The sequence below is a fragment of the Phyllobates terribilis genome, unplaced genomic scaffold, assembly GCF_046119375.1.
Source record: "Phyllobates terribilis strain yellow unplaced genomic scaffold, ASM4611937v1 Scaffold_3__8_contigs__length_932513732, whole genome shotgun sequence".
NCBI lineage: Eukaryota > Metazoa > Chordata > Amphibia > Anura > Dendrobatidae > Phyllobates > Phyllobates terribilis.
The window spans coordinates 71,564,568-71,852,925 of NW_027362763.1; the positions used below are offsets into that span (position 1 = coordinate 71,564,568).

The window sequence follows — 288,358 nt, forward strand, 5'->3', positions numbered from 1 at the left end:
TGCCCGTGACCTGGCGGATCGTGATTGGGGGGTTGGCACCCACCTGACCCGGTAACCTGGCACCGCCTGATTGGTCCACGGGTAACGTCACCAATGGCGCGTCGGAGGGCAGGCTTAGTCTTTAAAAGGCCCGCCCACAAACATGGCGACGCACTCTGATCATTTGAGCAAGTGACGCTGTTGTGTGGACAACTCTGTTCCACGTGCTCCCTAGCTGTTCACTCCGTGACCTGCCGATGCCAGAGTTCGCTCGGCTAATTAGCACAGGTCGCTTAGGCAGGTTAGCTCCATAGAGGCAGGTTAGCTCCATAGAGGAAGGTAGCTTCATCTAGCAGCCTGGCTCAGCCAAAGGGGTCACCTATCACCCCGAGCAGCCTGCAGACGTCCTGTTCACGGCTAACGCCTGTCAGCCACGAGGAGTTGAAACCTTCAGTCCGGTAGCACGCCGGCTGGAGGCACGTGTACCCGTTGGCGTAGTCATACACGCATCCTAGCGCCGCCACTGTAGTCCCTGTGCTGTAACAGGACTACGGATAGTCATTCTCTGCCTGTCTCTCGTGCTGCTAACGGAGATAGTGCGAATTGCTATACCCGTTCCAGTGTGCAGAAACACGGAAGGGTTTTACATTTAAGTTGGTTGTTTCCCTTTCCACCCGGAAAGTGTTCGGCAGCAGTCCACCAGGCTGCATTGCGGACCCTGGGGTCGGTTGCGTTCCAATATATTAAAGTTGTCTGCAACCGCCCTCCTAACAAGCTACTGTGACCTCCCCGAACTCCACAGCTCTTCCAAGGGGCATTAAAACCGTCTTGTTAAGCTACTGTGACCTCCACATCTCTTCCAAGGGGCATTGATAATGTCTATTTATTCCACTGCGACCTCCACTACTGCTCCAAGGGGCATTAAAACCGTCTTGTTAAACAACTCTGAACTCCACGCTCTTCCAAGGGGCATTGATAATGTCATTTTATTCCACTGCAACCTCCACCACTCTTCCAAGGGGCATTAAAACCATCTTGTTAAGCTACTGTGACCTCAAGGTCTCTTCCACGGGGCATTGATATTGTGTTTTTATTCCACTGCAACCTCCACCACTCTTCCAAGGGGCATTAAAATAGTCTATTTAAGCTACTGTGACCTCCACATCTCTTCCAAGGGGCATTGATATTGTCTTTTTTTTCCACTGCGACCTCCACCACTCTTCCAAGGGGCATTAAAACTGTCTTGTTAAACTGCTCTGAACTCCACAGCTCTTCCAAGGGGCATTATAAGAGTCTTGTTAAGCTACTGTGACCTCCACATGTCTTCCAAGGGGCATTGATATTGTCTTTTTATTCCACTGCGACCTCCACCACTCTTCCAAGGGGCATAAAAACCATCTTGTTAAAACACTTTGAACTCCGCTGCTCTTCCAAGGGGCATTAAAACCGTCTTGTTAAGCTACTGTGACCTCCATGTCTCTTCCAAGGGGCATTAATATTGTCATTTTATTCCACTGCGACCTCCACCACTCTTCCAAGGGGCATTAAAACCGTCTTGCTAAACCACCCCGAACTCCACAGTTCTTCCAAGGGGCATTGATAACAAAAAGGAAGAACCAGTTGATGACGCTGTCTTTGCCACCAAGTGAGATCAAGGTGCAGGAACTTCAGGTTGCTTGTAAGTAAAATACATTTTTTTATTATTCACACTAATATAAAACAATAAAACCTTTATAAACAACGACTTTGTTTCAAGAAACCATTTTTTACATTATGTCTGTGGCCATTCATGCGTGATCTTAGAGTCTGGGTTGTACAACCCACATATTGAAGACCACAGACACTGGTAACCACATAAATCATGTGATCGGAATTGCATGTTAGATTTTGTGAGATCTTGTGTTTTTCTCCCGTACTATTACAATTAATTTCTTTAGCTCCATGATTTATAATCCTGCAGCAGCAGCATTTTTTTAGGAAGCATTTGGAGACTCCTCCCTCCTTTTTGTAAACCAATGAATCAACACTGATTTTTTGGGGTCTTGTTTTCTTCAATTTACTTGGAGCTATCATGTTTTTTACCATTGTGCCCTTTCTGAAAGTAATTTGTGGTTCTTTTGGTAAAATTGTTTTTAATATAGGGTTCTTTTGCAATAAGTACCAATATTTCTTTAAAGTGTTGCGGATATACTGATTACCCCGGTTATATGCCATAATGAAATTGTGTCTCCAAAGGTTTTTATCTTCCTTACTTTCTTCTCCCTTCTTATTTTGTTTATTGAGACAATCCAATTGTGTTAAATTAAAAATTTTTTGAAAAGCTGTTTCAACAAATCCCATGGGATATCTTTTTTCTTTGAACTTTTTTTCAAGAATTTTTGATTGATTTATGTAATGCGATGTTAAGGTACAATTTCTCCTGATTCGGTGAAATTGACTTGATGGGATATTCTTTTTCCATTTTGGGAAATGATCACCATTAAGTCTAAATACCCATTTCCATAGACCGTTTTGAGGTGTGTTTTGCTCATGATGGTCTTATCCATATGAAATAATTCCAGATCTAGATATATAATTTTGTCATTCGCTATATGAGCTGTGAACGTGAGGCCCATTCATTGCCATTAAGTACTCTCACAAATTTTGTAGCCTCCTGTTCCGTACTGCTCCATTTAATAATCAGGTCATCAATATATCTACGATAGTATTTGATGTATGCTTTATACTCATGTGACATAATTGACGATAGGGACTCGAATCGCCCCATGAGCAGATTTGCGAAACTTGGGGCCACCCGAGCCCCCATTGTGGTCCCAAGCCGCTGCAGGTATAATTTATCCTCAAACATAAAGAGGTTGTGCTCCAATATAAAATGCAGAACTGCCAGCAAATAAAGCTTTTGCTCCTTTTTTAAGGTGGGATCTGTGTTCAGGTAAAATTCTACCCAATCTAGTCCCAATTTGTGTCTGATATTGGAATAGAGCGCTGTGACATCCAGTGTTATAAATAAATAATTCTCCTCCCATACAATTTCATTTGTCTCTTTGATCAATTGTGCTGAATCTCTCAAATAAGAGGGAAGTTGGATAAAAAACTCCTGCAGATAGAGATCTATATAGTGTGAGAGGAAGTTAGTGAGAGTCCTATGCCCGATATAATGGGGCATCCTGGGGGTTCTTTTAAACTCTTATAGATTTTTGGGAGATGGTAGAATATTGCTCTAATTGGAGCAGAGTTGGTCAAAAACCGATTTTCTTTTTTGTTTAATATTTTTTCTTTGTAGGCTTTGTTTATTAGTTGTAAATATTCTAATTCAAATTGAGGTGATGGATCCGTATCAACTAATGTGTAGTATTTGTTATCCGACAAAATCTTATATGCCTCCCTAATGTAATCGTCTGTATCTTATAGAACGACTCCCCCCCCCCCTTTATCTGCCTGTCTGATTACAATATTTCCATTTGATTGAAAACATTGTAATGCTTCTTTTTCTTTTCTAGTGAGATTATTGTCTCTTTTTTGTGCAGTAACACTTTTTTAAAAATCCTCTTCCACTAAGGAGTAAAATGTATCCAAATAATGTCCCCGGGGGTGAAGGGGGTAAAAATTGGAGCTAGGTCTCACATCCTGATGTCTGAAATCATCAGCTGACATATTGGTTTCAGTATGTGAGTTTTTCATCAGGGCAAAATGTCTGCTGAGAGTTAATTTCCTCACAAAATTATTTAAATCAAGAAAAAGTTGAAAATCATTGCTGTTTTGTGCAGGACAAAAATTTAGACCCTTACTTAATAAAGAGTTTTCTCCCTCAGTGAGAGTATGGCTAGAGAGATTAAAAATCTTAACAGTTTGTGTTTTATTTGATTTTTCATCCTCACCTCTCATTTCATTAGAATTGGTATTTATTTTCTTTTTTGTTTTATTTCTATGTTTTCTTCCTCCTCGCTTCCCCCTGGTCTTTCTTTTCTTTTGCGGGAGACCAGTGGGGCAAAATAATATTTTATTGTGTTTCACGCCAAAAGGGGTGGTGTTTTTGTAGTCGGTAGCAAAGTGACTGAGGGAGTTGTGAGCGATTGTGGAGGTGGTGGACGCGTGGGTCCTATTTCTACAAAAGAAATATGTGAAGCAGTACTGGCTGATGAGGGAGATAAAGGTTGTGGAAAAGATTGTTGAAATATAGTGTTCTGGGTGGAGGAGTGGTAAGAAAATTCATGCAAGGTGAGTTCACTGAGATCAAATGGAAGATCTGAGAACTCTTCATGAGGGAATTGGAATGCTGGAAGCCTGAGAGAATGTGTGGTAACAGAATTGTTAGTGGGTCGACACCCTAAAGTAATAGGCTCAGTTGATTCTGTGGTAGTATGACTGAATGAATGTGATGCTAATGAAAGTGAGGAAATGGTAGGTGGATAAACTGGGGGAGGGAGAGGTGAAGAGGGAAGATGGTTGTGTCCCGGCAGGGAAGGTAACCTGGGATTTGGTGGTGGGAATGAAGTTGTCTGGAGTGCTGTTTTACTGCTGATATTGTGGGTAATTGTATCTGCTTTCCTTGCCTCCAAGTTGGTACGTCTGTAAGCCTGGTTCAAGTACTGTGCAGACCAGCTTGGCTCCCGCTGATACTTTGTATTTGTGGGAAAGAAAGACTTGGATTTTATTGCTCTCTTGATAGTAAAAGGAGATGCATTTGATTTATGCGTGAGTCTATAATTATTTGTGTAGTTGTTTTTATTAATATTTTTGAAATTATTATTATTTGGTTTTGGTGGCACTTTATAGTTTGAATTTGCACTTGCCGCTGTCTACAGGGATGGTTCATTAGGTGTGTATGAATCTCGTTTCAATTTGCTGGCTTTTCTTTCTGCCAGCTCTCTCTCATATGTTCTCAATCTCGATATTATATTTTTATTTAGTTCATCATAAGAAGGGAAAGAATTGTATTTATCTAGATCTGATAGTAGGGCTTCACAACGTGATGCCGCTTGGGATGCCAAATTCTTTCGTTTGGTAATCAGAATATTTAATAAATTCATAGAACATATCTCTAAATGCAAAGTCAAGTCTGTGGTAAAAGTCTTGTCATCAGGGAAAGTAGAAGGAATATTAATCTTCAGACCCTTAGGTATTTTTTTCTCTGCGATGCATATTCCCAAAAAGTCTGCATCTAATTGGTGTCTAATCTCAGTTCGCATGTCTGTTTCAAATGCAGAAAATAGTCCAACAATTTTCTTACATGCATCTTCTTCTTTGTTCAGTACTCCTAGTCTAGTAGTGATCCGTCCTTCATCCGATTCACCGCCAATTAGAGAGGATATTAACTCTTTCCTCGACTCCAATCGTGTTGAAAAATATTCCATTCTGCTTAGTTAAGCTGCACACTACTCACTTCGGAGCTTCTCCTGGAGGGGAGCTGGTGATTCAAACAAAATCTTCCAGCCAAATGTAAACGATAATAGGTTTCCTAAAGGAGAAAAACCGTGGCGCTATCTAAGCGTAGTAAGATTTGATCAATTAAAAGGGTGAGTATCTATAGGAAACTGCTCACCTGATGCGGTTGTGCAAGCAGAGGCACAACTCTCGCTTTTAGTATGGATGAATTTGCAAAAGACTGTGGCCAACCTGGTGAGGTGGGATTGAATCCTGGATTCAATCCCACCTCACCAGGTCGGCTGCAGTCTTTTTATTCCACTGCAACCTCCACCACTCTTCCAAGGGGCATTAAAACCATCTTGTCAAGCTACTCTGACCTCTACATCTCTTCCACGGGGCATTGATATTGTGTTTTTATTCCACTGCGACCTCCACCACTCTTCCAAGGGGCATTAAAATAGTCTTGTTAAGCTATTGTGACCTCCACGTCTCTTCCACGGGGCATTTATATTGTGTTTTTATTCCAGTGCGACCTCCACCACTCTTCCAAGGGGCATTAAAACAGTCTTGTTAAGCTACTGTGACCTCCAAGTCTCTTCCAAGGGGCATTGATATTGTCAGACTGAAAAAAGATAATTAGCTCATATCACCTGATACTCACAGGAATCCCAGGCTCACGGATTAGTGTCCAGCATACACTTGGAAGGATATATAAAAAAGGTAAAATCCGGTGCCACATGCGATAAATCCTTTTATTCCAAAAATAAAAATCACAACATGTCCCTAGGAGGGGAACAACTAGGGACATCTTCTGATTTTTATTTTTGGAATAAAAGGATTTATCACATGTGGCACCGGATTTTACCTTCTTTATATACCATTGATATTGTTGTTTTATTCCACTGCGACCTCCACCACTCTTCCAAGGGGCATTAAAACCGTCTTGTTAAACCACTCTGAACTCCACAGCTCCTCCAAGCGGCATTGATATTGTCTTTTTATTCCACTGCAACCTCCACCACTCTTCCAAGGGGCATTAAAATAGTCTTGTTTAGCTATTGTGACCTCCACGTCTCTTCCAAGGGGCATTAAAACCGTCTTGTTAAACCACTCTGAACTCCACAGCTCTTCCAAGGGGCATTAAAACCGTCTTGTTAAACCACTCTGAACTCCACAGCTCTTCCAAGGGGCATTAAAAACGTCTTGTTAAACCACTCTGAACTCCACAGCTCTTCCAAGGGGCATTAAAAACGTCTTGTTATGCTACTATGACTCCCACATCTCTTCCGAGGGGCATTGCATTTCCTCCTAATTTTAGTCAGCTTTTGCTTTTCAATGCATAGGCGAACACTAAGGGAGACCCACTCCCCAATAATGGGTAGAAGGTTTTTAGTACGCTGTAATCCACGTCTGTTTCAAGGGGCATTGCAGTTCCTCAAAATTTTTGGAATGCCTTCCATTCACTGCTTAGGCCAACAGTGTACAGTAGACCCAGTTGCTATAAATGGAAAAAAAGGTTTAGTTAAGGCCCTCTGACCTCCATGTCACTTCCAAGGGGCATTGGAGTGCCTCAAAATTTTTGGTAGGCATTGCACTCACTGTATGCCCTATAACTGTGCAGCCGAACCACTCCTTTTGGTACAGAAACGTATCCTACAAGACTTGTGTGGTTGACTGGCCTGATATTGATGTGAATGGTCCCTGTTCCTCCTGCTCTTTCTCCTTTGCCACCACCTCATCCATCATTCATCACCTGAAGCTTTGTTTTAATGGGAGTCATAGAACTGGGATAGTAGCAGGAAAACATCTAGCAATCCTCGGAGGAGGTAGGATATTCGCCAAAACGCTGACCACCTCAGGCCTAGCCGCTACTACATACATGGGCTTGCATTCCAAGGAACAGAAAGCTAATTAGATGGATTGCCTCATGATCATGAATAATTTACTCGTTGTGTAGGAGGCCAACCACTGCTGATGTCTACCTTCTGTTGTGTTGAAGCTTGATTGACCCAGGACCCGCAATCCTCTATGTCTGGAGGACATGTTGCATCCCTGTGTCCTACTGTGTCCCGGCTTCCACAATATTAACCCAGTGTGAAGGCGTCAGTGAGAAGGACCATCCCTGGCCACATTCACTTGTCCACGTGTTTGTGGTTAGGCTGTCCTTCCCACTAAATGCACTGGGGAGAGCACAGGTAATGTTTTGGTATGCGCGCTTGTGTATAAGGAGCATCAGGACAAAGAGGGGCGGCTGGAGATGGTTTATAGACACTCGGCTGCCCCCAGGTGGCTGGTGACCGAGGATGGACACCCGGCCGCGGGGCGGTTGGGGACAGAGAATGGACACCCAGCTGCTGGGCGGCTGGGGACTGAGTATGGATACCAGGCCGCCGACACAGCCATGACGTGGTGGCCAGATTCCGCCTCCACATGCCTAAAAGGCTCAATTTGAAGTACAAGCAAGCAAGCAGTATGGTATTGCAGCCTGGGGGTGGGTAGGTGGCAGGCTGCATACTTGCGCTTGCATTGCAAGGAATTGGGGAGGCACAATTGAACACTGCCCTGGGACAAGGACTTGCACGGGGATAGTTGCAAGTCTGCATCTTCTGATGCGGCAAGGATCACTTCTGATGGGCACACTTTTAGGCAGTGACCTGGGTGTCAGAGATGCTTTCAGGGGTCTTCCCCATGCTATTTCGATGTCTTTTCAGCACTGTATGCATGTGTCAGACAGCACATGGCCAGATAAGGTTGTAAAATGTTAAAATGACATTTCCCGGTGAATGCATTTGTCACGATTGAAAGCAATACAAAAGTGCAAAAACGCATAAAAAATGCTACTTGTGAACATAGCCCAAGGTGTAGAGGAGTATTTTTGTTTTTGGTATTTATTTTACCTTATACACAAGACTTTACCCTGGAAAGGAAATTCCTTAACATATTTCACAGGAAAACCATTTCAGTTTCGTTTTTGAACATTTTATTGTGAGCCCGTAAAAGTGGCTTAATACCTCTGAGTGCGTTGTTGACAGCTGTGACCTGGGGGTCAGAAATGCGTCCTGGAGCGATCCCCATGGAGTCCCCATGTCATTTGAGCACTGTCACTATAGTTTTGGGCACTTTTTAGGCTTTCTACAGACTGCCGGGGGTGCCGCCTAAAAAATGCTCAGGTGTCTCCCATAGACTAAAATTGGGCTCATTGCTCGGGTAGAGCACCCGAGTATCACGGTGAGCTCGGCCCGAGCTTCAAGCACCCGAGCATTTTAGTGCTCGCTCAACACTAGTAAAAACGTTTTGATCTTTTGACGTATGCCTTGGGTCGTTGTCCTGCTGGAACACTATGTCGTCCTTTTCATTCCCATAGTATTTGCATGCACAAAGTAACTCATCTTGTAGGATACTCACATGTAGCTCAGCATTGAGACCACCTTTGATCCTGGTCAAGTACCCAACTCCTTTGGCTGTGAAACAATCCCATATCATAGGGCTTCCTCCACCAAACTTGACAGTTCCTTGAATTTCTCAATCCGGTGACCCATTTTTCAATTGTTTCTTCCAGACCTACCTGTGTTTGGACACATCAGATTGACAGCGGCATTTAACATGTTAACAGCCATGGGTGGATCGCGATTCCACCCGTGGATGTTGAGGGCAAATGTCAGCTGTAATAATCAGCTGAAATGTGCTCGGTTCATTGCGGGCTCAGCGCCGGAGCCCTCACTTAACTGGGGTATTACAGCCTGTGCGTACTAACATGTCACAGGCTGTAAAGGGGTTAACACAATGAGCAAAACAGTAACAATGCAGTGACAAGAATCTGGATAACCAATCATACGCAAATTAGTTGCAAGTCAAATTTATGTATGAGATGATTGTCTATAAAATGATGATAGTCTCAAGTTCAAAGCAGTTGTCAATGGTTAGATATAGAGCCTGGCATGGCAGGTGCTGGCAGACATGGTTGATGTACATGGATACAAAACCAGCAGACCTAACAACTAGAAAGCAAGCGGACAGACAGAACACGTCGCTCAGGTACCTCCAAACAGGTGGAGGTGCCTTAAATAATAAATGTCTACCAGCCATTGGCTGGGGACACTTTAAGACAGTGTGTGCTGTGTCTTTAAGAGACTGGAGGTGCACGCGCGTGTCCTAAATGCTGTTCCCGGGATCTGCCAGATGTGTGCAGACCCCTGGAGACTGCAGCCTCAGGAGGAAGCACGGGCTGAGGATCGGGGCGATAACTGAGTTGGCCTCCCTGTTGGGCGAGAGGAAGGTGGGAATTGCGTAGGGATGCCCGCTCTACATCATGTCAAAGTGATGTCACGATAGAAAAGTATGATTACTCAGTAGTAGCCAACAGCTCATTTAATAACACAGAGCACAGACAAGATTTTTTATTGTTTTTAAAATAAAAAAAAAATCAGTCCAAAAGCAATTATCCCTGTTACTCATTTGTGATCAGGGAGACCAATATCTGCAGAACTCAGACTCAAACTGACTGTGTCGCTGTCAGAGGTATCATCATCCTACTGTGACTGCGACAAGTGATGTGCCATGTATTCCATAATGCCCTTCTTTTTTTAACTACTAATATACTTGACAGCAGGAAATGAGGCCAATTGTGACCTGTGTGGTAGTACTACTGCCTAGACTACTGGTGTCAGTAGTTGTGTTTCAACTACTGCTAGTGGTTTCTGCGTCCTAGCTGTGAGTTTGATCAGTGGCTGCTCACATGTCTTTCTTTCAAGTTGTGTGTCATCTTCTACATTTTATTAACTACTTCATACTGATACCTGTATTATCTGTAAGCAACATATTATAGGCACAGATTCACTCTCTTGTTAACTAAATGTCGCAACAAATATAGAACTTGAATAGAGCAGACTTTCAATTAAGAGTCCGGTGCATACAAGGAAAGGGTCCAATCCATTCTAGCAAGTTTAGATGACAGATCTGGTTTAGGCATACATAAATTTACCAAAGGTTCTCAACAATAATAGTAGACACTTTTGGTAAAAAAGTAGCTTATCTGTATTATTCAAAGTTTTATATCCTTTTTTTATTACATATTTAAATCAGGCCATTCGGCCATATGCTTTTTACCGCTCTTACATAACATATTATACTATTCCAATATTTTATTCTGAGATCTGTCAATTAAAATGTACTTTGCTGGTGGGGCAACCCCTGTGATAATCAGCCATCATCTGCCTCAAACAGCTGCGGATGCGGAGCTCCTCCTGTGGCTGTTAACCTTTTAAATGCTGCTGTCAATCCGTTACTGCGGCATTTACAGCGCGGCGTTCTAATTTCTCATCGCCAGTCCCGAAACATTATTGAGAGATACTGGTGGGCTGCTGTGATAGCCAGGGGTCGGCTGGAGACCACTATGCCTGTCATGACGGCGCTCCTGTGAAAGAAGCCTTTAATTAGCGTTCATAGGCGACCGTGATCTTCGTGATATACATAGCAAGTTCAAATCTCTTAAGGGTGCTGGTAAATGCAGTGGAAAGTTAACAAAAATGTTTGAAAGCATATGAAAATAAAATAAAAATTCAAAATGCTCCCTTTTTCCCCATTACAAATTGAAAAAAACACAAAACATATATATATATATTTAAAAAATACATATATTTGGTATTGCTGTATTCGTAAAAGTCTGATCTTTCAACATATAAAATATATTAATCTGATTTGTAAACAAAGTAATGAAAAAAAAAAAAAAACAGAATTGCGTTTTATCACCAGCCACAACAATATGAAAAGATGTAAAAAATTGTATCTGCCCAAAAATGATATTACTTAAACTATTAGCGCAAAAAAACATCCTTCAGACAGCCCCATACCCTGAAAATTCAAGACGTTACAAATAGTTTTACTAGCAATTTTTATTTTATTTTTTTACAAATTTCTGATCTATTTTTCACAACTTAAATCAAACAAAAGCTATGCATGTTTACTATCTCCATAAGCATACTGACATGGGGAATTATATTGCCATATAATTTTTACCGTAAAATGAATGCTGAAATAAAAAGATACCAAAAACAATTGAAGAATTGCACTTTTTTTTTTGCTATTTTGCCACACTTGAAATTTGTTTCCCTCTTTCCAGTACATCACATGATAAAATGGATGACATTATTCAAATGTACAACTTGTCCTGCCAAAACGGCTATACCAACATGGCTCACACGGCAATGTCAACAGAAAAATATAAAAGTTATGGCTCTTGGAATGAGGGGAGGAAAAAATTAAATAGCAAAAATAAAAAATCACCCCATCCTTAAAGGGTTCATAATAATGAGATGACTCTACTCATAAGGAAGGGATTTGTCTACGCTGCAAAGCCTACAAGAAATCTGTAGAAAGTAGGAAGGGTCAACTCTAGTGTGAGATCTCGATCTGTCAAGAATTTTATTTGTCCGTCAGATGCATTATAAAAAATCAATTTGTTTTTTTAAATGCTATATTTAACATATCTAAAGTTGTAACTATATTATGGATTATTTCCATGTGAATAATTCATACAAGCAGTTATGTAGCTGTTTCGTTATTACAATAACCTGATGAAACCCAACAAAACCAACCGGTTGCCCGATAAAAGTCCATTAAGTTCTCAAAATATTACATTTAGTTACTAAACTATAAACTTAGCACTATGTTATTGACTAACTCCAAATTTGTGGCCACTTGGTGATATCTTAGGGCAAGCTCGATGTGTCTTCTTCATATTCCTCCTGAAGCCACGGTCCCTGATATCCAATATTTTAGTGGTTGGATTTTTGTGGATTGTGTAATGTATAACTCTGCTTAATCATGTCATGCAAGAATTTGAGTAATAAAGTATATCAGGCTAAATGAATAATAGTCAAAATATTGTCTACAAACATTATATAGTCATAGGTTTTCACTCAATGACAAATGTTGCGAGTATATTCCGACTCTGCAAAAATTTGCTTTAAAAGCGAGGCTCCGCGCAAATCATGTGGGGTTTTGGTGAATTTGTAAATGAAAGGACTGGGGTCATATCCACATCAGTGACCCCTGAGGGGAAGCGGAAGGTGAATTTCTGCAGGAGACTTGTAAAAAAGATGAACAGCTCCATTCTTGCGAGAGTCTCGCCAGCACAGGCTCTCCGACCTGGAATGGAAAAATGATAATAGTTATATAATAAACAAGAAACCAAAAAGCTGTAAAATTTTGCACCATTTGGCTTTTATTAGCGCTTTGTTTTCCTGAACATTCAGTTTTGATGTGGTCTGTGGTCATAAATGAGCTGATAGGAGCTCAATAAAGATGGATAAAAGAGTTAAAATTGGGGATAGAAAATGCAACACTGAGGCTATAGAAGGCAATCAGTGAAAAATTCTTAATTAAACCAATTCCAAAAAATATTTTTTGCTAAAAATATAGTCAGTTAAGTAAGAAAAAATACATTATTTCCAAAGTTGGACAATTATTTTAAGCAGTCTATTCCTAACAATGCTTATTTTCATTTTTTTATATACATGCAGTTTAAAGAGCTATAAAATATAATCATTTTGATATTCAAATCATTCTTGCGTCTTCTTTTTCTTGGTACATGGGGTTTAAATTTTAAGTTAGTTTCATGCTCTCATTTTATTTTTTTGGGCTGATATCGGGTGATATTGGTGGGAAAATAATGGAAACAATAATGGAAACGGTTGCAGTTTTTCATATTTTTGGATTTTTTCATAACTATTATGGACCACTGAAATACATTTTAAAATTTGCTCCTCTTTCTTTGACAATTATTTTTTATGTTTTGGGCATTTTTTTTAGATGTGGGCAGGCTTTCTTTTATTCATGCTTTTTATTTATTTTTATTTTTATTACTTTTTACTATTTACTTTTATTATTATTTATTTATCTATTTCTCATTTATTTCACATTGTGCCCCCCACCTCCATCCCCACACACACACATCCTCTCACCCCATCACAAAAGAACTGTGCAGAGTATTTCTAAATTTTAATATTTTTTTTTTATCTAATATCCCTTGTAACCGGGCTAGTGTATTAGCCCCAGTTACAGGAGAAATTCAGATTTTGGCTAGGTAGTTGAGATGATTGGGTCTTCTAGGACAGTGTTCCCCAACTCCAGTCCTCAAGGCCCACCAATAGGTCATGTTTTCAGGAGTTCCTTAATATTGCACAGGTGATGGAATTATTGCCTGTGCAGGTGATGTAATTATCACCTGAGCAAAACTAAGGAAATCCTGAAAACATGGCCTGTTGGTGGGCCTTGAGGACTGGAGTTTTGGAACACTGTTCTAGGGCATGGAAACTCCTATTGCCTCCCTATGTACAGGGATAAGGAAAACAGAAACAGTAACAAACTGTCTTTGCCTTCTCTATAAGGAGTCTGGCTGTGTCTGATAATCTGCTCCCTATTCCCACAGCTGCATGTTCTCGTGCAACTGCTCCACTGTGCAGTGACATGTTACTGCAATGTAGAACATGGACTGCTTAGTCGTTTATCTTCTATGGGCAGTCCTCAAGAACTTAAGAAAGGTCATCAATATTAGATCATTGGAGTCCAGCATCCAGCACATCCACCGATCAGCTTAGACCTGGAATCCTGGTTTCTGAAAGTTCATAGAATTGGCAACAGAACACTGCAGCACTATATGCTGTGTAATAGCCATTGTTGGGTACTACAGTTCAGAACATGTTGCCATAAAACACAAGAACGACAAAGTCTACATCTCTCATACTCTCATCTTTGAACTCCAAACATCATGGACTTCTGATGGCCATAGCGCTAAGAATCATCTGAGTTCTAGGAGTTATGAGTGTCAGAAGCATTCTGACCTAGGATATTGTAAATTTGCTAGGGCTGTTCTCAGAAAATCAGGACAGTCTTGGCAAACTCAGGATAGTTGGTATGTATGCATTGGGTAGTGATTTTTATTGAAGTTGATCCTAGTTGTCACACTTATCTGTGGCTTCATTATTCTCCATTTATCGTACGATTTTTCTGAATTGTGTGGAACCATGATATCATCATAAGTGAAGGCCTTGCAGCCCAAAGAGGAAGAAAAAGCCCAGAGATGGTCCAACATTTTCTCCTTCGTAAACTAACAACTTGATGGTCATAATTGCACAATAATCATACTATCATACACTATTTTTATTGGGCTTCTAGTACACTAACCTGCAGAGAACGGCATGAAGGCTTCTTTCTTTATAAAATTTCCTTTGGAGTCAAGAAAATGGTCTGGATAAAACTCATCAGCCTTTTCAAACTGTGTCATGTCTTTCAGTACCGAAGTCAATAATAGAATTATATAGGTTCCCTGGAATCAAAATTAAAATTTTTAACATCAACTATTACAATGAAGTCAGTCAATGGGCAAAGGTTTATTTTTAAGAAACAAATAATATGTGAGACAGTTCATGGCTGAGTCCTACTCTCTCAGAAACATCTACAGTACAGACCAAAAGTTTGGACACACCTTCTCATTTTAAGATTTTTCTGTATTTTCTTGACTATGAAAATTGTACATTCACACTGAAAGCATCAAAACTATGAATTAACACATGTGGATTTATATACTTAACAAAAAAGTGTGAAACAACTGAAAATATGTCTTATATTCTAGGTTCTTCAAAGTAGCCACCTTTTGCTTTAATGACTGCTTTGCACACTCTTGGCATTCTCTTGATGAGCTTCAAGAGGTAGTCACCGGAAATGGTCTTCCAACAATCTTGAAGGAGTTCCCAGAGATGCTTAGCACTTGTTGGCCCTTTTGCCTTCACTCTGCGGTCCAGCTCACCCCAAACCATCTCGATTGGGTTCAGGTCTGGTGACTGTGGAGGCCAGGTCATCTGGCGTAGCACCCCATCACTCTCCCTCTTGGTCAAATAGCCCTTACACAGCCTGGAAATGTGTTTGGGGTCATTGTTCTGTTGAAAAATAAATGATGGTCCAACTAAACGCAAACCGGATGGAATAGCATGCCGCTGCAAGATGCTGTGGTAGCCATGCTGGTTCAGTATGCCTTCAATTTTGAATAAATCCCCAACAGTGTCACCAGCAAAGCACCCCCACAACATCACACCTCCTCCTCCATGCTTCACGATGGGAACCAGGCATGTAGAGTCCATCCGTTCACCTTTTTTGCGTCGCACAAAGACACGGTGGTTGGAACAAAAGATCTCAAATTTGGACTCATCAGACCAAAGCACAGATTTCCACTGGTCTAATGTCCATTCCTTGTGTTCTTTAGCCCAAACAAGTCTCTTCTGCTTGTTGCCTGTCCTTAGCAGTGGTTTCCTAGCAGCTATTTTACCATGAAGGCCTGCTGCACAAAGTCTCATCTTAACAGTTGTTGTAGAGATGTGTCTGCTGCTAGAACTGTGTGTTGCATTGACCTGGTCTCTAATCTGAGCTGCTGTTAACCTGTGATTTCTGAGGCTGGTGCCTCGGATAAACTTATCCTCAGAAGCAGAGGTGACTATTGGTCTTCCTTTCCTGGGCCGGTCCTCATGTGAGCCAATTTATTTGTAGCACTTGATGGCTTTTGCAACTGCACTTGGGGACACTTTCAAAGTTTTCCAAATTTTTCGGACTGACTGACCTTCACTTCTTAAAGTAATGATGGCCACTCATTTTTCTTTACTTAGAGTTTGTATTATGGCAAGAAAAAAAGCAGCTAACAGTCTATTCAGTAGGACTATCTGCTGTGTATCCACTAGACTTCAGCACAACACAACTGATGGTCCCAACCCCATTTATAAGGCAAGAAATTCCACTTATTAAACCTGACACGGCACACCTGTGAAGTGAAAACTATTTCCGGTGACTACCTCTTGAAGCTCATCAAGAGAATGCCAAGAGTGTGCAAAGCAGTCATCAAAGCAAAAGGTGGCTACTTTGAAGAACCTAGAATATAAGACATATTTTCAGTTTTTTTCACACTTTTTTGTTAACTATATAATTCCACGTGTGTTAATTCATAGTTTTGATGCCTTCAGTGTGAATGAACAATTTTCATAGTCATGAAAATACGGAAAAATCTTCAAATGAGAAGGTGTGTCCAAACTTTTGGTCTGTGCTGTATGTCACTGAACATGTATCATAAGGAATCGGTGTGTCTCCCCCAAATGTTGCTTGTTGCAGGGTTTGCTATGGGAAAGGGGTGCAGACATGAACACTCTTTGGAAACTTTTATGGTGATATATACTATGATTAAATGTGAATAAAGGAAGGGCTGTGCTCTTCATTTATTTTTAGGGCATCAGATGTCCTACTAGTGCTAACTGTATTAGTCCAGAAAAATCACAATGTTTCGGCCAAGCAGAGCCTTTATCAAGGCAAAAAAATAAAGAGGTATGCATATTGTGGATAAAACTCATCAGCCTTCTAGAATTGTGTCATGTCTTTGAATAGCAAAGTCAATGATGGGAATATATAGGTTCCCTGGGGTCAAAAATTATAATTTATAACATCAACTCTCTTTTTCATGGATTGTTACCGCTCTCTTTTTTATGGCTTGATAAAGACCCTGCATGCTATGTATGAATTCCTCAAAACATTTCATAAAGATATAGACTTTGGTAGTACAACAGTTAAGTAAGTAATAGATTTAATTTGATTTTTTACTTGATATTATTGACATAGATATTGGAAAAATAATCCCATTCTACCTCAAAGTTCCATGAAGAAGATAATTGAGGCAGCTAATACTCATGTGATTAACACTATGGTAACATATCCACACTGTTACTTACTTTTGGAATAAAATATCCTTTAAAAGTCACATCTTTGGTTATTTCATGGCCCAAATTAAGAGGGACAATGTCAGAGAACCTTTGGATTTCATGTACTATTGCATTTGTAAAGGGCATTTGCCCTCGGTGGCTGTACATGGGCTGCGCAGATCCCATGACTCTTGAAATCTCCTCCTGGACATTCTCTAATTTTTGAAAAAAATAATTCAGTGATGAATCAAGAGATATTTCAAAAGCCCTTCTAGTGTTTTCACAGAGAGGCACAGTGTAGCTCCAAATCACCATATTCATCAATGTTCACATTCTAACAGGCCTGAATTAAAATAATAATTATGTATGCCTAAAATGATGTAGCTAGTGACTTGGATCAATATCAATGAAATAATAGGATCACATGACAAAAGAGAAGGGAATGTTGACATCCACGTGCATCTCATTAAATTAGAATATCATCAAAAAAGTTAATTTATTTCAGTTCTTCAACACAAAACATGAAACTCATATTATAAAGAGTCATTGCAAACAGAGTGATCTATTTCAAGTGTTTATTTCTGTTAATGTTGATGATTATGGCTTACAGCCAATGAAAACACAAAAGTGGTTATCTCAGTAAATTAGAATACTTTATAACACCAGCTTGAAAAATGTTTTTAAAATCCGAAATGATGACCTACCGAAATGTATGTTCAGTAAATGCACTCAATACTTGGTCGGGGCTCCTTTTGCATCAATTACTGCATCAATGTGGCAAGGCATGGAGGCGATCAACCTGTGGCACTGCTGAGGTGTTATGGAAGCCCAGATTGCTTTGATAGCAGCCTTCAGCTCATCTGCATTGTTGGGTCTGGTGTCTCTCATATTACTCTTGACAATACCCCATAGATTCTATATAATAGAATATCAGGCGAGTTTTCTGGCCAATCAAGCACAGTGATACTGTTGTTTTTAAACCAGGTATTAGTACTTTTGGCAGTGTGGACAGGTCCCAAGTCCTGCTGGAGAAGGAAATTTCCATCTCCAAAAATCTTGTCTGCAGAGGGAAGCATGAAGTGCTCTAAAATTTAATGGTAGATGGCTGCGCTGACTTTGGTCTTGATAAAACACAGTGGACATACACCAGCAGATGACATGGCTCCCCAAACCATCACTGATTGTGGAAACTTCACACTAGACCTCAAGCAGATTGTATTGTGTGCGTCTGCACTCTTCCTCCTGACTCTGGGACCTTGATTTCCAAATGAAAATTGGAACTCTGGGACCTTGTGGAGTGTGTCAATGACTGCCTTCTGGACATCTGTCAAGTCATCAGTCTTCCCCATAATTGGGGAGCCTACTGAAACAGACTAAGGGACATTTTTAAATGCTTAGTAAGCCTTTGAAGGTGTTTTTTGTTAATTATTTTAATTTACTGGGATAATGACTTTTGTGTTTTCATTGGCTGTAAGTAGTGATAAGCGAGCATTAAAATGCTCGGGTACTCATGGTTCGAGTCGAGCAAATTAAAATGCCGAGTGCTTTGATTAAGTAGCAAGACCAATGTAAGTCTGCGGGAAACTCGAGCATTTTTCAGGCGGATCCCCCAGGCCATCTGCAGAGGGCCTAAAAATTGCCCAAATTGATGGGAACAGTGCTCAAATGACATGGGATGAGCATGAGGAAGACCCCTGGAAGCATTTCTGATGTTGTCAGAGGTATTACGCCACTTTTACACAATAAAACATGCAAAATCTAAACAAAAATAGATATTCCTGGGAAATATGTTAAGGAACATCCTTTCCAGGGTAATGACTTGTACATAAAGCAAAATAAATAAACAAAAACAAAAATTGACTGAGTGGCTGCCCAAATACATTAGTTTCTCACAAAGGAGCTGAAGATAGAGTGTCAGTAGGTGCAAGTTTTTCCAGCCTGTTAGATATCAGAGGGTGAATGGCAGTACATTGGCTCTGTGGTTAGCACTGAAGCCTTGCAGCGCTGGGATCCTGGGTTCAAATCCCAGCAAAGACAACATCTGCAAGGATTTTGTATGTTTTCCCCATGTTTGCGTGGGTTTCCACCTCAGTAAAAAAGCAGCCATAGAGTGTCCTGGAACCTTCCCACATACTTTTCTTAGCCAGGACTGTTCCTCTGCAGGGTTGGACAGTCCCACCAGAGAATCCTCGATTGGGCCCTAGCTTCTCCATCAGGAGATTTCATGATAGTGCAAACTTTGCAGCTGCTATGGGGCTCTTGAGCGGGGGAGAAAGTTGAGCCCTCAGAATCAAATCCTCTGGTAGTCCCAATGTTTTTCAGTCTGAAACCGCTTCTCAGTGAGAGTTGTATTTCACCATAGCCATATTCTTTAGCTAGGTGAAAGGACTGGCAAAGAGGAATTCCATATCTACTCCGGCTGTCATTTCTCCTTCACCAGGTTCCGGCCATTGTCACAAATAACCATGCCTGGCTGTAGGGTCAGCGGTGTCAGCCACAGATCTGCCTGCTCTTTCAAAGCTGTCCAAAACTCTTCAGCATTGTGTGGTTTGTCACCTAAGCATGTTAGCTTCAGCATAGCCTGTTGCCGCTTGGCCGAGGCAGTGCTGAAGTGCTTCCAGCTTGAGACTGATGTGGTCATTTCAGAGATGGATGCTGAAAAGGAGGAGGAGGTGCAGGAGCTGTAGAATGTGGGTGCAACCCTGATTGACCCAGGGCCCGCAATCCTCAGCGTCGGGAGGACGTGTTCCGTCCCAAGGTCGGACTTGGTCCCGGATTCCACTATATTAACCCAGTGTGCCATCAGCGAGATGTACCTTCTCCGCCCACAAGCACTTGTCCACGTGTCCGTGGTTAGGTGGGCTTTCGCAGTAACTTTGTTGTTAAGGGCACGTCTAATATTGTGGATCATATGCTTGTGTAATGCAGGGACGGCACACCTGAGAAAATAGTGGTGGCAGGGGACTGAGTACTGAGGGACAGCCACCACCATCAATTTTGCGGAAAGCTTTCGTGTCCACGAGCCGAAAAGGCAACATTTCGAGTGCAATCATGCGCAAAATGTCTGAATTTAGTAGTGTGGCCTGTGGGGCATTGGCTGCGTATTTGCGCTTGCGTTCCAAGAACTGGGGTATGAACAACTGAACTCAGCGCTGGGACAAGGACGTATATATGCTTGCTGATGGTGCTACTTGAGAGTGTGCAATGACAGGTGCAGGACGGGAAGAATCTTTGCATGCGCCATGGACAGGGGATTGAAGTGCACACACAACAGCGGAAGAAGCAGTGGTGTCACCTGAAGTCACTGTTGCTGGACCCTGGGGTTTAGCCCACTTAGTCGAGTGCTTTGCTGCCATGTGCCTGATCATGCTTGTGGTGGTCAGGCAGCTACTTTTGCTTACCCTCGTGATGCTGGCCTGGCAGGTAGTGCAAATGGATTTTTGGGGTTATCTGCAGGGTCTTTAAAAAATAACCAGACTCGGGAAGACCTAACAGTTGTACTGGCAACTTCCGTTGTGTTGGCGTCACGAAGAACACTTTCCCACCTTGTGTCTGCGGCCACCACACTGCTTCTTCCTGTCTGTTGCTGTGCTAAGCCTCCCTCCATCTGTGTGCTGCTGTCCTCACTCTGTATGTCCACCTGCCAGGTTGGATTAGTTACTAAATCATCCACCACCTCTTCTTCCACTTGCGCATCTTGGTCCTCCTCTTGACTTTCTGGCAATTGTGTCTCATCCTCATCCACCTCTTGCTGCAGTAATTGCACTTTACCACCGTCGCCTTCGTGTGACCGTGGCTGCTTCAAAATTTGGGCATCGCTACACGTGTTCTCCTCTTGACTCGCTTGAAGCTGGCCAAGCGAGTGACCTGAATCTACAAATGGAAAAGTGAACAGCTCTTCTGAGTGTCCAAGTGTGGGATTAACAGTCACCGGGCAGTCAACATGGTGGGAGGAAGGAAGAAGGATCAGGGTGAGGAATATTCGGTCCAGACTCACGGCTACTGAGACTTGACCATGTAGAAGACAGGGTGGAGGTGGTGGTGGCAAAGAGACTGGAAGCATTATCTGCTATCCAACCAACAACCTTTTGACACTGCTCTGTGTTCAATAGTGGTGTTCTGCGGTCCCCTAGTAATTGGGAAGGGAATTTTGAGTGACAAGATGTTCATGTTTGTTGTGGCACAATTTCACCTTGCCCATGGCCACGTCCTCGGCCTTTGCATGCACCATCATCATAACATCCACTTCCCCATCCCTTGCCACCCACCTTGCAAATCTTAAATGGAGGACAATATTTTCCACGTTCACGAGAAATGGCTGATTTTGGAACACAGTTATATGTGATACGTCTGACAAACAACCACGTCTTTAAATAGCAGACCTGTAATTTACTAATATTATTCTACACAGAGACCTAGTGTGAATAGCTTCACCGACACACTGCAACGGAATGAAAATGGAAGAAATGTGTTATGCACACGCCCGGACTGACTGGCGTGAGTATGATTAGTGATCCCACTGGACCATGAACCGAGGAGTGCCTGGAGGGGCATAACTAAGTATCAACCAGGTCCGATCAAAGTCACACGGCAGCTCAATCAACTCCGTGAACCAGGGAGGAACCGAGCAGAGGGACCAGGTGCTACTCCAGGTCAGACCCCGGACACGGCTGTTGATCCACACCGGAGAATGCAGGAACAGGCAGGTTAGGCTGACATACAGACAGGTGGGTATTGGCAGGCACGGCTGGTATGCAGACAGGTGGGTACTCGCAAGCATGGCTGGTATGCAGACAGGTGGGTACGGGCAAGCACGGCTGGTATGAAGACAGGAGAGTACTGGCAAGCACGGCTGGTATGCAGACAGGGGGGTACTGGCAGGCACGGCTGGCGTGCAGACAGGCTGATACTAGCAGGTTGGACCGCAGGCTGGATAGGGACCAGAACAGACTGGGATACAGGAACAGAGCCGCAGCTGCAGTAGACAAGCAGGGCAGAGCGAAACAGCAGGTGCGGTGGAGAAGGCAGAGCAGAGCAAAACCACCGCAGCGGTGGACAAGGCAGAGCAGAGCGAAACCGCCGGAGCCGTGGACAAGGCAGAACAGAGCGAAACCACAGGTGCGGTGAGCAAACATGACAGAGCGAAACCGCTGGAGTGGTGGGCAACGCAGAGCAGAGCGAAACCGCAGGTGCGGTGAGCAAGCAGGGCAGAGCAAAACCGCAGGTGCGGTGAGCAAGCAGAGCAGAACGAAACCGCAGGTGCGGTGAGCAAGCAGGGCAGAGCGAAACCGCAGGTGCGGTGAGCAAGCAGGGCAGAGCGAAACCGCTGGTGCGGTGAGCAAGCAGAGCAAAGCGAGCAAGCAGAGCAGAGTGAAACCGCAGGTGCGGTGAGCAAGCAGAGCAGAGCGGAAGGTGCAAGCAGAAGGGACAGGGCTATGTTCACATGGAAAAGACTGGAAAATACAGAAAGATGGTTAGAACACAGCAGGTTAATACGGAGGAAGGGAAAAGGGACAAGCAGAACCAGATACACACAAGGTACTTACAATGAAGTAGTGAGTGGACACTAAACTCACAAACAGAAGTACAGAGACAACGAGTTGGAGTTAGGCGCAGTTTCAGACACTGCAGGAAAAGGGAAGGTACGGACATAGAGACCAACAAGTAACAGGTTAGGAGACAGTTCAGACAGGAACTGACACTGGAACGAGAAACAGGAACGAGCCTGGGTACTCAGCCCCCAAGAAGGCGGAAACAGACTAGAAGTCACAGATAACAGGCCTGGGTATGCAGCCCCCAGGGTGGCGGAAACAGACTAGAAGTCACAGATAACAGGCCTGGGTATGAAGTCCCCAGGGTGGCGGAAACAGGCTAGAAGTCTCAGATACAGGTAACAGGCGTGGGTATGCAGCCCCCAGGGTGGCAGAAACAGACAAGATTCAGAACAAGACGTGGCAACTCAGAGGCAAGGAGCACACTGATAGAAGTGTTGCTCAGGCACCTCCTACTGGGTGGAGGGGGTTTAAGTATCCAGTGACTCACAACAATAGGCTGGGGACGCATTAGGAGTGCGCACACTGCAGCTATAAGAATCAGGAAGTATCTGGGCCGCCGTCCTAAGCAATCAGACAAGAGACATGCACACAGCATGTACTGGAGCAAAGTTTGCAGCCTGATAGGTAAGACTGCAGTCTTGCATGGTGGGAGGTGGCAAGCCATGCAAGCACGCCGCCAGGGATGTTACAAAATGTATGGTTTTTGAACAGTCTTATAGGTGATATGTCTGACAGAGAACCACGGTTTTAAATAGTAGGCCTGTAATTTAATAATATTAATCTACACAGAGACATAGTGTGAATAGCTTCGCCAACACACTGCAATAGAATGGAGAAGGAGGCCAATGTTTTCCATGTTCAGGTCAAATTTCTGAATTTTTATTACTGAAATATGGAACAGATCTGGCTTTATTCTGCAGTCAGAACAAGTAAAAGGAGCAGAAAAATGTTGTACTCTGGATTGCTTTTTAAGCATATAACCAGGATTAAGATTAAAAAAAAAAATTGCCCTTCCCCCTGATATCTGGAGCTATGTCTAGAAATATCTGGAATTATTACAGCAGCAGCAGACAGGATGTTCAATGGACCCTCTTGTGCTGTATCATACACTGCAGTCTGCCACATACACTGCTTGCTTGCCTACCTATCACTGGTTGTATGCAGCTGGATTAGTCTTCAGAAGAACGGTTAGTTCAGATGGATATATATACAGTGGGTATGTAAAAATTCAGACCCCTTTAATTTTTTCACTCTTTGTTTCATTGCAGCCACTTGGTAAATTCTAAAATGTTCATTTTTTTTACTCATGAAAGTACACTCTGCACCCCATCTTGACTGAAAAAAAACAGAAATTTAGAAATTTTTGCAAATTTATTAAAAAAGAAAAACTGAAATATCACATGGTCATACGTATTCAGATCCTTTGCTCAGACACTCATATTTAAGTCACATGATGTCCATTTCCTTGTGATACTCCTTGAGATGGTTCTACTCCTTCATTGGAGTCCAGCTGTATTTAATTAAACTGATAGGACTTGATTTGGAAAGGCACACACCTATCTATATAAGACCTCACAGCTCACAGTGCATGTCAGACCAAATGAGATTCATGAGCTCAAAGGAACTGCCCAAGTAGCTTAGAAGCAGTATTGGGCAAGGCACAGATCTGGCAAAGGTTGCAAAAGAATTACTCAAGGTTCCTAAGAGCACAGTGGCGTCCATAATCCTTAAATGAAAGTAGTTTGGGACCATCAGAAGTCTTCTTAGACCTGGCTGTCCAGCCAAACTGAGCAATCGTGGGAGAAGTGCCTTGGTGAGAGAGGTAGAGAAAAACCCCAAGATCACTGTGGCTGAGCTCCAGAGATGCAGCAGGGAGATGGGAGAAAGCTCCACAAAGTCAACTATCTCTGCAGCCCTCCACCAGTCAGGCCTTTATGGCAGAGTGGCCCGACGGAAGCCTCTCCTCAGTGCAAGACATATGAAATCCCACATAGAGTTTGCTCAAAATCAAATGAAGGACTCCCAAACTATGAGAAATAAGATTCTCTTGTCTGATGAGATGAAGATAGAACTTTTTGGTGATAATTCTAAGCGGTATGTGTGGAGAATACTAGGCATTGCTCATCACCTGCCCAATACAATCCCAAGAGTGAAACATAGTGGTGGAAGCATCATGCTTTGAGGGTGTTTTTCAGCTGGAGGGACAGGACAACTGGTGGCAATTGAAGGAAACATGAATGCGGCCAAGTACAGAGATATCCTGGATGAAAACCTCTTCCAGAATGTTCTGGACCTCAGACTTGGCTGAAGGTTCACCTTCCAACAAGACAATGACCCTAAGCACACAGCTAAAATAACAATGTAGTGTCAGAACAACTCTGTGACCATTCTTGACTGGCCCAGTCAGAGCCCTGACCTAAACCTCTGAAGAGACCTGAAAATTTCTGTCCACCAATGTTCACCATTGAACCTGACGAAACTGGAGAGGATCTGCAAGGAAGAATGTCAGAGGATCCCCAAATCCAGGTGTGAAACACTTGTTGCATCATTCCCAAAAAGACTCATGCATGTACTAGCTCTAAAGGGTGCTTCTACTCAATACTGAGCAAAGGGTCTGAATACTTATCACCATGAGATATTTCAGTTTTTCTTTTTTAATAAATTTGCAAAAATTTCTACATTTCTGTTTTTTTTCGGTCAAGATGAGGTGCAGAGTGTAATTTATTGAGAAAAAAAAATGAACTTTTTAGAATTTACCAAAAGGCAGAAATGAAACAAAGAGTGAAAAATTTACTGAATATTTTCTGTACCCGCTGTATATGTTGTGAAATACCTATACTAACAGTACGTTCAATGGACCCTCTTGTGCTGTATCATACAATAGATTCTGAAACATACACTGCCTTCCTACCTAGCACTGATTATATGCAGCTGGATTAGTCTTCAGAAGGACTGTTAGTTCAGATGGATATAAATATACGAGGGTCAGTCAATAAGTAATGCCTCCTATTTTTTTCTCCTTTTAATTGGCAAGAAATTCAAATGCAATTACATAGGTTGAAAACCACAACATTAACGATTAATTTGTCAATTTTAATATAATCTCCATCCATTTCCACAGTCTTGGTCCACCGTTTAACAAGTTTATGTCATCGACTCGCTGAATGTTGCTTGGAGTCACTGCGGTTACTGGCCTGCCACTCCGCATTTTGTCAGCCAACGGTGATGGCCCTTCAGCTGTGTTACAGCAATGAACCCATCGTTTAACAGTACTGACATCCACTGTTGCATCACCATACACATTTTTCAGTCTCTCATGAATTCGAATGGGCGTTTCACAGAATGTTGCCTAATAAGAACCTCGATGTCAGCCATTTTGCAATCAGATACAGTCCTGCCACCTGTTGGTGCAGGAAGTTGTAATTGCTGTGGATTGGAGAAGAAGGTTTGAGGAATTGTGCCAAATTCGAATATTTAACATAACTACCTTATTTAAGGAGAAAAAAAATAGGAGGCATTACTTATTGACTGACCCTCATATGTTGTGCAACACCTATACTAACTATAAACAAGCAAATCTCACCCTGACGCAGCAGCCCCTCTCCATACTCTGCCTGTTTCTGGGGTAGACTGTGGCGAGCATGGTGTCGCTAGGTCCTATATAGACCTGATGATGCTGAGTGGCCAGCCAATCATTGTAATGCCCACAACCAACATGGCTGTGGCATTACAGTGACTGGCTGGCAATCCCTGCATGTTCATTGGCTTTCTAAAGAGCGCCAAACGTGCAGGGAGGAGACCCGAGCTCCCGCCCGAGCAACCAGGAAATACTCACTGAGCTTGTCGAGCACAGTGATGCTCCGGCGAGTACCGAGCATTAGCGAGCGCGTTCGCTCATCACTAGCTGTAAGCTATAATCATCAACTTTAACACAAATAAACACTTGAAATAGATCACTCTGTTGGTAATGACTCTATATAATATATGAGTTTCACTTTTTGGATTGAAGAAATGAAATGAATTAACTTTTTGATGATATTCTAATTTTAATGCACCTGGTGGACTCATAAGTGGGGAAGAGAGCAGTAGATGTTTGCATCTGAAATGAAATGTTTGAGCACACATTTTTTTATGCATATTTATAGACATTGATATACAGTAGATAGTGACATTAGTTGTACCTAAAAATCACTAAAGCACAGAGAAAAAAATGTCATGGGGGTTGTAAATGTACTGTAAGATTTTATCATGTAACTTCAAGCACATTGGTTTATTTGTGCAATACTTTTTTGAGTATGAACATTGATAGAGATGGTGATGGTTATTTTGTATCAATACATTGTTCCTTTGGATCAAAAAGCACATGGAAGGAAATGTTATGGTGGATAGAGAAACATAGGAATAAACCCAGCACTCCTTATAGTGTTGAACTAGAGAATTTTTAATAGTGCAATCCAGACAAAGAAATAATGTTTTGATCCACATTTGACCTCCATCAGAAGGATTGCCATGTTAGGTAATAGAAGAAAGGTTGGAACTAGCGTTGTATAGAAAAGGCGTAATGAGATGTTGGCAAAGAAGCATAGATTCTTGTGAGTTGCAGCCATCCCCCTTTTTAGAGGCTTTGCCCACTCAATGCCCATCTTCGCCCTCTATATCTCCTGTTCCCCAAGAAGGCACAGAGATTTTGGTGGTGTCTAGTTGAATTACCAACTATTCGGAAAGTCCAGAAGGTCTTCCATTTTTTGTAAGTGTCTATTGAATGTCTAGGTAGAGCTGGCAAGTAAAGATTAGTGAATCTTTTTAAATTTAAATTCATCAGACTTGCAGAATTTTTTGGCACATCACTTCACCGCCATGAAAAAATGTTTATAACACTATTTTCTTTTCCATACACACTAACCTACTTCACTGCTGTTCTGTCACCCACTATCTTTACAGTTTCATCAGTGTTTTATTGCTTTTCCTCATAACGTCCTCTCACTATCCTGATTCACCATAAAATGTCTGCTTCTTTTTCTTAATCTGTTTTAATACAGGGTATGATAAACCTTTCTGATTGGCTGCATTGTACCATGAAAAACAAGAGCTGCAAAGAATTATGGGGAAGGTAAAAGGATCCACCTTTTGGCTAATGCAATCTTCTACAGCATGTAAATCCAAATTGTTTGAATTTGCAGTTTCAAAATCCCTAAATATTTGACACATGTAAGGTGTTTCAGAAGCTACAGGCTGAAAGAGGCTACCTCAGGCAAAAAAGGTGCCACCCACTACACTTGGCTGACTTTGTATTTGGTCTTGCAACCAGGTCCATTAGATTGCTACTAGCCAGGTGTATGAACCAAAGTTAAAAGAAGTCAGGGTAGCCGGGTCAGTACTAGGAGGCCAGTCAAAGTGCACAATTAGGTATGGTCAAGAAACAGGCCATGGTCAGATAACAGGAATTCAAAAAAGCAGAAGCAGAGCACACAAGATGTAGCCAAATAAGAAAAACTTTTAATTGAGTAGGAGTCAGAGGTTCAGGGGATTAAACAGAATACAGTTGTAGCACCCCGAGGGCTCGGCTGCTACAGGGGTATTGCACCTCAAACCAGAGGTGTGATATTCCACTCCCGGGTAAGCATGGAGTGTGGACCAGGACTCAGTAAGCTGCATGCACCACACACACCCCATTTCCGAGAAACAGACAGACGGTGCTCCCACTAGACAGAGTGCAGGCACGACAGCTTCTGTTCCTGGCTGGAGTGGGGAGGGGAAAGTACACCCAGTGGTGTAGGAGCAGATAGGGGTGGGTTTCTGGGCATAGATAGGAGCCCATTGGTTGCTAGTCACCTGGGCTCACACATAGAGGGAGGTATATAAGGTGGGCACCATCTTAGATCAGTGTTCAGTTCAGGCAGGAGGAGAAGAGGAGAGGAGCTCAGCCAGAGAGGGCTGACAGGGAGCTGTGGCTCAGTCTGGGCCCAGCTCCAGAGGCAGGCCTGGAGGGAGGCCAGAAACAGCAGAAAGAGAGAGGAGGAGGAACGGAAAGGAAAGTAAGAAAGGAACTGGAACAGAGGAGAAAGGAAGCAAGGAACACAGAGAAAGGCCCAGAGACACGAGGACCGAAGGAACCCCATATGCCCAGAGGAGATACTGGGTGAAGGGTTGGCAGAATAGGGTACCGGAACCCAAATTGGTGGAGGCGACTAATCCTCAGCCAAAACCGGAGGTTGTGACCACATCTTGGTGCGACCCCTCACTACATCCACCAGAAAGGCATACCGCATAGGGTCAGGGAAACCGGGAGAGGTTTCGCCAACAGAAGGCCCGATGAAGCTGGACAAAGGTGGGTCCCTGGTGGGGACGGCCAGTAGAAAGGAAGAGAGGGGAGCTCTGAACCACGCTCTGGAATTGCCTGGGAGTTGACCGAGTCCCTCACCTGGTGGACGCAGCACGGCTTGGGCAGTCATCGCCTGCAGCATTGACCTGAATAACAACCGTGAGTAAAGCTTTGGAAACTGCAATTACAAGTCTCTGTGTTTCATCGCCGCACCAGCACCATCAGTACTGGGACACTCACACCATCACTACCACCATCATCCACATTAGCTGCCCTGAGGCAATACTCCTCCCGTGGGGAGTTATCCCATACTCAGCTGCGCAACCAACATCAGCCTCAGCGGTCGGCAGCGCAGCGGCGGTCCCCACTGACCGCAATCCACGGGTGGCGTAGTCGGACACTTATTACAATACAAATAGACTGTCACTGGTTTGACCACCCTGGGCACGGACCGGGTCACCGCCACACGGAGACTACAACCCCCAGCATCTCAGCGATCCGGTTCCGGGTATTCCCCCGCACAGCACAGGCCCAGGGGGCGCGTCAACTTTGGCGTAGTCGGCAGGATCATTACCAACCCGCCACAAGTGGGTATTGCGTGCCTGAAGAAAACTGCACATGTACCTTAAAAAGAAGTCTCCCGCCATTTCCAGAAGTTTCCCGCTGTCCGGAGTCGTTTCCCGCCATCCGGAGCCGATTCCCGCCATCAGACGCCATTTTGGACCATTTCCCGCCATCTTCATCCGTTTTTCCCGCCCTGGCAGAGCGGACGCCATTATGTGCGCACCAAAGGACAGCAGGAAGCCACCTCCCATCGTGGGCCAGGTCCCAGAGTGGCGCCAAAGAAGGAGCCCGCCCCCACCAGCCATGAATGCAGCAATGGAGATGTCCATCAACGTGGGGGGGCTGCCCCTGAAGGTGATTGTCAGCAGATGCCCCCAAGACCAACCCCCATGGGGGCGGATAGGAAAGAAAACTGAGGGGCTGGGTGCGGCCTGGATCAGTCTGGACCTGCTGCACCCGGAGATGGAGGGAGCAGAAAACTCCACCAGCATCCTGGCCCGCAGCCTGCTGCAAGCGGAGCCACCCTGCAGCCTGACAGAACTGCTGGCCCAACTGCCTAGAGACCCGGACCGTGCACGCGCAGCGCTGGAAGATCTGAATAGAAGAATGGTCCGGGCGCAGCGGGATGTGTTTGCCGGGTGGAGAGAGGAGATGGCCCGGCAGCACGGAGGTGACCAGCAGAGGACCCCACCGGAACCGGGCAGTGCGCTTACCACTGGGCGCGGAGAAGAGAGACCGGCAGCTGCAGATGACGCCGCGGAGGAGGCCACGGAGACCGAGGCAGGTAATGAGGACGCCACCACCCCAAGCCCGGGGAACACCAGCCTGCCCTCACCCTCCGTTGCGGGACCCGAAGCCCCGGGGACTGTACCTGACACCACGCCTCCACCGCCACCAGCTAGGCCTCAGGCAGCAAGCACCGTCGTCACGCCCCGCCCCGCGCTGTGCCCTCTGAACCCTGGCGCCGTACAGCGTGAGACGTCACAGGCCAGGACGCAAGGCCCAGCACACCCGGGCGCCGCTGCCTCACCAGCGCCCCCTACCTTGGCGGTGCCACCCCCGGGCGCGACCAACAAGCGACCACCGGCCTGGTCGCAAGGCCGAGTGCCCCCAGGCGCTGCCACCCGTCCGAAGCCCACAGTGCCACCCTTGGGCGCGGACCTGTATGCCCAATATACCAGCCCGGATGGGCTACCCTTTGAATGGCCGCCGGAGTTCGCCAACCCCCGTCTCCGGAAAGACCGACCCCTGTGTGAGCCTCTGATCCCGGCTCCGGAGCCCGCCAAAATCGCTCCGCTCCCGCTGGAGGACACTCAATTCGCATGGGATCCCACCGGTGAGAATCTCATGGGGTTCACCCAGGAGACCCAGGCGGACGCAGCCCTCCACGTTCACCGGCTCACAGAGGAGGAACTGCAGTACCGCCCAGACACGGAATACACTGAGGATCCGGACGGACCAGAAGATTACCCGGAAGAGCGAGGAGGACACCGTTACCAGTAAACGGTAAAGTGGAACTGTATATAGTTACCCGTCAGGGTACAAGAACTGTTGCTAATTGAAGTGTGGTCCCCGTTGGGACTAGTGTGGAACTGTTTCTTGATAAAAAGTTTCCTGTGTGCGTGTTACCCCAATATCCTTTACCAGGCTGAGGACTGTGAGCAGCCACTCCCTTATCCCCACTGGCCGAGGACTGAGAGCGGCCAATCCCTTGTAAATAGTTGCGCTTCTTAAAGCGCCCCCTACTGGTTTTATACAAAAACCGCAACGTCTACCTCAGGATTAAATGGACTGTTGCACCTTTTCCTGGTCGCAAGTTGCACAGCGGCCAGAGCTCAAGAATGTTCTACTTGAAAATGTTTTATATTGAAAAGTTTTATATGCTGCTAGAATAATAATACAAATGTTTTATGTGATGTTTTATATGCTAAAAGAGTTCCAGTGGCATTAGCAAGATGTTTTATGAAAATGTTTTATACCAGTAGCGTTAAAGAAAAAAGAGAAAAGTACCTCCCATAAAGGGATGAGTGAAAAGTTAATGTCTTATATACGAATGCATTCTAAAAATTTTGTATGTTTAAATTGTCTTTGCTCTTTTCCAGCCCAAGGACGTGCTGTGATTTACCAGGGGGGAATGTAGCACCCCGAGGGCTCGGCTGCTACAGGGGTATTGCACCTCAAACCAGAGGTGTGATATTCCACTCCCGGGTAAGGATGGAGTGTGGACCAGGACTCAGTAAGCTGCATGCACCACACACACCCCATTTCGGAGGAACAGACCAACGGTGCTCCTACTAGACAGGGTGCAGGCACGACAGCTTCTGTTCCTGGCTGGAGTGGGGAGGGGAAAGTACACCCAGTGGTGTAGGAGCAGATAGGGGTGGGTTTCTGGGCATAGATAGGAGCCCATTGGTTGCTAGTCACCTGGGCTCACACATAGAGGGAGGTATATAAGGTGGGCACCATCTTAGATCAGTGTTCAGTTCAGGCAGGAGGAGAAGAGGAGAGGAGCTCAGCCAGAGAGGGCTGACAGGGAGCTGTGGCTCAGTCTGGGCCCAACTCCAGAGGCAGGCCTGGAGGGAGGCCAGAAACAGCAGAAAGAGAGAGGAGGAGGAACGGAAAGGAAAGTAAGAAAGGAACTGGAACAGAGGAGAAAGGAAGCAAGGAACACAGAGAAAGGCCCAGAGACACGAGGACCGAAGGAACCCCATATGCCCAGAGGAGATACTGGGTGAAGGGTTGGCAGAATAGGGTACCGGAACCCAAATTGATGGAGGCGACTAATCCTCAGCCAAAACCGGAGGTTGTGACCACATCTTGGTGCGACCCCTCACTACATCCACCAGAAAGGCATACCGCATAGGGTCAGGGAAACCGGGAGAGGTTTCACCAACAGAAGGCCCGAGGAAGCTGGACAAAGGTGGGTCCCTGGTGGGGATGGCCAGTAGAAAGGAAGAGAGGGGAGCTCTGAACCACGCTCTGGAATTGCCTGGGAGTTGACCGAGTCCCTCACCTGGTGGACGCAGCACGGCTTGGGCAGTCATCGCCTGCAGCATTGACCTGAACAACAACCGTGAGTAAAGCTTTGGAAACTGCAATTACAAGTCTCTGTGTTTCATCGCCGCACCAGCACCATCAGTACTGGGACACTCACACCATCACTACCACCATCATCCACATTAGCTGCCCTGAGGCAATACTCCTCCCGTGGGGAGTTATCCCATACTCAGCTGCGCAACCAACATCAGCCTCAGTGGTCGGCAGCGCAGCGGCGGTCCCCACTGACCGCAATCCACGGGTGGCGTAGTCGGACACTTATTACAATACAAATAGACTGTCACTGGTTTGACCACCCTGGGCACGGACCGGGTCACCGCCACATGGAGACTACAACCCCCAGCATCTCAGCGATCCGGCTCCGGGTATTCCCCTGCACAGCACAGGCCCAGGGGGTATGTCATAGTCATCCCCAGGGTTTACAGAAAGAAGCCAGGATTTAACCCCATAGCTTCATAAATGAGCAGCACTAAAAGTCCCAATAATTAATTAGGTGTTATTTACAATTCAATTTTGATTAACATCAAATCAATTCAGTCACCTCTGTTGGCTAGTAAATCTTTTTGTCTGGTATCATCAGGCGTATATCAAATCACCAAGTACAAAGATATTCTCATGTTTTAATTAGACACAAACAGTAAAATATTGTGATTTCAGCCAATTGAAAAACTAATTTTTCCTTGACTTTTACCTTGAAGTTTTGGATATTTTATCATCAGCAGAATTCCCCAGCGCAGAGTAGTGGATGTTGTCTCCATTCCGGCAGAAAACAAGTTTCTTATGACTTGTGTTAGATTGTCATTGTGGAAGTATGAGTTGGGGTTTCCCGATTCCTAAAAATAAATCAGTTCACAAAGTGAGCAATCAGCATTGTTTCCATCACAATATGATACATTATTTAGGGCTAGCTCATATGGCTGTATTGTAGTTGTATTTTGCTGTCAATATTTCCACTAAAAGTCTTAACTGGACCGTGAGTTTTGTGAAAAACTGGAGAACTCGTCTGGAAAACATTTTACCACCACTAAGAGCATTTAAAAAGCTACAGGACTTTACCTCTTTTTGTCTTACAAGGAATGCATCAATTAGACTTCTTTGATCATTTTCATCCAAGTTCTTCAGATGCTTCACAAATGTTCTTCTAATAAAGTCACAGAGCTCCTTCACATTATTTAAAATTGTTTTATGGCTACCAGGGAAAAACTTGAGGAATGGGAATATGTTAAAGAGCTGTTGAAGTAATCAAAATAAATTGTGATAAGTAAGATTTCATCTCTTCCTTGCCTCCTTCCTGTCCTTGATGGCACACCTGCTCCTTATAAGAGATGATTTATAGAATGATAACATTTTTCAAAAATGCATAATATAAAAGTTAATTATTGTAAAAAATGAACAACTTAATAACTGATTTTTTTTTACATTTTTTTTAACATTTTCCATATCTCTCCTTCCTCTTTGTGAATATAAACATTTTTGCTTTCCTCTGAGAAAAAGTTTGGCTACATGGAGCCCATATCGAAGATGAGTTCAATAGCTAAATAGATGACAACCTGCCCATAAAGGATTTTGTAAAAAGGGGGAGATTTAGGGAGGGAAGGGCAGAACGGAAAGAAAGAGAAAGGATAAAGCTGCAATATGAATGGAATGGAGATGAAAGGAAAAAAATGTGAATGAAGGGAGAAAAATAGATGAGGGAAATAGTTGAATGAACAAAGAAGAAGAGTATACTTTTCAAACATACATTCAGCTAAAATCTATTGCAGTGCAGAAAACCACTGGCTTCCTGCACTGCAATACATGCTCTAAGCCAATTGGGGGCTTGCAGCTGATGTTGGCTTGTCTGTTGTGGGTGGCACATGACTCTGCATCGGATAATGAGGATGAAGAGGATGGCACTGTGGGAGTAAGGACGGGTGAGAGGAATCATTTATTTTTTTAAATATGTTGAAGAAAAGCACCAGGCCATGGGACATTATTACAGGAAGGGACCAAGAAAGGGGACATCATTACAGGAAGGGGGCAGAATGGAGGACATTATTACAGAAAGGGACCAGAATAGGGACATTATTATAGAAAGGGGCAAGAACAGGAGACTTAATTAAAGAATGGGGCCAGGATGGAGACATTTTTTCAGAATGAAGGGCATTAATACAGAATGGGAACATTATCACAGGATGAGGGACATTATTACTGGACAGGAACATGATTACAGGATAAGGGACATTATTACAGGATAAGGGACATTATTAAAGGATGGGGTACATAATTAAAGGACAGGGGCTAGGTTGGAAAACATTATTACAGGTTGGGGGAAATTATTATAAAATAGGGGCCAGAACACAGACAGTATTACAGGGGCATTTATATCTGATCAACCTGTTGGTGGGGCCTCAGATCCAAATATTGCAATAGGGCACATAGGACCCTAGTTACGCCACTGCTTAAAGCACTTAAAATTTCATTTGCATATGAGTTAAATAGCTGTTTTCTCAGGAAGGCAGCAACAGATAGAAGATACAGCAGATGTCTATGGATTTAGCTTTTAAAGACCTGCATGCCCATATATGTAGCTTGGAGTGGGTAGGGGTGATCTTACTGACAGATTACCTGTAAGCTTAATGATTGGATGGTATTCTGTTAGTTTCTTTCATGAGCAACTGCAAGTACGTAAAATATTATATTTTACATTTTTGTCCATTCACAAAATTTGGAGCTTTGTAACCATAAAAAGTGAGCTTTAACCATTAGAAATACATGTTAAAATGAATCAGTGCAGATCTGAGAAAATTACTTCCCTGAACTGTAAAATACTTTAATTTCTTACTAAACTTGAACTGTTAAAATCAATCCTGCCATCTCTAATTGTTAATTTTGAAGAAATATATTAATATTCTATCACTATTATTACCGAAACCATTTGAGATCCCAATAGTCTAACATTCTCATTTGTCAGAATTAACAGTCTCTTAAATTGAGGATCATCATAGTCCATTCGATCCCCAAGTAAAATAGCAACGATTATATTTGCCACTGCAGCATTCAAGATTAAAGTGTTGTCGAAAGGCTTTCCTAAAAAGACAATAATGAACAAAAATTAGAAAATGTATGCAGAATGGTCATACTGTATAGGGGAGGGATAGGGTATAAGTAAAGGGGTTGTCTATACAACTACATCTTAAAGGGGTTGTCCGGTCAAAAGGGATAAGTCTGCAGTCACTCTGTGTGACTGCAGACTTATGAATTTCTCCAGTGCAGGCACTGTGCGCTGCTGGGATTCGCCGGTATGAAACCAGGTAGCGAAGGGTATGTATGTGTTATACATATACCAGGCCAGTGGGCATGGCCTCGTTCTCCATACACTTGTTTTGAGCAAGGCCGCGCCTTCTCGGATAAGCCCACTGGCCGTCCACGCCACTAGACAGGACATGGTCTTGTTCCATACAAGTGAACTGAGCAAGGTGGCGCTGAATGACCGGGGGTATGTGTAACGTATACATAGCCTCAAGTCCTGGGTCTCATACCAGTGAATCCCCGCAGCACACAGTGCCTGCGCTGAGGGCATTCATATGTCTGCAGTCACTTTTGACTGGACAACCCCTTTAAAGTGGTTGCCAAAACAGCTTCAAACCTGTCCATAGGATGTGCTGCAGCTCGGTTCATGTGAGGCACTGTCTTTTTGAAAAATTGTTTAAGTATCTGGAGTCAAAAGGTTAATTTTCAAATGGGGTTAGTATTGGGATCTGCATATTATACCTTTAAAGGATGCAAAGGAGTTAGTTAAGTGGGTACATTCTTCAATAACTTTCTCTTCTATGGTACTTTTTCCCATACCAAAGTCCCGCAAGGTGGTTATAGTGAATCTTCTCATAGCCTTCCAATTGTCTCCACATGAAAAAGCAATTCCTGAAACATTTAAAATATTAGTACTTTGAAGAATACTAATGATACATTTTCGTAAAGGCGTTTTCTTGAATTTAAGTATTGATGACTGATCCTCATAGGCTGGACAAGCTTTCTTGCTGGCCAATCATGAATAAGGGCACCTCCACTTCCCTTTGTTCAGTTGAATGGATAATCATTAAAGAGAACCTGTCACTTGGCATAAATATGTTACTTGTTGTAAATCCTGCTTTTCTCCTGAATCAGTATTTTTTTCCCCTTTGTTTCTGCACCTCTCTTTTCTTCAAACGTGTCCCTCTCTTCCCTGTGTTTACAGTGAATCTAGCCATTTTAGACAAAAGGGAACTCCTCTCTGGAAATTCCTCTTTCGGACCACACCCAAAGTCCATATCTTAAGAAAAGAGAGTAAAAGAACAAAAGAAAAATAACAATAGGTTCAAGAGAATGCATACACAGAAGACATTTTGGCATGGCAAAAATACCAGGAGATCAACAAATTCCGACACTAAGACAGATAGATGCAGTATTCTTTTATTACCTTTCTTCTTGACTTGAGATATCCAAGATGAGTAGTAGCAGATGACTAACTTTTTTAAAAAACATTATTTTATTATACTTTGGAGGGAGATATTTATGATGCATGTGTCTATAGGTGACCCATTGGTTATGTTGTGAATTTCTGCCTGTTGAACGTTTATTGAAGTTGCTTTGTGAAAAATTAAACTCCTAAACAAAATTCAAGACTAGAGTAGACACATCTGTGCTAGAAATTAGATGATCAATTTGCAGGACTCAAGTCCATCAGCCATGACTCTAGTCTTTGGCTACTGGGCAGTAAGCTTTTGAATCTCTTACCTTCCAGGATCTCTAGCACTGCTGTTAATTAGGCAGGGCTGGTGAACCTCCTCATTGCGGCATGTTGTACAAATTATGTTGTGTCAGCCTGGCTAGTCATAAGCCATGCCCGTGATCCCAGAAAGTAGCATAATTGAAAAGCTCCCATCCATGGGCCAGAGACATCTGATCTGACCGATAGAACTTAGCTTTGCAAATTGATCACCCCATCTCTAATTTGTATGTTATTATTTATGTAACTGCATACATCTCCTAAGGGATCATGAAGTTAACAAAATTGGCTTATATACACCAACAACGATTAAATGTCTATTGTTTAAACCCTTCAGCTATCTAATTTATATGAGTGTGTTCTAACTCTCATACCAAGTAAGTTATTAGAAAAAAGAAGAATTTAGAATTTTGAATTTAAATATTTTCAATCCTATGTCCTCTCTAGAAATATGCCACTACCGAGAAGTCTGCAAGTGGCTTACTGTCCTCTTCACTTGGAAAAAAAAATTATATTAGATCAAGGTGAGCATGCACATGTATGGAAGAATATTCTAGCTCTCAGATTAATGGCAGTTTGACCAACAGATATGATATCTAAAGTGTATGGCTGCCTGAAGGATTGCTTACCCAACTGCCTATTCTGGAGTCAAGACACTATATAGTGGCAGAAAATGAATAAATAATTTGCAGAGAGTATGAAAGAGTCAAGATTAGTGTTGAGCGAACATGCTCGACACTGCTCGGTACTCGCCCGAGCATCACGCTACTCGGGATGTTCGGCGAGCACCGAGCATTTCCGGGTTACTCGGGCGGGAGCTCGGGTCTCCGCCCTGCATGTTTGGCGCTCTTTACAGAGCCAATGAACATGCAGGGATTGCCAGCCAGTCACTGTAATGCCGCAGCCATGTTGTTTGTGGGCATTACAGTGATTGGCTGGCCGCACAGCGTCAACTCGAGTATTTAAAACCGGGCGCCGCCATCTTGGACACAGTCGCTCCGGATCAGACAGTGTAGGGACAGCGCTGCTGATTTAGGGAGAGATATATCCTGCAAAATAGTTAGCGTAGGGTCTGTAAAGCCTGCCAGATCAAACAAACAGTCCTTCTCAGGACTAATATCCATCCCAGGTATATCAGGCAGGCAGGCAGGCAGGCTGTATAGGAGACGCAGTGGTTATACCAGCAAACGCTGCATTACAGTCCTGTGTGCTGCTCCTGTTGCTGAAATTGCTGGACTTAGCTCCAGGTCCCGGGGGCCAGGAAAAATCCCTTTTTTTTATCTAAATCCTCTTTTTTTTTTTTCCTCCTTCACAATGTACAAATACCCATCTTATTAACCTTTTGGTGTCCCCCCCCCCCAAAAAAAAAAGTGTGCCTCTGATTTTTCAGACACAAATATATCTGTTGAAAATAGTCTGGTGAAGGCCAGAGAAATAGAAGTGTCTTTTTGCAGTTCTATGGGCCATTTGTATCTAAAAAAACAGTTTGAGTGTGTCGCTCACTGTTCAGCCGCAAACATATATATATTTTAAAAAAACAGAAAATTATTACTGTGGTTTTGATGTTCCACGGTAAAACATCTCTATTATCCTGTTTTTGGCATTTTTTGCTGTATAAAAATAATAATAGTGTCTCCCTGATTTTTCAGACACAAATATATCTGTTGAAAATAGTCTGGTGTAGGCCAGAGAGACAGAAGTGTGCTTTTGCTGTTCCACAGTAAAAAATCTCTATTATCCTGCTTTTTGCATATTTTGCTGTAAAAAAATAAAAAAATAGTGTCTCCCTGATTATTCAGACACAAATATATCTGTTGAAAATAGTCTGGTGTAGGCCCGAGAAATACAAGTGTGGTTTTGCAGTTCCACGGTACAAACCTCTGTATTATCCACTTTTGGGCCATTTGTATCTAAAAAAAACAGTTTGAGTGTGTCGCTCACTGTTCAGCCGCAAATATATATGTATTTTAAAAAGCCTGGTAAACACCAGTAAATTATAACTGTGGTTTTGCTTTTCCACGGTAAAAAATCTCTATTATTCAGGTTTTGGTAGTTTTTTCCGTAAAGAAAAACAGTAGTGTCTCCTGACTGTTGTGACACAAAAATATATCTGTTGAAAATAGTCTTGTGTAGGCCCGACATTCCAGTGTGGTTTCGCAGTTCCACGGGTCAAATCGCTGTACTATCCAGTTTTGGGCCTTTGGTATCTAAAAAAAAAGCAGTTTGAGTGTGTCGCTCACTGTTCAGCCGCAAATATCTCTATTTAAAAAAGTGTGGTATACCCCAGTAAACAATAACTGTGGTTTTCCTCTTCCACTGTTCTAATCTACTCTTTATTACCCTTTTTCCATTGATAGTGCAAGTGTAAGCTATTTTGCTTCATTTACAATGGGCAAGGCGCGTGGCAAGGGACGTGGAAGTGAACGTTCTGGTGATGGTTCGTGCAGAGGACGGGGCCGTGGCCAAGGTGAAAATGTGCCACAACCAACAGCCAGATCTTCTCGCTCCCACTTCTTGACCGAATTACTAGGGAAGCACAGAACAACACCAGTATTGAGAACTGATCAGTGTGAACAGGTTATTAATTGGATAGCAGACAATACTTCCAGTTACCTGGGCACCACCGCCTCTGGTCTGTCTTCCACACGGTCAACTCTTAGTAGCCGTGAGTCTCGACCGCATACTCCTCCTCACCCTGATGCTCCTTCCTCCCACCATGCCGAGTGTCGTCAGACAGCAAGTGATCCCACACTTGGACACTCTGAAGAGCTGTTCACTGGTCCATTTCCATATTTGGGCCCCTCGCCTGATACGCTTGAAGTGGTGGAAGAGGAGATCCCATGTTGCGATGCCCAAATATTTGAACAGCCACGGCCACAGGAAGTCGACGTTGGCAATCTGTCACAAGAGGTGGACGATGACGAGACACAATTGCCAGGAAGTGAGGAGGAGGATCGTGGTGTGCAAGTGGAAGAGGAGGAGGTGGTGGATGATCTAGTAACTGACCCAACGTGGAAGGAGGACATGCAGAGTGAGGCCAGCAGCACACAGGGGGAGGGAGGCAGAGTACCCCAACAGGCAGGAAGAAGCAGTGTGGTGGCCGCAGACAGAAGGCAGGCAACCGTTCCCCGTAACACCAACACGAGGAACGTTGCCAATAGAAGCGGTAGGTCTTCCAGAGTCTGGAATTTTTTTAAAGACTCTGCTGATAACCACAAAAAGGCCATATGTTCCACCAGCCATGCCAGCATCAGCAGGGGTGACAAAACTACCAGCCTGACCACCACCAACATGATCAGGCACATGTCAGCAAAGCACCCGACTTTGTGGGGCGAAACCCAGGGTCCACGACAAGTGTCAGCGGGTGTCACCACTGCTTCTTCCACTGTTGTGCGTGCAATAGAACCCCCTGTTGTGTGTGCAAGGCAATCCCCTGTCCATACTGCATGTAAAGATGCCCCCTCCTCTCAGTCTTCACTTGTTATGGCAGTTTCTCAAGAAACAGCATCAACGTCCACGTCCACGTCCCACCGCAGCGTTCAATTGTCCATATCCCAGACGTTTGAACGAAAGCGGAAATTCGCAGCTAACGCCCCACAGGCCACAGTCCTAAATTCGCACATTTCACGACTGCTTGCATTGGAAATGCTGCCTTTTAGGCTGGTGGAGACGGAATCCTTCCGCAATCTTATGGCGGTGGCCATCCCTCGGTACTCGGTCCCCAGCCGACACTATTTTGCCCGGTGTGCCATCCCAGCACTACACAAGCACGTGTCCCAAAGCATCTGCCGTGCCCTCAACAACGCAGTTACTGGGAGAGTCCACCTGACAACGGACACGTGGACAAGTGCTTGTGGCCAGGGACGGTACATCTCTCTGACGGCACACTGGGTAAACATAGTGGAAGCCGGGACCCAGTCGGACCTTGGGACGGAACACATCCTCCCCACACCGAGGATTGTGGGCCCTATGTCAGTCAGAGTTGCCCCCACAGTGTACAGCTCCTGCGCATCCTCCTCCTCCTCCTCCTCCTCATGTTCAGCCTCCATCTCAGATATCACCACATCAGTTACAAGCTGGAAGCATTGCAATACTGCCTCCGTCAAGCGGCAACAGGCTGTGCTGAAACTCATAAGCTTAGGTGATAAACCTCACACTGCTTGTAAGTTGTGGACAGCTGTGAAAGAGCAGGCAGATCTGTGGCTGAGACCGCTGAACCTACATCCCGGCATGGTCGTGTGTGACAATGGCCGTAACCTGGTGGCGGCTCTGAGGTGAGGTGAGATCACACACGTACCATGCCTGGCTCATGTTCTTAACCTCATGGTTCAGCGGTTTCTTAAATCGTACCCCGAGTTGCCAGATCTACTCGTGAAAGTACGCCGCATGTCAGCTCATTTTCGCAAGTCGGCTACAGCTTCCGCCACCCTTGATGTGTTGCAGCAGCATTTGCAGCTTCCGGCACACCGACTGGTGTGTGATGTCCCCACACGCTGGAACTCTACCCTCCACATGTTGCAAAGGATTTGTGAGCAGAAGAGAGCAGTTGTGGAGTACCAGCTGCAACAAGGCCGTCGATATTCAGGTCAGACTCCACACATAAGACCTCAGGAGTGGACCTGGATGTCTGACATATGTACCATCCTGACAAACTTTGAGTAGGAAACCAAGATGGTGAGTGGCGATGACGCCATCATTAGTGTCAGCATCCCTCTTGTCTGTCTTTTGCAACGCTCTCTGCAGAGAATTAAAGAGGAGGCATTGCAGCCAGAGTATGATGAGATGGATCAAGAAGCCGTAGCGGGCGATTACACACAGCCCAGCCTCATCTCATCCCAACGTGCATTGGGGGACAATGAGGGAGAGGAGGAGGAGGAGGAGGAAGAACAGGAGCTGCTATCATGCGTTGTAGACGGTAGTACCTGTACAAGTGTCATACCGTCGGTTCAGCGTGGGTGGCCTGAGGACAGGGGGGAGGAGGAAGAGGAGGAGGAGAGCTTGGTCAGTCGTCATCTTGGTGAGGACACGGAAATCTTGCCCGTTACCAGTCTGGCACGCATGGCTGACTTTATGTTACGCTGCCTTAACCGTGACCCTCGCGTTGTCAAAATGTTGGGTGACAGTCATTACTGGTTGGTGACACTTGTAGACCCCCGCTACAAGGAGAACTTTCACTCTCTTATTCCTGAGGTGGAGAGGTCTACCAAAATGGGGCAATACCAGAAGGCCCTTGCTGCAGAACTCTTAAAAAAATTCCCATCTGAACACGCTAGCGGCAGAGGTCACAGTTCGTTGCCCAACCAAGGCGTACAGGCGAGAGAGATGCAACTCCAATCCAGCAGAGGCAGGGGAACACTGTCAACGTTCTGGGACAGTTCTCTGACACCCGCCCAGCTTACAGGCCCTGAGGCGCAGGGTACTCTCACAAGGAGTGGAAAGTTTCAAAAGATGGTGAGGGAGTACCTTGCCGATCGTACCAGCGTCCTCCGTGATTCCTCTGTACCTTTTAATTATTGGGCATCCAAGCTGGACACTTGGAATGAACTCGCTCTGTACGCCTTGGAGGTCCTGGCCTGCCCTGCCGCTAGCGTGTTATCGGAGCGTGTTTTTAGTGCCGCTGGGGGAATTATAACTGATAAGCGCACTCGCCTGTCAACTGACAATGCTGACAAGCTGACCCTTATCAAATGAACAAGGGCTGGATTGGGCCAGACTTCTCATCACCACCAAATGACAGCAGAGTAACATAAAGTCAAATCCACTGTGTTATTTTGGGAGGTGTATTCACATGCACCGCTTCACACCCACACATGGGTATACGCTTCCTCATTTCGGCTGTTTAATCTTCTTCTCCTTATCCTCAGCCTCCACCACCACTATATCACCAGGGTGCCAGCATTGCAAGTTCCTCCGTACTAATTTTTGGCAGCTTTTGCTGGGAAAGCATAAGCAAATACCATGGGACACCCACTCCCCAATAATGGGACTTATGTTTGTAATATGCTGTACTGCATGGCTCTTGTAAGGGGCATTGCAAGTTGCTCCGTCCTAATTTTTGGCAGCTTTTGCTGGGAAAGCATAAGCAAATACCATGGGAGACCCACTCCCCAATAATGGGACTTATGTTTGTAATATTCTGTACTGCATGGCTCTTGTAAGGGGCATTGCAAGTTGCTTCATCCTAATTTTTGGCAGCTTTTGCTGGGAAAGCATAAGCAAATACTATGGGAGACCCACTCCCCAATAATGGGACTTATGTTTGTAATATGCTGTACTGCATGGCTCTTGTAAGGGGCATTGCAAGTTGCTTCATCCTAATTTTTGGCAGCTTTTGCTGGGAAAGCATAAGTAAATACTATGGGAGACCCACTCCCCAATAATGGGACTTATGTTTGTAATATGCTGTACTGCATTGCTCTTGTAAGGGGCATTGCAAGTTGCTCCGTCCTAATTTTTGGCAGCTTTTGCTTGCAAGGCATAAGCAAATACTATGGGACACCCACTCCCCAATAATGGGACTTATGTTTGTAATATGCTGTACTGCATGTGACGCACCCTCTGGGCCATGTGTACACGTGTGTGGGATACCCGGTGCCGGGTCTCTGGGGTCTGTAGTCTCCGTGGCAGTGACCCGGTCCCGTGGCTCAGGCTGGTCAAACCAGTGGCAATCTTTCTTAGGTTTTGAGGTTAATTGTCCGACTGAGCCACCCGTGTATTGCGGTCAGGGAGTACCACCGCTGCGAGGCAGACCGCTGAGGCTGGTGTTGTGTGCGCAGCATAAAATGGGATAACTCCCCTCGGGAGGAGTATAGCCTCAGGGCAGTGAATGTGGATGATGGGGGTGATGGTGCACGAGCGCAGCAGGAATGACTCAGAGTCTTTGCAGTGCAGTTCAGGGTCTTTACTGATGATTATAAGGTAGACCCTACCGGGAGTACTGGCTAGCATAAGAGGCCTCGTCAGTCTGTGAGCAAGCAGGAGTTCCCCTGACCATGTGGAGTTGTAGGCCTCCCCGTCTGTCTGCACTCTTCCTGGCTACCTAGCTGTAAGCGAATAGAAGTAGCCCACGTCCCTGAGTGTACCGTGTAGTGCTCACCCGTATGGCTGGTGACTTGGGGCCTTCTGTTAGCCTCCGCTCCACGACGGCGGTGCTGGTCCCTTGCTTGTGACAGAGCCTCCGGGCTTCTATGGCCAGAGGACCTGAAATCCCCTGCCGGCTGGTTTCTGCTGCTGGATATATAAGTCCTCACAGCTTCGGACTCCTGTGTCCGGTTCCTATTTTCTTCTGCCAGGGCTAACTCTGCTCAGCTTCCAGCCCCTCGTCTTTAGCTCCTAGCTCCTACAGAGCTCCTTGCTGTTACTTTCCCTTGCTCTCACTCTGACTCTGACTGTTCTCTGTTCTCTGACTCACTCAACCCCACCCCAGATCCAGTTTATAAGGGCAGAATTCTCCCCTCCCAGGACTGAGGCAGGAGGATGTTGCATGTTTAAGGGATCCTGACCAGGAAACCTCCCACTTGCTCTCCGACGTAATCTCTATTACTGTGGTGACCAGACCCCTGGAATGCCACACATGGCTCTTGTAAGGGGCATTGCAGTACCTCATAATTTTTGGAAAGCCTTCCATTCACTGCTTAGGCCAACAGTGCACAGGAGACCCAGTTGCTATAAATGGAAAAAAAGGTTTAGTTAACGCCCTCTGACCTCCATGTCATTTCCAAGGGGCATTGGAGTGCCTCGAAATTTTTGGTAGGCATTGCACTCACTGTATGCCCTATAACTGTGTAGCTGAACCGCTCCTTTTGTTACAGAAACATATCCTACAAGACATATCTGGTTTACTGGCCTGATATTGATGTGAATGGTCCCTGTTCCTCCTGCTCTTTCTCCTTTGCCACTACCTCATCCATCATTTATCACCTGAAGCTTTGTTTTAACAGGAGTCATAGAACTTGGATAGTAGCAGGAAAACATCCAGCAATCCTCGGAGAAGGTAGGATATGCACCAAAACGCTGACCTCCTCAGGCCTAGCCGCTACTACATACATGCGCTTGCATTACAACAAAACAAAGCAAATGCTAACTTCTATCATCCTCATCATGCTCCTCAACTTGGCACTCTCAACTCCCCTGATGGAGAAGCCAGGGCCACTGGAGGAGTCTGATAGTCCGGTGGGCTCGGCCAATGCTGCCCTAAAGCAGGCCAGGCTAAGAAAAGTGTGGGAAAGGTTACCGGTACAAATAGGGGTGGCTGGGGACCGAGTATGGACACCCGGCCACCCCCTGGAGGCTGGGGAGCAAGCGGGGACACCCGGCCACCAGGCGGCTGGGGACTGAGTATGGATACCAGGCCGCCGACACAGCCATGGCGTGGTGGCCAGATTCCGCCTCCACATGCCTAAAAGGCCCAATTTAAAGTGCAAGCAAGCAAGCAGTATGGTATTGCAGCCTGGGGGTGGGTGGGTGGCAGGCTGCATACTTGCGCTTGCATTGCAAGGAATGGGAGAGGTACAATTGAACACTGCCCTGGGACAAGGACTTGAATGGGGATAGTTGCAAGTCTGCAACGACAGGTGCAAGGTGGGAGGCATCTTCGCATGTACATTGAACAGGGGTTTGGCATGCACACACTACAGCGGAATAGGCTCTCCTTCCCACTAAATGCACTGGGGAGGGCACAGGTAATGTTTTGTTATACGCGCTTAATCTTATGTATAAGGCACACCAGGACAAATAGGGGCGGCTGGGGACTGAGTATGGATGCCTCGCTGCCGAAGCAGCCATGAGGTAGTGGCCAGCTTTGGCCTCCTCTAAACTAAAAGGCCCCATTTCAAGTGCAAGCTAGCAGTATGGAATTGCAGTCTGGGGGTGGGTGGGTGGCAGGCTGCACACTTACACTTGCATTAAAAGAAAACATAGCAGATGCTAACTTCTGTCATCATCATCATGCTCCTCACCTTGGCACTCTCAACTCCACCGATGGAGAAGTCAGTGCCCACCGGAGGAATCTGGTTCTCTGGTGGGCTCGTCCAATGCTGCCTAAAGCAGGCCGGGCTAAGAAAAGTGTGTGGGGGGATGTTCCAAGGAGAAATGGGGGCGGCTGGGGACCGTTTATGGACACCCGACTGCCCCCAGGCGGCTGGGGACCGTGTGGACACTCGGCCGCGGGGTGGCTGGGGACCGAGTATGGACACACGGCCACCCCCTGGAGGCTGGGGAGCAAGCGAGGACACCCGGCCGCCGGGCAGCTGGGGACTGAGTATGGATTCCAGGCCGCCAACACAGCCATGACGTGGTGGCCAGATTCCGCCTCCACATGCCTAAAAGGCCCAATTTCAAGTTCAAGCAAGCAAGCAGTATGGTATTGCAGCCTGGGGGTGGGTGGGTGGCAGGCTGCATACTTGCGCTTGTATAGCAAGGAATGGGGGAGGTACAATTGAACACTGCCCTGGGACTAGAACTTGCATGGGGATAGTTGCAAGTCTGCATCTTCTGATGCGGCAAGGATCACTTATGATGGGCACACTTTTAGACCGTGACCTGGGAGTCAGAGATGCTTCCAGGGGTCTTCCCCATGCTGTTCCCATGTCTTTTCAGCACTTTATGCATGTGTCACACAGCAAGGTTGTAAAATGTTAAAATGACATTTCCCGGTGAATGCATTTGTCATAGTTGAAAGCAATACAAAAGTGCAAAAACGCATAAAAAATGCTACTTGTGAACATAGCCGAAGGTGTGGAGGAGTATTTTTGTTTTTGGTCATTTATTTTAACTTATACACAAGTCTTTTCCCTGGAAAGGATGTTCCTTAACATATTTCACAGGAAAAAAGTTTCACTTTCCTTTTATTGTGAGCCTGTAAAAGTGACTTAATACCTCTGACCACGTTGTTGACAGCAGTGACCTGGGGGTCAGAATTGCTTCCTGGAGCGATCCCCATGCTGTCCCCATGTTATTTGAGCACTGTCACTATCGTTTTGGGCACTTGCTAGGCTTTTAAAAGACTGCCGGGGGTGCCACCGCAAAAATGCTCGAGTCTCCCATAGACTAACATTGGGCTCGTTGCTCGGGTCGAGCACCCGAGTATCACGGCGAGCTCGGCCCGAGATTCGAGCACCCGAGCATTTTAGTGCTCGCTCAACACTAGTCAAGATCCTCCCAACTTTTGACTTACTCTATATAACATCTGGAAGATAACACACAATAATACAGCTTTTAAGAGTACACCTGGCATTGAGATTGTGTTGGTTCATGCATGGTATCTATATCATAAATATTGTATTCTATGTTATTAATGAACTAGAAGGCTCTCACCATTGCCATGGTCCATATTCATAAATATCCTAAGTACTCCTCTTTCTCCAAACTCTTCAGCATTATTGACAAGAGCTTCTTTTACTGTTTCATATCCGGCTAGGACCACCATTTTTTTTGTGCCCATCTGGATACTAAATACTGATCCATATTTCTTAGTGAACTTTAACACAAAATTAAAATACATCATGATAAAGTATAAGGTACCAGGGACTAATCCTAGTACAGTCAAGACCAAATTGTTGGAATGAGAACAGTTATTTCTGTCTCCATGATATCATATGTATGAAGTATGATTAAGTATTGAAAATTCATCTGCATGTTTCAGGATTTTACATCTATGTGCAATTTGTGGAAGTTCTTTCTTCTAGGAACTGCTGCTGATTACCTGAATAGAAGAGCTACAGCTCTGTTGCCTTTTATTTTTTCTATATACAGTGCAGACCAAAAGTTTGGACACACCTTCTCATTTAAAGATTTTTCTGTATTTTCATGACTATGAAAATTGTACATTCACACTGAAGGCATCAAAACTATGAATTAGCACATGAGGAATTATATACTTAACAAAAAAGTGTGAAACAACTGAAAATATGTCTTATATTCTAGGTTCTTCAAAGTAGCCACCTTTTGCTTTGATGATGCTTTGCACACTCTTGGCATTCTCTTGATGAGCTTCAAGAGGTAGTCACCAGAAATGGTCTTCCAGCAATCTTGAAGGAGTTCCCAGAGATGCTTAGCACTTGTTGGCCCTTTTGCCTTCACTCTGCGGTCCAGCTCACCCCAAACCATCTTGATTGGGTTCAGGACTGGTGACTGTGGAGGCCAGGTCATCTGGCGTAGCACCCCATCACTCTCCCTCTTGGTCAAATAGCCCTTAAACAGCCTGGAGGTGTGTTTGGGGTCATTGAAAAATAAATGATGGCCCAACCAAACGCAAACCGGATGGAATATCATGCCGCTGCAAGATGCTGTGGTAGCCATGCTGGTTCAGTATGCCTTCAATTTTGAATAAATCCCCAACAGTCTCACCAGTAAAGCACCCCCACACCATCACACCTCCTCTTCCATGCTTCATGGTGGGAACCAGGCATGTAGAGTCCATCCGTTCACCTTTTCTGCGTCGCACAAAGACACGGTGGTTGGAAACAAAGATCTAAAATTTGGACTCATCAGACCAAAGCACAGATTTCCACTCGTCTAATGTCCATTCCTTGTGTTCTTTAGCCCAAACTTGTCTCTTCTGCTTGTTGCCTGTCCTTAGCAGTGGTTTCCTAGAAGCTATTTTATCATGAAGGCCTGCTGCACAAAGTCTCCTCTTAACAATTGTTGAAGAGATGTGTCCGCTGCTAGAACTCTGTGTGGCATTGACCTGGTCTCTAATCTGACCTGCTATTAACCTGCGATTTCTGAGGCTGGTGACTCGGATAAACTTATCCTCAGTAGCAGAGGGGACTCTTGGACTTCCTTTCCTGGGGCGGTCCTCATGTGAGCAAGTTACTTTGTAGCGCTTGATGGTTTTTGCAATATTTTCAGTTGTTTCACACTTTTTTGTTAAGTATATAATTCCACATGTGTTAATTCATAGTTTTGATGCCTTCAGTGTGAATGTCTAATTTTCATAGTCATGAAAATACAGAAAAATCTTTAAATGAGAAGTTATGTCCAAACTTTTGGTCTGTACTGTACTTTTCGATGTGGCGCTGCTGCTCAGTCTATTGAAGTTAAGGCAGATGAACTGCAGTTCCAGTTGCAGCCACATGGATAATGGTTTGTCTGGGTTTGGTACTGAAGGAGATACAGAGCCCCAAAAGAAGGGGTATCCATAGTCCGATTTATACATGAACAGATTTATCAAGACTTACCATTATGCATTCTCCATGGGCTCTAATGTTCTCAGTGTTCATCATGCAGCCATTTTTTTCATTTTCCACCAACACTTTCTACCATTTTCCCCCAGGTGGCTGCTCCCAGAACAAACCATATATTATCCTATATTCTAACTTGAGTAGGCAGGTATTTTTGACATACTGCACATATATGGTGATAGACTTAACATCAAGCATATGGACTCTGTGTATCCACCCTTTACTCCTTTGAAACAGGGATTCATGTTTCTTAGAGAGAATCTATCATTAGAAAATGACATATTGTTTAAATTTGTTTTTTTGTTCATTTTTTTTTAATATATCACAATCTGTCAATCTGTATTAACAAATAAAAAATAGCAATCTTGCAATATTCACAATCGCCACGGTGACTTTTTTAAAGTCTAACTTCCTATTGTTTCAGGAAACAACACATGTACAGTACATAGCTACAATGGTCAGATTCTGACCCTATCTTTTTTCGTAAAGTGTTCAATGAGCCTGTGCAAAGCTATTCTGAAGGGAGAGGGAGCAGGGTTAGCTGCAACATCGTCTGTTGTGATTGGTAAATCCTGTGTTATCAGCTGTGTCATTGTAATCTAACATCTGATAATAATGAGATTGCTGAAAACTGTTACTGAAAGGACAAGAAGAATGAGTTTAAAAAGTCCCAGTGGCCAGTGGGAAAGTTTCAAGATTATTAATATTGTTTTTTTTTAACAAAGATTGTGACATGATATTGTGTCATTGCCACCTTTTTAAAAAAAAAATAGTGGTAACATAAAAAACAAATTTTAAAAATAGCTAATTTTCTGATGATAACTTCCTTTCTGTTTATATAGCTTCTCTCTGACATGAAACGTTAAGACTTCTGATCAGCAAAATTCCCCTGGCCCTTACAAGAAGTCAATACTATTAAAGGCCAGTGACATTTGGAAATTTTCCATTGCGGCCCATGGGCTAAAAGTAATGTGAAAGGGTTAATAATCATATTCCTTGATGGTTAAGATAGGAAAGAGATTTACAGAGTGATCCCTTGTGGTCTAGGGCAGCAAAGGAGTTAATAGGCTCTTTCTCAGCTCCTGGCACTCAGCACTACCAGTGTAAGGAGTGTAAGAAGCAAGGTCTGTCTACTCTCTGACTAGAACTTTGCAACAGCTTAGCAGCAGGTGGTAGAAAATACTGCATAGGAGAAGAACTGCACTAGATTGGCAGCTCAAGTCAATCTCTTCTCTGATGTTGATCAGGGCAGAGATTAGATGGACCTTTCCTTCTGTACGACGTAGCCCTACTAAGTGTATGGAGCCGAGCAACCAAAAATTGCAGACGCCACTGTCAATAAGGGGCGCACTCCAAGATAAACTACTTTCCTTGCTTCATAGACAGTGGACCTTTGGCTACCAGTGGCAATTCCAGGCGTAGGACCATTCACTAAGCACCCATTGATATAAAGCTCTACAAATCCTTTTTAACCATTTATAAGTCAAACATATTCTTGTAACTTATAGTCATATCTCGAGAGCGACGATCTCAGGATTTTGAATTTCTACTTTAGTGATTCACCTTGTTTGAGATATTCTTACCTCTAGATAAGTTTGATGAGGTTTCTTCTAAACTATAAGATGTAAGTTCCCAATGAGCGGCCAACACCTGGGTCCAGGAGGAAAATTTGTGTTATGATTTTTCTTCCAACTTGTTAAGACATTCAGTATGTATAAAAGAGTGAACAACAGCACCAAATAAGTAGATAAAGAGAACCCCAAATCCATAGCTGTGTCTGGAGCAGGTGACAGTGCGGAAATCTGGCAGCTGAGGAGCAAGGCTAATTGTTTTGTCTAACCCTTGGTCTCCACCTTTGTTCCAGTAACACTGTGGGCACAGACTGCCAAAAATATTTGTAATAAACAGTAACTGGAGAGGGTTTAAAGGGAGAATTTCCCTTTTGTTTAACGATAAGGGTAATGGAAAGAATAGACCATGCAACTGTAGACCATGCAGCTGCTATAGGGCCATACTACAGATGGAAACCTTGACCAGGCTAATCTTTTCTCCTTAAAGGGCACCTGTAACCTGAAAAAAAAACCTTATTAACCTGTAAATATGGGTATAATCTTCAGGTTAATAGGGTTAATAACCTACCTGGCCCTGCCATCTACACTGTCTGGAAGAAATTACTTTATTCCATATGGCAGCATTCTGGTTTTAGTCACGCAGATGTCAAGGGTTCAGGCACGGCTCTGTGTATAGCGAGCGGAGGCTGTAACCACACCCCCTGCTTTGAGTGACAGCAGATCAGCATTAAGGCCAGCTGTCTGTCAGTGCCGGAGTGTGGTTACAACCACCGCTTTCTATACACAGATCCGTGCCTGAACCCACACTGGCGACACCCATATGACTGCAACCGAAGTGCTGCCACATATGGATCTTAATAGTGTTTTTTTCCGGTGACAAGTTCCCTTTAATAATCTGCTTCAAGAGTGGCAAAAGTCAAACCCATCAGTCATAGACACCAAAGTCTGGTACCATTATGGGTGTAGACCTTCGCAGTTAGGAAGGTGAATACATTTAGTGTAGTGATGGGAGAGCAATAAAATGCTCGGGTGCTCGATGCTCTGGTCAAGAAAATTGGAATGCTCGGGTGCTCAACCCGAGCAATGAGCCCAATGTAAGTCTATGGGAAACTCAAGCATTTTTCAGGCGGCTCCCCCCGGCGGTGTGCAGAGGGCCTAAAAATTGCCATAATCGATGGGAACAGTGCTCAAATGACATGGGAATGTAGCGCCCCAAGGGTTCGGTCGCTACAGAGCTATTGCATCTAAACCAGATGTGCGATATCTCACTTCCAGGTAAGAATGGAGTTTGGATCAGGACCCCGACACCTGCATGCATTACACCACATTTCCGGGGGGCAGGGCGACTGATATGCTCCAAGTAGAGCACGACAGTCCCTGTCCCTGGCTGGAGTGGGGGGAGGGAACAACGAGGAAGGGGGGACCCTGTAGTGCATAGGAGGGAGAGGGCAGTTCCTGGGTGCACTTAGAAGGAGGTATAAAAGGTGGGCACCATCTTAGTTAAGGTAGTATAGTAGAGTGGAGTTGAGTCCAGTCAGAGGAGGAGAACTACCCTCAGCTAGAAACCGGAGGCTGTGACATTTTATGCGGCACAGCCCCTCGCTACACCCGCTAGGAAGGCACCACATAGGGTCAGGGAAACGGCACCAACGTTCAACCAAGAAGGCCCGAGGCAGCCAGACAGAAGCGAGGTCACTGGTGGGGTATGACAGGCCAGAGAAGCGACACAAAGGGGGTCCTGTGAAACCCTCCAAAGTTATCTGGGAGTAGGCCAAGCCCCTCACCTGGTGAGCACAGTGCGACGTGGGACGCTATGACCAGCTGGATTAACGTGCATAAAGAACTGTGAGTAAAAACCCTGGACTACATTACAGGACTCTGTGTCGTTACTGCTGCTCCCGCGCACCATCACCCCCAACATCCGCACTCGCTGCCCTGAGGCTATTCTCCTCCCATGGGGAGTTATACTACCCTCTGCTGCACCCTCCACACCAGCCTCAGCGGTCTGCCCTGCAGCGGTGGTTCACTCTGACCACAATCAACGGGTGGCGTAGTCGGATATTCAGCATATAGACTGCCATTTGGTTTGACCGCCCTAGGCACGGACCGGGTCGCCGCCAGGGAGACTACAACCCCCAGCATCCACAACAGGTCCGGTTCCGGGTGTCCCCACACACACACGGCCCAGGGGGCGCGTCAACTTTGGCGTAGTCGGCAGGATTTCGTGCCCGCAACCACCGGGTACTGCGTGCCTGAAAAGAGACTGTTTTACTGTATTGAATGTGGCGCCCACCCCAGCAGAACGGACGCCATTATGTGCGCACCAAAAGACAACATGAAGCCACCTCTCATCATGGGTCAGGTCCCAAAATGGTGCCAAAGAAGGAGCCCACCCCAACGGCCTTGAGTGCGGCTGTAGAGATGTCCATCAACGTGGGGGGGCTGCCCCTGAGAGTGATTGTCAGCAGGTTGCCCCGGGACCACCCCCAACAGGGGCGGAAGGAGAAGAAAACTGGGGAACAGGGTGTGCTTTAGAGCAGTCTCGGCAGACCACACCCGGAGATGGCGAGCAGCCTGCTGCAGGCCGAGGCGGTCCCGTACAGCCTCACGGAGTTGATGGCTCAGCTCCCTGGAGAAGACCCGGAGTTCCTTCAGACTGCGCTGGAGGATCTGGACCGGAGGATGGTCCCGGCGCAGCAGGAGGCCATAGCGGGATGGAGAGAGGAGATGGCCCTGCAGGTCGCGACCCGGCAGCAAGTGACGCCGCCAGCACCGGAGAGCGAGCCAGCCCCTGAGGACGAGGAGCGGAGGCTGGAAGCCGAGAACAGCGCAGCCCTGGAAGAAGGTAAGGGGGACATGCCTGCCACCAGCCCTGATGCTACAGACCTGCTTCTGGACCCCGTCGTGGAGCCAGACGTCCCGGGAGTCGCTGCGCCTACCCCGCTCCCGCCGCCGGCACCCAGGCTCCAAGCTGCGAACACAGTCGCCGGACCACGCCCCAGGCAATGCCCCCTGACCCCGGGTGCGGTCGGAAGCGGTCCGCTTCTGGCCCGGTCACAAGGCCTGACCTCCCCAGGCGCCTTCCAGCAGCGTGCGCCTCCGGTCCCAACACTACCACCCCTAGGGACCAACTTATACAGCCAGCTTTCCGGACCTGATGGAGAGCCGGTCCCCCTGCCACGCGGATGGGTTCACCCTTGTCATCTGAGGGACCTATCCGCAGGGGCCGAGGCCCCACTTGCTCCACTCCTGCCCGCTCCACAGCCAGTCATCATCCCCCAGCTCCCGGAGGAAGAGGTCCAGATAGAGTGGGACCAGACCGGAGAGGACCTAATTGGGTTTTCACAGGAAACGCGGACAGCCGCAGCTCGCAGGGGGGAATTCTGCCAGCAGGAAATAAGGCAGCTGGAGAAGGAGGAGCAGACGCGGCGCCAGAAGAGGGAGCAGCTGCAGGCCCGGAGCACGGAGGAGAAGATGCGGACCCGCCGAAACCCCCAAGCTGCACGCGGTCCCAAAATTACCAGGACAGTGGTTAAATTCCATCAAGAGAAGGGGTGGGGGTTCATCCGGGACCCCACCACAGACACGGACCTCTTTGTCAATAGGAGGGATGTGGAGAGCCACCTGCCCGAGGGTCACCGGGGACAGGATCTGTTCCCGGGAGATCGGGTAACATACACCCGACATCGAGGACTGCAAGGGTGGTGTGTCCTCAATGTCCAGCGGGTAGAGGAAGAACACTACCCTGAACCCTACTACCCAAAGGACCCGGACGGGTCTGAAGAGTACGGCGAGGAGGAGGAGCGTCCACAAGCGGGACATCGCTACTAATGAGCGACAGCCTTATTGAATATAGTTACCCGTCATGGTAAGAGAAGACAAAGTTTGCTAAAAGTTCGTCCCGGCTGGGGACTGTTACCTGTTAATTTGCTAAAAGTTACCCGGAAACGGGTCAGTAATATCCGGCTGAGGACTGGGAGCAGCCAACCCTCTGTGAACAATCCGGCTGAGGACTGGGAGCAGCCAATCCATGTAAATAGTTACACTTCCTAAAGTGCCCTCTATTGGTTTTATAAATGTTGCAACAACAAACCCAGAACAAAAACCCGTTTGGCGTGGCGAAAGACGTGGTCCAATGGCGGGATCACCTATTCCCTGCAGCCACGCTCAGGGCCTATGTTGAGAGTTTGTGAACGGGTCCCTCATGTTCAAAAGTTTTGCCAAGTTTGCACCTTAAGAAGAATGGACACCTGGTCGCAGAAAGAACTGTGACCTGTTGAAAAGAGACTTCGCCGTTGACATGCTGCTGATGATGTTTTATATGTTTTCTACTAAAAGGAATGTTTTATATATTGGTGAGAAAATGTTTCCCATAAAGGGAAGTTGTGTGCAGTTGGCAGTTTAAAAAGAAAAAAAATAAATAAATTCTTTGCATGTCCTAATTTGCACTGTATTTTGCTCTGTTCCAGTCCGCGGACGTACTGTGATTTACCAGGGGGAAATGTAGCGCCCCGAGGGTTCGGTCGCTACAGAGGTATTGCATCTCAACCAGATGTGCGATATCTCACTTCCAGGTAAGGATGGAGTGTGGATCAGGACCCCGACACCTGCATGCATTACACCTCATTTACGGGGGGGCAGGGCGACCGATGTGCTCCAAGTAGAGCACGACAGTCCCTGTCCCTGGCTGGAGTGGGGGGGAGGGAACACCGAGGAAGGTGGGACCCTGTCGTGCATAGGAGGGAGAGGGCAGTTCCTGGGTGCACTTAGAAGGAGGTATAAAAGGGGGGCACCATCTTAGTTAAGGTAGTAGAGTAGAGTGGAGTTGAGTCCAGTCAGAGGAGGAGACAGGGAGCAGAGGCTAAGGCTGAGCTCTGCTCCGCAGGCAGGCCGGAAAAAGCGGCTGGAGCCTGGAGGAAGGAGAAGGAAGGAAGAGGAGTGGAGGAGGCTCCAGGAACAAGGAACGAAGGGACCCCAGGGGTGTGGACCGGCGAGTCGCCACCGCACACCCGAATCTACCTGCGTAGGGGGGTCAGGCAAAAGGGGGAGACCGGTCCCCGAAGCTAGTGGAGGTGGGAAACTACCCTCAGCTAGAAACCGGAGGCTGTGACATTTTATGTGGCGCAGCCCCTCGCTACACCCGCTAGGAAGGCACCATATAGGGTCAGGGAAACGGCACCAAGGTTCATCCGAGAAGGCCCGAGGCAGCCGGACAGAAGCGAGGTCACTGGTGGGATATGACAGGCCAGAGAAAGGACACACAAAGGGGGTCCTGTGAAACGCTCCAAAGTTATCTAGGAGTAGGCCGAGTCCCTCACCTGGTGAGCACAGTGCGACGTGGGACGTTATGACCAGCTGGAGTAACGTGGATAAAGAACTGTGAGTAAAAAACCCTGGACTGCATTACAGGACTCTGTGTCGTTACTGCTGCTCCCACGCACCATCACCCCCAACATCCGCACTCGCTGCCTTGAGGCTATTCTCCTCCCATGGGGAGTTATACTACCCTCTGCTGCACCCTCCACACCAGCCTCAGCGGTCTGCCCTGCAGCGGCGGTTCACTCTGACCGCAATCCACGGGTGGTGTAGTCGAACATTCAGCATATAGACTGCCATTTAGTTTGACCGCCCTGGGCACGGACCGGGTCGCCGCCACGGAGACTACAACCCCCAGCATCCACAACAGGTCCAGTTCCGGGTGTCCCCACACACACACGGCCCAGGGGGCGCGTCAGGAACAGCATGGGGAAGACCCCTGGAAGCATTTCTGACTCCCAGGTCACTGCTGTCAACAACGTTGTCAGAGGTATTAAGCCACTTTTTCGTACTCACAATAAAACATACAAAAAACTAAACCAAAATGGATTTTCCTGGGAAATATGTTAAGGAACATCCTTTCCAGGGTAATGACTTGTATATAAAGCAAAATAAATAACCAAAACCAAAAATACTCCTCCACACCTTGGGCTATGTTCACACAGCGTTTTTGATGCGTTTTTGCACTTTTGCAAACTATTTCTCCAGGGATTGTCTCCACCTTCCACAAGCACGGGTCCCAAAACATTACTCGTGCCCACCTCAGTGCACTTACTGGAAGGAACGCCTAACCATAAACACATGGACAGGTGAATGTGGCCAGGGATGGTACGAAGCCAGTCCAAAGCTTTTTTTGCTGAGAGTTGTATTTCACCACAGCCATATTCTTTAGCTCGGTGAAAGAACTGGTTGGTATAGAGGGAAACCGTTATATGCAAAAAAAATATAGAAAACAAAAATGCTCCTCCATACCTTGGGCTATGTTCACACGTAGTGTTTTTGATGCGTTTTTGCACTTTTGCATTGCTTTCAACCAAGACAAATGCATTCACTGGTAAATGTCATTTTAACATTTTACAACCTTATCTGGCCATGTAGTGTGTGACAAACCACCCCGTTTCATTTATTATGGAGGGACTCTGAAAGTCACAAAGCCTATTTTTATAGGGCCATCAGGTGGCTCTTACTATTCTTAAGGGGCCAGCAGTCGGCCCTCGCTATTGTTAGAGAGCCATCAGCCGGCTATGATTTGTTGTTCCCATTATTAACGAGTTGATCTCCTATACTGTTAATGTATATGCAGTGACAGCAAGGGCTGCCAAAAATTGGGAGATACTCCAATGCCCCTTGCAAGAGACGTAGAGGTCAGAGAGCTTCCTAAAAACAATTTTCCCATTATTAGGAAGTGGGTCTCCCATAGTGTTTGCCTATGCAGTGAAGCAACGGTTGCCAAAAATTTGGAGGAACTCCAATTCCCCTTGCAATAGACGTAGAGGTCGGAGAGCCTCCTAAAAACAGTGTTCCCTTTATTAGGAAGTGGGTCTCCCATAGTGTTTGCCTATGCAGTGAATGCAAAAGCTGCCAAAAATTTGGAGGAACTCCAATGCCCCTTGCAAGACACGTAGAGGAGGTAATATGGTAGATATGGTGGTGAATGATATGGTGATGGAGTGTAAGGAGAAGGAGGAGGACAAGAGCAAATAGACAAAATCAGGAAGCATATACCCATGTGTAGGTGTGAAGAGGTGCATGGGAATAGACCTCCCAAAAAAAGACACTGGATTTTAGTTTATATTACATTGCTATCATTTGGTTGTGTTGAGAAGTCTGGCCCAATCCAACCCTTGTTCATTTTTATAAGAGTCAGCCTGTCAGCATTTTCAGTTGACAGGTGGATGCACCTATCGGTTATAATTCCACCAGCGGCACTAAAAGCCTGCTCTGATAAAACGCTAGCGGCAGGGCAGGGCAGGCCAGGACCTCCAAAGCATAGAGAGCCAGTTCATTCCACATGTCCAGCTTGGATACCCAGTAATTATAAGGCACAGAGGAATCACGGAGGACATTGGTATGGTTGGCAAGTTACTCCCTCACCATCTTCCAAAGCTTAGCACTCTTTGTGAGAGTACCCCGGCCTCAGGGCCTGTAAGATGGGAGGGACTGAGAAAGCTGTCTCAGAACTTTGACAGTGTTCCCCTGCCTCTGCTGGTTTGGAGTTGTGTCTCTCTCGCCTATACTCAGTATACTGGGTTGTCCAATGAACTGTGACCTCTGACTCTAGCGTTTTCAGATTGGAATTTTTTTAATAATTCCGCAACAAGGGCCTTCGGGTACTGCCCCATTTTAGTAGACCTGTCCGCCTCGGGAATAGGAGATAGAAAGTTCTCCTTGTAGCGTGGGGCTAGAAGTGTCACCAACCAGTAATGACTGTTACCCAAAATTTGGAGAACGCGAGGGTCACGGGCAGTGTAACATAAACTCAACCATGCGTGCCAGACTGCTAACAGGCAAGACTTCCATGTCCTCACCAAGAGGACGACTGACCGTGCTCTCTTCCTCCTCCCTGTCCTTAGGCCATCCATGCTGAAAAGACTGTATGACAGTTGTGCAGGTAGTACCGTCAATAGCGCATGAAACTAGCTCCTCCTCCTCTTCTTCCTCATTGTCACCCAATCCACGTTGGGATGAGATGAGGCAGAGCTGTGTGTAATCACCCTGTATGGTACCTTGCTCCATCTCATCTTGCTGATACTGGTACTCAACAACTGCCCTCTTCTGCTCACAAATCCTTCCCAACATCTGCAATGTAGAGTTCCAAAGCATAGGGACATCACACACCAGTCTGTGAGCCGGAAGCTGCAAACGCTGCTGAAACATGGCAAGGGCGGGGGAAGCTGTAGGTGACTTTTTAAAATGGACACACAGGCGGAATTCTTTGACAAACAGATCCGGCAGCTCCAGGTAGGTTTTGAGAAACCGCTGAACCACGAGGTTAAGCGCATGAACCAGGCATGATACGTGTGTGAGATCGCCTCACCTCAGAGCTGTCACAAGGTTGCAGCCATTGTCACACACGACCATACCTGGATGTAGGTTCAGCAACTTCAGCCACAGATCTTCCTGCTCTTTCAGAGCTGTCCACAACTCTTCAGCTTTCTGAGGTTTGTCACCTAAGCATATTAGCTTCAGCATAGCCTGTTGCCGCTTGGCCGAGGCAGTCCTGCAGTGCTTCCAGCTTGCGACTGATTTGGTAATTTCGGAGATGGATGCTGAAGAAGAGGAGGAGGAGGAGTGCAGGAGCTGTAGAAAGTGGGGGCAACACTGATTGACCCAGGGCCTGCAGTCGTCGGCATTGGGAGGACGTGTTCCGTCCCAAGTACCGACTGGGTCCCGGCTTCCAGTATGTTAACCCAGTGTACCGTCAGTGACACGTACCATCCCTGCCCATGAGCACTTGTCCACATGTCTGTGGTTAGGTGGACTTTCCCAGTAACTGCATTGATAAGGGCACGTCTAATATTGTGGGACACATGCTCATGTAATGCAGCGACGGCAAATGAGGAGAATTAGAGGCAGCTGGGGACTGAGTACCAAGGGACGGCTGCCGTCATCAGGTTGCAGAAAGCTTCCATCTCCACGAGCTTAAAAGGCAACATTTAGAGTGCAAGCAGTCTCCTTCAGAGACATTGCGGAGCGCAATGCCTGTGCAGTGTCTCTGAAGGATGACAAGCTGGATGGCAGCATTCTGCTACCATCCAGCCTGCCATCTCAATGACATCCCAGCATGGGAGAATTCTCCTGCTCGAGCGGTGACGTCATTTGCCGCCACCGCACGCCCAGGATAACTCTCCCACTCTGTCAGTGACGTGCATGAGGTGAGTTGAGTTCATTGGACATGAACTCGGCTCATCTGGATGCCGTCACAGCGAGACACTGAGAAGCTTCTCAGTGTCTGTGGCATGGCAAGCTGGATGGCAGCGTTCTGCTGTGATCCAGCCTGTCATGTCAATGTAGCAGAGCTGAAGCCGTCCTGGGAACCATGGAAAGGTAAGGATGAGGTTGGTTTATTATTTTACCTTTATTGCAGAAGACATTGGCTTCAGCTGGAATGGGCGTGACGATAAGTAGAGTTTCATTTAGAATATTAATGGAATCCTGTCTTTATTTCAAATAAAATATTTTATTCTGGGTGTGGGTGTTTTTATTTTACATTTTACTTACACTACAGGGTTAGTAATGGGGGCGTCTTATAGACGCCTCTCCATTACTAACCTGGGTTTGATGTCAGCTGGCATTATAAGCTGACATCAACCCCAGCCCTATTACACCACTGCCACCACTACAGGGCAGTGGGAAGAGCGAGGTTAAGTGCCAGAATTGGCACATCCTATGGATGCACCATTTCTGGGGTGGCTGAGGGCTGGTGTTTCTAGCCTGGAAGGGGGCCAATCTTCATGGCACCCTTCCTGGGCTATTAATATCAGCCCCAAGCTGTCTGCCTAGCCTTTGCTAGCTATTAAAATAGGGGGACCCCACGTCATTTTTTTTGGGTCTCCAATTTTAATAGCTAGTAAAGGCTAGGTATTCAGCTGGGTGCTGATATTAGTAGCCTGGGAAGCTCCATGGGTATTACCCCCTTCCCAGGCTTCAAACATCTGCCCCAGCCGTCTGCTTAACCTCCGCTAGAGACTAAAATTATGGGGGATCCCAGGCCAATTTTTTTTTTTAATAAATCCTTTATTTTAACACTAAATGACACTTGAGGGGTTAATAAAGATGTAGTCCCTAAATTATTATTTATTTTTTTATTTTTTAATTAATTTTTCCCAAAAATGTTGACGTGGGCTTTGCATTATTTTTGTATGCCAGCCAGGTACAGCATCCAGGAACGGGCTGCCCCTAACCCCCAGCTGCCTATTTGTACCTGGCCGGACACAACAATATAGGGAAGCCCTTTTTTTTATTATTATTTCAGGAATTTCATGAAATAATTTTAAAAAAAAGTGGGCTTCACCCTATTTTTGTGTTCAGCCAGGTACAACTAAGCAGCTGGGGGCTGTAATCCGCAGCACAGGGTGGCCCAAGCTTTTTGGGCCCCCCCGCTGCGAATTGCAGTCCGCAGCCACCCCAGAAAATGGCACGTTCATAGAAGCGCCATCTTCTGGCGCTGTATCCAGCTCATCCAGGGCCCTGGTGTGGTTGCTCACTGGGTAATAAAGAGGTTAGGGCCAACTTTGTATTATCCGCTGGCCCTAAGCCCGAAATTCATGGGGTAACGCCAATATTAGACATGACTGCCATGAATTTCTAGTAAAGTATTTAAAAAAAACACAACACATAGAAAAAAATATTTTATTAGAAATAAAACAAAAAAACACTTAGAGACTCCATCTTTATTAAAAAAAAATTTCTTCAGTCTGAGGTAGTCCAATGTAGTCTTCTTTAGCTCAGCTACATCTCTGGTATGGGGCTGTGTGATTGTTTAAAAGCCGGCGGCTTTTTACCGCCTGCTGGCTTTTTAACAATCATGCAGCTTACTCGCATTTCTTATTGATTTACATTATACTCATTACTCAGTGAGTAATCACAAGGAAACTCGCAGAGTAACGAGTAGCCCGAATACCGTACTATTTGGCGAGTACCGAATAGCAACGAGTATACTCGCTGATCCCTAACTGCAACAAAATTTCAATGGAGGCCAGAAATTGCAGAATTTTCAGCGCATATATATGTGATTCGTGTGACGGACAAACCACAGTTTTAAAGAGGTGGCCTGTAGGTAACTATTTTTAACAGTGACCTTGTGTCAATAAGTTCGCTGACACACTGCAACAAAATTTCAATAGGGGCCAGAAATGGCAGAATTTTAAGCGCAATTATATGTGATCCTTGTGATGGATAAACCAAAGCTTTAAATAGATGGATTTTTAGCGCTGTAATATGGAAAGGATCTGGCTGTATTCTGCAGTGCCAACAGGCAAATGGAGCTGAAATTCGGTGTTCTCTGGATTGCTTTTTAAGCAAATAATGAGGATTAAGATCCAAAAAAAAAAGATTCCTGGCCCCTGATACCTGGGTCTGTTTCTAGAAATATCTGTAAAAGCACCAGCAGACAGAACTGGAATCGATCCTCTTGCTATATACACTGCAGTCTGCGACATACACTACCTGCCTGACTAACACTGATATCTATGCAGCTGGATTAGTCCTCAGAAGGACTGTTTTTTGAGATGGATATGTGTATAATATATTGTGGTGTACCTACACTAACTAAGAAACAAGCAAATCTCTCCCTAGCTAAGCAGCACCTCTCCCTACACTGCCTTATTCCGGAGTAGACTGTAACATGCATGGCGGCGCCAGGTCTGATATAGACCTGATGACACTGTGCGGCCAGCAAATCACTGTAATGCCACAACCAACATGGCTGTGGCATTACAGTGTGTGGCAGACAAGCCCTGCATGTTCATTGGCTCTCTAAAGAGCACCAAACATGCAGAGAGGGAACTTGAGCTCCCACCAAGCAACCCCGTAAATACTAGGCGAGCGCCGAGCATCTCGAGCAGTGACATGCTCGTGCGATCACCGAGCAGTAGCGAGCATGCTCGCTCATCACTAATTAGGTATAATTAGGGAGAGTGCTCATTTCGGACACCTATGTTGCCCATGATATACACTTTTATTACTTTTGTTTGCACTTTATGTACATGTCTTCAGGTTCTTTTTGAACTTTTTATTATATAAAGGTTATATGTAAAAAAAAAAAATGTTAAACACTTTATGGAAGAATGGCAAAAAGAAAGCCATTTTTTAAATCAAGCCATAAGAAGTTCCAAATTTGGTTTGCATAAAGTTTCTGCCGCCACCATGGTTCCCCATCCTGGTATATGCTCTGCCATCCTGTTTTGTGCTCCTCCATCCTGGTATATGCTCCCCCCATGCTGGTATTTGTGCCTCCATCTTCGTCTCCCATCCTGGTCCATGTTCCCTCATCCTGATCCCCTATCCTGGTATATGTCCCCCTTCTGGTATATGCTACCCCATCCTGGTCCTCCATCCTGGTATATGCTCCCCCATCCTGGCATTTGTGCCTCCATCCTGGTCCATGCTCCCCCATCCTAGACCCCTATCCTAGTATATGCTCCCCCATCCTGGTCCCCCATCCTGGTATATGCTCTCCCATCCTGGTATATACTCCCCTATCCTGGTCCCCCATACTGTTATGTGCTCCCCCATCCTGGTATTTGCTCCTTATAACCTGGTCCCCCATCTTGCTCCCCATCCTGGTATTTGTGTCTCCATCCTGGTCCCTGATCCTGGTATATTCCACCCTATCCTGTTATGTGTTCCCCCATCCTGGTATATGCTCCCACATCCTGGTCCCCCATCCTGCTCTCCCATCCTGGTATTGCGCCACCATCCTGGTCCATGCTGCCCCATCCTAGTATTTGCTTCCACATCCTGGTCCCCTATTCTGCTCCCCCATCATGGTACTTTTGCCCCCATCCTGGTTCTTCATGCTGGTATATGCTTTGCCATTCTGTTTTGTGATCTCCCATCCGTGTATATGCTCCCTCATCCTGGTATTTGAGTGTCCATCCTGGTCCCTCATCCTGGTCCGTGCTCCCTCATCCTGGTCCCCTATTCAGGTATATGATCTCACATCCTTGTACCCCATCCTGGTATATGCTCCCCTATCCTGGTCCTCTATCCTGGTATATGCTCCCCCATCCTGGTATTTGCGCCTCCATCCTGGTCCATGCTCGCCTATCCTTGTCCCCTATCCTAATACGTGCGCCTCCATTCTGGTCTTCCATCCTGGTATATTCTCCCCCATCCTGGTATGTGTGCCTCCATCCTGGTCCCCCATCCTGGTCCATGCTCCCTCATCCTGGTATTTGCTCCCACATCCTGCTCCCCCATCCTGGTATTTGATCCCCCATCCTGGTCCCTTATACTGTATATGCCCCCCCATCCTGTTATATGCTTCCCCATCCTGGTATATGCTTTCACATCCTGGTCCCCCATCCTGCTCCCTCATCCTGGTATTTGCACCCCAATCCTGGTTCCCCATCCTGTTATGTCCTCCCCCATCCTCTTCCCCCATCCTGCTCCCCATCCTGGAATATGCTCCCCCATCCTGGTATATTCTCCCCCATCCATCCATAAATAAAAATAAAAAATATTCTACTCACTTTTCCATCGCTCCCCTGGGTTATTTTACTAAAATGATGCCAGGGGAGAGCGTGGCGCCAGAATCGGCCCCTGCATAGCGCGATATCCAGTGCCATTTTCCATGGTGCCGGAGATAGCGGTATGCGTTCAGTGTCTATGCATACGCGATCTCCGGCGCCACACTCCTCATTCCTGTCTGGGGTGTGGATGTGTTGTTCTGTCTGGGCCCAGACTGCATAGGAGCAGTCATGTTTTTGGTATAAGACAAACTCTAGTCCTAATCCTAAGCCTAACTGAAGAAGTAAGTCTAATCCATAAGCATAAGCCTAACCCGTAACCAGTCCCTAACCAAACCCTAGTCCTTGCCATAAAACTAGTTAGGTGTAGAAAAAGTGTTAAAATTTAAAAGTATTTCTTAGTAATGAATTGATACAGTATTGTGTATAGCACTTGATTAAATTCTGTATTCATTCATTAGCTGTTCCTCTTCTGTCATCCTCGTCGGTGCTTATTAAAAGTGCATCAATACACATGAGTTAGCTATCAGCTTCTGTGCTCTGCATAGGCAGAAACCTAGATAATAAAGCTCACTTCACTGTGCTGAGCTTTCTCATTTTATTCTCTGCCTATGCAGAGCTCATGACCCAATGAAAAGCTCATCTCCGGTGCAGCTCCAGACTAACACTCACTGCGTGTTTGCAAGGGCAATTACTTCACAGTGTGAGAGGCATGGGCATAGGGTTGGCAGGCAAAATTTTGTGCCCACATAGTCTGTGATGCCCACCTTCCTCATGCTAATTTACTGCTTCTGTAGACAGATACATTCTGAGGAATTGAGAGAGAGACCAGGATTATTTTCTGCCCGTATCGTAATGTGACCACATGTACATAACAGTAAGGGATTAACTGTTGCTTAATGTGAATAAATGGTTTACACAATCATCTTTGTACAAAGTCCATCAGTCTGATTATTTGGTTCATAGCATTTGTTAAAATTTTAAAGACACAGATGCACTTACAATAACAATGGAGATCTGGACTCCAATCATCGCAGTAGCACATGAATCAAAGTGAGAGCTACTATGTCTATTAACCAGACTGCTAGTAGGCTTTTTTCTACTTATACTCAAGACATAGGGCAAGGATTAAAATCTTCTTCAGATATCTTCGCATTTGCATCAATGGCCCCGTACAGTGCAGTTTGTGTCATCAAAATTATGACTACCACGTCAGAACCCACAGGATGCTATAAGAAGACAATGGGCTTCTTCAGGATATCCGTGGTGTAGTGGCTTTCTTGAGTTCATTTTGCTTCATCCAACTTCACATATCATACAACAGTTTTAACTTAAAGAGATTGTCCACTACTTTTACATTGATGACCAATCATGAACAGCCAGGGTCTCACATTTGGCACCATCGCCAGCCGGAAGTACACACTTACCGAGCTGCTCCATTTTCTGACCGGCTGTCGCAGGGCAATCTGTCACAAAAGACCGGGATCGCCGAACGGTGTGCTGCCTCCCTGGCGCTCGAGTCCGGCACATAGCGGATCGGGTTGACAGGTTACTGGGTGGGGCTGGCGAAGACCCAGCGGTCATGGTCCACATCGGCACCAATGACAAAGTGAGTGGTAGATGGAGGGTCCTTAAAAATGATTTCAGGGACCTAGGTAGGAAGCTTAGGGCAAGGACCTCCAAGGTAGTTTTCTCAGAAATACTACCAATCCCGCGAGCCACACAGGAGAGCCAACGGGAAGTTAGGGAGGTGAATAAGTGGCTAAAGAGTTGGTGCAAGGCAGAAGGGTTTGGGTTCATGGAGAACTGGGCCGACTTCGCGGTCGGCTACAGGCTCTACCGTAGGGACGGGCTGCACCTCAATGGGGAGGGTGCAGCGGTGCTGGGGCAGAAGATGGCTAATAGGTTGGAGGAGTTTTTAAACTAGAGACGGGGGGGGGGAAACCAAGGAAATAGGTGGGATGTGAGGCAAGCAAGGGGGAAGGGGAGATGTGAATATAATGAGGGTGGAGAGGGGGGTGGGGATAGTACAGTTATATCGTTAGAGAAGAATAGGATGCTAAATAACCCCAAAGTTTTATCTTGCATGCTGACCAACGCAAGAAGCCTGACCAATAAGGCGGATGAGCTGCGGGCGCTTATATCGGAGGAGAGGTATGACATCGTAGGTATAACAGAGACTTGGCTAGACGATAGCTACGACTGGGCGGTAAATTTATTAGATTATAGTTTATTTAGAAGGGACCGGAAACAGGGGAAAGGCGGAGGAGTCTGCTTATATGTAAAGTCATGTCTAAAACCCAGACTAAGGGAAGATATAGGAGAGGGAGAAGAGGGGGTCGAGTCCATGTGGGTAGAGATAGAGGGGGCAAAAATAATAATAAAATATTACTGGGGATCTGCTATAAGCCACCAAATAAAAAAGAGCAGAATGAGAATCTGCTATTAGGACAAAGAGACAAAGTAACAAAACATAATGAAGTGATTGTAACGGGGGATTTCAACTACCCGGATATTGACTGGGAAACAGAAACCTGTAGATCTCAGAAAGGAAAAAGGTTCTTGACAAATATTAAGGATAATTATCTCTCCCAACTAGTGCATGAACCAACGAGAGGGAAGGCCGTGTTGGACTTAATAATGACTAATAGGCCTGATAGAATAACTGAGGTACAGATAGGGGGGCACCTAGGTAATAGCGATCATAATATTATCGACTTCAAAATGCCCTTCAGTAGGGTTATCAATAAGGGAACAACAAAATCATTAAACTTTAGGAGGGCGAAGTTTGATCAGCTGATAGAAAACCTTCAACTTATTGACTGGGACAAAGTACTTAATCAATGGAATACGAATAGTAAATGGGAAACCTTCAAAAGAATTCTGAATACTCAGTGCGAGAGGTATATACCGTATGGGAATAAAAGGGCCAGAAATAAGAGGAAACCAATATGGTTGAACAAGAACATAAAAGGGGCGTTAAATAGCAAAAAAGAGGCATTCAAGAGATTAAAACAGGAAAACAGTATGGAGGCACTAATGTGTTACAAGGAAAAAACGAGAACCTGTAAAAAACAAATAAAAATAGCGAAGGAGGAAAGAGAGAAACGTATTGCTAGGGAAAGTAGATCAAATCCCAAACTGTTCTTTACGTATATAAATAGTAAAAGGATTAAATCGGATAATATTGGACCGATAAAAAGTGAGGAAGGCAAAATCATAGAGAAAGATGAGGATAAAGCTAATCTATTAAATAATTTTTTTTTCGACAACTTTCACAAAGGAAATAGAACTAACAGGAGAAATGAGAAGGGACAAGCTTAATCCTTAACTAAGTATGACAAATCTAACCCAAGTTGAGGTACAGAAACGCCTCAGTAACATTAAAATAAACAAATCACCAGGACCTGATGGCATACACCCACGGGTACTAAGGGAACTAAGTAATGTGATAGACAGACCGTTATATCTTATATTTAAGGACTCTGTTGAGACTGGGTCTGTGCAACTTGATTGGCGACAGGCGAATGTAGTGCCAATATTCAAAAAGGGAGCGAAAAGTGACGCCGGAAACTATCGGCCGGTGAGTCTGACGTCCGTGTGGGCAAATTTTTGAAAGCTTCATTAAAGAGGCAATTACGGAGTATCTTGATGCTAATAATCTTTTAATCCCGAACCAACATGGATTCACGAGGAATCGCTCCGGGCCAAACAAACCTGATTGACTTCTACGAGGAGGTTAGCTCTCAAGTAGATCAGGGGGAACCAGTGTATGTCGTGTATCTCGACTTCTCAAAAGCGTTCGATAGCGTGCCACATAATAGGTTGGTATACAAAATGAGAATGATGGGGCTGGGGGAAAATGTCTGCAAGTGGGTAGCTAACTGGCTAAAGGATAGAAGGCAGAGGGTGGTTATAAATGGAATATACTCAGATTGGGTAAGCGTCACTAGTGGGGTACCACAGGGGTCTGTACTAGACCCAATGTTATTTAATATCTTTATTAACGACATAGTCAACGGGATAAATAGTAAAATATCAATATTTGCAGATGACACAAAGTTATGTAAAACAATTAATACAAAAGAGGACAGTGCAGACCTACAGAGGGATTTGGATAAACTGGGTAGGTGGAGCATTAAATGGCAAATGAGGTTTAACGAGGAGAAATGTAAGGTCATACATATGGGAAGGAAAAATGGAAGTCACCAGTACTCACTGAATGGGAAATCATTGGGGATTTCAGAGATGGAGAAGGACTTGGGCATCTTGATTGATAGCAAACTAAATTGGAGTGCCCAAAGTCAGGCCACTGCTGTAAGGGCAAACAGGGTAATGGGATGTATCAGAAGAGGTATAGCTGCAAAGGATGAGAACATTGTTCTTCCACTGTACAAAGCACTGGTCAGACCACACTTGGAATACTGTGCTCAGTTATGGGCCCCAATATATAGAAAGGATATAAATGAGCTTGAAAAGGTACAAAGGAGGGCAACAAAATTAATAAAGGGAATGGAGGGACTGCAATACCCAGAGAGGTTGGCAAAACTAGGACTATTCAGCCTGGAAAAGAGAAGGTTGAGGGGGGACATAATAAATGTGTACAAATATGTTAGGGGACAGTATAGAGATCTTGCCCGGGATTTGTTCAAAAGGAGGGATATTACGGTAACAAGAGGGTATTCACTAAGTCTGGAAGAGAAAAGGTTTCAGCACCAGCATAGGAAGGGGTTCTTTCCGGTAAGAGCAGTGAGAATATGGAATTCACTGAGTGAGGAGACGGTAATGTCAGATTCACTACACCAGTTCAAGCGGGGACTGGATGCATTTCTAGATACCAGGCAGATTTCAGCATATACTTAAAAATAAAATAAAATAGTAGGTTGATACAGGGATTTATTCTGACTGCTGATTTCAGAGTCGGGAGGGAATTTTTCCTGAGGTGAAGATTGGCTAAATCATTTGGGGTTTTTGCCCTCCTCTGGATCAACTTTAGCAATTACAGAACTAACAGGTCGAACTTGATGGACGCAAGTCTTTATTCGGCTTTACAAACTATGTTACTATGTTACTATGTATTACACATCCATCTCCTATTGATTCAAATAGAGGGTGGATGTGCAGTGCCAAGCCCCAGGTACTACAAGTAGACAGAGAAGCTCAGCAAGTGAATACTTCCGGCCATAATCCACCCACACAACTGATCGACAGGGGTGCCGGGTGTCAGGCCATGGCCGATCAGACATTGATGACTTATCCTAAGGATCGGTCATCAATGTATTTGTAAAAGTAGTGGATAGCCTCTTTAAGTAATTTCCATTTCAAAATCTTACATCTCTATTTTTTCAGTAGTCAGAGGAGGTGCTTGAGCATGTTTTGTGAGCTCAAAATGCAGCAGCAATAGGATGCCAGAACTTCAATAAGGCGGGATAATGATTATGGCAGCTACAATGTCTGCCAAAGCACATATGGAAATGCCTAGAAAAAGGAATTGTTGGGCAACAGTATCATCCCCTGGGAGCTTGTGGATATGCAGACTGTGCGCCGCAATGCTTTAGAGACAGGAGGAGCAGTATACAGTAAGAGTACCAGTAGCCACACCTTAAGTCCAGTCTCTGCATATAATGGGGCTGGAAGGAACCTTATGGTTTTATAAGGGCTAGTGCAGACAGCAGTACTATCAGTCTGAGTGCAATCTTACAAAACATCAGAAAGCACTTACACCAATGTTGGTCTATAGGGATGTGCACCAGTTCGATTTTTTTCTTCAGGTAGAGTCTGAACGAGGAAAAGAATGCTGAATGCCCGAGTTTGAACCAACACTTGGATTGCACTTGGCCATACAAATTTATGGGTTTCTGGGCACTGACACAATAGAGAAGATGGAGAAATTTTATTCTCCATCTTCTCGTCATTCAAGAGAATCGGATTGCTCTATGCTGACACTCTGATCAAACTCTGATCCGAGTTTCATCAAAGTGTCATTTGCATAACTGATCTGATTTTCTTGGATGAGAGAATCTACAGTCTTGTGACTCTAGCATAATATATTCGCCCATGGTATAGGGGTATGGGCATGTCAGTTTAAATGGTTTTCTTAAAAGGAGGCAATAAGCTTGATGGTTACACAGTCTTACATTAGGCAATATGTAATAGTTGCTGATATTGACACTTCCAACACCCAGTTAATAGTAACAAAGATTTGTTCCCGCTTGAACCAGGTTACTGACAAATCTCACCCTCACCTTCTTTACACTGCAGCAGTCTCTGTGTCACTTTCTCAAGAGCATAACACACACTCTCAGTGTTTATGGTCCCCTCTCAACATCCTGCTGCATCTAGAACCCTGTGCACCATCGTGGCCTAATCTTCTAACAACGCAGTTCCTTACACACTAATTTTCAGTGATCCACTTGGGGTGCCTCCCAACTGGCCTCAGACCCCAGATTCCTCTGGTGTGGATATCTTCCTACCTTCCTGGGCAGCCAACATCGTGTCTACTCTTGTAGGAACGTGCAGTGATAAATCTATGCTTTGATCTGCAGTGGCATATTTTTTCCTTTTAGTGGCGAAACGCTGTCACTTTGGGCAGCTGGTCTACTTTCTCTGAGACAACACGAAGTTGTAGCACTAGCTGAAGCTTTGAACATGCTCCCCTGTGGCCCTTGCTAAGACCAAAGAGGGGGCATCTTAATAGCAAATGCAAGTCATTAGTTAACCATGGAACAGGTTTCCTACTCTGCAGTACAACCTTTTTCTCTTTTCTCGGGTGGCGTGTGGAAGTGAGGAAAATATTGAGCTTAAAAACAGGGTCTTCCATCAAAGTGTACAAGGCATTATGATGTACAGTGCCCTACTGTAAGCTAGAGTAACTGTTGCTGTTGATATGGCATCAAGGAGAGACCAAGAGACTGCTGTAGTTGGGTGCTACAAGCATTTGGTCAAGAAGCAGGATGACATGGTGGTGAAGAAGGCCACACTGGTACCAGGAGAGAAGAGGCTGCAATCTTGACCAAAGTTTACATGAGAGACCAGTCTGATTGAGAAGCTGTAAGATAGCCATTGTTCAGAAATAACAGGGGACGGAAAGAATATTGAAATGTCTGGGACACTTATGATGGGCATTAAAACACTGACTAGCATCATAAAGGAAACATAAATGTCAGCTTATGTAACTTATCCATGATGTATTGTGATGTTTAAAGGGGTAATCCACTCACTTCCGCATAGAGAGTTCAGCAAGGCAGGTGAGATCATATATCTGCAAACACCATATCTGTCGGCTTGAATGCACAATCTGCAGATATCTGATTATAATAGGTAAGAATATCACCTTCTTGCAAACGCAATCAGTCACATATTGCCATTATTTACCCCCCACTTCCCTATTTGGAAGTAAGTGGAGTCAGATAACTTCATTAACTAGAAATATTTAGCTCCTGAACTCATGGGGCCTATAGGCTAGATGCATTTGTCTACAATATTATGGCCTCACATTGAGAGATTGCAATCCAGAAATCATTTTTTGGGGTGGGTTTGATAGACTCCAAAAATTTTACAATGTGGTTTATGGGACAGACGTAAAAAAATCAGGACTGTTGGCAAGCTTGTGGTGAGGTTTTGATAAGTGGCCCATGACAACGTCATGTAGAATGTTGTACAAAATTTGTTTCTGCATACACAGTTGAAACCAGAAGTTTCCATACAGTATATAAAAAGACACATCTGCAAGTTTTTCTCAATATCTGACATGAAATCAGAATAAACCTTTCCCATTTTGGGTCAGTTAGGATTACCATCATTTTTAATATTTGCCAAATGCCAGAATAATGTGAGTGATGCCAAATGCCAGAATAATGAGAGAGAAAGAATGTTTTATGGCATTTTTATTACTTACTGCAAAGTCAAAAGTTTACTTATATTTCATTAGTATTTGGTTCCATTGCCCTTAAACTGAATGGCTTGGGTCAAAAGTTTGGGATATCCTTCCACAAGCGTTTCACAATAGTTGGACTGAATTTGGGCCCATTCCTTCTGACAAAACTGATGTAACTGATCCAGGTTTGTAAGTTGCCTTGCTTGCACCTGTCTTTTCAGCTTTACCTATAAATTTTCAATAGGATTGAGATCAGGGCATTATGTTGACCACTCCAAAACATTGACTTTGTTATCCTTAAGCCACTTTGTTACCATTTTGGCAGTATGCTTGGGGTCATTGTCCATTTGGAAGACCAATTTTCGTCCAAGCTTTAAATTCCTTGCTGATCTCTTGAGATGCTGCTTCAGTATTGCCGCATAATCTTCTTTTCTCATGATTCCATCTATTTTGTGACGTGCACCAGTCCCTCCTGCAGCAAAACAACTCCACAACATGATGCTGCCACCCGCATGTTTCACAGTTGGGATGGTGTTCTTAGGCTTCTAAGCTTCTCCATTTTTCCTCCAAACGTAATGATGGTCATTATGCCCAAAAAGTTACATTTTAGATTCATCAGACCCCTGGACATGTCTCCAAAAATGAAGGTCTTTGTTCCTGTGTGCATTTGCAAACATTAATCGGGATTTTTTATTTTTCTTTCGGAGTAAAGGCTTCTTCCTGGCAGAGTGGTCTTTTAGCCCATGTTGATACACTACTCGTTTCACTGTTGATATTAACACAATCTTACCAGATTCTGTCATCATCTTCACAAGGTATTTTGCTTTTGTCCTTGGGTTTATATGCACATGTCAGACCAAAGCACATTCAAATCTGGGACACAAAACCCATCTCCTTCCTCAGTGGTATGACGGCTGGACATTCCCATCTTGTTTGTACTTGCGTATAATTGTTTGTACAGATGAACGAGGTACCTTCAGGTATCTTGAAATTGTACCCAAGGATGAGCCAGACTTGTGCAAGTTCACTATTCTCTTCCTGATATCTTGGCTGATTTCTTTAGACATTAAAATGATGCCACACAAAGAAGCACTGTGTTTCAGGTGTGCATTAAAACACATCCACAGGTGTGTCTCTAATTAACTCAGATGTTGCCCAAAAAACTAACAGAAGCTTCCAAAATGTGACATCATCATAATGGGCAGTCCAGAATTGTTTAAAGGCATAGTAATCTTAATGTATGTAAACTTTTGACTTTGCAGTAAGTAATAAGAAATGCCTTAAAACTTTCTCTCTCTCTCATTATTCTGGCATTTAGCAAATATTAAAATTATGGTAATCCTAATTGACCTAAAATGGGAAAGGTTTATTTTGATTTCATGTAAGATATTGAGAAAAACATGCATACAGTGGTGGCCAAAAGTATTGGCACCCCTGCAATTCTGTCAGATAATACTCAGTTTCTTCCTGAAAATGATTGCAATCACAAATTCTTTGGTATTATTATCTTCATTTAATTTGTCTTCAATGAAAAAACACAAAAAGAATTGTCCTAAAGCCAAATTGGATACAATTCCACACCAAACCTAAAAAAGGGGGAGGACAAAAGTATTAGCACTGTTTGAAAAATCATGTGATGCTTCTCTAATTCGTGTAATTAACAGCACCTGTAACTTACCTGTGGCACCTAACAGGTGTTGGCAATAACTAAATCACACTTGCAGCCAGTTAACATGGATTAAAGTTGACTCAACCTCTGTCCTGTGTCCTTGTGTGTACCACATTGAGCATGGAGAAAAGAAAGAAGACCAAAGAACTGTCTGAGGACTTGAGAAACCAAATTGTGAGGAAGCATGAGCAATCTCAAGTCTACAAGTCCATCTCCAAAGACTTGAATGTTCCTTTGTCTTCCGTGCGCAGTGTCATCAAGAAGTTTAAAGCCCATGGCACTGTGGCTAACCTCCCTAGATGTGGACGGAAAAGAAAAATTGACGAGAGATTTCAACGCAAGATTGTGCAGATGATGGATAAAGAACCTCGACTAACATCCAAACAAGTTCAAGCTGCCCTGCAGTCCGAGGGTACAACAGTGTCAATCCGTACTATCCGTCGGCGTCTGAATGAAAAGGGACTGTATGATAGGATACTCAGGAAGACCCCACTTCTTACCCCGAGACATAAAAAAGCCAGGCTAGAGTTTGCCAAAACTTACCTGAGAAAGCCTAAAATGTTTTAGAAGAATGTTCTCTGGTCAGATGAGACAAAAGTAGAGCTTTTTGGGAAAAAGCATCAACATAGAGTGTACAGGAAAAAAAAAGAGGCATTCAAAGAAAAGAACAAGGTCCCTATAGTCAAACATGGCGGAGGTTCCCTGATGTTTTGGGGCTGCTTTGCTGCCTCGAGCACTGGACTGCTTGACCGTGTGCATGGCATTATGAAGTCTGAAGACTACCAACAAATTTTGCAGCATAATGTAGGGCCCGGTGTGAGAAAGCTGGGTCTAACTCAGAGGTCATGGGTCTTCCAGCAGGACAATGACCCAAAACACACTTCCAAAAGCACTATAAAATGGTTTGAGAGTAAGCACTAGTGTTGAGCCACCCCCGTAGTGTTCGAGTTCGGTTCGGTTCGTCGAACACCCGTGTGTTCGCCGAACTGTTCGTCGAACTGTTCGTCGAACACCTTCGAACACCGTTAAAACCAATGGAAGGCAAACAAAAACACATAGAAACACATAGAAAACACCTTCAAAGGTGTCCAAAAGCTGACAAACTGCTCAGAAGACACAACTAACACATGGAAAAGTGACAAGTACATATAGTCATGCGAAAAGAAAAGAGGTGGAGGAGTAAAAGGAGGGGGAGACACAGATATAGGCATGTCATGCCCTTCTAAAATCCAAAAAGTGAGAAGCCGAGACGGCCAGTCCGCTCCTGCCCGTGCCACCTCCGTGTCGCCGGGTTTGTGCCAGAGTCGCGGTGAACCCTGACGGCCAGCCCCCCTCTCCCAATACTGGTGCCTGTCCGCTGGTGGGTCGAGAGAGCCCCCCTGTGGTGGAGGCAGCTCTAAGCTTTTTAATTTAAATTGTCCCTCTAATTTGAATGAATACACTTTAAATCCATTTACAAGGATCTATTGGAGGGCAAGTCTCATGCCAGCAGCCGCGTAATTCCAGCTCCAGTAGCGTCCACTAAAGCTGCTGCAGTTAAAAAGCTTTTATAAGGATCGAGCTCGGCTGTCCACCGCAAGGCATCCTAGTGCCAGTCCCAGCCCCTATGCCTTGGGGTGCCTCCTGATGCTCTTCACTAAGTATCCCGTGGTCCCGAAACATTTCCTTTGAAAAAATTAAGTCTCCAAACTACAGGTGGTGTAGCTTGCTTAACAGCCGGGATAATCCGCTGACTAGCAGACACTGCTACTAGGCACAAAGTATTTCCTGGGCTAGATGCAGTTAAAAATTTGTAAGTAGATACTCTCGTTGGATGCTGAGAAAGCATTCCATAGAGTCTCCTGGCACGCCATATATGATTCTCTTAAAAAGCTTGGGGTAGGGGTCTAGGGGACCCTTTTATAGCCAAAATCACGGCCCTGTATCACAATACGTCACCTAGGCTGAAGATAAATGGAACTGTAGCACCGAGGGCTCGGTTGCTACAGACGTATTGCACCTCACCCAGAGGTGTGATATCTCACTCTCAGATAAGGATGGAGTGTGGATCAGGACCCGACACCTGCATGCATTACACCACATTGCCGTGGGGCAGGGCGACCAATATGCCCCTGAGATGGGCACGACAGTCCCTGTCCCTGGCTGGAGTGGGGGGAGGGAACACTGAGGAAGGGGAACCCTGCAGTGCAGGAGCAGGGAGGAAGCAGTTCCTGGGTGCATTGAGAAGGGAGTATAAAAGGTGGGCACCATCTTAGTTCAGTGCAGAGAAGTCTGAGCAGAAGTGGCAGGGAGCAGGGGCTCTGCATGAGCTCTGCTCCGGAGGCGGGCCTAGTAACAGAGGCCCAGGCCTGCAAGAGGGAGAAGGAAGGAAGAGGAGCGGAGAAGGCTCCAGGAACGAGGAATGAAGGGATCCCAGGGGTGTGGACGGGCGAGTCGCCACCGCACGCCCGAATCCACCTGCGTGGAGGGGTCAGGCCAAAGGGGGAGACCGGTCCCCGAACTAGTGGAGGCAGGAAACGACCCTCAGCTAGAAACCGGAGGCTCTGACATTTTATGTGGCGCAGCCCCTTGCTCCACCCGCTAGGAAGGCACCACATAGGGTCAGGGAAACTGGCGCCAAGTTTACCAAGAGGAGGCCCGAGGCAGCCGGACAGAAGTGTTGGTAAGAAAGGCCAGACAAAGGACACACAAAGGGGGTCCTGTGAAGCGCTCCAAAGTTATCTGGGAGTTGTCTGAGCCCCTCACCTGGTGAGCACAGTACGACGTGGGCAGCCGTTACCTGCAGACGTGGTCTGGATAATAAGAACTGTGAGTAAAGGCCCTGAACTGCATCACTGACTACGTGTCGTTACTGCTGCTGCCCTGCACCATCACCCCCATCCTCCACATACACTGCCCTGAGGCTATACTCCTCCCGTGGGGAGTTATGCTACGCTCTGCTGCACCCACAACACCAGCCTTAGCGGTCTGCCCTGTAGCGGCGGTTCACTCTGACCGCAATCCACGGGTGGCGTAGTCGGACATTTAAACATCAAAACCACATAAATAGTTCCGCCACTAGTTTGACCGCCCTGAGCCACGGAACCGGATCGCCGCCACGAAGACTACAACCACCAGCATCCACCAAAAAGGGTCCGGCTCCGGGTGTCCCAAGGCCCAGGGGGTGCGTCAGAACATTTTCATCACCTTTCACAATCACCAATGGGACAAGGCAGGGATGTCCTCTGTCCCCTCTCTTATACATCCTAGTGACGGAGCACCTGCTCTCATCAATTCGCCATAACCCCAATATTAGGTGGATTGAGGTGGGAGGCACCGAGTACAAGTGCTCTCTATTTGCTGATGATGTCCTAGTATATATCACTCAATCACATATATCCATCCCTGCTGTTATGGCTGAAATAGATCACTTTGTTACATGGTAAAATTTTAAAATCAATGCAGCGAAGTCTGAGGCCCTCGATGTCTCCCTCCCTAAATCCATATAGGATTCCATCCAGTCCAACTTTCCCTTTGCCTGGCCCTCACAGGGTATCAAATACTTAGGAATTCCTATTCATAGAGACCTCTCCCATCTATGTTATCTTAATTTTGGGCCCTTTATTGAACAATTCCATACAGACCACGGTTGGCAAGTTAGAACTGTAAGATTCACTACGTGAACCACTGGTGTTTTGTGGAAAAGCACATGTACACCGCGTTCCAAATTATTATGCAAAAAGTGTTTAGGAGTGATAAGGGAAGAATTTGTTTGTTTGTCAGTTAAACTCATTGATGGTGATGTGTGTCAGGGCTCTTTATATCACTGTAAGCAATTGCAGACACCTGTGCTAATTAGTTTGGCAGGTGTGTCCAATGAATGGCAAGACTACTTAAGAAGGCTCTCTCACATTATTAAGCAGCCTACATTTTCTGCCAAAATGGGAAAGAAAAAGGATGTGTCGGCTGCTGAGAAGCAACAAATTGTGGAGTGTTTAGGTCAAGGCATGACTACAATCAACATTGTGCGATGATCAGGATGAAGTGTCTTGGCAATCAAGAAGTATGTAACTGATTCACAGTACACACGTGTGCGTGCTGATAAGGGCAAATTGAGGATTCTTTCCTACAGGCAATTACGTCAGGTTGAAAGAGCAGCGGCAAAAAAGCCTTGTCATAGCAGCAGACAAGTTTTTGAAGCTGCTTGTGCCTCCAACGTCCCCCGAACAACAAGATGCAGGGTCCTTCAGAGGTTTGCAGCTGTGCATACGCCATCCTGTCGACCTCCTCTATCCACTTCACACAAGCAGAAATGGCTCCAGTGGGCCAAACATTACATGAAGACTGATTTCAAAACTGTTTTGTTCACGGATGAGTGCCGTGCAGCGCTCGATGGTCCAGATGAATGGAGTGGAGGATGGCTGGATGATGGACACCCCACGCAAACACGGCTACAGCGCCAACAAGGAGGAGGTGGAGTAATGTTTTGGGCTGGAATCATGGGGAGAGAGATTGTCGGCCCCTTTAGGATCCCTGAAGGCGCTAAAGATGAACTCCATAATGTATGTGGATTTTCTCAAACAGCACTTCCTGCCATGGTTCAAGAAGAAGAACCGTGTATTTCACAGCAAGATCATTTTTCTGCATGATAATGCACCATCTCATGCTGCACATAAAACATCTGCATCTCTGGCTGATATGGGCATAAAAGGGGACAAACTTATGGTGTGACCCCCATGCTCCCCTGACCTCTACCCCATTCAGAACCTTTGGAGCATCATTAAAAGGAGTGTCTATGATGGCGGGAGGCAGTTCACATCTAAGCAACAGCTCTGGGAGGGTATTCTGTCCTCATGCAAAACAATTGAAGCAGAAACCATCCAAAACCTGACAAATTCAATGGACGAGAGAGTTCAGAAGCTCCTTTCGAACAAGGTGTCCTATGTGAAAATATAACATCACCTAGAATAAAGTTTTGAGTTGAAAACTGTTTGATTTCAGTTTCTAACAACCTGCTAATGCTTATAATTTCAAAAATGACCATTTTTTTGGTCTTTATTAAAATGAAAAGGTTGATCGAAAAGTTTGGGGGATCTAAGAGTGTGGCAACCCAGTAGTCATGATTACTTTGAATTCTGACAATATGAGGGTCATGCTGCAGGTAGTGCAGCAAGAAGGCACTTATGTGTCTTGCGCATCTCGGAGCCCCAAAATTATTTTCCGGGCTAGATGCAGCTAAAAATTATTTTTAATTTTAAATCTGGTGAAGCTTATTATAGATGGCCTAATAGGATCAGTGCTGCACACTGCTACAAAGCCCAAATTATTTTCCAGTCAAGATACAGATAAACATGATTAGTAATTTGAAAGCTTAAAACGGTTGGTAGGGTGATTTTAACCAATCATCAAGCTTTTACTCTCCCCAGGATGACACAGGGGTAGAAAAGTCGTTTCGGATCCATGATTTGTTCATCTTTATGAACGTGAGTCTGTCTACATTATCAGTGGAGAGCCGCGTGCGCTTATCTGTCAGCACACCACCAGCAGCGCTGAACACACGTTCAGACAGAACGCTGGCTGCGGGGCATGACAAGATCTCCAAGGCGTAAGTGGCTAGCTCCGGACATTTATCCAGATTGGAAGCCCAAAAAGAGCAAGGGTCCAGTGACACAGTCGTGGCTTCAATGTTTACTTGGAGATACTCCTGTACCATCGTCTCTAGGCGTTGACTATGTGTCAGACTTCTTGTCTCCTGTGGCCTTGCAAAGGATGGGCTAAAAAAGTGGTGAAATTATTCCGCAAAATTGATGTTACCAGCAGATACTGTGGTTCTGTTACGGTTTGAGTGCTGAACACTTGACGGTCCCACGGTTGGCAAGTTGGAACTGTGAGATTCACTACGTGCACCACTGGTATTTTGTGGAAAAGCACATGTAAGATTCTGCAACAGTCTCTGCTGATACTCCTGCATGCGTGCATCCCTTTCTATGGCAGGAATAATTTCTGCAAATTTACTTTTGTACCGGGGATCTAACAGTGTGGCAACCCAGTAGTCAGGATTATTTCTAATTCTCACAATTCGAGGGTCATGTTGCAGGTAGTGCAGCAAGAAGGCACTCATGTGTGTTGCGCATCCAGGAGCACCAAGTCCCTGTTGTGTTGGTGGCGAGGTAACAATCATGCTTCCTTCCTCTGTCCTCTCCCCCCAACCTCGCACAACAGAAATGTGATCAAGGTCTCCCTCATCTGATGAGTCTTCCATCAGTTCGTCCTCCACTTCTTCCTGGGCTCCTGCACCTTCCTTACTAGTTTGGCTGCTACCATGCGCCCTGGTAAAGCCATCTCCCCCACCCTCACATGCCTGCCGCCTTGGTGCTGCCGACCGTCTGGACCTTGCAGATGTTAGCCCTTCCGCATACAACTCCTCCTCCTCTACTTCCTCCACCTCCTCTTGTGCCACCACCTGACTCCGAATTCTGTTTAACATGTGCTCCAGCATGTAAATCACCGGAATAGTCATGCTGATAATGGCATCGTCAGCACTAAACATCTTCGTCGCCATTTCAAAACTGTGCAGAAGGGTGCATAGGTCCCTGATCTGAGACCACTCCTCCAGCGTGATTTGCCCCACCTCTGAATCTTGTTGGCCCAGGCTATACGTCAGAACGTATTGCACCAGGGCTTGTCGGTGCTGCCACAGTCGCTGCAACATGTGCAGAGTTGAATTCCACCGGGTAGGCACATCGCATTTTAGCCGGTGAAGTGGCAGGCCCAACGACTTCTGTAGAGATGTAAGTCGCTGAGCTGCGGGATGCGAACGGCGGAAGTGAGCACACAGCGACCGTGCCCTCTGCAGAAGGCCATCTAGTCTGGGATAGTGGGCTAAAAATTGCTGGACAACCAGGTTCAACACGTGAGCCATACAAGGCACGTGTGTGACATTGCCCCGGCGAAGGGCCGCACCCAGGTTTGCAGCATTGTCGCACACGGCCTTCCCTGGTTTCAGGTCCAGTGGAGACAACCATTCATGAAATTGGTTCTCCAGAGCTGACCACAACTCCTCAGCTGTGTGACTCACATTTCCCAGACATTTCAATGTAAAAACCGCCTGATGACGTTGAGCCCTACTGCCAGCATAGTAAGGAGGTGTGCAGGATCCCTTCTGCGCAGTTAGAAAGCTTGTGGCATGACCAGACAGGCTTTGGGTGCAGGTGGAAGACCAAGAGGAGGTTGAGGAGGCAGAAGCAGTGGAGGAAAAATGACATAAAGAGGATTGACGCACAACTCGTGGGGACGGCAAGACTTGGACAGCAGCCCCTTGTCCTGCTGTCACCATAGTTACCCAGTGCCCAGTCAGCGACATGTAACGCCCCTGTCCATGCCTACTCGTCCAAGTGTCTGTGGTGAAATGCACCCTGTCACACACAGAGTTTCTCAAAGAAGCGGTGATGTTGTGTGCGACATGCTGGTGGAGCGCAGGCACACCTTTCTTTGAGAAGTAGTGCCGACTGGGCATCTGGTACTGGGGCACTGCGACGGACATAAGGTCTCGAAAATCCTCTGTGTCCACCAGGCGGAAAGGCAGCATTTCTGTAGCCAAGAGCTTGCAGATGGTGAAATTCAACCTCTTAGCTTTCTCATGGCTAGGAGGAAATGGTCTTTTACTTGTCCACATCTGAGGGACCGAGGGCTGGCTATTGTGCTTAGACGGGGTTGATAAGGGTGTCCCCGGCAAACTGCCGGTCTGTGAGGAAGATGCAGGCGGACATGTTAGGTTGCCTTGATCCAAAGGTGGTGCTATCGATGTCGGACAGCGCTCAAGACCAGCTGGTGTTACCACCTCCAAAGAAAATGATGACCTGCCAATCACGCTGGCTGTTGCGGGTAAAGAGGTGGCAGGTCTGCGCCCCAAAACAGGTGTGACTGCTGTCCCCCCAGTCACAGAGGATGAAGAGGCCGCGGATGCACAAGATATGGCAGACGGTGGTTGGCCCGGCCGGCTAGACCGCATTGTAGCACACTGAGCTTCCCACTGCAACTTATGCTTCATGTCCATGTGCCGGTTCATGCATGAAGTACTCAAACTATGTATTTTTTGGCCTCTACTTAGCTTTTGCTGACAAATGTTACAGATAACACGAGTTGGGTCATCTTTATCGATCTGAAAAAATGCCCAGGCTATGCAAGGCTTAGCACCCATGCGACCTGAAGAGCCACCACGACTTGTGGTGAGAGGCAGAGTTGTGTTTGAGGATGCAGTTGTTGACGTGCTTCCAGTACTACGTCTCTGTCCAGGAAGGCGCAACCTGACCTCGTCATCACTAGCATCTTCCTCCACCTCCTCTGCTGACCTCATCTCTTGGCTGACTGTGGGTTGACAGTAAGTGGGATCTCCGACCTCATCATCATCACCCTGTGCGTTATCACACCCGTCGTCCTCAGAGCCAACCTGTTCCTGCCCTGACAAAAAACTAAAGTTGTCGCTCCAATCAGGTATTTGAGTCTTATCATCGTCTTCCTCATTGTCTCCACCAACAGGAGTTACAGTTTGGGAATGAGGGTCTACATTATGGTCAGAACCTTCTGCGTCTGGTCCTGGATCCGACTCATAAAGATTCTGGGCATCAGTGCAGATCATTTCCTCGTCTGGATTCACAGAAGCGCTGGAGTCGACCTCTGATTCCCAGGCTATAGTATGAATAAACAGCTCTGCAGACTCAACCATCTGTTCTACCTCATACTCAGACGGGCAGCTGGAGATTTGGGAGCTGTGAGGAAGCAAGTGCGATTTGGGTGACACCTTTGAGGACTGGAGTATTTGTGATGTTGAAGTTGATGTGGAGGAGAGCCCACTTAAAGGAGCACTTGATATCCGTTGAAGCACCTGCTGTTTTTGTGCCTCATCTGGAATTTGTAGCGATTGGCGTGGCCGTAAGAAAGGGATCTTATCAAATTGTCCGCTAAAAGAAGTAGACATTTTAGTTTGGCTGGAAGATGGTCTTTCTTCTGCACCTACCCCACGGACACAACCTTTTTTCCCCTTCCCAACACGCCTATTCCCCTTTCCACCAGCAGCAGGCCTTTTTCCACTCATTTTGGTGGTTAACTAATTCACAACTCTGGAGTTGTTTGCACAAAAAAACAATGGATGGTAACCGAGCAGAGCTGAGTGGCCAAACTGTGGTATTAGGCCAAAACTATTGGCTGGGTTAGATGCAGAAAAAAATTATTTTTAATTTGCAACCTGATGGAGGTCAGTATAGATGGACTAATAGACCAAGTCCCACACACCGCTAGAAGCCCAAATATTTTTTCAGAGCTAGATGCAGAAAATTTTTTTATTCAATTTGCAACCTGATGGAGGTCAGTATAGATGGACTAATAGACCAAGTCCCACACACTGCTAGAAGCCCAAATATTTTTTCAGAGCTAGATGTAGAAAAAAATTATTTTTAATTTGCAACCTGATGGAGGTCAGTATAGATGGACTAATAGAACAAGTCCCACACGCTGCTAGAAGCCCAAATATTTTTTCAGAGATAAATGAAGAAAAAAATTATTTTTAATTTGCAACCTGATGGAGGTCAGTATAGATGGACTAATAGACCAAGTCCCACACACTGCTAGAAGCCCAAATATTTTTTCAGAGCTAGATGCAGAAAAAAATTATTTTTAATTTGCAACCTGATGGAGGTCAGTATAGATGGACTAATAGACCAAGTCCCACACACCGCTAGAAGCCCAAATATTTTTTCAGAGCTAGATGCAGAAAATTTTTTTATTCAATTTGCAACCTGAAGGAGGTCAGTATAGATGGACTAATAGACCAAGTCCCACACACTGCTAGAAGCCCAAATATTTTTTCAGAGCTAGATGCAGAAAAAAATTATTTTTAATTTGCAACCTGATGGAGGTCAGTATAGATGGACTAATAGACCAAGTCCCACACACCGCTAGAAGCCCAAATATTTTTTCAGAGCTAGATGCAGAAAAAAATTATTTTTAATTTGCAACCTGATGTAGGTCAGTATAGATGGACTAATAGACCAAGTCCCACACACTGCTAGAAGCCCAAATATTTTTTCAGAGCTAGATGCAGAAAAAAATTATTTTTAATTTGCAACCTGATGGAGGTCAGTATAGATGGACTAATAGACCAAGTCCCACACACTGCTAGAAGCCCAAATATTTTTTCAGAGCTAGATGCAGAAAAAAATTATTTTTAATTTGCAACCTGATGGAGGTCAGTATAGATGGACTAATAGACCAAGTCCCACACGCTGCTAGAAGCCCAAATATTTTTTCAGAGATAAATGAAGAAAAAAATTATTTTTAATTTGCAACCTGATGGAGGTCAGTATAGATGGACTAATAGACCAAGTCCCACACACTGCTAGAAGCCCAAATATTTTTTCAGAGCTAGATGCAGAAAAAAAATATTTTTAATTTGCAACCTGATGGAGGTCAGTATAGATGGACTAATAGACCAAGTCCCACACACCGCTAGAAGCCCAAATATTTTTTCAGAGCTAGATGCAGAAAAAAATTATATTCAATTTGCAACCTGCTGGAGGTCAGTATAGAAGGACTAATGGAACAAGTCCCACACACTGCTAGAAGCCCAAATATTTTTTCAGAGCTAAATGAAGAAAAAAATTATTTTTAATTTGCAACCTGATGGAGGTCAGTATAGATGGACTAATAGACCAAGTCCCACACACTGCTAGAAGCCCAAATATTTTTTCAGAGCTAGATGCAGAAAAAAATTATATTCAGTTTGCAACCTGATGGAGGTCAGTATAGATGGACTAATAGAATGATGCTATGCCCAAAAGATTTTACTTCACTAGGTGCAGTAAAAAAATTGGTATTCTATACACAGGTGGTATATCTTGCAACACAGATAGGCTACTCCACTGACTAACACACTCTGCAATAGGCCAAAAAGGATTAGCTTTGCTAGATTCAGCCAAATGCTGTGAAAAAAACTTGCACAGCACTGGCACAGACCTGCCTGGCAAAAACTGATAGGAACTGATGTAACCTAGTCCTGAAAAGGACTCCAATTACAATTAGTCTTTACTCCCACAATCTATCTATTTAAGAGCACAGACCTGCCTGATAAAAGTCGTAGGAAATGCTGTAACCTAGTCCTTAAAAGGACTGCAATCACAACTATTCCCTACTCCCAAGCTATCTGTATATTTGTGCGAAAATTGGCTTGAAATTAACAAGGTATAGCGCACACAGCAACAGCGGTGCCGTCTAACACGCAGCTGCAGCAGTGAGAAAATGGTGGCGACGGGGAAAATGGCTTGGTCTTATAGGGCAAGGACATGTGACATACACTGCCAATCACACATGCCCTTGCTTGTGTGAAGAAAAGCACTTCGCTCCGTGTGTGCGCTGCTGATAGGCTGACAGATTGCACCTCCCCACTGCAAATGCGGGAAAGAGAATAAAAAATGGAGATCTTCATTGTTCCTGCAGAGATCCATCCCCTGCCCCTCCCCCCGCCCCGCTGTACACTCAAACTGCGTATTAACATTAATTTTCATCATTACTGAGAAAAAATCCAGTTATGATTTTGGTGCACGAACAGTTATCGAACATAACCTCGAACAGCCGAATTTTTCTCAAATTGTTCGTGTTCGCCGACCGGCTCGAACACCGCCCAAAACAGCTCGAATTTGAGATTGGCGAACAGTTCGAGTAGAACAACGCTCATCTCTAGTAAGCACTGGAGACTTCTAAGGTGGCCAGCAATGAGTCCAGACCTGAATCCCATAGAACACCTGTGGAGAGATCTCAAAATGGCAGTTTGGAGAAGGCACCCTGCAAATATCAGGGACCTGGAGCAGTTTGCCAAAGAAGAATAGTCTACAATTCCAGCAGAGCATTGTAAGAAACTCATTGATGGTTACCGGAAGCAGTTGTTCGCAATTATTTTGGCTAAAGGTTGTGCAACCAAGTATTAGGCTGAGGGTGCAAATACTTTTGTCTGGCCCATTTTTGGAGTTTTGTGTGAAATGATCAATGATTTGATTTTTGCTTCATTCTCTTTTGTGTTTTTTCCTTGCAAGCAAATTAAATGAAGATGATAATACCAAAGAATTTGTGATTGCAATCATTTTCAGGAAGAAACTGAGTATTATCTGACAGAATTGCAGGGGTGCCAATACTTTTGGCCACCACTGCATGTGTCTTTTAATATAGTGTATGTAAACTTCTGGTTTCAGCTGTATGTCACCCGTTCATTGCTGCCAACCATCTGGGTTTTGTCAGAAGTGTCCCAATTTTTCCAAAGCAATTTTTTAAAATTATGAATATTTGGTGCAAAAGTGGGTGTTTGATGTGTTCCTAAGATAAATTTATGGCATTCCCGATTAGGACCAGAGTTGGGACTTAAGTGGCTTTACAAAATCCATGTTGTAAGTGTACCCATTTATACCAGACACATCGTCTTCTTATAACATTTGAATTATGAAAAAAATAACCCCTTCATCACACTCTAAATTAACACAGAGCCTAGACCTTCCAGGTGCCACCCCAATGTTCAGACACTAGGCTTGGCATTGGGACATTTTGTTAGAATAATGCAGGAATGGGATGGTTGAGGACATTTTAAAGCGCATGCACAGCAACAGGGAAATTTGTCTCCTTTTTTATTTATTTATTTTTTTAAAGTAGTCTTTTGGACATTTTAAATAATTATGAGCTTTCCACAATTTCTGGAGCAGGCTCCATGTTTGTAAAGTGTAGGATCTGTTCCAACTAGAGATAAGAAAATTGCTATGAAGCATCCACCAGCTAAGATTCCCACTTTCCAATCAATATAGTTGCTAAACTCCATAAAGAATAGTGAGGAAACCTTTGTCTTTTAATATCCTTATTTCACATGGTGTTATGCTTCGAAGAAAACATTTTATTCTTGTATGGAATACTGAATGAGTGGTGGAATGTTCCCCCTTTAGGACCTTCATCTATTAACCTGGGCAAAGAGAAGCTATGAAAATAATCTCTTATACGCAAGGGTCAAGCATGTCCATTCATATCACAGTCAGTCCATTGAATTGAACTGTAATTGTGAAATCCTTAATTACCCCGGTGATGGCGCTATTTTATAATTTCACATTGCCAAAATCATTCTCATTCTACATGGTAGTAGAGCTCCATTTTCTTAAGACTAATGTATTGTAAAGATGGAGAAAGGACGAATAATGACCCTTCGAAGAAAACATTTTATTCTTGTATGGAATACTGAATGAGTGGTGGAATGTTCCCCCTTTAGGACCTTCATCTATTAACCTGGGCAAAGAGAAGCTATGAAAATAATCTCTTATACGCGAGGGTCAAGCATGTCCATTCATATCACAGTCAGTCCATTGAATTGAACTGTAATTGTGAAATCCTTAATTACCCCGGTGATGGCGCTATTTTATAATTTCACATTGCCAAAATCATTCTCATTCTACATGGTAGTAGAGCTCCATTTTCTTAAGACTAATGTATAGTAAAGATGGAGAAAGGACGAATAATGACCCTTTGACCATTAAATTCAGCACATTCACACTATGTAGATTGCTTTACTGTATGGTAAGAAAACTCCACAAAACAGAATAGAGTTTTGCACAAGAAAATATTATTAGTCCATATTGCAGACCCAGATTTATAATGTGACAGGTTTCATACCATCAAATATGTGACATGTTACACCTCACATTGCAAGGCCACTATTTTGTGAGGTCAATTGTCTCTTGATGTGGCTTTTTTGCTCACATCCGGGAAACACAACAGATTTTCTGAGCAATGGGAGGGATTGATAGTCCCGTTGAACGTTTCACATGAAATTCGTTTATCTCTGGGGAAGGATGAAAGGAAGATTTTTGCATAAGGCTTGTAAAAAACAGGAACAACTCCATCTTTGCGAGTGTTTCTCCGGCACAAATTCGTCATCCTAGAGTGGATTATAAAAATATAAGGTGAGTAAGTAGTATATCAACACACTTCACTTAACGATGGAAATGCATATGTCTCTGTTAGGGTTGAGTGAGTATGTTCTGTCCGAGTATGCTCGGGCCGAGCTCCGAGTATTTACAGCTGCTCGGTGATAAGGTTAAATCTCTCCCGTGTGCATGATTTGCAACTGTTTGATAGCTTTATTACATATGAGGGATGTGTAAGAAATAGACATTCCTCCATTGTAATAAAACTGTCAAACAGTCGCAAATCATGCACATGGGAGAGATTTAACCTTATCACCGAGCAGCTATAAATACTCGGAGTTCAGCCCGAGCGTACTCGGCGAAAGGGTTAATAGAACATACTCGCTCAACACTAGCCTCTATCTCAGTTTTTACCAGCTCCCATACATTTTAGTTTTACTTCGTATTAGGTTTCCACTATTTTGTTTGGTTTACAATTTCTACCTACCAACAACAGAAGGCAAAATTCACATAAACACCGGGCAAACCTGGGTGTATGGGGCAAATAAGTAACTCAGAAACATGTTCTAAAATCAGTCTAAGAGTAGGGTAGATAGAAAGCCCACTATGAATTCCTAGCCCAAAGGCCTAAATACTCGTAGTACTGCTTTTTCAAATAAGGGTTAAGTTTCCTGAAAAGGGTTCAATGAAAACCTAAAGGGGATTTTCTGGTTTGGAACATTAATTTGTAATACCCTTAATTAGAATTCTGTAGATTGGGGTTTCCTCATAAAATCAGGGATCTCGGTGCTCAGGTGACTGGTGGTTGAAACATCATCACTTCTGGTCCCGGCAAAAACCACCAGAGCAACAGAGCTGGACCATCGAGGAGATTCCAGGGGTAACAAAGCATTAACTCAAGGGGGAAGAATACTATTGCACGCCCCACTTTTCAGTTTTTAATTTTTTTTAAAAGTTTAAAATATCCAATAAATTTTGTTCCACTTCACTTTTCTGCCCCACTTGTTGTTGATTCTTCCAAGAAAAATTAGAATTTTATATCTTTATGTTTGAAGCCAGAAATGGGGCAAAAGGTAGAAAAGTTCAAGAGGGCCAAATACTTTCACAAGGTACTGTATATATATATATATATATATATATATATATATATGTGTGTATATATATATATATATATTTATATACAGTACAGACCAAAAGTTTGGACACACCTTCTCATTTAAAGATTTTTTTGTATTTTCATGACTATGAAAATTGTACATTCACACTGAAGGCATCAAATCTATGAATTAACACATGCGGAATTATATACTTAAAAAAAGTGTGAAACAACTGAAAAAATGTCTTATATTCTAGGTTCTTCAAAGTAGCCACCTTTTACTTTGATGACTGCTTTGCACACTCTTGGCATTCTCTTGATGAGCTTCAAGAGGTAGTCACCGAAAATGGTTTTTCACTTCACAGGTGTGCCCTGTCAGGTTTAATAAGTGGGATTTCTTGCCTTATAAATGGGGTTGGGACCATCAGTTCTGTTGTGCAGAAGTCTGGTGGATACACAGCTGATAGTCCTGCTGAATAGACGGTTAGAATTTGTATTATGGCAAGAAAAAAGCAGCTAAGTAAAGAAAAACGAGTGGCCATCATTACTCTAAGAAATGAAGGTCAGTCAGTCTGAAAAATTGGGAAAACTTTGAAAGTGTCCCCAAGTGCAGTTGCAAAAACCATCAAGCGCTACAAAGAAACTGGCTCACATGAGGACCGCCCTAGGAAAGGAAGACCAAGAGTCTCCTCTGCTTCTGAGGATAAGTTTATCCGAGTCATCAGTCTCAGAAATCGCAGGTTAACAGCATCTCAGATTAGAGACCATGTCAATGCCACACAGAGTTCTAGCAGCAGACACATCTTTTCAACAACTGTTAAGAGGAGACTTTGTGCAGCAGGCCTTTAAGGTAAAATAGTTGCTAGGAATCCACTGCTAAGGACAGGCAACAAGCAGAAGAGACTTGTTTGGGCTAAAGAACAAAAGGAATGGACATTAGACCAGTGGAAATCTGTGCTTTGGTCTGATGAGTCCATATTTGAGATCTTTGGTTCCACCACCGTCTCTTTGTGCGACGCAGAAAAGGTGAACGGATGGACTCTACATGCCTGGTTCCCACCGTGAAGCATGGAGGAGGAGGTGTGATGGTGTGGGGGTGCTTTGCTGGTGACACTGTTGGGGATTTATTCAAAATTGAAGGCATACTGAACCAGCATGGCTACCACAGCATCTTTCAGCGGCATGCTATTCCACCCGGTTTGCGTTTAGTTGGACTATCATTTATTGTTCAACAGGACAATGACCCCAAACACACCTCTAGTCTGTGTAAGGGCTATTTGACCAAGTAGGAGAGTAATGGGGTGCTACGCCAGATGACCTGGCCTCCACAGTCACCAGACCTGAACCCAATCAAGATGGTTTGGGGTGAGCTGGACCGCAGAGGGAAGGCAAAAGGGCCAACCAGTGCTAAGCATCTCTGGGAACTCCTTCAAGATTGTTGGAAGACCATTTCCGGTGACTACCTCTTGAACTTGAAGCTCATCAAGAGAATGCCAAGAGTGTGCAAAGCAGTCATCAAAGCAAAAGGTGGCTACTTTGAAGAACCTGGAATATAAGACATATTTTCAGTTGTTTCACACTTTTTTGTTAAGTATTTACAGTAATTCCACATGTGTTAATTCATAGTTTTGATGCCTTCAGTGTGAATGTACAATTTTCATAGCCATGAAAATACAGAAAAATCTTTAAATGAGGAGGTGTGTCCAAACTTTTGGTCTGTACTGTATATATACTTATTTTAAAAAACATATGAATAAATAAACTTGAATTACCCTTTATTCTCAATCATTAAAATGAAAGAGATTAAAAAACATATTTACTAATTAGTTAATAAGTAGAATACATGCTATAAAGGGAGGAAAAGTCAAAAATGCCAGAATTGCTGTTTTTACCACAATATCCTTAAAAATGAAAAATAAAGAAATCAAAATGTCATATGTACCCAAAATTGATACATATAAAACCGTCAGCTAAGCAGAAAAATAAAAATGTCACGGGCCTCGGAAAATGTGGCACCATCACTTACTACTTAAATAAATTAAAATCTCTTCAAGTTTGGAGTCATCATAATTGTGTCCTGAAAGTTACAAAACTCCAAAAAACAATGGAAAAATTGCATTTTTTTTCCATATCATTCTACTTAGTATGTTTTTCAGATTTTTCAGCACATTATGTAGTAAAATAAATGGTATCACTCAAAACCACAACTCGTCCCATAAAAAAACAAACCCTCATATGGCTATTTTGATAATAAATTAATTAAGTTATAACTATTGAAAGAAGGATAGGAAAAATCCAAAGTGCAAAAATTGGCGCTAAAACAAAGGGTTAAGTAGATCCTGGGAATAAAGACAGTTCATGGACATATTAGATCGGCATGTGCACCAAACACTGTGTTACCTTGTTTAGGATGATAAGGACAACAGGACCATGCATTTTCTTCAGGTTTTGGATGAAAAGACAAATAAGATTTTAAAAAAACCTGACAAAGAATGTTTCACCCCTTTGGATTTGCACTAGGAATAATATAGTAAAAGTTTCGCTAGGAAGATCTTTTCACATAATGAATTATGGCACAAATATTTATATCTACAGTCATGGCCAAAAGTTTTGAGAATGACACCATAATTATATTTTTACATGATCTGCTGGCCTCTGGTTTTTATCAGTGTTTGTCTGATGTTTATATCACATACAGAAATATAATTGCAATCATATTATGAGTACCAATAGGTTATATTGACAGTTAGAATGAGTTAATGCAGCAAGTCAATATTTGCAGTGTTGCCCCTTCTTCTTCAAGACCTCTGTAATTCTCCCTGGCATGCTCTCAATCAACTTTTGGACCAAATCCTGACTGATAACAGTCCATTCTTGCATAATCAATGCTTGCATTTTGCCAGAATTTGTTGGTTTTTGTTTGTCCACCCGTCTCTTGATGATTGACCACAAGTTCTCAATGGGATTAAGATCTGGGGAGTTTCCCGGCCATGGACCCAAAATCTCTATATTTTGTTCCATGAGCCATTTAGTTATCACCTTTGCTTTATGGCAAGGTGCTCCATCATGCTGGAAAAGGCATTGTTGAGCGCCAAACTGCCCTTGGACGGTTGGGAGAAGTTGCTCTTGGAGGACATTCTGGTACCATTCTTTATTCATGGCTGTGTTTTTAGGCAAGACTGTCAGTGAGACGATTCCCTTGGCTGAGAAGCAACCCCACACATGAATGGTTTCAGGATGCTTTACAGTTGGCATGAGACAAGACTGGTGGTAGCGCTCACCTCTTCTTCTCCGAATAAGCTGTTTTCCAGATGTCCCAAACAATCAAAAAGGGGATTCATCAGAGAAAATGACTTTGCCCCAGTCCTCAGCAGTCCACTCCCTGTACCTTTTGCAGAATATCAGTCGGTCCCTGATGTTTTTTCTGGAGAGAAGTGGCTTCTTTGCTGCCCTCCTTGAAACCAGCCCTTGCTCAAAGAGTCTCCGCCTCACAGTGACTGTATGTTCCAATAGCAACGATCACCAAGCTATGACTTGCCTACTTTGGACATATCATACGAAGAGAGAAATAACTTTAGAAGGACATCATGGTCAGAACAATAGAAGGAACACGGTGAAGAGGAAGACAAGCAACCCGATGGCTTGATACTATCAAGATAATGGTAGAGAAGCGCCTGGTGGACCTATCTAGGCTTGCGCAAGATCGATCTTCCTTCAGATCGCTCATCCACCAAGTCGTCATGGCTGTAGGTCTATCCAAAGGCTTTTAAATAGTAATGATAGTAGTTAGTACCTGCTAAAGGGACACTACCTTCTAGTCCTATATAAAAGAAACAATGCATACCTTTGGTATATTGTAGCCCTGAAAAAAAACATCCCTTGTAGTTTCTCGAGGAAGATTCATTGGTAAAATATTAGCAAATCTCTGAGTTTCATGAATGGCAGCATTGGTGTAGGGCATATCCTTACGGTGGTCAATAAGCGGCACGGCTGAACCAATTACTTTATCAATTTCATCATGTACTCGCTCTAAAGGATTTAGATTTTAAGAAGAAATATGAATTTAGTTACATCAAGTTGTATATTTAATGTGTTGGATTAACATCACCAAACAGTTGCTCAAATTTTACTGAAATGTCATGGAACTTGCCAATTTGATGTCAATATGAGATTCTGAAATGATTCACAACATTCTGCTGCAGCCTGAAGCCATGAAGCCACTGATAATTAATTGACTTCTGGAGCTTTAAGGTTCCTTACAGTGACATTTTCTAGAATCTTTTTCTGCTCATCTTCTGTACATTATTGTGTGATTCCATGTTTCTTTTGAGGTATCTAAGTTCGACCATATGGGATGACATCATATGGAAGTCACATCGTAAAGTTGGGTCTTAATTGACTGCTTGTAAACTTCCCATGCACCACACCACTAACCACTAGCTTCATTTTATCTTCGAGACAACTACCCATTGGAATGCAAATTATCCTCAAACATAAACTGGAAAACAAATGGGTTAATGTATCCACAAAATCATATATCTGAGGCACCAGAGCATTTTCCTGATCAAATTCTTTATTAGTAAAAAATTCATAATCACGCCAAAACAAAGGCATCATTTTGGCCAAAACAGCAGTCATTTTATATCAAAGGCCAATATTTGGCTGAAATGTTGCTTTTTTAAGCCCGATTATATATTTTAACTAGAATTTGATTACAGCATGGTTTTGAATACATGTTTTTTGTGGCTTCTGTTTTTAGGTGGCCCATGCCCTTTTAGTTATTCTATATAATCAATCCCTATGTTCACAAGCAACAATTAGGTGAAAATATACAGGATCTAGTTGAGTTGCAACATCTGGCAATCAGCACCTATTTTATTTGTCAATCTTGGATCCTAAAAGTAGTTAAAGCTCGACTAGTAAAGTTTAGGAAACCAATTCATTACTCTTACTGGGGAATTCCGAGTTATTAGATGGTCCCAATTCTCAGGGTCAACATCTTTTGGCCAGAGTAGATAGTAGTTATAAAAAATGTCTTACTTTCTGCTGGACTTGTCCTGTCCTGTATTACATGGACAACCCATGGATATAAATGGGCACTCTGTATTGCTTGATTTCTCCTTTGAAAGTACTGCAGGAAAATCAACCTTTTACTGCCCCGTTTCTCCACAGAAAAAGGACAATATTGGTGTACCAGTAGAAAAACAATTTGTGATCAACTAATTAGTAAGGGTTCCTTCTAACAAATAGCTCATTTGAAACCATATAACTTGTTCTGAATTTCAGTCTTCTGTACCATAAATGTAATAGCCCATCATATAGTAGATGATGTGGTATCTGTTCCAGCCATAAATAGCGATGTTAAGATGCTCAAAAGATTATTGTCATGGAAATAAGTGTTGGGATCCAATTTTTCCTAGGTAGACAATTAAATGTATATTGCTTATATGATGGAGTTCACTGTTTTGATTACACTTCTAAAAATTTTGCTTTGCATTTACCAAAAAAATGACCCTCGCTACTAAAGTAGACACACTGGTCCCGATTCATCACAAACAATGTTATTCACACTAGTCTTAATGAATGAGGCTTGTCTGAAAAGTGATGTGTGCCTTCCTCCACCTTGCCTGGACTAAAATTTGTTTCTTAAGGTATGCCACATTTCATGAATTTGTCGAGCAAGAGTCGCCATGCTCCCATTACGCCCCTATTCCACCACAGATCTGCTCATTTTGATGAAACTACCAAAATATGGTGTGAAAATAGCAAAATATCAACATTTTTGTGCAACTCGCATTGTGCAAAAACTTTGCGACTTTTCAAAATACTTTACAACAGAATTAATTACTTTGATGATTCTAAGCCTTTATTTTTAGTGAAAACCATAAGCCTCAATTCATAAGAATTCTTGCATAAATCACTATGTTAAGTCGTAACATTTTAGTACAATGTGCAAAAATGTTGTGACTTTCGATGATTTCACACCAGATTCCGGAGTTGAGGCAGGATGGAGTTGTAATGCTACAGCTTGTCTAAATCATAATGAGTCATTGCATACATTATGCCAGAAGTCGTACTTCAGTTTCTGACTGGAAAAGGGTTTGTGTTGAGTCACAAGGAGACACAAACCGTTGCGCCTCTTAATTAACCAGAGGCTACAGCAAACCTCCCCATCAAGACTGGGGCGAACAGCGCCGATCTTGATGAATCGGGGCCATAGACATGTGATTGCAATGAACCTTGGAAATTGGTTAGCATAATGTAGCGATATCTTCATCATAAAGGAGAACAAGGAAACCTGGAAGTGATAATCCGGCCACACAAAGCCCTGATCACAACATCATCCAGTCTGTCTTGGATCACGTGGAGACAAAGAAGGAGCAACACAAGCCTCATACATAGAACATCTGGCCACATATAAACACGTATAACATAAACATTACCCAAAAAATTATAACAAAGTCATTTTTTTATTATCTGGTCATCTCATACAACTCACCTTTGGATATGCCACTCCAAGAACAATAGTTCTGAAAGGACACTATGACACATCTGCTGCCATCATTTGATGGTTAAGGTATAAAACATTCTAAGGCCTCATTCACACATCAGTTTTTCTTACGCACAAGAAAAACGGATCGAATATTTTGATCAGAGCTTGATCAGAGTTTGGTACAAGTGTCATCAGTTTTTCTTGTACATGGAGATGATAAAAAGTTTCTCCACCTTTTCGTATATGATAGTCTGAGAAAATCAGATGTCTTCTGAGTGCTATTCGATTTCTTTACGGATTCATAGACTTGCATTGGCAATTTTGATCACGAGCTCAGATCAATATCAAACATGTCTCCACAGTTTTCCGCGGACCACCCGGTCCATGAAAAATCACGGACATGTGAATGGCCACCCAATCTATCACAAGTACGAGTGCTAGCCATATAAAAGCACAGAAAGTACTTGTACAAGAAAACCAGACTTGTGAATGAGGCCTTATGAAAGATTTTCAAAATGAGACAATCTTTTTAGGGATCAAAAACATATTTACTGGTAAGGAAGATTCTTAACACCTTTTTTTTCTTTACCTCTTCCTGTTTAACCCTCCGTCACATACAATAGGCCTGACAGGCACATCTCTTTTACTTTCATTTCTCCTTCCTCTCCCCTCCCTCCAGGTAGTCTACTGTCTCTAGCAGCTCTGTGAAACCTCATACCACAGTTGGATTGCAGAGCTTCAGGAGGACAGATATAACTGCGCTAATCTCTCAGGTTCAGGTTTATGTGAACACGTCACACTCAATAAAGTTGGTATTTTATGTTTTTATTCATCACAATTGTTTATTTAGCTTGTTTTATGAATGCATAGCACAAAGTGTGAGGATATTTCATAGAAATAAGGCAGATTAAAAAAAGAAAGTGTGCTGCTCAGGCATATACAGTAGTTCCCTAACACATATTCCTTCTCTTGCTTCAGATTATCTGCTGAAATGGAGAGGAAAATGTACAATTTATCAAAAAACCTTGATGTTGAGGAAGTAACAAACATGCTGTTAGATGATGCAGACCCCACACTGAATGAGGATTTAGGAGAGGAAAGTGAGATTGATTCTCATGATGAGGTGGAAGTATGTGAAGTGGATTCTGAAACAGAGCAAGATGGTGACAGTGATGAGGATGAAGATGTAGAATCTTATTATATGAGAAAAGATAAAAAAAAACAATGGAACAAGAAGCCACTCCAGAAAAAATGTAGGGGACCTCAAAACATTATTACTCACCTTCCTGCAGTTATAGGAACTGCAAGTAATGGAAAAACTGCAGTTGAATGCTGGAATAGTTTATTCACAGATGACATTCTGGACTCTATTGTCACATATACCAACCAATATATAGACATTATAAAGGACAAGTTCATCTGCAACAGAACCATCAAGGCCACAGATGAAATAGAACTGCGTGCTTTTTTTGGATTATTATACCTTGCAGGAGCTTATAGGGCAAATAGACAAAGTTTGGAGAAACTTTGGAGTAAAGATAGGGATGGAGTTGAAAAATTTGGCCTTGTTATGTCCATAAACAGATTCAAGCTTCTAATTCTTTGCCTTCGGTTTGACGACAGAACTACCCGAACCGAGCGTAAAACACATGACCGACTTGCTCCAATTCGTGATATATTCCAAAAATTTGTTGAAAACTGTAAAAAAAGCTATTGCCCTGGGGAGAATCTCACTATTGACGAAATGCTCCCTGGTTTTCGTGGTAAATGTGCCTTTCGTCAATATATTCCATCAAAGCCTAACAAATATGGAATAAAAATGTATGCCCTTGTTGATGCCAGTAAGATCTACACTTACAACCTGGAAGTTTATGCAGGAAAACAACCAGAAGGTCCTTACTTTGTCAGCAACAAACCCAGTGATGTTGTAAAAAGACTGGCTGAGCCCTTATTTGGATCGGGTCGCAATATAACAGCCAACAATTGGTTTTCAAATTGTGATCTGATTGATTATCTGAAAATGCAGATGCTTTCATATGTCGGAACTGTAAGAAAAAAATAAAAAAGAATTGCCTACACAGTTTGTAAGTGTGAAAGGGAAACAACAGTACAGCAGTATGTTTGCATTCCATAATGGAAAGGTTTTGGTTTCCTATGTACCACAAGCAAAAAAAATTGTACTTCTTCTATCAACACTTCATGATGATGATGCCATCGATCCTGGGACTGAGGCACAAAAAAACCCGGAGATAATTACATTTTATAATGCAACCAAAGGGGGTGTTGATACAGCTGATCAGATGTGCTCAACTTTCAATGTCAGCAGAAACACCAAACGCTGGCCAATGGTCATATTTTTTGCTATGTTGAATTTGGGTGGTATAAATTCACAAGTCATTTACCTTGAAAACAAGCTTGAACCCCTCCGTAGACGATTCTATCTGAAAAAATTGGCCCATGAACTAGTGCTTGGAGAGCTACGCAGGAGAAGTATGAAAACAATCGGTATCCCCTCTCGCCTTCAAGTTCAGCTCAAAAGATTCCACCCAGAAGATGATAGTGAAAATTCACCACCTGCACCACCTCCCAAAAGAAGGAGATGCACCACCTGCACCACGGAAAGCGGAATCAGAAGGCTTTCTAATTATGAATGTCACAAATGTCATAATGCAATCTGCCTGACACATGCAAAAATGATGTGTAATTCTTGCTCTTTGCTCTGCAAGTGTAATATTTCTGGGGAAACTTCAGGATCTAATTCTGATTGAATATGTGTTTAATAGTACTTAAGGTACCTTAAAATTAAGTTTGTTTCCATAAATTTTCTTTGTAGAGTTTTTTGACAGAGTTGAACTGGGGACTATTTGGCGGGAGTTTTGAAATGTTTGTATTTCAGAGTTATTAGTTTTAAGTTAAGTAAATGTTTTTTTTTTGCACCTGATTATGTGTAGTCTCTTTTATTACATCCCTATGAAGGTCACTGATCACTTTTAGAGCACTGAAATTGCAAACATTAGATATTATAGGTATTTTTCTAGCCTGCGCCTGACAGTCACATTGTATGTGAACTCGTTAGAACCGATATTGTATGTGACGGAGGGTTAATAAGAAATTCATCGATATAGCCGCACTGGTCATCTTTGTCCAGTGTCTTAAGGTGTTCCACAAACTTATTGTTGAAAAAAATGTGCAGTTTCTCAATGTTTTTGATTATTTTTGTGTGAGTACTTGACACATATTGAAAGCCTGGTAATACATTGTACAGCTGTAAAAGGATGATTAGTAAAATATTAAACCATCTGAAGAAATTTGATGACATATATATAGTTTTAATATACTGAACAAAAATATAAACCACTTTTGGTTTTGCCACCATTTTTCATGAACTGAACTCTTCTTGAGCATTTCTTCTTTGCCAAGATAATCCATTCACCTCACAGGTGTGGAATACCCAGATGCTGATTAGACACATGATTATTGCACAGGTGTGCTTTAGGCTGATTACTAGTGATGACCAAACATGCTCACCACTGCTCGGTACTCACCCGAGCAACACTGTGATCGACAAGCTCGGCGAGTATCTGCGGGTTGCTCAGGCGGGAACTCGCGTCCCCTCCCTGCATGTTTGGCGCTCTTTAGAGAGCCAATGAACATGCAGGGATTGCCTGCCATGCACTGTAATGTCGTAGCTATGTTGGTTGTGGACATGACTGTGATTGGCTGGCCGCAGAGCGTCATCAGGTCTATATAAGACCTGGCGCCGCTATGCTCATCACAGTGTATCCCTGAATCAGGCAGACTAGGGAGAGGTGTTGCTGCGTCAGGGATAGATTTGCTTCTTCATAGTAAGTATAGGTATTCCACAACATATATATATATATATATCCAACTAAACTAACAGTCCTTCTGAGGACTAATCCAGCTGCATATATTCAGTGGTGATAGCAGGTGTTAGGCAGGCAGTGTATGTGGCAGACTGCAGTGCATGATACAGCACAAGAGGGTCCATTGAACGTCCTGTTAGTATACTGTAGGTATTCCACAACATATACATACATATATATATATATATATATCCACCTGAACTAACAGTCTGTTAGAACCCTCCTGTTTGCTTTTTTATCCTTCCTGTGTTTTGCGGTCATGTGACCATTTGCCTTTATATTCCCGCTCCGCGCTTTTGGCTGTGCTGGACTTCAGTTTTTGACTGCTTCTCTAGCCAGGTGCTTCTGTGCCTATCTGGCAGCTCGCTTGGTCCTTCTTTGTCAGTCTGTGTTTTTGTGTTCTGCAACTACTTCTCTGTTTAGGAGGTGTCCCATGTTTGTCCCAGTCGTTAGTTCTTTTAGGGACCCCTTCCCTAATGCTATAGGTCTCCGTTCAGACTAGCTGAGGACTAAGGCGGGTCTGTTCACTAGGAACAGGCAACCCGCAACATCGTAGGGATTCAGCTTAGTCTTATTGTAGGGACAGCCTTCCCCTATCTTTCCTTAGTTTATGTTGCAGATCATAACTGTAAGTCCACCCCAAAAAACTAAAAGGAAAGAAATCCGGAGATCAGTATGGTTTCCGTCCAAGATTTGGCTCAACGCCTGCAGGGATTGTCTCTGGAGGTGGCCGAGCTTCAGCAACACGTGAGTAGTTGTTCTGGAGCGCATTTTGTGGAACCCAAGGTAACATAGTAACATAGTAACATAGTTTTTAAGGTTGAATGAAGACTAAGTCCATCTAGTTCAACCCATATCCTAACTTGTTGGTCCAGAGGAAGGCAAAAAAAACCCATGTGGCAAACACTAAGATCCACATCGGGGAAAAAAATTCCTTCCCGACTCCATACGACAATCAGACTAGTTCCCTGGATCACCGCCCTATCAAGGAATCTAGTATATATAACCTGTAATATTATACTTTTCAAGTAAGGCATCCAAAAAGAAGAATCCACGTCTGTGATTATGATTAAACCTTCTTTCCTCCAGACGTAGAAGATGCCCCCTTGTCCCCGTCTCTGGCCTCAGAGTAAAAAGATCAGTAGAAAGGTCTTTGTATTGTCCCCTCATATACTTGTACATAGTAATAAGATCACCCCTAAGCCTTCTTGTTTGCAAAGTAAATAACCCCAAGTGTAATAACCTGTCTTGGTATTGCAGACCCCCCAGCCCTCTAATAACCCTGGTCGCTCTTCTCTGCACCCTCTCCAGTTCAGCTATGTCTTTCTTATACACCGGAGACCAAAACTGTACACAGTATTCTAAGTGTGGTCGCACTAATGACTTGTATAGAGGTAAAATTATGTTCTCCTCATGAGCATCTATGCCTCTTTTAATGCATCCCATTATTTTATTTGCCTTTGCAGCAGCTGCCTGACACTGGCCACTAAACGTGAGCTTCTCGTCCACCAATACACCCAGGTCTTTTTCAGTTACAGTTTTGCCCAGTGTTTTACAATTAAGCATATAATTATACATTTTATTTCCTCTGCCCAAGTGCATTACCTTACATTTATCCCCATTAAAGCTCATTTGCCATTTATCAGCCCAAGCTTCTAGTTTACATAGATCCTCCTGTAATATAAAATTGTCCTCCTCTGTATTGATTACCCTGCAGAGTTTAGTGTCATCTGCAAACCTACAAGGTCATTAATAAATATGTTAAAAAGAAGCAGGCCCAATACTGACCCCTGTGGTACCCCACTGTTAACTGAGACCCAGTCTAAGTGTTTTCCATTAATAACCACCCTTTGTTTCCTATCACTGAGCCAATTCTTAACCCACAAATATATATTTTCCCCTATCCCCATTGTTCTCATTTTAGGTATCAACCTTTTGTATGGAACCATATCAAAAGCTTTTGAAAAATCCATATACACAACATCCACTGCATTTCCTTGGTCCAGTCCAGAACTTGCCTCCTCATAAAAGCTGATCAGATTAGTCTGACAGGAACGGTCCCTCGTAAACCCATGTTGATATTGGGTCATGAGGTTATTCTTCTTCAGATACTCTAGTATAGCATCTCTTAGGAAACCCTCCAGGATTTAACCCACAGTAGAGGTTAAGCTTACTGGCCTATAATTTCCAAGTTCAGTTTTTGTCCCCTTTTTGAATATTGGTACCACATTTGCTATACGCCAGTCGTGTGGTCCAGACCCTGTTATTATGGAATCTTTAAAGATTAAAAATAATGGTCTATCTAAGACGTTACTTAATTCCTGCAGTACTCGCGGGTGTATCCCATCGGGGCCCGGGGATTTGTCAACTTTAGTGATTTTTAGACGCCGCCGTACTTCCTGCTGGGTTAAGCAAGTGACAGGTAGGACTGCCTGATGTTTTTTATGGTAAACAGCAAGATTTTTTTTCCTTTAAAAATGCTTGTTTGTTATATTTTCGTTTGAGAACAAGGTCCTCTGGGAATGAATCACAGCGCATTGGTTTTATTATGTCACTTTTGCGCAAGGAACCACAGGGGTGGGCCTTTTCTCTCCAACCTAATAATCCGTGTTTTAGGTCGATAGAAGAATTTTTTTCTGCTATGGGGCTATTATATGATGATCCTGATCGAATCTCATCTGCTGAGACAGAACTCAGGCGTTTGAATCAGGGGTCAGGTGATGTTGAAAATTATTGCACACACTTCAGAAAGTGGTCCTCAGAAGTTAAATGGAATGATGTGGCGCTTAAATGTTTATATCTTGCTGGTCTAAGTAAAAGGGTTAAGGATCTGCTAATTGCATTCCCTGAACCTGAGACCTTTCAGGATGCCATGCAATTAGCTATACGTGTAGACAGGAGAATGAGGTCCAGGGTGAAGGATGTAAAAACTCCTGTAACGTCAGGTCCTAGTCCCCAGAAAATCTGCTCGGACGGCGGAGAACCTATGGAGGTTGGGGCGATGTCAATCCGCTCTCAGAAAAGAGACCGGAGGTTTGCCCGGGGATTGTGTCTTTATTGTGGTAAAGCTGACCATTTGATTAAGAACTGTGAGCTTCGTTTAAGTAAGGAAAAAAAAGGTCAGTTACGCCCATATAATGTGTTTACGCTCTGCAGGATGATTTGATTGAATTTCAGGAATTTGTGGATTGTGGTTCAACACTTAATGTGATTGATAAGGGGTTTTTGGAAAACCTTAAATTGGAGTCCAAACCTTTGTCGTCACCTATTTCTGTGATGGCAATTGATAACACTCCTTTGAAATGTATTACTCACAAGGTTGCTGTATTTCCTCTCACTATCAATGGAATTCAACAAGAAATTTTGGACTTGGTTGTATTAGATAATTTACCCTCTCCGGTCGTTTTAGGTTTGCCTTGGTTACAACTGCACAATCCTTTATTGGACTGGTCTACTAATGTGATTAAGTCTTGGAGTCCAAAGTGCTATGATAAATGTTGTAATGTTCATATTGCGGCTGTGGAAAAAGGGGAATTACCTGTACCTATTCAGGATTTTTGGAAGTTTTTTTCAGAGGAGGAGTCGGAAGTTTTACCTCCTCATAGGGAATATGATTGCGCCATTGAGTTTGTTCCTGGAGCTACTCTTCCCAAGAGTCGCTTATTTAATTTGACTATCCCTGAAAGAAAGGCCTTGGAGGAGTACATACAGACTAGCTTAGCTGCTGGTCACATTAGACCTTCTAAGTCGCCTGTGGCCGTTGGATTTTTCTTTGTTAAAAAAAAGGACGGCGGGTTTACGTCCATGTCTGGATTTTCGTAAAATTAATAAGATTACCGTACGCAGTTCTTACCCATTGCCGTTAATTCCTGACTTGTTTAACCAGTTGGTGGTGGCCAAGTGGTTCTCTAAAATTGATCTCCGGGGGGCATACAATTTGCTGCGAATGAAGTACAGTGATTAATAGAAAACTGCTTTTAACACTCCGATAGGTCATTTTGAGAATCTGGTGATGCCTTTTGGTCTTACCAATGCACCTGCATGTTTTCAGAACCTTATTAATGACATCCTGAGACCTTTGATTGGTAAGAATGTGGTTGTGTATTTGGATGACATTTTGATTTATTCAGATCTAGAGTCCCATTGGCAGAGTGTACGTGAAGTTTTGCAGTTATTGAGTGATAATTCACTCTTTGCTAAGCTGGAGAAATGTGAGTTCGCTGTGCAGAGAATTAGTTTCTTGGGCTACATTGTCTCCAGCGAGGGTTTTGAGATGGACCCGGTGAAGGTTCAGGCTGTGCAGGAATGGCCTAGTCCTATTGGTTTGAAATCTATACAGAGATTTTTGGGTTTCGCCAATTATTACAGGAAATTCATTAAGAAATTTTCTATAATTGTTAAGCCTCTGACCGATCTCACCGGGAAAGGTGTGAACACGGTCCAGTGGAATACTGACGCCATTGAAGCATTTGTGTATCTCAAGGAGAGGTTCAGTTCTGCACCTATCCTTATGCAGCCTGATGAGACCAGGCCTTTTTTGGTCGAGGTCGATGCTTCATCGGTGGGGGTCGGTGCAGTTTTGTCTCAGGAGAACAGGGATGGAGTACATCCTTGTGCTTTTTTTTCGAAAAAAAATTTCGGAAACCGAACTGAATTATGATGTTGGAAATCGGGAGTTGCTGGCTATCAAACTCGCGTTTGAACATTGGCGTCATTTTTTGGAAGGTGCTAGATTTCCTATTTAGGTTTTCACAGATCATAAGAACTTGATGTATCTGGATACTGCCAAGCGCTTGAATGCCCGTCAAGCTAGGTGGGCACTTTTTTTTTTCTCGGTTTCATTTTTCTGTTACTTATATCCCTGGTACTAAGAATATTAAAGCCGATGCTTTATCTCGCAGCTTTTCTCCTACGGTTGGTGCCGAGGAGGAGGAGAGCATTTTACTGAAAGGAGTTGTGGTGGCGGCATTGGACTCCGTCTTGGAAGATGGGATTCTGAAAGCTCAAGATGATGCCCCATCTAACACTCCCCATGGGAGGTTGTTTGTGCCTAGAACCTTTAGGAGAGATTTGTTTGTGGAGTGTCATGAGTCTCGGTTGGCAGGTCATCCAGGAATTTCTGAGACTAAGAGACTTATCAGTCGCAGTTTTTGGTGGCCTGGATGGCAGAAGGAAGTCATCAAGTGGGTGCGTCAATTTACTGTGTGTGCTACGTCAAAGGCTTCACATACCCCTGCTGAGGGGTTGCTTTGCCCTCTGGAGGTTCCTAGTGCACCTTGGGCGCATCTCACAATGGATTTTATTACTGATCTTCCTGTGTCCGAGGGTTTCACTGTCATCTGGGTGGTCGTGAACCGTTTTAGTAAGATGTGTCATTTGGTTCCATTCATTAAGTTGCCCTGCGCCAAGACACTCGCTAAGGCGTTTGTTAAGGAGATCGTCAAGCTCCATGGCGTTCCCACGGATATTGTTTCTGATAGAGGACCTCAGTTTGTGGCTCACTTTTGGCATGCTTTTGTGACAGGTTGGGAGTCTATTTGTCATTTTTGTCTGGGTATCATCCTGAGTCTAATGGACAGGCTGAAAGAAAGAACCAGGAAGTTGAACAGTTTTTGCGTTGTTTTGTGGAGGACAATCAAGAGGGGTGGTCTGAGTTTCTGCCTCTCGCAGAATTTTCTCTTAGCAACCATACATCCTCCTCTGCTGGGTGTTCTCCTTTTTTTGTTGTACTGGGAGACATCCGTCTTTTGGTTTGTTCTCCAAATTGGGGTCGGCGGTGCCGGAGGAGGAGAATTTTTCTGGTGATTTGGAGAGAGTTTGGACTAATGTACGTTGCAACCTTCAAAAGGCTAACAAGGAGTCCAAAAAGTATTTTGACAGGAAACGTAAGGAGGTTTTGTTTTCTGTGGGTGACATGGTTTGGTTGTCCTCAAAGAACCTGTGGTTGAGGATTCCCTCTAAAAAATTGGGTCCTAAGTTTGTGGGGCCATTTAAGGTGCTTCAGGTGGTTAACCCGTCTGCTGCTAGGTTGGATGTCCCTACTTCCTGGAAGATTAATCCTGTGTTTCATGTTTCCTTGTTGAAAAAGGCTGACGTATCTGATAGGGATGCCACTGTCACAGTTCCTCCTGTGGTGGAAGACGGCGAATATGAAATTTCTCGTACCCTGAATTCTAGATGGCATAGAGGGAGATTGCAGTATCTCGTCGCTTGGAAGGGTTTCGGTCCCGAGGATAACTTCCGGGTAAGGGCGGATGATGTCTCTGCCCTTAGACTTGGCCGAGCTTTCCATAAAAGAGGGGGTACTGTTAGAACCCTCCTGTTTGTTTGTTTTTTTCTTCCTGTGTTTTGTGGTCATGTGACCATTTGCCTTTTTATTCCAGCTCTGCCCTTTTGGCTGTGCTGGACTTCAGTTTTTGACTGCTTCTCAAGCCAGGTGCTTCTGTGCCTATCTGGCAGCTCACTTGGTCCTTCTGGGACCTTTAGTACCTTTTTGTCAGTTTGTATTTTTGTGTACTGCAAAAACTTCTCTGTTTAGGAGGTGTCCCATTTTTGTCCCAGTCCTTAGTTATTTTAGGGACCCCTTCCCTAATGCTATAGGTCTCCGTTCAGGCTAGCCGAGGACTAAGGCGGGTCTGTTCGCTAGGAACAGGCAGCCCGCTACATCGTAGGGATTCAGCTTAGTCTTATTGTAGGGACAGCCTTCCCCTATCTTTCCTTAGTTCATGTTGCAGATCATAACACAGTTCTTCTGGGGACTAATCCAGCTGCATATAATCAGTGCTAGGCAGGCAGTGTATGTGACAGACTGCACTGTACAGCACAAGAGGGTCCATTGAACATCCTGTTTGCTGCTGTGATAATTACAGATATTTGTAGACATAGCCCCAGAGATCAGATTTTTTTTTTTATCCTAATCCTGGTAATTGCTTGAAAAGCAATCCAGAGTACACCATTTTTCTGCTCCATTTGCTTGTTTTCACTGCAGAATAAAGCCAGATCTGTTACATATTACAGCGATAAAAATCCAGAAATTTAAACTGAACGTGGAAAATATTGGCCTCCTTTTCCATTCTGTTGCATTGTGTCGGTCAAGCTATTCACACCAGGTGTCTGTGAAGAATAGTACTAGCAAATTACAGGCTGCTATTTAAAACCGTGGTTCTTTGTCAGACATAACACCTGTAAGAGTGTTCCAAAATCAGCTATTTCTTCCATTTTCATTTCGTTACAGTGTGTCGGTCAATCTATTTACACTGGGTCTCCATGTAGAATAGTATTGGTAAATTTCAGAACTGCTATTTAAAACTGTGGTTGTCTGCCAGAAAAATCACCTCTAAGAGTGTTCCAAAATCAGCCATTTCATCCATTTTCAATTAGTTGCAATGTGTCGGTGAAGATATTCACGCTATGTGTCTGTGAAGAATAGTATTAGTAAATTACAGGCCTGCTATTTAAAACTGTGGTTTTCTGTCAGACATAACACCTATAAGAGTGTTCCAAAATCAGCCATTTCTTCCATTTTCATTTTGTTGCAGTGTGTCGGTCAAGCTATTCACACTAGGTCTCTGTGTAGAATAGTATTAATAAATTACAGGCCTGCTATTTAAAACCGTGGTTCTCTGTCAGACATATCACCTATAAGACTTTTCCAAAATCAGACATTTTTTCCATTTCCATTCCATAGCAGTTTGTCAGTCAAGCTATTCACACTAGGTCTCTGTGTGGAATAATATTAGTAAATTACAGGCCTACTATTTAAAATTGTGATTCTCTGTCAGATGTATCACATATAACTGCATTCCAAAATCAGTAATTTCTCGTGAACGTGGAAAATATTGTCCTCCATTAAAAATGGGCAAGGTGAGTGGTAAAGGACGGGGAAGTGGACATGATTATGATAAATGCAGAGACCGAGGACGAGGACGTGGCCGTGGGCAAGCTGAATTTGTGCCACAACAAACACCCACATCTTGTCGCTCGACCTTCCTGTACCAATAACTAAGGGACCGCAGAACACCACTATTGAACACAGAACTGTGTCAAAAGGTAGTTGGTTGGATAGCATATAATGCTTCCACTCACTTTGCCACCACCATCACCCTGTCTTCCACATGGTCATGTCTCAATAGCCGTTAGTCTGGATCTCATATTCCTCACCCTGATCCTCCTTCCTCCCACCATGCCGACTGCCCGGAGACAACTGATCCCACACTTGGACACTCAGAAGAGCTGTTAATTTTTTTAATTTGTAGATTCGTGCCTCTCGCCCGGCCAGCTTCAAGCGAGTCAAGAGGAGAAGGCGTGTAGGTATGCCCAAATATTTGAGCAGCCACGGTCACATGAAGATGATGGTGGGAAAGTGCAATTACTGTCACAAGAGGTGGATGATGATGATGATGTTGATGAGACACAATTGCCAGAAAGTCAGAAGGAGGACCAGTGTGCGGAAGTGGAAGACGAGGTTGTGGATGATATAGTAACTGACACAACCTGGCAGGAGGACATACAGGGCAAAGACAGCAGCACACAGGGGGAGGGAGGCGTAGCACCAAAACAGGCAGTAAGAAGCAGTGTGGTGGCCACAGACACAATGTGGGAAAGCATTCCTTATAACATCAACATGACGGAGGTTGCCAGTACAACTGTTAGGTCTTCTCAAGTCTGGTTATTTTTTAAAGACTCCGCAGATAACTACAAAAAAGTCATTTGCACCACCTGCCAGGCCAACATCAGCAGGGGTAGCAAATTTACCAGCCTGACCACCACCAGCATGATCAGGCACATGGCAGCAAAGCACCCGACTAAGTGGGCAGAACCCCAGGGTCCAGCAACAGTGTCTGCTGGTGACACCACAGCTTGTTTCGTTGTTGTGCATGCAAGCCAATCCCCTGTCAATTGCACATGCCAAGATGCCTCCCGTCCTGCACCTGTCGTTGAACACTCTCAACTAGCACCATCAGCAAGCATGTCCATGTCCTTTTCCCAGCGCAGCGTTCAGTTGTTCTTACCCTAGTCCTTGGAACTCAAGCGCAAATATGCAGCCAACGCCCCACAGGCCACACTACTAAATTCACAAATGCTTGCGCTCGAAATGTTACCTTTTAGGCTTGTGGAGATGGAAGATTTCTGCAACCTGATGGCGGCACCCATCCCCGGTACTCGGTCCCCAGTTACCATTATTTCTCCAGGTGTGCCGTCCCCGCATTACACGAGCATGTGTCCCACAACATTAGACATGCCCTCAACAACGCAGTTACTGGGAAAGTCCACCTAACCATGGACACAAGGACAAGTGCTTGTGGGCATGGACGGTACATGATGGCACACTTGGTTAATATAGTGGAAGCAGGGACCCAGTCGGACCTTGGGAAGGTACACGTCTTCTGGACGCTGAGGATTCCGGGCCCTTGGTCAATCAGGGTTTCCCCCACATTCTACAGCTCATGCACCTTCTCCTCCTCTTCAACCTCCATCTGCGAAATGACCACATCAGTCGCAAGCTGGAAGCACTGCCGCATTGCCTCGGCCATGTGGCAAAAGGCTGTGCTGAAACTAATATGCTTAGATGACAAACCAGAAAACGCTGAAGAGTTGTGGACAGAGCATGCAGATCTTTGGCTCACACCGCTAAAACTACAGCAAGGCATGGACGTTTGTGACAATGGCCAGAACCTGGTGGCGGCTCTCAGGCGAGGCGAGCTCACACACGTACCATGCCTGGTCCATGTGCTTAACCACGTGGTTCAGTGGTTTCTCAAAACCTACCTGGATCTGCCAGATCTGCTCGTCAAAGTTTGCCGCCTGTGTGCCCATTTTAGAAAGTCAGCTACAACTTACACCGCCCATGCCCTTCTTTAGCAGCGTTTGCAGCTTCCAGCTCACAGACTCATGTGCAATGTCCCCACGTGTTGAAACTCTACATTACAGATGTTGGGAAGGATTTGTGAGCAGCATAGGGCAGTTATTGACTACCAGCATCAACAAGGCCATCGGTATTCAGGTCAGACTCCACACATAAAACCTCAGGAGTGGACATGGATGTCAGACATGTGTACCATCCTCCAAAACTTTGAGGACTCCACCAAGATAGTGAGCGGCGATGATGCCATAATTAGTGTCATCATCCCGCTTCTCTGTCTTCTGAAACGCTTTCTGCTCACAATCAAAGAGGATGCATTGCAGGCGAAGCAAGATGAGATGGAGCAAGGAGCCATACAGGGTGATTCCACATAGCCCAGCCTTATCTCATTCCAGTGTGGATTGGGTGACAATGAGGAAGAGGAGGAAGAACAGGAGCTAGTTTCCTGTGCTATAGGCGGTACTACCTGCACAACTGTCATACCGTCTGTTCAGCGTGGATGGCCTGAGAACAGGGAGGAGGAGGAAGAGGAGGAGGAGGACAGCATGATCAGTCATCCTCTTGGTGAGGACACGGAAGTCTTGCCTCTTTGCAGTCTGGCACACATGGCTGAGTTTATGTTACGCTGCCTTTCCCGTGACCCTCGCGTTGTGCAAATTTTGGTTGACAGTCATTATTGGTTGGTGACACTTCTAGAACACCACTACAAGGAGAACTTTCTGTCTCTTATTCCTGCGCAGTACAGGCCTAATAAAATGGGGCAGTACGAGAATGGCCTTGTTGCGGAATTATTAAAAAAATTCCCATTTGAAAACGCTGGCGGCAGAGTTTACAGTTCGTTGGACAACCAAGGAGTAAGGGCGAGAGAGACACAAATGCAATTCAGCAGAGGCAGAGGAACACTGTCAGAAATCTGGGATAGTTTCTCTCAAAGAGGGAAAACTTGTGAAAGATGCTGAAAGATGCTGAGGGAATACCTTGCCGACCGTACCAATATCCTCTGTGATTCCTCTGTGCCTTATAATTATTGGGTATCCAAGCTGGACACGTGACACAAACTTGCTCTCTACACCTTGGAGGTCCTGGCCTGCCCTGCCACTAGCATTTTGTCAGAGCGGATTTTAGTTCTGCTGGTGGAATTATAACCGATAGGTGCATCCGCCTGTCAACTGAAAATGCTGTCAGGCTGACGCTTATGAAAATGAACAAGGATTGAATTGGGCCAGACTTCTCAACACCACCAAATGATAGCAGCGTAACATGAACTTAAATCCAGTGTCTTTTTTTTTGGGAGGTCTAACTCTATACCCATGCACCTCTGTCTTCACACCCAGACATGGCTATACGCTTCCTGATTTTGTCTATTTGCACTTGTCCACCTCCTTTTCCGCATCTTCATCCTCCACCACCATATCACCACCATATGTACCATATCAATATATCTAATTATCTTGTAAGGTGCATTGGAGTTCCTCCAAATTTTTGGCAGCCGTTTCTTCACTGCATAGGAAAACAGTATGGGAGACCCACTTCCTAATAATGGGAACATTGTATTCAGGAGGCCCTCCGACCTCTACATCTCTTGCAAAGGGCATTGGAGTTCCTCCAAATATTTGTCAGCCATTGCTTCACTGCATAGGCAAACAGTATGGGGAACCCACTTCTCAATAATGGGAACATTGTTTTTAGGAGGCCCTCCGACCTCTAAGTCTCTTGCAAGGGGCATTGGAGTTCCTCCAAATTTTTGCAGCCATTGCTTCACTGCATAAACAAACAGTATGAGAATTCCACTTCCTAATAATGGGAACATTGTTTTTAGGAGGCCCTCCGACCTCAACGTCTCTTGCAAGGGGCATTGGAGTTCCTCCAAATTATTGGCAGCCGTTGCTTCACTGCATAGCCAAACAGTATGGGAGACCCACTTCCTAATAATGGGAACATTGTTTTCAGGAGGCCCTCCGAACGCGACATCTCTTACAAGGGCATTGGAGTTCCTCCAAATTTTTGGCAGCCGTTTCTTCACTGTATAGGCAAACACTATGGGAGACCCACTTCCTAATAATGGGAACATTGTTTTCAGGAGGCCCTCCGACCTCTACGTCTCTTGCAAGGGGCATTGGAGTTCCTCCACATTTTTAACAGCTGTTGCTTCTCTGCATAGGCAAAAAGTATGAGAGATCCACTTACTAATAATGGGAACATTGTTTTCAGGAGGCCCTTCGACCTCTACGTCTTTTGCAAGGGGCATTGGAGTTCCTCCACATTTTTGGCAGCCATTGCTTCACTGCATAGGCAAACAGTATGGGAGACCCACTTCCTAATAATGGGAACATTGTTTTCAGGAGGCCCTTCCGACCTCTTCGTCTCTTGCAAGGGGCATTGGAGTTCCTCCAAATTTTTGGCAGCTGTTTCTTCACTGCATAGGCAAATAGTATGGGAGACCCACTTCCTAATAATGGGAACATTGTTTTCAGGAGGCCCTCTGGCCTCTATGTCTCTTGCAAGGTTCATTGGAGTACCTCCAAATTTTTGACAGCTATTGCAGTCACTGCATAGGCAAACAGTATGGGAGACCCTCTCCTTTCTAATGGGAATATATCGTTACTGAGGCCCACCTCTATGTGTCTTTAAATTGTTATTGGGGTTTTTCCTAAATTCTGACAGCTGTTGGACTCACTTTATACCCTATAACAGAATAGCAGACCCTCTCCTTTCTAATGGGAACATGTCATTACTGTGGCCCAGCTCTATGTGTCTTTAAATTGTTAGTGGGGTTTTTCCCAAATTTTGACAGCCCTTGAGGTCACAGCATGGGCGTTACCACCATAGCAGACCTCCTTTATAATGAGAACATTTTTTTTACTATGTCTTTTGCAAAGAGGTATTGGGTTGGGTCTAAATTTTTGGCAGCCCTTGCAGTCACTGCATATGCAATAACTGTATAGGAGACCAACTCGTTAATAATGAGAACAACAAAGCATAGCCGGCTGATGGCTATCTATTATACATTAGCGAAGGCCGACTGCTGGCCCTTTAAGAATAGTAAGGGCCGCCTGATAAAAATAGACTTTGTGACTTTTAGAGTCCCTCCATCATAAATGAAACAGCTTGTGTCTGATGATGTGTCACACACCACATGACCAGATAAGGTTGTAAAATGTTAAAATTACATTTCCCATTGAATGCATTTGTCTTGATTGAAAGCAATGCAAAAGTGCAAAAACGCATCAAAAACGCTACATGTGAACATAGCCCAAGGCGTGGAGGAGCATTTTTGTTTTGTATATTTATTTTGTCTTATATACAAGTCATTACCCTGGAAAGGATGTTCCTTAACATATTTCCCAGGAAAATCCATTTTGGTTTAGTTTTTGTATGTTTTATTGTGAGTCCGTAAATGTGGCGTAATACCTCTCACAACATTGTTGACAGCATTGACCTGGGAGTCAGAAATGCTTCCAGGGGTCTTCCCCATGCTGTTCCCATTGATTTGGGCTATTTCTAGGCCCTCCGCAGACCTCTGGGGGAGCCACTGGAAAAATACTCGAGTTTCCCATAGACTTACATTGGGCTCATTACTCGGACCGAGCACTCGAGCATTCCAATTTGCTCGACTCAAACAATGAGTACCCGAACATTTTAGCACTCACTCATCACTACTGATTACAATAAAAGGCCACTCTAAAATGTCCAGTTTTACAGTATTGGGGGAGTACAGGATGTCCCGTTTGATCAGAAAATCCGTCAGTATCTGGTGTGAAAACCATTTGCCTCAAGCAGTGCAACACATGTCCTTTGCATAGAGTTGATCAGTTTGTTGAGGTTGTGGCCTGTGGAATGTTGGTCCACTGCTCTTCAAAGGCTAGGCAAAGTTGCTGGATATTGGCAGAAACTTGAACACTGTCGTATACAACCGTTCAGAGCATCCCAAACATGACTGGTGAGTATGCTATTATGCAAGAACTTCGCACAGCAGTTTAATCCCAACTACAGACATCTACAGAATCCTCCATATCCAGCTCAGACAGCGGGCGTTCTCAGACACACATCCAGCTAATCTGTCTGAGAGTAGGCGGGTTCCCCACCCGCACGGGCCTGGTCACGGTTGCACCCTCGGAGACCGAGATCGTTACACCCCAGTATATATATATATATATATATATATATATATATATATATATATATTTATATATATATATATATATATTTATATATATACAGTACAGACCAAAAGTTTGGACACACCTTCTCATTTAAAGATTTTTCTGTATTTTCATGAAAATTGTACATTCACACTGAAGGCATCAAAACTATGAATTAACACATGTGGAATTATATACTTAACAAAAAAGTGTGAAACAACTGAAAATATGTCTTATATTCTAGGTTCTTCAAAGTAGCTACCTTTTGCTTTGATGACTGATTTGCACATTCTTGGCATTCTCTTGATGAGCTTCAAGAGGTAGTCACCGGAAATGGTCTTCACTTCACAGGTGTGCCCTGTCAGGTTTAATAAGTGGGATTTCTTGCCTTATAAGTGGGGTTGGGACCATCAGTTGTGTTGTGCAAAGTCTGGTGGATACACAGCTGATAGTCCTACTGAATAGACTGTTAGAATTTGTATTATGGCAAGAAAAAAAGCAGCTAAGTAAAGAAAAATGAGTGGCCATCATTACTTTAAGAAATGAAGGTCAGTCAATCCGAAAAATTGGGCAAGCTTTGAAAGTGTCCCCAAGTGCAGTTGCAAAAACCATCAAGCGCTACAAGAAATTGTCTCACATGAGGACCGCCCCAGGAAAGGAAGACCAAGAGTCACCTCTGCTTCTGAGGATAAGTTTATCCGAGTCACCAGCCTCAGAAATCGCAGGTTAACAGCAGCTCAGATAAGAGACCATGTCAATGCCACACAGAGTTCTAGCAGCAGACACATCTTTTCAACAACTGTTAAGAGGAGACTTTGTGCAGCAGGCCTTCATGGTAAAATAGCTGCTAGGAAACCACTGCTAAGGACATGCAACAAGCAGAAGAGTCTTGTTTGGGCTAAAGAACACAAGGAATGGACATTAGACCAGTGGAAATCTGTGCTTTGGTCTGATGAGTCCAAATTTGAGATCTTTGGTTCCAACCACCGTGTCTTTGTGAGACGCAGAAAACGTGAACGGATGGACTCTACATGCCTGGTTCCCACCGTGAAGCATGGAGGAGGAGGTGTGATGGTGTGGGGGTGCTTTGCTGGTGACACTGTTGGGGATTTATTCAAAATTAAAGGCATACTGAGCCAGAATGGCTACCACAGCATCTTGCAGCGGTATGCTATTCCATCCGGTTTGCGTTTAGTTGAACCATCATTTATTTTTCAACAGGACAATGACCCCAAACACACCTCCAGGCGGTGTAAGGGCTATTTGACCAAGAAGGAGAGTGATGGGGTGCTACGCCAGATGACCTGGCCTCCACAGTCACCAGACCTGAACCCAATCGAGATGGTTAGGGGTGAGCTGGACCGCAGAGTGAAGGCAAAAGGCTCAACCAGTGCTAAGCATCTCTGGGAACTCCTTCAAGATTGTTGGAAGACCATTTCCGGTGACTACCTCTTGAATAGTGTTGAGCCACCCCCGTAGTGTTCGAGTTCGGTTCGGTTCGTCGAACACCCGTGTGTTCGCCGAACTGTTCGTCGAACTGTTCGTCGAACACCTTCGAACACCGTTAAAACCAATGGCAGGCAAACAAAAACACATAGAAACACATAGAAAACACCTTCAAAGGTGTCCAAAAGCTGACGAACTGCTCAGAAGACACAACTAACACATGGAAAAGTGACAAGTACATATAGTCATGCGAAAAGAAAAGAGGTGGAGGAGTAAAAGGAGGGGGAGACACAGATATAGGCATGTCATGCCCTTCTAAAATCCAAAAAGTGAGAAGCCGACACGTTCAGTCCGCTCCTGCCCGTGCCACCTCCGTGTCGCCGGGTTTGTGCCAGAGCCGCGGTGAACCCTGACGGCCAGCCCCCCTCTCCCAATACTGGTGCCTGTCCGCTGGTGGATCGAGCGAGCCCCCCTGTGGTGGAGGCAGCTCTAAGCTTTTTAATTTAAATTGTCTCTCTAATTTGAATGAATACACTTTAAATCCATTTACAAGGAACTATTGGAGGGCAAGTCTCATGCCAGCAGCCGCGTAATTCCAGCTCCAGTAGCGTCCACTAAAGCTGCTGCAGTTAAAAAGCTTTTATAAGGATCGAGCTCGGCTGTCCACCACAAGGCATCCTACTGCCAGTCCCAGCCCCTATGCCTTGGGGTGCCTCCTGATGCTCTTCACTGAGTATCCCGTGGTCCCGAAGCATTTCCTTTGAAAAAATTAAGTGTCCAAACTACAGGTGGTGTAGCTTGCTTAACAGCCGGGATAATCCGCTGACTAGCAGACACTGCTACTAGGCACAAAGTATTTCCTGGGCTAGATGCAGTTAAAAATTTGTAATTAGATACTCTCGTTGGATGCTGAGAAAGCATTCCATAGAGTCTCCTGGCACGCCATATATGATTCTCTTAAAAAGCTTGGGGGGGGTCTAGGGGACCCTTTTATAGCCAAATTCACGGCCCTGTATCACAATATGTCACCTAGGCTGAAGATAAATGGAACTGTAGCACCCTGAGGGCTCGGTTGCTACAGAGGTATTGCACCTCACCCAGAGGTGTGATATCTCACTCTCAGGTAAGGATGGAGTGTGGATCAGGACCCGACACCTGCATGCATTACACCACATTGCCGTGGGCAGGGCGACCAATATGCCTCTGAGATGGGCACGACAGTCCCTGTCCCTGGCTGGAGTGGGGGGAGGGAACACTGAGGAAGGGGAACCCTGTAGTGCAGGAGCAGGGAGGAAGCAGTTCCTGGGTGCATTGAGAAGGGAGTATAAAAGGTGGGCACCATCTTAGTTCAGTGCAGAGAAGTCTGAGCAGAAGTGGCAGGGAGCAGGGGCTCTGCATGAGCTCTGCTCCGGAGACGGGCCTAGTAACAGAGGCCCAGGCCTGGAAGAGGGAGAAGGAAGGAAGAGGAGCGGAGAAGGCTCCAGGAACGAGGAATGAAGGGATCCCAGGGGTGCGGACGGGTGAGTCGCCACCGCACGCCCGAATCCACATGCGTGGAGGGGTCAGGCCAAAGGGGGAGACCGGTCCCCGAAACTAGTGGAGGCAGGAAACGACCCTCAGCTAGAAACCGGAGGCTGTGACATTTTATGTGGCGCAGCCCCTCGCTACACACGCTAGGAAGGCACCACACAGGGTCAGGGAAACTGGCGCCACGTTTACCAAGAGGAGGCCCGAGGCAGCCGGACAGAAGGGTTGGTAAGAAAGGCCAGACAAAGGACACACAAAGGGGGTCCTGTGAAGCGCTCCAAAGTTATCTGGGAGTTGTCTGAGCCCCTCACCTGGTGAGCACAGTACGACGTGGGCAGCCGTTACCTGCAGACGTGGTCTGGATAATAAGAACTGTGAGTAAAGGCCCTGGACTGCATCACTGACTCGGTGTCGTTACTGCTGCTGCCCTGCACCATCACCCCCATCCTCCGCATATACTGCCCTGAGGCTTTACTCCTCCTGGGGAGTTATGCTACGCTCTGCTGCACCCACAACACCAGCCTCAGCGGTCTGCCCTGCAGCGGCGGTTCACTCTGACCGCAATCCACGGGTGGCGTAGTCGGACATTTAAACATCAAAACCACATAAATAGTTCCGCCACTGGTTTGACCACCCTGAGCCACGGAAGCGGGTCGCCGCCACGAAGACTACAACCACCAGCATCCACCAAAATGGGTCTGGCTCCGGGTGTCCCAAGGCCCAGGGGGTGCATCAGAACATTTTCATCACCTTTCACAATCACCAATGGGACAAGGCAGGGATGTCCTCTGTCCCCTCTCTTATACATCCTAGTGACGGAGCACCTGCTCTCATCAATTCGCCATAACCCCAATATTAGGTGGATTGAGGTGGGAGGCACCGAGTACAAGTGCTCTCTATTTGCTGATGATGTCCTAGTATATATCACTCAATCACATATATCCATCCATGCTGTTATGGCTGAAATAGATCACTTTGTTAAATGGTCAAATTTTAAAATCAATGCAGCGAAGTCTGAGGCCCTCGATGTCTCCCTCCCCAAATCCATATAGGATTCCATCCAGTCCAACTTTCCCTTTGCCTGGCCCTCACAAGGTATCAAATACTTAGGAATTCCTATTCATAGAGACCTCTCCCATCTATGTTATCTTAATTTTGGGCCCTTTATTGAACAACTCCATACAGACCACGGTTGGCAAGTTAGAACTGTAAGATTCACTACGGGAACCACTGGTGTTTTGTGGAAAAGCACATGTACACTGTGTTCCAAATTATTATGCAAAAAGTGTTTAGGAGTGATAAGGGAAGAATTTGTTTGTTTGTCAGTTAAACTCATTGATGGTGATGTGTGTCAGGGCTCTTTATATCACTGTAAGCAATTGCAGACACCTGTGCTAATTAGTTTGGCAGGTGTGTCCAATGAAAGGCAAGACTACTTAAGAAGGCTGTCTCACATTATTAAGCAGCCTACATTTTCTGCCAAAATGGGAAAGAAAAAGGATGTGTCGGCTGCTGAGAAGCAACAAATTGTGGAGTGTTTAGGTCAAGGCATGACTACAATCAACATTGTGCGATGATCAGGATGAAGTGTCTTGGCAATCAAGAAGTATGTAGCTGATTCACAGTACACACGTGTGCGTGCTGATAAGGGCAAATTGAGGACTCTTTCCTACAGGCAATTACGTCATGTTAAAAGAGCAGCGGCAAAAAAGCCTTGTCATAGCAGCAGACAAGTTTTTGAAGCTGCTGGTGCCTCCAACGTCCCCCGAACAACAAGATGCAGGGTCCTTCAGAGGTTTGCAGCTGTGCATACGCCATCCTGTCGACCTCCTCTATCCACTTCACACAAGCAGAAACGGCTCCAGTGGGCCAAACATTACATGAAGACTGATTTCAAAACTGTTTTGTTCACGGATGAGTGCCGTGCAGCGCTCGATGGTCCAGATGGATGGAGTGGAGGATGGCTGGTTGATGGACACCCCACGCAAACACGGATACAGCGCCAACAAGGAGGAGGTGGAGTAATGTTTTGGGCTGGAATCATGGGGAGAGAGATTGTCGGCCCCTTTAGGATCCCTGAAGGCGCTAAAGATGAACTCCATAATGTATGTGGATTTTCTCAAACAGCACTTCCTGCCATGGTTCAAGAAGAAGAACCGTGTATTTCACAGCAAGATCATTTTTTTGCATGATAATGCACCATCCCATGCTGCACATAAAACATCTGCATCTCTGGCTGATATGGGCATAAAAGGTGACAAACTTATGGTGTGACCCCCATGCTCCCCTGACCTCTACCCCATTCAGAACCTCTGGAGCATCATCAAAAGGAGTGTCTATGATGGCGGGAGGCAGTTCACATCTAAGCAACAGCTCTGGGAGGGTATTCTGTCCTCATGCAAAACAATTGAAGCAGAAACCATCCAAAACCTGACAAATTCAATGGACGAGAGAGTTCAGAAGCTCCTTTCGAACAAGGGGTCCTATGTGAAAATGTAACATCACCTAGAATAAAGTTTTGAGTTGAAAACTGTTTGATTTCAGTTTCTAATAACCTGCTAATGCTTATAATTTCAAAAATGACCATTTTTTTGGTCTTTATTAAAATGAAAAGGCTGATCGAAAAGTTTGGGGAATCTAAGAGTGTGGCAACCCAGTAGTCATGATTACTTCGAATTCTGACAATATGAGGGTCATGTTGCAGGTAGTGCAGCAAAAAGGCACTTATGTGTCTTGCGCATCTCGGAGCCCCAAAATTATTTTACGGGCTAGATGCAGCTAAAAATTATTATTAATTTTAAATCTGGTGGAGCTTATTATAGATGGCCTAATAGAATCAGTTCTGCACACTGCTACAAAGCCCAAATTATTTTCCAGCCAAGATACAGATAAACATGATTAGTAATTTGAAAGCTTAAAATGGTTGGTAGGGTGATTTTAACCAATCATCAAGCTTTTACTCTCCCCAGGATGACACAGGGGTAGAAAAGTCGTTTCGGATCCATGATTTGTTCATCTTTATGAACGTGAGTCTGTCTACATTATCAGTGGAGAGCCGCGTGCTCTTATCTGTCAGCACACCACCAGCAGCGCTAAAGACACGTTCAGACAGAACGCTGGCTGCGGGGCATGACAAGATCTCCAAGGCGTAAGTGGCTAGCTCCGGCCATTTATCCAGATTGGAAGCCCAAAAAGAGCAAGGGTCCAGTGACACAGTCATGGCTTCAATGTTTACTTGGAGATACTCCTGTACCATCGTCTCTAGGCGTTGACTATGTGTCAGACTTCTTGTCTCCTGTGGCCTTGCAAAGGATGGGCTAAAAAAGTGGTGAAATGATTCCGCAAAATTGATGTTACCAGCAGATACTGTGGTTCTGTTACGGTTTGAGTGCTGAACACTTGACGGTCCCACGGTTGGCAAGATGGAACTGTGAGATTCACTACGTGCACCACTGGTGTTTTGTGGAAAAGCACATGTAAGATTCTGCAACAGTCTCTGCTGATACTCCTGCATGCGTGCATCCCTTTCTATGGCAGGAATAATTTCTGCAAATTTACTTTTGTACCGGGGATCTAACAGTGTGGCAACCCAGTAGTCAGGATTATTTCTAATTCTCACAATTCAAGGGTCATGTTGCAGGTAGTGCAGCAAGAAGGCACTCATGTGTGTTGCGCATCCAGGAGCACCAAGTCCCTGTTGTGTTGGTGGCGAGGTAACAATCATGCTTCCTTCCTCTGTCCTCTCCCCCCAACCTCGCACAACAGAAATGTGATCAAGGTCTCCCTCATCTGATGAGTCTTCCATCAGCTCGTCCTCCACTTCTTCCTGGGCTCCTGCACCTTCCTCACTAGTTTGGCTGCTACCATGCGCCCTGGTAAAACCATCTCCCCCACCCTCACATGCCTGCCGCCTTGGTGCTGCCGACCGTCTGGACCTTGCAGATGTTAGCCCTTCCGCATACAACTCCTCCTCCTCTACTTCCTCCACCTCCTCTTGTGCCACCACCTGACTCCAAATTCTGTTTAACATGTGCTCCAGCATGTAAATCACCGGAATAGTCATGCTGATAATGACATCGTCAGCACTAAACATCTTCGTCGCCATTTCAAAACTGTGCAGAAGGGTGCATAGGTCCCTGATCTGAGACCACTCCTCCAGCGTGATTTGCCCCACCTCTGGATCTCGTTGGCCCAGGCTATACATCAGAACGTATTGCACCAGGGCTTGTCGGTGCTGCCACAGTCGCTGCAACATGTGCAGAGTTGAATTCCACCGGGTAGGCACATCGCATTTTAGCCGGTGAAGTGGCAGGCCCAATGACTTCTGTAGAGATGTAAGTCGCTGAGCTGCGGGATGCGAACGGCGGAAGTGAGCACACAGCGACCGTGCCCTCTGCAGAAGGCCATCTAGTCTGGGATAGTGGGCTAAAAATTGCTGGACAACCAGGTTCAACACGTGAGCCATACAAGGCACGTGTGTGACATTGCCCCGGCGAAGGGCCGCACCCAGGTTTGCAGCATTGTCGCACACGGCCTTCCCTGGTTTCAGGTCCAGTGGAGACAACCATTCATGAAATTGGTTCTCCAGAGCTGACCACAACTCCTCAGCTGTGTGACTCACATTTCCCAGACATTTCAAAGTTAAAACCGCCTGATGATGTTGAGCCCTACTGCCAGCATAGTAAGGAGGTGTGCAGGATCCCTTCTGCGCAGTTAGAAAGCTTGTGGCATGACTAGACAGGCTTTGGGTGCAGGTGGAAGACCGAGAGGATGTTGAGGAGGCAGAAGCAGTGGAGGAACTTTGACATAAAGAGGATTGACGCACAACTCGTGGGGACGGCAAGACTTGGACAGCAGCCCCTTGTCCTGCTGTCACCATAGTTACCCAGTGCCCAGTCAGCGACATGTAACGCCCCTGTCCATTCCTACTCGTCCAAGTGTCTGTGGTGAAATGCACCCTGTCACACACAGAGTTTCTCAAAGAAGCGGTGATGTTGTGTGCGACATGCTGGTGGAGCGCAGGCACACCTTTCTTTGAGAAGTAGTGCCGACTGGGCATCTGGTACTGGGGCACTGCGACGGACATAAGGTCTCGAAAATCCTCTGTGTCCACCAGGCGGAAAGGCAGCATTTCTGTAGCCAAGAGCTTGCAGATGGTGAAATTCAACCTCTTAGCTTTCTCATGGCTAGGAGGAAATGGTCTTTTACTTGTCCACATCTGAGGGACCGAGGGCTGGCTATTGTGCTTAGACGGGGTTGATAAGGGTGTCCCCGGCAAACTGCCGGTCTGTGAGGAAGATGCAGGCGGACATGTTAGGTTGCCTTGATCCAAAGGTGGTGCTATCGATGTCGGACAGCGCTCAACACCAGCTGGTGTTACCACCTCCAAAGAAAATGATGACCTGCCAATCACGCTGGCTGTTGCGGGTAAAGAGGTGGCAGGTCTGCGCCCCAAAACAGGCGTGACTGCTGTCCCCCAGTCACAGAGGATGAAGAGGCCGCGGATGCACAAGATATGGCAGACGGTGGTTGGCCCGGCTGGCTAGGCCGCATTGTAGCACACTGAGCTTCCCACTGCAACTTATGCTTCATGTCCATGTGCCGGTTCATGCATGAAGTACTCAAACTATGTATTTTTTGGCCTCTACTTAGCTTTTGCTGACAAATGTTACAGATAACACGAGTTGGGTCATCTTTATCGATCTGAAAAAATGCCCAGGCTATGCAAGGCTTAGCACCCATGCGACCTGAAGAGCCACCACGACTTGTGGTGAGAGGCAGAGTTGTGTTTGAGGATGCAGTTGTTGACGTGCTTCCAGTACTACGTCTCTGTCCAGGAAGGCGCAACCTGACCTCGTCGTCACTAGCATCTTCCTCCACCTCCTCTGCTGACCTCATCTCTTGGCTGACTGTGTGTTGACAGTAAGTGGGATCTCCAACCTCATCATCATCACCCTGTGCGTTATCACACCCGTCGTCCTCAGAGTCAACCTGTTCCTGCCCTGACAAAAAACTAAAGTTGTCGCTCCAATCAGGTATTTGAGTCTCATCATCGTCTTCCTCATTGTCTCCACCAACAGGAGTTACAGTTTGGGAATGACGGTCTACATTATGGTCAGAACCTTCTGTGTCTGGTCCTGGATCCGACTCATAAAGATTCTGGGCATCAGTGCAGATCATTTCCTCGTCTGGATTCACAGAAGCGCTGGAGTCGACCTCTGATTCCCAGGCTATAGTATGAGTAAACAGCTCTGCAGACTCAACCATCTGTTCTACCTCATACTCAGACGGGCAGCTGGAGATTTGGGAGCTGTGAGGAAGCAAGTGCGATTGGGGTGACACCTTTGAGGAGTGGAGTATTTGTGATGTTGAAGTTGATGTGGAGGAGAGCCCACTTAAAGGAGCACTTGATATCCGTTGAAGCACCTGCTGTTTTTGTGCCTCATCTGGAATTTGTAGCGATTGGCGTGGCTGTAAGAAAGGGATCTTATCACATTGTCCGCTAAAAGAAGTAGACATTTTAGTTTGGCTGGAAGATGGTCTTTCTTCTGCAGATGTTACTGTTGCTTTAACACCTACCCCACGGACACAACCTTTTTTCCCCTTCCCAACACGCCTATTCCTCTTTCCACCAGCAGCAGGCCTTTTTCCACTCATTTTGGTGGTTAACTAATTCACAACTCTGGAGTTGTTTGCACAAAAAAACAATGGATGGGAACCCAGCAGAGCTGAGTGGCCAAACTGTGGTATTAGGCCAAAACTATTGGCTGGGTTAGATGCAGAAAAAATTATATTCAATTTGCAACCTGATGGAGGTCAGTATAGATGGACTAATAGAACAAGTCCCACACACAGCTAGAAGCCCAAATATTTTTTCAGAGGTAGATGCAGAAAAATTTTTTATTCACTTTGCAACCTGATGGAGGTCAGTATAGATGGACTAATAGAACAAGTCCTACACACAGCTAGAAGCCCAAATATTTTTTCAGAGGTAGATGCAGAAAAAAAATATATTCAGTTTGCAACCTGATGGAGGTCAGTATAGATGGACTAATAGAGAAAGTCCCACAAACTGCTAGAAGGCCAAATATTTTTTCAGAGCTAGATGCAGACAAAAAATTATTTTTAATTTGCAACCTGATGGAGGTCAGTATAGATGGACTAATAGAGAAAGTCCCACACACTGCTAGAAGGCCAAATATTTTTTCAGAGATAGATGCAGATATAAATTATTTTTAATTTGTAGCCTGATGGAGGTCAGTATAGATGGACTAATAGAGAAAGTCCCACACACTGCTAGAAGGCCAAATAATTTTTCAGAGCTAGATGCAGAAAAAAATTATATTCAGTTTGCAACCTGATGGAGGTCAGTATAGATGGACTAATAGAACAAGTCCCACACACAGCTAGAAGGCCAAATATTTTTTCAGAGGTAGATGCAGATAAAAGTTATTTTTAATTTGCAGCCTGATGGAGGTCAGTATAGATGGACTAATAGAGAAAGTCCCACACACTGCTAGAAGGCCAAATATATTTTCAGAGCTATATGCAGATAAAAATTATTTTTAATTTGCAACCTGATGGAGGTCAGTATAGATGGACTAATAGAGAAAGTCCCACACACTGCTAGAAGGCCAAATATTTTTTCAGAGCTAGATGCAGAAAAAAATTATATTCAGTTTGCAACCTGATGGAGGTCAGTATAGATGGACTAATAGAACAAGTCCCACACACAGCTAGAAGCCCAAATATTTTTTCAGAGGTAGATGCAGAAAAAAATTATATTCAGTTTGCAACCTGATGGAGGTCTGTATAGATGGATTAATAGAACAAGTCCCACACACAGCTAGAAGCCCAATATTTTTTCAGAGGTAGATGCAGAAAAAAATATATTCAGTTTGCAACCTGATGGAGGTCAGTATAGATGGACTAATAGAGAAAGTCCCACACACTGCTAGAAGGCCAAATATTTTTTCAGAGCTAGATGCAGACAAATATTATTTTCAATTTGCAACCTGATGGAGGTCAGTATAGATGGACTAATATAGAAAGTCCCACACACTGCTAGAAGGCCAAATATTTTTTCAGAGCTAGATGCAGATATAAATTATTTTTAATTTGCAACCTGATGGAGGTCAGTATAGATGGACTAATAGAGAAAGTCTCACACACTGCTAGAAGGCCAAATATTTTTTCAGAGCTAGATGCAGAAAAAAATTATATTCAGTTTGCAACCTGATGGAGGTCAGTATAGATGGACTAATAGAACAAGTCCCACACACAGCTAGAAGCCCAAATATTTTTTCAGAGGTAGATGCAGAAAAAAATTATATTCAGTTAGCAACCTGATGGAGGTCAGTATAGATGGACTAATAGAGAAAGTCCCACAAACTGCTAGAAGGCCAAATATTTTTTCAGAGCTAGATGCAGATATAAATTATTTTTAATTTGCAACCTGATGGAGGTCAGTATAGATGGACTAATTGAGAAAGTCCCACACACTGCTAGAAGGCTAAATATTTTTTCAGAGCTAGATGCAGAAAAAAATTATATTCAGTTTGCAACCTGATGGAGGTCAGTATAGATGGACTAATAGAACAAGTCCCACACACAGCTAGAAGTCCAAATATTTTTTCAGAGGTAGATGCAGATAAAAATTATTTTTAATTTGCAGCCTGATGGAGGTCAGTATAGATGGACTAATAGAGAAATTCCCACACACTGCTAGAAGGCCAAATATTTTTTCAGAGCTAGATGCAGACAAAAAATTATTTTGAATTTGCAGCGTGATGGAGGTCAGTATAGATGGACTAATAGAACAAGTCCCACACACTGCTAGAAGACCAAATATTTTTTCAGAGCTAGATGCAGAAAAAAATTATATTCAGTTTGCAACCTGATGGAGGTCAGTATAGATGGACTAATAGAATGATGCTATGCCCAAAAGATTTTACTTCACTAGGTGCAGTAAAAAAATTGGTATTCTATACACAGGTGGTATATCTTGCAACACAGATAGGCTACTCCACTGACTAACACACTCTGCAATAGGCCAAAAAGGATTAGCTTTGCTAGATTCAGCCAAATGCTGTGAAAAAAACTTGCACAGCACTGGCACAGACCTGCCTGGCAAAAACTGATAGGAACTGATGTAACCTAGTCCTGAAAAGGACTGCAATTACAATTAGTCTTTACTCCCACAATCTATCTATTTAAGAGCACAGACCTGCCTGATAAAAGTCGTAGGAAATGCTGTAACCTAGTCCTTAAAAGGACTGCAATCACAACTATTCCCTACTCCCAAGCTATCTGTAGATTTGTGCGAAAATTGGCTTGAAATTAGCAAGGTATAGCGCACACAGCAACAGCGGTGCCGTCTAACACGCAGCTGCAGCAGTGAGAAAATGGTGGCGACGGGGAAAATGGCTTGGTCTTATAGGGTAAGGACATGTGACATACACTGCCAATGACACATGCCCTTGCTTGTGTGAAAAAAAGCACTTCGCTCCGTGTGTGCGCTGCTGATAGGCTGACAGATTGCACCTCCCCACTGTAAATGCGGGAAAGAGAAAAAAAAACAGAGATCTTCATTATTCCTGCAGAGATCCATCCCCTGCCCCTCCCCCCACCCTGCTGTACACTCAAACTGCGTATTAACATTAATTTTCATCATTACTGAGAAAAAATCCAGTTATGATTTTGGTGCACGAACAGTTATCGAACGTAACCTCGAACAGCCGAATTTTTCTCAATTCGTTCGTGTTCGCCGTACGGCTCGAACACCGCCCAAAACAGCTCGAATTTGAGATTGGAGAGCAGTTCGAGTCGAACAACGCTCATCTCTACTCTTGAAGCTCATCAAGAGAATGACAAGAGTGTGCAAAGCAGTCATCGAAGCAAAAGGTGGCTACTTTGAAGAACCTAGAATATAAGACATATTTTCAGCTGTTTCACACTTTTTTGTTTAAGTATATAATTCCACATGTGTTAATTCTTAGTTTTGATGCCTTCAGTGTGAATGTACAATTTTCATAGTCATGAAAATACAGAATAATCTATAAATGAGAAGGTGTATCCAAACTTTTGGTCTGTACTGTATATATACTTATTTTTATGTATTGCAGCAGAACAAGGTATGCTATGGTTAAATCCTAGCACTGCAGGTCTTAATTAGATGTGCATTGTTGGCTTTGACTGAGAACCAGGGCACTTTTTCACCTGAGAGCTCTTAGGCTGCTGGACGTTGAGAATTGTGAAGTGCGTTGAAGCTGGTGAATCACCAGCCAAAATGTGAGCTGTAGCTGAGAGAAAGACTGCATGGGTCAGCTTGAAAAACTAAGCAGTCTGTGTGTTGGAGTTGCAGAGTAACGTGTGAAACTACAGCCTTTTCAGTATGAACTGTGCATTGAGATGAACACTTCTGTTTGCCACTGAGAGCTGCTTTAGTTCAGACTGAAGTGGAAACCGAGACAAGTAGAACTTTACCTGTTAGGCAGAAAGGACTGTAATGTATTCGGGTGAGCCCGCATTGACATATACTGTATGTGCCTGGTGGATGAACTGTTTATTTGCTGTCATACCTTTGTTCCAGAAGAGGCTGCTTGGGTTATAAATCCCTTGGAGTTTTATGAAAGCAATAAAACTGCACATCTTTGCACCAAACTGCATTGCTTGTGTAAATGCTACCCAACATGAATGTTTGAAACTCTATAAGATATATATTTATATATATATATATATATATATATATATATATATAAATATATATGTTTATATATATATATTTATATATTATATACAGGAAATATATTAAGTGATGTGATAGCTGCAAGGCATGATGGGGAAATCCATAAGGCTGCACTTGAGGTTACGTGAGCCTTCCCTGACTGATGCAATGTTCTGCTTTGTGTAAAAGCAGATGGGAATATTGGGTAATTTGTGCAAATTGAATTGAAATGAATTGAATTGAGAATTTTTTGAACTTGTACATGAATTTGATTCTATTCGAACTGATAAGCTTGTCTCTAAAATTGAATATTAATACTAAAGAGGTGATAGATCTGTATAATATTACCGCAATTGGCGAGCTCCCAAGAAGTCTCATATTTTCATCTATAATTGTCATTATTTTTAGCAAAGCAGGATCTTCATAGTCAAGTCGATGACCAAGCATAATGGATATGATTATATTGCCAATGGCAAAATGTGTTTTTATAGTCAGATCAGTAGGTTTACCTATGAAGAAAAATAAAGATTTATAAAAATATATCATTTGAAACATACATTAATTTCAAGAAAGAAAACCTATTATCTTCTCGAAATATTCACAACGTCAAAGAGATTATGAAGTAAAAAGAGAACATTTCTCAAATTTAAATAATTGGAAAAAAAATTTGCAACAGGTCTGATTTACAACCTGTGACGTCTTTGAACGTCACAGGCTACCTCCCCCGGTTCAGCGGGGGCTCCGGCGGTGAAGCTGCACTGAACCGAGCACATGTCAGCTGATTATTACAGCTGACATGTGCCCGCAACAGCCACGGGTGAAATCGCGATCCACCCGCGGCTGTTAACATGTTAAATGCCGCTGTCAATCTCCGACAGCGGCATTTAACGCACTCTTCCGGGAAGCGCATCTTAAGCCCCGCCCATCGGCGACCCCGTCACGTGATAACGGGTCACCGATGGGTGGGCACGACAACCCAGGGTCTGAAGCAGACACCTGCTGTTGTCATGAGCTGGTCGCTATGAGCACCACCTAGTGGTCGGTGCTCATAACACAGGACCAATTCTGCTATATACAGGGGATCTGCTGATCCCCTGTATGTAGCAGAGGCGATCGGATAGTTGCTGCTTCTAGTCTCCTATGGAGACTATAGAAGCATGCAAAAAGTGAAAAAAAAAGTTCTTAAAAATATAAAAAAAATTAAAAATATATAAAAGTTTAAATCACCCCCCTTTCGCCCCATTCAAAATAAAATATTTAAAAAAAAACCTACATATACATATTTGGTATCGCCGCGTTCAGAATTGCCAGATCTATCAAAATAGAAAAAGAATTAATTTGAACAGTAAACGACGTAACGAAAAAAAAAATTCTAAACGCCAGAATTACGTTTTTTGGTCGCCGTAAAATTGCAATAAAATGCAATAACGGGCGATCAAAACATCAGATCTACCCCAAAATGTAATCAATAAAAATGTCAGCCAGGTGTGCAAAAAATAAGCCTGCACCCAGCCCCAGATCCCGAAAAGTGGAGACTCTACAGGTCTTAGAATATGGCGCTATTTTTATTTATTTTTTTACCAAATTTTGGAATTTTTTTTCACTTCTTAAATAAAAAATAACCTATACATGTTTGGTGTCTACAGACTCGTAATGACCTGGAGAATAAGAATGGCAGGTCAGTTTTAAAATTCAGTGAATGTGGTAAAAAAAAAAAAACAACTGTGGTATTGCACTTTTTTTGCAATTTCACCGCATTTGGAATTTTTTTCCTGTTTTTCCGTACACGATATGGTAAAACAAGTAATGGCGTTGAAAAGTACAACTCGTCTCGCAAAAAATAAGCCCTAACACGGCCATATTGACAAAAAAATAAAAACACTATGGCTCTGGGAACAAGGAGAGCAAAAAACGAAAATGCAAAAACGACAAAACCCAAGGTTGCGAAAGGTTTAATGATGAAAGTTCTTGCCTTTTAGGAAAAGGTGACTGTTTCACTATTTTGACTATTGTGTTAAACTTCCTGCTTTATTCCAAGAGATAGCACTATGAGGGGCAGACAGAGTGCAGCATGTAAACATAGGGAAGATCTGTGCTGTTGTCTTATTTCATGCTTGATTTTTTTATATAGGGAGCAATGCAAAATGATTTTCTGTGTGTATGAAGCAATAAAAAGAGGAGGCTAGAAGTAGCAGAAACAATTAAATCTGTCATAGTCATCTACTCAGCGTGAAGTGGATGTGTCAGTTTGCCTGTGTATAGTAGAGTATGTACGGAGAGACTCAGAGTAGCCTTTCATAAGTACAGTGGCTATGTCCTCCTCTAGTAGATTTACCATTTATAAGTAGCTACAGTACAGACCAAAAGTTTGGACACACCTTCTCATTTAAAGATTTTTCTGTATTTTCATGACTATAAAAATTGTACATTCACACTGAAGGCATCAAAACTATGAATTAACACATGTGGAATTATATACTTAACAAAAAAGTGTGAAACAACTGAAAATATGTCTTATATTCTAGGTTCTTCAAAGTAGCCACCTTTTGCTTTGATGACTGCTTTGCACACTCTTGGCATTCTCTTGATGAGCTTCAAGAGGTAGTCACCGGAAATGGTTTTCACTTCACAGGTGTGCCCTGTCAGGTTTAATAAGTGGGATTTCTTGCCTTATTAATGGGGTTGGGACCATCAGTTGTGTTGTGCAGAAGTCTGGTGTGTCCAAACTTTTGGTCTGTACTGTATGTCCTCCTGTAGTACAATAACCTTTTACACGGTGTTAAGTCCTGTTCTTGCAGATTAGCTTTTTCAAGCTGACGAGGAATATCTTTTCCTGATTTGTATTTTACATATTTACTGCCAATTGTGATGCATTGAATAATTATCTCACCATGTCTGTGACTCCCTTTTGGTGAATTTTTTACTCAATTAAATGTCAAATCTGCCAGATCTGAGAATAATGTTGCATTTCACCATTAACCATTTAAATGTCCTATCAAACCAATTCATCCCTCACCCCAACACATTCCCACCCGCACACATGAAAATCTCACAATATTTTACCCTCACTCTGGTGGAATGAAAGTAAAAAGGGGAAATCTTCTGATTTGATAATATGTACTTGAATTATAAGTGTTATAATTTCATCTACTGTCTCTTCTTATTTTTTTTTCTAATAAATATGTCCTCTTTCAGCACAAATATCTAAAATATTCCAAAGATTATTTAAAATATTATATATATTTTCATTTTATTTAATCAATTTCTTGGAGACCATACAACTAAATTTGACATATGACTGGAGGTAGGTCCAAACGTTAGAACCCCCATTTGTCAGTAGAATGAAGGCATATTAAAGCTATACCTTCATATTATGACTTATGTAGAGGGAAAGGGGAGAAGAAGGCAGGAAGAGTTCTGCTTTTTGTTTCTCCCTCCTACTTCCCCTCCCGTCTTCATAGAATCTCATCAGCAGCAACTGTCATCTCCTATCTCCGTAATGTAGAAATCTGTCTTCACGGCATAAAGATTTTACCCATGATTGAGAGTTTTGAGAATTTAAAATCAGTTCCGGCTGAGAAAGTTAAATATTTTTCTGATTAGATACATTACCAAGTTGTTTATTTTCATGTGCATTATTCAGTTATTCCATATCAATTAAATATAAATTACAGTTACACTTTAATGAAAATCTGAAGAGGAAATGGTCAGTTTGTTCAAAAGATTATGGAGACCTCAGCTAAGTAAAGTGTAGCATTCATTCGTGAAATCTGGTGAGAAAGCCCATTTAAAGTATAGATTGAGCCAAATACCTATTAGTTATACCTTCCAATGATTCCAATTGCCTAATTAGAAATCCACATTCCTCAATAATCGGATCCTCTATTGTCCTCTTGCCCGTTCCAAAATCCCGTAATTTAGACAATGTAAATCTTCTCATTGCTTTCCAGTTCTCACCATGAGAGAATGGAATGCCTTTAAAAGTAAAAAAAAAATTACAGCCAACATTTGACAACCATTTTTCATTCAAAGATATATATTTAAAACACCATTCCAGCTTTTTATTTTTTCAGCTCTGGAGTGGCACTTTAAATCTAAGCGATGTACCCCTGATCATATACTCAATCTTCAGCGTCTTCACAGTTCTTTCAGTGCCACTCCGGTCCCTCTGTGCCTTTTTGTGAGCGCAGCTTCTGACTAGCCGGAAGTGAAAAGGTACCCCACAAGTGCGCAATGCAAGTGCATGAGAGCCAGAACCGAGGCTGTCATTTTAAAGTGACCTCCGCGCTGCTCCATGAAGCACTGTAGCTGCGGGCAGGTCACTTTTCGCCCAAGACCGATGGGAGCGGTGGCGAAAATAGATGAAAACGCTGGATGGTGAGTATGAGACAGAGGGCAGGTGACTTACATTTAAAGTACCACTCTAGCAGTAGCTGGAGTGGTGCTTTAACAAATATATTGGTAATATTGAAGTGTATATGTGTTTGTATTTATTAATTTAGAGGTTGATTCATTAAGATGTTTACCATAAAATTCTAGCGTAAAATAGCTTAATAAGTTGCCATAGTTTAGCTTAAATTGAAAATTGCCCAAAATAATGTGAGATGCAGCATTTACAGCAATTTTTACATAGCATGGGCAGGACGGGGCATGTCTACAGCCATCCGTTAAATTTACAAAATGCTACTTACTCCAGAATTATGAAGGCATGTGACAGTTAACAGATGCACCCAACTCAATAAGTGGTGTGTCACCTCTTAATGAATTAGGCGCATTTTACTCCTGCGAGCCAGTTCATTAAATCTGATGTGAACAACGCCAGTGTTAATGTATCGGCCCTCCAGTGTAGATACCTACAGTAAGTGATAATCCTTTGCATTAAAATATATTGGGTCCAATTCATCAAAGCTATTATGACAGAATTCTGGAGTAAAAAGATTTGAACAGTAGCAAATTGTGTCGCATCTCGAGACAGTGCTAAAATTTTTAAAATTTTTGCAATCTCACTAGTGTTGAGCGAGCACTAAAATGCTCGGGTGCTCGAAGCTCGGGCCGAGCTCGCCGTGATACTCGGGTGCTCGACCCGAGCAACGAGCCCAATGTTAGTCTATGGGAGACTCGAGCATTTTTGCGGTGGCACCCCCGGCAGTCTTTTAAAAGCCTAACAAGTACCCAAAACGATAGTGACAGTGCTCAAATGACATGGGGACGGCATGGAGATCGCCCCAGGAAGCATTTCTGACCCCCAGGTCACTGCTGTCAACAACGTGGTCAGAGGTATTAAGCCACTTTTACAGGCTCACAATAAAACATTCAAAAACGAAAGTTAAACTTTTTTCCTGTGAAATATGTTAAGGAACATCCTTTCCAGGGTAAAGACTTGTGTATAAGTTAAAATAAATGACCAAAAACAAAAATACTCCTCCACACCTTCGGCTATGTTCACAAGTAGCATTTTTTATGCGTTTTTGCACTTTTGTATTGCTTTCAACTATGACAAATGCATTCACCGTGAAATGTCATTTTAACATTTTACAACCTTATCTGGCCATGTGCTGTGTGACACATGCATAAAGTGCTGAAAAGGCAAGGGAACAGCATGGGGAAGACCCCTGGAAGCATCTCTGACTCCCAGGTCACTGTCTAAAAGTGTGCCCATCATAAGTGATCCTTACCGCATCAGAAGATGCAGGCTTGCAACTATCCCCATGCAAGTTCTAATCCCAGGGAAGTGTTCAATTGTACCTCCCCATTCCTTGCAATACAAGCTCAAGTATGCAGCCTACCACCCACCCACCCCCAGGCTGCAATACCATACTGCTTGCTTGCTTGAACTTGAAATTGGGCCTTTTAGGCATGTGGAGGCGGAATCTGGCCACCACGTCATGGCTGTGTTGGCGGCCTGGAATCCATACTCAGTCCCCAGCCGCCCATATTTGTCCTGGTGTGCCTTATACAAAAGATTAAGCGCGTATACCAAAACATTACCTGTGCCCTCCCCAGTGCATTCAGTGGGAAGGAGAGCCTGTTCCGCTGTAGTGTGTGCATGCCAAACCCCTGTTCATGGTACATGCGAAGATGCCTCCCACCTTGCACCTGTCATTGCAGACTTGCAACTATCCCCATTCAAGTCCTTGTCCCAGGGCAGTGTTCAATTGTACCTCTCCCATTCCTTGCAATGCAAGCGCAAGTATGCAGCCTGCCACCCACCCACCCCCAGGCTGCAATACCATACTGCTTGCTTGCTTGCACTTTAAATTGGGCCTTTTAGGTATGTGGAGGCGGAATCTGGCCACCACGCCATGGCTGTGTCGGCGGCCTGGTATCCATACTCAGTCCCCAGCCGCCTGGTGGTCGGGTGTCCCCGCTTGCTCCCTAGCCTCCAGGGGGTGGCCGGGTGTCCATACTCAGTCCCCAGCCACCCCTATTTGTCCCGGTAACCTTTCCCACACTTTTCTTAGCCTGGCCTGCTTTAGGGCAGCATTGGCAGAGCCCAACGGACTATCAGACTCCTCCGGTGGGCCCTGGCTTCTCCATCAGGGGAGTTGAGAGTGCCAAGGTGAGGAGCATGATGAGGATGATAGAAGTTAGCATCTGCTTTGCTTTGTTGTAATGCAAGCGCATGTATGTAGTAGCGGCTAGGCCTGAGGTGGTCAGCGTTTTGGCGCATATCCTACCTCCTCCGAGGATTGCTGGATGTTTTCCTGCTACTATCCAAGTTCTATGACTCCCGTTAAAATAAAACTTCAGGTGATAAATGATGGATGAGGTAGTGGCAAAGGAGAAAGAGCAGGAGGAACAGGGACCATTCACATCAATATCAGGCCAGTCAACCAGATATGTCTTGTAGGATATGTTTCTGTAACAAAAGGAGCGGTTCAGCTGCACAGTTATAGGGCATACAGTGAGTGCAATGCCTACCAAAAATTTCGAGCCACTCCAATGCCCCTTGGAAATGACATGGAGGTCAGAGGGTGTTAACTAAACCTTTTTTTCCATTTATAGCAACTGGGTCTCCCGTGCACTGTTGGCCTAAGCAGTGAATGGAAGGCTTTCCAAAAATTATGAGGAACTGCAATGCCCCTTACAAGGGCCATGTGTGGCACCCCAGGGGTCTGGTCACCACAGTAATAGAGATATTACGTCGGAGAGCAAGTGGGAGGTTTCCTGGTCAGGATCCCTTAAACATGCAACATCCTCCTGCCCCAATCCTGGGAGGGGAGAATTCTGCCCTTATAAACTGGATCTGGGGCGGGGTTGAGTGAGTCAGAGAACAGTCAGAGTCAGAGTGAGAGCAAGGGAAAGTAACAGCAAGGAGCTCTGTAGGAGCTAGGAGCTAAAGACCAGGGGCTGGAAGCTGAGCAGAGCTCGCCCTGGCAGAAGACAATAGGAACCGGACACAGGAGTCCGAAGATGTGAGGGCTTATATATCCAGCAGCAGAAACCAGCCGGCAGGGGATTTCAGGACCTCTGGCCATAGAAGCCCGGAGGCTCAGTCACAAGCAAGGGACCAGCACCACCGTCGTGGAGCGGAGGCTAACAGAAGGCCCCAAGTCACCAGCCATACGGGTGAGCACTACACGGTACACTCAGGGACGTGGGCTACTTCTACCCGCTTACAGCAAGGTAGCCAGGAAGAGTGCAGACAGACGGGGAGGCCTACAACTCCACCTGGCCAGGGGAACTCCTGCTTGCTCACAGACTGACCAGGCCTCTTATGCTAGCCAGTACTCCCTGGAGGGTCTACCTTATAATCATAAGGAAAAGACCCTGAACTGCACTGCAAAGACTCTGAGTCATTCCTGCTGCGCTCGTGCACCATCACCCCCATCATCCACACTCACTGCCCAGAGGCTATACTCCTCCCGAGGGGAGTTATCCCATTCTATGCTGTGCCCACAACACCAGCCTCAGCAGTCTGCCTCGCAGCGGTGGTGCTCCCTGACCGCAATCCACGGGTGGCGCAGTTGGACAATTAACCTCAAAACATAAGAAAGACTGCCACTGGTTTGACCAGCCTGAGCAACGGGATCGGGTCACCGCCACGGAGACTACAGACCCCAGAGACCCGGCACCGGGTATCCCACACACGTGTATACACGGCCCAGGAGGCGCGTCACATGCAGTACAGCATATTACAAACTTAAGTCCCATTATTGGGGAGTGGGTGTCTCACGGTATTTGCTTATGCTTTCCAAGCAAAAGCTGCCAAAAATTAGGACGGAGCAACTTGCAATGCCCCTTACAAGAGCCATGCAGTACAGCATATTACAAACATAAGTCCCATTATTGGGAGTGGGTGTCCCATAGTATTTGCTTATGCTTTCCTAGCAAAAGCTGCCAAAAATGAGGACGGAGCAACTTGCAATGCCCCTTACAAGAGCCATGCAGTACAGCATATTACAAACATAAGTCCTTTTATTGGGGAGTGGGTGTCCCATAGTATTTGCTTATGCTTTCCCAGCAAAAGCTGCCAAAAATTAGGACGGAGCAACTTGCAATGCCCCTTACAAGAGCCATTTTGTACAGCATATTACAAACATAAGTCCCATTATTGGGGAGTGGGTGTCCCATAGTATTTGCTTATGCTTTCCCAGCAAAAGCTGCCAAAAATTAGGACGGAGCAACTTGCAATGCCCCTTACAATAGCCATGCAGTACAGCTTATTACAAACATAAGTTCCATTATTGGGGAGTGGGTGTCGCATAGTATTTGCTTATGCTTTCCCAGCAAAAGCTGCCAAAAATTAGGACGGAGCAACTTGCAATGCCCCTTACAAGAGCCATGCAGTACAGCTTATTACAAACATAAGTCCCATTATTGGGGAGTGGGTGTCGCATAGTATTTGCTTATGCTTTCCCAGCAAAAGCTGCCAAAAATTAGGACGGAGCAACTTGAAATGCCCCTTACAAGAGCCATTTTGTACAGCATATTACAAACATAAGTCCCATTATTGGGGAGTGGGTGTCCCATAGTATTTGCTTATGCCTTGCAAGCAAAAGCTGCCAAAAATAAGGACGGAGGAACTTGCAATGCTGACACCCTGGTGGTATAGTGGTGGTGGAGGCTGAGGATAAGGAGAAGAAGATTAAACAGCCGAAACGAGGAAGCGTATACCCATGTGTGGGTGTGAAGCGGTGCATGTGAATACACCTCCCGAAATAACACAGTGGATTTGACTTTATGTTACTCTGCTGTCATTTGGTGGTGATGAGAAGTCTGGCCCAATCCAGCCCTTGTTCATTTTGATAAGGGTCAGCTTGTCAGCATTGTCAGTTGACAGGCGAGTGCGCTTATCAGTTATAATTCCCCCAGCGGCACTAAAAACACGCTCCGATAACACGCTAGCGGCAGGGCGGGCCAGGACCTCCAAGGGGTACAGAGCGAGTTTATTCCAAATGTCTAGCTTGGATACCCAATAATTAAAAGGCACAGAGGAATCACGGAGGACGCTGGTACGATCGGCAAGGTCCACTCCTTGTGAGAGTACCCCGCGCCTCAGGGCCTGTAAGCTGGGCGGGTGTCAGAAAACTGTCCCAGAACGTTGACAGTGTTCCCCTGCCTCTGCTGGATTGGAGTTGCATCTCTCTCGCCTGTACGCCTTGGTTGGGCAACGAACTGTGACCTCTGCCGCTAGCGTGTTCAGATGGGAATTTATTTAAGAGTTCTGCAGCAAGGGCCTTCAGGTATTGCCCCATTTTTGTAGACCTCTCCACCTCAGGAATAAGAGAGTTAAAGTTCTCCTTGTAGCGGGGGTCTACAAGTGTCACCAACCAGTAATGACTGTCACCCAACATTTTGACAACGCGAGGGTCACGGTTAAGGCAGCGTAACATAAAGTCAGCCATGCGTGCCAGACTGGTAACGGGCAAGATTTCCGTGTCCTCACCAAGATGATGACTGACCATGCTCTCCTCCTCCTCCTCCTCCTCCCCCCTGTCCTCAGGCCACCCACGCTGAACTGACGGTATGACACTTGTACAGGTACTACCGTCTACAACGCATGATAGCAGATCCTGTTCTTCCTCCTCCTCCTCCTCCTCCTCCTCTCCCTCATTGTCCCCCAATGCACATTGGGATGAGATGAGGCTGGGCTGTGTGTAATCGCCCGCTACGGCTTCTTGATCCATGTCATCATACTCTGGCTGCAATGCCTCCTCTTTAATTCTCTGCAGAGAGCGTTGCAAAAGACAGACAAGTGGGATGCTGACACTAATGATGGCATCATCGCCACTCACCATCTTGGTGGCCTCCTCAAAGTTTGTCAGGATGGTACATATGTCAGACATCCAGGTCCACTCCTGAGGTCTTATGTGTGGAGTCTGACCTGAATATCGACGGCCTTGTTGCAGCTGGTACTCCACAACTACTCCATTCTGCTCACAAATTCTTTGCAACATGTGGAGGGTAGAGTTTCAACGTGTGGGGACATCACACACCAGTCGGTGTGCCGAAAGCTGCAAACGCTGCTGCAACACAGCAAGGGCGGCGGAAGCTGTAGCAGACTTGCGAAAATGAGCTGACAGGCGGCGTACTTTCACGAGCAGATCTGGCAACTCGGGGTAAGATTTAAGAAACCACTGAACCACGAGGTTAAGCACATGAGCCAGGCATGGTACGTGTGTGATCTCACCTCGCCTCAGAGCCGCCACCAGGTTACGGCCATTGTCACACACGACCATGCCGGGATGTAGGTTCAGCGGTCTCAGCCACAGATCTGCCTGCTCTTTCACAGCTGTCCACAACTCACAAGCAGTGTGAGGTTTATCACCTAAGCTTATGAGTTTCAGCACAGCCTGTTGCCGCTTGGCGGAGGCAGTACTGCAATGCTTCCAGCTTGTAACTGATGTGGTGATATCTGAGATGGAGGCTGAACATGAGGAGGAGGAGGAGGAGGAGGATGCGCAGGAGCTGTACACTGTGGGGGCAACTCTGACTGACATAGGGCCCGTAATCCTCGGTGTGGGGAGGATGTGTTCCGTCCCAAGGTCCAACTGGGTCCCGGCTTCCACTAGGTTTACCCAGTGTGCCGTCAGAGAGATGTACCGTCCCTGGCCACAAGCACTTGTCCACGTGTCCGTTGTCAGGTGGACTGTCCCAGTAACTGCGTTGTTGAGGGCACGGCAGAAGCTTTGGAACACGTGCTTGTGTAGTGCGAGGATGGCACACCGGGCAAAATAGTGTCGGCTGGGGACCGAGTACCGAGGGACGGCCACCGCCATAAGATTGCGGAAGGATTCCGTCTCCACCAGCCTAAAAGGCAGCATTTCCAATGCAAGCAGTCGTGAAATGTGCGAATTTAGGACTGTGGCCTGTGGGGCGTTAGCTGCGAATTTCCGCTTTCGTTCAAAGGTCTGGGATATGGACAATTGAACGCTGCGGTGGGACGTGGACGTTGTTGCTGTTTCTTGGGAAACTGCCATAACAAGTGAAGACTGAGAGGAGGGGGCATCTTTACATGCAGTATGGACAGGGGATTGCCTTGCACACACAACAGGGGGTTCTATTGCACGCACAACAGTGGAAGAAGCAGTGGTGACACCCGCTGACACTGGTCGTGGACCCTGCGTTTCGCCCCACAAAGTCAGGTGCTTTGCTGCCATGTGCCTGATCATGCTGGTGGTGGTCAGGCTGGTAGTTTTGTCACCCCTGCTGATGCTGGCATGGCAGGTGGAACATATGGCCTTTTTGGGGTTATCAGCATAGTCTTTAAAAGTATTCCAGACTCTGGAAGACCTACCGCTTGTACTGGCAACGTCCCTTGTGTTGGTGTTACGGGGAACGGTAGCCTGCCTTCTGTCTGCGGCCACCACACTGCTTCTTCCTGCCTGTTGGGGTACTCTGCCTCACTCCCCCTGTGTGCTGCTGGCCTCACTCTGCATGTCCTCCTTCCACGTTGGGTCAGTTACTAGATCATCCACCACCTCCTCCTCTTTCACTTGCGCACCACGATCCTCCTCCTCACTTCCTGGCAATTGTGTCTCGTCATCGTCCACCTCTTGTGACAGATTGCCAACGCCGACTTCCTGTGGCCGTGGCTGTTCAAATATTTGGGCATCGCAACATGGGATCTCCTCTTCCACCACTTCAAGCGTATCAGGCGAGGGTCCCAAATATGGAAATGGACCAGTGAACAGCTCTTCAGAGTGTCCAAGTGTGGGATCACTTGCTGTCTGACGACAGTCGGCATGGTGGGAGGAAGGAGCATCAGGGTGAGGAGGAGTATGCGGTCGAGACTCACGGCTACTAAGAGTTGACCGTGTGGAAGACAGACCGGAGGTGGTGGTGCCCAGGTAACTGGAAGTATTATCTGCTATCCAATTAATAACCTGTTCACACTGATCAGTTATAAATACTGGTGTTGTTCTGTGCTTCCCTAGTAATTCGGTCAAGAAGTGGGAGCGAGAAGATGTGGCTGTTGGTTGTGGCACATTTTCACCTTGGCCACGGCCCCATCCTCTGCACGAACCATCACCAGAACGTCCACTTCCACGTCCCTTGCCACGCGCCTTGCCCATTGTAAATGAATTAAAATAGCTTACACTTGCACTATCAATGGAAAAAGGGCAATAAAGAGTAGATTTGAACCGTGGAAGAGGAAAACCACAGTTATTGTTTACTGGGGTATGCCACACTTTTTTAAATAGAGATATTTGCGGCTGAACAGTGAGCGACACACTCAAACTGCTTTTTTTTTAGATACCAAAGGCCCAAAACTGGATAGTACAGCGATTTGACCCGTGGAACTGCGAAACCACACTAGGATGTTGGGCCTACACAAGACTATTTTCAACAGATATATTTTTGTATCACAACAGTCTGGAGACACTACTGTTTTTCTTTACGGAAAAAACTACCAAAACCTGAATAATAGAGATTTTTTACCGTGGGATGGCAAAACCACAGTTATTGTTTACTGGGGTATACCACACTTTTTTAAATAGAGATATTTGCGGCTAAACAGTGAGCGACACACTCAAACTGCTTTTTTTTTAGATACCAAAGGCCCAAAACTGGATAGTACAGCGATTTGGCCCGTGGAACTGCGAAACCACACAGGGATGTTGGGCCTACACAAGACTATTTTCAACAGATATATTTTTGTGTCACAACAGTCTGGAGACACTACTGTTTTTCTTTACGGAAAAAACTACCAAAACCTGAATAATAGACATTTTTTACCGTGGGATGGCAAAACCACAGTTATTGTTTACTGGGGTATACCACACTTTTTTAAATAGAGATATTTGCGGCTAAACAGTGAGCGACACACTCAAACTGCTTTTTTTTTAGATACCAAAGGCCCAAAACTGGATAGTACAGCGATTTGACAAGTGGAACTGTGAAACCACACTGGGATGTCGGGCCTACACAAGACTATTTTCAACAGATATATTTTTGTGTCACAACAGTCAGGAGACACTACTGTTTTTCTTTACGGAAAAAACTACCAAAACCTGAATAATAGAGATTTTTTACCATGGGATGGCAAAACCACAGTTATTGTTTACTGGGGTATACCACACTTTTTTAAATAGAGATATTTGCGGCTGAACAGTGAGCGACACACTCAAACTGTTTTTTTTTTAGATACAAATGGCCCAAAATGGATAATACAGAAGTTTGAACCGTGGAAGTGCAAAACAACACTTGTGTTTCTCTAGCCTACACCAGACTATTTTCAACAGTTATATTTGTGTCTGAAAAATCAGAGACACGCTTTTTTTTTTTTTGGGGGGGGGACACACACCAAAAGGTTAATAAGATGGGTATTTGTACAGTGTGAAGGAGGGAAAAAAAAGGAGGATTTAGATGAAAAAAAAAGGATTTTTCCTGGCCCCCGACACCTGGTGCTAAGTCCAGCAATTTCAGCAACAGGAGCACACAGGACTGTAATGCAGCGTTTGCTGGTATAACCACTGTGTCTCCTATACAGCCTGCCTGCCTGGTATCTGGGATGGATATTAGTCCTGAAAAGGACTGTTTGTTTGTTCTGGCAGCCTTTACAGACCCTACACTAACTATTTTGCAGTTTATATCTCTCCCTAAATCAGCAGCGCTGTCCCTACACTGTCTAATCCGGAGCGACTGTATCCAAGATGGCGGCGCCCCGTTTTAAATGCTCGAGGTGACGCTGTGCGGCCAGCCAATCACTGTAATGCCCGCAACCAACATGGCTGCAGCATTACAGTGACTGGCTGGCAATCCCTGCATGTTCATTGGCTCTGTAAAGAGCGCCAAACATGCAGGGCGGAGACCCGAGCTCCCGCCCGAGTAACCCGGAATTGCTCGGTGCTCGCCGAACATCCCGAGTAGCGTGATGCTCGGGCGAGTACCGAGCAGTGTCGAGCATGTTCGCTCAACACTAATTCTCACGCCATTTTTGCCAAGCTCTGACAAAGCAGAAGGGGGCTTGGTGCCGCCACTCATCATATTCATGATGAATGCTTGTATTCGCTACACCACAAATCTTACTTCTGCAGGGACTGATTGGGTGCAAGAGTCTCATGTCAAAACAACTGCAGGTGATCCCAAGGAATGTGAATGTCGACACTGCTGGAACGGCGCCGACACTGCTGGAACGGCGCTGGAACAGGAGGTGAGTATAAGCTTTTCATTTTCACAGGGGCAAACATTCAGATCAAGAAGGAGTTGTCCTATTAGTGAACAACCCCTTTAACAATCTTGTGCCTCTTAATAAATCAGGAACATAGCTTTCCACATCGATCCCCCTTTAAAAGGACCCTATGAAATTAATTGCAATACCAGACCTAACCTCTTGGTGTGCTCTAAATAGGAAACCTAGTTTTTTTTATTTCCAAAAATTCTTAAATTGTTTCAATAAATCAATAATAGAAACGAAAATAATAAACTTTATAGTAGATCTCATCTGAGAAATCCTCTTCTTCCTCCTCCTGGGCTGATCATTCATTCTCAAAACTTTAAATTCATAGGAAAATCTGTCTTTAGTGAATATAGACTTTCCCATAACTGATATAGGAGATGATGGTTGGTGCTCATAAAGTTTTATGGGAGAACTGTAACCATCGTTTCTGGAGAACTTGCAGTAGAATGTCTGTGTCTGCCTCTGGCTCCTCCCCTTCTCATCTCCATAGAATTTTCAAAGCACCAACTGTCATCTTCTAACTCAGTAATTGGAAAATCTGTCTTCGCTGAATATAGATTTTACAAATTTCTGCTTTGAATTGAGAGTGAAAAATCAGTCTAGGAGGAGAAAGAAGCTGATTTCTCTGATAAGATATAATACATACTTCTTATTGTCCAACAAGCCAGTATACATTTGTCTGGGATTGGATAGTAGTGAACTAAAATTTAGCTTTAAGTGCAGATAAGCCTTGCTACAGCTTTGATTACAGGTAAGTTTTCCCTTCTATTGCAAACAGCAGCAAAAAAGAGATTGAAATTAGGAGTTTATGCAAAACTGCTAAATAATTATGGAGCATTCCAAGGGGTTGGGTTATAAATTTGCATATTTTGTCAATTTAAATGTTTATAAGTAAAGAAAAGGGTTACAATTATGAGACAATCTTTAAATGGCAGCTAAGTAGGAGGAACTAAACAGTTTGGGGGATTTAAAAACCTTAAAAAGACCTTAAAGAGGTTTTCCCAGCAACTTCATTATTCAATAATCCCTTCTAAATGCGTATGGTGTAGTGCCAATGTATTAACCCCTTAGCAATCTGGGGATTTTCCGTTTTTGCGTTTTCATTTTTCGCTCCCCTCTTTCCCAGAGCCATAGCCTTTTTATTTTTCTGTCAATATTGCCATGTGAGGGCTTATTTTTTGTGGGACAAGTTGTACTTTTAAACGCCATCACTGGTTTTACCATATCATGTACTGGAAAACAGGAAAAAAAATTCCAAGTGCGGTGAAATTGTAAAAAAAATGCAATTCCACGGTTGTGTTTTTTTTTTTTTTTACCACATTCACTGAATGCTAAAACTGACCTGCCATTATTATTCTCCAGGTCATTATGACGAGTTCGTAGACACCAAACATGTATAGGTTCTTTCCAAAGTTTGCTAAAAGAAAAAAAAAAATGGTGCCATTTATCAAGACCTGTAGAGTCTCCATTTTTCGGGATCTGGGGACGGATGAGGGCTCTTTTTTTGCACGTCGAGCTGACGTTTTTACTGATACCATTTTGGGGTAGATGGGATGTTTTGATCGCCCATTATTGCATTTAATTGCAATGTTGCAAGGAGCAAAAAAACGTAATTCTGGCGTTTCGAATTTTTTTTCTCGTTACGCCATTTACTGATCGGATTAATTTTTTTTTTATTTTGATAGATCGGGCGATTCTGAATGCGGCGATACCAAATATGTGTATTTGTTTTTTTTTATTATTATTTTATTTTGGATGAGGCGAAAGGGGGGTGATTTTAACCTTTATAGATTTTTTTATATTTTTAAAAACATTTTTTTTTACACTTTCCGCTTGCTTCATAGGAGACTATGATAGAGATTGACAGCGGCATTAAACTGATTAACAGCCGCGGGTGGATCGCAATTCCACCCGCGGCTGTTGCGGGCACATGTCAGCTGTAAGAATCAGCTGACATGTGCCCAGTTCAGTGCGGGCTCAGCGCCGGAGCCCGTGCTGAACTGGAGGTGATAGCCTATAGCGTACTAATAGGCTATTAAGGGGTTAAAATACCTACCAATCCAGTTTTCATTGTCACTCCAGTGCTTTTCTATATCATGTGACCATTCCTCAGCTTTGCCGGTGCATACAGGGACTGCTGTGTAAGACGGAGCTACTTCCTTCAATGTAAGTCTAATCAGCCTCAAAGCAAAGCACCATAGACTTAAATTGAAAAAGCAACTATCGGTTCACACTTAAACCCCTTTGTGATCCAGTGAGTTTGTTTTCAGGTCACATGACCCAAAAGAGGACTAGAGCAATGCTGGAAAACTGGGAAGATGCTGATCAGTAAGTATTTTAATGCACCTGCATTACCTTACATTCACATTTTGATTAAGGAATAAACATTTTCTTGGGAGATCTTCTTTAATTAGTGAGGATAAATGAATAAAAAAAAAACTGGCATAATAACAGTACCCCATCCCTGGTTAATTTCTTCAAATATTCGGATATGAGCTCTATCAGCAAATTCGTCAGCATAGTCCACGAGTGCACTTTTCACCGTCTCGTACCCAGACAGTACCACCATTTTTAGAGTACCCATTTGGATGCTGTATACAGGGCCATATTTCTTTGCAAGCTGAAATAAAAGTAAAAAGTTGAAGGTTTTTAATATTCACATTTATTGTAAATAAATGATAGAAAAAAAAGACAAGAAAAGAAAGAGAAAAAAATTTAAATTAATTTTATTACAGTAGTATTACTAGTCGTGACATTTTCTAAGAGGTTGCCCAGGAAATCTTAGCTTTCTTAACTATGGGCCTAAAAACAAACAGGCAGAGGCAACTACCAGCCTGTTCAATGCGGCACCTGCTCAGAGAGGTCAAAGACTCCTCCTGATGGAGGTTCAATTGCGTCATGTCAGCAGAGCAGCTCTTGTTCTTCTGGTATGTTCTGTAGATGAGATGTGACTGCCGGCGTCATGCTGTTTGACAGCTGGCTTACCGTAGATAGAACAGCAGGCAGCTGTTACGATACTGCAATTAAGAACTAGGACAAGAGGGGGAAAGCTGTCCCTGCACTAGGTCTAGTCTGTAGCCCTACGATGGAGTGCGCAACCTATTCCTGGCGAATAGACCCACTGACGTTTCCTAGACTAAACTCAATAGAAGACCTAAAGGAAGAGGGAAGGGAACCCTGAAAGATCTAAGGGCTGGGATAACAAACAGGTGACCTCCTAGCAGGAAAAGAGGAAGCCGCAGTAACAAAAAAGGACTAGAAGGAATCTCAGCAGGCAGAACTAGAAGATCCCAGAACTGCACAAAACTAAACACAGAAACACTACTATCAAACCTCCTGGCCAGAATACTATTGGATAAACACTGTTGTCTGGCAAGGACTAGGAGGCAGGTGCTGGGTAATAAAGGGTGATACAATCACCTGACCAAAACAAACCAAACACTAGGGGGAAAAGACCAACAGCCAGAAATTACAACAAAATGGCGGATGGTCAAAAAAACACAGATTCTGACAGCAGCCCTCTGTTCTTAGGCATAAGTCAGTAGAATAGCTACCGTAGGGGAGCGAGGGTGGTTGCCCTGGGCCCCACACTCAGAGAGGCGCACCCAGATCAACCACTACTCTTAACTGATAATGCTGATATAGTTGAAGGGGTTTTCCCACAAACAAAAGTTAATTTTAAAAATTGGCTTTGTCTGACCGTGTACGGAACATGGTCTTATCATACCACAGCTCCTGGGCAGGGGAGGAAGCAAAAGACAATACAGATATTACAGTAGGGGATGGCAGAGGATGGTCAGACACAGCCATGGATTAAAATGAACTTTTGTTCTTGGGAAAACCCCTTTAAGCTGTGAGGTAGATCAGGGAGACATGATATTCCTACACTACAGCTCTCCTTTCTGCAGACCACAGGTCACTTTATGCTTGAGGTCTACAGAATAGCACGGACAGAAGTGCCGGAGCACACACAGGACGTCATCGAACAGTGCCGGGATTGTGATATCCAGTGCGTGCGCCAAAGTTTTTCAGGAGGAATTGTCAGATCCTGGAATATGTAAGTACCTGATGTTTTTTATTTTTATTAAAATGTGTGAGGGCATCAAATGAGCATCATAAAGTATGGGAGGCCCTCATACATTGTAGGGACTGTTGTGGGGGCCCAAATACATTGTAAAGACTACTGTGGGGGGCCCTCATACAGAGGAGGCCCCCCATAACTTTGGGGGGCCATCATACAGTGTAAGGGCTACAGTTAAGGGCCATCATACAGTGTGGGGTTACTTTGGGGGCCATCATACAGTATTGTGATTACAGTGGTTGTCCAACATACAGTAGGTCATTTTTCACTGTGGGGGCTACTGTAAGGGGCCTTCATTCAGTGGGGGGCTACTGTGGTGGCCCTCATTCAGTGTGGAGGGCAACTGTGGGGGCCTTCATAGAGTGGGGGCCATCGTTCAGTGTAGGTGCTACTATGGTGGGTCCTCATTAAGTATAAAGGCTAATGAGGTGGGGCATCAAACATTGGGGGTCTTCATTCAGTGTGAGGGTACAGTGAGGGCCCTCATTAAGTGTAGGAGGCTACTGTAGGGGCCATTATATATCGTGGGGGTACTGTGGGGGGTCCTCCTACAGTGTGGGGGCTACTGTGGGATACCCTTATATAATGTGGGGTTACTGTGGGGGACCCTCATAAATTGTGGGGACTAAAGTGGGGGCCTACATAAAGTGTTGGGTCTATTATATTATTATAGCACGGAGCTAGTGTGGAGGCCATTATAAAATTTGGGGTCTACTGTGGGGACCATCATACGATGTGGGGACTACTATGGAGGCCATTATACAGTGTAAGACCTAATGCCAGGGACATTATACTGTTTTGGGACTACAGTGGGGACCATTATATAGCATGAGGACTATTGTGGGGTTCATTATACTGTGTATAGGGGGAGCAGTGGGCCCATTAGACTGTATATAGGGGAGCTGTAGGCCCATCATAATATGTAGAGGGAGGCTGTGGGCCCATCATACTCTATACAGTCATGGCCGAATGTGTTGAAATTGTTCCAGAAAATGAAGTATTTCTCCCAGAAAAATATTTCAATTCCACATGTTTTGTTATACAAATTTTAATTTCCTTTCTGTGTATTGGAACTAAAAAAAAGAGAATAAAAGGCAAATTTTACATCATTTCACACAAAATCCCAAAGATGGCCAAGACAAAATTGTTTAGCTCCCTCAATTTAATATCTGGTTGCACACAATTTGGAATACATAACTGCAATCAATCGCTTCCTATAACCATCAGCTTCTTACACCTCTCAACTGGAATCTTGGACTCTTCTTTTGCAAACTGCTCCAGCTCTCATATTGAAGGTGCCTTCTCCCAACATCAATTTTAAGATCTCGTCACAAGTATTCAATGGGATTTAGGTCTGGATTCATTGCTGGTCACTTCAGAACTCTTCAGTAGAGATGAGCGTTGTTCTACTCGAACTGTTCGCCAAGCTCAAATTCGAGCTGTTTTGGGCGGTGTTCGAGTTGTTCGACGAACCCGAACGATTTGCAAAAAATTCGGCTGTTCGAGGTTATGTTCGATAACTGTTCGTGCACCAAAAGCGTGTCCTGCATGTCTGGCGCTATTTAGAGCACCAATCATGCAGGGATTGTCTGCCACTCACTGTAATGCCACAGCCATGGTGGTTGTGGCATTACAGTGATTGCCCAAATCGATGGGAACAGTGCCAACAGTGAAACATGAAAAGCCGGCAATTCAGCAGCGGCATACACCTGTACCCGACAATTTAGAACCGAAAGAATAGAGCTTCACACATAGATTAGATAGATAGAAACATGTCAGCCACATATATACGAAGTACAGTGAAAGTGCTGCTTACTGTACTTGTCATTTAGCGTAAAGGATTTATCAAAAAAAATAATAGTGTTTTCATGCACCGTCTCTTTAAAAAAGCCGGCCGGCAATTCAGCAGCGGTACCGGACAATTTATAACAGACAGAATAGAGCTTCACACATAGATTAGATAGATAGAAACATGTCAGTCACATATATAAGAAGTGCAGTGACAGTGTTGATTACTGTACTTGTCATTTAGTGTAAAGGATTTATTTAAAAAAATAATAGTGTTTTCATGCACTGTCTCTTTAAAAAAGCCGGCCGGCAATTCAGCAGCGGTACCCGACAATTTATAACAGACAGAATAGAGCATCATACATAGATTAGATAGATAGAAACATGTCAGCCACATATATACGAAGTACAGTGACAGTGTTGCTTACTGTACTTGTCATTTAGCGTAAAGGATTTATCAAAAAAAATAATAGTGTTTTCATGCACCGTCTCTTTAAAAAAGCCGGCCGGCAATTCAGCAGCGGTACCCGACAATTTATAACAGACAGAATAGAGCTTCACACATAGATTAGATAGATAGAAACATGTCAGTCACATATATATGAAGTACAATGATAGTGTTGGTTACTGTACTTGTCATTTAGTATTAAAATAAAGGATTTATTATTAAAAAAATTGGCGTGGGGTTCCCCTTAATTTTAGGCTCTAGCGGAGGTTAAGCAGACGGCTGGGGCAGATGTTTGAAGCCTGGGAAGGGGGTAATACCCACGGAGCTTCCCAGGCTGCTAATATCAGCCCCCAGCTGAATACATAGCCTTTTCTAGCTATTAAAATGGGGGACCCCCCAAAAGAAATGACGTGGGGTCCCCCCTAATTTAATAGCTAGCAAAGGCTAGGCAGACAGCTGGGGGCTGATATTAATAGCCCAGGAAGGGAGCCATGAATATTGGCCCCCTCCCAGGCTAGAAACACCAGCCGTCAGCCGCCCCAGAAATGGCGCATTCATAGGATGCGCCAATTCTGGCACTTAGCCTCGCTCTTCCACGCTGCCCTGGTGCGGTGGCAGGGGGTAATAGGGTTGGGGTTGATGTCAGCTTATAATGCCAGCTGACATCAAGCCCAGGTTAGTAATGGAGAGGCGTCTATAAGACACCCCCATTACTAACCCCATAGTCAAAGTTAAAAAAAACACAAACACCCAGAATAAAGTCCTTTAATTGAAATAAAGACACAATCCTTTATTGTTCTAAATTAAACCATACTTACCGTCACGCCCATTCCAGCTGAAGCCAACGATCTCCTGCAATAAAAGAAAAATAATAAAGCAACCTCATCCTTACCTTTCCATGGTTCCCACGACAGCTTCAGCTCTGCTACATCGAGATGACAGGCTGGACCGCAGCAGAACGCTGCCATCCAGCCTCTCATCCCGCAGACACTGAGAAGCGCTCCTCACTGTCTCGCTGTGACGGCATCCAGATGAGCCGAGGTCATGTCCAATGAACTCGGCTCACCTCATGCACGTCACTGACAGCGTGGGAAAATTCTCACGCTGAAGTGCTGAGTGCAGGAGAATTCTCCCACGCTGTCAGTGATGTGCATGAGGTGAGCTCATGTCCAATGAACTCAGCTCACCTCCTGCACGTCACTGACAGCGTGGGAAAATTCTCCTGCAATCAGCGCTTCAGCGTGAGAATTTTCCCACGCTGTCAGTGACGTGCATGAGGTGAGCCGAGTAAGCCTGCGCTTCTCAGTGTCTGCGGGATGACAGGCTGGATGGCAGCGTTCTGCTGCGGTCCAGCCTGTCATCTCGATGTAGCAGAGCTGAAGCTGTCGTGGGAACCATGGAAAGGTAAGGATGAGGTTGCTTTATTATTTTTCTTTTATTGCAGGAGATCGTTGGCTTCAGCTGGAATGGGCGTGATGGTAAGTATGGTTTAATTTAGAACAATAAAGGATTGTGTCTTTATTTCAATTAAAGGACTTTATTCTGGGTGTTTGTGTTTTTTTTAACTTTGACTATGGGGTTAGTAATGGGGGTGTCTTATAGACGCCTCTCCATTACTAACCTGGGCTTGATGTCAGCTGGCATTATAAGCTGACATCAACCCCAACCCTATTACCCCCTGCCACCGCACCAGGGCAGCGTGGAAGAGCGAGGCTAAGTGCCAGAATTGGCGCATCCTATGAATGCGCCATTTCTGGGGCGGCTGACGGCTGGTGTTTCTAGCCTGGGAGGGGGCCAATATTCATGGCTCCCTTCCTGGGCTATTAATATCAGCCCCCAGCTGTCTGCCTAGCCTTTGCTAGCTATTAAATTAGGGGGGACCCCACGTCATTTTTTTTGGGGGGTCCCCCATTTTAATAGCTAGTAAAGGCTATGTATTCAGCTGGGGGCTGATATTAGTAGCCTGGGAAGCTCCGTGGGTATTACCCCCTTCCCAGGCTTCAAACATCTGCCCCAGCCGTCTGCTTAACCTCCGCTAGAGCCTAAAATTAAGGGGAACCCCACGCCAATTTTTTTAATAATAAATCCTTTATTTTAATACTAAATGACAAGTACAGTAACCAACACTATCACTGTACTTCATATATATGTGACTGACATGTTTCTATCTATCTAATCTATGTGTGATGCTCTATCTTTCTGTTCTAAATTGTCGGGTACCGCTGCTGAATTGCCGGCCGGCTTTTTTAAAGAGACAGTGCATGAAAACACTATTATTTTTTTAAATAAATCCTTTACACTAAATGACAAGTACAGTAAGCAACACTATCACTGTACTTATTATATATGTGACTGACATGTTTCTATCTATCTAATCTATGTGTGAAGCTCTATTCTTTCTGTTCTAAATTGTCGGGTACAGATGCTGAATTGCCGGCCGGCTTTTTTAAAGAGACGGTGCATGAAAACACTAATATTTTTTTTAATAAATCCTTTACACTAAATGACAAGTGCAGTAACCAACACTGTCACTGTGCTTCTTATATGTGTGACTGACATGTTTCTATCTATCTAATCTATGTGTGATGCTCTATTCCTTCTTGTCTAAATTGTCGGGTACCGGTGTATGCCGCTGCTGAATTTGCCGGCCGGCTTTTTTAAAGAGAGTGTCTTCTGAGCAGTTTGTCAGCTTTTGGACACCTTTGCAGGTGTTTTCTATGTGTTTCTATGTGTTTTTGTTTGCCTGCCATTGGTTTTAACGGTGTTCGACGGTGTTCTAAGGTGTTCGACGAACAGTTCGACGAACAGTTCCTCGAACATCCCGGTGTTCGACGAACCGAACCGAACCCGAACACTACGGGGGTGGCTCAACACTACTCTTCAGCGCTTTGTTTCCGTCCATTTCTGGTGGCTTCTTGAAGTATATTTGAGGACATTGTCCTGCTGGAAGACCCATGACCTAAAAAGCAAACCCAGCTTTCTGACACTGGGCACTACATTGCCACCCAAAATCAGTTGGTAATTTTCAGATTTCACACAGTCAAGGCACCCAGTGCCAGAGGCAACAAAGCAATGGCCCTCAAAGTCCCCTGATCTGAACATCATTGACAATCTGTGGTTAGACCTCAAAATAGCATTGCATGCAAGACGACCCAGGAATCTCACAGAACTGGAAGAATTTTCCAAGGAAGAATGGATGAAAATCAAGTTGTGATTAGTGTTGAGCCACCCCCGTAGTGTTCGAGTTCGGTTCGGTTCGTCGAACACCCGTGTGTTCGCCGAACTGTTCGTCGAACTGTTCGTCGAACACCTTCGAACACCGTTAAAACCAATGGCAGGCAAACAAAAACACATAGAAACACATAGAAAACACCTTCAAAGGTGTCCAAAAGCTGACAAACTGCTCAGAAGACATAACTAACACATGGAAAAGTGACAAGTACATATAGTCATGCGAAAATAAAAGAGGTGGAGGAGTAAAAGGAGGGGGAGACACAGATATAGGCATGTCATGCCCTTCTAAAATCCAAAAAGTGAGAAGCCGACACGGCCAGTCCGCTCCTGCCCGTGCCACCTCCGTGTCGCCGGGTTTGTGCCAGAGCCGCGGTGAACCCTGACGGCCAGCCCCCCTCTCCCAATACTGGTGCCTGTCCGCTGGTGGGTCGAGCGAGCCCCCCTGTGGTGGAGGCAGCTCTAAGCTTTTTAATTTAAATTGTCTCTCTAATTTGAATGAATACACTTTAAATCCATTTACAAGGATCTATTGGAGGGCAAGTCTCATGCCAGCAGCCGCGGTAATTCCAGCTCCAGTAGCGTCCACTAAAGCTGCTGCAGTTAAAAAGCTTTTATAAGGATCGAGCTCGGCTGTCCACCGCAAGGCATCCTACTGCCAGTCCCAGCCCCTATGCCTTGGGGTGCCTCCTGATGCTCTTCACTAAGTATCCCATGGTCCCGAAGCATTTCCTTTGAAAAAATTAAGTGTCTAAACTACAGGTGGTGCAGCTTGCTTAACAGCCGGGATAATCCGCTTACTAGCAGACACTGCTACTAGGCACAAAGTATTTCCTGGGCTAGATGCAGTTAAAAATTTGTAATTAGATACTCTCGTTGGATGCTGAGAAAGCATTCCATAGAGTCTCCTGGCACGCCATATATGATTCTCTTAAAAAGCTTGGGGTAGGGGTCTAGGGGACCCTTTTATAGCCAAAATCACGGCCCTGTATCGCAATACGTCACCTAGGCTGAAGATAAATGGAACTGTAGCACCCTGAGGGCTCGGTTGCTAAAGACGTATTGCACCTCACCCAGAGGTGTGATATCTCACTCTCAGGTAAGGATGGAGTGTGGATCAGGACCCGACACCTGCATGCATTACACCACATTGCCGTGGGGCAGGGCGACCAATATGCCCCTGAGATGGGCACGACAGTCCCTGTCCCTGGCTGGAGTGGGGGGAGGGAACACTGAGGAAGGGGAACCCTGTAGTGCAGGAGCAGGGAGGAAGCAGTTCCTGGGTGCATTGAGAAGGGAGTATAAAAGGTGGGCACCATCTTAGTTCAGTGCAGAGAAGTCTGAGCAGAAGTGGCAGGGAGCAGGGGCTCTGCATGAGCTCTGCTCCGGAGGCGGGCCTAGTAACAGAGGCCCAGGCCTGGAAGAGGGAGAAGGAAGGAAGAGGAGCGGAGAAGGCTCCAGGAACGAGGAATGAAGGGATCCCAGGGGTGCGGACGGGCGAGTCGCCACCGCACGCCCGAATCCACCTGCGTGGAGGGGTCAGGCCAAAGGGGGAGACCGGTCCCCGAACTACTGGAGGCAGGAAACGACCCTCAGCTAGAAACCGGAAGCTCTGACATTTTATGTGGCGCAGCCCCTCGCTACACCCGCTAGGAAGGCACCACATAGGGTCAGGGAAACTGGCGCCAAGTTTACCAAGAGGAGGCCCGAGGCAGCCGGACAGAAGTGTTGGTAAGAAAGGCCAGACAAAGGACACACAAAGGGGGTCCTGTGAAGTGCTCCAAAGTTATCTGGGAGTTGTCTGAGCCCCTCACATGGTGAGCACAGTACGACGTGGGCAGCCGTTACCTGCAGACGTGGTCTGGATAATAAGAACTGTGAGTAAAGGCCCTGAACTGCATCACTGACTCCGTGTCGTTACTGCTGCTGCCCTGCACCATCACCCCCATCCTCCGCATACACTGCCCTGAGGCTATACTCCTCCCGTGGGGAGTTATGCTACGCTCTGCTGCACCCACAACACCAGCCTCAGTGGTCTGCCCTGTAGCGGCGGTTCACTCTGACCGCAATCCACGGGTGGCGTAGTCGGACATTTAAACATGAAAACCACATAAATAGTTCCGCCACTGATTTGACCGCCCTGAGCCACGGAACTGGGTCGCCGCCACGAAGACTACAACCACCAGCATCCACCAAAAAGGGTCCGGCTCCGGGTGTCCCAAGGCCCAGGGGGTGCGTCAGAACATTTTCATCACCTTTCACAATCACCAATGGGACAAGGCAGTGATGTCCTCTGTCCCCTCTCTTATACATCCTAGTGACGGAGCACCTGCTCTCATCAATTCGCCATAACCCCAATATTAGGTGGATTGAGGTGGGAGGCACCGAGTACAAGTGCTCTCTATTTGCTGATGATGTCCTAGTATATATCACTCAATCACATATATCCATCCATGCTGTTATGGCTGAAATAGATCACTTTGTTACATGGTAAAATTTTAAAATCAATGCAGCGAAGTCTGAGGCCCTCGATGTCTCCCTCCCCAAATCCATATAGGATTCCATCCAGTCCAACTTTCCCTTTGCCTGGCCCTCACAGGGTATCAAATACTTAGGAATTCCTATTCATAGAGACCTCTCCCATCTATGTTATCTTAATTTTGGGCCCTTTATTGAACAACTCCATACAGACCACGGTTGGCAAGTTAGAACTGTAAGATTCACTACGTGAACCACTGGTGTTTTGTGGAAAAGCACATGTACACTGCGTTCCAAATTATTATACAAAAAGTGTTTAGGAGTGATAAGGGAAGAATTTGTTTGTTTGTCAGTTAAACTCATTGATGGTGATGTGTGTCAGGGCTCTTTATATCACTGTAAGCAATTGCAGACACCTGTGCTAATTAGTTTGGCAGGTGTGTCCAATGAAAGGCAAGACTACTTAAGAAGGCTCTCTCACATTATTAAGCAGCCTACATTTTCTGCCAAAATGGGAAAGAAAAAGGATGTGTCGGCTGCTGAGAAGCAACAAATTGTGGAGTGTTTAGGTCAAGGCATGACTACAATCAACATTGTGCGATGATCAGGATGAAGTGTCTTGGCAATCCAGAAGTATGTAGCTGATTCACAGTACACACGTGTGCGTGCTGATAAGGGCAAATTGAGGACTCTTTCCTACAGGCAATTACGTCAGGTTGAAAGAGCAGCGGCAAAAAAGCCTTGTCATAGCAGCAGACAAGTTTTTGAAGCTGCTTGTGCCTCCAACGTCCCCCGAACAACAAGATGCAGGGTCCTTCAGAGGTTTGCAGCTGTGCATACGCCATCCTGTCGACCTCCTCTATCCACTTCACACAAGCAGAAACGGCTCCAGTGGGCCAAACATTACATGAAGACTGATTTCAAAACTGTTTTGTTCACGGATGAGTGCCGTGCAGCGCTCGATGGTCCAGATGGATGGAGTGGAGGATGGCTGGTTGATGGACACCCCACGCAAACACGGCTACAGCGCCAACAAGGAGGAGGTGGAGTAATGTTTTGGGCTGGAATCATGGGGAGAGAGATTGTCGGCCCCTTTAGGATCCCTGAAGGCGCTAAAGATGAACTCCATAATGTATGTGGATTTTCTCAAACAGCACTTCCTGCCATGGTTCAAGAAGAAGAACCGTGTATTTCACAGCAAGATCATTTTTCTGCATGATAATGCACCATCTCATGCTGCACATAAAACATCTGCATCTCTGGCTGATATGGGCATAAAAGGGGACAAACTTATGGTGTGACCCCCATGCTCCCCTGACCTCTACCCCATTCAGAACCTTTGGAGCATCATTAAAAGGAGTGTCTATGATGGCGGGAGGCAGTTCACATCTAAGCAACAGCTCTGGGAGGGTATTCTGTCCTCATGCAAAACAATTGAAGCAGAAACCATCCAAAACCTGACAAATTCAATGGACGAGAGAGTTCAGAAGCTCCTTTCGAACAAGGGGTCCTATGTGAAAATGTAACATCACCTAGAATAAAGTTTTGAGTTGAAAACTGTTTGATTTCAGTTTCTAACAACCTGCTAATGCTTATAATTTCAAAAATGACCATTTTTTTGGTCTTTATTAAAATGAAAAGGTTGATCGAAAAGTTTGGGGGATCTAAGAGTGTGGCAACCCAGTAGTCATGATTACTTCGAATTCTGACAATATGAGGGTCATGCTGCAGGTAGTGCAGCAAGAAGGCACTTATGTGCCTTGCGCATCTCGGAGCCCCAAAATTATTTTCCGGGCTAGATGCAGCTAAAAATTATTTTTAATTTTAAATCTGGTGAAGCTTTAGTATAGATGGCCTAATAGGATCAGTGCTGCACACTGCTACAAAGCCCAAATAATTTTCCAGTCAAGATACAGATAAACATGATTAGTAATTTGAAAGCTTAAAACGGTTGGTAGGGTGATTTTAACCAATCATCAAGCTTTTACTCTCCCCAGGATGACACAGGGGTAGAAAAGTCGTTTCGGATCCATGATTTGTTCATCTTTATGAACGTGAGTCTGTGTACATTATCAGTGGAGAGCCGCGTGCGCTTATCTGTCAGCACACCACCAGCAGCGCTGAACACACGTTCAGACAGAACGCTGGCTGCGGGGCATGACAAGATCTCCAAGGCGTAAGTGGCTAGCTCCGGCCAGTTATCCAGATTGGAAGCCCAAAAAGAGCAAGGGTCCAGTGACACAGTCGTGGCTTCAATGTTTACTTGGAGATACTCCTGTACCATCGTCTCTAGGCGTTGACTATGTGTCAGACTTCTTGTCTCCTGTGGCCTTGCAAAGGATGGGCTAAAAAAGTGGTGAAATGATTCCGCAAAATTGATGTTACCAGCAGATACTGTGGTTCTGTCACGGTTTGAGTGCTGAACACTTGACGGTCCCACGGTTGGCAAGTTGGAACTGTGAGATTCACTACGTGCACCACTGGTATTTTGTGGAAAAGCACATGTAAGATTCTGCAACAGTCTCTGCTGATACTCCTGCATGCGTGCATCCCTTTCTATGGCAGGAATAATTTCTGCAAATTTACTTTTGTACCGGGGATCTAACAGTGTGGCAACCCAGTAGTCAGGATTATTTCTAATTCTCACAATTCGAGGGTCATGTTGCAGGTAGTGCAGCAAGAAGGCACTCATGTGTGTTGCGCATCCAGGAGCACCAAGTCCCTGTTGTGTTGGTGGCGAGGTAACAATCATGCTTCCTTCCTCTGTCCTCTCCCCCCAACCTCGCACAACAGAAATGTGATCAAGGTCTCCCTCATCTGATGAGTCTTCCATCAGTTCGTCCTCCACTTCTTCCTGGGCTCCTGCACCTTCATCACTAGTTTGGCTGCTACCATGCGCCCTGGTAAAACCATCTCCCCCACCCTCACATGCCTGCCGCCTTGGTGCTGCCGACCGTCTGGACCTTGCAGATGTTAGCCCTTCCGCATACAACTCCTCCTCCTCTACTTCCTCCACCTCCTCTTGTGCCACCACCTGACTCCGAATTCTGTTTAACATGTGCTCCAGCATGTAAATCACCGGAATAGTCATGCTGATAATGGCATCCTCAGCACTAAACATCTTCGTCGCCATTTCAAAACTGTGCAGAAGGGTGCATAGGTCCCTGATCTGAGACCACTCCTCCAGCGTGATTTGCCCCACCTCTGAATCTCGTTGGCCCAGGCTATACGTCAGAACGTATTGCACCAGGGCTTGTCGGTGCTGCCACAGTCGCTGCAACATGTGCAGAGTTGAATTCCACCGGGTAGGCACATCGCATTTTAGCCGGTGAAGTGGCAGGCCCAACGACTTCTGTAGAGATGTAAGTCGCTGAGCTGCGGGATGCGAACGGCGGAAGTGAGCACACAGCGACCGTGCCCTCTGCAGAAGGCCATCTAGTCTGGGATAGTGGGCTAAAAATTGCTGGACAACCAGGTTCAACATGTGAGCCATACAAGGCACGTGTGTGACATTGCCCCGGCGAAGGGCCGCACCCAGGTTTGCAGCATTGTCGCACACGGCCTTCCCTGGTTTCAGGTCCAGTGGAGACAACCATTCATGAAATTGGTTCTCCAGAGCTGACCACAACTCCTCAGCTGTGTGACTCACATTTCCCAGACATTTCAATGTAAAAACCGCCTGATGACGTTGAGCCCTACTGCCAGCATAGTAAGGAGGTGTGCAGGATCCCTTCTGCGCAGTTAGAAAGCTTGTGGCATGACCAGACAGGCTTTGGGTGCAGGTGGAAGACCGAGAGGAGGTTGAGGAGGCAGAAGCAGTGGTGGAACTTTGACATAAAGAGGATTGACGCACAACTCGTGGGGACGGCAAGACTTGGACAGCAGCCCCTTGTCCTGCTGTCACCATAGTTACCCAGTGCCCAGTCAGCGACATGTAATGCCCCCGTCCATGCCTACTCGTCCAAGTGTCTGTGGTGAAATGCACCCTGTCACACACAGAGTTTCTCAAAGAAGCGGTGATGTTGTGTGCGACATGCTGGTGGAGCGCAGGCACACCTTTCTTTGAGAAGTAGTGCCGACTGGGCATCTGGTACTGGGGCACTGCGACGGACATAAGGTCTCGAAAATCCTCTGTGTCCACCAGGCGGAAAGGCAGCATTTCTGTAGCCAAGAGCTTGCAGATGGTGAAATTCAACCTCTTAGCTTTCTCATGGCTAGGAGGAAATGGTCTTTTACTTGTCCACATCTGAGGGACCGAGGGCTAGCTATTGTGCTTAGACGGGGTTGATAAGGGTGTCCCCGGCAAACTGCCGGTCTGTGAGGAAGATGCAGGCGGACATGTTAGGTTGCCTTGATCCAAAGGTGGTGCTATCGATGTCGGACAGCGCTCAAGACCAGCTGGTGTTACCACCTCCAAAGAAAATGATGACCTGCCAATCACGCTGGCTGTTGCGGGTAAAGAGGTGGCAGGTCTGCGCCCCAAAACAGGTGTGACTGCTGTCCCCCCAGTCACAGAGGATGAAGAGGCCGCGGATGCACAAGATATGGCAGACGGTGGTTGGCCCGGCCGGCTAGACCGCATTGTAGCACACTGAGCTTCCCACTGCAACTTATGCTTCATGTCCATGTGCCGGTTCATGCATGAAGTACTCAAACTATGTATTTTTTGGCCTCTACTTAGCTTTTGCTGACAAATGTTACAGATAACACGAGTTGGGTCATCTTTATCGATCTGAAAAAATGCCCAGGCTATGCAAGGCTTAGCACCCATGCGACCTGAAGAGCCACCACGACTTGTGGTGAGAGGCAGAGTTGTGTTTGAGGATGCAGTTGTTGACGTGCTTCCAGTACTACGTCTCTGTCCAGGAAGGCGCAACCTGACCTCGTCGTCACTAGCATCTTCCTCCACCTCCTCTGCTGACCTCATCTCTTGGCTGACTGTGGGTTGACAGTAAGTGAGATCTCCGACCTCATCATCATCACCCTGTGCGTTATCACACCCGTCGTCCTCAGAGCCAACCTGTTCCTGCCCTGACAAAAAACTAAAGTTGTCGCTCCAATCAGGTATTTGAGTCTTATCATCGTCTTCCTCATTGTCTCCACCAAGAGGAGTTACAGTTTGGGAATGAGGGTCTACATTATGGTCAGAACCTTCTGCGTCTGGTCCTGGATCCGACTCATAAAGATTCTGGGCATCAGTGCAGATCATTTCCTCGTCTGGATTCACAGAAGCGCTGGAGTCGACCTCTGATTCCCAGGCTATAGTATGAGTAAACAGCTCTGCAGACTCAACCATCTGTTCTACCTCATACTCAGACGGGCAGCTGGAGATTTGGGAGCTGTGAGGAAGCAAGTGCGATTTGGGTGACACCTTTGAGGACTGGAGTATTTGTGATGTTGAAGTTGATGTGGAGGAGAGCCCACTTAAAGGAGCACTTGATATCCGTTGAAGCACCTGCTGATTTTGTGCCTCATCTGGAATTTGTAGCGATTGGCGTGGCCGTAAGAAAGGGATCTTATCACATTGTCCGCTAAAAGAAGTAGACATTTTAGTTTGGCTGGAAGATGGTCTTTCTTCTGCACCTACCCCACGGACACAACCTTTTTTCCCCTTCCCAACACGCCTATTCCCCTTTCCACCAGCAGCAGGCCTTTTTCCACTCATTTTGGTGGTTAACTAATTCACAACTCTGGAGTTGTTTGCACAAAAAAACAATGGATGGTAACCGAGCAGAGCTGAGTGGCCAAACTGTGGTATTAGGCCAAAACTATTGGCTGGGTTAGATGCAGAAAAAAATTATTTTTAATTTGCAACCTGATGGAGGTCAGTATAGATGGACTAATAGACCAAGTCCCACACACCGCTAGAAGCCCAAATATTTTTTCAGAGCTAGATGCAGAAAATTTTTTTATTCAATTTGCAACCTGATGGAGGTCAGTATAGATGGACTAATAGACCAAGTCCCACACACTGCTAGAAGCCCAAATATTTTTTCAGAGCTAGATGCAGAAAAAAATTATTTTTAATTTGCAACCTGATGGAGGTCAGTATAGATGGACTAATAGACCAAGTCCCACACACTGCTAGAAGCCCAAATATTTTTTCAGAGCTAGATGCAGAAAAAAATTATTTTTAATTTGCAACCTGATGGAGGTCAGTATAGATGGACTAATAGAACAAGTCCCACACGCTGCTAGAAGCCCAAATATTTTTTCAGAGATAAATGAAGAAAAAAATTATTTTTAATTTGCAACCTGATGGAGGTCAGTATAGATGGACTAATAGACCAAGTCCCACACACTGCTAGAAGCCCAAATATTTTTTCAGAGCTAGATGCAGAAAAAAATTATTTTTAATTTGCAACCTGATGGAGGTCAGTATAGATGGACTAATAGACCAAGTCCCACACACCGCTAGAAGCCCAAATATTTTTTCAGAGCTAGATGCAGAAAATTTTTTTATTCAATTTGCAACCTGATGGAGGTCAGTATAGATGGACTAATAGACCAAGTCCCACACACTGCTAGAAGCCCAAATATTTTTTTCAGAGCTAGATGCAGAAAAAAATTATTTTTAATTTGCAACCTGATGGAGGTCAGTTTAGATGGACTAATAGACCAAGTCCCACACACTGCTAGAAGCCCAAATATTTTTTCAGAGCTAGATGCAGAAAAAAATTATTTTTAATTTGCAACCTGATGGAGGTCAGTATAGATGGACTAATAGAACAAGTCCCACACGCTGCTAGAAGCCCAAATATTTTTTCAGAGATAAATGAAGAAAAAAATTATTTTTAATTTGCAACCTGATGGAGGTCAGTATAGATGGACTAATAGACCAAGTCCCACACACTGCTAGAAGCCCAAATATTTTTTCAGAGCTAGATGCAGAAAAAAATTATTTTTAATTTGCAACCTGATGGAGGTCAGTATAGATGGACTAATAGACCAAGTCCCACACACCGCTAGAAGCCCAAATATTTTTTCAGAGCTAGATGCAGAAAAAAATTATATTCAATTTGCAACCTGCTGGAGGTCAGTATAGAAGGACTAATAGAACAAGTCCCACACACTGCTAGAAGCCCAAATATTTTTTCAGAGCTAAATGAAGAAAAAAATTATTTTTAATTTGCAACCTGATGGAGGTCAGTATAGATGGACTAATAGACCAAGTCCCACACACTGCTAGAAGCCCAAATATTTTTTCAGAGCTAGATGCAGAAAAAAATTATATTCAGTTTGCAACCTGATGGAGGTCAGTATAGATGGACTAATAGAATGATGCTATGCCCAAAAGATTTTACTTCACTAGGTGCAGTAAAAAAATTGGTATTCTATACACAGGTGGTATATCTTGCAACACAGATAGGCTACTCCACTGACTAACACACTCTGCAATAGGCCAAAAAGGATTAGCTTTGCTAGATTCAGCCAAATGCTGTGAAAAAAACTTGCACAGCACTGGCACAGACCTGCCTGGCAAAAACTGATAGGAACTGATGTAACCTAGTCCTGAAAAGGACTCCAATTACAATTAGTCTTTACTCCCACAATCTATCTATTTAAGAGCACAGACCTGCCTGATAAAAGTCGTAGGAAATGCTGTAACCTAGTCCTTAAAAGGACTGCAATCACATCTATTCCCTACTCCCAAGCTATCTGTATATTTGTGCGAAAATTGGCTTGAAATTAACAAGGTATAGCACATACAGCAACAGCGGTGCCGTCTAACACGCAGCTGCAGCAGTGAGAAAATGGTGGCGACGGGGAAAATGGCTTGGTCTTATAGGGCAAGGACATGTGACATACACTGCCAATCACACATGCCCTTGCTTGTGTGAAAAAAAGCACTTCGCTCCGTGTGTGCGCTGCTGATAGGCTGACAGATTGCACCTCCCCACTGCAAATGCGGGAAAGAGAAAAAAAAATGGAGATCTTCATTGTTCCTGCAGAGATCCATCCCCTGCCCCTCCCCCCGCCCCGCTGTACACTCAAGCTGCGTATTAACATTAATTTTCATCATTACTGAGAAAAAATCCAGTTATGATTTTGGTGCACGAACAGTTATCGAACATAACCTCGAACAGCCGAATTTTTCTCAAATTGTTCGTGTTCTCCGACTGGCTCGAACACCGCCCAAAACAGCTCGAATTTGAGATTGGCGAACAGTTCGAGTAGAACAACGCTCATCTCTAGTTGTGATACCTTCAAAAGGGGGTGCTGCTAGGAACTAACCAAACAGGGCGCCCAAACTTTGCATCGGCCCACTTTCCTTTTTGTAATTTTTAAAATGGAAAAAAATGACAATATATAAATATATATTTTTTGCCTAAAATACAAAGGAAATGTGTCATCTTAAACTTTAGGCCTTTTAGAGATCATTTCATCTTCAAACTGCTTAACTGTTCACACTAACAGTAATTTTGACTAGTGGTGTCTAAACTTTTACATGCCACTGTAATGAAGACTTGGTGGCAGATTCCCTTTAAAGTGGCTATCCAGGTTTATCATGACAGTCTGCATTTACTCTTTACGACTGCTGACTTGCGATTCTTCACATCGTACGCATCATACTCCGGTGCCGGCAGAATTCTCACATCGCGAGTGAGGATTTACAAGTCTGCAGCCACATAGAGTAACTGCAGTACTGCAGTAACTTTCATGGAAAACCCGGACAACCACTTTAAATAATGTATCCTCACCCTTTCTCTCCCCACCAGTCTTCTTGGTCTTCTGTTTACCTTGACTGCAGTGATGACATTGCATAAGCCCCACAAGCCAAAGTAAGCAGAAAACCAAAGTGAAAAGTTGGGGAAAAAGCAATTTTTCACTTTTTCCTTCATCCTGGAAATTTCTTAGGCCACGTTTACACGTCCAGTATTTGGTCGGTATATTACATCAGTATTTGTAAACCAAAACCAGGACTTGAACAATGAGAGGAAAAGTATAATAGAAACATGCGAAAATATTTTGCATTTTTCACCCACTCCTGGTTTTAGTTTACAAATACTGATGTAAAATGCTGACCAAATACTGGACATGTGAACTTGGCTTTAAGGGTATATTTACATGTTGCATTTTTGCTACGTTTTTTTTCTATAAAAAAAAGCTCTACATTTTACTGTGCTGGCAGAGTAAAAGAAATCTCATGCAGATGTTGCATATATTTTCTTTGCAGATTTGAAGCAGTTTCGTATCTGCAGCATGTTAAATCTATCAGCATTTATGCAGCCTTAGGAAAGAATACATGAAAAAATGCATCAAAATCGTACACAAAAAGCATGGTAAAAACATGTCTATTTTACGCATCAATTTTTCTGACAAGAGATATGTTCTTGGTGCAAAAATATCTTCTACAAACATTTAACGTGTGCATGTACCCTAAGTGAACTGAAATCAGTATGGCATATATACTGTAAAGTGTAAGCTCTTGCCGCAGCCTCTTGGGAACCCCATGACTTGTCCCAGAGAAATACTGGTGATCCCCTAAGACCTCTACTGAAAAAATACATAGACTACACCGTACAGTCTTCACAAATTACCTTCATATAAGTTTCATTAGGTCTTTTCATATTTATCATGTGCAGATTTCCAATCACCGGTAATGCCCAGGGTCCAGGAGGAAAATTTGCAGAAGGAGCTTCCGAGATCCATAACTTAAGACTTTTCAAAATGTGTACAACTAGCAGGAGAGAGAGTGCGTAAAGTGTCAATGTATAGTACGAGCAGTCCATAGCCGTTCCCAAATGTACAAAGGTGCAGATTGTTCCCAAGGTCACCAAAAGCTCAGCAGATTATTATTAGCCACATTGTTCTTTTATAGTTTACAGGAGATGATTCACAAATCGGGCTAATCATTCTCTACATGGAAAACTTTGTTGCTTCCTTTTCTTGCTTTGTAATCTTAAAGGGAACCCAACATTAGCAAATATCAATCTGACGCCATGATCCTGCAGACAATTGACTGAGTGAGAATATAAATATGTATGTTAGTTTTTTTGGCATAATTCTAAAATAAAAATTAGCTGTTATCTAAGAAAAACTGTAACTCCGAATCATTTAGGCGCTACAGCATCCTTGCCGAGTCACAGAATCATCCTTGCAAACACGTCCTTGTTCTTTTTATTGATTGCTCCAGGGTATGGTGATATCAGCGCAGACATTTCTGAAATCTGTGGCATTCTCTTTTTGGTCCAGGCACAGAACACAACTGTCATGGTCGGTAAGTTTATTTTTTAAGTGTTCTGTACCTGTCATTTCAGCTGATTGTTCACCACTTGAGTTGGCCTACAAATCATGGTGGCATTATGTCTGAGGTGCATGCACGACAAAGAACAGAGAGATCAGCAGCAGGAAAAGAATGAATCATCCAGCCATGTATACAGTAGAAATAAGTAATAGTGTGCTGTGTATGGGATACATAATGGCAGACCCACCCACCCACTAGCTCAGAGATAACTGAAAATTAGTGATAGAGCATGCAGAGGGGAGAAAAAGTCCTAAAATGACCAGAAATAGCGTTATTCCTTATGTATATATCTACAAAAGCTTAGGCTATGTTCACATGTCCAACAGTCATCCATTAGAACAGAATCAGCAGCAATCCGTTGGCAAAAAAAGTTGTGTAGACACAATTTTTTTGTCCTTTTTTTTATAAAAATTGATTTCAGCTGGATCCGTTTTTTTAACATTGAAGCCCATGGAAAACCGATCCATTAAAAAGCCATCCATTTTTCTTTCATTTAGAAAGGATCTGGTCTTTACTTACTGAATCAGTTTCAGATGGAAGAAAACTGATGGCTATTTCAAGTATACGTTTCTCATAGACTTCAACTTAAAAAAAAATGGATCCATCTGAAATTAGTTTTTTAAAAACTGTCAAAAAAGTTGTGTCTGCACAACTTTTTTGCCAATGGATCGTTGCTGGATCCATTCTAAGATTAACAGGTTCTAGTGTCACTATATGAGCTGTAGTAGCTGGATAGACCTGCACTTAAGTACAGTGAAATCAGTTTACTTTTAAAACATTATTAATAAAATATCAGATTTAATATATTGTTTATCCAATAAGGTCATTGATTTCTAATTTTTAATTGTGGAAATAATTTGTATACACCTTTAGAGATTTGGCAACTTTCTTTCCTCTGGCAGTAAAATATATCACTGATATTAGATCGTTAGACAGATTGTTGTACTGTCCTGACCAAAAGTGTTGACACCCTTGAAATTGTTTCAGAAAAAGAAGTATTTCTCCCAGAAAGCTATTGCTATTGCAAATGTTTTGTTATACACATGTTTATTTCCTTTGTGTCTATTGGAACAACACAACAAAAAAACAGAGGAAAAAAGGCAAATTGGACATAATTTCACACAAAACCCCCAAAAATGTGCTGTATAAAATTGTTGGCACCTTTCCAAATTTGTAGTTAAATACACCAAAAAATATCCTAGATCCAAGGCCATAAAGCCAGAACAACATGAACATCTCCAAAAAGAAAACTTTACAAAGGCCCAAACATATTATTTAAAACTCAATTTTTATTTTATATATATTTAAAAACAATGAAAAAAAACATGTAGGCAGATGTGAGACACATTACACATAAGGCACAAGGTGAGTACACCCAGGTAATAATAACTGGGCATGTGAATAATAAATAGCTTTAGTAATATCCAATGCTAACAATATATACCACGTATCAATCTGTTATCATCAGAAATACATATGACAGGAATAAAATGATGGCATGCATAAAAGACAAATGTGTGATATGTATAAGCAGAGGTTGAAGTTTAAGTAGACAAAAGAGCATACATGGCACACTTTACCTCAGAACTGGGGAGCCCCCACACCTGACGCACGTTTCACACTGAAATGAGTCGTCCATGGGTGATCTGGCATTTCAACGCGCATTGGGTGGTGTGGTACAAGTTTTATTTTTGGAGATGTTCAAAATTGTATTTAAATAACTTTGTTTCAAGCATGTGATGCTTGCTCACACTCACTTGTGGCAGGTAACAGATGTGAGCAATATGAAAATCACAACTGAAACCAGATAAAAAGGGGAGAAGTTGACTCAATTTTTGCACTGTTTCTGTGTGTGCCACACTAAGCACGGAGAGCAGAAAAAGGAGAAGAGAACTGTCTGAGGACTTGACAACCAAAATTGTTGAACAATATCAACAATCTCGAGGTTACAAGTCCATCTCCAGAAATCTTAATGTTCCTTTTTCCACGGTGCGCAACATACTCAAGAAGTTTACAACCCAAGGCACTATAGCTTATTTCCCAGAGAAAAATTGATGAAAGGTTGCAACGTTGGATAGTCTGGATGGTGGACTAGCTGCCACAATCAAGTTCCAAAGAAATTCAAGTTGTCTTGCATGCTCATGGTGCATCAGTGTCAGCGCAAACTATCCATCGACATTTGAATTAAATGAAACGCTATGGAAGGAGATCCAGGAGAACCTCACTGCTGACACAGAAGCTTAAAAATGCTAGACTGCAGTTTGCAAAAATATACGTGATCAAGCCAAAATTCGTCTGGGAAAGTGTCTTGTGGACAGATGAGACCAAAATAGAGCTTTGTAGTAAAGCACATCAGTCTACTGTTTAGCGAAAAAGGAAGAATGAGGCCTAGAAAGAAAAGAACTAAGTACCTATATCCAAATATGGTGAAGTTTCAAAGATATTATGGGGTTATTTCTTCCTCTGACACTGGGTTCCTTGACTGTGTGCAAGGCATCATGAAATCTGAAGATTACCAAAGGATTTTGGGTCGCAATGTAGTGCCCAGTGTCAGAAAGCTGGGTTTGCGCCCTACATCGTGGGTGTTCCAGCAGGACAATGACCCCAAAAATACTTCAAGAAGCAACCAGAAATGGATGGAAAAAAAACACTGGAGAATTCTGAAGTGGCCATCAATTAGTCTGGATCTAAATCCCATTGAACGCGTGTGGAGAGATTTAAAATTTATATGGGGAGAAGGCACCTTCAAATATGAGAGACCTGGAGAAGTTTTCAAAAGAAGATTGGTCCAAAATTCTAGTTGAGCGATATAAGAAGCTTGTTGATGGTTATAAGAAGCGATTGATTGCAGTTATTTATTCCAAACGGTGTGCAACCAAACATTAAGTTGAGGGTGCCAACAATTTTGTTCTGCCCATTTGGGGGTTTTGTGTGAAATTATGTCCAATTTTCTCTTTTTTTTTGCATATTTCCAATACACACAAAAGAAAATAATCATGTGTATAACAAAACATGTTTAATTGCAATAATTTTCTTGGAGAAATGCTTCATTTTCAGAAACAATTTCAAGGGTGCCAACACTTTTGTCCATGACTGTATCTCATCAGAGAAATCCTCTTCTTTCTCCTCCTCAACTGATCATTCATTCACAAAATTTTTGGTCAACCATCAGCCATCTTTTTCCTCATATATAACACTTGGCAGCACTTTGAGCTGCCTAAGACGTTTGCAAAATCATAATGCTTTAAAAAAAGAGAAGTGTTAATAGTTTATTTTTGTGTATAAACAAAATTCAAAGTAAATGAACAAAAGAAAAATCTAAATCAAATCAATATTTGTTGACCACTCTTTGCCTTCAAAAATACATTAGAACATCATTTCTTATAGGTATTTGTCAATTTTACCCATTTTTTGAAGAAACACAACCACGGAGGTTGTTCCAAACATCTTGGAGGACTAATGCAGATCTTCTGTGGATGTCAGCTTCACAAATCCTTCTGTCTCTTCATATAATCCCAAATAGACTGGATGATCTGAGATCAGGGCTCTGTGGGGTCAGATCATCATTTGCAGGGCTCTTCATTCTTAATGACACTGGCTGAATGTTTGGGGACGTTGCTCTGCTGCAGAATGAATTTGGAGCCAATCAGACGCTTCCCTGATATTACCTGATGGATAAGTATCTGCCGGTATTTCTTAGCATTGAGAACATCATTAGTCTCAACCACATTCCAAACTCTATTTGCTGAAATGCAGCCCCAAACCTGCAGGACCCTCCACTGTGCTCCACTGTTCGAGCAGATACCCATGATTGTGCCACTCTCAGCCTAGTATTTCACATTTTGATTGCTCAATTCAGATCATTTGCTGACATTTTCCTGCACCATTTCCATAGAAAAAATATTTGTATGTATTGGAGTAATGGACATATTTTGTTTTGTTTTTCGATGGGGTGGTTAAACAACGATTCAGATAGACAGTGTTTTGCTTGTTTTTTGTATATTTTGTTTTCTTTATTTTCTTCTTGCTTTTTATTTATTTTTTTCATTTGATTTACACACAATGTCCCCATTAAGTCTTAAATGAATATAAGGGGACATTTGAACACATTAATACATAATTTTTATTTATGAGTTCTCCTGTAACAGGGGATGGTATTTTAGCTCCAGGAACAGGAGAAATTCCGCTTCCAGGCTAGATATCAAAGCTGACTTTGACTCCATGATTAAGGTCAGCTCAATGTCCAAAATACATCCTTTTTTTGTGGCTTAATACAATATTTTTAATGTACCTGGAACCTTTTAAGCTGTACTAATAAATTTGTGAATTTTTATATCCAAATGGCTGGATATCATTGTTTGCTTTGTTTACATAGTACAGCTGACTGCATCTCCTAGAGTCCAGCAGCTCCTGTTCGCCCCCTACAGCCAGTGATTATGTGATCACAGGGTGCAGAGGAGGAAGAACTGTCAGTTCTTTCAAACCTGTGTACACAGTGCTTGTTTAATGTTGTACATGCGGCAATCAGGAAAACAAACATAATAAATCTTTCTTACCATGTCTGTGAGGAGTCTGGCTGTGTCTGCCAGCTCTCCATTCCCATAGCTGCACAATTTCCTACAACTTGCTTACTATGCATTGCAGAGTAAAGTGTGGACTGCCAGACATTTCTAGTTTATGGACGATCCAGAATTAGTTAAATATTATTGTAGAAAGAGAGAATTTCTGCAAAACTAAAACATTCAGAAAACCATTACTTAAACTCTTTTTATGATAATGACAATAATTGATGGATACATTTCATTTGGGGTTGGCAATGGATGAATTTTAATTTTAAAATTATTCTTTTTGGCCTATTGTGTTTCAATATTTGTTATTGCTTTTACTGTATTTTCAATTTGCCTTACTAGCTTCCATCACAGCAGCAGAATGAGGAGCGGTGAGTAATTTTCCTTTTATTGTGTCAATGAGTACTCCGGCTGTCCTTCTGTGTGTGGAGACATACTGTGGGGCCATCATACTGTGTGTAAGGGGATGTGGGGACATAATAAAGTGTGGTGAGCTTTCGGGGTCATTAATTGTATGTGGGAGGTATATGTGGTTTATCAAACTATCTGTGATGGAGTATTGTAGCCATTATACTGTGTGGGGGCTATATAGGTCCATTATACTGTGTGGTGGGTTGTCTGGGGGCCATTATACTGTATGGAGGGCTGTGTAGAGATGTTATGCTGTGTGAAATGCTATGGGTGGTCGTTATATTATTTGGAGGATTTTGGGGGCTGTTATATTGTGTAGGGTCATTAAATTTTTGGAGGTTTGTGTGGGGACAATATACTGTGTGAAGGGCTATGGGAGACAAGTATACTGTGCAGGAGCCATAATACTGTGTGGAGGGCTATTATACTGTGAGTAAGGCTGTATACCTGCCAAATTATTGTGTGGGGGCAATTATACTATGTGGGGGACTATGGGGGCCATTACACTGTGTGAGATGCTGTGTAGGGGCCATCATACTGTGTAGGGACTGTATGGGGGACATTATACTGTATGTTTGCCATTATACTGTGGGGAAGGCTCTGTTATGAGGCCATGTAGCATTGTTGGGTCCATCATAATGTTTTAAAGTCACTAGGGGTCTCATAATGTATGCGGAAATTGTAAGGATATCACTGTGTTGTGGGCATTATGGGAGCATTATACTTTGTTGGGGCATTGTGAGGGCACCATACTTAGCGGGATGGGGGTACGGTGGGGTCATCATATTACTTGTTTGGAGGGTACTGTGGGTTATAATACTGTCTTATCATACTGTGCCAGGTAGCTATTTTGTGAGGTCAATTGTCTCTTGAAGTGGCTTTTTTTCCTCAAATCCGAGATACACAGCAGATTTTCTGAGCAATGGGAGGAATTGCTAGCCCCGTTGAACGTTTCACATGAAATTCGTTTATCTCTGGGGAAGGATGAAAGGAAAATTTTTGCATAAGGTTTGTAAAAAAGAGGAACAACTCCATCTTTGCGAGTGTTTCACCGGCACAAACTCTTCTTCCTAGTGAATTATAAGAATATAAGGTGAGTAAGAAGCATATCAACACACTGCACTAAACTATGGAAACTTATATATGTTTCTATCTAAGTTTTTACCACCTCTTACACTTTTTAGTTTCTTTTACTTATTATTATGATTCCACTATTTTACTTTGTTTGCAAATTTTACCTACCAACAACAGATAGCAAAATTCATGTAAATGCCGGGCAAACCATGGTGTGAGTATCTCAGAAAGATGTTTTACAATTAATCTAAGAGTAGGGTAGATGGAAAGCCCAAAGGCCTAAATACTGCTAGTGCTGCCTTTTAAAAGAAGGATGAAATTTCCTAGCAAGTGTATAATGCAACCTATGGAGATTGTGTGGTTTGAAAAATTAATTTCTAATACCCTTATTTAGAATTCTGTAGATTGGTTTTAGCTTATTAAATCAGTGATATCAATGCTCAAGTGACTGGTGGTTAGAAAGTCATCACTTCTGGTCCCGGCAAAAACCACCAACAGAACAGGACCATTGGGGGGATCTCAGTGGTAAGTATTTTGTTTAATTGTGATCCTTTCTCTCTGTAAACTTTTCCGAAGAGTGGAAAAACCATTAAAATACAAATTAGCCTATATGGAAAGATTTTCTTGGGAAATTCAATTCATGGAGAAGTTATTCTCCAGAAATGTAATGTCCCTTATAATGCATTTGCAGTGTACAGGACTACTTGAGATCTAGGTGAGTCTGATTTTTATTTTTATAATCCCTTTCAAAAATTGGGATTTGCAAGAATTTGTAAAACTTTGATAAATTCTAAACTAATTTGATGTAATTTACAATCATTCTGCTCATGCCTATTAAGGAACCCTTTTATAGAATCATCTAAAAGGAACAAGCTCTTTAAAAAATGTGCAACTTTTTGAGATCCTTTTAAGAGTGATTTTGACTTGAACATGGAGGACCCAAAATTAGCATTCACACTTCTTATATTATATTATGGAAAAGTATATTACCTGTCGAGAAGGGCATAAAAGCAGGTCTCTTGACAAACTGTCCCTCTGAGTCAAGAAAATGTTCAGGATAAAAGGATCTAGGCTTCTCAAACTGTGTCCCATCATGTAAAACTGATTCCAAAAGGGGGATGATGTGTGTGCCCTATGGACAAATATATTAAAATGGATCATAATGTGAGCTTATATATATCTGTGTTCCAGCAGGTTTCATGATTATACAGTTAGATCCAGAGCTATTTGGACGGTGACAAAAATTTTGCCATTTTAGCTGTTTACGAAAATATATTCAAGATACAGTTATATAATCAAGATGGGCTTAAAGTGCAGACTTTAAGCTTTAATTTGAGGGTATTCTCATTCTAATTGGAGTAAGGGTTTAGGAATTACAGCTCTTTGCTACTCAGCTGTGTCTTTTTCAAGGGATCAAAGGTAATTAGTAGTGTTGAGCCACCCCCGTAGTGTTCGAGTTCGGTTCGGTTCGTCGAACACCCGTGTGTTCGTCGAACTGTTCGTCGAAAACCTTCGAACACCGTTAAAACCAATGGCAGGCAAACAAAAACACATAGAAAACACCTTCAAAGGTGTCCAAAAGCTGACAAACTGCTCAGAAGACATAACTAACACATGGAAAAGTGACAAGTACATATAGTCATGCGAAAATAAAAGAGGTGGAGGAGTAAAAGGAGGGGGAGACACAGATATAGGCATGTCATGCCCTTCTAAAATCCAAAAAGTGAGAAGCCGACACGGCCAGTCCGCTCCTGCCCGTGCCACCTCCGTGTCGCCGGGTTTGTGCCAGAGCCGCGGTGAACCCTGACGGCCAGCCCCCCTCTCCCAATACTGGTGCCTGTCCGCTGGTGGGTCGAGCGAGCCCCCCTGTGGTGGAGGCAGCTCTAAGCTTTTTAATTTAAATTGTCTCTCTAATTTGAATGAATACACTTTAAATCCATTTACAAGGATCTATTGGAGGGCAAGTCTCATGCCAGCAGCCGCGGTAATTCCAGCTCCAGTAGCGTCCACTAAAGCTGCTGCAGTTAAAAAGCTTTTATAAGGATCGAGCTCGGCTGTCCACCGCAAGGCATCCTACTGCCAGTCCCAGCCCCTATGCCTTGGGGTGCCTCCTGATGCTCTTCACTAAGTATCCCATGGTCCCGAAGCATTTCCTTTGAAAAAATTAAGTGTCTAAACTACAGGTGGTGCAGCTTGCTTAACAGCCGGGATAATCCGCTCACTAGCAGACACTGCTACTAGGCACAAAGTATTTCCTGGGCTAGATGCAGTTAAAAATTTGTAATTAGATACTCTCGTTGGATGCTGAGAAAGCATTCCATAGAGTCTCCTGGCACGCCATATATGATTCTCTTAAAAAGCTTGGGGTAGGGGTCTAGGGGACCCTTTTATAGCCAAAATCACGGCCCTGTATCGCAATACGTCACCTAGGCTGAAGATAAATGGAACTGTAGCACCCTGAGGGCTCGGTTGCTACAGACGTATTGCACCTCACCCAGAGGTGTGATATCTCACTCTCAGGTAAGGATGGAGTGTGGATCAGGACCCGACACCTGCATGCATTACACCACATTGCCGTGGGGCAGGGCGACCAATATGTCCCTGTCCCTGGCTGGAGTGGGGGGAGGGAACACTGAGGAAGGGGAACCCTGTAGTGCAGGAGCAGGGAGGAAGCAGTTCCTGGGTGCATTGAGAAGGGAGTATAAAAGGTGGGCACCATCTTAGTTCAGTGCAGAGAAGTCTGAGCAGAAGTGGCAGGGAGCAGGGGCTCTGCATGAGCTCTGCTCCGGAGGCGGGCCTAGTAACAGAGGCCCAGGCCTGGAAGAGGGAGAAGGAAGGAAGAGGAGCGGAGAAGGCTCCAGGAACGAGGAATGAAGGGATCCCAGGGGTGCGGACGGGCAAGTCGCCACCGCACGCCCGAATCCACCTGCGTGGAGGGGTCAGGCCAAAGGGGGAGACCGGTCCCCGAACTAGTGGAGGCAGGAAACGACCCTCAGCTAGAAACCGGAGGCTCTGACATTTTATGTGGCGCAGCCCCTCGCTACACCCGCTAGGAAGGCACCACATAGGGTCAGGGAAACTGGCGCCAAGTTTACCAAGAGGAGGCCCGAGGCAGCCGGACAGAAGTGTTGGTAAGAAAGGCCAGACAAAGGACACACAAAGGGGGTCCTGTGAAGTGCTCCAAAGTTATCTGGGAGTTGTCTGAGCCCCTCACCTGGTGAGCACAGTACGACGTGGGCAGCCGTTACCTGCAGACGTGGTCTGGATAATAAGAACTGTGAGTAAAGGCCCTGAACTGCATCACTGACTCCGTGTCGTTACTGCTGCTGCCCTGCACCATCACCCCCATCCTCCGCATACACTGCCCTGAGGCTATACTCCTCCCGTGGGGAGTTATGCTACGCTCTGCTGCACCCACAACACCAGCCTCAGTGGTCTGCCCTGTAGCGGCGGTTCACTCTGACCGCAATCCACGGGTGGCGTAGTCGGACATTTAAACATGAAAACCACATAAATAGTTCCGCCACTGGTTTGACCGCCCTGAGCCACGGAACTGGGTCGCCGCCACGAAGACTACAACCACCAGCATCCACCAAAAAGGGTCCGGCTCCGGGTGTCCCAAGGCCCAGGGGGTGCGTCAGAACATTTTCATCACCTTTCACAATCACCAATGGGACAAGGCAGTGATGTCCTCTGTCCCCTCTCTTATACATCCTAGTGACGGAGCACCTGCTCTCATCAATTCGCCATAACCCCAATATTAGGTGGATTGAGGTGGGAGGCACCGAGTACAAGTGCTCTCTATTTGCTGATGATGTCCTAGTATATATCACTCAATCACATATATCCATCCATGCTGTTATGGCTGAAATAGATCACTTTGTTACATGGTAAAATTTTAAAATCAATGCAGCGAAGTCTGAGGCCCTCGATGTCTCCCTCCCCAAATCCATATAGGATTCCATCCAGTCCAACTTTCCCTTTGCCTGGCCCTCACAGGGTATCAAATACTTAGGAATTCCTATTCATAGAGACCTCTTCCATCTATGTTATCTTAATTTTGGGCCCTTTATTGAACAACTCCATACAGACCACGGTTGGCAAGTTAGAACTGTAAGATTCACTACGTGAACCACTGGTGTTTTGTGGAAAAGCACATGTACACTGCGTTCCAAATTATTATGCAAAAAGTGTTTAGGAGTGATAAGGGAAGAATTTGTTTGTTTGTCAGTTAAACTCATTGATGGTGATGTGTGTCAGGGCTCTTTATATCACTGTAAGCAATTGCAGACACCTGTGCTAATTAGTTTGGCAGGTGTGTCCAATGAAAGGCAAGACTACTTAAGAAGGCTCTCTCACATTATTAAGCAGCCTACATTTTCTGCCAAAATGGGAAAGAAAAAGGATGTGTCGGCTGCTGAGAAGCAACAAATTGTGGAGTGTTTAGGTCAAGGCATGACTACAATCAACATTGTGCGATGATCAGGATGAAGTGTCTTGGCAATCAAGAAGTATGTAGCTGATTCACAGTACACACGTGTGCGTGCTGATAAGGGCAAATTGAGGACTCTTTCCTACAGGCAATTACGTCAGGTTGAAAGAGCAGCGGCAAAAAAGCCTTGTCATAGCAGCAGACAAGTTTTTGAAGCTGCTTGTGCCTCCAACGTCCCCCGAACAACAAGATGCAGGGTCCTTCAGAGGTTTGCAGCTGTGCATGCGCCATCCTGTCGACCTCCTCTATCCACTTCACACAAGCAGAAACGGCTCCAGTGGGCCAAACATTACATGAAGACTGATTTCAAAACTGTTTTGTTCACGGATGAGTGCCGTGCAGCGCTCGATGGTCCAGATGGATGGAGTGGAGGATGGCTGGTTGATGGACACCCCACGCAAACACGGCTACAGCGCCAACAAGGAGGAGGTGGAGTAATGTTTTGGGCTGGAATCATGGGGAGAGAGATTGTCGGCCCCTTTAGGATCCCTGAAGGCGCTAAAGATGAACTCCATAATGTATGTGGATTTTCTCAAACAGCACTTCCTGCCATGGTTCAAGAAGAAGAACCGTGTATTTCACAGCAAGATCATTTTTCTGCATGATAATGCACCATCTCATGCTGCACATAAAACATCTGCATCTCTGGCTGATATGGGCATAAAAGGGGACAAACTTATGGTGTGACCCCCATGCTCCCCTGACCTCTACCCCATTCAGAACCTTTGGAGCATCATTAAAAGGAGTGTCTATGATGGCGGGAGGCAGTTCACATCTAAGCAACAGCTCTGGGAGGGTATTCTGTCCTCATGCAAAACAATTGAAGCAGAAACCATCCAAAACCTGACAAATTCAATGGACGAGAGAGTTCAGAAGCTCCTTTCGAACAAGGGGTCCTATGTGAAAATGTAACATCACCTAGAATAAAGTTTTGAGTTGAAAACTGTTTGATTTCAGTTTCTAACAACCTGCTAATGCTTATAATTTCAAAAATGACCATTTTTTTGGTCTTTATTAAAATGAAAAGGTTGATCGAAAAGTTTGGGGGATCTAAGAGTGTGGCAACCCAGTAGTCATGATTACTTCGAATTCTGACAATATGAGGGTCATGCTGCAGGTAGTGCAGCAAGAAGGCACTTATGTGCCTTGCGCATCTCGGAGCCCCAAAATTATTTTCCGGGCTAGATGCAGCTAAAAATTATTTTTAATTTTAAATATGGTGAAGCTTTAGTATAGATGGCCTAATAGGATCAGTGCTGCACACTGCTACAAAGCCCAAATTATTTTCCAGTCAAGATACAGATAAACATGATTAGTAATTTGAAAGCTTAAAACGGTTGGTAGGGTGATTTCAACCAATCATCAAGCTTTTACTCTCCCCAGGATGACACAGGGGTAGAAAAGTTGTTTCGGATCCATGATTTGTTCATCTTTATGAACGTGAGTCTGTCTACATTATCAGTGGAGAGCCGCGTGCGCTTATCTGTCAGCACACCACCAGCAGCGCCGAACACACGTTCAGACAGAACGCTGGCTGCGGGGCATGACAATATCTCCAAGGCGTAAGTGGCTAGCTCCGGCCATTTATCCAGATTGGAAGCCCAAAAAGAGCAAGGGTCCAGTGACACAGTCGTGGCTTCAATGTTTACTTGGAGATACTCCTGTACCATCATCTCTAGGCGTTGACTATGTGTCAGACTTCTTGTCTCCTGTGGCCTTGCAAAGGATGGGCTAAAAAAGTGGTAAAATGATTCCGCAAAATTGATGTTACCAGCAGATAAAGTGGTTCTGTTACGGTTTGAGTGCTGAACACTTGACGGTCCCATGGTTGGCAAGTTGGAACTGTGAGATTCACTACGTGCACCACTGGTATTTTGTGGAAAAGCACATGTAAGATTCTGCAACAGTCTCTGCTGATACTCCTGCATGCGTGCATCCCTTTCTATGGCAGGAATAATTTCTGCAAATTTACTTTTGTACCGGGGATCTAACAGTGTGGCAACCCAGTAGTCAGGATTATTTCTAATTCTCACAATTCGAGGGTCATGTTGCAGGTAGTGCAGCAAGAAGGCACTCATGTGTGTTGCGCATCCAGGAGCACCAAGTCCCTGTTGTGTTGGTGGCGAGGTAACAATCATGCTTCCTTCCTCTGTCCTCTCCCCCCAACCTCGCACAACAGAAATGTGATCAAGGTCTCCCTCATCTGATGAGTCTTCCATCAGTTCGTCCTCCACTTCTTCCTGGGCTCCTGCACCTTCCTCACTAGTTTGGCTGCTACCATGCGCCCTGGTAAAACCATCTCCCCCACCCTCACATGCCTGCCGCCTTAGTGCTGCCGACCGTCTGGACCTTGCAGATGTTAGCCCTTCCGCATACAACTCCTCCTCCTCTACTTCCTCCACCTCCTCTTGTGCCACCACCTGACTCCGAATTCTGTTTAACATGTGCTCCAGCATGTAAATCACCGGAATAGTCATGCTGATAATGGCATCCTCAGCACTAAACATCTTCGTCGCCATTTCAAAACTGTGCAGAAGGGTGCATAGGTCCCTGATCTGAGACCACTCCTCCAGCGTGATTTGCCCCACCTCTGAATCTCGTTGGCCCAGGCTATACGTCAGAACGTATTGCACCAGGGCTTGTCGGTGCTGCCACAGTCGCTGCAACATGTGCAGAGTTGAATTCCACCGGGTAGGCACATCGCATTTTAGCCAGTGAAGTGGCAGGCCCAACGACTTCTGTAGAGATGTAAGTCGCTGAGCTGCGGGATGCGAACGGCGGAAGTGAGCACACAGCGACCGTGCCCTCTGCAGAAGGCCATCTAGTCTGGGATAGTGGGCTAAAAATTGCTGGACAACCAGGTTCAACACGTGAGCCATACAAGGCACGTGTGTGACATTGCCCCGGCGAAGGGCCGCACCCAGGTTTGCAGCATTGTCGCACACGGCCTTCCCTGGTTTCAGGTCCAGTGGAGACAACCATTCATGAAATTGGTTCTCCAGAGCTGACCACAACTCCTCAGCTGTGTGACTCACATTTCCCAGACATTTCAATGTAAAAACCGCCTGATGACGTTGAGCCCTACTGCCAGCATAGTAAGGAGGTGTGCAGGATCCCTTCTGCGTAGTTAGAAAGCTTGTGGCATGACCAGACAGGCTTTGGGTGCAGGTGGAAGACCGAGAGGAGGTTGAGGAGGCAGAAGCAGTGGAGGAACTTTGACATAAAGAGGATTGACGCACAACTCGTGGGGACGGCAAGACTTGGACAGCAGCCCCTTGTCCTGCTGTCACCATAGTTATCCAGTGCCCAGTCAGCGACATGTAACGCCCCTGTCCATGCCTACTCGTCCAAGTGTCTGTGGTGAAATGCACCCTGTCACACACAGAGTTTCTCAAAGAAGCGGTGATGTTGTGTGCGACATGCTGGTGGAGCGCAGGCACACCTTTCTTTGAGAAGTAGTGCCGACTGGGCATCTGGTACTGGGGCACTGCGACGGACATAAGGTCTCAAAAATCCTCTGTGTCCACCAGGCGGAAAGGCAGCATTTCTGTAGCCAAGAGCTTGCAGATGGTGAAATTCAACCTCTTAGCTTTCTCATGGCTAGGAGGAAATGGTCTTTTACTTGTCCACATCTGAGGGACCGAGGGCTGGCTATTGTGCTTAGACGGGGTTGATAAGGGTGTCCCCGGCAAACTGCCGGTCTGTGAGGAAGATGCAGGCGGACATGTTAGGTTGCCTTGATCCAAAGGTGGTGCTATCGATGTCGGACAGCGCTCAACACCAGCTGGTGTTACCACCTCCAAAGAAAATGATGACCTGCCAATCACGCTGGCTGTTGCGGGTAAAGAGGTGGCAGGTCTGCACCCCAAAACAGGTGTGACTGCTGTCCCCCCAGTCACAGAGGATGAAGAGGCCGCGGATGCACAAGATATGGCAGACGGTGATTGGCCCGGCCGGCTAGGCCGCATTGTAGCACACTGAGCTTCCCACTGCAACTTATGCTTCATGTCCATGTGCCGGTTCATGCATGAAGTACTCAAACTATGTATTTTTTGGCCTCTACTTAGCTTTTGCTGACAAATGTTACAGATAACACGAGTTGGGTCATCTTTATCGATCTGAAAAAATGCCCAGGCTATGCAAGGCTTAGCACCCAAGTGACCTGAAGAGCCACCACGACTTGTGGTGAGAGGCAGAGTTGTGTTTGAGGATGCAGTTGTTGACGTGCTTCCAGTACTACGTCTCTGTCCAGGAAGGCGCAACCTGACCTCGTCATCACTAGCATCTTCCTCCACCTCCTCTGCTGACCTCATCTCTTGGCTGACTGTGGGTTGACAGTAAGTGGGATCTCCGACCTCATCATCATCACCCTGTGCGTTATCACACCCGTCGTCCTCAGAGCCAACCTGTTCCTGCCCTGACAAAAAACTAAAGTTGTCGCTCCAATCAGGTATTTGAGTCTTATCATCGTCTTCCTCATTGTCTCCACCAAGAGGAGTTACAGTTTGGGAATGAGGGTCTACATTATGGTCAGAACCTTCTGCGTCTGGTCCTGGATCCGACTCATAAAGATTCTGGGCATCAGTGCAGATCATTTCCTCGTCTGGATTCACAGAAGCGCTGGAGTCGACCTCTGATTCCCAGGCTATAGTATGAGTAAACAGCTCTGCAGACTCAACCATCTGTTCTACCTCATACTCAGACGGGCAGCTGGAGATTTGGGAGCTGTGAGGAAGCAAGTGCGATTTGGGTGACACCTTTGAGGACTGGAGTATTTGTGATGTTGAAGTTGATGTGGAGGAGAGCCCACTTAAAGGAGCACTTGATATCCGTTGAAGCACCTGCTGATTTTGTGCCTCATCTGGAATTTGTAGCGATTGGCGTGGCCGTAAGAAAGGGATCTTATCACATTGTCCGCTAAAAGAAGTAGACATTTTAGTTTGGCTGGAAGATGGTCTTTCTTCTGCAGATGTTACTGTTGCTTTAACACCTACCCCACGGACACAACCTTTTTTCCCCTTCCCAACACGCCTATTCCCCTTTCCACCAGCAGCAGGCCTTTTTCCACTCATTTTGGTGGTTAACTAATTCACAACTCTGGAGTTGTTTGCACAAAAAAACAATGGATGGTAACCGAGCAGAGCTGAGTGGCCAAACTGTGGTATTAGGCCAAAACTATTGGCTGGGTTAGATGCAGAAAAAAATTATTTTGAATTTGCAACCTGATGGAGGTCAGTATAGATGGACTAATACAAATAGTCCCACACACTGCTAGAAGCCCAAATATTTTTTCAGAGGTACTGTAGATGCAGATAAAAATTATTTTTAATTTGCAACCTGATGGAGGTCAGTATAGATGGACTAATAGACCAAGTCCCACACACTGCTAGAAGCCCAAATATTTTTTCAGAGCTAGATGCAGAAAAAAATTATTTTTAATTTGCAACCTGATGGAGGTCAGTATAGATGGACTAATAGACCAAGTCCCACACACCGCTAGAAGCCCAACTATTTTTTCAGAGCTAGATGCAGAAAAAAATTATATTCAATTTGCAACCTGCTGGAGGTCAGTATAGAAGGACTAATAGAACAAGTCCCACACACTGCTAGAAGCCCAAATATTTTTTCAGAGCTAAATGAAGAAAAAAATTATTTTTAATTTGCAACCTGATGGAGGTCAGTATAGATGGACTAATAGACCAAGTCCCACACACTGCTAGAAGCCCAAATATTTTTTCAGAGCTAGATGCAGAAAAAAATTATTTTTAATTTGCAACCTGATGGAGGTCAGTATAGATGGACTAATAGACCAAGTCCCACACACCGCTAGAAGCCCAAATATTTTTTCAGAGCTAGATGCAGAAAAAAATTATTTTTAATTTGCAACCTGATGGAGGTCAGTATAGATGGACTAATAGACCAAGTCCCACACACTGCTAGAAGCCCAAATATTTTTTCAGAGCTAGATGCAGAAAAAAATTATTTTTAATTTGCAACCTGATGGAGGTCAGTATAGATGGACTAATAGACCAAGTCCCACACACCGCTAGAAGCCCAACTATTTTTTCAGAGCTAGATGCAGAAAAAAATTATATTCAATTTGCAACCTGCTGGAGGTCAGTATAGAAGGACTAATAGAACAAGTCCCACGCACTGCTAGAAGCCCAAATATTTTTTCAGAGCTAAATGAAGAAAAAAATTATTTTTAATTTGCAACCTGATGGAGGTCAGTATAGATGGACTAATAGACCAAGTCCCACACACTGCTAGAAGCCCAAATATTTTTTCAGAGCTAGATGCAGAAAAAAAATATTTTTAATTTGCAACCTGATGGAGGTCAGTATAGATGGACTAATAGACCAAGTCCCACACACTGCTAGAAGCCCAAATATTTTTTCAGAGCTAAATGCAGAAAAAAATTATTTTTAATTTGCAACCTGATGGAGGTCAGTATAGATGGACTAATAGACCAAGTCCCACACACCGCTAGAAGCCCAACTATTTTTTCAGAGCTAGATGCAGAAAAAAATTATATTCAATTTGCAACCTGCTGGAGGTCAGTATAGAAGGACTAATAGAACAAGTCCCACACACTGCTAGAAGCCCAAATATTTTTTCAGAGCTAAATGAAGAAAAAAAATATTTTTAATTTGCAACCTGATGGAGGTCAGTATAGATGGACTAATAGACCAAGTCCCACACACTGCTAGAAGCCCAAATATTTTTTCAGAGCTAGATGCAGAAAAAAATTATATTCAGTTTGCAACCTGATGGAGGTCAGTATAGATGGACTAATAGAATGATGCTATGCCCAAAAGATTTTACTTCACTAGGTGCAGTAAAAAAATTGGTATTCTATACACAGGTGGTATATCTTGCAACACAGATAGGCTACTCCACTGACTAACACACTCTGCAATAGGCCAAAAAGGATTAGCTTTGCTAGATTCAGCCAAATGCTGTGAAAAAAACTTGCACAGCACTGGCACAGACCTGCCTGGCAAAAACTGATAGGAACTCATGTAACCTAGTCCTGAAAAGGACTCCAATTACAATTAGTCTTTACTCCCACAACCTATCTATTTAAGAGCACAGACCTCCCTGATAAAAGTCGTAGGAAATGCTGTAACCTAGTCCTTAAAAGGACTGCAATCACAACTATTCCCTACTCCCAAGCTATCTGTATATTTGTGCGAAAATTGGCTTGAAATTAACAAGGTATAGCGCACACAGCAACAGCGGTGCCGTCTAACACGCAGCTGCAGCAGTGAGAAAATGGTGGCGACGGGGAAAATGGCTTGGTCTTATAGGGCAAGGACATGTGACATACACTGCCAATGACACATGCCCTTGCTTGTGTGAAAAAAAGCACTTCGCTCCGTGTGTGCGCTGCTGATAGGCTGACAGATTGCACCTCCCCACTGCAAATGCGGGAAAGAGAAAAAAAAATGGAGATCTTCATTGTTCCTGCAGAGATCCATCCCCTGCCCCTCCCCCCACCCCGCTGTACACTCAAACTGCGTATTAACATTAATTTTCATCATTACTGAGAAAAAATCCAGTTATGATTTTGGTGCACGAACAGTTATCGAACATAACCTCGAACAGCCGAATTTTTCTCAAATTGTTCGTGTTCGCCGAACGGCTCGAACACCGCCCAAAACAGCTCGAATTTGAGATTGGCGAACAGTTCGAGTAGAACAACGCTCATCTCTAGTAATTAGTAGTGATGATCGAGCACTAAAATGCTTGAGTGCTTGATACTCGAATCGAGCAGATCGGTTGATCGGACGGGATCGACTCGAGTAACAAGTATAATGGATGTCAATGGGAAACTCAAGCATTTTTCTGAAAGACCCTAACAGGAGGGCTTAAGGGCAGGAAAATTGTTGAAATGGATGGAAACAGTGCTCAAATGGAATGGGATCACAATGGTGAAAATGCCTGGATGCATCTCTGACTCCCAGATAACTGCAGGGAACAATGTTGTCAGAGTAGAGAAGATAAAATGGATTTGACAGAGAAAAATGTTGGGAAGCAGTCTTTCCTTTATAATGCCTTGTACACAAATCAAAATTAAAAAGAGAAAAAAAAACACTGCCTCCTCTACCCCTTAATACCCAGGCCATCTCTAACTGTATATACCCATCGCCTATGACTACAGTAGATGACATAGTAGAGGGGGAACAAAACTACACCATCCGGTACTCACTAGTAAATATAATTTTAACATTTTACTGCCTTATCGGGGCATGTGGTTTGTGTGACATGGTCAGACACATCCTGTTTAATATATAATGGCTCTCGAACACCTGCGATACTTAATCGATCAAGTAACGGGCATTCCCAAGAGCCCCGATGGTCATCACTAGTAATTGGACAATTATCTCAAAAAGCTCTTTAATTGGCTGCATAGGCTTTTTCTCTCTTTATTTAAACTTAAATTAAGCAGGTGAAAGGTCTTGAGATGATTCCAGGTGTGGCATTTGCATTTGGAAGCTGTAGCTGTGAACACACAACATGCGGTCAAAGGAGCTCTTAATGAAAGTGAAAAAGGGCATCATTAGGCTGAAAAAAAGAGGAACCACACCAGAAAGATAGCAGAAATGTTAGGAGTGACCAAGTCAATAGTTTGGTACATTCGGCAAAAACAAAGAGCTCATTGGTGAGCTTGGAAAATCAAAACTGCTTTGACGTCCACAGAAAACAACAGTGTTGGATGATCGCAGAATCCTTTCCATGGTGAAGGAAAACACCTTCACAACATCCATTCAAGTGAAGAACACTCTCCAGTAAATAGGTGTATCAGTTTCTAAGTGTACCATAAAGAGAAGACTCCATGAGAGCAAATTCAGAAGGTTCATCACAAGGGGCAAACCATAAATCAGCCTAAAAAATAGAAAGGCTGGATATGATTTTGCCCAAAAATAACTAAAAAAGCCAGCTCAGTTTTGACAATGCAAAATTAAGAAGTATGACGAAGGCTTGGAATGGCTCATGATCCAAAGTACACCGCATTCTCTGTAAAACATGTTGGAGGCAGTGTGATGGCACAGGTTTGCATGACTTCCAATAGCACTGGGTAACTGGTGCTTATTGATGATGTGACTGAAGACAGAAGCAGCCGAATGAATTTTGAAGTGTACGGGGATATACTTTCTGCTCAGATTCAACCAAATGCAGCAAGGTTGATTGGATGGCACCTCACCGTATAGATGGACAATGACAATAAACATAATTCTAAAGCAACCCAGGAGTTTTTAAGACAAGAAAGTGAAATATTCTGCAATGTCCAAGTCAATCAACAGATCTCAACCCCATAGAGTAGAATTTCACATGCTTAAGACTGGGATCTGAGGGTTAACGCTACTCCATGTGGAGAGTACCAAGCCACATCTAGCATGTCAGAGTGAGGAGACGTATATGCCATGCATGGTACTCTGGGAAATTAAATATTCAAATAGTCTCTTCAGAGAGGAATATGACTAGTACTTTAGTGACACATATTGGAAGTACACATCCTAAAAGTCAATATCGACTCTTTAATGAGCATTTCCTTATGACTTAGGATAAAGGCCAAACTAGAATCCAAATTTGCAGACAGTAATTTGTGGTATTGCCCTTGGTCATTGCAAAGTATGAGATCTGATTTGGCTAGGTGAGAGGCTTAAGACTAGGATCTAAGGGGTAACATTTCTGCTTGTGGAAAGTGACAAGCCAGCCCTGGCATGTCAGAGTGAGGAGACTAATACGCCATGCATGCTTCTCTGGGAAAATAAATATGCAAATTAGTTCTTCAGAGAAGAAGAGGACGAGAACTTTCTAGTACTTCCTATAGGGGCACTAGAGTTCTAGTCTTTTTCCTCTCTGAAAAGGCAATTTTCATCTTTAATTTCCAAGATGATTATGTCTTTGACCACTCTTCTTTTGCAAACTGATAAAATAGGCAGTTCATGGTCATATTAGATTGATATGTGCACTATACGCCATTTTACCTTGTGGGGGTATGAGGAGAGCAGAGCAATGCTTTTCTTTAGGTTTTGGATGAAATGACAAATAAGCTTTAAAGTAAACCACAAAGAGAATGTTTCATCCCATCAGGTTTGCACTAGGCATAATACTATAAAAGTTTTGCTAGGAGGATCTTTCGGCGGTCCTGCCTTTCTTAATTGTGGAACAAATATTTATTTTCATCTTCCAATAGTTAGGGTCTGAATAAAAGGGTACTACCTGCATGGTCTGGTCCTATATGAAAGCAACAAAGGCAACAATGCATACCTTTGGTATATTGTAGCCCTGAAAAAATACATCCCTTGTAGTTTCTCGAGGAAGATTCATTGGTAAAATATTAGCAAATCTTTGAGTTTCATGGATGACAGCGTTGGTGTAGGGCATATCCTTACGGTGGTCAATCCTTGGCACAGCTAAACCAATCACTTTATCAATTTCATCATGTACTCGCTCTAAAGGATGTAGATTTTGAAAAGAAATATGAATTTAATTACATCCAAATTAATATTTGGTATCCTGTATTAATATCACAAACAGTTGTTCAAATTTTACTAAAATATCATGGAACTTGGCAATTCAGTGTCAAAATATGAGATTCTGAAATGATTCACAGCATTCCGCTGAAACCTAAAGCCACAAATCTGTAATTGCCTTCTGACATTTTATTTTCTAAAATCTATTTTTGATCATATTCAGTACATGATTGCGTGATCCCATGAGATATTGTTCATGTGATCTAGTTAGATTGAGAAAGTTAAATACGACCATATGAAGTGACATTATATGGAAGTCACGTCATGAAGTTGGGTCTTAATTTTCTGCTTGTAAACTTCCTGTGCACCACACCTCTAGCGTCATCTTATCTTGTATCTACCCATTAGAATGTCAATGTATCCAAAAAATTCTATATCCAAGGGACCAGAGCAATCCCTTATACAAATTCTTTATTAGTAAAAATACATAATCATCCAAAAAAGGCATGGTTTTGGCCAAAAAACAGCAGTCATTTTATATTTTGGATTAACAAAGAGCAATTTTGGTCTGAAATGTTGTTTTTTAAGCCTGATTATGTACATTAACAAGGATTTGCCTACAAGATTGCTCTGCTGCTTTGAATACATCTTTTTTTGTGGCTGCTGTTTTTAGGCGACCCATTCCCTTTCGGTTATTCTGTATAATCAATCCCTATATTCACAAGCAGCAATTAGGTGAAAATGCACAGGATCTAGTTGAGTTGCAACATCTGGAATCAGCACCTTTCTTTCTAATCTGCGATCCTAAAAGTAATTAAAGCTGGACTAGTAAAGTATAGAAAACCAATACATTACTCCAACTTGTGAATTATGAGTTATTAGATGGGTTGTATTCTCAGGAAAGAATACATAGTAGTTATAAAAAGTGTTTTTTGTTCTAGTGGAGTTGTCCTGGCCTGCATTACACGGACAACCCATGGATATATATGGCACTGTGTAATGCTTGATTTCTCCTCTGGAGGTGCTAGAGTAATAATCAACCACATACTGTCCAGTTTACCCTCAGAGTGCAGGACATCACTGGTGTTCCAAAGAAAAACAATTTGTGATCAACTAATTAGTAAGGGTTTCTTCTAAAAAATAGAAAGCTCATTTGAAATAATAGAACTTACTCTGAATTTCAGTCTTCTGTACCATAAATGTAATAGCCCATCGTATAGTAGATGATGTCGTATCTGTTCCAGCCATGAATAGAGTCACTAAGATGCTTAAAAGATTATTTTCATGGAAATAAGTGTTGGGATCCAATTTTTCCTAAATATACATACAAATGTATAGTACTTATATGATGGAGTTCACTTCGATAACAGTCCTGACAAATTAAGCAATTACCAAAAAATTATCCTCACTTCTAGGGTAGGCACAATGGCCTCATTTAATCAAGACCGAAATTGTTGTCTTGGTGTCAGGGACACTTGATACATTAAGAAGCGCTCACCTCTTAATGAACCAAGAACATCTGAATAGTGACGTGCACCTCTGGGCGACTTTACAAAAATCTTATTCTAGTTATAGACTGGAGTAAGATTTCTAATGTAAGGTATGCCAGAGCTCATCATGAATTTGCACCTCGCTGCACATGCTTTCTGACCCAGCTTTGCCTATTTTGGCAGAAAACTACAAAAGTTACAATTTTTTTGCACAACTCCATGTTGAAATTTACTTTCACCTTTTCAAAGTATTTTTCGCCAGAATTCGTATGTAATCGTTTTTATTCATCAAAGATTTTATATTTTATGAAAAAAATATGTCACAAAATAAGGTTACGCTAACATTTTGCAACTTTTGTCGTTGTCACCCCAGCTCTGCCAAAATGGGCAGTACTGTGGTGGAATAGACAGTAAGGGGTGTAAAGCCACAAATCGTCTTATTCAGTGTGCAGCCTAAATAAGCACTTACAATTTATTACCCAGCACATAAGTTCCTGAAATATTATCTAGAGTTCATAGATCCACACTTCTGTGCTGTGTAACACTCCAACTGGCAGGATTTGTGGACTCAGGTCATATGACCCTAATGACCTCATCACAGGTTCTTCTGCACTTCTAGATTTCTGCCTGCATATGATTGGTTATTGTCAAAAAGGGAGCAGAAGTACACACCCCCCAGTAAAAACTATCTGATAGCATCCACTTTCCTTGACAAAAATTATTTCAATAGGTGGTAAATATTTCATTGCTAATATCTCCACAATGGAGAAGCAAAGTAAAAAAAATAATACATTTAAAAAATTGTATTCTGCTCTGCAGGCACATTTATATGATTTTTGCTCTTTAAGGTGTGCATAAATATGAAGCCACGTTATTTTAGTTTTTGTTTTTTTTTCCACCTGAAAAGATTTCACTTTTTTTCTTCAATTCAATTCTACAGATTATGGTAAACAGTAAAGGTTTTTAAAATGATTCTTCTTGATATGAATTATTAAAAATAACAAAAACATGGTATTTTGACGTGACAGAGGTGTCGAGACTTTTTATATCCAATGCATATATACATACGTATCAATGGAGGCGGAAGATATATTAAGAACAGCTGCTTGTGGATGTAAATCCAATGCTTCCATGACAGTGTACTATACATGGGGAAGTAAGACTTTGTGAAGCTGTTGCAGGAGATTGTTCTGATAAGGCCATGTCTATGGCCACATACTGTATATACACATATAGCATAAGCATTTCCCAAAAGAGTATCACAAAATCATGTTTTTATAAGTAAGTCATCTCACACCACTCATCTCTTGATATGTTGAGCAAAGAACAATAGTCATGGACACTATGACGTACCTGCAACCATCATGTAATCAAAACAAACTCTAAAGCCTCATTCACACGTCAGTTTTTCTTACGCAGGCCGATTTTTTTGTCAAGGACTCGTATACTTGCTTTTCCGATTTTGATGTTCGGTTCAAAATCGGACATGTCTCCGCAATTTTTCTCAGACTACTCGGTCTGTGAAAAATTATGGCCATATGAATGGCCACATAAACTACCACAGGTACAAGTGCTGTCCGTGAAAAACATGAATAGCACTCGTAAGGGAAAATAGGAAGCGTAAATGAGGCCTTGAAAAGAATTTTAAAGTTGAAACAACCTTTTCACAGATCAAAAACACTACGAAGGATGATTCTTTCCACATTTTTTACCTCTTGCTGTTTAATAAGAAATGCATCGATATAGCCGCGCTGGTCATCTTTGTCCAGTGTCTTAAGGCATTCCACAAACTTATCGTTGAAATAAGAGTGCAGCTTTTCAATATTTTTCATTATTTTTGTATGGGTACCTGACACGTATTGAAAGCCTGGTAATACATTGTACAGCTGTAAAAGGATGATTAGTAGAATATTAAACCACCTGAAGAAATGTGAAGGCATGTACATAGTATCAGAAATGCAGGAGAAAATACGTAAAATACTTTCCAGACAACTGTCTTCCAGTTCTCACAGTCAATGGATAAAATGTATCAATTGCAAAAAATACACTTGATGCAACTCATTAGAAGTGTTAGATTCACTTTACGTTCAAAATGCTACAACGCATGTGTGCTGGTGATGACAAAATTTGAATTCAGCACTTATTTATTCAATGGAAATTAACTTGATATAATTGTGCTCTGAGCTTTTGTTGGACACCAAGGCATAAAAATAGATCATAGCAAAAAAAATCTTAAGACTCACACGCATATATATATGTGTGTGTCTTATACCCATATACCCATATCTATAATATAACTGGGGATGCGTGTTTCTGTCCGAAGCCTCGATAGACTGTGCATGCGTGACGCGCAGTCTGGCTCCAGAGAGAAGCAGGCATCCAGCCGTTACAGGTAAGAGGAGGTGTATGGCGCCGAAGATCGCGCGGTATGCTTAGACACAGAACACATACTGCGATCTCCGGCGCCAAACTTACATACTTACCTGACCGGGAGGAGCGCTGCCGTGGCGCCTCTCTTCGCTTGAGACCGGGGGCGGAGTGATGGCGTCGAAACGGCGCGTGTGCATAACGCTATCAGGCGCCATTTTACTGAAGACACATTTACTGTGTGTCTTCAGCAAAATGGCGCCGGTCAGCGCGGTGCTCCGGCGCCGCACTCCTCCCCCTGCCTCCGGCAGAAGAGGACACAGCAGCGCTGGAGCACAGAGAAGAAAGGTGAGTATAACTGTTTATTTTTTTCGTATGTGTGTACAGTGTGAAAGGGGTGAGGGGACCATGCATATATCAGGATTGGGGGGTGAGGGGTATCACACATAACAGGATTGGGGGTGAGGGGTGCCACACATACCAGGATTGGGGGTGAGGGGTACCACACATACCAGGATTAGGCGTGAGGGGTACCACGCATACCAGGATTGGGGGGTGAGGGGTACCACGCATACCAGGATTGGGGGCTGAGGGGTGCCACGCATACCGGGATTGGGGGTGAGGGGAGCCACGCATACAGGGATGAGGGGTGCCACGCATACCGGGATTGGGGGTGAGGGGTGCCACGCATACCGGGAATGGGAGTGAGGGATAGGGTGCCATGCATACCAGGATGAGGGATACCATACACACCAGGATAGGGATGAGGGGTGCCACGTATACCAGGATTGGGGGTGAGCGGTGCCACGCATACCAGGATTGGGGGGTGAGGGGTGCCACGCATACCGGGATTGGGGGGTGAGGGGTGCCACGCATACCAGGATTGGGGGGTGAGGGGTGCCACGCATACCGGGATTGGGGGTGAGGGGTGCCACGCATACCGGGATTGGGAGTGAGGGGTAGGGTTCCATGCATACCAGGATGAGGGATACCATACACACCCGGATAGGGATGAGGGGTGCCACGTATACCAGGATTGGGGGTGAGGGGTGCCACGCATGCCAGGATTGGGGGGTGAGGGGTGCCACGCATACCAGGATTGGGGGGTGAGGGGTGCCACGCATACCAGGATTGGGGGTGAGGGGTGCCAAGCATACCGCGATTGGGGATGAGGGGTGCCATGCATACCGGGATTGGGGATGAGGGGTGCCATGCATACCGGGATTGGGGATGAGGAGTGCCACGCATGCCGGGATTGGGAATGAGGGATGGGGTGCCATGCATATCAGGATGAGGGATACCTTACACACCAGGATAGGGATGGGGAACCATGCATACCAGAATGAGGGATACCATACACACAAGGATAAGGATGAGGGGTGCCACGCATACCGGGATTGGGGGTCAGAGGAGCCACACATACCAGGATGAGGGGTGCCAAGCATACCGGGATTGGGGGTGAGGGGTGCCACGCATACCGGGATTGGGAGTGAGGGATAGGGTGCCATGCATACCAGGATGAGGGATACCATACACACCAGGATAGGGGTGAGGGGTGCCACGCATACCAGGATTGGGGATGAGGGGTGCCACGCATACCAGGATTGGGGGTGAGGGGTACCACACATACCAGTATTGGGGGTGAGGGTTCCACACATACCAGGATTGGGGGTGAGGGGTACCACACATACCAGGATTGAGGGGTGAGGGGTACCACGCATACCGGGATTGGGGGTGAGGGGTGCCAGGCATACTGGGATTGGGGATGAGGGGTGCCATGCATACTGGGATTGGAAATGAGGGGTGCCACGCATACCGGGATTGGGAATGAGGGATGTGGTGCCATGCATACCAGGATGAGGGATACCATACACACCAGGATAGAGATGGGGTACCATGCATACCAGGATGAGGGATACCATACACACCAGGATAAGGATGAGGGGTGCCACGCATACTGGGATTGGGGGTGAGGGGTGCCACGCATACTGGGATTGGGGGTGAGGTGAGCCACGCATACCGGGATTGGGGGTGCCACGCATACTGGGATTGGGGGTGAGGGGAGCCAAGCATACCGGAATTGGGAGTGAGGGATAGGGTGCCATGCATACCAGGATGAGGGATATCATACACACCAGGATAGGGATGAGGGGTGCCACGCATACCGGGATTGTGGGAGAGGGGTGCCAGGCATACCGGGATTGGGGATGATGGGTGCCACGCATACCTGGTTTGGGGGGTGAGGGGTGCCACGCATGCCAGGTTTGGGGATGAGGGGTGGCATGCATACCGGGATAGGGAGTGAGGGATAGGGTGCCATGCATACCAGGATGAGGGATACCATACACACCAGGATAGGGATGAGGGGTGCCACGCATACCAGGATTGGGGGGTGAGGGGAGCCACGCATGCCAGGTTTGGGGGGTGAGGGGTGCCACGCATGCCAGCATTGGGGGGTGAGGGGTGCCACGCATACCAGGATTGGGGGGTGAGGGGTGTCATGCATACCGGGATTGGGGGTGAGGGCTACCATGCCTACCTTGACTGGGGGGTGAGGGGTACCACACATACCAGGATTGGGGGGTGAGGGGTGCCACGCATACCGGGATTGGGGGTGAGGGGTGCCACGCATACCGGGATTGGGAATGAGGGATGTGGTGCCATGCATACCAGGATGAGGGATACCATACACACCAGGATAGAGATGGGGTACCATGCATACCAGGATGAGGGATACCATACACACCAGGATAAGGATGAGGGGTGCCACGCATACTGGGATTGGGGGTGAGGGGTGCCACGCATACTGGGATTGGGGGTGAGGTGAGCCACGCATACCGGGATTGGGGGTGCCACGCATACTGGGATTGGGGGTGAGGGGAGCCAAGCATACCGGAATTGGGAGTGAGGGATAGGGTGCCATGCATACCAGGATGAGGGATATCATACACACCAGGATAGGGATGAGGGGTGCCACGCATACCGGGATTGTGGGAGAGGGGTGCCAGGCATACCGGGATTGGGGATGATGGGTGCCACGCATACCTGGTTTGGGGGGTGAGGGGTGCCACGCATGCCAGGTTTGGGGATGAGGGGTGGCATGCATACCGGGATAGGGAGTGAGGGATAGGGTGCCATGCATACCAGGATGAGGGATACCATACACACCAGGATAGGGATGAGGGGTGCCACGCATACCAGGATTGGGGGGTGAGGGGAGCCACGCATGCCAGGTTTGGGGGGTGAGGGGTGCCACGCATGCCAGCATTGGGGGGTGAGGGGTGCCACGCATACCAGGATTGGGGGGTGAGGGGTGTCATGCATACCGGGATTGGGGGTGAGGGCTACCATGCCTACCTTGACTGGGGGGTGAGGGGTACCACACATACCAGGATTGGGGGGTGAGGGGTGCCACGCATACCGGGATTGGGGGTGAGGGGTGCCACGCATACTGGGATTGGGAGTGAGGGATAGGGTGCCATGCATACCAGGATAAGGGATACCATACACACCTGGATAGGGGTGAGGGGTGCCACGCATACCAGGATTGGGGGTGAGGGGTGCCACGCATACCTGGATTGGAGGTGAGGGGTGCCACGCATACCAGGATTGGGGGTGAAGGGTGCCACGCATACCAGGATTGGGGGTGAGGGGTGCCATGCATACAAGGATTGGGGTGAGGGGTGCCACACTTACCAGGATTGGGGGTGAGGGGTGCCACGCATACCAGGATTGGATAGTGGGGACAGGATGGGGGCAGCACAAATACAAGGAGGGGGGCAGCACATACCAGCATGGGAGACCATATACCAATAAAAATGCTCGCCACCCGGGCGTAGAACGGGTTCAATGGCTAGTACCCATATATCCATATACAGTGGGTACGGAAAGTATTCCAACCCATTTAAATTTTTCACTATTTGCTTCATAGCAGCCACTTGGTAAATTCTAAAAAGTTATTTTATTTTCCTCATTAAAGTACACTCTGCACTCCATCCTGACTGAAAAAAAAACAGAAATGTAGAAAATTTTTCAAATGTATTAAAAAAGAAAAACTGAAATATCACATGGTCATAAGTATTCAGACCCTTTGATCAGACACTCATATTTAAGTCACATGCTGTCCATTTCCTTGTGATCCTCCTTGAGATGGTTCTACTCCTTCATTGGAGTCCAGCTGTGTTTAATTAAACTGATAGGACTTGATTTGGAAACGCACACACCTGTCTATATAAGACCTCACAGTGTATGTCAGACCAAATGAGAATCATGAACTCAAAGGAACTGCCCAAGGAGCTCAGAGACAGAATTGTGGCAAGGCACAGATCTGGCTAAGGTTACAAAAGAATTTCTGCATTACTCAAAGTTCCTAAGAGCACTGTGGCGTTCATAATCCTTAAATGGAAGAAGTTTGGGACCATCAGAAGTCTTCCTAGACCTGGCCGTCCAGCCAAACTGAGCAATCGTGGGAGAAGAGTCTTGGTGAGAGATGTAAAGAAGAACCCCAAGATCACCTTGGCTGAGCTCCAGAGATGCAGTAGGGAGATGGGAGAAAGCTCCACAAAGTCAACTATCACTTCAGCCCTCCACCAGTCGGGCCTTTAAGGCAGAGTGGCCCAACGGAAGCCTCTCCTCAGTGCAAGACATATGAAAGCCCACATAGAGTTTGCTCAAAAACACATGAAGGACTCCCAGACTATGAGAAATAAGATTCTCTGGTCTGATGAGATGAAGATAGAACTTTTTGGTGATAATTCTAAGAGGTACAGTATGTGTGGAGAAAACCAGGCACTTCTCTTCACCTGCCCAATACAATCCCAACAGTGAAACATGGTGGTGGCAGCATCATGCTATTGGAGTGTTTTTCAGCTGCAGGGACAGGACGACTGGTTGCAATTGAAGGATACATGAATGCAGCCAAGTACAGAGATATCCTGGATGAAAACCTCTTCCAGAGAGCTCTGGACCTCAGACTTGGCCGAAGGTTCATGTTCCAACAAGACAATGACCCTAAGCACACAGCTAAAATAACAAAGGAGTGGCTTCAGAACAACTCTGTGACCATTCTTGACTGGCCTAGCCAGAGCCCTGACCTAAACCCAATTGAGCATCTCAGGAGAGACCTGAAAATGGCTGTCCACCAACGTTCACCATCCAAGCTGACGGAACTGGAGAGGATCTGCTAGAAAGAATGGCAGAGGATCCCCAAATCCAGGTGTGAAAATCTTGTTGTTATGTTCTGCTACCAGAGCTAAGGAAAGAGAGGAGATCTGTCCCTACGTTAGAACTCAGCTGAATCCCTACGATGTAACAGGGAACCTGATCCTGCGATCAGACCTGCTAAAGTCCTAAGCTAGTCTGTACGGAGACCTATAGATGTGGGGAAGGAATCCCTACAAGTACTAAGGACTGGGAGGAAAATGGGACACCTCCTAACAGAAATAGTAGCAGACAGACGAACAAACAAAATATATAGAACATAGAGGTCCGTAGACCAAGCAAACTAACAGAGTTAGATACAGAGCACAGGCTAGCTAGAAAGTAGTTATACAATGAAGTCCAGCAAAGCCAGAAGGGCGGAGCAGGATTAAATAGGCCAACAAGGTCATGTGACCAGCAAAGGAAAAAACCTAAGAGCAAGGTTCTAACAGTACCCCCCCTTCTAAGAGGATCCTCTGGATCCCCTAGGACCAGGCTTATCAGGAAATCTCCTGTGAAACGCTCTGATAAGTCTGGACGCGGAAACATCATCTGACCTCACCCAAGAGTTATCCTCGGGTCCGAAACCTTTCCAGGCCACAAGATACTGCAAACTACCTCTATACCGTCTAGAGTTAAGGATGCGAGAAATTTCATATTCCCCGTCCTCCACCACCGGAGGAACAGAGGCAGAGGCGTCACCATCCGACACAACAGCTTTTTTTAACAGAGAGACATGAAATACCGGATTAATTTTCCAGGAGGTAGGAACCTCCAACCTAACAGCAGATTGGTTGACAACCTGAAGCACCTTAAAGGGCCCTACAAACTTGGGACCCAATTTCTTAGAAGGAATCCTCAACCGCAGATTCCTAGAGGACAACCAAACCATGTCACCAACAGCGAACAAAACCTCCTGTCGTTTCCTATCAAAGTAGTCTTTAGATTTTCTGTTGGCCTCCTGAAGATTACCACGCACATCCGTCCAAACTCTCTCCAAATCACCGGAAAAATTCTCCTCCTCAGGCACGGCAGATCCCAACTTGGAGAACGACCCAAACGACGGATGTCTCCCAGAACAACAAAAAAAAGGCGAACAACCAGCAAAAGAAGATGTATGATTGTTCAGAGCAAATTCAGCAAGTGGCAGAAACTCAGACCACCCCTCTTGATTGTCTGCCACAAAACAACGCAAGAACTGCTCAACATCCTGGTTTTTCCTTTCTGTCTGGCCATTAGATTCAGGATGATATCCGGACGAGAACGACAAATGAACTCCCAACCTGTCACAAAAGGCACGCCAAAAACGAGCCATGAACTGAGGACCCCTATCAGAAACAATGTCAGTAGGAACGCCATGAAGTCTGACAATTTCCTTGACAAAGGCCTTAGCGAGAGTTTTAGCGCAGGGCAGTTTGACGAAGGGAACCAAGTGACACATCTTGCTAAATCGGTCCACGACCACCCAGATGACAGTAAAACCCTCAGAGGGGGGAAGGTCAGTTATAAAGTCCATAGCCAAATGTGTCCAAGGAGCACTGGGAACCTCCAAAGGACAAAGCAACCCCGCAGCAGGAGTATGTGAGGACTTAGATCTAGCACATATAGTACATTGACGCACCCACTTAATGACTTCCTTCTGCCATCCAGGCCACCAAAAACTGTGACCCACCAGTCTCTTGGTCTCAGAGATTCCGGGATGACCTGCCAACCGAGATTCGTGACACTCAACAAACAAATCTCTCCTAAAGGTCCCAGGCACAAACAACCTCCCATGAGGAGTGTTAGATGGGGCATTCTCCTGTGCTTTAAGAATCTCATCTTCCAAAACGGAGTCCAAAGCAGCTATCACAACACCTTCTTGTAAAATGTTCTCCTCTTTCTCAGCACCGACTATGGGAGAAAAACTGCGAGACAAGGCATCCGCCTTAACATTCTTAGTACCAGGGATGTAAGTAACGGAGAAATTAAACCGCGAGAAAAACAGTGCCCACCTAGCCTGACGGGCATTCAGGCGCTTGGCAGCATCAAGATATATCAGATTTTTATGATCCGTAAGAACCTGAACGGGAAATTCCGCACCTTCCAAGAAGTGGCGCCAGTGTTCAAATGCGAGTTTAATGGCCAATAATTCCCGATTACCAATATCGTAATTCAGTTCAGTCTCCGAAAATTTTTTTGAAAAAAAGGCACAGGGATGTAATCCATCCCCGTTATCCTGAGACAATACTGCGCCAACCCCCACAGAGGAAGCATCAACCTCAACCAAAAACGGCTTAGTCACATCAGGCTGCATAAGGATAGGAGCAGAGGTGAACCTCTCCTTGAGATACACAAAAGCTTCAATGGCCTCAGAAGACCACTGAACCGCATCAGCACCTTTCCTGGTGAGATCGGTCAGAGGTTTGACAATACTAGAAAAATTTTTTATGAATTTTCTGTAATAATTGGCGAAACCTAAAAACCTCTGTATCGATTTCAAACCAATAGGCCTAGGCCATTCCTGTACAGCTTGAACTTTAACCGGGTCCATCTCAAAACCTTCGCTGGAGATAATGTAACCCAAAAAACTAATTCTCTGTACAGCGAACTCACATTTCTCCAGCTTAGCAAAAAGCGAATTGTCCATTAATAACTGTAATACCTCACGTACGCTCCGCCAATGAGACTCCAGATCCGGCGAATAAATCAAAATGTCATCCAAATACACAACCACATTTTTGCCGATCAAAGGTCTAAGGATGTCATTAATAAGATTCTGGAAAAATGCAGGAGCATTAGTAAGACCAAAAGGCATAACCAGATTCTCAAAATGACCCACAGGAGTGTTAAAAGCAGTCTTCCATTCGTCACCCTCCTTCATGCGCAACAGATTGTATGCCCCCTTAAGGTCAATTTTAAAGAACCACTTGGCCCCCATTAACTGGTTAAACAGATCAGGAATCAATGGCAGTGGGTAAGGATTGCGTACAGTAATTTTGTTAATCTCACGAAAATCCAGACAAGGACGTAAACCGCCGTCCTTTTTTTTTACAAAAAAAAATCCAACCGCCACAGGAGACTTAGAGGGCCTAATGTGACCGGCGGCCAAACTTGTCTGTATGTATTCCTCCAAAGCCTTCCTCTCAGGAATAGTAAGGTTAAATAAACGACTTTTAGGAAGAGTCGCTCCAGGGACAAATTCAATAGAACAATCATAGTCTCTATGGGGAGGCAAAACCTGCGATTCCTTCTCAGACAAAACTCTCCAAAAATCCTGAATAGGAACAGGCAATTCTCCCCTATCCAAAGCTGCAATACGCCCGTTACAACACTTGTCATAACATTTATGGCTCCAGGATTTAATTTCACTGGTAGACCAATCCAGTACAGGATTGTGAAATTTTAACCAGGGCAATCCCAATATTACTGGAGAAGGTAAATTATTCAAAACTACCAAATCCAATTTCTCATGGTGAACACCATTAATAGTGAGAGGAAATTCACAGACCTTGAGAGTAATATTCTTCAAAGGGGAACCATCCACAGAAATAGTAGCAGACAGACGAACAAACAAAATATATAGAACATAGAGGTCCGTAGACCAAGCAAACTAACAGAGTTAGATACAGAGCACAGGCTAGCTAGAAAGTAGTTATACAATGAAGTCCAGCAAAGCCAGAAGGGTGGAGCAGGATTAAATAGGCCAACAAGGTCATGTGACCAGCAAAGGAAAAAACCTAAGAGCAAGGTTCTAACACTTGTTGCATCATTCCCAAGAAGACTCATGGCTGTACTAGCTAAAAAGGGTGCTCCCACTCACTTTTTAGAATGGACCAAATGGCTGCAATGAAGCAAAAAGTGAAAAAAATTAAAGGAGTCTGAATACTTTCCGTACCAACGGTTTATATATACACACATATTATATATATACACTCTTGTATATTCTGTATACCCAGGGCCTTGAAAAAAAATATTCATACGCCGTGAAGTTTTTCACATTTTTTCACATTATGCCCACAAGCATAAATACAGTTAGGTCCATATATATTTAGACAGAGACAACATTTTCCTAATTTTAGTTCTAGACATTACCACAATGAATTTTAAACAAAACAATTCAGATGCAGTTGAAGTTCAGACTTTCAGCTTTCATTTGAGGGTATCCACATTAAAATTGGATGAAGGGTTTAGGAGTTTCAGATCCTTAACATGTGCCACCCTGTTTTTTTGAAAAGTAAGATTTTAATATCTCACATGAGCCGTCTATCACCGATGCAATGTTCTGCTTTGTGTTTGGGCAATTTACACAAATCAATTTGCAAATTGTTCAAATTTGCTTGGTACAGTGAATTTCTTGAAGTTCTATGTGAATTTAATTAAATTTGAATAGATTTGCTCATTTCTATGATTGAGTGTTAATAATAAAGAGGTGACAGATCTGTATTATATTACCGCAATTGAAGAGCTCCCAAGAAGTCTCATATTTTCATCTATAATTGTCATTACTTTGAACAGAGCAGGATCTTCATAGTTAAGTCGGTGACCAAGGATAATAGATATGATTATATTCCCGATGGCAAAATTTGTTTTGATAGTCAGATCAGTAGGTTTACCTTTAGAGTAAAAATAAAGAATAAAATATCTAAAAGTATATACAGTAATTTGAAACTTACTTTTAATCTTCGTAAAAGAAACCTATTAACTCCTGTAAATATTCATGAAGTCAAAGGAAACATGAAGTAAAATGAGATTCTTTCTCAATTTTTAAAACATTACAAAAGAATAAAAACCCTGTATAATTTAGTCATGAAAGTTATTGCCTTTAAGGAAAGGATGATCGTTTCACTATGTTGACAGCTGTGTTAGACCTCCAGATTTTTTCTTTGAAAAGTCACTATGAGAAGATGCAGCATGTAAACATAGGGGATTTCTGTGCTGATGTCTTGATTTTATTATATAGGAAGCAATGTAAAATGATTTTTGTGTATAATGGACCAATAAAAGGTGAAGGCTAGAAATAGCAGAAACCTGTCATAACCATCCAGTCAACATAAAGTAGATGTGGCTTTCTGACTTTAAAATACAGTATTTACCAAGAGACTCATAATAGCTTTTTACAAGCAGCTATGTCCTCCTCTTGCAGATTAGCCCTTTACAAGCAGATGTGTCCTCCTCCTTTATTTGAGCTTCACATTGCATCCTGCAGGGACATTTTATTACATGGCTGATAAACAGCAATATTCTGTATATTGTGAAATTCAGGCTCCTGGTGGAAAATGAGGAAAACCTCCGCCTGATTTGTGTTTTGCATATTTGCTGCTCATCGGGATGCATTGATGACCTATGTCACCATGTTTTTGACTCTCTTTTGATATATTTATAAGAAAATTAGGTGAATCAATAATCCCTTGTATGGTATGGAGCAGCAACTTAACTAAATGGCAAACCTGCCAGATTGGAGCACAAAGTTTCTTTTATTATTCAGATGCCTTATCGAACCAAATTATGCCCACACATCCTCCAGCTCCCAATATGAGAATCTCATGAAAAAATTGCACTCACTGTGGTATCTCTGAAAATATTATAATGAAAGTAAAATAGGAAAATCATCTGATTTGCTAAGGACATGTAAAAAGCCTTTCATCTTTTGCGTCTTATTTTTTTCTCATAACTGATAGGCCATCTTTTAGCCTAGATATCCGAAATATTCAAAACCTTATTTAAAATAATAGATATTTTTTCATCTTTTGTCAACAATTTTTTTTCTCAAGATAATACAACTTAAAGTGGTATTCCCATCTCCAAGATCCTATTACAATATATAGTAGGTGTAGTAATAATAATATTAGCAAATGCCTCCAATTAGAAATGTAGTACAGTTTTTCTGACTTGCTATGTCTCTTTTTTTCATGTGCAGGCATTGCAGGACCTTAAGTATCCATGGTTACGACCACTGATATAGTGACAGTTAAAAAGTTGCTAGTGGTCACAACCATGGATATCAGAAGTCCTGCAATGCCTGCACATGAGGAAAGAGATGTAGCGAATCAGAAAAACTATACTACATTTCTAATCGGAGGTATTTGCTAATATTATTATTACTTCACCCACTACATATTGGGGTAAGATATTGGATATGGGTATACCCCTTTAAATTTCTTAATTTAGTTTACCTTTGCCTTATCCTTTCCACTCTATTTTTGATTAAAAAAAAATTATGATATGCAGAATACAGTGTATGAAATATTTTTATTATCCTAATAATCAACTTGTTCACTTTGAGAATTAATACTGATTGAGAATCAATCATGATTAGATACAACGAGTAACAATTAAAGTTTTTTTCGTCACATATTGGTATTATTACGTACTAGGATATTTTGACATATGATTGGAGGTCCCATCTTTAGAACCTGCATTGATTGATAGAATGAAGAACTTTAAGCCCTATTAAAGGTATGCCTTCAAATTCATAGTCATAGTCCTATGCCATCACAAAATCTAGTGAAAAAACAATTTATATTTACTTATACTCTTATACCTTCCAATGATTCCAATTTCCTAATAAGAAATCCACATTCCTCAATAATCCGATCCTCTATTGTCCTCTTGCCCATTCCAAAATCCCTTAATTTAGATAATGTGAATCTTCTCATTGCTTTCCAATTCTCACCATGAGAGAATGGGATGCCTTTAAAAGATAAAATAAAAAATGTTATCTAACACCTGACAAACATTTTTCAATATATATATATATATATATATATATATATATATATATATATATCTACAGTACATAGTAATATACTCTAAATGATGTTTTTAATTCTTTTTTCACAAAAAAGACCAAAACAACCGGAGGCCTGTCAGTGATGTTCGTCACCAACCAGTGATCGATTGCTGTAGAACGTACGCGCAGATGTAGTGCAATAAGGGGATAAATGAAACTAGACAGGGAAAAAAAAAGTCCTTGCCAAAATTAAGCACGGGTGCTAATCAGTGTTGTAAGTCTGATCAGCGGCTCAGTGGCTGTAGCACGCACACACAGAGTGATGCAAAAGGGGGGGAGAAAAAATAGTGAAAAAAAGTTGAGGAAAACAGTGAGCATGAATCAGTGATTTGTGTCACTGATCAAAAGCTCGACAGCTGCTAGATGCACACATGGAGGTGGTGCAAAGTAGGGGGTTGGATATTGGCAGGGACAAAAAATTCCAGGAAAACAGCGTGCACGGACATTGATCAGTGATTTGCATCACTGATCAGTGCTTGCCTGCTGCAGGACGCATGAAAAAAAATGACAAAACTCAAGCGGTCAAGTACTGATCAGTTCTCAGCAGCAGAGAACGGGGTGGTGGGAAAGAGGGGGAGGGGGGAAAAAGGTGAAAAGGGGGAAGAGGGAGATTGGGGTGGATTAGGAGAGATTAGAAAGGGATCAGGGATCAGGAAATCTTTTTTCTTCTTTTCAGATGGAACAGGTGCATAGGCAGCAGCGATGATCAGGCAGCAGCAAGATCTGTGATGACACAGGCTTCTACGGCACCACAAGGCCCAGAATGGTGCACAGATGGACAGAGTGACTGCCCTGTACAAATTCACAGCTAGAATGAGGAAGTACAGGGTGGTCACTGCAAGGTCACAGTGATCTTCATCGTTGATTGCATCAATCAGAGCTGGCTCAGATAAGGCTGGCATTGCCAGGCACCATCCCATGATTGGTGCTCCAACAGCACCAATCCGAGGCAGGACATCAGTGGCAATCGGATTGCCTGAAACATTGAGAAATGTTGCGATTCGCTGTTCAGAATTGAACAGCCAATCACAGCAATCGTATTTGCAGCGGGACAATGACGGCATGTACCCTGAGTTAAGATGGTGCTGGCACTTTAATGTGATCACCGTGACTGCTGTCGCGGTGCCACATTAAAGATATGGTGTATACATCCAAAATCGTTAACTACCTGGCGACCTGGACGTATGGATATGTCTAGGGTCATAAAGTGGTTAAGTAGGGATGAGCGAACCCATGAATGTGTCCAAAATTTGGTTTAGGTACCAGAACTCTACCCAAACTTGAACTTGAACCTGAATTCCATAGAATTCAATGGGGACCCAAACTTTGGTGCTGTAAAAGGGCTGTAAAATAGTCATGGTATGGGCTAGGGGGCTGCTAAAGGTAGCAGAGTACCCCCATAGGATCTCTCTCTCTCTGCTGTGATTGTGACACCGAGTCACACATTTTTCCATATGTGTTGGATTTTCTGTTCCTGGTCGCAGGGCAAACAAAACACACTTGCCATAGACTTTAATGCAGTTTTGATGCAAAGTGTGTGCAATTTGGCTGTTTCATTCAAAGAGAAATTAGACCTATAAAGTATTTTCTGAGAACTGCTGTCATGCGGCAAATGTTGCAGTGTAGCCCTAGCCAAAAATTGGGATATGATCATTGACAGAGATAAACCAGCATGGCTTATTCACAGATATCCTTAGTAAAGGTCATCGATACCTCATCAGTGAGGAGTGTGGCACCCGGCACCTCCACCGATCAACAGTTCCCAGCACTGGCCACAGACAAAAATGCTCGATTCTGGAGCAGCACAGCACAACTCTGTGAACTGCATAGTGGCTGCAGCTGGTTACTGCACATACGCCCCCTATTGATTCGAATAGAGGTTGGATTTGCAATACCCGGCCATGGCTACTTTATAGTTTACAAAATTTTGCTATGCAGCTCCATAACTGAGCACTTCCATCCATGGCCAGCACTGGGATCAGCTGATTGATGGGAATGTCGAGTGTTGCACCGCCTACCGATGAGGTATTGTTGACATACGTATCTTAAGGATGGGCCATCATTGTAAAAGCTGCAGCTTTGATGCCAGGTAAGTTTGCTTCTCTGCTGCAAACAGCAGCACAAAAAGCGGTGTAATTTATGAAATTTGCCAAAAGTGGGCATTTGTGATTGCTTTCCCCACAATTTTGGGATGTTCCAAGGGGTTGGGTTATGAATAGTGTTGAGCAAATTTGTTTAGAATTTCAAATTGGTGTTCGTGTTCAGGGTTCCGGCTTGTTCGCGCCAAAAAGACGGCTCTGCCCATGACCATCCCTGATTTGCAACACTGTCACGCAAATTCGCTCAACACTAGTTATGAACATGTCTATTTCGGCAGCTTAATTGTTGAAAAGTAAAGAATTAGGTTGCAATAATGAGACAATCTTTTAAGGGCAGCTCAGCAGGGGGAACTATACAGTTATAAGGATCTGAAACATCTTAAAAAGACCATAAGGAAGTTCTCACAACAACATTTTTTTCCCATAATCTGTATATAAATGTAAATGTAATATAGTGCTGGTGCATTAAAATACCTACTGATCGCCGTCTTCCCCAGCTTCAAGCGTGGCTCCGCTCCTCTTCTGGATCATGTGAGCAGTCCTCATCTTTGCAGGTGCACACAGGGACTGATGTATCGGGCTGAGCAATTGAGAAAGTGACTTCCAATTCAAACATAAACCCCTTTGTGATCCAGAGAGTCTTTTTTCAGGTTAATTGACCCAAAATAGGATAGAAAAAACGCTAAAAAATGCATAAGATGGCGATAATGGTACTTTGATGCAGCAGCAATACATTACATACATAAGGATTACGGAATAAACATTTAGCTGGGAGAGCTTCTTTAATTAATGAGTATAATAGTATAAAAAGTAAAGTGTGGTGTGATAACAGTACCCCATCCCTGGTTAATTTCTTCAAATATTCGGATATGAGCTCTTTCCGCAAATTCATCAGCATAGTCCACGAGTGCACTTTTCACTGTCTCGTACCCAGACAGCACCACCATTTTTACAGTACCCATTTGGATGCTGTATACAGGGCCATATTTTTTTGCAAGCTGAAATAAAAAATGTTTGAGGATTTCAATATTCACATTTTTGTAAACAAAGAAAATAAAAAATAGAAATAAAAAAGAAAGAGGAAGAAAGAAAAATGAATTCTTATCACAGTAGTGTCCTCATGCCTTCCAACTATCACAGAACAGAAAAAAGGGTAAAAAGATGGGGCGCACAACATGAATCAAGGCAAGTTTTGACCATGCCCCTAGCCCATCCATCTACCAATCTTTCTACCTTGGCTGGAGGAGGTATCAGAGGGAGCGATGATTATTGCAATTTTGCTGCATTTTGTTATTCATTTTTTCATCATTATTTAAAGCGTTTTGCTGCAGAAGTGAAGGTGCATTTGTAATATGTTTTTTTATAGTACAGAAAAGCTTTGATTCTGTGCATAAAAATGCAACTACTTTTTTTTACATGCGTTTTACAGGCTCCAAGTAAAAGCCTCAAGAGGAAAAAAGCACCAAAACGGCACAGTTCAACAGCATCCATTGATGCACAGCAGGTGCAGTTTTCATGAAACCTCATCCATTTTGTTTGGACAGTTAAACACAGCAGAGTTTTTGTGCAAAAAATGCAGCAGAAAATATGCAGCATTTACGTTACATGTGATTAAATGTCCAAGCAATGTGGATGTGATTTTATGAGAACTCTACCCTCGGTGCATCTGAAGATGCTATTGTGGTGTACAGTTTTGTTGCTTTTCTTTCTCTAAAGGATTTTATGTAGGGCTTGAAGAAAAATGCATATATATAAAATATGCCATTGCATTTTTAAGTGCAGAATTAAAGCTTGTAAGCACTATAAAAACCAAACGAAAAACGCAGCTTCACATTTGCACCAAGAAGCATCAAATAACAGGGAAAAGACATAACAGAAACACAGCAAATATGCAGTTATTAGAGATTGTAATTGCATAATGACACCTGCAGGGAAAAAACTGTAGAAAAAATGCAGCATTTACGCTACGTGTGAATAAGGATCCGGAGTTACATTGTTTTTAAATTTTTTATGGGTTTAACAGAAAAAAAAATCAATCTCGTGATTTTCTTTTCAAATCCCCGTAAATAATCTAATTGCTGTGTTGTGCCTGTCGTTATGATTACAAGGGTACAAATATGTTTGTTATTTGCTGATTTGTGAGATTTAATATTTAAAAAAAGAGAAAAAAATAACATTTTTGTAATTGTTTTTCATTATTTTTTAGTAATTTTATAAGAAGAAAAAATCTGACATTTTCTTCACCTCTAGAAAATAGGGACATAGAAATACATTGATATGTACAGATGTATCTCCATGTGTCTGTGGATTCAGAGCCTGCACTGAAGCTCAAGTATACAAAATTCGCCTATGCTGATTAATGCATGCTGTGGCTCATGATATTCCCAGGGAGACCCGATCGCAAGAAAATAATTATTTATTGACATAATGTAAGTGTGTGCAGAGATGCTGGCCCAGCCCCCAGACAAGGAGGAGCTATGGAGTGATGAAGACAGATTTGTGAGAGTGAGAGAAAGGTGGGACAAAACCCTGACCTGCCAGGACAGTGGAACTGATCCTCATAAGGACAGTCCGACTGAATCTGAGATGTTTTGGAGCTATGGCATCAGGTCTTCCAATTTAACACTTTTACAATTTTTTTTTACAGTCCTTGATCTAACAGATTTTCATCAGGATATCTTCATACTTAGATAAAATACATCAGTATGCTAGGTTATTCAACCCAACAAAAAGCAATAGTGAGACATGAGAACAAAATAGTTGTTACATCTTCACGAGCATTACTCATGTTTGCCAAGAGAACTGAGTAGCAACAGTATAAGGATTATGCAGTTTTACTTCACTTGATGTTCTACTGACCACGGTGAAATTCGAAGAATGGTGTAAAAATTGCCCTTAATTTGGGATTCAAAAGTTGGTCAGAGGACAATTGTTTTGTTGATTTATCACAAAACCTGAATGATTTCCTAGTACCAGCAAAGTGAATGAGATTCCTGAAGTCTCATGCACATTTGGCTTTTTGACAGATTTTACATCTGTAGCATGTTAATTCTTTCAGCGTTTTTGCAGCATTAGAGAATGAAACATCAAAAAATGCATCAAAATCATACACAAAAAACATGGTAAAAATGTGTCTATTTTATGCAGCGTTTTTCTTGACAAGAAATATGTTTTTTGGTGCAGAAATGTCTGTTGTAAATATTTAACGCGTGCACGTACCCTAAGTGTGCTGAAATCAGTAGAGCATGTATACTGTAAAGTTTGAGCTCTTGCCGCAGGCTCTGGGGAGCCCCCCTTACTTGTCACAGAGAAATACTGGTGCTTCCCTAAGATCTCTACATAAAATACACATATACTACACCATACAATCTTCATAAATTACCTTCATATATGTTTCATTAGGTCTTTTAATATTTATCATGTGCAGATTTCCAATCACCGGTAATGCCCAGGGTCCAGGAGGAAAGTTTCCAGAAGGAGCTTCCGAGATCCATAACATAAGACTTTTCAAAATAAGTACAACTAGCAGGAGAGAGAGTGCGTAAAGTGTCAATGTACAGTACGAGCAGTCCATAGCCGTTTCCAAATGTACAAAGAGGTGCAGAGTGATCCCTAGATAACTGCAAAACTCAGCAGATTATTTGCCTCATTGTTGCTTTATGGTTTACAGAAGGAGATGATTCACAAATCGGGCTAATGATTCTCTACATGGAAAACTTTGTTTGCCTCTTTTCTTTGCTTTGTAAACTTAAAGGGAACCTGACAGAAAAATACCTATTAATCTGACATCATGCTCCTGCAGACAATTGACTAATAATAATAATAATAATAATAACAGTAGTAATAATGTTTCTAGCTAAGTTGTCTGATTAGTTTTTGTTGCATAGTTATAAACTAAAAAAAAGTGACTATTCGTGTAAAAAAAACCTTGTTAATCCGAATCATCTGGGCGTTACAGCATCCCTGCCGATTCATCCAGGCATCCTTGAAAAGTCACCCATTGTATTTTGATTGCTTGATACAGACTACGGTGACATCAGACCAGGCATTCTATCTCAGAGTGGTTCTGCGCCTAGACCTATCATGCACAGTGAGTTTATCTTCTCAGCTTTCTGTACTTATCTTTTCCAGTAACTGTTCAGAATTAGCCATTATTAGTGTTGAGCGAGCATGCTCGACACTGCTCGATACTCGCCCGAGCATCTCACTACTAGAGATGAGCGTTGATCTGTGAGGGTCGTGATGACATTCCACTCGTCCTCCAGTCACTCCAAATTCAAACTATGAGCATGGGTCAACCATTCAAAGAATGAGTCAGACAACAAGCTGGTTCAAACTCAGAGCACGCTCAAAAGACTACTACAGACAACGTTCTCAGCAATGTTCTGTGTTTATTCCTACATACACAAACCTAATACACTACATAATGGGGAGGGGAAAGGGGTTGTCCGGGGCGGGGTAAGCCATGAAAGTCCAGTGTCTGACCACTCCTGATTGGTCCTCATCTCCTTATCTCAGTCTCTGGGCAGATATTGCAGCCGTCAGCTAATAATCTTGTTTTGTTTCTCTGAAATAAGTCTTGGCAACACTGGAACTGTCTTAGTTTAAGTTTCGATTTGAGTAATACGTAGCAAGGAAAGCTTATTGTTATAAGACACAAAATGGTGGTTAGTACATTAGCAAAAAAGCGTATAAAAGTTACAAAAGTATAAAAGTTACAAAAATATATATTCTCTTTTACCCCGACATTCCCCCCTAAACACTAAGCTTTCCCTTGCTTCGGGGCCTTTGAGACTGTCTATGTGTGGGGAGAGGGGAGGTGGATTTCTTCACCCAATCATCTTAGAAGCTGCCCCCTTATGGGACGCCCCCAGACAATCGGGCCCTATCCTGGGTGACACATGGAGTTCTCCCAACTGTCCCTAAACTAAATCTCTCAGTTGAACTTTGTCATGGGGGGGGCTGGTCAGTCTTGTTCAAAGGAGTGTATTTCTCCATATCTTCTCTTGATTCAGAAAGGTCCCGGAGGTTGGGACAGCATTGGTTATAGCTTTCCTGTATAAGGGGACTATGCAGCACAGGACCACCAGGCCCAATACTAGTAGACCTCCCATTACTAGACAAACTTGTTGGAGAAATCCCTTGAGCCCTCCCAACCAACCTGAGAAGAAGGAGGTATCTATCCCTGTGTGGTAGCTGTCCACCCTGGGACAGACAGTAAGCATATGGAAAGGATATAGAAGAAGGTAGTCATCTTTTATAGACTCGTTCTGTCTCTCTTGCAGTGGGAGGCGTGAATCCAGGTGCTCTTGCCCTCAAGCTTCAGAGCCGTCGGGGTGGTGAGAAGCACAGTGTACGGTCCCTCGAACCGCGGCTGGAGGCAGTCTTTCCGGACAGACTTCTTCACATACACTAGATCGCCTGGGATGAAATCATGTACTGCATCACCTGTAGATTCTGGGAGAGAAGCAGATACTGGAGAGCGGGTGTTAGTCAATTCTCTAGACAAGGCAATCACAAATTTTACCACTCTATCATGTGTTTCAGACAACTCTTGGGGCCTAATCTCTCCTATCTTGGGTGGGGTCCCAAACAAAATTTTATAGGGAGTGAGCCCATGTTTGGCCTGAGGAGTGTGTGTGATATGATACAATACTATGGGGAGTAGGTCGGGCCAGGGGAGGGGATGATCTTGGGTCATTTTCAAGAGCTGGGTCTTGAGTGTGGAATTCATTCTCTCCACTTTGCCTGAACTGGCAGGATGGTATGGAGTGTGGAGGCCCAAATCTGTTCCCAACATGTTCCAGAGTTCTTCGTAGATATTTGCTGTGAAAGCTGGTCCTTGATCCGATTCTATGACTTGGGGAACTCCAAATCTGCAGGCAATTTCGGTGATCAGTTTCTTGGCTGTGACTTTAGCAGTCATGTTGACAACCGGGTAGGCCTCGGGCCAGGCTGAGAACATATCCACGGCTACCAAAACGTACTCCTATTTTCCTGCTTTAGGCATTTGGATATGGTCGACTTGTATTCTCTGCCAAGAGTAGTCTGGTTTAGCCAGGTGTTGAAGAGGGACCCGTGCCGTACACGTTGGGTTGCAGGTAGCGCAGACAGAGCAGGATTTTGAGTATGCAGTCACAGTGGAAGAGATTCCGGGTGCAAAGTACAGTTTCTTGATACATGACAAGGCTTGATTCTTTCCTCTGTGTGTAGGCCCGTGAGCCCATGCTGCCACGGCTGAGTACATGCGCCTGGGCAAGCAAGGTTTTCCGTCCACTTGATAAAGAGCTGAGTCGATCTTTAAATCTTTGCGACCTGCCAGCACGGCTCCTGCCGCTTTCCATTGCTTGACTTCTTCAGTGGGGGTCTTCCTTTGTTCCTCACACAATCTTTCTTCAGGCATCTTGACCCCCCTGGATTCCACTCGTGTCTCCGCTGGACTTGTATGGTCGTCCGCCGGCTGTTCTTTGGCTCTTGCTCTAGTGAGCGCCACAGCTACGGTTTGCAGGGTCTCCCCCATCTCTTCTTCCTTTTCCTGCCACTTTGATGACACATTCTCCACTGCTGCAGTCTTGGCTGCTTGGTCAGCTAAGTGGTTGCCCCTGGTTTCTCTGGATTCTAGTCTTCCATGAGCCTTGACCTTGATAACAGCAACCTGAATGGGTAGTTCCAGGGCCTTCATTAGGGCCTTAATCCATGAGGCATGTTTCACTGGTGTACCTGCAGCTGTGATGAATCCTCTAGACTTCCACAAGAGTCCAAAATCATTGCAAATTCCATGTCCATACCTGGAATCGGTATATATATTCGCCGTTGTTCCTGCTGCCAGGTGGCAGGCCTCTGTGAGAGCCACAAGTTCAGCTTCTTGTGCAGACATGTATGGTGGTAGAGCTTCAGCCTTGAGGACTGTTAGGTCTGTTGTGACAGCATATCCCGTGTGGAACTTCCCTTGAGGGTCTGCGAGCGGATGTGCCACCATATTCTCTGGAGCAGAAGTCTCTTCCTGCAAAATTTTTATACAATCATGAGGTTCCACCACTGGACCTTCACCCTCTTCACCTTCCCCCCTAGAAGGTGGAAGCAAAGTGGCAGGATTGATAATCAGACATCTGGTAAATGTTATATTGGAGGGCAACAATAGGGAACACTGCAGCCGCAGGTGTCTTTGGTTGGTTAGATGTTTCGGAGATGTTTGTTGCAGAACAGCCGAGAGATCATGGCCAGCCTGTACAACTAGATCATGTCCAAGGACGATATCCGCTGACTTGTCAAGGAGAATGTGAGCAGCGTGGACCGCCTTAAGGCACGTAGGGGCAGTTCGGGCGACAGGGTCCAGGCGGGCTGAGTAGTAGCCCAAAGGCCGATACTTATGATCATAACGTTGTGCTAGAACTCCAGAGGCATGACCTTCCGATTCCGAGACAAAAAGGTGAAATGGCTGAGTATAGTCTGGTAAGCCCAAGGCCGGGGCAGAGACAACAGCCTGTTTAAGGCGGTCAAAACATAGTCTGTGTTGAAGAGAAACACGTGAATCTTCAGCATGAAGCCAAACTGAGCCTCCATCCTTGAGACAGTCGTACAGAGGTTGCATGAGCTTTGAGGCATCAGGGATCCATTGCCTGCAGTAAATGATGAGGCCAAGGAAAGTCTGCATAGCGGAGTAGGTGGTTGGGAAGGTGATATCCATGATGGCTTGTTTTCTTTCTTCAGTCAGATGTCTAGCACCTTGTGATATACAATGTTCGAGGAAAATGACCTTGGGCAGACACCATTGGACTTCGCCTTTCGAGACTTTACAGTTAGCTGAGTGAAAAAAACAGAGAAGGGATACTGACATCTCTGGCAAATTTTCTTCAGTGCCACAGAGTAAAAGATCATCCACATAATGTAGAAGGGTGACCTGAGGGTTCCCTTGAACCCATGGCTCCAGAATAGACTTCATAGAATGAGTGAATTGGTTAGGAGAGTTCTGGGCTCTTTGCGGAGTCCTGGTCCATGTAAGCTGTGCTCCTTGAAAGGTGAAGGCAGAAAGAAATCACGAATCTTCATGTAAGGGTATACTGAAGAAGGCGTTGGCCAGATCTAACACCGTAAACAAAGTGGCCGATGGAGGCAGCTGAGACAAGAGGGTGTTTGGGTTGGGTACCACTGGAGTTTTTAAAATGGTAGCTGCATTGACGGCTCTGAGATCCTGAACCAACTGGTATCTTGGAGACTCTCCCGGAGCGGTTTTCTTTTTTACAGGAAAGAGGGGTGTATTGCATGGAGATACACATTTGACAAGGACTCCTGATTCCAGGAGGGAAACTATTTGGGTACCCAAGCTTTGTTCTTGTGCAGCCTTGAGGGGGTATTGTGGCAACCGTGGGTACCTGTGTCCAGGCTTGAGGTGTACTCGGACCGGGGGAACCTGCAGGAGGCCGACGTCCTCTGGCCCACTGGACCACAGAGAGTGAGGGAACTGTGAGATATCAAGAAGAGTGTGAGGTTGTATGGTCATTAAGAACACAGCGGTCTTCAGTCCCTTGCTCGGAATGAGGGTCCCGCAAAAGAAGCTCCATACCATGGTTTCCGAAGGTAATTGTTGCCTTCATCCGCTCTAAGAGATCGGCTCCCAACAGATTGACAGGGCAAGTTTCAGAGACCAAGAATCTTGTGAGTACTCCGGTGAACGGTCCTGCAGACACAGGGACTGTGAGTGGAGAGGAAATATGTTGGCCTTCCACCCCAACACAGGTGAGGGTATCCGGTGATAGGGATACAGAAGGAGGGAGCTGTGCAGAGGAAATGACAGATGTGGCCGCCCCAGTGTCCACCAGGAACTCCAGTGGTTGATGGTCCACCTGTAAAGTGACAGTCCCACAGGCTGCCGTGAGATGCGTAGCCGGGAAAGTGGACACTGGTTGACCGAGCCGTCATTGGCGTGGATGAGATGGTTCACGGGAAGGTCCATGGTTGTGTGGACCGTCACGGAACGACCGGTCATGGTACTGTCTGCGGGTTGGACAGTCTCTGAGGATGTGGTCAAGGCTACCACACTCCCAACACAACATTCGTCCTTCAGAATTACGAGATTGTCTTCTGTTTCTAGATGGTCCCTTGTCATTTCTTCTGTCTTATTTTCTATATGTGGGTGGAGTATCATCATCTGTGCCTTTAACCATTACCCACTTGATTCCATGTTGGTTGCCAGGGGGTGGGTAGCTTTCTTGAGCTTGATATAGCATGGCAGGAGCAGTTTTCTTCTTTGGCTTAGTATCCTTTTCCATTTTTAGCATTGATTTTTGGAAAGCTTTAACGAAGTCCACCGCGTCGTTGAAAGAAGAAGAACGAATCTCGGGCCGTACTCTCAGGACTTCATCTCTGAGAGCGTCTTGTAGGCCATCTACTAGGGCCTGAACCAACAGGGCGGCCTGCGTCTTGACGTGAGGACTGTATCCGAGATCCTCGAAATGCATGCTGAGTCTTGCAGCATATCTTTCCACAGATTCATCAGGGTCTTGTTGAACATCTTGTACAGACCCAGCTTGATCTGACAAGCGATCCTGAGCCCAGGCCTTTAACTGTTTCATGTATTCTAGGCCGGATTCATACGTACTAAGGGATCCTGCTTTTGTGGAATCCATGGCCTTTTGAAAGCTCTCCGTTTTCGGCTAAGTGAGCCTGGCATTCTGCAGCCAGAGTGGAACCAGCAGCAAGGGCAATTTTACGAGCCAATCCTCCAGCATGGCTCATACGGGTGTTTGCAGGGTTGATTATGGCCCCCACCAGATGTGTAAGGATGTCACCATAGCATATTGACAGAGTGACAGGGCGTCCTGATGGGTCTACTAGATTACGGGAGCGGCAGGGGTCCCAAACTTCTGAGGGGCTGGGGGGGTGGTGCTCTTTCAGCAGTTGCTTGGAGCAAGGGCCGGAGTACAGGTAATGGATGTGGGGTGAAGGATGCCATAGGAGACGTATGGGGTAAAGGAGGGGGGGCTGGAGTATCTTGAGCCCATCCCTCATCTGGCTCCGTATCGTCTTGAGTAACAGTATGTTGGCGGAGGGAGAGCAGTCTGGCCTGAAATTCTGGGGAGTTGAGGAGGATATCCCCAGGGTTGTGAGTGACTCCCATAGGAAACAGGGGAAGCGTCTCAGCATCGTGGACTGGAGCAGAGGGTGTCACATTAGCTTCAGATGGGTGCTCTGGGACTACGGGTTTTTCCACCTGTGCTGGTGGCTGGTAATATGCACCGGACGGATGTAGTAGTGGATATAGGCCGGATTGGGGCTTTCCGGGCCTCCCACAACAAGTAAGAGGTGTAGCAAGATGGCCGTGGGAGGGAGGAGTTAGAGTGGAAGTGGGATTGTTCTTGGGGGCAGGCTGGGCATCGTGCCATGGGCGGCCCCCCCCCACAGACACAGCAGAACTCCGCCCAAGGTGGGTTTTGCTCTCCACACACCCGACACATCCACCCCTCCGGTGATTTGTTGTTGGCACCATTATAGGGCGGTGGCTGAGGGCTCGGTGTAGTGACAGGCATCAAAGGTGCAACGGCCATTTTGGGGGCACATAACAAATCACAGTCTGCAGCTTTCATGTATCCGAACAAAGGCTCGGCATTCTCTGTCCCCCCCACATCATCTAATTCTTTCCAGCCTTCAGACTTCAAATCACTCGCTACTCTAAGATGTGCTTGAGCCTGGTGCAGAAGTCCTCACCCAGCTTTCCCAATTTCTGTGTAACACATTCTTTCTATACTGAAGGCTAAAGCCTGCCTGTACTGGATAAGCTTATCATGTTATACAAATTCCTAACATTCTTCTTGCCTTCTTGCCTTCCCGTAACTCCACTAATTGGCTTAACTCCTACAGCAGCATTCCGCAACTTACGAGATCTTTCAAATTTGAATATACGCAACATTTTCTTATAGAATGCAATGATCTGTCGCGACTCAGATCACTGGTGCAGTCCACAGGTCGCCACTCCTCAGTGTAGAGCACACCTCAATACACTGATGAGATAGAGAGACACCTCAATCTAACTCCTTTCCTAGCCTTGAATGGCGACTTTACAGTGTGACTCACCACGGCACCCTGACTACAGGTCACCACCCGTCAGTGTAGAGACACCTCAATACACTGATGAGATAGAGAGACACCTCAATCTATCTCCTTTCCTACCACGGCACCACCCGACAGTGTAGAGACACCTCAATACACTGATGAGATAGAGAGACATCTCAATCTATCTCCTTTCCTACCACGGCACCACCCGACAGTGTAGAGACACCTCAATACACTGATGAGATAGAGAGACACCTCAATCTATCTCCTTTCCTACCACGGCACCACCCGACAGTGTAGAGACACCTCAATACACTGTTTCCTAACCTTGACTTTACAGCAGTCTCTGTGTTAGACGAAAAGCACTCCTCAATTCGTCACAGATTCTTTCTCCCTTACACTACAATTCAGGAATGTTTGAAACCTCGACTATCAGTTACGGGAGGCAGCTATCTAAAGAGAGTTCAGTGACCGGAGGAGGAGGAGATGGTGTTCACACGAGCACGCGCAGGAATGCGACGTCACTCGTTTTAACACTTGCTGGTTCAGGACGTGGTGCGGGACACCTGAGGTCTCACCACTCGACCGATCACCCACCCAGATCCAACCTGACAACCCAACAGGAACCGCTGCGGCTGACACACAGGCAAGTGAGACATATAAAATACATCTCAACTTACCGTGTTCGATGGAGGTTGATCAGGCCTCAAATTCAGCCACCGCGGTCACCACCAGGGAAATCAGCGATATGGGTCCGGGAGGGCGGCGTACCGCTAGCCACGCCGCACATTGAGCGCCATTTGTGAGGGTCGTGATGACATTCCACTCGTCCTCCAGTCACTCCAAATTCAAACTATGAGCATGGGTCAACCATTCAAAGAATGAGTCAGACAACAAGCTGGTTCAAACTCAGAGCACGCTCAAAGGACTACTACAGACAACGTTCTCAGCAATGTTCTGTGTTTATTCCTACATACACAAACCTAATACACTACATAATGGGGAGGGGAAAGGGGTTGTCCGGGGCGGGGTAAGCCATGAAAGTCCAGTGTCTGACCACTCCTGATTGGACCTCATCTCCTTATCTCAGTCTCTGGGCAGATATTGCAGCCGTCAGCTTATAATCTTGTTTCATTTCTCTGAAATAAGTCTTGGCAACACTGGAACTGTCTTAGTTTAAGTTTCGATTTGAGTAATACGTAGCAAGGAAAGCTTATTGTTATAAGACTAGTGTTGAGCATTCCAATACTGAAATATCGGGTATCGGCCGATATTCGCGGTATCGGAATTCCGATACTTAATTCCGATACTTTTGCAATATCGTATACCGGAATCGGAAGTTCCCATAATGCAATGAGACATTTTCATTTTATTCAGCCAATGAGGATCCTAAGAAGTGTGGGCACATCCTGTTAGGCATGTAGGCATCTTAACTAATGGCATGGCTGTGATTGGCTGCTGAAATGATGTCATGATGCACTATAAAAGCCACCGCCGCCATTTTGAGCTCACTCTGCTGTGAATTCAGTTAGGGATAGGACGCTGTTGTTCTGAGGGACAGTTTTAGCTACCTATTTGCTCTATACTGCTTTACCCAAGCTACTTTCTAAATCACTGTGCCTTGCAGTGCTAGTGCACAGTTCCCTGTGCTGTTCACCGCTGTCTGCAAGGTCTGTGTGTGTGAGTGCAGCTCACCCTGTAGTGTGTGCTTCAGCCAAGTCTGGTTGTAATGCACTCAGTGTGTGTCACTGCCTCATACATTGTCCTTTTTTGCCAATTCATAATTTTTCCTGATATCTCCTATTAGTGTGGTGGTTCCATCTGTATTCAGCTAAATTGGTTCCAAACACACTATATAGGAGTAGATAGAGACATTTTTTTCCGTCTTGCAGCACTAGTGCACAGTGCTCTGCATCTGTACTGTTCACCGCTGTCTGCAAGGTCTGGTGTGTGAGTGCAGCTCACCCTGTAGTGTGTGCTTCAACCCCGTCTGGTTGTAGTGCACTCAGTGTGTGTCACTGCCTCATACATTGTCCTTTTTTGCCAATTCATAATTTTTCCTGATATCTCCTATTAGTGTGGTGGTTCCATCAGTATTCAGCTAAATTGGTTCCAAACACACTATATAGGAGTAGATAGAGAAATTTTTTTGGTCTTGCAGCGCTAGTGCACAGTGCTCTGCATCTGTACTGTTCACCGCTGTCTGCAAGGTCTGGTGTGTGAGTGCAGCTCACCCTGTAGTGTGTGCTTCAACCCCGTCTGGTTGTAGTGCACTCAGTGTGTGTCACTGCCTCATACATTGTCGTTTTTTGCCAATTCATAATTTTTCCTGATATCTCCTATTAGTGTGGTAGTTCCATCTGTATTCAGCTAAATTGGTTCCAAACACACTATATAGGAGTAGATAGAGAAATTTTTTTCCGTCTTTCAGCGCTAGTGCACAGTGCTCTGCATCTGTACTGTTCACCGCTGTCTGCAAGGTCTGGTGTGTGAGTGCAGCTCACCCTGTAGTGTGTGCTTCAACCCCGTCTGGTTGTAGTGCACTCTGTGTGTGTCACTGCCTCATACATTGTCCTTTTTGCCAATTCATAATTTTTCCTGATATCTCCTATTAGTGTGGTGGTTCCATCCGTATTCAGCTAAATTGGTTCCAAACACACTATATAGGAGTAGATAGAGAAATTTTTTTGGTCTTGCAGCGCTAGTGCACAGTGCTCTGCATCTGTACTGTTCACCGCTGTCTGCAAGGTCTGGTGTGTGAGTGCAGCTCACCCTGTAGTGTGTGCTTCAACCCCGTCTGGTTGTAGTGCACTCAGTGTGTGTCACTGCCTCATACATTGTCCTTTATTGCCAATTCATAATTTTTCCTGATATCTCCTATTAGTGTGGTGGTTCCATCCGTATTCAGCTAAATTGATTCCAAACACACTATATAGGAGTAGATAGAGGAGCCTTTCTGCAGCCTTGGGCCCTGCAGCCCCAGCCAGATTAGTATTAGCCTATTTTTTGCAGCCTCATCTATTGCATTGTAGGTTACCTTCCTACATTGTAATAGCTACAAAAAGTTTGTGATACTATCGTTATTACATCTTTAGGCACATCCAGTGTCTTTTTGTGACAAAAAAAACCTAAATAAAGTTCACCAAACACTCCACTTTACAGTTGTGTAGGCCACATTAGCTCATATTAAAGTCTAGTCCACACTTTATAAAATTAGTGTTTCTTATACCTGTTAGCAGCTGTTCAGGAATAAGCACACTAAGCCCTTAGTACTTTTCTGCCTATCTTTATCAGTCTACCAAGATGAAGAAGGCAGGGAGTAAGGCATGTGGTCGTGGGCGTGGGCGTGGGCGTGGAGTTTCTGCAGGGAGAGGACGTGAGGATTCTGTGCCTGCAGGGAGAGGACGTGGGGATTCTGTGCCTGCTGCGGGCACCAGTGACTCAGCATCCCCCAGTTTTACCAGGGAACAGTCCTTTATGCGCAGCTTTGTAGGAGCTAGCCGTACCCCACTGCTGCGCGAGGACCAAATTGAAGCCGTTGTCGGATGGATGGCAGCTAACGCATCGACTTCAATTAGTTCCAGATCCTCTCAGGTCCTGAGCACTGAAGTGTACCCATCTGTCTCTTCACCACCTGCCAAATTGCCCAGGCAGTCAGAGAGCCCTGGACAGGAGCCATCTCTACTTCTGTTCTCTGAATCTCTTGGCTTGGAAAGAGGGGGCCAGCCAAGCAGAATTCGAGAATTTGAAGAAGAGGTAGTATGCAGTGATGCGCAACCGTTTTGTCTCTCTGAATCTGAAGAGGCGGGTGGGCCAGTGCCTATGGTCAGCAGCACACCTCAGTACGCATCTGATGATGAGACTCAGGTGCCACTTTCTGGTGCGTACTGTGCTGTCGAGACTACCCAGGAGAAGCAGTTGTTTGAAGAGGGTGGTGTAGATGATGAGGTCCTTGACCCATCATGGCGTGAGGGACAGGAAGGTGGTGGGAGCAGCTCTGAGGAAGAGATTCCCCGAACGGCCCAAAAAGGAGGGAGAGGGAGGGGGCAGACTTGGTTGCCTGTAGCCTCCACTTCGGCACCCATTAGGAGCATGGCTCTTCCAAAATCCAAAGCGGGCGCTCCCAAGACTTGCAGTGCCTGGTCCTTTTTTGACACAGTTGCAGATGACATTTGCTTTGTCAAATGCAAGCTGTGTAATCAGAAGGTGAAAAGAGGGAAAAGTGTCAGCAACCTCAATACCACAAATATGTGGAAACATGTGCGGACCAAGCACGTGGTGGAGTTACACAAACACACTGAAGACCTAGGCCAACCTACAGCGCCACCTACCACCTCTTCAGCTCGTGTTGGAGCCTCTTCCTCCAGCTCACACACAGCTGGTTCGGCTTCCTCACAGGATCGCCATGGAAGAATCTCTGGCACTGTTGTACAGAGACACAGTGTAATTCCACCCACAGCACCACTTTCCCAGTCATCCTCACACTCCCAGGCCAGTCTACAGCCATCGTTAGCACAGGCATGGGAGAAAAGGCGCCCATACTCGGCAAACCACCCCCGAGCACAGGCTCTGAATGCTGGCATTGCTAAACTACTGGCCCTTGAAATGCTATCATTCAGGCTGGTGGAGACTGACACATTCCGTAACTTTATGGCATTGGCAGTCCCACAATACAACGTGCCCAGCCGCTTTTATTTCAGCAGGCAAGCCGTCCCTGCCCTGCAACATCATGTGGAGGGAAAAATTAAACATGCGCTACAAAACGCCGTCAGTAGCAAGGTCCACCTGACCACTGATGCGTGGACCAGTAAGCATGGACAGGGACGATACCTTTCCCTCACTGCCCATTGGGTAAATGTTGTGGAGCCGGGTACAGATCTTGAGAGTGGCGCTGTACGTGTTCTGCCAACTCCAAGGATTGCAGGAATCCAGTCTGTACACATTGACTCCTCCTCATACTCCAGTTCCTCTGAATCAGCGCTGCAGGAGCCGTCACGGTCTACCTCCACATCGACCCGTGAACGGTTACCTGTTATGATGACCGATATGAGCACAGCCGTGGCCAAACGTCAACAGGCCGTATTAAAATTAATTTCTTTGGGGAATCGAAGCCACACAGCGCAGGAGCTCTGGAATGCCATCAAGCAGCAGAGTAACGTGTGGTTTGTGCCAGCGAATCTCCAGCCAGGCATGGTAGTGTGTGACAATGGCCGAAATCTGGTGGCAGCTCTGGGCCTAGGCAACCTCACTCACATCCCATGTCTGGCACATGTGCTCAACTTGGTCGTGCAGAGTTTTTTGAGGGACTATCCGGATCTTGATGCACTGCTTCACAAGGTCCGCATAGAGTGCGCTCACTTGCGGCGTTCCAGCAATGCAAGATCACGCATTGCAGCTCTGCAGCGCCGATTACGTCTTCCGGAACATCGCATCATATGTGACCTACCCACCAGGTGGAATTCAACGTTACATATGTTGGAGAGGTTGTGTGAGCAGCAGGCAGCAGTAATGGAGTACCAGCTGCAGCAGGCGCAAACAAGTCGCAGTGCGCGCCGTTCACACTTCACCACCACTGAGTGGGCCTCTATGAAGGACATTTGCCACGTTTTGCGTGCCTTCGATTATTCCACGCAGATGGCGAGTGCAGATGATGCACTAGTCAGCATGACTATCCCCCTTATCTGCCTGCTTGAAAAAACACTGCAAGCACTAAGGGACGAGGTTTTGGAAGAGGTGGAGGATGAGGAGTCACAAATGCCATCTGCTTCTCTACAGTCTGCGCAACGTGGTTCCTCACAAAGGCCTAGGCAGGGGACACTTTGTGAGGAGGATGAGGAGGAGTCAATGGATGAGGAAGACATCTGTCCAGAGGAGGGAGGTACACAATGCTCTAGTAGTCAGTATCTAGAGCGAGGGTGGGGTGATGCAGAGCAGGCAGAGATCACGCCTCAAGCAGGGGACAGCGTTTCTTGGCCAGTTGGCAGTCTGCAGCACATGGTTGATTTCATGCTGCAGTGCCTGAGAAACGACCGCCGCATCGCCCACATTCTGAACACGGCTGATTATTGGGTGTCCACCCTCCTAGATCCTTGCTACCGGGACAACTTACAAAGCCTCATAACACCGTTGAACCGGGAGCGTAAAATGCGGGAGTACCAAGACGCACTGGTGCATTCCATCATGTTCTCCATTCCAACCGAGAGCAGTGCTGCTAGTGCTTTACAAAGCAGCTCAGTGCGTCGAGGCAGTGGAGGAAGCTCTGCACAAAGAGGGAGCAGAAGCAGCGCCTCAGCACAAGGCAAGACCAGTATGGCCGAAATGTGGCAAAGTTTTGTGTCCCCGCCGCCACAAATGTCTACACCATCACAGACGGCTCCAGTCAGCAGGAGGCAACGTTTCCGTCAGATGGTGACAGACTACATGTCTTGCCCTCTTAGTGTACTCCCAGACGGCTCTTCTCCCTTCAAGTTTTGGGTCTGTAAGCTGGATACATGGCCAGAGCTTAGTCAGTATGCACTGGAGGTGCTAGCTTGCCCTGCTGCTAGTGTATTATCGGAACGCGTCTTTAGTGCCGCAGGTGGTGTACTAACAGACCGTCGCATGCGACTATCCTCCGATAACGTTGACCGGCTTACTTTTCTCAAAATGAACAAGGCCTGGATCTCTCATGAATTTGCCAGTCCTCTTCCAGAATAAATAATTGGTTGGCAACAGTATCCAGGTCTCCTGTTCTGTTCATGTTTCTACCACCTGAACTGTAATCCCTGAGCTCCAACACCGCCAGTTGGCGCTCGGAAGTGCCGTCTGCACAGTCAACACTTGCTGCCGTGTTATTGGGGTTCAGTAACGTCAGCTGTTCCCCTGCTGTGCGGACGGCAATTTCTCCTGCTCTGTCCACATCCACTGTACTACTGATTTAAAACCTCCTCGAAATACACCTCTGGCTCCTCTGTTTTCAGTATTATCCCTGAGCTCCAACACCGCCAGTTGGCGCTCGGAAGTGCCGTCTGCACAGTCAACACTTGCTACCATGTTATTGGGGTTCAGTAACGTCAGCTGTTCCCCTGCTGTGCGGACGGCAATTTCTCCTGCTCTGTCCACATTCTCACTACTACAGATTTTAAAGTTGCTCCAATTACACCTCTGGCTCCTCTGTTTTCAGTATTATCCCTGAGCTCCAACACCGCCAGTTGGCGCACGGAAGTGCCATCTGCACAGTCAACACTTGCTGCCGTGTTATTGGGGTTCAGTAACGTCAGCTGTTCCCCTGCTGTGCGGACGGCAATTTCTCCTGCTTTGTCCACATCCACTGTACTACACATTTTAAAGTTGCTCCAATTACACCTCTGGCTCCTCTGTTTTCATTCTTATCCCTGGGCTCCAACACCGCCAGTTGGCGCTCGGAAGTGCCGTCTGCACAGTCAACACTTGCTGCGGTGTTATTGGGGTTCGGTAACGTCAGCTGTTCCCCTGCTGTGTTCACGGCAATTTCTCCTGCTCTGTCCATATTCACTGTGCTACTTATTTAAAACTTGCTCCAATTACACCTCTGGCTCCTCTCTATTTTTATTCTTATCCCTGGGCTCCAGCACCGCCAGTTGGCGCTCGGAAGTGCTGTCTGCACAGTCAACACTTGCTGCCGTGTTATTGGGGTTCGGTAACGTCAGCTGTTCCCCTGCTGTGTTCACGGCATTTTCTCCTGCTCTGTCCATATTCACTGTGCTACTTATTTAAAACTTGCTCCAATTACACCTCTGGCTCCTCTCTATTTTTATTCTTATCCCTGGGCTCCAGCACCGCCAGTTGGCGCTCGGAAGTGCTGTCTGCACAGTCAACACTTGCTGCGGTGTTATTGGGGTTCGGTAACGTCAGCTGTTCCCCTGCTGTGTTCACGGCAATTTCTCCTGCTCTGTCCATATTCACTGTGCTACTTATTTAAAACTTGCTCCAATTACACCTCTGGCTCCTCTCTATTTTTATTCTTATCCCTGGGCTCCAGCACCGCCAGTTGGCGCTCGGAAGTGCTGTCTGCACAGTCAACACTTGCTGCCGTGTTATTGGGGTTCGGTAACGTCAGCTGTTCCCCTGCTGTACGGACGGCAATTTCTCCTGCTTTGTCCACATCCACTGTACTACACATTTTAAAGTTGCTCCAATTACACCTCTGGCGCCTCTGTTTTCATTCTTATCCCTGGGCTCCAGCACCGCCAGTTGGCGCTCGGAAGTGCCGTCTGCACAGTCAACACTTGCTACCATGTTATTGGGGTTCAGTAACGTCAGCTGTTCCCCTGCTGTGCGGACGGCAATTTCTTCTGCTCTGTCCACATTCTCACTACTACAGATTTTAAAGTTGCTACAATTACACCTCTGGCTCCTCTGTTTTCAGTATTATCCCTGAGCTCCAACACCACCAGTTGGCGCTCGGAATTGCCGTCTGCACAGTCAACACTTGCTGCCGTGTTATTGGGGTTCAGTAACGTCAGCTGTTCCCCTGCTGTGCGGACGGCAATTTCTTCTGCTCTGTCCACATCCACTGTACTACTGATTTAAAACCTCCAAATACACCTCTGGCTCCTCTGTTTTCAGTATTATCCCTGAGCTCCAACACCGCCAGTTGGCGCTCGGAAGTGCCGTCTGCACAGTCAACACTTGCTACCATGTTATTTTGGTTCAGTAACGTCAGCTGTTCCCCTGCTGTGCGGACGGCAATTTCTCCTGCTCTGTCCACATTCTCACTACTACAGATTTTAAAGTTGCTCCAATTACACCTCTGGCTCCTCTGTTTTCAGTATTATCCCTGAGCTTCAACACCGCCAGTTGGCGCACGGAAGTGCCATCTGCACAGTCAACACTTGCTGCCGTGTTATTGGGGTTCAGTAACGTCAGCTGTTCCCCTGCTGTGCGGACGGCAATTTCTCCTGCTTTGTCCACATCCACTGTACTACACATTTTAAAGTTGCTCCAATTACACCTCTGGCTCCTCTGTTTTCATTCTTATCCCTGAGCTCCAACATCGCCAGTTGGCGCTCGGAAGTGCCGTCTGCACAGTCAACACTTGCTGCGGTGTTATTGGGGTTCGGTAACGTCAGCTGTTCCCCTGCTGTGTTCACGGCAATTTCTCCTGCTCTGTCCATATTCACTGTGCTACTTATTTAAAACTTGCTCCAATTACACCTCTGGCTCCTCTCTATTTTTATTCTTATCCCTGGGCTCCAGCACCGCCAGTTGGCACTCGAAAGTGCTGTCTGCACAGTCAACACTTGCTGCCGTGTTATTGGGGTTCGGTAACGTCAGCTGTTCCCCTGCTGGGTTCACGGCAATTTCACCTGCTCTGTCCATATTCACTGTGCTACTTATTTAAAACTTGCTCCAATTACACCTCTGGCTCCTCTCTATTTTTATTCTTATCCCTGGGCTCCAGCACCGCCAGTTGGCGCTCGGAAGTGCTGTCTGCACAGTCAACACTTGCTGCCGTGTTATTGGGGTTCGGTAACGTCAGCTGTTCCTCTGCTGTACGGACGGCAATTTCTCCTGCTTTGTCCACATCCACTGTACTACACATTTTAAAGTTGCTCCAATTACACCTCTGGCTCCTCTGTTTTCATTATTATCCCTGGGCTCCAGCACCGCCAGTTGGCGCTCGGAAGTGCCGTCTGCACAGTCAACACTTGCTGCGGTGTTATTGGGGTTCGGTAACGTCAGCTGTTCCCCTGCTGTGTTCACGGCAATTTCTCCTGCTCTGTCCATATTCACTGTGCTACTTATTTAAAACTTGCTCCAATTACACCTCTGGCTCCTCCATTTTTAGTATTTACCCTGGGCTCCAATACCGCTAGTTGCTGCTCAGAAGTGCCGTCTGCACAGTCAACGCTTGCTCCAGTGTTATTGGGGTTCAGTAACGTCAGCTGATCCCTAGCTGTGTGTCCGGCAAATTCTCCAGCTTTTGTCCACATCCACTGTACTACGGATTTAAAACCTCCTCCAAATACACCTCTGGCTCCTCTGTTTTTAGTATTTACCCTGGGCTCCAGCACCGCCAGCTGGTTCTCGGCAGTTCCATTGGCTCTTGTACCTTCTGCTACCCATCCGGGTTCCAGTACCGTCAGCTGGTCCTCGGTAGTTCCATTTGCTCTTGTATCTTCTGCTACCCATCCGGGTTCCAGTACCGTCAGCTGGTTCTCGGCAGTGTCTTTGGCACGGGTACTCCCTCCTGCCCAGCCTGGTTCCAGCACGCCAGCTGTTTCCGGGTAGTGTCAACGTCACTTTGCCTCCAATGCGTTGTCCTGTCGTGTTGCGGTCGGGTTAGCCGACTCTATGGTGCCTGCAGTTTAGGTGACTCCTATGTGGGCTGCGGGATCTGGCAATGAAGGCTGGTTCCATAGTGCCAATAGGACAAGCACCCCCTGTAGGACTGTGGGTTTTGGTAACTGCGGCCGGCTCGCGGCCTTGAACTTTTTTTTACATGGGTACCTTCTGCTACCCATCCGGGTTCCAATACCGTCAGCTGGTTCTCGGCAGTGCCTTTGGATTAGGTGCCTCCTTCTCGGTATCCAAGTTCCACCAACGTCTGCTGGTCCTTGGTAGTGCTTTCTGGCACAGGTACCTCCTGCTTAGTAACCGAGTTCCAGTAACATCAGCTAGTCCTCGGTAGTTCCATTGGCTCTTGTACCTTCTGCTACCCATCCGGGTTCCAGTACCGTCAGCTGGTCCTCGGTAGTTCCATTTGCTCTTGTATCTTCTGCTACCCATCTGGGTTCCAGTACCGTCAGCTGGTTCTCGGCAGTGTCTTTGGCACGGGTACTCCCTCCTGCCCAGCCTGGTTCCAGCACGCCAGCTGTTTCCGGGTAGTGTCAACGTCACTTTGCCTCCAATGCGTTGTCCTGTCGTGTTGCGGTCGGGTTAGCCGACTCTATGGTGCCTGCAGTTTAGGTGACTCCTATGTGGGCTGCGGGATCTGGCAATGAAGGCTGGTTCCATAGTGCCAATAGGACAAGCACCCCCTGTAGGACTGTGGGTTTTGGTAACTGCGGCCGGCTCGCGGCCTTGAACTTTTTTTTACATGGGTACCTTCTGCTACCCATCTGGGTTCCAGTACCGTCAGCTGGTTCTCTGCAGTGCCTTTGGATTAGGTGCCTCCTTCTCGGTATCCAAGTTCCACCAACGTCTGCTGGTCCTTGGTAGTGCTTTCTGGCACAGGTACCTCCTGCTTAGTAACCGAGTTCCAGTAACATCAGCTGGTCCTCGGTAGTTCCATTGGCTCTTGTACCTTCTGCTACCCATCCGGGTTCCAGTACCGTCAGCTGGTTCTCGGCAGTGTCTTTGGCACGGGTACTCCCTCCTGCCCAGCCTGGTTCCAGCACGCCAGCTGTTTCCGGGTAGTGTCAACGTCACTTTGCCTCCAATGCGTTGTCCTGTCGTGTTGCGGTCGGGTTAGCCGACTCTATGGTGCCTGCAGTTTAGGTGACTCCTATGTGGGCTGCGGGATCTGGCAATGAAGGCTGGTTCCATAGTGCCAATAGGACAAGCACCCCCTGTAGGACTGTGGGTTTTGGTAACTGCGGCCGGCTCGCGGCCTTGAACTTTTTTTTACATGGGTACCTTCTGCTACCCATCCGGGTTCCAGTACCGTCAGCTGGTTCTCGGCAGTGCCTTTGGATTAGGTGCCTCCTTCTCGGTATCCAAGTTCCACCAACGTCTGCTGGTCCTTGGTAGTGCTTTCTGGCACAGGTACCTCCTGCTTAGTAACCGAGTTCCAGTAACATCAGCTGGTCCTCGGTAGTTCCATTGGCTCTTGTACCTTCTGCTACCCATCCGGGTTCCAGTACCGTCAGCTGGTCCTCGGTAGTTCCTCAGCTTTCTTGTACCTTCTGCTACATTTCCAAGTTCAAGCTTTTTGAAATGGTTCTTGGTAATCACTCTGGATCTCCCTGACGAGGACCCTGAAGACGAGGACCCTGAAGACCAACCCTAAGAAGACGAGGACCCCGAAGACAATGACCCTGAAGACGAGGACCCTGAAGACCACCCCGAAGAAGACGAGGACCCTGAAGACCACCCCGAAGAAGACGAGGACCCTGAAGACCACCCCGAAGAAGACGAGGACCCCGAAGACGAGGACCCAGAAGACCAACCCGAAGAAGATGAGGACCCCGAAGACGAGGACCCCCGAAGACGACGACCCTGAAGACCACCCCGAAGATGACCAAGAAGATGACCCTGAAGAAGTTGACCAAGAAGACAAAGAAGAGAAGACAAGCACCAAGATACAGAAGAACAAGAGACAGAAAACCAAGAAGCAGAAATACAAGAAGCTGCAGAACAAAAAGCGGAAGAACATTAAGCATAAGACTAAAAATCAGAGCAAAAGATAATATCTAAATTATAAGCAGAAGATGACTAAGCAGTGTATGGGGGTGAGTCCGTTCCTCCTCGTGGTGCCCCTGGAAAAGACCTGCTGCTGCAGGCCAAACTGAACGCGGACAAATCCTGTTGTAAATCTTTTGTGACGGGCAGAACGAAAGGTGTAATGTCCAACCTTTTATAGATAACAACTACAGGAATGCCTGTCACAAATAAGAATATGATGAAGAAGAAGAATATGAAGAAGATGAAGAAGTAGAATATGAAGAATGTAAAAAAAAGAATAATACGAAGAAGGTGAAGAAGAAGAAGGTGAAGAAGAAGTGGATGAAAAAGATGCTGAGGATGATGAAGGAGAAAGTGTGGGAGAAGTAAAAAAGAAGGTGAAGAGCATGGAAGTAGTGAAACATAAATATCTGACAAAATATAAAAATACTTAACATAGTTAATATTTCCGTAACTCAGAACATAATAAAAAAATAGTAATTCCTGCTATTCCATTTGACTGGGCTAAACCTCTATGCCTTTATTGTCTCCCCCACCTCCCCCAATACATTCTACATTATTCTTAGTTGTTTTCCTTCATGTAGAAATAACCTACAAGGAAAGAAAGGGTTTATTTTAATTCCGATATTTATGTCCCATTGACTTGCATTGGTTTCCGGTATCGGAATCGGCGATATCCGATACTTTTTCGGTATCGGTCCGATCCAATCCGATCCGATATTTCCCGATATCGGAAGGTATCGCTCAACACTATATAAGACACAAAATGGTGGTTAGTACATTAGCAAAAAAGCGTATAAAAGTTACAAAAGTATAAAAGTTACAAAAATATATATTCTCTTTTACCCCGACAGTTCGACTCGAACTGTTCGCCAATCTCAAATTCAAGCTGTTTTGGGCGGTGTTCGAGCCGTTCGGCGAACACGAACCATTTGAGAAAAATTCGGCCGTTCGAGGTTATGTTCGATAACTGTTCGTGCACCAAAATCATAACTGGATTTTTTCTCAGTAATGATGAAAATTAATGTTAATACGCAGTTTGAGTGTACAGCGGGGTGGGGGGAGGGGCAGGGGATGGATCTCTGCAGGAATAATCTCCATTTTTTTTCTCTTTCCCGCATTACAGTGGGGAGGTGCAATCTGTCAGCCTATCAACAGCGCACACACGGAGCGAAGTGCTTTTTTTCACACAAGCAAGGGCATGTGTCATTGGCAGTGTATGTCACATGTCCTTGCCCTATAAGACCCAGCCATTTTCCCCGTCGCCACCATTTTCTCACTGCTGCAGCTGCGTGTTAGACGGCACCGCTGTTGTTGTGTGCGCTATACCTTGTTAATTTCAAGCCAATTTTCGCACAAATCTACAGATAGCTTGGGAGTAGGGAATAGTTGTGATTGCAGTCCTTTTAAGGACTAGGTTACAGCCTACGACTTTCATCAGGCAGGTCTGTGCTCTTAAATAGATAGATTGTGGGAGTAAAGACTAATTGTAATTGCAGTCCTTTTCAGGACTAGGTTACATCAGTTCCTATCAGTTTTTGCCAGGCAGGTCTGTGCCAGTGCTGTGCAAGTTTTTTTCACAGCATTTGGCTGAATCTAGCAAAGCTAATCCTTTTTGGCCTATTGCAGAGTGTGTTAGTCAGTGGAGTAGCCTATCTGTGTTGCAAGATATACCACCTGTGTATAGAATACCAATTTTTTTACTGCACCTAGTGAAGTAAAATCTTTTGGGCATAGCATCATTCTATTAGTCCATCTATACTGACCTCCATCAGGTTGCAAATTGAATATAATTTTTTTCTGCATCTAGCTCTGAAAAAATATTTGGGCTTCTAGCAGTGTGTGGGACTTGTTCTATTAGTCCATCTACACTGACCTCCATCAGGTTGCAAACTGAATATAATTTTTTTCTGCATCTAGCTCTGAAAAAATATTTGGGCTTCTAGCAGTGTGTGGGACTTGTTCTATTAGTCCATCTATACTGACCTCCATCAGGTTGCAAACTGAATATAATTTTTTTCTGCATCTAGCTCTGAAAAAATATTTGGCCTTCTAGCAGTGTGTGGGACTTGTTCTATTAGTCCATCTATACTGACCTCCATCACGTTGCAAATTCAAAATAATTTATTGTCTGCATCTAGCTCTGAAAAAATATTTGGCCTTCTAACAGTGTGTGGGACTTGTTCTATTAGTCCATCTATACTGACCTCCATCAGGTTGCAAATTAAAAATAATTTTAATCTGCATCTAGCTCAGAAAAAAATATTTGGGCCTCTAGCTGTGTGTGGGACTTGTTCTATTAGTCCATCTATACTGACCTCCATCAGGTTGCAAACTGAATATAATTTTTTTCTGCATCTAGCTCTGAAAAAATATTTGGCCTTCTAGCAGTGTGTGGGACTTTCTCTATTAGTCCATCTATACTGACCTCCATCAGGTTGCAAATTAAAAATAATTTTTATCTGTATCTAGCTCTGAAAAAATATTTGGCCTTCTAGCAGTGTGTGGGACTTTCTCTATTAGTCCATCTATATTGACCTCCATCAGGTTGCAAATTAAAAAAATTTTTTATCTGCATCTAGCTCTGAAAAAATATTTGGCCTTCTAGCAGTGTGTGGGACTTTCTCTATTAGTCCATCTATACTGACCTCCATCAGGTTGCAAATTAAAAATAATTTTTATCTGCATCTGGCTCAGAAAAAATATTTGGGCTTCTAGCTGTGTGTGGGACTTGTTCTATTAGTCCATCTATACTGACCTCCATCATGTTGCAAACTGAATATAATTTTTTTCTGCATCTAGCTCTGAAAAAATATTTGGCCTTCTAGCAGTGTATGGGACTTTCTCTATTAGTCCATCTATACTGACCTCCATCAGGTTGCAAATGAAAAATAATTTTTATCTGCATCTAGCTCTGAAAAAATATTTGGCCTTCTAGCAGTGTGTGGGACTTTCTATATTAGTCCATCTATACTGACCTCCATCAGGTTGCAAATTAAAAATAATTTTTTGTCTGCATCTAGCTCTGAAAAAATATTTGGCCTTCTAGCAGTGTGTGGGATTTTCTCTATTAGTCCATCTATACTGACCTCCATCAGGTTGCAAATTAAAAATAATTTTTATCTGCATCTAGCTCTGAAAAAATATTTGGCCTTCTAGCAGTGTGTGGGACTTTCTCTATTAGTCCATCTATACTGACCTCCATCAGGTTGCAAATTAAAAATAATTTTTATCTGCATCTAGCTCTGAAAAAATATTTGGCCTTCTAGCAGTGTGTGGGACTTGATCTATTAGTCCATCTATACTGACCTCCATCAGGTTGCAAACTGAATATATTTTTTTTCTGCATCTACCTCTGAAAAAATATTTGGTCTTCTAGCTGTGTGTGGGACTTGTTCTATTAGTCCATCTATACTGACCTCCATCAGGTTGCAAACTGAATATAATTTTTTTCTGCATCTACCTCTGAAAAAATATTTGGCCTTCTAGCAGTGTGTGGGACTTGTTCTATTAGTCCATCTATACTGACCTGCATCAGGTTGCAAATTAAAAATAATTTATATCTGCATCTAGCTCTGAAAAAATATTTGGCCTTCTAGCAGTGTGTGGGACTTTCTCTATTAGTCCATCTATACTGACCTCCATCAGGTTGCAAATTAAAAATAATTTTTATCTGCATCTACCTCTGAAAAATATTTGGCCTTCTAGCTGTGTGTGGGAATTGTTCTATTAGTCCACCTATACTGACCTCCATCAGGTTGCAAATTCAAAATAATTTTTTGTCGGCATCTAGCTCTGAAAAAATATTTGGCCTTCTAGCAGTGTGTGGGACTTTCTCTATTAGTCCATCTATACTGACCTCCATCAGGTTGCAAACTGAATATATATTTTTTCTGCATCTACCTCTGAAAAAATATTTGGCCTTCTAGCAGTATGTGGGACTTGTTCTATTAGTCCATCTATACTGACCTGCATCAGGTTGCAAATTAAAAATATTTTATATCTGCATCTAGCTCTGAAAAAATATTTGGCCTTCTAGCAGTGTGTGGGACTTTCTCTATTAGTCCATCTATACTGACCTCCATCAGGTTGCAAACTGAATATATTTTTTTTCTGCATCTACCTCTGAAAAAATATTTGGCCTTCTAGCAGTGTGTGGGACTTGTTCTATTAGTCCATCTATACTGACCTCCATCAGGTTGCAAACTGAATATATTTTTTTTCTGCATCTACCTCTGAAAAAATATTTGGGCTTCTAGCTGTGTGTGGGACTTGTTCTATTAGTCCATCTATACTGACCTCCATCAGGTTGCAAACTGAATATAATTTTTTCTGCATCTACCTCTGAAAAAATATTTGGGCTTCTAGCTGTGTGTGGGACTTGTTCTATTAGTCCATCTATACTGACCTCCATCAGGTTGCAAATTGAATATAATTTTTTTCTGCATCTAACCCAGCCAATAATTTTGGCCTAATACCACACTTTGGCCACTCAGCTCTGCTCCGTTCCCATCCATTGTTTTTTTGTGCAAACAACTCCAGAGTTGTGAATTAGTTAACCACCAAAATGAGTGGAAAAAGGCCTGCTGCTGGTGGAAAGGGGAATAGGCGTGTTGGGAAGGGGAAAAAAGGTTGTGTCCGTGGGGTAGGTGTTAAAGCAACAGTAACATCTGCAGAAGAAAGACCATCTTCCAGCCAAACTAAAATGTCTACTTCTTTTAGCGGACAATGTGATAAGATCCCTTTCTTACGGCCACGCCAATCGCTACAAATTCCAGATGAGGCGCAAAAACAGCAGGTGCTTCAACGGATATCAAGTGCTCCTTTAAGTGGGCTCTCCTCCACATCAACTTCAACATCACAAATACTCCCGTCCTCAAAGGTGTCACCCCAATGGCACTTGCTTCCTCACAGCTCCCAAATCTCCAGCTGCCCGTCTGAGTATGAGGTAGAACAGATGGTTGAGTCTGCAGAGCTGTTTACTCATACTATATCCTGGGAATCAGAGGTCGTCTCCAGCGCTTCTGTGAATCCAGACGAGGAAATGATCTGCACTGATGCCCAGAATCTTTATGAGTCGGATCCAGGACCAGACGCAGAAGGTTCTGACCATAATGTAGACCCTCATTCCCAAACTGTAACTGCTGTTGGTGGAGACAATGAGGAAGACGATGATGAGACTCAAATACCTGATTAGAGCGACAACTTTAGTTTTTTGTGAGGGCAGGAACAGGTTGGCTCTGAGGACGACGGGTGTGATAACGCACAGGGTGATGATGATGAGGTTGGAGATCCCACTTACTGTCAACCCACAGTCAGCCAAGAGATGAGGTCAGCAGAGGAGTTGGAGGAGGATGCTAGTAACGACTAGGTCAGGTTGCGCCTTCCTGGACAGAGACGTAGTACTGGAAGCACGTCAACAACTGCATCCTCAAACACAACTCTGCCTCTCACCACAAGTCATGGTGGCTCTTCAGGTCGCATGGGTGCTAAGCCTTGCATAGCCTGGCATTTTTTCAGATCGATAACACGAGTTGGGTCATCTTTATCTGTAACATTTGTCAGCAAAAGCTAAGTAGAGGCCAAAAAATACATAGTTTGAGTACTTCATGCATGAACCGGCACATGGACATGAAGCATAAGTTGCAGTGGGAAGCTCACTGTGCTACAATGCGGCCTAGCCGGCCGGGCCAACCACCGTCTGCCATATCTTGTGCATCCGCGGCCTCTTCATCCTCTGTGACTGGGGGGACAGCAGTCACACCTGTTTTTGGGCGCAGACCTGCTACCTCTTTACCCGCAACAGCCAGCGTGATTGGCAGGTCATCATTTTCTTTGGAGGTGGTAACACCAGCTGGTGTTGAGCGCTGTCCGACATCGATAGCACCACCTTTGGATCAAGGCAACCTAATATGTCCGCCTGCATCTTTCTCACAGACCGGCAGTTTGCCGGGGACACCCTTATCAACCCTGACTAAGCACAATAGCCAGCCCTCGGTCCCTCAGATGTGGACAAGTAAAAGACCATTTCCTCCAAGCCATGAGAAAGCTAAGAGGTTGAATTTCACCATCTGCAAGCTCTTTGCTACAGAAATGCTGCCTTTCCGACTGGTGGACACAGAGGATTTTCGAGACCTTATGTCTGTCGCAGTGCCCCAGTACCAGATGCCCAGTCGGCACTACTTCTCAAAGAAAGGTGTGCCTGCGCTCCACCAGCATGTCGCACACAACATCACCGCTTCTTTGAGAAACTCTGTGTGTGACAGGGTGCATTTCACCACAGACACTTGGACGAGTAGGCATGGACAGGGGCGTTACATGTCGCTGACTGGGCACTGGGTAACTATGGTGACAGCTGGACAAGGGGCTGCTGTCCAAGTCTTGCCATCCCCACGAGTTGTGCGTCAATCCTCTTTATGTCAAAGTTCCTCCTCTGCTTCTGCCTCCTCAACCTCCTCTCAGTCCTCCACCTGCACCCAAAGCCTGTCTGGTCATGCCACAAGCTTTCTAACTGCGTCAAAGGGATCCTGCACACCTCCTTACTATGCTGGCAGTAGGGCTCAACGTCATCAGGCGGTTTTTACTTTGAAATGTCTGGGAAATGTGAGTCACACAGCTGAGGAGTTGTGGTCAGCTCTTGAGAACCAATTTCATGAATGGTTGTCTCCACTGGACCTGAAACCAGGGAAGGCCGTGTGCGACAATGCTGCAAACCTGGGTGCGGCCCTTCGCCGGGGCAATGTCACACACGTGCCTTGTATGGCTCACGTGTTGAAACTGGTTGTCCAGCAAATTTTAGCCCACTATCCCGGACTAGATGGCCTTCTGCAGAGGGCACGGTCGCTGTGTGCTCACTTCCGCCATTCGCATCCCGCAGCTCAGCGATGTACATCTCTACAGAAGTCGTTGGGCCTGCCACTTCACCGGCTAAAATGCGATGTGCCTATCCGGTGGAATTCAACTCTGCACATGTTGCAGCGACTGTGGCAGCACCGACAAGCCCTGGTGCAATACTTTCTGACATATAGCCTGGGCCAATGGTATCCAGAGGTGGGGCAAATCACGCTGGAGGAGTGGTCTCAGATCAGGGACCTATGCACCCTTCTGCACAGTTTTGAAATGGCGACAAAGATGTTTAGTGCTGACGATGCCATTATCAGCATGACTATTCCGGTGATTTACATGCTGGTGCACATGATAAACAGAATTCGGAGTCAGGTGGTGGCACAAGAGGAGGTGGAGGAAGTAGAGGAGGAGGAGTTGTATGCGGAAGGGCTAACATCTGCAAGGTCCAGACGGTCGGCAGCACCAAGGCGGCAGGCATGTGAGGGTGGGGGAGATGGTTTTACCAGGGCACATGGTAGCAGCCAAACTAGTGAGGAAGGTGCAGGAGCCCAGGAAGAAGTGGAGGACGAACTGATGGAAGACTCATCAGATGAGGGAGACCTTGATCACATTTCTGTTGTGCGAGGTTGGGGGGAGAGGACAGAGGAAGGAAGCATGATTGTTACCTCGTCACCAACACAACAGGGACTTGGTGCTCCTGGATGCGCAAGACACATGAGTGCCTTCTTGCTGCACTACCTGCAACAGGACCCTCGAATTGTGAGAATTAGAAATAATCCTGACTACTGGGTTGCCACACTGTTAGATCCCCGGTACAAAAGTAAATTTGCAGAAATTATTCCTGCCATAGAAAGGGATGCACGCATGCAGGAGTATCAGCAGAGACTGTTGCAGAATCTTACATGTACTTTTCCACAAAACACCAGTGGTGCACGTAGTGAATCTCACAGTTCCAACTTGCCAACCGTGGGACCGTCGAGTGTTCAGCACTCAAACCGTAACAGAACCACAGTATCTGCTGGTAACATCAATTTTGCGGAATCATTTCACCACTTTTTTAGCCCATCCTTTGCAAGGCCACAGGAGACCAGAAGTCTGACACATAGTCAACGCCTAGAGACGATGGTACAGGTGAATCTCCAAGTAAACATTGAAGCCATGACTGTGTCACTGGACCCTTGCTCTTTTTGGGCTTCCAATCTGGATAAATGGCCGGAGCTAGCCACTTACGCTTTGGAGATCTTGTCATGCCCCGCAGCCAGTGTTCTGTCTGAACGTGTGTTCAGCGCTGCTGGTGGTGTGCTGACAGATAAGCACACGCGGCTCTCCACTGATAATGTAGACAGACTCACGTTCATAAAGATGAACAAATCATGGATCCGAAATGACTTTTCTACCCCTGTGTCATCCTGGGGAGAGTAAAAGCTTGATGATTGGTTAAAATCACCTCACTAATCGTTTTAAGCTTTCAAATTACTAATCATGTTTATCTGTATCTTGGCTGGAAAATAATTTGGGCTTTGTAGCAGTGTGCAGCACTGATTCTATTAGGCCATCTATAATAAGCTCCACCAGATTAAAAATTACTAATCATGTTTATCTGTATCTTGGCTGGAAAATAATTTGGGCTTTATAGCAGTGTGCAGCACTGATCCTATTAGGCCATCTATAGTAAGATCCACCAGATTTAAAATTAATAATAATTTTTAGCTGCATCTAGCCCGGAAAATAATTTTGGGGCTCCGAGATGCGCAAGACACATAAGTGCCTTCTTGCTGCACTACCTGCAACATGACCCTCATATTGTCAGAATTCGAAGTAATCATGACTACTGGATTGCCACACTCTTAGATCCCCCAAACTTTTTGATCAACCTTTTCATTTTAATAAAGACCAAAAAAATGGTCATTTTTGAAATTATAAGCATTAGCAGGTTATTAGAAACTGAAATCAAACAGTTTTCAACTCAAAACTTTATTCTAGGTGATGTTACATTTTCACATAGGACCCCTTGTTCAAAAGGAGCTTCTGAACTCTCTCGTCCATTGAATTTGTCAGGTTTTGGATGGTTTCTGCTTCAATTGTTTTGCATGAGGACAGAATACCCTCCCAAATCTGTTGCTTAGATGTGAACTGCCTCCCGCCATCATAGACACTTCCTTTGATGATGCTCCAGAGGTTCTGAATGGGGTAGAGGTCAGGGGAGCATGGGGGTCACACCATAAGTTTGTCCCCTTTTATGCCCATATCAGCCAGAGATGCAGATGTTTTATGTGCAGCATGAGATGGTGCATTATCATGCATAAAAATGATCTTGCTGTGGAATACACGGTTCTTCTTCTTGAACCATGGCAGGAAGTGCTGTTTGAGAAAATCCACATACATTATGGAGTTCATCTTTACCCCTTCAGGGATCCTAAAGGGGCCGACAATCTCTCTCCCCATGATTCCAGCCCAAAACATTACTCCACCTCCTCCTTGTTGGCGCTGTAGCCGTGTTTGCGTGGGGTGTCCATCAACCAGCCATCCTCCACTCCATCCATCTGGACCATCGAGCGCTGCACGGCACTCATCCATGAACAAAACAGTTTTGAAATCAATCTTCATGTAATGTTTGGCCCACTGGAGCCGTTTCTGCTTTTGTGAAGTGGATAGAGGAGGTCGACAGGATGGCGTATGCACAGCTGCAAACCTCTGAAGGACCCTGCATCTTGTTGTTCGGGGGACGTTGGAGGCACCAGCAGCTTCAAAAACTTGTCTGCTGCTATGACAAGGCTTTTTTGCCGCTGCTCTTTTAGCCTGACGTAATTGCCTGTAGGAAAGAGTCCTCAATTTGCCCTTATCAGCACGCACACGTGTGTACTGTGAATCAGCTTAATACTTCTTGATTGCCAAGACACTTCATCCTGATCATCGCACAATGTTGATTGTAGTCATGCCTTGACCTAAACACTCCACAATTTGTTGCTTCTCAGCAGCTGACACATCCTTTTTCTTTCCCATTTTGGCAGAAAATGTAGGCTGCTTAATAATGTGAGAGAGCCTTCTTAAGTAGTCTTGCCTTTCATTGGACACACCTGCCAAACTAATTAGCACAGGTGTCTGCAATTGCTTACAGTGATATAAAGAGCCCTGACACACATCACCATCAATGAGTTTAACTGACAAACAAACAAATTCTTCCCTTCTCACTCTTAAACACATTTTGCATAATAATTTGGAACACAGTGTACATGTGCTTTTCCACAAAACACCAGTGGTTCACGTAGTGAATCTTACAGTTCTAACTTGCCAACCGTTGTCTGTATGGAGTTGTTCAATAAAGGGCCCAAAATTAAGATAACATAGATGGGAGAGGTCTCTATGAATAGGAATTCCTAAGTATTTGATACCCTGTGAGGGCCAGGCAAAGGGAAAGATGGACTGGATGGAATCCTGTATGGATTTGGGGAGGGAGACATCGAGGGCCTCAGACTTCGCTGCATTGATTTTAAAATTTGACCATGTAACAAAGTGATCTATTTCAGCCATAACAGCATGGATGGATATAGGTGATTGATTGATATATACTAGGACATCATCAGCAAATAGAGAGCACTTGTACTCGGTGCCTCCCACCTCAATCCACCTAATATTGGGGTTATGGCGAATTGATGAGAGCAGGTGCTCCGTCACTAGGATGTATAAGAGAGGGGACAGAGGACATCCCTGCCTTGTTCCATTAATGATTGTGAAAGGTGATGAAAATGTTCTGATGCACCCCCTGGGCCTTGGGACACCCGGAGCCGGACCCTTTTTGGTGGATGCTGGTGGTTGTAGTCTCCGTGGCGGCAACCCGGTTCCGTGGGTCAGGGCGGTCAAACCAGTGGCGGAACTATTTATGTGGTTTTGATGTTTAAATGTCCGACTACGCCACCCGTGGATTGTGGTCAGAGTGAACCGCCGCTGCAGGGCAGACCGCTGAGGCTGGTGTTGTGGGTGCAGCAGAGCGTAGCATAACTCCCCACGGGAGGAGTATAGCCTCAGGGCAGTGTATGCGGAGGATGGGGGTGATGGTGCAGGGCAGCAGCAGTAACGACACGGAGTCAGTGATGCAGTCCAGGGCCTTTACTCACAGTTCTTATTATCCAGACCACGTCTGCAGGTAACGGCTGCCCACGTCGTACTGTGCTCACCAGGTGAGGGGCTCAGACAACTCCCAGATAACTTTGGAGCGCTTCACAGGACCCCCTTTGTGTGTCCTTTGTCTGGCCTTTCTTACCAACCCTTCTGTCCGGCTGCCTCGGGCCTCCTCTTGGTAAACTTGGCGCCAGTTTCCCTGACCCTATGTGGTGCCTTCCTTGCGTGTGTAGCGAGGGGCTGCGCCACATAAAATGTCACAGCCTCCGGTTTCTAGCTAAGGGTGGTTTCCCTGCCTCCACTAGTTTCGGGGACCGGTCTCCCCCTTTGGCCTGACCCCTCCACGTAGGTGGATTCGGGCGTGCGGTGGCCACTCGCCCGTCCGCACCCCTGGGATCCCTTCGTTCCTTGTTCCTGGAGCCTTCTCCGCTCCTCTTCCTTCCTTCTCCCTCTTCCAGGCCTGGGCGTCTGTTACTAGGCCCGCATTCGGAGCAGAGCTCATGCAGAGCCCCTGCTCCCTGCCACTTCTGCTCAGACTTCTCTGCACTGAACTAAGATGGTGCCCACCTTTTATACTCCCTTCTCAATGCACCCAGGAACTGCTTCCTCCCTGCTCCTGCACTACAGTGTTCCCCTTCCTCAGTCTTCCCTCCCCCCACTCCAGCCAGGGACACGGACTGTCGTGCCCATCTCAGGGGCATATTGGTCGCCCTTCGCCACGGCAATGTGGTGTAATGCATGCAGGTGTCGGGTCCTGATCCACACTCCATCCTTACCTGAGAGTGAGATATCACACCTCTGGGTGAGGTGCAATACCTCTGTAGCAACCGAGCCCTCAGGGTGCTACAGTTCCATTTATCTTCAGCCTAGGTGACGTATTGCGATACAGGGCCGTGATTTTGGCTATAAAAGGGTCCCCTAGACCCCTACCCCAAGCTTTTTAAGAGAATCATATATGACGTGCCAGGAGACTCTATGGAATGCTTTCTCAGCATCCAACGAGAGTATCTAATTACAAATTTTTAACTGCATCTAGCCCAGGAAATACTTTGTGCCTAGTAGCAGTGTCTGCTAGTCAGCGGATTATCCCGGCTGTTAAGCAAGCTACACCACCTGTAGTTTGGACACTTAATTTTTTCAAAGGAAATGCTTCGGGACCACGGGATACTCAGTGAAGAGCATCAGGAGGCACCCCAAGGCATAGGGGCTGGGACTGGCAGTAGGATGCCTTGCGGTGGACAGCCGAGCTCGATCCTTATAAAATCTTTTTAACTGCAGCAGCTTTAGTGGACGCTACTGGAGCTGGAATTACGCGGCTGCTGGCATGAGACTTGACCTCCAATAGATCCTTGTAAATGGATTTAAAGTGTATTCATTCAAATTAGAGAGACAATTTAAATTAAAAAGCTTAGAGCTGCCTCCACCACAGGGGGGCTCGCTCGACCCACCAGCGGACAGGCACCAGTATTGGGAGAGGGGGGCTGGCCGTCAGGGTTCACCGCGGCTCTGGCACAAACCTGGCGACACGGAGGTGTCACGGGCAGGAGCGGACTGAACGTGTCGGCTTCTCACTTTTTGGATTTTAGAAGGGCATGACATGCCTATATCTGTGTCTCCCCCTCCTTTTACTCCTCCACCTCTTTTCTTTTCACATGACTATATGTACTTGTCACTTTTCCATGTGTTAGTTGTGTCTTCTGAGCAGTTTGTCAGCTTTTGGACACCTTTGAAGGTGTTTTCTATGTGTTTCTATGTGTTTTTGTTTGCCTGCCATTGGTTTTAACGGTGTTCGAAGATGTTCGACGAACAGTTCGACGAACAGTTCGACGCACCGAACCGAACTCAAACACTACGGGGGTGGCTCAACACTACTCACTACTCAGGATGTTCGGCGAGCACCGAGAATTTTCGGGTTACTCTGGCGGGAGCTCGGGTCTCCGCCCTGCATGTTTGGCGCTTTTTACAGAGCCAATGAACATGCAGGGATTGCCAGCCAGTCACTGTAATGCCGCAGCCATGTTGATTGTGGGCATTACAGTGATTGGCTGGCCGCACAGCGTCACCTCGAGTATTTAAAACCGGGCGCCGCCATCTTGGACACAGTCGGTCCGGATCACACAGTGTAGGGAGAGTGCTGCTGAGCTAGGGAGAGATTTGTACTGCGAAATAGGTAGTGTAGGGTCTCTAATGCCTGCAAAATCAAACAAACAGTCCTTCTGAGGAATAATATCCATCCCAGCTATCAGGCAGGGAGGCAGGCAGCCTGTATAGGAGACGCAGTGGTTATACCAACAAACACTGCATTACAGTCCTGTGTGCTGCTTTTCAAATTGCTAGACTTAGCCCCAGGTCTCAGGGACCAGGAAAAATCCCTTTTTTTCATCTAAATACTCTTTTTTATTTCCCCTTCAGTCAGATTGTACAAATATCCATCTTATTAACCTTTTGGTAATCCCCCCCCCCAAAAAAAAAATTGAGTGTGTTTGTGAGTGTTCAGACACAAATATATCTAATTAAAAGAGTCTGGTTTCGGCCAGATAACTAGAACTGTGGTTTTGCAGTTCCACGGTTCAAATCTCTGTATTATCCACTTTTTTGCCTTTTTTCCATGAAAAAAAACAGTTTGAGTGTCTCGCTGACTGTTCAGACACAAATAGATCTGTTTAAAAAAGTCTGGTATACGCCAGGAAATTAGAACTGTGGTTTTCCTCTTCCACGGTTCAAATCTGGGTGTTATCCACCTTTTTGCCTTTTTTCCATTAAAAAAAACAGTCTGAGTGTCTCGCTGACTGTTCAGACACAAATATATCTGTTTAAAAGATTCTGGTGTAGGCCAGAGAACTAGAACTGTGGTTTTTCTCTTTCACGGTTCAAATCTCCTTTATATTACCATTTTGCCATTGATATTGCGAGTGTAAGCTATTTTACTTTATTTACAATGGGCAAGGTGTGTGGCAAGGGACGTGTAACTGGACATTCTGGTGATGGTGCGTGCTGAGGACCGGGCCATGGCCAAGGTGAAAATGTGCCACAACCAACAGCCGCATCTTCTCGCTCCCAGTTATTGACCGAATTACTAGGGAAGCACACAACAGCACCACTATTGCGAACTGATCAGTGTGAACAGGTTATTAATTGGATAGCAGATAATACTTCCAGTCAACTGGGCACTACCACCTCCGGTCTGTCTTCCACACGGTCAAGTGTTAGTAGCCGTGAGTCTCGACTGCATACTCCTCCTCACCCTGATGCTCCTTCCTCCCACCATGCCGAGTGTCGTCAGACAGCAACTGATCCCACAGTTGGACACTCTGAAGAGCAGTTCACTTGGCCATTTCCATATTTGGGCCTCTCGCCTGCTCCGCTTGATGTGGTGGAAGAGGAGATCCCATGTAGCGATGGCCAAATATTTGAACAGCCACGGCCACAGGAAGGCGACGCTGGCAATTTGTCACAAGAGATGGACGATGATGAGATACAATTGCCACGAAGTGAAGAGGAGGACCATGGTGCGGAAGTGGAAGAGGAGGAGGTGGTGGATGATCTAGTAACTGATCCAACATGGCAGGAGGACACGTAGAGCGAGGCCAGCCGCACACAGGGGGAGGGAGGCAGAGTACCCCAACAGGCAGGAAGAAGCAGTGTGGTGGCTGCAGACAGAAGGCGGGCAACCGTTCCCTGTAACACCAACACGAGGGACGCTGCCAGTACAACCGGTAGGTCTTCCAGAGTCTGGAATTTTTTTAAAGACTCTGTTGAAAACCCCAAAAATGCCATTTGTACCACCTGCCAGACCAGCATCAGCAGGGGTAACAAAACTACCAGCCTTACCACCACCAGCATGATCAGGCACATGGCAGCAAAGCACCTGACTTTGTGGGACGAACCCCAGGGTCCACGACCACTGTCAGCGGGTGTCACCACTGCTTCTTCTGCTGTTGTGCGTGTAAGAGAACCCCCAGTTGTGCGTGCAAGGCAATCCCCTGTCCATACTGCATGCAAAGATGCCCCCTCCTCTCAGACTTCACTTGTTATGGCAGTTTCTCAAGAAACAGCATCAACATCCACGTCCATGTCCCACCATAGCATTCAATTGTCCATATCCCAGACCTTTGAATGAAATTCGCAGCCAACGCCCCACAGGCCACAGCCCTAAAGTCACACATTTCATGACTGCTTGCGTTGGAAATGCTGACTTTTAGGCTGGTGGAGACAGAATCCTTCCACAACCTTATGGCAGTGGCCGTGCCTCGGTACTCGGTCCCCAGCCGACACTATTTTGCCCAGTGTGCCATCCCCGCACTACGTAACCACGTGTCCCAAAACATCTGCCGTGCCCTCAACTACGCAGTTACTGGGAGAGTCCACCTGACAACGGACACGTGGACAAGTGTTTGTGGCCAGGGACGGTACATCTCCCTAACGACACACTGGCTAAACATAGTGGAAGCCGGGACCGAGTCGGACCTTGGGACGGAACACATCCTTCCTACACCGAGGATTGCGGGCCCTATGTCAGTCAGAGTTGCCCCCAAAGTGTACAGCTCCTGCGCATCATCCTTCTCCTCCTCCTCATGTTCAGCCTCCTTCTCAGATATCAACACATCAGTTACAAGCTTAAAGCACTGCAGTACTGCCTCAGCCTAGCGGCAACAGGCTGTGCTGAAACTCATAAGCTTAGGTGATAAACCTCACACTGCTTGTGAGTTGTGGACAGCTGTGAAAGACCAGGAAGATCTATGGCTGAGACTGCTGAACCTACATCCAGGAATGGTCATGTGTGACAATGGCCGTAACCTGATGGCGGCTCTGAGGCGAGGCGAGATCACTCACGTACCAAGCCTGGCTCATGTGCTTAACCTCGTGGTTCGGCGGTTTCTTAAATCGTACCCTGAGTTGCCAGATCTGCTCGTCAAAGTACGCCGCCTGTCAGCTCATTTTTGGAAGTCGGCTACAGCTTCCGCCACCCTTGCTGTGTTGCAGCAGCGTTTGCAGCTTCCAGCACACCGACTGTTGTGTGATGTCCACACACATTGGAACTCTACCCTCCACATGTTGCAAAGGATTTGTGAGCAGAATAGAGCAGTTGTGGAGTACCAGCTGCAACAAGGCCGTCGATATTCAGGTCAGACTCCACACATAAGACCTCAGGAGTGGACGTGGATGTCTGACACATGTACCATCCTGACAAACTTTGAGGAGTTCACCAAGATGGTGAGTGGCGATGACGCCATCATTAGCATCAGCATCCCACTTGTCTGTCTTTTGCAACACTCTCTGCAGAGAATTAAAGAGGAGGCATTGCAGCCAGAGTATGATGAGATGGATCAAGAAGATGTAGCGGGCGATTACACACAGCCCAGCCTCATCTGATCCCAACGTGCATTGGGGGACAATGAGGGAGAGGAGGAGGAGGAGGAGGAAGAACAGGAGCTGGTATCATGCGCTGTAGACGGTAGTACCTGTACTACTGTCATACCGTCGGTTCAGCGTGGGTGGCCTGAGTACAGGGGGGAGGATGAGGAGGAGAGCATGGTCAGTCATCATCTTGGTGAGGACACGGAAGTCTTGCCCGTTACCAGTCTGGCACGCATGGCTGACTTTATGTTACGCTGCCTTAACCGTGACCCTCGAGTTGTCAAAATGTTGGGTGACAGTCATTACTGGTTGGTGACACTTTTAGACCCATGCTACAAGGAGTAATTTCACTCTCTTATTCCTGAGCTGGAGAGGTCTACAAAAATGGAGCAGTACCAGAAGGCCCTTGCTGCAGAACTTTTAAAAAATTTCCCATCTGAACATGCTAGCGGCAGAGGTCACAGTTCGTTGAACAAACCAAGGCGTACAGGCGAGAGAGACAAAACTCCAATCCAGCAGGGGAACATTGTCAATGTTCTGGGACAGTTTTCTGAGACCCACCCAGCTTACAGGCCCTGAGGCGCGGGGTACTCTCACAAGGAGTGGAAAGTTTCAAAAGATGGTGAGGGAGTACCTTGCCAACCGTACCAACGTCCTCTGTGATTCCTCTGTGCCTTTTAATTATTGGGTATCCAAGCTGGACACTTGGAATGAACTCGCTCTGTATGCCTTGGAGGTCCTGGCCTGCCCTGCCGCTAGCGTGTTATCGGAGCGTGTTTTTAGTGCCACTGGGGGAATTATAACTGATAAGCGCACTCGTCTGTCAACTGACAATGCTGACAAGCTGACCATTATCAAAATGAACAAGGGCTGGATTGGGCCAGATTTTTCATCACCACAAAATTACAGCAGAGTAACATAAAGTCAAATCCACTGTGTTATTTAGGGAGGTGCATTTCCATGCACCGCTTCATACCCACACATGGGTATACGCTTCCTCATTTCGGCTGTTTTTTGCTCTTCTCCTTATCCTCAGCCTCCACCACCACTATGCCCCCAGGGTGACCGTGGTCCGTGTTGTGGTCCTAATTTTTGGCAGCGTTTGCTTGGAAGGCATAGGCAAAGATTATGGGAGACCCACTCCCCAATAATGGGAATAATGTTTTTAATATGCTGTACTGCATGGCTCTTGTAAGGGGCATTGCAATTTCCTCCATCCTAATTTTTGGCAGTTTTTGCTTGAAAGGCATAGGCAAAGACTATGGGAGACCCACTCCCCAATAATGGGAATAATGTTTTTAATATGCTGTACTGCATGGCTCTTGTAAGGGGCATTGCAATTTCCTCCATCCTAATTTTTGGCAGCTTTTGCTTGGAAGGCATAGGCAAAGACTATGGGAGACACACTTCCCAATAATGGGAATAATGTTTATAATATGCTGTACTGCATGGCTCTTGTTTGCCAGCATTGCAAGTTCCTCCGTCCTAATTTTTGGCAGCTTTTGCTTGGAAGGCATAGGCAAAGACTATGGGAGACCCACTCCCCAATAATGGGAATAATGTTTTTAATATGCTGTACTGCATGGCTCTTGTTTGCCAGCATTGCAAGTTCCTCCGTCCTAATTTTTGGCAACTTTTGCTTGGAACGCATAGGCAAAGACTATGGGAGACCCACTCCCCAATAATGGGTATAATGTTTTTAATATGCTGTACTGCATGGCTCTTGTTTGCCAGCATTGAAAGTTTCTCCGTCCTAATTTTTGGCAGCTTTTGCTTGGAAGGCATAGGCAAAGACTATGGGAGACCCACTCCCCAATAATGGGAAAAATGTTTTTAATATGCTGTACTGCATGGCTCTTGTAAGGGTTATTGCAAGTTCCTCCATCCTAATTTTTGGCAGTTTTTGCTTGAAAGGCATAGGCAAAGACTATGGGAGACCCACTCCCCAATAATGGGAATAATGTTTTTAATATGTTGTACTGCATGGCTCTTGTAAGGGGCATTGCAATTTCCTCCATCCTAATTTTTGGCAGCTTTTGCTTGGAAAGCAAAGGCAAAGACTATGGGAGACCCACTCCCCAATAATGGGAATAATGTTTATAATATGCTGTACTGCATGGCTCTTGTTTGCCAGCATTGCAAGTTCCTCCGTCCTAATTTTTGGCAGCTTTTGCTTGTAAGGCATAGGCAAAGACTATGGGAGACCCACTCCCCAATAATGGGAATAATGTTTTTAATATGCTGTACTGCATGGCTCTTGTTTGCCAGCATTGCAAGTTCCTCCGTCCTAATTTTTGGCAACTTTTGCTTGGAACGCATAGGCAAAGACTATGGGAGACCCACTCCCCAATAATGGGTATAATGTTTTTAATATGCTGTACTGCATGGCTCTTGTTTGCCAGCATTGAAAGTTTCTCCGTCCTAATTTTTGGCAGCTTTTGCTTGGAAGGCATAGGCAAAGACTATGGGAGACCCACTCCCCAATAATGGGAATTATGTTTTTAATATGCTGTACTGCATGGCTCTTGTAAGGGGCATTGCATGTTCCTCTGTCCTAATTTTTGGCAGCTTTTGCTTGGAAGGCATAGGCAAAGACTATAGGAGATCCACTCCCCAATAATGGGAATAATGGTTTTAATATGCTGTACTGCATGGCTTTTGTAAGGGGCATTGCAAGTTCCTTCCTCCTAATTTTTTTCAGCTTTTGCTTGGAAGGCATAGGCAAAGACTATGGGAGACCCACTCCCCAATAATGGGAATAATGTTTTTAATATGCTGTACTGCATGGCTCTTGTAAGGGGCATTAAAACCATCTTGTTAAGCTACTGTGACCTCCACGTCTCTTCTAAGGCGCATTAAAAGTGTCTTGTTAAACCACTCTGAACTCCACGTCTCTTTCAAGGGGCATTAAAAGCATCTTTTTAAGCTACTGTGACCTCCACGTCTCTTCCAAGGGGCATTAATATTGTCGTTTTATTCCACTGCGACCTCCACCACTCTTCCAAGGGGCATTGATATTGTCTTTTTATTCCACTGAGACCTACACCATTCTTCCAAGGGGCATTGATATTGTCTTTTTATTCCACTGGGACCTCCACTTCTCTTCCACGGGGCATTAAAACCGTCTTGTTAAACCACTCTGAACTCCCCGTCTCTTCCCAGGGGCATTAAAACCATCTTGTTAAGCTACTGTGACCTCCACGTCTCTTCCAAGGGGCATTAAAACCATCTTGTTAAACCACTCTGAACTCCACGCCTCTTCCAAGGGACATTAAAATCGTCTTGTTAAGCTACGGTGACCTCCACGTCTCTTCCAACGGGCATTAAAACTGTCTTTTTAAACCACTCTGAACTCCACGTCTCTTCCAAGTGTCATTGATATTGTCTTTTTATTCCACTGCGACCTCCACCACTCTTCCAAGGGGCATTTATATTGTCTTTTTATTCCACTGCGACCTCCATCACTCTTCCAAGGGGCATTGATATTGTCTTTTTATTCAACTGGGACCTCCACCACTCTTCCAAGGGGCATTGATATTGTCTTTTTATTCCACTGGGACCTCCACGTCTCTTCCAAGGGGCATTAAAACCATCTTGTTAAACCACTCTGAACTCCACGTCTATTCCAAGTGGCATTAAAACCGTCTTGTTAAGCTATTGTGACCTCCACGTCTCTTCCAAGGGGCATTAAAACCGTCTTGTTAAACCACTCTGAACTCCACGGCTCTTCCAAGGGGCATGGAAATTTTGTTTTTAATTACCTCTAACCTCCTTGACTCTTCCAAGGGGCATTGCATTTCCTCCTAATTTTTTAGTCAGCTTTTGCTTTTCAATGCATAGGCGAACACTAAGGGAGACCCACTCCCCAATAATGGGTAGAAGGTTTTTAGAACGCTGTAATCCACGTCTGTTTCAAGGGGCATTGCATTTCCTCATAATTTTTGGAAAGCCTTCCATTCACTGCTTAGGCCAACAGTGTACATGAGACCCAGTTGCTATAAATGGAAAAAACGGTTTAGTTAAGGCCCTCTGACCTCCATGTCACTTCAAAGGTGGATTGGAGTGCCTCGAAATTTTTAGTAGGCATTGCACTCACTGTATGCCCTATAACTGTGTCATCATGGCTTAGAAAAGAATACATATTTTATTGAAACATTCATTTAAAAGTATAACCCAAAGCATCAAAGTGAAATGAAAGGTAGACAATGAAATATCCGGCCTGGCCGATCACAGCCTGCTAGAATACTGAATGCTTAATCAAATTCATATAAATTTGCAAACAGAAGACAACACCATAAAGATGAAAACAAACCACCCGTAGTCCCTGACTAATGAGGCGAAGGTTACAGTGAAATATATAATTAGCCTATGATTTATTAAAAGACATAATAATGTCAGGGTTGGCAGGCTATTAATGAACTGGCCATGTGGTGGCGCACTAAGTAGTGCACTGCTAAAAAGCAGTCAGACAAAGCCTGCTATATAAGGTGCTGCGTGCATGTTTAAATTAGTGTGAAATTTGCAAACGATAGAACATTTAAATAAGCTCCCCTTATAAGAGAGAAAAAAATACCCTCAATTCCATTGTTAGCTGAGTAGCAGGGGAAATGTGCCTTTGGCTTAGGAAGTTGTAATATCTGGGGTGGTTCTGTGGCACCCCAGGGGTCTGGTCTCCACAATAATAGCAATATTATGTCTGAGAGCAGGTGGGAGGTCTCTTGGTCAGGGATCTTATGCATGCCACACCTCCTGCCCAGTCCTGGGAGGGGAAGAACTTCCCCTATATAAACCTGGGGCCGAGGCAGGGTTAGAGAGAGAGAGAGAGAGAACAAGAGTAGAGAAGAGAAGCAGCATAGGAAGAAACAACAGGAGCTTTGTGGGAGCAGTGCTACAAGGAGTCAGGGGCTGGCAGCTGCAGAGCTCGCCCTGACTGAGAAGTTATCACCGGACCTGGAGTCCGAGGCTGTGGGGACTAACTCCTATCCAGCAGCAGAAACTGACCGGCAGGGGATTGCAGGTCCTCTGGCCCAGAAACCCGAAGGCACGGTCACACGCGTGGGACCAGCACCGCCATCGTGGAGCGGAAGCCATTAGAAGGCCCCGAGTCACCGGCAATACAGGTGAGCACCACACGGTACACTCAGGGACGTGGGCTACTTTACCCGCCTCTAGCAAGGTAGCCAGAAGAGTACAGTTAGCTGGGAAGGCCTACAACACAGAAGGCCCAGGGGCGCGTCAACTTTTGGCGTAGTCGGCAGGATCTCGTGCCCGCAACCACCGGGTACTGCGTGCCTGAAAAAGACTGTTCAAACTTACCTGTGGTGAAGATTCCCGCCATCCGGCGCCATCTTCCGCATCCTTCCCGCCATCGGTGGAGTTTTCCCGCCATCCGGCGCCATCTTCGGCCTTCTTCCCGCCATACGTGGAGTTTTCCCGCCATTGGACGCCATCTTGAGGACGCCGCGCGGGAAGAAGAGGGGCGTGGACTCCGAAAGCGCGCGAGAACTGAAGCCCCGCCTCACGTCCGGACGTTGCGTAAGGTCCTGGAAGGAGCCCAGCAGACGCCGACATCACAGGAGCGCGACGGAAGGTCCTCAACCCTGACGATCCACTGCGGAGCCGCGGCCTACGGAAGAGGATCATCGCAAGGTAGGCCACGGTCCACTAGGGGGAAGAAGGATGTCGGATACGGAGGAGAGCTTCACCGCTTCAACCCCCGCCAGCGCCACCGCTGTTGCGGTCATGCCTTTCACCATGCCCTATATCCCGGGGGCAGCCTGGCTACCCCAGTACTCAGGGGAGTCACATACCCTGCATGACTTTAGAGAAAAGCTGGATAGCCTCTTCCAGGTGTACCCCCTCACAGAGGAGCAAAAAGTGAGCATCCTGGTGGCCCAATTAACCGGGGCAGCCCAAAGGGAGGTAAAGTCCTGGCCACCTGGGGGGAGGACTGTCGCAGGGATACTAACCCAGCTAACCGAGGAGGAGCTGCAGTACTACCAATACGAGGAAAGCCAAGAGGACCCGGACGGGTCTGAGGACTACCCTCAGGAGGGAGCACAAAGAGGACATAGCTACTGAAGGGAAGTAGCGTGAATAAAGAGCTGTAAATAGTTACCTGTTAGGGTACAAGGACTGCTGCTAATTAAAATATGGTCCCCGTTGGGATTAGTGAATTGTTCCCCGTGTGTCCCTATCCCTTACCAGGCTGAGGACTGTGAGCAGCCATCCCCTATCCCTTACCAGGCTGAGGACTGTGAGCAGCCAATCCTTATCCCCACTGGCCGAGGACTGAGAGCGGCCATATCCTGTAAATAATTATGTGTTTCTAGTAATTTATAGGAGTCCTTGGTGGATTTACCGGGAATCCTTTGTACAGTTAGTGGAGCGTAACCCAGGATGGACTAAAAGACTGTTAAGGACTCGGGGCAGGACAGACCCCTACCTGGTTACGTCTCCCTGTTTTGGTGAAATGGACACCTTTGTTTTCTTCAAAGACTGCACCCGGTTGCGGACACGCCGTAACCATCTTTATGTGTTTTTCTTATTGTATTATTATTGTTTATACCTTGTTATGTTTTTCTAAACATATGTTTAGTCCCGGAGTACTAAATTTCACTAGGGGGGAATGTGGCACCCCAGGGGTCTGGTCTCCACAATAATAGCAATATTATGTCTGAGAGCAGGTGGGAGGTCTCTTGGTCAGGGATCTTATGCATGCCACACCTCCTGCCCAGTCGTGGGAGGGGAAGAACTTCCCCTATATAAACCTGGGGCTGAGGCAGGGTTAGAGAGAGAGAGAGAGAGAACAAGAGTAGAGAAGAGAAGCAGCATAGGAAGAAACAACAGGAGCTTTGTGGGAGCAGTGCTACAAGGAGTCAGGGGCTGGCAGCTGCAGAGCTCGCCCTGACTGAGAAGTTATCACCGGACCCGGAGTCCGAGGCTGTGGGGACTAACTCCTATCCAGCAGCAGAAACCGACCGGCAGGGGATTGCAGGTCCTCTGGCCCAGAAACCTGAAGGCACGGTCACACGCGTGGGACCAGCACCGCCATCGTGGAGCGGAAGCCATTAGAAGGCCCCGAGTCACCGGCCATACGGGTGAGCACCACACGGTACACTCAGGGACGTGGGCTACTTTTACCCGCCTCTAGCAAGGTAGCCAGAAGAGTACAGTTAGCTGGGAAGGCCTACAACTCCGCCTGGCTAGGGGAGATCCCATCTGCTCAAGGACTGACCAGGCCCCGATCGCTAGCAAGTACTCCGGGAGGGTCTATCTTTGTCACCAGTAAAGACCCTGAACTACACGCATCGTCTCTGAGTGGTTCCTGCTACCCCCATCATCCACTTCGGCTGCCCTGAGGCCATACCCCTCCCGTTGGGGGTTATACCATCCCCGCTGCACCATCCTTCCACCGGCCTCAGCGGTCTGCCCTGCAGTGGCAGCTCCAAAGCTGCATTCAACGGGTGGCGTAGTCATCCAACATCTACTGCTAATAGACTTGCCACTTAGTTTGACTCCCTGGGCACGGACCGGGTCACCGCCACGTGACTACTACCCCCATCTGATCCGGCTCCGGGTAAGCCCCCGTGCACGCGATGCCGCACGACACAGAAGGCCCAGGGGCGCGTCAGTTCTCTTACCAGGGGCTGCAGGCCGTGGACAAGCTAGTCGGATGGGAGTCCCAAAAACGTCCCCCGACACGCATTTCGCGGCAGCTGGGGCCGCTTCCTCAAGGGGCAGTGGTGTTAGTGGGAATGAAGGACCTTTTTAAATATTTCGCGCCGGTCACGTGAATACTCACGTGACCGGTCACATGATGCGAGGGGGGCGGGTGTCCCAGAGACGCAGAGATGGCGCATGCGCCAGCCGAGTCCCATGCCAGGTGCCACCCCCAGGCCGTCAAGACCTGCCGCGCACGAGCGGGCACGCCGCAGTAATTGCGGAAGTGCCCGACCACGCGCGGACGTCATAAAGACAGCCGGGGGCGCGCCCAGCAACAGGAGGGCCCGCGCATGCGCACCACGTCAAGGGTCAGCAGCACTCACTGAAAAAATACACGTAGGGGAAAAGGAGGAGGGATCCCAGGTATCAACCAGGTACATATCAGAATAAAGGAAAGAATAAACATGAGAATAAAAAAATACATAGTCCGGCATCTGTTACAATTCATCCATAAGTGGTCCTTTTCTTTTCCTTTTTCATAAATTTATCATTCCATCCTCCATTTCATCTGAGTCATTTGAAATCACATAAATCATTTTAAATAGATAAAGATTGGTCCAGTAAAGTGCAAAAAGGAAATTTGTTATATTATCTAGAAAAAAACTGAAGAAATAGCCGGATTAAAAAACAATAAAAACATGGAAATTTTAAAAACAGGAGTAAACCCAAAAGCACTTACGTCCCTAGCGGGCGCAGTAGGGGCAATTAGGGGGGGGTCACCATATAATGTGAGATCAACTACAGGTATAGAGATGTTATAGAAAGGAAGAAAATTAAAGAGACTCATTTAGTCCATGGGGTGACAGTGTCCTGAGTGTCACAATCCACTTGGCTTCCACTTGTGCCAAGATCTTTATAACATTGCCACCCCGTGCACCTAAATGTATTACATCTATCCCACGCACTCTGAGACAGATAGGGTCACAGTTGTGAACAGCCCTAAAATGCCTGGGAATACTTTTGAGTTCATTTATATCGGCCACTATCTTGGCCGCGCCAATGTCGCGCACGTGCTCACGCACTCGTATTCTCAGTTCCCTAGATGTTAATCCAATATAGATTAGAGGGCAATCACACGTCGCATAATAGATAACGTTATTAGTGCCACAAGAAATATAGTGTCTGATTTCAAATTGTTTTTTGCCATCTGAGGACATGAACGTGTTGCAGCGCGCGACATTGGCGCAGGCAAGACACCGGCCACAAGGAAATGTCCTAAGGGTCGGTCCACGAGAACCAAAAGGATTTGTCCGCATAGGGACATAGTGGCTGGAGACTAGGAGACCTTTTAGATTTTTGGCCCGTCTTGGGGTCATGAGGGGACGATCCCCAAGAATTGGTCCCAGGGAGGCATCAGTTGCCAAAATGTTCCAATGTTTGGTTATGATTTTCCTCATGTTCTCCCACTCATGGTTGTAACTTGAGATGTAGCGAATTTTCACTTGCCCTGCCTCCAACCCTTTAGTGGTGTTAGAATACAATAAATTATTGCGTGGGGTCCGCCTTGCTCTGTCATAGCCATGCTTGATACACCTCTTACTGTACCCATGTTGCCTAAACCTATCCTTCAAATCCACAGCTTGGCAGTCAAATCTGAGGTCAGACGAACAGATCCGCCTCGCCCTCAGGAACTGACCGACAGGGACGGCCCTTATAGTTGCGGGGTGGTGTGCCGTGTCAGCATGTATTAGGGCATTGACTGACGTGGACATTCTTTAGATGTCGGTCTGGAGGTACCTCTCACCATCAACCTCCAGCGCGACATCCAAGAAGTCAATTCTTTTGATGTTGAATTTATACGTCAGCCTAATGCCCCATGTGTTCTGGTTTAGTTGAGCCATAAACTCCTCGAGCTGCTGAACCGTCCCTCGCCAAAAAACAAAACATCATCAATATAACGGAGCCAGCATAAAATATGGTCCGCGGCCCCCGCGCCCTCATCGCCAAAAACATGCCTCTCCCATGCGCATAGGAAGAGGTTGGCGTACGAGGGCGCGCAAGCCGCCCCCATAGCTGTGCCCCGTTTCTGCAGATATACTGCATCCTTAAATAAAAAATAATTGTGGGTCAGGACGAATTGCAGCAGCTCGATGATCAATCCGCATAGAGGGCCGCCCAGGCCGGACGCCCCGAGGAAGAGGCGGATCGCCTCCAGGCTTAAGGCATGATCAATACTGTTACGGGTCCGGGTGGTGGAACCTCTGTGCCGCGGTGCAAAGAGGGACCCAGGGGGGCGTGACTAAGTATCAACCCGAACCGAACCTGGTGGGACGGCGGCTAACGACTCCGTGACCAGGGAGGATCCGGGGAGCGGGACCAGGTGCTACTCTGGGGACAACCTTGTAAGAGAGCAGGTGGCTCCCATGGGTCAGATGGCTGGGACTGACCGGTATGACGGATGGACACAGCAAGCAGGCAGAAGTCTCTGGTTAGCTGACAGGTGGTCACGGTACGTGACAGCAGAGCAAGTAGTAGTCTCTAGGTTTACAAGGCAGGTGGTCACAGCAAGTGATGGCAAAGATTCCAGGTAGGCTAGCAGGTAACAGACGGATGCTCCCAGGTGAGCGGGCAGAAAGACAAGGGAGTTAACAGGCAGGTAACAGGTGAGCACTCCCAGGTGAGCGGGCTATCGGACAGAGCAGGTAACAGGCGGGTGCTCCCAGGTGAGTGGGCTGACAGACAAGGCTGGTAACAGGCAGGTAACAGGTGAGCGCTCCAGGTGAGCGGGCTGGCAGGCTCGGCAGGTAATGGACAGATAACAGGCTGGCAGGCAGGACGAGGAGTCAGGCTAGCAGCGGAACCTGAGGGCTGAAGCAGAGATAAGTAACTGTGCAACAACTTTTGCTCGGGCACCTCCATTTTGGAGGAGGTGCCCTAAATATTCGAGGTCCTCCGGCTATTGGCCGGGGACTCTTTAGGATGACGCGCGCTGCCCCTTTAAGAGAGAGGGAGCGCGCACGCGCGCGCCCTAAGCTCAGTGCCGGGGAAAAAACGCGCATCGGCCGCTGCAGGAAGAGGAGCGCAGGAGGACGCCGTGCGGGGAGCGGGAAGGTGAGAGGGACGGCGTCTCTGCCTGGCAGGAGGCAGAGACGCCGATGCTACAAATACAGGTGTACAAACTTTCTACATCTGCTGTAACCAGCAGTACCCCTTCCTCCAAAAGGACACCATCGACCCGCATGAGGACGTCCATTGTGTCCTTAATAATAAGAATGTAGTGTCTCAACAATTGGCTTCAAATAGAAGTCGATAAACCTACATATGGGTTCGCATAAGCCGCCCAAACCCGACACAATCGGATGTCCAGGCGGGTTGATGGAGTCCTTGTGGATTTTGGGTAAAAGATAAAAGGTTGGTGTTTTGGGAAACCGAACGGTCAGGGCCTCCACAGTTTTTTTTATCTATAACCCCACCCTTACAAGCAAGGGCCAGGATCACCTGAAGCGCAGCGGAGAAGGGGGTGGTAGGATTATAAAGAAGTTTAGAGTAAGTATTAGCATCTTTTAGTTGTCGGAATGCTTCCCTTTCATATTTCGTACAGGGCCAAATCACGATATTTCCCCCCTTGTCTGCTGCTATAATTACAATGTCATTGTAGGACTGTAGTGTACTAATTGCTTTCCGTTGTGATACTGTGAGATTGTCAAATCTACTGGAAGTGGATAACTTCCTAAAGTCCTCGGACACAAGCTTGGAGAAAATCTCCACAGCAGGACACAGGGACAAGGAGGGAAAGTGATAGATTTAGGCCTTGCACATGGGGGCAATCCACCTGATTGGGAAGTTCTTGCTCCTGTAATAGTTCCTCCAAATTTGAGATTGCCTCCTGCTCCTCCGTACTCCAGGATTCACAAGGCCTCCTCTCTATTGAGGACGAGATCGTTTATTTGAATGTCCCCACTTATACATTGCCTGCAATTGTTTGTCTTGTGCGTCTCGTAGGAATTTCTTTGATTTAAATGACTTGACCTCATTAGCCAACTCCTCGGATAGAATTTCAATTTCTTCATTAAATTTTTTTAAAGACTCATTAGACATCTCTTTCTTCAAGATAGTCTGTAGTTGTTCAATTTCTGTCTCGATCAGTGTTAAGGATGTTTGGTTCATTTCAATAAGTAAATGCATACAGTACAGACCAAAAGTTTTGGACACGCCTTCTCATTTAAAGATTTTTCTGTATTTTCATGACTATGAAAATTGTACATTCACATTGAAGGCATCAAAACTATGAATTAACACATGTGGAATTATATACTTAGCAAAAAAGTGTGAAACAACTGAAAAAATGTCTAATATTATAGGCTCTTCAAAGTAGCCATCTTTTGCTTTGATGACTGCTTTGCACACTCTTGGCATTCTCTTGATGAGCTTCAAGAGGTAGTCACCGGAAATGGTTTTCCAACAATCGTGAAGGAGTTCCCAGAGATGCTTAGCACTTCTTGGCCCTTTTGCCTTCACTCTGCGGTCCAGCTCACCCCAAACCATCTCAATGGGGTTCAGGTCTGGTGACTGTGGAGGCCAGGTCATCTGGCGTAGCACCCCATCACTCTCCATCTTGGTCAAATAGCCCTTACACAGCCTGGAGGTGTGTTGGGGGTCACTGTCCTGTTGAAAAATAAATGATGGTCTAACTAAACGCAAACCGGATGGAATAGCATGCCGCTGCAAGATGCTGTGGTAGCCATGCTGGTTCAGTATGCCTTCAATTTTGAATAAATCCCCAACAGTGTCACCAGCAAAGCACCCCCACACCATCACGCCTCCTCCTCCATGCTTCACGGTGGAAACCAGGCATGTAGAGTCCATCCGTTCACCTTTTCTGCGTCGCACAAAGACACGGTGGTTGGAACCAAAGATCTCAAATTTGGACTCATCAGACCAAAGCACAGATTTCCACTGCTCTAATGTCCATTCTTTGTCTTCTTTAGCCCAAACAAGTCTCTTTTGCTTGTTGCCTGTCCTTTGCAGTGGTTTCCTAGCAGCTATTTTACCATGAAGGCCTGCTGCACAAAGTCTTCTCTTAGCAGTTGTTGTAGAGATGTGTCTGCTGCTAGAACTCTGTGTGGCATTAACCTGGTCTCTAATCTGAGCTGCTGTTCACCTGCGATTTCTGAGGCTGGTGACTCGGATGAACTTATCCTAAGAAGCAGAGGTGACTCTTGGTCTTCCTTTCCTGGGGCGGTCCTCATGTGAGCCAGTTTCTTTGTAGCGCTTGATGGTTTTTGCAACTGCACTTGGGGACACTTTCAAAGTTTGCCCAATTTTTCACCCTGACTGACCTTCATTTCTTAAAGTAATAATGGCCACTCATTTTTCTTTACTTGGCTGCTTTTTTCTTGCCATAATACAAACATTTATAAGGCAAGAAATCTCACTTATTAAACCTGACAGGGCACACCTGTGAAGTGAAAACCATTTCTGGTGACTACCTCTTGAAGCTCATCAAGAGAATGCCAAGAGTGTGCAAAGCAGTCATAAAAGCAAAAGGTGGCTACTTTGAAGAACCTAGAATATAAGACATATTTTCAGTTGTTTCACACTTTTTTGTTAAGTATATAATTCCACATGTGTTAATTCATAGTTTTGATGCCTTCAGTGTGAATGTACAATTTTCATAGTCATGAAAATACAGAAAAATCTTTAAATGATAAGGTGTCTCCAAACTTTTGGTCTGTACTGTATATCCGATTGAGCATGTGTTGAAATATTGCTCCCATCATAATGGAATCATCCTCCACACTGAATGATGGGAAGGTCTGGACTCTCAAGCCACGGGGTATAAGACCCCTTTCAATGTATTTTTTTAGGAAGGCTATATTCCACCACAGCCGTGTTCTCTTCCTAATAAGATCCTTGAGTTTGTTGGTGTGTTCATTCATTCACCACATTACTATCATTGTCATCCTTGCATGCATCATTAAGTTGTAAGAGCCAGGTTCCGTCCCGGGCTTGAAAATCCATGGCGGGCCTGAAACAAACTGTGTGAACCACAGGAATAAATATAATTAGAAAAATAGTCCAAATATCAAAAAATAGGTGTAAGTGGGGGAACACATTTCCCCCAAACACCCTTCTGTACCGACTCAATGAGAACATTTTTTTGTTAGGAGAAAAACAGAGTCATCATGGCTTAGAAAAGAATACATATTTTATTGAAACATTCATTTAAAAGTATAACCCAAAGCATCAAAGTGAAATGCAAGGTAGACAATGAAATATCCGGCCTGGCCGATCACAGCCTGCTAGAATACTGAATGCTTAATCAAATTCATATAAATTTGCAAACAGAAGAAAACACCATAAAGATGAAAACAATGCACCCGTAGTCCCTGACTAATGAGGCGAAGGTTACAGTGAAATATATAATAAGCCTACGGTTTATTAACCCCTTAACAACATTTGACGTACTAATACGCGTCTGTGCCCTGGGACTTAAGAGCCAGACCCGTATTAGTACGTCATCGCGATCGCGTGCGCACACAGGCTGTGCGGGCGCGATCGCCGCCGGGTGTCAGCTGATTGTCACAGCTGACACCCGGTACTATGTTCAGGGAGCGGTCCTGCACCGCTCCCAGCTCATTAACCCCTGCGATGCTGCGATCGAAGTCGATCGCAGCCGATCGCAGCATTGCGGGGGCAAGGGGAGGTGATCGCAAATACTCACCTCCTCTTCCGGCTTCCAGCGCTGTCTGCAAAGGCTTCCCGGGTGTTGCCATGATGACCCGATGTCGTCATGACAACATCCGGGTCACCAGACAGCAGGAAGATTGTTTGGACATGCGCAGTGCATCTCCAAACAATCTTCTCACTGTGCAGCGATGACAGCCTGCATGACACAGGGATGGTGCTGCATTCCTGTGCCATGCAGGTGATCAAAGAAAAAAAAGTGAAAGTCCCATAGTGGGGCAAAGTAATAAAGTATATAAACTATCAGAAAGTGAAAAAAAAAAATAGAATATTAAAAAAAATAAAATAAAATAATCCACCAAAAATAAAAATATAATGTACCCATCAATAAATATTATTATAACAAAAAACAACCTGACCTATAAATCTGTCCCACTAGTTAACCCCTTCAGTGAACACGGTAAAAAAAAAAAAAAACAAGCAAAAAACAATGCTTTATCACTATACCGCCAAACAAAAATTGGAATAACACGCGATCAAAAAGACAAATATAAACAAAAATGGTACCGCTGAAAACATCATCTTGTCCCGCAAAAAACAAGCCGATATACAGCTCCATCAGCTGAAAAATAAAAAAGTTATAGCTCTCAGAATAAAGCTATGCTAAAAAATATTTTTTTCTATAAAATTGCTTTTATTATGTAAAAGTGCAAAACATAGAAAAACTATATAAATGTGGTACCGCTGTAAACGTACTGACCCGAAGAATAAAGCTGCCTTATCAATTTTACCACATGCGGAACAGAATAAAAAAAACAAAAAAACAATTCCTGAATTGTTGGTTTTTGTTTATTCTGCCTCCCAAAAATCGGAATAGAAAGCGATCAAAAAATGTCACGTGCCTGAAAATGGCACCAATAACAACGTCAACTCATCCCGCAAAAAACGAGCCGTCACATGACTGTCTGCCAAAATCTGGAAAAATTATAGCTCTCAAAATATGGCGATGCAAAAACTAGATTTTACAAAAAATGCGTCTTTTTGAGTGTGACAGCTGTCAGTCATAAAAACCCCATATGATTCTGGTATTGCTGTAATCACACCGACCTGAAAAATAAAGTCGTCTAATCACTTATACCGCACGAGGAACGGCATCAAAAATAAATTCTTGGGTTAGGATTGGGCTAGGGTTAGGGCTGGATTTGGGGTTAGGGTTGTGCAAGGGTTAGGGTTGTGCTAGTGTTAGGGTTGTGCTAGGGTTAGGGTTGTGCTACGGTTAGGGTTGTGCTACGGTTAGGGTTGTGCTACGGTTAGGGCTGGGGTTGGGGTTAGGGTTGGGGTTGTGATGGGGTTGGGATTTTTTTCAAAAGTAAGAAAAAAGATGACGATATGGCGACTAGTGTTGAGCGCAAGTGCTCGCTACTTGAGTTTGCATTGGGTGCTAGGGTATGCATTGAGTATCGTGGGTATTTGAGTGACATGCTCGAGTCTCTGCCCCATATGCTTCGCGGCCAAAAAAACTTTACGGGGATTGCCTGCCATGCACGAGCGATCCCCGCATGTTTTTTTTGGGTGTCTAATAAACGTGAAACATGCGGAGCAGGGACTCAAGCATGTCACTCGAGCACACGCTGTACATGGTGCATACCTGAGTACCCGATGCAAACTCAAGTAGCGAGCACTTGCGCTCAAGACTAATGACAACTTATTCAATATGATGACCTAATGTAAACAAATTCTGTGTCGGACCTCTGGCTTCAAAATGTTCACTATACACCTTAATAAAATCCTTGAGGGGTATAGTTTCCAAAATGGGGTCACTTGTGGGGGAGCTCCACTGTTTAGGCACATCACGGGCTCAAATTGTTAGCGGACACCAAGTTGCGTTTGGAGAGCTGCTGCGTGCCCAAACATTGGAGCTCCCCCACAAGTGACCCCATTTTGGAAACTAGAACCCCAAGGCACCTATCTAGATGCATAGTGAGCACTTGGAACCCCCAGGTGCTTCACAAATTGATTCGTAAAAATGAAAAAGTGAAAAAAAAAACACTTTTTCATATTTATGACATTGGAGAGCTGATGGAGATTGGGGCGATTTCACCCCGCTCTCAGGAAAAAGACCGCAGGTTTTCTGAAGGTTTGTGCTTTTATTGCGCTAAATCTGACCATTTCATTAAGAACTGTGTGCTTCGTATGAACAAAGAAAAAAAAAGGTCAGTTACGCCCGTACAGCCTGTTTAAACACTAAGGGTGTATTTCTTTCTGCTACTACCACAGCTCAGGAAGAATTAATTGAATTTCGGGTATTTGTGGATTGTGGTTCTACTCTGAATGTGATTGATAGGGGATTCTTGGAAAAACTTAAATTAAAACCCAAACCTTTGTCATCCTCTATTTCCGTGGTTTCTGTCGATGGCTCTCCCTTGAAATGTGTTACTCACAAGGTTTATGAATTTCCCCTCACTATTAATGGTATTCACCAAGAAAATTTGGATTTGGTGGTATTAAATAATTTGCCTTCTCCAGTAGTTTTGGGGTTGCCCTGGTTAAAATTGCACAATCCTGTACTGGATTGGTCTACCAATGAAATTAAGTCCTGGAGCCCTAAGTGTTATGACAAGTGTTGTAACGGGCGCATTGCTGCTTTGGATAAGGGGAATTACCTGTACCTATTCACGATTTTTGGAAAGTTTTTTCTGAGGAGGAGTCGCAAATTTTGCCTCCACCTAGAGACTATGATTGTACATTGAATTTGTCCCTGGAGCGACTCTTCCTAAAAGTCTTTTATTTAATCTTACTATTCCTGAGAGAAAGGCTTTGGAGGAATACATACAGACGAGCTTGGCCGCCGGTCATATCAGACCCTCTAAGTCACCTGTGGCTGTGGGATTTTTTTTTGTTAAATAAAAGGACGGCAGTTTACGTCCTTGTCTGGACTTTCATGAGATTAATAAAATTACTGTATGCAATCCCCACCCACTGCCATAGATTCCTGATTCATTTAACCAGTTAGTGGGGGCCAAGTGGTTCTCTAAAATTGATCTCCAGGAGGCATACAATTTGTTGCGCATGAAGGAGGGTGATGAATGGAAGACTGCTTTTAACACTCCTGTGGGTCATTTTGAGAATCTGGTTATGCCCTTTGGTCTTAACAATGCACCAGCATTTTTTCAGAATCTTATTAATGACATCCTTAGACCTTTGATCGGCAAAAATGTGGTTGTGTATTTGGATGACATTTTGATTTATTCGCCTGATCTGGAGTCTCATTGGCGGAGCGTACGTGAGGTATTGCAGTTATTGATTGACATTTCGCTTTTTGCTAAGCTGGAGAAATGTGAGTTTGCTGTACAGAGAATTAGTTTTTTGGGCTACATTATCTCCAGCGAGGGCTTTGAGATGGACCCGATGAAAGTTCAAGCTGTGCAGGAATGGCCTAGGCCTATTGGTTTGAAATCGATACAGAGGTTTTTGGGTTTCGCCAATTATTACAGAAAATTCATTAAAAAATTTTCTATTATTGTTAAACCACTGACCGATCTCACCAGGAAAGGTGCTAATACGGTTCAGTGGACTACTGAGGCCATTGAAGCTTTTGTGTTTCTAAAGGAGAGGTTCAGCTCTGCCCCCATCCTTATGCAGCCTGATGTGACTAAGCCGTTTTTGGTTGAGGTTGATGCTTCTTCTGTGGGGGTCGGTGCGGTGTTGTCTCAGGAAAACAAGGATGGAGTACATCCCTGTGCCTTTTTTTCAAAAAAAATTTCTGAGACTGAACTTAATTACTATATTGGTAATCGGGAATTGCTGGCTATTAAACTCGCATTTGAACACTGGCGTCATCTCTTGGAAGGTGCTGAATTTCCCATTCAGGTTTTTACGGATCATAAAAATCTGATCTATCTTGATGCTGCCAAGCGCTTGAATGCCGTCAGGCTAGGTGGGCACTTTTTTTTTCGCGGTTTAATTTTTCCGTTACTTACATCCCAGGTACCAAGAATGTTAAAGCTGATGCTTTGTCTCGCAGCTTTTCTCTCATAGTCGGTGCTGAGGAGGAGGAGAGCATTTTACAAGAAGGTGTTGTGATTGCTGCATTGGACTCCGTTTTGGAAGATGAGATTCTTAAAGCACAGGAGAATGCCCCATCTAACACTCCCCATGGGAGGTTGTTTGTGCCTAGGAGAGACCTTTAGGAGAGATTTGTTTGTCGAGTGTCATGAGTCTCGGTTGGCAGGTCATCCAGGAATTTCTGAGACCAAGAGACTTGTGGGTCGCAGTTTTTGGTGGCCTGGAAGGCAGAAGGAAGTCATTAAGTGGGTGCGTCAATGTACTCTGTGTGCTAGATCTAAGTCTTCACATCCTCCTGCTGCGGGGTTGCTTTGCCCTCTGGAGGTTCCTAGTGCACCTTGGACACATCTGGCTAAAGGACTTTATTACTGATCTTCCCCCCTCTGAGGGTTTCATGGTCATCTTGGTGGTCTTGGACCGTTTTAGCAAGATGTGTCACTTTGTTCCCTTCATCAAACTGCCCTGCGCTAAGACACTCGCTAAAGCCTTTGTCAAGGAAATTGTCAGACTCCATGGTGTTCCTACTGACATTGTTTCTGATAGGGGACCTCAGTTCGTGGCTCGTTTTTGGCATGCCTTTTGTGACAAGTTGGGAGTTTATTTGTCATTTTCATCTGGATATCATCCTGAGTCTAATGGCCAGACAGAAAGGAAGAACTCGGATGTTGAGCAGTTCTTGCGTTGTTTTGTGGCAGACAATCAAGAGGGGTGGTCTGAGTTTCTGCCGCTTGCTGAATTTGCTCTTAACAACCATACATCCTCTTCTGCTTGGTGTTCGCCTTTTTTTTGTTGTTCTGGGAGACATCCGTCTTTTGGGTCATTCTCCAAATTGGTATCGGCTGTGCCTGAGGAGGAGAGTTTTTCCGGTGATTTGGAGAGAGTTTGGACGGATGTGCGTGGTAATCTTCAGGAGGCTAACAAAAAATCGAAGAGGTACTTTGACAGCAAACGTCAAGAGGTTTTGTTTACGGTTGGTGACATGGTTTGGTTGTCCTCTAAGAATCTGCGGTTGAGGATTCCTTCTAAAAAATTGGGTCCCAAGTTTGTAGGGCCCTTTAAGGTGCTTCAGGTAGTTAACCAATCTGCTGTTAGGTTGGAGGTTCCCACCTCCTGGAAGATTAATGCGGTGTTTCATGTTTCTCTATTGAAAAAAGCTGATGTATCAGATAGAGACGCCACTGCCACTGTTCCTCCGGTGGTGGAGGACGGGGAATATGAAATTTCCCGCATCCTTAATTCTAGACGGTATAGAGGGAGTTTGCAGTATCTTGTCGCTTGGAAGGGTTTCGGTCCCGAGGATAACTCATGGGTGAGGGCGGATGATGTTTCTGCTTCCAGACTTGTCAGAGCATTTCACAAGAGGTTTCCTGATAAGCCTGGGCCTAGGGGATCCGAAGGATCCTCATAGAAGAGGGGGTACTGTTAGAACTCTCCTGTTAGGTTTTTTCTATTTTGCTGGTCACATGACCTTTTTTGCCTATTTAATCCTGCTCCGCCCTTCTGGCCATGCTGGACTTCATTGTAATTTCTACTCTTAAGCTAGCCAGGTGCTTTGTTGCCTTACTCAATCAGTTTAGCTAGATCTTTGGACCCCTATGTTCTATGTTGTTTGTTTGTCTTTTTACTGCTACAATTTCTGCTAGGAGGTGTCCATCTTTCTCCCAGTCCCTAGTTCTTGTAGGGATCCGTCCCTCACATCTATAGGTCTTCGTTCAGACTAGCTGAGGACTTTAGCGGGTCTGATCGCAGGATCAGGTTCCCCGTTACATCGTAGGGATCTAACTTAGTTCTATTGTAGGGACAGATCTCCTGTCTTTCCTTAGTGCTTGTAGCAGATCATAACACTTGCATTGCAAGGAACAGAAAGCTAAGGAGATGGATGGCCTCATGATCATGAATAATTTACTCATTGTGTAGGAGGCTGACCACTGCTACTGTCTACCTTCTGAACTTTGTGTTGATGACTGATTGACCCAGGACCCGCAATCCTCTATGTCTGGAGGACGTGCTGCATCCCAGTGTCCAACTGTGTCCCGGCTTCCACATTATTAACCCAGTGTGAAGGCGTCAGTGAGATGGACCATCCCTGGCCACATTCACTTGTCAACGTGTTTGTGGTTAGGCTGTCCATACCACTAAATGCACTGGGGAGGGCACAGGTAATGTTTTGGTATGCGCGCTTGTGTATAAGGCGCACCGAGACAAATATGGGCGGTTGGGGACAGTTTATGGACACACCGCCGCCCCCAGGCAGCTGGGGACCGTGTGTGGGCACCCGGCCGTGGGGTGGTTGGGGACCGAGTATGGACACCCGACCGCCCCCTGGCAGCTGGGGACCAGGCGTGGACACCCGGCCGCCGGGCGACTGGGTACTGAGTATGGATACCAGGCCGCCGAAGCAGCCATGATGTGGTGGCCAGATTCCGCCTCCACATGCCTAAAAGGCCCAATTTCAAGTGCAAGCAAGCAAGCAGTATGGTATTGCAGCCTGGGGGTGGGTGGGTGGCAGGCTCCATACTTGTGCTTGCATTGCAAGGAATGGGGGAGGTACAATTGAACACTGCCCTGGGACAATGACTTGAATGGGGATAGTTGCAAGTCTGCATCTTCTGATGCGGCTAGGATCACTTCTGATGGGCACACTTTTAGGCTGTGACCTGGGAGTCAGAGATGCTTCCAGGGGTCTTCCCCATGCTGTTTCCATGTCTTTTCAGCACTGTATGCATTTGTCACACAACACATGGCCAGATAAGGTTGTAAAATGTTAAAACAACATTTCCCCGTGAATGCGTTTGTCATGGTTGAAAGCAATACAAAAGTGCAAAACCACATAAAAAATGCTACTTGTGAACAAAGCCCAAGGTGTGGAGGAGTATTTTTGTTTTTGGTTATTTATTTTACCTTATACACAAGTCTTTACCCTGGAAAGGATGTTCCTTAACATATTTTACAGGAAAACAGTTTCAGTTTCGTTTTTGTATGTTTTATTGTGAGCCCATAAAAGTGGCTTAATACCTCTGACCACGTTGTTGACAGCAGTGACCTGGGGGTCAGAAATGCTTCCTGGGGCGATCCCCATGCTATACCCATGTCATTTGAGCACTGTCACTATCATTTTGGGCACTTTTTAGGCTTTCTACAGACTGCCGGGGGTGCCGCCGCTCGGGTCTCCTATAGAATAACATTGGGCTCGTTGCTTGGGTCGAGCACCCGAATATCACGGTGAGCTCGGCCCGAGCTTCGAACACCCGAGCATTTTAGTGCTCGCTCAACACTAGTTACTATATCATCCACCACCTCGTCTTCCACTTCTGCACCCTGGTCCTCCTCCTGACTTTCTGGCAATTGTGTCTCATCATCGTCCACCTCTTGTGACACTTTCCCACTGTCGCCTTCATATGATCGTGGCTTAAATATTTGGGTATCTATACATGCGATCTCCTCTTGGCTCGCTTCAAGTGGACCGGGCGAGAGGCCCGAATCTATAAATGGAAAAGTGAACAGCTCTTCTGAGTGTCCAAGTGTGGGATCAGTTGTCTCTGGACACTCGGCATGGTGGGAGAAAGGAGGATCAGGGTGAGGAATATGAGGTCCAGACTCATGGCTACTGAGACTTGACAGTGTGGAAGACAGAGTGGTGGTGGTGGCTAAGTTACTGGAAGCATTATCTGTTATCCAACCAATAACCTTTTCACACTGCTCTGTATTCAATAGTGGTGTTCTGCGGTCCGCTGTTAATTGGGACAGGTAGGTCGAGAAAATACGTGGGTGCTTGTTGTGGCAAAATTTCAGCTTGCCCACCACCTCAGCCTCTGCATGCACCATCACCATCACGTCCAGTTCCCCATCCCTTGCCACGTGCCTTGCCCATTTTAAATGGAGGACAATATCTTCCACGCTCACTACAAATGGCTGAATTTTGAGCGAACTTATATGTGATCCGTGTGACGGACAAACCACAGTTTTAAATAGCTAGCCTATAGAGATATATGGACTATGACCCCCAAAAAGAGAAATATAGAACAATATTAAATAGTATTTAAAAAGACAAATTTTATTCAGTGTAAATATTAAAATCAATGTACTCATAACAATTTAGTAGGTCCCCGGGGATGGAAAACACAAATACAATGCGACAAGTCTATATAGGAGTGCACATGAGATCATCTGATAGCAAAGAAATAGGGGTTGCACTCTGATATAAATGTAACCAGCCACATAAAGGGAACATACATAAATAGTCTACCAAAATGGCAATGTATATTATCAGAAAAGTCCAAGAGATGGCATGGAATCTACAGGTATACAGATTCAGTAACTGTTCCAGTCATTCTCATACATGTGTGAGACAGTCATAGTGGTGTCTTCAGAAAGTAAGATGGCTCACCCATGTGCAATGTATACTCCGATGTCGCGTTGAAGCCCCGACTTGCGTTTCGCGTGCTGCTTCCTCAGGGGGCTGTGGTTGTGCATGTGGACCGCCATCATTATATACCCCTTTAGACAGTAATCAGCTGTTATCGCCGGTAAAAAGCGTTGCGTGCGCAGAGACGTCCGTCCCCCCCGACACGTCATTTACGGCTAGTTCCCAGCGGAAGTGCGGGCGGGAACAATGCGTTCCATTGACATCAGTGGCCCGCACCCCCGTAGTACGGAAGCCTTATGAGACGTGAACGGAGAGGGACAGTCTCGCGCATGCGCCGCACGGCGACGCCATATTGGACAATGGAAAGGAGATGGGCAAACACATATGGGGCAAATAACATCAGCAAGAATCGTCAGGGAAGGCGCACTCATCCGGGACACATTACACAGAGGTAAATACACAGACAAGACAATAAATCCTCAGATAAGACATTGCAGTTGGCCCATTTACAATGGAAATATCGGTAAAGTCCTATGATATATTTTGATGTTCACAAACATGTGAAAAGAGACTTGGCCCATATGGGGGGCGGAGGCACTTGTCTGAAGTAAATCCCAAGAGTCCAGGATGTCTTCCCAGTGTAAGGCTTAATGATGGCAAAATACTAAAAGAAGAGCAAAAAATTAAAATCCACATATTAAAAACAAGGGGGAAAGGACGAATCGATCTAAAGATAGGAGGCAAAACTATTTTGTTCATTAAGGCCGCCCGGGGTCATCGTGTCCAAGGTGGCTATCCAGCGACATTCCAACTGCGCCAAAGTGCATTTATGATTGCCACCCCTGGAGCCAAGATGCACTCGGTCAATGCCTCTAAAAATAAGGCATGTGGGGTCACAATTATGGTGCAGCTTGAAATGTCGCGGGATCGTCTTAAGTGATACCACATCAGAGATCTCCCGAGCCGCCAGCACATCACGGATGTGTTCCCTGACTCGAATCCGAAACTCCCTAGATGTTAGTCCCACATAGCTTAAATTACACGTACATGTGGCCATATACACAATGTATGTCGAGCTACAGGAAATATACTGTGTGATCTTAAAATCCCTTTGCCCGTCCGCGGAGGTAAATGACGTGGTACGAATTATATTCCTGCAGGCCAAACATGACCCGCAAGGAAAACATCCCCATCTTTGTTTCCCAGCCCCAAATATAGTGGGGGTTGGGGCGACATAATGGCTTTTGACCAGTGAGTCCTTTAGACTTTTGCCCCTCCTAGCCGTCATCAATGGTTTAACAGGTAAGATTTTGTTTAATGTGGGTTCTGTTTTGAGGATGGACCAATGTTTAGAGAGGATCTCATGTATCTCCCTCCAACGACTATTATAAGTTGTTATAAATCTAATAGGGGGATCTCTCTCAAATTGTTTAGTAGAGTTAATTAGAAGAAGATCCCGTGGAGTATTCTTGGCACGTTTATAGCCTCTTTTAATACTACGTGCACTATATCCATGTTCCCGAAATCTCTGACCAAGGTCCCGGGCCTGAGCCTCGAAGGCCGTATCAGAGGAACAGATACGTTTCATTCTCAGATACTGTCCAACAGGAATGGCCCGAATGATTGAAAATGTATGAGCCAATGTAGCATGCAGCAATGCATTGACCGATGTCTCCTTCCGGAATACATTTGTCTCAATCATGCCATTCTGTTGGACAGTGATCTTAATGTCTAAGAAATCAATTTGATTGTAGTCAAACTTATAAGTAAGTCTAATATTCCTATCGTTGGAATTTAGAGAGGCCATAAATTCATGAAGCCCAGACTCGGGACCCTGCCAGATGATGAAGACATCGTCTATATATCTGTACCAGCACTGCGCATGAGAAGCGGCGCGTGCCCCGTCCCCGAAAATCTCCCTCTCCCAAAATCCGAGAAAGAGATTAGCGTAGGACGGTGCGCACGCCGCGCCCATCGCAGTGCCGCGTTTTTGAAGAAAAAAACGATCTTTAAATACAAAAAAATTGTGGGTAAGCACAAATTGCAAAAGCTCCAAAATCAAGGTACAAAGTGAGGCATCTAAATCACTGGCTTCAAGAAAAAACTCCACAGCATGTAGTCCATCCTCATGTCCTATACTCGTATAAAGTGATTCAACATCAACTGCCACCAAAATCATATCCCTGTCAAGATACAAACCATCAACCTTCCTAAGGACGTCACCATTGTCCATGACATAGGAGGGCAAGGTTTCAACCAACGGATGAAGGTAATGTTCAATGAATTTACAAATGGGATCACACAGCCCTCCAATGCCAGAGACAATGGGACGTCCCGGAGGCTCTATCGGATTCTTGTGTATTTTGGGCAGTAGATAGAAAGTAGGAATTACTGGGCACTTGGTGCAAAGACCATCAAAGATTTTTTTGGGGATAATTCCCAGCTCATATGCCCGCTCCAAAATATCAAGAAGTTCAGGCGAAAAAGCTGACAGAGGATTATTGGACAGAGAGGTATAAGAAGTCCGGTCCCGGAGCTGCTTAAAGGCCTCCTTCTCATATTTAATGACTGGCCAGACCACGACATTAACTCCCTTGTCCGCGGGTTTAAAAACCACATCGCTAAGGGACTTAAGTTCCCCAATTGCCCTACGCTGCCCCGAACATATGGATCACAAAAAGCGTGAGCAGACCTGGCTCACCCAATTAAATAAGGTCTTTGGGGAGGAATCCACTGTGGTTTTAAATACAAGGGAGAATGACGAACTGATATCTGATTTGAAAAACCTTTATAATAAAAAAATCCGCCTATGGTGGAATAAGGCTTTTTTGGAACGATATGTGACTAAGGGACTTATTCCCAGGGGGCTTCGTGTCCAGGTATTCCCAGCATTTGATTTTGATGATGATGCAATGAAAAAACAATGGGAGGATCTATCATCCACATGCTCCAGGGGTTATATGGAGCTTTTGATTAAGTCAAATGAGTCATCTCTACATTCAATTGAGGTGGAGATCACTCGGCTTCAGGACTCATTGTCCACTAAATTAACCGCAGAAGCAATGAGTAAATTTCATCAGGAATTGGACAATGAATTTTCTAAGTGGGAGAGAGACATAGTGGCTTCCAAAACCAAAAAATATCAGAGAGACCTGCTGGACTTTAATCAAAAACAGGTTTATAGATGGAAAGGAAAAAAGGGCCCCAAAAATTCAGTGTTGGCGAATCGGTGGAACTCTGTCTCATCCTTGTCATCTATGGATGAAGAGCCATCTAGAAGCAACCAGGCTGGTACCAGTAATGTAAATTTATCGTATGAGAGACACTTTGGACAATGGAGGGGGAAAACTAATTCCAAGCGAAAGTTAACGCCACCACAGTCTCTGGAGAAAAAATCCAGATCTAACAACCTAGAGGTAATCAATCTCTCTACCCATATATTGTCCAGAGATCAGAAAGAGGTTCTGTCGTTGGGTTTGACATTTGTACCCACTAACAATTATAATTTTTTCCTAGCATTGAAGGAACTTCAGTTATTCCTCAGGAAGTTGATTCTGCGCAAACTGCACACCAAATCTACATGCCTTGACAATTTAGATACGACCATGGAAAGAGAGGCGCTGTCTACTTTGGAGGAGTTGGAGAGAGAGAGTTCTCCGGTCCCTACAGGTATTTTTCCTCACTCTGTCCTGGCCAGATTCACCACCTTCCCTCCCTTTTCCCTCTGTCCACAAGTTGAGATCTTTAACAAACTTGTCAGCGATGACCTTAGGAATCTATCTGGGAGGTTTAAGAATGATAACCTTACACCGGGGCAGCGTAGGGCAATTGGGGAACTTAAGTCCCTTAGAGATGTGGTTTTTAAACCCTCGGACAAGGGAGGGAATGTCGTGGTCTGGCCAGTCATTAAATATGAGAAGGAGGCCTTTAAGCAGCTCCGGGACCGTACTTCTTACACCTCTCTGTCCAATAATCCTCTGTCAGCTTTTTCGGCTGAACTTCTTGATATTTTGGAACGGGCATATGAGCGGGGAATTATCCCCAAAAAAATCTTTGATGGTCTTTGCACCAAGTGCCCAGTAATTCCTACTTTCTATCTACTGCCCAAAATACACAAGAATCCGATAGAGCCTCCGGGACGTCCCATTGTCTCTGGCATTGGAGGGTTGTGTGATCCCATTTGTAAATTCATTGAACATTACCTTCATCCGTTGGTTGAAACCTTGCCCTCCTATGTCAGGGACACTGGTGACGTCCTTAGGAAGGTTGATGGTTTGTATCTTGACAGGGATATGATTTTGGTGGCAGTTGATGTTGAATCACTTTATACGAGTATAGGACATGAGGATGGACTACATGCTGTGGAGTTTTTACTTGAAGCCAGTGATTTAGACGCCTCACTTTGTACCTTGATTTTGGAGCTTTTGCAATTTGTGCTTACCCACAATTTTTTTGTATTTAAAGATAGTTTTTTTCTTCAAAAATGCGGCACTGCGATGGGCGCGGCGTGCGCACCGTCCTACGCTAATCTCTTTCTCGGATTTTGGGAGAGGGAGATTTTCGGGGACGGGGCGCGCGCCGCTTCTCATGCGCAGTGCTGGTACAGATATATAGACGATGTCTTCATCATCTGGCAGGGTCCCGAGTCTGGGCTTCATGAATTTATGGCCTCTCTAAATTCCAACGATAGGAATATTAGACTTACTTATAAGTTTGACTACAATAAAATTGATTTCTTAGACATTAAGATCACTGTCCAACAGAATGGCATGATTGAGACAAATGTATTCCGGAAGGAGACATCGGTCAATGCATTGCTGCATGCTACATCGGCTCATACATTTTCAATCATTCGGGCCATTCCTGTTGGACAGTATCTGAGAATGAAACGTATCTGTTCCTCTGATACGGCCTTCGAGGCTCAGGCCCGGGACCTTGGTCAGAGATTTCGGGAACATGGATATAGTGCACGTAGTATTAAAAGAGGCTATAAACGTGCCAAGAATACTCCACGGGATCTTCTTCTAATTAACTCTACTAAACAATTTGAGAGAGATCCCCCTATTAGATTTATAACAACTTATAATAGTCGTTGGAGGGAGATACGTGAGATCCTCTCTAAACATTGGTCCATCCTCAAAACAGAACCCACATTAAACAAAATCTTACCTGATAAACCATTGATGACGGCTAGGAGGGGCAAAAGTCTAAAGGACTCACTGGTCAAAAGCCATTATGTCGCCCCAACCCCCACTATATTTGGGGCTGGGAAACAAAGATGGGGATGTTTTCCTTGCGGGTCATGTTTGACCTGCAGGAATATAATTCGTACAACGTCATTTACCTCCGCGGACGGGCAAAGGGATTTTAAGATCACACAGTATATATCCTGTAGCTCGACATACATTGTGTATATGACCACATGTCCGTGTAATTTAAGCTATGTGGGACTCACATCTAGGGAGTTTCGGATTCGAGTCAGGGAACACATCCGTGATGTGCTGGCGGCTCGGCAGATCTCTGATGTGGTATCACTTAAGACGATCCCGCGACATTTCAAGCTGCACCATAATTGTGACCCCACATGCCTTATTTTTAGAGGCATTGACCGAGTGCATCTTGGCTCCAGGGGTGGCAATCATAAATGCACTATGGCGCAGTTGGAATGTCGCTGGATAGCCACCTTGGACACGATGACCCCGGGGGGCCTTAATGAACAAAATAGTTTTGCCTCCTATCTTTAGATCGATTCGTCCTTTCCCCCTTGTTTTTAATATATGGATTTTAATTTTTTGCTCTTCTTTTAGTATTTTACCATCATTAAGCCTTACACTGGGAAGACATCCTGGACTCTTGGGATTTTCTTCAGACAAGTGCCTCCGCCTCCCATATGGGCCAAGTCTCTTTTCACATGTTTGTGAACATCAAAATATATCATAGGACTTTACCGATATTTCCATTGTAAATGGGCCAACTGCAATGTCTTATCTGAGGATTTATTGTCTTGTCTGTGTATTTACCTTTGTGTAATGTGTCCCGGATGAGTGCGCCTTCCCTGACGATTCTTGCTGATGTTATTTGCCCCATATGTGTTTGCCCATTTCTTTTCCCTTGTCCAATATTGCGGCGCTGTGCGGCGCATGCGTGAGACTTTCCCTCTCCGTTCACGTCTCATAAGGCTTCCGTACTACGGGGGTGCGGGTCACTGACGTCAATGGAACGCATTGTTCCCGCCCGCACTTCCGCTGGGAACTAGCCGGAAATGACGTGTCGGGGGGGACGGACGTCTCTGCGCATGCGCCGCTTTTTACCGGCGATAACAGCTGATTACTGTCTAAAGGAGTATATAATGATGGCGGTCCACATGCACAACCACAGCCCCCCGAGGAAGCAGCACGCGAAACGCGCGTCGGGGCTTCAACGCGACATCGGAGTATACATTACACATGGGTGAGCCATCTTACTTGCTGAAGACACCACTATGACTGTCTCACACATGTATGAGAATGACTGGAACAGTTACTGAATCTGTATACCTGTAGATTCCATGCCATCTCTTGGACTTTTCTGATAATATACATTGCCTTTTGGGTAGACTATTTATGTATGTTCCCTTTATGTGGCTGGTTACATTTATATCAGAGTGCAACCCCTATTTCTATGCTATCAGATGATCTCATGTGCACTCCTATATAGAATTGTCAGTTTGTATTTGTGTTTTCCATCCCCGGTGACCTACTAAATTGTTATGAGTACATTGATTTTAATATTTATACTGAATAAAATTTGTCTTTTTAAATACTATTTAATATTGTTCTATATTTCTCTTTTTGGGGGTCATACTCCATATATCTCTATAGGCTATGCATTCCAGTTGGAGTACCCTGTGTATATAATATGGTATTCTTCCATATAGTTCGGTTCAATTGCATTTAGTTTTAAATAGCTAGCCTGCAGTTAACTATTTTTAACAGCAAACTGGTATCAATAGCTTCACTGACACAGTGACACAAAATTTCAGTGGAGGCCAGAAATGGCAATATTTTCAGCGCAATTATAAGTGATCCGTGTGATGGAAAAATCACAGTTTTAAATAGCTGGCCTGTAGGTAACTATTGTTAACAGCAAACTGGTGTCAATAGCTTCACTGACACACTGAAACAAAATTTAAAAGGAGGCCAGAAATGGCAATATTTTCAGCGCAATTATATGTGATCCTTGTTAGGGACAAACCACAGTTTTAAATAGCTGGATTTTGAGCGCTGTAATATGGAAAGGACCTGGCTGTATTCTGCATTGCCAACAAGCAAATGGCTCTGAAAAATGGTGTTCTCTGGATTGCTTTTTAAGCAAACAATCAGGATTAACATAAAAAAAAATATTCCTGGCCTCTGATACCTGTGGCTATTTCTGAACTGGAGTCGACCCTCTTGCTGTGTGCACTGCAGTATGCTATATACCCTGCCTCCCTGCCTAGCACTGATATCTCTGCAGCTGGATTAGTCCTCTGAAGTACTGTTAGTTGAGATGGATATTCAGACTTTATAGTCTGGTATACCTACACTAACTAGAAACAAGCAAATCTCTCCCTAGCTCAGCAGCACCTCTCCCGACACTGTCTAATTCCGGAGTGACTGTGACGAGCATGGCGGCATCAGTTCAGCTATAGACCTGGTGACGCTGTGCGGCCAGCCAATCACTGTAATGCCATGACCAACATGGCTGCGGCATTACAGTAAGTGACAGACAATCCCTGCATGTTGATTGGTGCTCTAAAGAGCGCCAAACATGCAGGGAGGGGACCCAAGCTCCCGCCGAGCAACTCCGGAAAGACTCGCTGAGCGCCGAGCATCTCGAGCAGTGAGATGCTCGGGTGAGCACCGAGCGGTAGCAAGCTTGCTCGCTCATGACTAATGTATGATCCTCCAAAGCTATGAGGACTCCACCAAGAAGGTTAGGGGCAATGACGCCATAATTAGCGTCACCATCATGCTTTTCTGTCTTCTGAAACGCTCTCTGCTCACAATTAAATTGGATGCATTGCAGGTGGAGCATGATGAGATGGAGCAAGGAACCATACAGGGTGATTCCACACAGCCCAGCCTCATCTCATCCCAACGTGGACTGGGTGTCAATGAGGAAGAGGAGGAGGAGGAATAACAGGAGCTAGTTTTCAGCGCTATTGACGGTACCACCTGCATAACTGTAATAACGTCTGTTCAGCGAGGATGGCCTGAGGACAAGGAGGAGGAGTAAGTGGAGGAGGAGAGCATGGTCAGTCGTCCTCTTGGTGAGGACATGGAAGTCTTGCCTCTTTGCAGTCTGGCACACATTGCTGAGTTTATGTTACGCTTCTTTTCCCGTGTCCAAAGTTTGGGTGACAGTCGTTACTGGTTGGTGACACTTCTAGACCCATGCTACAAGGAAAACTTTCTGTTTATTATTCCCATGTTAGACAGGCCTAATAAATTGGGGAAGTAACAGAATGCCCTTGATGCAGAATTATTAAAAAAATTCCCATTTGAAAATGCTGGTGGCAGAAGTCACAGTTCGTTAGACAACCATGAAGTACAGGCAAGAGAGACACAAATGCAATCCAGCAGAGGCAGAGGAACACTGTCAAAGTTCTGGGACAGTTTTCTCAGACCCTCCCATCGCACAAGCTCTGAGGCGTGGGGTACTCTCCCAAGGAGGGAAAAGTTTCAGAAGATGGTAAGCGACTACTTTGTCGACCGTAACAACATCCTCTGTGATTTCTCTGTGCCTTACTTATAATTATTGGGTATCCAAGCTGGACACGTGGCATGAACTGACTCTCTACGTCTTGGAGCTCCTGGCCTGCCCTGCAGTTAGCGTTTTGTCAGAGTGGAATTTTAGTGCCGCTGGTGGAATTATAAGGCGCATCTGCTTGTCAACTGAATATATATCTTATAAAAATGAACAAGGGCTGGATTGGGCCAGACTTCTCAACACCACCAAATGATAGCAGCGTAACATAAACTCAAATACAGTGTCTTTTTTTGGGGGGGTCTAACTCTATTCCCATGCACTTCTGTCTTCACACCCAGACATGGGTATACAGCTCCTGATTTTGTCTATTTGCTCTTGTCCTCCTCCTTCTCTGCATCCTCATCCATATGTACCATATCAACATATCTGCATCTCTTGCAAGGGACATTGGAGTTCCTCCAAATTTTTGGCAGCTGTTGCTTAACGGCATAAGCAAACAGTATGGGAGACCCAATTCCTAATAATGGGAACAATGTTTTCATGAGGCCCTCCAACCTCTACGACTCTTGCAAGGGGAATTGGAGTTCCTCCAATTTTTTGGCAGCCGTTGATTCACTGCATAGGCAAAAAGTATGGGAGACCCACTTCCTAATAAGGGGAATATTGTTTTCAGGAAACACTTCAACCTCTATGTGTCCTGCAAGGGGCATTGGAGTTCCTTCAAATTGTTGGCAGCCGTTGCTTCACTGCATAGGCAAACAGTATGGGAGACCCACTTCCTAATAATGGGAACATTGTTTTCAGGAGGCCCTCCGACCTCTGCATCTCTTGCAAGGGGCATTGGAGTGCCTCCAAATTTTTGACAGCAATTGCAGTCACTGCATAAGCAAACAGTATGGGAGACCCTTTTCTTTCTAATGGGAATATGTTGTCACTATGGCCCAGCTCTTTGTGTTTTCAAATTGTTGTTGGGCTTTTTCCTAAATTTTGGCAGCCATTGGACTCACTGCATACACTATAACTGAATAGCAGACCCTCTCCTTTCTAATGGGAACATGTCGTACTTATTACTGTGGTCCAGCTGTATGTGTTTTTAAATTGTTAGTGGGGTTTTTCCTAAATTTTGGCAGCCGTTGGACTCACTGCATACCCTATAACTGAATAGCAGACCCTCTCCTTTATAATGGGAACATGTCATACTCGTTACTGTGGCCCAGCTCTATGTGTCTTTTAATTGTTAGTGGGGTTTTTCCTAAATTTTGACAGCCGTTGGTCTCACTGCATACCCTTTAACTGGATAGCAGACCCTCTCCTTTCTAATGGGAACATGTGGTTACTGTTGCCCAGCTCTATGTGTCTTTAAATTGTTAGTCATTTTTTTCACAAATTTTGTCAGCCCTTGCAGTCACAGCATGGGCATTACCATTATTGGAGACCCTCTCCTTTATAATGGGAACATTTTTTTTACTGAGACCCTCCTCTGTGTCTCTTCAAAGGGGTATTGGGTTGCGTCTAAATTTTTCGCAGCCCTTGCTGTCACTGCATACGCAGTAACAGTATAGCCGGCTGATGGCTCTCCAAACATAGTGAGGGACAATTGCTGGCCCTTTAAGAATAGTAAAGGCCGGCTTTGTGACTTTCAGAGTCCCTCCATTATAAATGAAACAGGATGTGTCTGATGATGTGTCACAAACCACATGACCAGATAAGGTTGTAAAATGTTAAAATGACATTTCCTGATGAATGCATTTGTCTTGGCTGAAAGCAATGCAAAAGTACAAAAACGCATCAAAAACGCTAGGTGTGAACATAGCCCAAGGTGTGGTGGAGCATTTTAGTTTTTGCATATTTATTTTGCCTTATATTCAGGTCATTACCCGGGAAAGGATGTTCCTTAACATATTTCCCAGGAAAATCCATTTTCGTTTCGTTTTTGTATGTTTTATTGTGAGTCCGTGAAAGTGGCGTAATACCTCTGACAACATTGTTGGCACCATTGACCTGGAACTCAGAAATGCTTCCAGGGGTCTTCCCCATGCTTTTCCCATTTCATTTGAGCACTGTTCCCATCGATTTGGGCAATTTTTAGGCCCTCTGCAGACCAGTTCCCATAGACTTACATTGGGCTCGTTACTCGGTCCGACCACTCAAGCATTCCAAATTGCTCGACTCGAACGAGTACCCAAGCATTTTAGTGCTCGCTCATCACTATATATGATGTATGTGCGTTTCTGTGTGTGATATATATATATTTATATATCACTGATATTGTCCCATGTCTATGGATGTTGCTTGAGCTGATGCTTTTGTCTCTTCATGTAATCCCAGACAGACGGGATGATGTTGAGATCAGGGCTCTGTGAGGCTCACCTCCAGGACTCCTTTTTCTTTTTACAGAGAGGATAGTTCTTAATGATATTGGCTGGATGTTTTGGGTTGTTGTCCAGGTGCAGAATAAATTTGGAGCCAATCAGACACCTCCCTGATGGTTAACGTGAAGGATTGTTAAACCACTATTCATTTCCAAAATTACCTCTGATACTATAATAAATAGAGATGAGCGAATATTTCAATGTTCGGTTCGGATTATGATCGTCGAATTTGCAATATTCGCCGATTTATTCGTCGAATATTCACTGAATATTATACCGAACGCCATTGGATTCAATGGGGGGCAAAACCAAACGCATACACAGCACCTTCAAACGGGCCCAAAAGCTGCCAAAACACATCAAATTAGGGACAGACACCAGGAAAGTGGCCTCAATTGACCCACAGTAGAAATTTTATAATGACACACCAACAAGCAGTCATTCATGGGCCATGCATGAGGTATAAGGGTCTGGGACAGCATTAACAGCTTTTAATTTACCTTCAAATTTAGATGAGGTGGGTGAGGGATCAGTGTAGGTCTGCTTTGCTGGGAGCCCTGATGCCACATGCAACAGCTCAACCTGTATTTATGGTCATCCACACTCAGATGGCAGAAAAATCAGCTTCATAGATTAGTATAGGTACAAAAAATTAAGGATAGAAACATGGCTAATTGACTGAAAGTAAGTGGAGGCCTGCCAGTCTGGGAGGCCTACTGCTACAGGCAACACACATGAAGGAGACCCAAACAGGAGTCTCCCCACTTCCAAACATTAAAGTCTGATACTGACGCACCCCCTGGGCCGCGGGGTACTCGATAGCCGGGCTGGTCCTCTATTGGGGTAGTCACGGTGGCAGTGACCCGGTCCATGGCCCAGGGCGGTCAAATAAAGGACAGTCAAACAGTCAATTGGGGAAATAAAGATTTGGGGATTATGTTCGTGACTCCACCCATGGTATGCGACTATAGGGGGCCGCCGCTGCAGTGCAGAACCACTGGGGCGGATGGTGACGCAGCTGAGATAGTGCAGCTCTCCACAGGCAGAGCTAAGCCCCAGGGCAGTATATGATGATTGCTGAGATAGATGTTGCTGGTGTAGTGCAAGGCAGGTGACTCAGCAAGTAGGCAAAGACACAGTGGGGTGCAGACTTAAGGTATTTACTCACAGTTGTCAAGCTGCTCCAATGGCCATATTATAACCGCCCACATCGTCCTGTGTCCTCCAGGAAAGTGATCCAGCCAACTCTCAGATAGCTTAGAAGCACTTGCACGGGACCCCTTTTTGTGTGCCTCTCCAGGTTGTCTCTCTCTGAGCTGGTTCTCGCCCTCCTGCCCTGTGTAATGACCGGAGGTCCGAGAGAGATCCAGTACCAGCACCGCTGTAGCATGTTGCGATGAAGATTGCGGGTTGGCCCCCATGTCCACACAGGCTCGACATCGTAGACTGGAATCTCAGGGCTCACCCGTTTTTTTACCAGGTACGGAGTCGCCTCCCACCATTCACTCAGCTTTCCGAACCGTCGTTTGATTCTCACCAACACTCTATCCCCCGGAGAGAAAGGCTCGGTTTGTACGGGACGTGTGTCCCTATGGGTCACCTGACTGAGTCGATCACCCACCACCTGATACACCACCCTCAATCGTCGCCGGTGTTCCCAAACCCATTCCGATGCGGTCCGAGGGGGATTGGAAGAGGGATCTGGCATGCTCAAATCCTCAATGTCCTGTCTTGGCTTCCCGAACATCAACATGTGTGGTGAGAAGCCAGTAGTGCTGTGCACTCTATTATTGTAGGCCCACATCACTTCGGGGAGATACTCAGGCCAGCATACCTGTTGTTTACCCTCTAACGTCCGCAACATCTGCAACAGAGTCCGATTAAAACACTCAAAAGCTCCGTTACCTTGTGGATGATAAGGTGTCGTTCTCGAATGTGCGACACCATACAGCTGGTACAGCTCCTTCATCAATGCCCCCTGAAAACATGCCCCCTGATCTGAGTGTATTCTTTGCGGATATCCAAACACCTGGATGAAATGTCGACACACGGCTTCAGCCGCCGACTCTTCCGTCTGGTCTCTTGTCGGCACTACTACAGCATACTTGGTGAAGTGGTCCGTCATTACCAAGCAATAGGAATACCCAGACTTTGAGTATCCTATCAAGACATAGTCAATCATGAGCAGCTCTAAAGGAGTGGAAGCCTTAATAGATTGCGTGGGCGCCCGCTGCTCAAGGCTATTACTGAGCCCACAGACCCGACACTGCCGACACGCCTCTGTCACCATCTCCCCCAATTCAGGACAATAGAGGACTCGCTGTAGCCACTGGAGTGTCTTTTCACTCCCAAAGTGGGCCCCCTTCTCATACGCCTCACGAGCGACCACTGGACCCATACCCATAGGGATCACCAGCTGGTACCGATGCTGCAGCTCAGATGGCAGGTACACTTTACGGTACAAGAGGCTCTGTTCCACACACAACTTATCCCACTGTTGCATTAGTTTCATTCCTTCCATGGACAGCAGGGCCTTTTCCTCTGCATGCGGCCAGACCCCATTTTGTACCCAATTGCACACTAGTGCAATGTCAGGGCAATCGTTCTGGTCCCTCGCCCAATCAGAGGATGCTTTTCCCAGAACACACGGCATCCCTGACACCACCCCACTTGAATGTACCACACTTCGAAAGATAGATACCTGCCCCAAGTCTGGGGTTTCAGTGTCCTCAAGCTGGTCATCAACATTTTCCCCTGAGGACCCAAGGGGCACCCTTTAGAGTGCATCCGCATTTGCGTTTTCCCGCCCAGAGCGAAACTTAATTCGATAGTTAAACTTAGCAAGGCGAGTGACCCACCGCTGCTCCAATGCTCCCAGCTATGCGTTTTCTAGGTGAGCCAGAGGGTTATTGTCAGTCATGACTGGCACCTCAGCTCCCGTTAAATACTCGGCAAAGCGTTCTGTCATCGCCCACACCAGAGCCACTAGCTCTAGGCAAAACGAGCTGTAGTTAGCTAGGTTGCGTTCAGTGTCTCTTAAAGACTTGCTGCCATAGGCGATTACTCGCTCCCGACCATCCTGCACTTGTGCTAGTACCGCCCCCAGTCCATGCAGACTGCCATAGGTGTATAACAGGAAAGGAGAATCAAACCGGGCATACGCTAACAACGGAGCACTCGTTAGGGCGGCCTTCACCTCCTCAAATGCCTTTTGCTGCTTGGGTCCCCATTGGATGGGGCGATTTTGGGGGCCTTGTGCCGTCTCTCTTAAGAGCTCATTCAGGGGACTCACTACTTGTGAAACTTAGGTACAAATCGCCGATAGTACCCCACTAAACCTAAGAAGGCCCGAACCTCTTGCAGGGTACGGGGGGGTGGCCACTCCTGCACAACCATGACCTCACTGGTCGCGGGCAGAACCCCGTCCGGAGTCACCACGTGACCTAAATACTCAATCTGACTCTGTAACAGTTGGCATTTCTTTGATTTTATTTTTAGGCCATAACAACTGAGCCGCAGGAGAACTTGACGTAACTTCTCAAGATGGTCTTCAAATGAAGTCCCGAACACCACAATGTCATCTAGGTATATCAGGACTGTTCAAAATTCAGATCACCTAAACAATTTTACATCAGGCGTTGAAAAGTTCCCGGGGCGTTAGTGAGCCCGAAGGGCATCCGGTTGAATTCATAGAGCCCCATTGGTAGGACAAACGCCGTCTTGGCCCGATCTTTTTTGGCCATTGGTACCTGCCAATAGCCATTTGCTAAATCCAACGTCGAGAAGTATTTGGCCCGACCCAATGCCGACAGAGACTCTTCTATGCGAGGTAATGGATATGCGTCCCTCACCGTGTGAGCATTCAATTTGCGATAGTCCACACAAAACCGAAGGGTCCCATCCTTCTTCCGCACCAAGACCACAGGGGCCGCCCAGGGGCTCTGGCTCTCTCGGATCACTTGGTTGTCAAGCATACTGGCCACCATGCGCTTCACCTCTTGATAGAGCGTTGGGGGAATTTGATGATAACGTTCCCTAATAGGAGGAGTATCCCCCGTGGGAATCTCATGCTCAATCGTCCGGGAACAGCCGAAATCCTCCGTTTGTCGCGAAAAGGTCTCTTGATATTCCCACAAGACCTTCTCCAGCTGATCCAATTGCACAGGGGTCAGTTCCTCCCGATCCAATCCCATCGGGTCCATGATCACACGACCATTCCATTCTTCGGTAGGAGGTTCGGTCCGGCCTACTTCGACCGCGAATGTCCATGAAGACTGTTCATCTGGGTGAAGTACGAACTCTGTCTTATCAGGCACCTTCCCTGCTGGCACGAACAATTCAGCCAGAATGGTCCCAGCAGGAATTGTAACAGCCTCATCTAAAACGTTGATACATCTGACTGGCACCAGTCCATTCTTCACAATCACCAGAGACCGGACCACATGCGCCTTGGCGAATGAGGACTTCTCTGGGGCTGGCTCGATGAGTACTTCAAGCCTATTTAGTCTCTGCGCAGCCCCCACCGGTAGCATTAAGAGTTCTTCATGCTGGGGCGCTAGCGAGATCGTGGTCCATGATGGCACTGGGACCAGGCCCACCCGACCCCCAGGGACCGCACTATTCAGGAGATCGCAACTCTGCACTAGACGGTGTAACATTCTCTGGGTGGGTCGATGGTGGGTAGCACGCGCCCAGTATCGGGGTCCCTCACTGGCACACATCTGATGATTTAAATCTCACAGAATGTTCATTTCGAGCATCACCTCCATCCCTCTTCTGGGAGGGTGGTCCACCAGCACTATCCCTTTCTGACCCAGCTCTTGACAAAACATTTTCAGTTGCATCCACACGATCCCCTTCACCGTCAGTTGGCCATTGTTAGCGGCTGTAAGCCTTATCACTCGGCTGTCCTGGGGAACCACGAGTTGACTGAAGTGCCTTTCGTACACCTCTAAGGGCATTATGGTACATTCAGATCCTGTGTCAACCAAGCATCTCATCTTCCGCTCTTCAAAATCTACTTCCAGCACTGGACTGCATGCGAACATATCTTGTTCTTCCCGTTGAGGGCTTTGTGGGGGGTGGGCCACTGCTGCTCACCCACTCATGGCAGTGGCTGGGAGTTTAAAGCCGGTGAAGGAGGCTCCGGGGCTGCAGACATCCGGCAGTACCGGGAGATGTGTCCCCGATCCCCACACCTCCAGAAGGTGACTGCTCCTTGTGGACGAGAACTTGGATCATTCGAGGGGGGTGACCTGGCAGACTGTGGAACCACCATTCCAGAGGACGGGGTGGGTGGCCCTTCCAGAGGAGTAGGGACCGGCCCAGCTCTGAGTTTAGACACCTCCAGCTTTAGCTCTAATGTTGAGCCACCCCCGTAGTGTTCGAGTTCGGTTCGGTTCGTCGAACACCCGTGTGTTCGCCGAACTGTTCGTCGAACTGTTCGTCGAACACCTTCGAACACCGTTAAAACCAATGGCAGGCAAACAAAAACACATAGAAACACATAGAAAACACCTTCAAAAGGTGTCCAAAAGCTGACAAACTGCTCAGAAGACACAACTAACACATGGAAAAGTGACAAGTACATATAGTCATGCGAAAAGAAAAGAGGTGGAGGAGTAAAAGGAGGGGGAGACACAGATATAGGCATGTCATGCCCTTCTAAAATCCAAAAAGTGAGAAGCCGACACGTTCAGTCTGCTCCTGCCCGTGCCACCTCCGTGTCGCCGGGTTTGTGCCAGAGCCGCGGTGAACCCTGACGGCCAGCCCCCCTCTCCCAATACTGGTGCCTGTCCGCTGGTGGGTCGAGCGAGCCCCCCTGTGGTGGAGGCAGCTCTAAGCTTTTTAATTTAAATTGTCTCTCTAATTTGAATGAATACACTTTAAATCCATTTACAAGGATCTATTGGAGGTCAAGTCTCATGCCAGCAGCCGCGTAATTCCAGCTCCAGTAGCGTCCACTAAAGCTGCTGCAGTTAAAAGGATTTTATAAGGATCGAGCTCGGCTGTCCACCGCAAGGCATCCTACTGCCAGTCCCAGCCCCTATGCCTTGGGGTGCCTCCTGATGCTCTTCACTGAGTATCCCGTGGTCCCGAAGCATTTCCTTTGAAAAAATTAAGTGTCCAAACTACAGGTGGTGTAGCTTGCTTAACAGCCGGGATAATCCGCTGACTAGCAGACACTGCTACTAGGCACAAAGTATTTCCTGGGCTAGATGCAGTTAAAATTAATTAGATACTCTCGTTGGATGCTGAGAAAGCATTCCATAGAGTCTCCTGGCACGCCATATATGATTATCTTAAAAAGCTTGGCGTAGGGGTCTAGGGGACCCTTTTATAGCCAAAATCACGGCCCTGTATTACAATACGTCACCTAGGCTGAAGATAAATGGAACTGTAGCACCTTGAGGGCTCGGTTGCTACAGAGGTATTGCACCTCACCCAGAGGTGTGATATCTCACTCTCAGGTAAGGATGGAGTGTGGATCAGGACCCGACACCTGCATGCATTACACCACATTGCCATGGGGCAGGGCGACCAATATGCCTCTGAGATGGGCACGACAGTCCCTGTCCCTGGCTGGAGTGGGGGGAGGGAACACTGAGGAAGGGGAGCCCTGTAGTGCAGGAGCAGGGAGGAAGCAGTTCCTGGGTGCATTGAGAAGGGAGTATAAAAGGTGGGCACCATCTTAGTTCAGTGCAGAGAAGTCTGAGCAGAAGTGGCGGGGAGCAGGGGCTCTGCATGAGCTCTGCTCCGGAGGCGGGCCTAGTAACAGAGGCCCAGGCCTGGAAGAGGGAGAAGGAAGGAAGAGGAGCGGAGAAGGCTCCAGGAACGAGGAATGAAGGGATCCCAGGGGTGCGGATGGGCGAGTCGCCATCGCACGCCCGAATCCACCTGCGTGGAGGGGTCAGGCCAAAGGGGGAGACCGGTCCCCTAAACTAGTGGAGGCAGGAAACGACCCTCAGCTAGAAACCGGAGGCTGTGACATTTTATGTGGCGCAGCCCCTCGCTACACCCGCTAGGAAGGCACCACATAGGGTCAGGGAAACTGGCGCCAAGTTTACCAAGAGGAGGCCCGAGGCAGCCAGACAGAAGGGTTGGTAAGAAAGGCCAGACAAAGGACACACAAAGGGGGTCCTGTGAAGCGCTCCAAAGTTATCTGGGAGTAGTCTGAGCCCCTCACCTGGTGAGCACAGTACGACGTGGGCAGCCGTTACCTGCAGACGTGGTCTGGATAATAAGAACTGTGAGTAAAGGCCCTGGACTGCATCACTGACTCCGTGTCGTTACTGCTGCTGCCCTGCACCATCACCCCCATCCTCCGCATACACTGCCCTGAGGCTATACTCCTCCCGTGGGGAGTTATGCTACGCTCTGCTGCACCCACAACACCAGCCTCAGCAGTCTGCCCTGCAGCGGCGGTTCACTCTGACCGCAATCCACGGGTGGCGTAGTCGGACATTTAAACATCAAAACCACATAAATAGTTCTGCCACTGGTTTGACCACCCTGAGCCACGGAACCGGGTCGCCGCCACGAAGACTACAACCACCAGCATTCACCAAAAAGGGTCCGGCTCCGGGTGTCCCAAGGCCCAGGGGGTGCATCAGAACATTTTCATCACCTTTCACAATCACCAATGGGACAAGGCAGGGATGTCCTCTGTCCCCTCTCTTATACATCCTAGTGACGGAGCACCTGCTCTCATCAATTCGCCATAACCCCAATATTAGGTGGATTGAGGTGGGAGGCACCGAGTACAAGTGCTCTCTATTTGCTGATGATGTCCTAGTATATATCACTCAATCACATATATCCATCCATGCTGTTATGGCTGAAATAGATCACTTTGTTACATGGTCAAATTTTAAAATCAATGCAGCGAAGTCTGAGGCCCTCGATGTCTCCCTCCCCAAATCCATATAGGATTCCATCCAGTCCAACTTTCCCTTTGCCTGGCCCTCACAGGGTATCAAATACTTAGGAATTCCTATTCATAGAGACCTCTCCCATCTATGTTATCTTAATTTTGGGCCCTTTATTGAACAACTCCATACAGACAACGGTTGGCAAGTTAGAACTGTAAGATTGACTACGTGAACCACTGGTGTTTTGTGGAAAAGCACATCTACACTGTGTTCCAAATTATTATGCAAAAAGTGTTTAGGAGTGATAAGGGAAGAATTTGTTTGTTTGTCAGTTAAACTCATTGATGGTGATGTGTGTCAGGGCTCTTTATATCACTGTAAGCAATTGCAGACACCTGTGCTAATTAGTTTGGCAGGTGTGTCCAATGAAAGGCAAGACTACTTAAGAAGGCTGTCTCACATTATTAAGCAGCCTACATTTTCTGCCAAAATGGGAAAGAAAAAGGATGTGTCGGCTGCTGAGAAGCAACAAATTGTGGAGTGTTTAGGTCAAGGCATGACTACAATCAACATTGTGCGATGATCAGGATGAAGTGTCTTGGCAATCAAGAAGTATGTAGCTGATTCACAGTACACACGTGTGCGTGCTGATAAGGGCAAATTGAGGACTCTTTCCTACAGGCAATTACGTCAGGTTAAAAGAGCAGTGGCAAAAAAGCCTTGTCATAGCAGCAGACAAGTTTTTGAAGCTGCTGGTGCCTCCAACGTCCCCCGAACAACAAGATGCAGGGTCCTTCAGAGGTTTGCAGCTGTGCATACGCCATCCTGTCGACCTCCTCTATCCACTTCACACAAGCAGAAACGGCTCCAGTGGGCCCAACATTACATGAAGACTGATTTCAAAACTGTTTTGTTCACGGATCAGTGCCGTGCAGCGCTCGATGGTCCAGATGGATGGATTGGAGGATGGCTGGTTGATGGACACCCCACGAAAACACGGCTACAGCGCCAACAAGGAGGAGGTGGAGTAATGTTTTGAGCTGGAATCATGGGGAGAGAGATTGTCGGCCCCTTTAGGATCCCTGAAGGCGCTAAAGATGTACTCCATAATGTATGTGGATTTTCTCAAACAGCACTTCCTGCCATGGTTCAAGAAGAAGAACCGTGTATTTCACAGCAAGATCATTTTTTTGCATGATAATGCACCATCTCATGCTGCACATAAAACATCTGCATCTCTGGCTGATATGGGCATAAAAGGGGACAAACTTATGGTGTGACCCCCATGCTCCCCTGAAATCTACCCCATTCAGAACCTCTGGAGCATCATCAAAAGGAGTGTCTATGATGGCTGGAGGCAGTTCACATCTAAGCAACAGCTCTGGGAGGGTATTCTATCCTCATGCAAAACAATTGAAGCAGAAACCATCCAAAACCTGACAAATTCAATGGACGAGAGAGTTCAGAAGCTCCTTTCGAACAAGGGGTCCTATGTGAAAATGTAACATCACCTAGAATAAAGTTTTGAGTTGAAAACTGTTTGATTTCAGTTTCTAATAACCTGCTAATGCTTATAATTTCAAAAATGACCATTTTTTTGGTCTTTATTAAAATGAAAAGGTTGATCGAAAAGTTTGGGGGATCTAAGAGTGTGGCAACCCAGTAGTCATGATTACTTCGAATTCTGACAATATGAGGGTCATGTTGCAGGTAGTGCAGCAAGAAGGCACTTATGTGTCTTGCGCATCTCGGAGCCCCAAAATTATTTTCCGGGCTAGATGCAGCTAAAAATTATTATTAATTTTAAATCTGGTGGAGCTTAGTATAGATGGCCTAATAGGATCAGTGCTGCACACTGCTACAAAGCCCAAATTATTTTCCAGTCAAGATACAGATAAACATGATTAGTAATTTTAAATCTGGTGGAGCTTATTATAGATGGCCTAATTGAATCAGTGCTGCACACTGCTACAAAGCCCAAATTATTTTCCAGCCAAGATACAGATAAACATGATTAGTAATTTGAAAGCTTAAAACGGTTGGTAGGGTGATTTTAACCAATCATCAAGCTTTTACTCTCCCCAGGATGACACAGGGGTAGAAAAGTTGTTTCGGATCCATGATTTGTTCATCTTTATGAACGTGAGTCTGTCTGTCTACATTATCAGTGGAGAGCCGCGTGCGCTTATCTGTCAGCACACCAGCAGCGCTGAACACACGTTCAGACAGAACGCTGGCTGCGGGGCATGACAAGATCTCCAAGGCGTAAGTGGCTAGCTCCGGCCATTTATCCAGATTGGAAGCCCAAAAAGAGCAAGGGTCCAGTGACACAGTCATGGCTTCAATGTTTACTTGGAGATACTCCTGTACCATCGTCTCTAGGCGTTGACTATGTGTCAGACTTCTTGTCTCCTGTGGCCTTGCAAAGGATGGGCTAAAAAAGTGGTGAAATGATTCCGCAAAATTGATGTTACCAGCAGATACTGTGGTTCTGTTACGGTTTGAGTGCTGAACACTTGACGGTCCCACAGTTGGCAAGTTGGAACTGTGAGATTCACTACGTGCACCACTGGTGTTTTGTGGAAAAGCAGATGTAAGATTCTGCAACAGTCTCTGCTGATACTCCTGCATGCGTGCATCCCTTTCTATGGCAGGAATAATTTCTGCAAATTTACTTTTGTACCGGGGATCTAACAGTGTGGCAACCCAGTAGTCAGGATTATTTCTAATTCTCACAATTCGAGGGTCATGTTGCAGGTAGTGCAGCAAGAAGGCACTCATGTGTGTTGCGCATCCAGGAGCACCAAGTCCCTGTTGTGTTGGTGGCGAGGTAACAATCATGCTTCCTTCCTCTGTCCTCTCCCCCCAACCTCGCACAACAGAAATGTGATAAAGGTCTCCCTCATCTGATGAGTCTTCCATCAGTTCGTCCTCCACTTCTTCCTGGGCTCCTGCACCTTCCTCACTAGTTTGGCTGCTACCATGCGCCCTGGTAAAATCATCTCCCCCACCCTCACATGCCTGCCGCCTTGGTGCTGCCGACCGTCTGGACCTTGCAGATGTTAGCCCTTCCGCATACAACTCCTCCTCCTCTACTTCCTCCACCTCCTCTTGTGCCACCACCTGACTCCGAATTCTGTTTAACATGTGCTCCAGCATGTAAATCACCGGAATAGTCATGCTGATAATGGCATCGTCAGCACTAAACATTTCAAAACTGTGCAGAAGGGTGCATAGGTCCCTGATCTGAGACCACTCCTCCAGCGTGATTTGCCCCACCTCTGGATCTCGTTGGCCCAGGCTATACATCAGAACGTATTGCACCAGGGCTTGTCGGTGCTGCCACAGTCGCTGCAACATGTGCAGAGTTGAATTCCACCGGGTAGGCACATCGCATTTTAGCCGGTGAAGTGGCAGGCCCAACGACTTCTGTAGAGATGTAAGTCGCTGAGCTGCGGGATGCGAACGGCGGAAGTGAGCACACAGTGACCGTGCCCTCTGCAGAAGGCCATCTAGTCTGGGATAGTGGGCTAAAAATTGCTGGACAACCAGGTTCAACACGTGAGCCATACAAGGCACGTGTGTGACATTGCCCCAGCGAAGGGCCGCACCCAGGTTTGCAGCATTGTCGCACACGGCCTTCCCTGGTTTCAGGTCCAGTGGAGACAACCATTCATGAAATTGGTTCTCCAGAGCTGACCACAACTCCTCAGCTGTGTGATTCACATCTCCCAGACATTTCAAAGTAAAAACCGCCTGATGACGTTGAGCCCTACT

The 288,358-nt window shown here is 45.1% G+C and overlaps 3 protein-coding genes across 9 annotated transcripts; all 3 read right to left on the minus strand.

Annotated features, from left to right (window-relative positions):
• Positions 1-11,222: 11,222 nt before the first annotated feature.
• On the minus strand, positions 11,223-51,350 carry LOC141258847 (cytochrome P450 2K1-like). 4 transcript variants are annotated; one of them, XM_073674023.1, is made up of 9 exons: positions 51,089-51,344; positions 47,638-47,800; positions 36,408-36,479; positions 35,485-35,645; positions 33,633-33,806; positions 33,268-33,409; positions 17,109-17,293; positions 14,530-14,671; positions 11,223-12,492 (listed from the first exon to the last, which is right to left on the minus strand). In XM_073674023.1, exons 2-9 carry the CDS (start codon positions 47,762-47,764, stop codon positions 12,311-12,313), a joined length of 1,185 nt encoding a protein of 394 aa, XP_073530124.1. In that variant the 5' UTR covers positions 47,765-47,800; positions 51,089-51,344; the 3' UTR covers positions 11,223-12,310. The 4 variants fall into 4 exon arrangements, with proteins under 4 accessions (XP_073530124.1, XP_073530123.1, XP_073530126.1 ...); XM_073674022.1 differs by having other exon boundaries at positions 36,330-36,479; positions 51,089-51,342; XM_073674025.1 differs by lacking the exon at positions 47,638-47,800 and having other exon boundaries at positions 51,089-51,350.
• A 35,491-nt stretch (positions 51,351-86,841) lies between these two features.
• On the minus strand, positions 86,842-168,785 carry LOC141258849 (cytochrome P450 2K4-like). Of its 4 annotated transcripts, none has more exons than XR_012318342.1 (7): positions 163,425-164,459; positions 144,314-144,476; positions 143,199-143,273; positions 131,056-131,205; positions 127,579-127,739; positions 92,995-93,179; positions 86,842-88,065 (listed from the first exon to the last, which is right to left on the minus strand). XR_012318342.1 is itself a non-coding variant. In XM_073674029.1 (7 exons), the coding sequence occupies exons 1-7, from the start codon at positions 167,576-167,578 to the stop codon at positions 87,964-87,966; spliced, it is 834 nt and encodes a 277-aa protein (XP_073530130.1). In that variant the 5' UTR covers positions 167,579-168,785; the 3' UTR covers positions 86,843-87,963. The 4 variants fall into 4 exon arrangements, 3 of the variants coding, with proteins under 3 accessions (XP_073530130.1, XP_073530129.1, XP_073530131.1); XM_073674029.1 differs by lacking the exon at positions 92,995-93,179 and adding an exon at positions 167,536-168,785 and having other exon boundaries at positions 86,843-88,065; positions 163,425-163,564; XM_073674028.1 differs by lacking the exon at positions 92,995-93,179 and having other exon boundaries at positions 86,847-88,065; positions 163,425-164,455.
• Positions 168,786-168,929: 144 nt separating this feature from the next.
• Positions 168,930-206,765, minus strand: LOC141258848 (cytochrome P450 2K1-like). Its single transcript, XM_073674026.1, has 9 exons — positions 206,470-206,765; positions 203,923-204,085; positions 200,740-200,889; positions 198,651-198,811; positions 188,363-188,536; positions 186,333-186,474; positions 184,955-185,139; positions 171,175-171,316; positions 168,930-170,180 (listed from the first exon to the last, which is right to left on the minus strand). Exons 1-9 carry the CDS (start codon positions 206,659-206,661, stop codon positions 169,999-170,001), a joined length of 1,491 nt encoding a protein of 496 aa, XP_073530127.1. The 5' UTR covers positions 206,662-206,765; the 3' UTR covers positions 168,930-169,998.
• Between the last annotated feature and the right edge of the window lie 81,593 nt (positions 206,766-288,358).

Excerpts from the sequence above, each read along its gene's own strand:
- LOC141258847 (XM_073674022.1), bottom strand. The coding sequence starts at position 47,764 with ATGGGCACAAAAAAAATGGTGGTCCTAGCCGGATATGAAACAGTAAAA. Across the intron at positions 33,807-35,484 it reads TGGGATCTCAAATGGTTTCG|CTCTTTAACATATTCCCATT; the intron begins GTAATAATAGTG and ends TTACTTCAACAG. Across the intron at positions 12,493-14,529 it reads CTTCATGCCGTTCTCTGCAG|GTCGGAGAGCCTGTGCTGGC; the intron begins GTTAGTGTACTA and ends TTTCCATTCCAG.
- LOC141258849 (XM_073674028.1), bottom strand. The coding sequence starts at position 163,616 with ATGGACTGCTCGTACTATACATTGACACTTTACGCACTCTCTCTCCTG. Across the intron at positions 143,274-144,313 it reads AGAAATTAACCAGGGATGGG|CAAACTTTGGAAAGAACCTA; the intron begins GTACTGTTATTA and ends TTTTTCTTTTAG. Across the intron at positions 88,066-127,578 it reads TTGGGAGCTCGCCAATTGCG|GATGACGAATTTGTGCCGGA; the intron begins GTAATATTATAC and ends AATCCACTCTAG.
- LOC141258848 (XM_073674026.1), bottom strand. The coding sequence starts at position 206,661 with ATGGACTGCTCGTACTGTACATTGACACTTTACGCACTCTCTCTCCTG. Across the intron at positions 188,537-198,650 it reads TTGGGAGCTCTTCAATTGCG|CTGTACAATGTATTACCAGG; the intron begins GTAATATAATAC and ends ATCCTTTTACAG. Across the intron at positions 170,181-171,174 it reads TTTTATGCCCTTCTCGACAG|GAAGAAGAGTTTGTGCCGGT; the intron begins GTAATATACTTT and ends ATAATTCACTAG.